General features: G+C 50.2%; 1 protein-coding gene and 1 pseudogene across 1 annotated transcript; one reads left to right on the plus strand and one right to left on the minus strand.

Moving 5' to 3' along the window:
- Positions 1-20516: 20516 nt before the first annotated feature.
- Positions 20517-164374, minus strand: COL13A1 (collagen type XIII alpha 1 chain). The gene is made up of 41 exons (XM_054572678.1): positions 164078-164374; positions 145963-146032; positions 102034-102041; positions 99736-99762; positions 96916-96951; positions 93912-93938; positions 92686-92736; positions 86117-86152; positions 85300-85326; positions 84453-84479; positions 80063-80089; positions 79940-79966; positions 79032-79058; positions 75900-75965; positions 72430-72537; positions 70220-70246; positions 69391-69426; positions 59023-59067; positions 58061-58093; positions 57366-57392; positions 56691-56753; positions 54841-54894; positions 53874-53960; positions 51586-51639; positions 50419-50463; positions 49993-50061; positions 48786-48809; positions 47201-47263; positions 46139-46183; positions 45613-45765; positions 44174-44218; positions 41627-41668; positions 40634-40660; positions 39649-39729; positions 36413-36448; positions 33414-33467; positions 32818-32871; positions 31588-31623; positions 26535-26621; positions 22521-22559; positions 20517-20894 (listed from the first exon to the last, which is right to left on the minus strand). The coding sequence occupies exons 1-41, from the start codon at positions 164372-164374 to the stop codon at positions 20892-20894; spliced, it is 2190 nt and encodes a 729-aa protein (XP_054428653.1). The 3' UTR covers positions 20517-20891.
- A 107864-nt stretch (positions 164375-272238) lies between these two features.
- LOC129069778 (spliceosome-associated protein CWC15 homolog) lies at positions 272239-272920 on the plus strand (annotated as a pseudogene).
- The last annotated feature ends 13521 nt before the right edge of the window (positions 272921-286441 follow it).

The following is a 286441-nucleotide window of genomic DNA, read 5'->3' on the forward strand; positions in this document are numbered from 1 at the left end:
CATGCCCAATGATGTCCTACCTGTCCCCGAGGCTTGTTTAGTTTTATTCTTTGTTTTTTTAATTTCTGTTCCACAGGCTGGATAATCTCAATTGATCGATCTTCAATTTTTCTCTCTCTGTCTTCTCTGTGCTCAAATCTGCTATTGAATCTGTCTAATAAATTTTTCATTTTAGTTATACTTTTTAATCCCAGAATATCTGTTTTATTTTATAATTTCTATTATTTTTCATATTTTTAAGATTGAGATAGTGTTTCATATTTTTATTTAGTTCTTCAGCTATGTTTTGCTTTAGTTCTTTGAACATATCCAATATAGCAACTTTAATGTCTTTATCTAGTAAGTCCAATGTCTGGGCTTCCACAAAGACAGTTTCTATTGTCCACTTATTCTTTCCTGTGTGGGCTTCTTTTCTTCCTTCCTTCCTTTCTTTCTCTCTTTCATCTTTTAATTTTTTATTGAAACAGAACACTTGAAATAATGTTTTATGTCATTTCTAGAAATCAGATTCTCTTCCATAGAATTTGTTGTTGTTGCTATTTTGTTTTTTATTAACTTTTATGAATAATTCCGTAAAATCTGTATTCTTTGTCATGTGTGTTCACTGAAGTCTCCACTTAGTGACGTTAGCTTAGTCAACAATTAATGATTAGACAGGAATTTCCTTTAACATTTTAGCACAGAGCATCTCCTGTATATGTTCACAGTTAATCAGTAAGTTTATCTTCCTCCTTATTCAGAATAAGGAATAACCTGGAGATGGTTTTAATTTCTCTTTCCCTAGGTCTCTGCCACTTTCTTTATCGATAAACTAGCAATTTTCAAAATTGGTAATTCTGTTTCTTTGATTGCTACCAATAAAACAGCAATAGTTATTTAAGCTTAACTATACATTTTACTAATTTATATGCACATACCCGTTTCTTATATCCTATGCTGTCCTTTTTGCTGGAGTACACTTTCTAGTAATAATTTCAATAAGAGTTTATCGTCTAAGAAATACTCTAAGTTCTAGATATCTGAACATGTCTTTATTTTGTTCTAATACTTAAAAAATAGTTTGATTGGATATATAATTAGGTTCAAAATTATTTTGTCTCAGAACTTTGAAATTATTTCTACACTATCTTTAAATATATTTTTGGAAATAATTACAAACAAAGAGAAATTATAGTAGTATAAAGAACTGTATACCCTTCCCCCAGATTTACCAAATTTTCACATATTCCCACATTTATTATTTTATTTTTGTCTTTATTTCTTCCTTTTTTAAAAAAGCTATTTGAGAACAAGTTGTAGATACTTATCCCCTTTACTTCTAAATTCTTCAGTGTGTATTTTTTTTATTGATGATGCTATTATGGTTGTAATATTCCACCCCCGCAACTTCCCCGCTTTGCTCCCCTTCACCCAGCACCCCTGCTCCTTCCAGCAATGCCCCTCCTTTGTTCATGTCTATGGGTCATGCATATAAGTACTTTGGCAACTCTATTTCCTGCACTCGCTTTTTAACATCCCCCTGCCTATTCCATAATTACCAGTTTGTTCTTCTTAATTCCTTCACCTTTTCACCCCTTCCCCCAGACCTCCTCTCCCCACTGGCCACCATCCCATTGATCTCCCTATCTATGACTCTGCTTCTGTTCTGCTTGTTTGCTTAGTTTGCTTTTTAGATTCAGTTGTTGGTAGTTATGTATTTATTGCCATTTCAATGTTCATAGTTTTTATCTTCTTTTTCTTATATAAGTCCTTTTTACATTTCATATAATAATAGTTTGATGACGATGAACTCCTTTAGCTTTACCTTGTCTGAGAAGCACTTTATCTGCCCTTTGATTCTAAATGATAGTTTGCTGGATAGAGTAATCTAGGTTGTAGGTCCTTGCTTTTCATCACTTTGAATATTTCTCTCCAGTCCCTTCTATCCTGCAAAGTTTCTTTTGAGGAATAAGTTGATAGTCTTATGGGAACTCCTTTGTAGGCAACTATCTGCTTTTCTCTTGTTGCTTTTAAGATTCTCTCTTTATCTTTAACCTTTGGCATTTTACTTATGATGTGTCTTGGAGTGGGCCTCTTTGTATCTATCTTGCTTGGGACTCTCTGTACTTCCTAGACTTGTATGTCTATTTTCTTCACCAAATTAGGGAATTTTTATTTCATTATTTTTTTTTTCAAATAAGTTTTCAATTTTTTGCTCCTTCTCTTCCCATTCTGGCACTCCTATGATTCAAATGTTAGTACGTTTGAAGTTGTCCCAGAGGCTCCTTACTGTATCCTTATTTTTTTTTCTTTTTTCTTCTTGCTGTTCTGATTGAATTTTTTTCTTCTTTGTGTTTAAAATCATTGATTTGATTCTTGGTTTCATCCACTCCACTGTTGATTCTCTGTAAATTTTTCTTTATTTAACTTAGTATAATCATCATTTCTGCCTGGGTCTTTTTTATGCTGTTGAAATACCCACTGAGGTCCGTGAGCATCCTTATAACCAGTGTTTTGATCTCTGCATCTGATAGATTGCTCATCTCCATTTTGTTTTGTTCTTTTTCTGGAGTTTTATTCTGTTCTTTCCCTTGGGCCATATTTCTTCATCTCCTCATTTTGGCAGCCTCCCAGTGTTTGTTTCTATATATTAGGTAGAGCTGCTTTGATTTTGTATCTTGGTAGTGTGGCCTAATGTAGTAGGTGTCCTGTAGGGTCCAGTGGCACAGCCTCCCCTATCTCTCAAGCTGTATACTTGAGGCGTACCCACCATGTAGGCTGAGTACTCCCTCCTCTTGTAGATGAGTCTTGTGTACTGACAGCAGGTCAATAGGAGGGATTTACCCAGCCCAGACAGCTGGTAGTACTGGCTGTGACCCTTGGCCAGCAACTACATCCCTCATGGCTTGTGGAGGTGATTGGGTAGAGCTCTGACATGGTCTATAATTCTCTGCTGGGTGTGCAGGCTCTGGGGTTTCTAGGGCGGTGCAGGCCAAGGTCAGCCTCCACCTGTGTTCTTTCTGGGGCCCTTTGGGGTAAGCTATAAAGTGATCTGCAGATGGCTGCTCCTAGTGCTGGGCCTGGGGCCACTCAGCGAGAAGTATAGGGGCTGGGCCCAGCTGTTGCTTGTTTGAGTGGATTTAGGAAGGTCTGAAGCCTGCACCTAGTCCAACCCTTCGCAAGGAAAGCCACTGTTACCAGCTTGGGTGGGCCTGTAATTTGGATGGGGCAGACTCTTAGGTAATCATAGGTTGGGGCTAACTGTGTGAGCCAGATTGATGGAGATTCAGATATGGTGCTGCTGCACTGTGGCTTTGTGTATAGAAGGGCTCAGAAAAGGTACAACAGCTGATATCTGCAGTTCTGTCTGTGAAGAAGATGTCCCCCAGCTCTCTCCCTGAGGTCAGACTCTTCAGTTGCTCTCCACATGCCACTGGTGCCCTTCAAGATGCTGCGAAGGTGCTGGACCCCAGAGGAAGTGAGTCTTAGTAAGTCCATGTGTGGTGCAAAGCCTTTTAAGAGGAGAGGACAGAGAATCCTGCAGTTTCTTCTGCCGACCCAACCCCCACTAGTTTTTACAACCAGGAATTATGTGGACTTATCTTCCTGACACTGTAACCCTGGGCTGGGTGGTCTGGTGTGGGGCTGGGATCCTTCACTTCTGAGATATCCCCCTGTTTTATATCTAACACACATGGTTTTGGGACCTGCTGGTTCCGTGTCTCTGTGTCTCTGCCCCTCTGTCCCTCCTACTGTCTGGATGAATGTGGTTTCTTTAATTTCTTAGTTGTTGGGCTTCAATAAAGCTCGATATCCTGACAGTCCTGAGGGATATTTGTTCTGTAGATTAGCTGTAATTTTCTGTGCTTGTGTGATAAGGTGAGCCATGTTTACCTATATTTCCACCTTGAGCAGAATTCCTTCTAAGGAATTTTCTAAGAGCAAGAATATTCTTTATATAATCACAATATTATTACAAAATCAGGAAATTTAACATTGATACAGTACTAGTATCTAATGCTTAGACCATATTCAAGTATTTCTAATTGCCCTATAGTGAAATTTATAGCATTTTTCTTTCTGGACCAAGACCCATTTTGTTCTTATGTCTCTTTAATCTTTGTTCTTCATGAATCCAAATCAGGTCCTCAGTCTTTCTGAGTTGGTGCTATCTCAACCAATCTCTTCTCAATTCTCTTTGTCTTACACGGCATTGATATTTTTGAAGAGTATATATAGGCCAGTGTTTTGGTTGAATCTCCATTACATTATAGTCTTACATCCATTGTTTCTGGTCAGAATTTGGAGCTAGAGGGACTGAATAGGGTGCACTTAACTTAGCATAACCCAACCTCACTCTTAAAAAGCCAGGGAGATAATCTACTTTTGTAATATAGAGTACTCAAACTCCTCAAGGCCTGTTCAAACTCATAATCCCTAGAGATACCATTTAACAGTTAATTTTGAGGAATTTACTGCTCTTTCAAATGGAACATGAGCTGGGAAAGTGATCTCTATGTGTTGGTGCTATCTCAACCAATCTCTTCTCAATTCTCTGAGAGGCTGTACACTGACTTTTTTCAACCACACTTTCAGCTGTCAACAGCAACTACGGTCATATCATATAGAAAACATCAATGGTCACTATGTATCTCCAGTAATCACTGTAGGCCACAACAGTATCAGAGGAGATTTAGAGTTCAATGACTTCATTTCATGAAAAAGTAGAAGCCCTGGGAGATAGAGCTAATGAAGGCCACAACACTGGTTAGTGCCATAGCCACATCTTGAATGAATATTCTGATTTATTATTTAAAATTGAAATGATCCAGCAATCCTAAGGAAACCACTGTTCAGCAGTGGCCAAGAATACAGTGGCCACATTAATTAAATTAATACTGGAGAAGGGGGGAGGGGCATAGTTCATGTCTCCATGACTAAGATTCTGTGAATTTTTCAGCATTAAAAAGGCCAGGTGGGTGATATGCATTAAGTATTATTGAAGGGGGCTCTATGAGGTCAAAAAAAGAGAGATTGCAATTCATTATTCTAAGAGCATCTTAACTGTCAGCACATTAAATTAAGGGCCAGTAGCAAAGAGGTCTTTCCCAGTTAACAGTCACAAATGTGAAGGGTCAGGGTCTTTAATTCAGAGGAAAGACTCTAGCCATATAATTGTAGAGATTTATTGCTCATCCAGCGATGAGTGTTATGAGATCCAGGGTCAACATCCTTCACTACATCTGCTTTTGATAAGCTCTGCAGAGTTAGTTATGTATGCCAAGAGTTCTTAGCCCCAAGCAAAGTGGGGGTGGGGTGGGGTGGAGACACAGTGAGCAGAGAGAGGGGAAGGGCATGGAGCTCACAGGGGTCAGAAGGTTAATACTCAGATACAGGGCTCCATCAATATCTGCTCAAGGGTTTTCCTGACTACACATTTACTAGCATAATGTATGAATTGAAAATGATAATGGGCTTTAATGTCTGTGGGATAGGTCTGGGAATTAAATAAAGCAGAGCATTGCTTTACAATTGTAGGAAATATTCTTGTGGTTTAATGGAAAACTATGCCTCATGTATAGCATATCTTTCTGGGTTGTCAGATTCTGGATCTGTTCATTGTCTTTGAGCTATTTTACAACACTTTGTAAGTCGTAGATAAGTGGCAGATATGTAAATTCTGTCCTGTGCCATAGTCATTGCTGACTTTGTTCGATTTGCAATTCTCTCAACATTCCTTTACTCCATAAATTTGTGCTCTCTTGACTTTTTCCCTGGACTGGTTAAAACATCTGTCTGGTTCCCTCATTGTATGAGTCAAATAAAATATTTAAAATGTGTTCATTTTTATATCTATATGAAAGTCATGATTTTACCTTTTTCTGACTATTACCTTTTAATACAAAATCCTTCTGTAGCTTGATTGCTTGTGAAAAAGTTGAGCTGCTCTCCTCTTCCCTTTCTTTTTGCGGTTTGGTTCTGCAGATCATCTCTCTGGAGATTTCTTTACTGGAACTTTTAAACATCAGTCATTTAAAGAAAACACAGCTGAAAGTTATATTTTTTTCTTTTTTTGACGCTATTTTGGCACTGCTGGATTTATTAAGTCAAAATCACAGGACTACGAATCTAGAGTACCTACCTGTTTAACCAATTTTGCATCAAGGAGCTGATAGAAGTTGGTGGGTGGTGGGAGACGACAGTGGAAAAGAAAACGTCAGGAAACAGAAAACAGGAACGGTACTTGATATGTCTCACCCCAGCCGTGGCATTTCAGAGCAGGAGGGGCTGGTGGTCACATTTCACAGCAGACCCAAACCTGAAACCCACATTTTTTGGTTTGCAAGTCTGCCCTTTTCTTTAGAAAAGGAGGAGAGGTAGAAACCTTAACTTTTAAAAGACCCCCTGTTATGAGCAAGGGAGCATCCCGTAAAGGAGTCACTCACACAGGTTTGTGTCTTTTCACAATGCCAGGTCTACTAGGGGAGACCTCCTCAATAAGCCAATAGGGTCACATGCAGGTCACACTCAGACAGGAGGCGCTTACGCAATGGAAGTACGCAGAGCGAGCGTGGGGCATGAAGTCCTGGTCACGGGTGGGTCTGCAGATGGAGAGGCGGGTGTGGGCCTCCAGACAGATGGCTACAGCGGTGGCACATGTCCGGTGGAGTGGAAGTCTGGCCGGCCTCTGTGCTTGGCCTGTGGTACAGCCAGGCTCAAGCACTGGGGTCAGAGCTCTGCGTTCTTAGAGCCCAGAAGGAGTGGAGGTCCCACTCATATTGGTGTCCAGATGGAGTCCTTATCCAAGTGTCCAGACTGTGATTTTGCACCCCATTACCTCAGTGTTGTAAAATTAAAAAAATTTTAAATCTTCACACAAAGATACATTTTTATTGATTTTAGAGAGGTGGGGGTGGGGGGAAGGGGGAGAGAGCAAGAGACAGACATTGATGTGAGAGAGAAACATCCATCAGTTGTCTCCTGTTTGTGCCCAACAGAAGGTGGAATCGGCAACCTTGGTATGTGCCCTGGCTGGGAACTTTTTGGTGTATGGAATGACACTCCAACCAAATGAGCTGCCTGGCAAGGGCTTGTTACCTCAGACTTGACATAGCACTTGGCATAACTGTCATGGCTGGCAGTGACTCCATACTGGACTGTCAAAGGCATCCAAAAAGTCTGCTGTGCCCTCGCTCTATATACCCCTACCAGGACCTCCAAAGTGTACAATGCAATGACTGTATTTTTTTTTAAATCCTCACCTGCGGACATGCTCACTGATCCTAGAGAGAGGGAAAGGGAGGGAGAGAGAAACATCGACGCCAGAGAAAATCATCAATCAGTTGCCTCCTGTACACGCCCCAACTGGGGATGCAACCTGCAACCCAGGCATATGCCCCAACCAGGAATCAAACCCATGACTTTTTGATTTACGGGATGATGCTCCAACCAACTGAGCCACACCGGCCAGGGAACAATGACTGTATTTCTCATGGCTTAATCCGAAGACAGAGACCATAGGAGGCTGAAAGATGAATGCAGCAAGTTCCCTTTCACCTGCCTTCCAAGTGCAACATCTTGAACAGCAGGAAGAGAAGGAGGGACCACAGCTCCAGAAAAGGGCCTTGGATGATGGGTCCTCCCTTTATGTCGAGCAGTTTTTCTCTGGAGCTGAAGGAAACGCGATGTTGAGTAACCTCGGGTGAGTCACAAAAGTTCTCAGTCTTTTCTCTACAAGATGAGAGGGGTCCAGATGATTTTGACAAAGTAGGAAGTAGGTCAAACCTTTTGGTCTGTTGAAGTGGGAAGCAATTTGCTATTCATCATGGCTTTCTTTTGAATTATATAACTTCAGTTTGGTCATCCACAAAGGATATGCTGGCACTTCTCAGTGTGATGAAGTTATACGCAAGATTTCCTTGGCTCCACAGTAGAGTCTGCATGGGACATTCCTTGGGGTTTCTGCCCACTTTGGATGGATTGTCAACTCCCGGTCATTTGATTACATTTCTGCCTTGCTAACAGTCTTCTTTAAGGGATGTTAGACACCAATGAAGAAATTTTTGTGTCTAACCAAGAGCATATTCAAAGTTTGCATATTTTGTTAAAAATTCTTGAAACATATTTCTTCCCTAAATGTTCTTAAAGCTAATAAAATAATTGTGATTATTAATCATAGGTCTTATATGTATCAACAGGAATGGTTAACTTCACACTCAATTTCTTCAAGCCAAGTACAATCTCCCTTATATAAAAATGTCCATCTTCCAACCAAATGACATAATGAAAATTAAGGTTAAGTAATTCCATGCCTTTGAGTACAGTTTTTTTTTACTTTCAAAGTATTTTGCATCTGTTATCTTTTGGATTTCAAAACAACTGTGACAGCTGTTTTCATTTTTAGATGAAGCTCCAAGAGGTTAAGTGACTTAGTCAGTCCCACATCTGTTAATGAAAAGAAAGAGTCAGAACTAAAACCCACTCTCCTGACCCCTAATCTTTTCCTCTTTATATGGCACCATCTTACTTCCATTAGTTAGGAATGAAGGTTCCCTTTAATCATGAAACTCTCTTCCCCTTCTGAAAGATATTAAAGTAAAGGTATATAATTTCTTAAAAAAAAAAACACTCCCCAAACCAAGATGTAGATGATTTGTAATTTATTACTTAGATCAACTTCCATTTTAGAAAAGACAGAAACAAAATATATAATTCATATTTATATTATTTACATTGGAAAGTATTTACACCATAGATATTAAGTATAAAATAGCATATAAAACTCTAGGACGACACAGACAGTAAAGACCATAATTTCAACAGAGTTTTTTGGTTACTTTTTCCCCTTACAAGTCTAAGTGTATTAGGTTAACTGTTGCCTAACCATTTTGCTAATTGAACCAGTTACTCTTTCATCTTTTTAGCTTGATGGTCTCTCCTAAAGAGCCCTTGTTTAGTGTAATTAGTAATTAATCTTTCCACACCACTCTCTGGGGTTCACCTTTGATCCTTAGGATACCTATTCTATCACTGTGGTTCAGGCCCTTGGCCCTTGTGGGTTTCCAGATGGCAGGGCCTTCTATTTAAGAGGCGGTGGTACTCATTTGCTAAAATTCTCCCCACTTGGGAATAGCAAAGCCAGGTTTTAAGGAACAGGCCTAATTGCTTGGCCGCACTGATATAGAATATTCCTGTTGTGAAGAATATCTAGCACTACCTTTTATAGTGCCAAGGCCCAGAAAGTGTTGTCTTTTTGTGCACCAGTGGCAGAACTGAGACTAGAACCTAGGTCTTCTGTCTCCCAGGCAGGCTCCTTACCCTGGTGTCACACTGGATGTGATGGAGTTGTTCAGAATTTCAGGTTGCAGGCTACCTGGATGCATCGAAGTGGGAGACAAGAAGTTTCAAAGAGATGTGGGTATGGGTTAGCTGAGGGCTCTGTTCTGTGCTTCAGAAACACTTGCCACTTGTGAAGCCATCTGCTCATAGGTTCTCAGGCAAACCCCAACAACCTGAGATGTTTTCCCTGTGGTTCACTTTTAGCTTGGAAGTTATTGAAATGAAATAAGACCCTACTCATCAAGGGAAAAAGCTATCTTTGACCTGATGTGTTCAGGCATTGACAAATTAAATTATGGGTAATTAAGAATCAAAGTCAGAAATGGGAAGTACAGAATAATCCAGCAGAAAAACAGGTTTTGTTGAAATAGCACCTGATAATGTGAAGAAAAGCATATAGGTAGCATTTAAAAGGACCAATCTTTTAATGTTAATACATATCTATCAAAGAGCTTGCTCGCTGCTTAAGCAAAGCACTTTCCTATGTTTATATAAGTAACTAACATACTTCCAAAATATCAAAGGTGATTAGAAAAATAAATTGAGTGCATCCAAAATATTCACAATTAAGAATGATAATAGAATAGTGATAATGATCACAATAAAAAGAGACAGTACTTAAAACACCAACATTTGTCAAAAGCTATTTCCTTATATAAAGTTAGCAATAGTACAATATATATAAAATGGGTGTGTAAGATTTAAACATTTCTGAAATTATCTGAAGGCTATGAAAAGAAGGAGAAACTTCCATTAGCAAACTCATTAAGGAAATAAAATACTGTGCATTTAAACATTGTACACCAAATGCACAAAATAAGAAAAGAAAGCTTAAATGAAAGTGTAAGAGTAACAAATGCATAAAGTCCAATTGCTTCAATGAACTGGCTGGAAAGCTCAGCTCGGAATTGCCATGGAAGTTTGGGCCAAAGTACAGGTGGGCCAAAAAGAAGTGTTGGGAATAAGGGAATCAGGTACCTTGCCCCTAGTATTGTTTTTTTCCCCCCATGGTAAAGTGGCATTGTTACTGAATCACTGGAATATGATACAAAATTCTATAATCTTTTTATAAAGGAAGCTCTCAAACTTCTGGAGTCATTAAAATGCTTTGAAGCCCATCTTTAGATCATTTACGGAAGAGGCCACGGTGCTCAGAGAAGCCTGGTGTAACAGAGGGGTTGTTGGAGAAAAGCCACAGTATAAGGCGCAGGGATTCTGCCCAGAAGTGATCCCTTTGGTCAGTAGTGAGAGACCGAGGTTGAGGGTAGGACCTTGGGAAGCCCACGAAAGCTATCACGCTCGTGGTAGTAGAAGCTCAAGAGGTCCCGGGTCTCCAGGTGCTCTTGAAAAGTCTTTTCCTCCCAGGGCCAGCAGGCTGGTGTGGACAGGCTGAGAGCTCTGAGCTCTGAAGGGCAGAACCACACTCATTTTGAAAAACCTACGTGAGTACCTTAGGACTTGGTGAGGCACGCTCGCCGGAGTAGCTTCTTCAGAAAAGAAAGCTTAAACTGGAGACACCAGACTTCCTCCAGGGCCCCCTTTCAAAGTGGGGACACCTCCATCTATGATTAGGTTAATGTTTGAGCTGGGGGACAGAAGGCTGTACCCCCACATGGAACCAGCCAGTTCCTCTGAGTTCATGTGCCCGATAATAGCATATTTCTTGACCAGTTGGTATAGTGGAATGTTGCTTTGTTCTGTCTCTACTCTGACTTGGTGAGGGTTTGTGTGATGCATTTTTATGTAGTTCAAGCATAATCATATTCCTAGAGAAAACACTTCCTCCTACATGAACCTGCGCTAATGCCTTGCAGTAACACGTAAAACACAGGTGCTGATTTTCTCCCAAACGCAGTTATCATGAACCCTTTTGGCCATATGACAGCAACAGAGCCACTCAGGTAATTACATTCTTACCGTTGTTCATTGTAGAGCACACACGCTGAACTCTAAGGGCCCCAGTGACTGAAACCCTGCAGACCTTTGCCCCTTCATGGAAAATACTGGGCATCTTCCATGGGGGGTCCTGGATGACCATGGAACTGGCTTGCTTGAATTTTGGCTAAGCTATCAATCAAATCATTGGTTTATTTTTTATTTTTTAATCCTTACTTGAGGATATATTCATTAATTTGAGAGGAGGAGAGAGGGAGAGAGAGAATGATGTGAGGAACATCAATTAGTTGCCTCCTGTACACATCCCGACTGGGGGTTGAACCCGCAACCTAGGTATGTTCCCTGACCAGGAACTGAACCTGTAATCTTTTGATGTATGCGATGATGCTCCAACAAACCGAGCCACCCAGCCAGGGTCAAAGAGTTGGTTTATGAGAAAAAGATGAGCTCCTCTATTTTATGCCACAAATATCTGGCACTAGGTTTCTCTGAAGGTCTCATCACATGTTAGAGATCTTATCCTAGATTCCAGCAAGCCACGAACAGAATAGAACCAAGCAGGTTTCCAAAGGAAAAGGAAAGAACCGCACAGGGAATTTTAGCTCTTCTTTGTTCACTGCGGCTTTTCCTCCAGGTTTGGTGGGGAGGGGGCCTTTAACAACTCAGGCCTGAGCCAGAACATATCTTTAAAATAGAGAAAAAAAATAGGCATTTGTGTAGTTAAAAACAAAAGAAACAAACCCCTGCTAGGCATAAGAAAAAGTGCATTTGACCTACCAAAATCAAGAAAAAAGTTGTTGAATTCTGGAATCACAAAATAGCACACCTAGTTTAACCTTTTCATTTTAAAGATACTCTTTGCACTATAGCCTCTGCCTTCTCTGAGATGAGCATTTCACAGGTCCGTACTAAGGAGTTTGCTGTGATACACTGAACTTAAAACCAGTAGGAAACCCTCTACAGAGACTTGCTTATGGCCCTGAAACCAAAACACAAAGAAAACAAGGCATTTCTTCACCAGTAGGTCTTAATAGCAACACTTAGAATAGAAGCTAAAATAAAAGTGTGTCACTCTCTTCTTATGGGGAACATAACAAGGTAAATGATACATCCTAAGACTCTATTTAAATGAAAGTCACCAGGAGTGTTTGGTAGGAAAACTAAACTATCACACAAGTTGACAAGATTCTCCCCAGGCGACTTTTCTGGGGAGGTGAGCTATAATCATGGTCAGTGGACAGATCCGAGAGATGGGCACAAGGACGGAGGAAGGAGCCAAGTGGTCTGAGGGTGAGAAGTGAGTGGAGAGAGAACTGAAAAATAAATAAAAAACAGAACGAGGGCAGATGCAAGATGAGGAGGTGAGAAATTCTCAGGGCGTGCCAAAAGGGAAAGGGGACTGAGCGAGGAAAAGTGATGGCCAGGAAGACCATCTGAGCTGCCGGGCCAGGGCCTGCCCTCCAGGGTCAGAGGTTGCTGAGCCGGCAAGAAGGCAGACACCTTCCAAACTCTCCCTGTCTGCTTGATACGGTAGGCGGTGGAAAAATGAGACCCCCTGGAGACCAGTGCCGGACCTGTAGCCCAGGGAAGGTCCTGTGTTGAAAAACGACCTCTTTTTGGTAAATGGCACCAGGGCGAAAGGGGTTCAGAGGGAGTCAGGATGGGACAGCCATGCATGTTGCTGGGGACACTTGGGGTGAGGGGGTGGGGCTTAGCACCAGGTTGCCTTCATGGGAGGCACTTTTGACCCAAAGGAGAGCTCAAGGGAAATAACTTTTTAAAAGTCATAGGAAAAATATAACAGTGAAAAGAAGACATCTTGCATAATATTAAAACAAAAATGATAGAAAAACACACCATTAGCAAACTATATGCAGGTAAATGTTTTCGTCCACATAAAAGACCCACTGCCGGCAGTATGAACAGGTCCTAAGCAAAAATAATTATCACAAGGGAAAAAAAGTAATTAATTAGTGCTTTTATCACTTAAGGATTACTCTGGAAAACCTTTTTCCTAGTACCTAATCTGTACAATCAGATAAGCTGTTCACTTTCCTTAGTCAATTCTGAAAATTAGGCTCTGACTTTAAAAAAAGACATTTAAACCTCAATTAACTGCACTGAAGTTTCCTGCATGACACAATGAAATGGAACTTTTTCTGCTGAAATACTAATGTAATGACTGTTAAACCTAAGGTGAAAAATTGACCACGTGGGAGTCTTGCCCCCACGCCCAGAAGGTCCAGGCGGGGCGCAGCAGGGAGGCAGGCTGCGGGGGCTGGGGGTGGGTGGGGGGGCGGGGGCGGGGGTGGCGGGGGTGGGAGCTGCCGGGGGAGGGGGTGGCCGGCTCCGGAAAAGAAAGCCCAGATGTTGGAGCCAAAGAAGGAAAAAATCCCCATTCAACCAGGAATATGTGTAACTGGAATTTTTAAAGCGAGATTTTAAAAACTGCTGATTTTTCTCTTTTGGGGAAGAGGGGAAAAAGCCCCTGTGAATATTTATGGAATTTAGTTTTAAAAAGCAGCTTCCCCGGGCAGCCCTCATCCGTCCGCAAGCCCTGCTCCAGGTCAGGCGCCATTTCTACTTCACGGTTCAGCGTCCACAACGTCGGTCACCCGGGCCCTCTGTGTGGACACGAGAGAGCCTCCTTGGGACGTAATTTTGCCAGAAGTTTTAATGAACCATTTTCAAGTTACTTGAAGTTAATTGAAGTTACTCCAGTTAATTGAAGTTCGACTATGAAAAGCAAGGGTTTTTTTTCCGTTTTTTTTTTTTTTGTTTCCTCCCCCCGCCCCCTGCAACAGTGAACACTAACCCTCACATTGTCTAACCTTTGCGCAGTTCTCGCCGCTGTGCCAGTCACTTCACAGAGACGTTCTCCCATCCCCTGCGGGGCAGGCAGACCCGCCCCGGCTGCGGAGGAGGGAAGGGAAGCTCAGAGCGTGGGAGTCCCTGCCCCAGGTGGCTCCGCGGAGCGGGGCAGCAGGGTCAGCGCCCAGACCTCCTTCCTCCAGGCCAGAGAGAGCTTTCCCACCGGCGGTGGGCATAGCAGGCACGTTTATTTTGGCCCACATTTGCAATAAAACACTTTGTCTTTGGAATGAGTGGAGTGCAAGAAAAATGTCTCTTAGCAGGCGCTTTCACTGCGTGTCTTACAGTGAAGTGAGCCCGAGGTCCGGCAGTGTCCTCTTTGCAAGGGGGCTGTGACGGATCTGTCTTCCTCAGTTGCTGGTTCAGAGCGAGTGGCTTGCTGGCAGGTGATGAAAACCATTTGACTGCATACAAATGTCCAGGATCCTGTGAGTCATCGGAAGTTCCCAAACCCATTCACTTGTGTGTCATATCATAGAAGGATGTTTTTTATTTTTCCCATGCCCCGGAGATGGCAAGGAGAATCGGGCAGCCGGTGAACTTGGCCGTAAAAACCCCAGTGGTACCCACTGACCCCCACGTCCTATCTGGATCATGATCTGGGCCTATCAGCGATGACTTTCGTCACATCCAGTTATGCACATGCGTCCTTCACTCCAAAGGGAGCTGAGATGGACACATGCCATTTGCCCACAACCCTGGATGAGCTACTTCTACTCAGGTAAAGAGGCTGCTGTTCTTACAACACAATTCCAAAGAGGGAAAGAGGTGGAGTTGTCAGTGAGGGTGGGACTGTGATTGACCAGCTTGTTGAACCAGGCCCTATGGGTGGGAAAAATAATAAACTTGTCCTAATGTATTTTCTATAACCTACAGGGCTGAGAAAAGATGTTATGGATTTAAAGTCAGAGTGATCCAACCTCTCCTGCTTGGAACCGTCTTAGAGAGGAATCCCTCCGAGACACCAGTTTGTTCAATAAGACCTTGCTTTCCTCTGAACACACACCACCCTGTGTTTCTGCCTCTCCTGACCCACCTTCCCTTTGGATGCCAGTATCATTAGAGCTCTGATCTTAACTGCGGGTGTTTCCCTTTGCCCCACGCCCCCCGCCCCCCTGCCAGCAAGGTCTTCTCAGGCCCTCAGTAAATGGTTGTAACTCTAAGAAGGTGGTGATTCATTTGCCAGAGTGTGACTTGGGGCCGGGGGATCACTGGTATGTTGGGTCATGGTTGATGTCACCCCACCTCCTGGTTTGCCAGGTTGACTTCTATTGTCAGGGCATATTTGTTAATAATGCCCTCCTTCACTTGCAAAGTGTCCTGGACTGAACAAGAGAATATGGCCACTCCATGGAAGAAGCAGGCAGCAGGATGGTCTGCCTATGGTGACCACGGGAGAAGGAAGGCAGTGGGCAGCTAATTTGCAGGCACTGTCCCTTTAACCATCTTGCTAAAGAGAGACAGCTTACTCCAGATCCTCTTGGAAATACATAGGCTGCTGCCTGTCTCCATCACTGGCAGCTCAGTACTGGCTTGGCACTGGGGACCAGCCCAGGGTCCAGCCTCATCCCCCAGGCATGGGCTTCTTTCCTCTGCAACGTTGGTGTGTCTTCCTCTCACAGACAAATGTTCTCTGCTTTGCCAGCTTGGTACACTCGTCAGCTTATGACATTTGATAAAAACCCAGGAAGTCAAAGAGTTATCAGTGGCAGCACCAAAGGGAGTTAAAGGAAATCTGCTGAGAAGTTGTTGAGAAAGAGAGCAGGTCTCTGGCCACAGCCTCCTGGGGAGACTTTCCAAGGCCAGAACGTGACATGCTGGTAGCCCCTTCTGCAGAGAATTTGCTCAAAGAAATGCAATCCTCCATGAACAAAGGGCATCGCAGAGCCATGGGAGCTGCAGCAACAGCAGAAGGCCAGCTGTGGGCGCAACAGAAAGCCCTGCAGAGAACTGGAACAGACAGGTACGCAAGCCTTGCTCTTCTGGCTGGGCTCTGGCTCTTGGAAAGGGCAGACGGCCACGCTCTCCTGTGGTCACCCTCTAATCACCCCCTCAAGCCAGGCCCCTGGGAAGGGTTCGGCCAGCGACCCTCTGTCCAGAGGCAGCTCCGTCGTCTCCCTCCTCCAGGGCAAGGCGCTTTCCCCAAGGCTCCGGGCTGTCTGGCTTCACTTCTTGGCGACTAACCATGGACTCTGGCCCTTGAGGAGGTATAAAGAAGGGGATGTTTAAGAAGGAGCCCCGCGGGTGCCTCCTGGACTGGGCGATCCCACAGACCCAGCTGACCTTGGCCGAAGTCCAGGACCCTCCCAGTTTGGATCTGTCCTCTCTGCCCTATTTCTTCCAACACAAGTCCATTTGCCATCCCCTGATTCGAGAAGTGAGTGTGGCCCAGAATCATGCTCACTGGATGATTCTATCAGGTAAAGGAGGATGAGGCAAGGGAGGGGACCCCCTGCGTGTGCCCGCCAGCTCTTCCTTCTCTGTTTTGTAATCCCTTCTGGGCCAACTGGGTTCTCTCTCCATTCTGGCTTTGCTGGCCGTCACAGTGTCCTCATTGAGCACAGAGCCCTTGCACTGCTGGGCATCCCTGTTAGCTCCTGTGCCTTACAGTCCTCAGTAGCCCCATCCCTCCCTTCTCACTCCCTGCACACAGTAGTTGCTTGATAAGGTATCAAGCTTGATAAGGTATGTTGATAATTCGGCAGGTCATAGATGTTTATGAGCCTGGACCATTGGGTTGGGGGAGACTTGAGCTGGGTCTATCGGAAGTCTACTGAATAAAAAAGTCCTTCCCCTCTAAGGGTTCACTGTCTAACATGGGAGACCAACTTTCCTACTCCAACAGACTGAGGAGGAAGCAAAGAACACAGAGTGCCTGGTGTTCCAAGGAGGGAACTCATCCAACTGAGGAGCCCAGAAAAGTCTCCCGGGGGCCATGGTGTCTAAGCAGGGACTTGAAAAGAGGGTAGAATTTTGCAGGAAGAAAGACATTCCAGGCCAAGGGCCCAGCATGGGCAAAAGTGAAAGCTGTGGGAGGTGGGGAAGGAGAGGAGACAAGTAGGGGTCAGTGAACAGGCCCTGGAAGCCCTCCAGGGAAGGCCTGGATGGTGCTGAAGCCTTGTCCCTAACTCAGTTCTGCCTCTGTCTGTCAACAGACCTTGGCTGTTCTTCAGGGCAGGGCTTTTCTAGAAACCAGAGGGCCCATGTGTGTGAAGAATTCTGCCTTAGTGTAGACAATCCAGCTTCCTTCCCTGCGCCCTCCTCCACCTCCCTCCACCGGAGTGAGGAGCCTGCTGCTTCAGGGGAGCTCCGCGGAGAAATGAGCGGCGGGCGGTTCCCCTGGTCCTGCCTGCCTTCTCCGCTCTCTGTCTCCATATGCGCCTCCTTTTCCTTCCTGCTCCACGCACCGGCGGCCTGTTCTCCTCTTCCTTTTCAGGAGTTTGGAGTCTTAAGTGCTTGATGCCTCAAGTTGCCTGAGAATGTATCCAGGGCAGGGTACAGGGCAGGGTGTAGGGCAGGGGCCAGGCCAAATGCGTGGCGTGTGGGGTGGGGATGGGAAGGGGTGCAGAGAGCCTGAGATGAAGGACACTGGGCAAACGGACTATGGAAGCACAGTGTCCCTGGCATCTGAGGGGCTTTGGGCCCCCCCTGCTGCAAGCCAAGTGGTTAGAGCTATAGTGCTCAGTCTCTGATGGATTCAGCAAGTAGACACCAATGTGAGAAGCACCCTCTGCCACCATGCCTGCCCTAGGGGAGCTGACCCTGTCACCTCCTCCTGTGTGGCCAGGTCCCCTTGGACTGCTGTTACTCAGAGTTACGAAGCACACGCATGCCACACAGTTTTGCAATGCCAATTCCATGCATAACACTATCACAGCCAAAGGCTCTGGGTGGAGGGACGTGGAGGACATCAGCATCCAAATGCTCCCTGGGCCTGACTGGTCAGTTCACAGAGAACAGTCCCCACAGGGTGGTAATATGCCCCACTGGGCAGGGCTGGGTGCGTCGCTCTCTCCGTGGGCTGGCAGTTCTCAACAGAGGGGGCTGCCATTCCCCAGGAGGGACTGAGTGTCTTTAACCTCTGGGAGCCTTCTCTGGCCACCAGCCCCTCAAGCAGCCCTTCCCCAATCCTTTCCCTCTGCCACGCACCTGTGTCTCTCCTCCTCACATCTGGTCTGGTCTGCCAGCGTGAGTACTGATCCGCAGCTCTGCCAACTTCCTGACCATTTGTCCCCCTGCTTCTAATCTCCCCGCACCACATTTGATGCAGGGTTAAGGTCCACGTGGAGAGGCCTTGGGGTAGGGCGCGAGAGTTGGGAGCCCGGGGCGGGGGGCGGGATGTGGGAGCTTGCAGCTCGCGCCTGTGCCCGGAGGCGGTCCCAGCAGAGGCTGCTCCTTGGGGAGACAATGTGTTTGCATAAATGAGGCCCAGCCCCTGTGAAGTGCTACCTACTGGGGAGGGCAGTGTGGGCGATGAAACCAGGCGAACTGTCTCTATTTCTCTGAGTACCAGACTGCTTGCAATGAAATGTGCCAAAGGCCTTTCTCCCCTGATCTGGGGTTCTCCTGCCATCTCCCTTGTACTTATTTTCCTTGACTCTGAATATTCAACTTTTCTTTGTGCACATTTCTATTTTATTATTTATAGTATTGTGCAGGCCTTCAGACCCTGGCGGTATTAGCTGAGGTATAATAAGCAAATGAATAACAGCAGACCGAAACACAGTAAGGGAGATTTCTGTTGGCCCGCAGTTTATCCAGGGCATTCAGCTAACACAGAATCTCAGTTTCTGGAACTTTCCAGTGAATGTTGGGCTCTATTTTGAGATCGTTGGTGGGTTCTGATTACTCCAAGGAGAGCCTTAAAGGGAATGTGGCTGTGGGTCCAGAAGAACCAGGTTACGCTCTGACTGCTCAGGACCTCAGATGGGGGGAGGAAGCAAAAGGGAGCGGTGAGGGGGTGCATCGGAGGTGGCATCAGTCGGCAGAGCCAGGGCAAGAGCAGGGCTCACGGAGCAGAGGATGCGGGTGGGCCCCTGTGGGCTCCTCCCTCCGTACAGTAGACAAGAAGTTGTATTTTATGACTCCCCTGGTAGAAAGGTGAATCTGACCCTGCCTGGATTCATGATTATATATTCACTTTTTTCTTCTCAATTTAAAAGAAATGAAATTTAAAATATTTTCTCAGCCCCTGAAGGTACCGTGGGCCTCGGCCATGCCTGATGGAGAGAGGTCGGCCCTGGTCTGGGTGTTGCTTGGAAAGCGCTGCCCCCTGGAATTCTCCCTCAGTAGGAAAGGCGACTTCTGCCAGCTGGTGGCTTGGGCCTGGGTCCCTCATGCTTCTGTCTTTGAATGGAGTGTGTCCTCAGGGAGAGGGCAGATGAGCTCCATTCAAAGACCACGGAGGTCAGCGCTAGTTCAAGTGCTCCACTTTTCAATGGGAAGCAGAGACTCAGAGGAGGAAGTTGCCTATTTCCAAAATATCTAAGTGGACGTTTAGACTAAGTGGACTGCTGGCACAGTCCCCCGGGGTTTGGCGGCATTACCGTAAGAGTTTGTGAGTGAGACCTCACCCTGCAACGTGGCCGGGTCTCGAGATGTGAGGCCCGCTAATTTAGCTCGCCTGTGACTGTGTGGGCGGAGTCTGAGTGGGAGTTTGCCTGTGTACTGTTTACAAAGAGAGGATATCTAAAGAAAAATTAAAAGGTAAGCAAAATGAGGAGGGTGTTTAAACTACTGAAGTACGTAGTTTGTTATTTTCAAGACCTTTAGAAGCACCAATTTATGTTGTAAATCATGTAACAGTAAATTTGTGTGCTACACCATAGTTGATTCTTTTGTCTTTAAAATAGGTTTCCTGAGACCTCTACTAAGCAGGGTACTATGAAGAGACAGCAGTAAAACTCTATGTCTTAAAAAACAAAAACAACTTCAGATTGACCCAGTCTGGCCCAGATTCATGACTGTTTTCTGACTGTATTTTGTTGGGTTGAAATGGCAGATTAGGCAAACTAGTCAACCACTAGTTGTAAGTGGACCTTGCAAATGACAGCACCAACCACAATAGTGGCTGCAGCTCAAAGGAAGAATAACAAAAAAACCCCACCAAAAACCAAATGTAGTAGCGAATGGCCCTTTGTAAGTCTGGGGGCCTTAGGGCGCGGAGGCGGTTTCAGCACAACTGAATGATGCTGCAGTGAACTTGGAATATGTGACAGTAGACATTGCTTAATGGAGTCCCCTCCCTCCTTCTGTTGGACTTAACATTTCAAAACATTATACTTCTGAGAAGCTTGCTTCTGGGACTTCCTGCTTTCATAAGAAATAATGTATTTAATTTAATGATTAATCAGGATCATGAATGCTATGTTTCATTTTTTTTAATAATGAAAATCCATAAGAGTTTAAAATATTCTTAGACACAGCTGGTTTGGTAAACACCACAGACTTTCATGTTTTTGTGGATTCATACCGCAAAAGCCAGTACCTTAGTGCTGGTAGGGTCCCTTTGGCACCAGAATGCAATAATTTATTAAGTTTCAATACTTAATAAGTGTGCACAAATATCATGCAAACATATGACCACATCAGAAACAAAAAGTGTATTAGAGTCGTAGACTTATACAAAACATCTTGTAAACGAAAGAAGAGATGTTGGTATTTTCTGTACAAAATATGCAGGTTTTTACTTTTTTAATAATCTGTAAGATGCATCATACTTCTGGCATTTTCAAAAAGTAAAAACTGTATAAAAATAAATATTCTATGTACAAACACACACACAGGCCAATCCCAAGTTAGAGGCATCACTGCAAAACAAAAACAAACATAAAACAACACACAGTTAGTGTCAGTGGGTCTCTGGGTGTTTCTTTCCCTTGTGCGAAAGGAGATAGATCTTGTCCTGGGTTGGATGGGAGTTTGCGATGGGCAGCTGGGGTTGAAGACCCTGGTGCTGACTGTCTGCACCCTGAGGGTGGGAAACCACTCACCTTCCAGTCACTCCCCTTCCTGGCCAGCAGAGGGCACTCTCTGTCTATGCTGCCTGTGGACGCCAGGCAGTTGAATTACTGAGCACCCCAGACTGAATTTATGGTGTAAGCCAATAGACACAGGAGGCTGTCTAGTTGCTTCTTCAAAACCTTGCGGCTCTAGAGAGCGGCTGTTTTTCCCCCACAAAGCGCAGCCATCTCCATTCCCTAACCATCAGCAGCAACCTTGACGAAGAAAATCTTATTCTTAGGGGGCAAGGAGTGGCATTTGACAGATCTCTTATCTGCTTCTGTGGAGCTTTAACTACACCTAGGGGAACCTGCCAGAGGACGAGGCATGGCTGGGGGGACAGATGCTTGGAGAGGCACCTGCCTGGGGCGCTGAGCTTTCCTTTCTCTGGTGCTTTAGATACCTGGGTGAGTAGGTGCTTCACCGAGGGCCTGGGGACTTGGTGGTTTTACTGCTTTTACCCACTCCTGTGAACTAGTGAGGTTCTGGGCATTTAGCACAGGGCAGTGTGTTCATCTCATTGTAGGCATGACTCTGCTGTCACTGGGGCAGGACGGGCATAGCTAAGCACAAACTCTGGGACGGGTTGGGGCCTCCAACCCTGTTATGAGGATGTAACAACACCTCCAGCCCATGTGGTAGAGGGCTCTGGAAAGCCTTTGATGGGGGCAAGGTGGAGGCAGGCTGTGGTGAGACAGCAGGGCCACTGTTTCCTTTGCTGGGGACCACGCTGGGCTTCTGAATTAGCAAACCGATGGTCCTGGTTAGGCTGGGGAGCCCTGTGCCTTGGGGGCTGTGGCCGAGCGGGTGGTCGTGTGCAAGAGTGCAGCAAAGTCGGCGGCTTTGATGATGGGAAATACCAAAGCAAGTATGAATAAATGAAAGCTCATTGTTGGAAACTCGGAGTTGCAGGTCTCCTGTGTGGGAGCAGGAAGCTCTGACAGCTTATATTCAAGGGAAGGGTAGCGTGGTGGGCTGGTTAGTCTCTTTGTGGAACGATAACACCCATGTGGGTTTATAGTTTAAGAATTTTCGATTTCTTACATCTGGATAAATGTTATCATATGGCTTAAATGACCTCAGATGAACACTATGAGAATAGCTAGTGATGACTAATTTTAAAACACAGTCTGGAGCGCCTTGGAGGAAACGCGAAGCCTACAGTGTCATCTGTGTGGCTACATGGAAGTTCCATACACCAGGTTTGTTGATGCCTTAAAAAGTACTCTTACATGTTCTCCAAGTGTGTGCGTGCGTGGGATGTCTAATGGGCAATCTGCCTTTGGGATCATGCCTTTTTTCAACCCATGTCTTGCCGCCTCATCTGCAGAAAAGCCCAGGATGGAAATTGTGCGTGCTTGTCACACTGTTGAGGACAGAGTCCCAGCTACACCAGTGGCCCTGAGGCCCAGCAAATCTCTGGGAAGGCTTACCTTGTTCCAGCAGCCCTGGACTGGTAAGCCGTCCTCGCCCTGCAATAAGGAAGGAAAGCACATGGCTCAGACTCTCCAAGATGACCCACCGGCAGGCAGGACAGGGCAACAAGGGGCACAGACACTGTGGCAGCTGATCAGGATCAGCCCGCCTGCCATTGTCTACTTTTCTATTTCTATTTCTTCCAGGTCAGGGACCTGGAAGGACACAGGAAGCAAGTCCATCTGCTCTCCCCTTGGCTTGGGTCACCTGAGGTTTCAGTGCACGGCCCAGAGGGGCTGTCCCAGCCTGAGGGGTCAGCGAGCAGAGGCAATGTGAGTGCTATGGAAAGACCCGCCTGGTCTCCGCTCTGGCTGCACTGAGCGCTCTGTGCTTATGGGCAAGTCGCCCCGCACTTGGCTGCCTCAGTTTCCTCCTCTGTAAAGCTTGGGGAAGGTGTGGCTGTATGAAATGACTGTTAAGGTGCCCCCCAGTTCTCCCATTCTCTAATTGTTTTCTCTTCCTTATCAGTGGAAGGAAGAGATCAAGGCATTTCCCATTTGAGGCTGAATAAGAAGGAGGAGGGGTGCAAAAGGACGTGGCCCTGAGGTACCTTCAGCAAGGTGACAGGGGCTTGCTGGGGATTTTGGAGGGAGATGCAGTGGCAGGACAGGAATTAACTCTGTGCCATTTGCCCCTTTGCTGTTGGCACCCACAGAGCCCCGGCAGCCTCAGGATGTCCTGTGTTCTGGGGCCCTGATGTCCTGCCTCTCTGGCATGCCCTGGGGGAATCTAGGAGTCTCTGAGAGACAAGGTGGGAGGGGAAGACTGAACCAGGGCAAAGATTGGGTCCCTGGTCCATGTCTGCTAGAACTGCAGCCCAGATTCTAGAATTCCAGGCTCCAGGGCAGAGGAAGAGATGGACACAGGGTTTTTGGGGCCAGAGCAAGTGGTCAGCCCCAGGGAGATTGACTAGGAGTCCTCTGGGCCCCAGACCATTTTCATTCACCCATGACAGGTACCTAAACCCCTCACCTGGCATCCAGCAGGTAGCCAGAGCCCCACAGAGGGCCAGAGAAGTCTAGTTATCGTGTTCGAAAAATCATGATCAATAGCACCCCTGCCCCCATGCCCACAATCACAAAATGCAGGAGAAGGGGAAAACAGCAACCAGAAATAGAGGGAAGATAAGTGCACTTCCACAGCAAAATTAATAGACCAATGACATATCAATACGGGATGTTATTGGAGAATACGCTAGTTTGCATTAAGGATCAAATAAACATGTCCTTTGTTGTCCCCTCTGGGTGAGGGGTGGGTCTGCAGCGGGAGGTGGTACCTTCCAGAGCTTCTTGAAGACCTTATGCCCCCTTCCCCAGCCCGCCACGGGGCACCATTTCCCATGGACTTAGGAAGGGAGAGGAGCCTCCGCCGGCCACAGTGGCATTCCCATTGGCACATGGATGGTGGCAGGGGGGGCAGAGGAGGATGGGGCAGGTGAGGATACTGGTGACGTATGAGAGAGGAACAGGGAGGCCAGGGCTGCAGCTGGCAGAACTCAAGGTGCTCAGACTGTGGAAGGGATGTGGCAGAGGGGACAGGTGGCTGATGATTCATGAAGGTGCTTTGGAGTGACAAGGACATTCTACTGCTGAGAAAGGTGCCTGTGCATGCCGCATGCTCGGGGTCCACAGGCCAGGCCAGCGGGCACATGCGGGAGGCAAGCAAGGGTTTTAGAAGTGAGGGACTGGAGGCATGCTACTCTGCGTGCTTGTTCTCTTCTCCTTTTGTCATCGGTCTGAAAAAGTCTCTAGAAATTCTCCTGAAGGGGTTCTATGGTCATCTTTTGGAGTCAAACAGCATATTTTTAAAACTAGTGTTTTCTATTCAAAGATAATTCCTGTGTGACCTCAGGGTGGGGATGTGGGGACAGGAACTCTCATTTGACAGTTACGTATATGAAAATAGCTCCCTGAACTACAGTCCTTCTGGGGAAATTTAGGCCAGGAAGCTTTTGAGCTGATGCCTTGCAATGAAGTGCCATCTTCTGCTTCCTTTGCAGTAAGTTGAAAGGATAGCTGTGGAGGTCTAGCATGTCCCCGTCTTGATAGGGACTGGGCCAGGTGAGAACTGACCTGCTGCCCTAATCTGGGACATGCTTAGCAGAGAGTTCCTAAGTATCTCCCTCCCTCTCTGCCTGTCTGTTTCCTCTCATCTCTTCCTTAACTAAATCCTCAACCTTTCCTGCTCTTCCAGACTTCTCAGTGGTGAGCCAGCTAAAGGTGTAACACGTAAGAAAGGGAAACCAAGGGAGGGTCTTGTCATGTCTTTTGGGACTTAGGCAAAAAGGGCAAACTTTTAGGGTCTAAAATCCCCTAGTTCAGGCAGAGTTACCAGGGCAGCAACCCCAGACCCAACTTGATAGAATGGCCAGGACAGCCTCCTTCTCGGCTTGGTTCTAGAACTTCTCTGTGTACCCTGTGTTTATAAGTGTGCCCATCCATCCCCTGCCAAACTGTGAGATGCTGGAGCAGTAAGGGATGTGGGGCTGCCTCGGGCAGTCCATTCAACTGTTGGGCCGGGTGTTCAGCCAGCCCTTGCTGAACTAACTGCTGGGTGTAAGGGAAGAGAAGTCACAGTTCCTAAGCACCTGTCCAGAGAATCCACTTTTCTAGTTTTTTCTGTGGTGGCAGATTGTCTAGAAGCAGCTCTGAAAGGAGGATCAGGCACAGCCGATGCTGGCCTCGTATGGGCAGGGATGACTCACATTAAGGTGATGTGCTTTTGAAGCAGCTCTAGGGGGAAGCCAAGAAGACACCTGGCCAACTTTGCATGCACGAGGTGAGTGTGGCAGGAGCCGCTGAGCACCAGCCAAGGCAGGGCAACCCTTGGCGTCTACAGAGTGAAGAGGCAGGAAGTGGAGACTGGATGGATGGAGCAGGAGGAGGTGGAGGGTGATTGGAGAGGCACACAGGCATGAACCACACGCGTGGGGAAGCCCAGATTGGCCATGCAGGCAAGGAAGGGTGATGCCATACCAATGGGCACGGGGCATCCAGTCCGTCCAGCCCTGGTAACCCTGGCTCCCCTTTCTCTCCTTTAAAACCTCGGTGTCCCTGTTCACAAAACCAACCGCGATGATTATTTAGGTCAAGGCTGGCCAGCTCTGACTGTGGAGTAGAGAGGCCCAGTCCCAGCCCGGCCAGGATGCAGGACCTTTGAGGCATCTAGAGGTGGAGCCCCAATCAGTTGAGTCCCATCTCCTAAATCCACTTTCTTTGGCCTCCGGGGGCGTTTAGCTTTGAAACATGTCCAGCCAGCCCCCTCTCCCTTTACAGGCCCACTTGGAGAAAGCAGATGAATTTCAACGTTCGTGCATCGTAATTTTGAGAACCTTCAAATGGACTGAGAAGGCACTTGAGAAGCCCAGCTGATGTGCCACGAGGCATTCCTTATTAGCTCATTAGGGAAGGCTTCCTGGAGAATGTTTGTTTACTGATTTTGGTCTGCAAATTTTAGCTGGGTGGCTGGTGGGCGTTGGGAGACCGTATATTAAAAGTCCGCTTTCTGGCCTTGTTTTGCCCAGTGGGGGCAGAGGTGGCCCTCAGGAGATGCTAACCTGGGTGTCCTGCATCCTGATCGAGTGAGGATGCCAACAGCTTGAACTGCCGGCTACAGAGGCGGCCACAAAACGAAGAAGGCAGATGCATGGCTCACAAATGCTACACTGGCTTCTAAAGCCATCCTGGAACGAGGAGCTGAGACCTCCAAAATCCCTTTCCTCAGGGTCTCTCCACTTCCACACATCAATTGTTCTGCTTCAAAGGAAAAGGATTTAGCCAGAATGACTTGCAGCTGTGGCTTTAAGGCAAAACCAACAGCAGGCAGCATTTCACGGGCCAAGAGCCCAGGGAGGTTTGGTAGCATCAGTGTAGCCATTCGGTTCTCATCTTAGTTTATTTGCCTTCTTTGTTTCCAGCTTGCAAACCTCAAGGAAAAAACCAGAACAAGGCAAGTAATAAATGAAAACATACCAATGGACAGGGGGCATCTAATCCAGGCGCTCCTTGGTCTCCCTTATCCCCTTTAGGCCCTCTAGAGCCTTTCTTCCCCCTCTCCCCCTGTAAATAATAGTTTAGTCCGAGAAAAAAAACAACAACATCAAAACTTTAGGATCATTCATGTGTTAAGGTTAGAGACAGAAAAATAGAGAAATTAAAGCGGGAAAAATAGCTTCTTTCAGTTAGGATAGTCTCTCCCCAGTAGGATTTGGGGTCAGTGCTGACTGCCACCCCTCTAAGAACCTGAGGATTTGGCTAAAGCGCCCAGGGACAGGCAGGGAGTAGGGCGGGGCCTGGGAGCAGGGAACAGGGAGCAGTAGGGCTCAGAGGTGCAGATGGAAGGTACTGGTGGCCAGTTTTGTTAATACTGAGCCCAGAGCAGGTCTATGGTAAACAGGGGCTCGCTTCTTTTTATTGGAGGGTCCATTTTTGAAGGGCTTTGGTCTGACAATTTTTGTCCCAATTGGTTTTCGTCCCTTTGATATTCTATTAGGTGGTAAGGTGATTTTTGTTTAGAACCCAGGGAGTGTGTGTGTGTGTGAACACAATATGTATGAACATGTGTGTGCCCACAGTTATACATATGATATGTGTGCATGGATTCGTGGGCACGTGCTTGTGCATGTGTGCACGTGCATGCATAAATGTGTGTATATGCTTGGGCATGTGTATACAAGTGTGTGCACATGTGTGTCCAGGGCTCAGGATTGAGCCCTGGTTCTCAACTGGGTCTGTCCATTCTATATGTCTCTGGTCCATCTTGGTCTGAAGCCATTGGCAGCTATTCCTATATGGACATGTTGGTTCAAGGAATTCATTTGTTTCTGAAAAGCTCCAGTAAATATCACCTTTCTAAACTGAACACTATTTTTCATGTGCCAGAGTCACTCTCCATTTGAAGAAGGGCTGTGAGGAATCCTTTGGGATGAATTTGAGTTTGGATTTTCATAGGCTGGGTTTCCTTACAAGGGGCGAAGTGCGCTCCTGGGGAGTCTTCCTGGGAACTCCCGTCCCCCGCTGCAGAAAGCCGACTGTCTTACGCTCCCGGAGCGTTTATTGCGGGGCCATTAGACCTTGAAGGAGGGCAGCATATTGATCAGAGCAAAAGCTTAAAGCCAAAGCGGGCCCTGCCTATTGTCAGCAGCATGACTTTGGGAAGTTACTTAACCTCTGAGTCTCAGTTTCTTTACTTGGAAGATGTGGATAATAACACTTGCCTCCCAACTTTGTTGTGAGGTCTTTGTGTTTATTAAGTGCTTACTATTGGCACACAGTATGTGCTCAGTAAATGGTAGCTGCTTCATAATGATAACAGCAATGTTTATTATTTCTTTTTAGCTAGTGTAAGGGTGAAGGCTGCTGCCAGAGGAATGGCCTTGTTGTATCTGCTGTGTTTCCATAGTGGAAGGCTAAGGGTTTTTTAAAGGGAGGCAAAAGAGAAGAATGTTTTGGATGTTTACCATGATCTTTGGAAATTAATCAAATTTCTTGATTCCTGAGGTCCCTGTAATTGCCAATGCATTATTCTAAGTGAGTTCTCTAAAATGCAAATACCTACTTAGAAAAAGATACGTGTTTAAGAGGAAACATGAACATGCCTATTAGGCGTTAAGTGCATTGGCTCTGAGATACTCCCACCAATGAGAACATAATGGCATGAATATTCCTCAAACAGTAGAGAAGCAAAACCACTTGAATTGGTGCTAGATCTAAGTGTATAGATTATGGCACTTTCTGCTCATGATCATGGTTAGATCCTTGGGATGCCTTATTGTTTGGATGGGAAGTCCCACCAGGGTAAACTTTCCCAGGAATGTGGCCCCTCATTCTCCTTGGGTCAGGCCAGGGTAAAAGTAAACGCAGTTTCCTGAGTTCAGAGGGTGGGCAAAGCTCCCAGAGACTGGGGGATTGCAGGGCCCAGATGATTTGCCTGTGGGTAGCAGAGGGTTGGCCTGGTCCTGACTTTCAGGATGGGTTACTTGCATTATGTGGCATCACACTCTAAGGGAACAGGAAATGGCTCTAAATTGAGTGCCCTTTGAAGATGTTAGTGTAGTAGCTGTGCCTACATCCGCGCTGCTCCCAAACAGGCCCTGACACAGAGTTCGTTCTAACTGGCACAGGGAAAGCGGTAGATAAAAATCAAGCTGCAGGGGTTTCTTTAAACAAAATAAACAAGTGTATAAAAATTGATTTTAGAGGAAATAAATTGAAGCTGGGGGAGTGAAAGGGATAGGATGAGGGATATGGGATTGTTATAATGTAGTGAACAGTACAAGGGGAGAGATAAATATTGAAGGAGTGAAGGAAGGAAGAGGCAGGCCCAGGCCAAAAGAGCTGGTAGAAGAAGGACCGGTAAGGAGGCGAGGGCACCTGGGGAAGCAAGACACTCATGCACGCACACACACAGCACACACACACGTGCACCCCGCACCCCCAGCCGACACTTCTTGGAGAGGCATAGTGGCCTCGCCACATGCACCCAGACCTTTCAGTTGGCTGTGGCTTACAGGCAGCGCCACCTTAACACCAATTTTTCTGATGCCCAAATTGCCAAATTCATCACCCCCATTCATCATTTGACAGATTTTTTCATGCTAAAAGTGGCTCCTGGGCCAAATTCACAGGGCTGTAAAGGGACAAGGATAGTGTCCTTGGTGACAAGGACAGAACATTCCTTTCGTTGGCATGTGTGTCCCCTCAGAAGACTGCCTGTTTGGGGCCCTGACCCTTGCCTACCGCAACAAGGACCTTCCTCCTTCCATGAACAGCAAAGAGGCTACAAGACCATCTTCTGGTGGGACATGGAGGAACAACACTTTAAGCCTGAGCCTCAGGTCACTGTACAATGTGACATCAGGCCTGTGCTGCACCCACCAGAGCCTCTGTGATGGGGGCCCTGGCATGTTGTGTGGTGACATTTGGGAGCTTCCCTGTTGGCAGGCACCCTCCATACCCAGAGAGGGCAGAGGGCTTCTAGTATCTCCAGCTTCACCCTCACAAACAACAATGAAACTTGTAACCAGACTCTTACCTAAGCCCTTCTGGACTCTCACGTTGACCAAAGTGTCCCTATTCTGAGCTCCCAGGCATCAGAAAAAAAAAAAATGTCCATGGCAAAGTGCTGACTCTCCCTGGGCCTCCCTTTGTTTTGGAGGCTTTGTTTCTAAGCCCCACAAAGTCCTAATAGGCTAGAGGTGTAAAAAGGTCTGAGCAGGGAGGTGAGGTGTAGAGGAAACCCTTCCAGGACATTCTGGCGTCCTGAGAGTCAAATCTCTTGGAAGGAGAGAGTAAGCTGTTCCTTGATTCCGTAACCTGCTCTGTGGAGTAAGTCAACTGCATCTTCACCATACTCAAAAGAAGGTTCATGCAACTTGACTGCTTTCTGGACCTTCCTAAGTGACATATTGCTAATTTATATATGGGATGGGGGAAAGTGTGTAAAATCTTAGAAGGGGCAAGTGGAGAAGAAATACTTTCCCACTCATTCTGGGGGCCTTATTGGGTCATTCATTGGCCTTGGTTCCTTAAACATCAGCACCCCAGCCTCCCCCTTCTACTCTATCTGGGACAAGGGTGCCTGCCTGACCCGCCTCCACCTCTAAAGCAACACATTCACCACTTGGACTGGTTTTGCAGCCCTCAAATGGCTCAGCGCCTCAAGCCAACTGAAAAAGTCTTAAGAAATTGGTTTACAAAGTATTAATTGAATATAATAAAGAAAACCAGAACATTTTAGAAATAAATTAGAAAGGAGGTTAGTGTGCCAACTAGAAGGTGGAATGATCAATTTTTTTAGTGGCCTAAATTCTTTGATGCCACAGTAAAGAAAGTGGGCTCCCCAGCCTACTTTAACAAGCTGGAGCATTTCTGGAGGTAGGTCTGTTTATTCCAATGGTTCCTAGACTTGGTCTTCCCATGGACAGCCTGGTATGAGTAGCATATGGGGCAAACTGATGCTTTTGACCAGCTGCCACAAAGGAGAATTTAGGGCTATAGACATGCTCAATAAATACATCTTAAATTGAAGAGACTAGAATTGGTGCTAGATATAAGTGTACAGATTCTGGCACTTTCTGCTCATGATCATGGTTATCAGTGTTCAGAGATCAGCTGGAAGATTTGGGTTCTAGAACCCACCTGCCCTGTGCTTTAACTCTGTGCTCATACAGTACATTTCATCATCGTTCTGGGCCTGTTTCCTCATCTGTTCTCCCACCCCTTCTCTTCTCCCCCTAAGATCCTTGGATACGCGGCCCACTAGAAGACGGGGGCGTGCGCGACTCTCTAAGAACCTCTGTGATGCAGCGGCAGCTGAGACATTCTAGAAAGAAATCCAAAGGCCATTTCTTGGTCAATGAGATTAAATGGTCCCTGCTGGGACCAAGTATGTCATGTGTCACATGCCATGATGCATACCATACGGTGTGCAGCATATACAATGACACGGCTGTGGGTGCTGTGCACCTTTAATAATTGTGCCCTGGTGGAGATGGCAGAAACCGAAGGGCGAGCAAGGGGCCCCTGAAGGCACAGCCATTTCAGAGTCCTGCTCACTTTCCAAGAGAAGCGATGGCCGTGGCGGGGCTGGCTGCTTACAGCAGCTGTCTGCTTGTTCTCAACCTGGAATTTATTTTCTCTCTCATCAGTGGCCTGGGATGGCTGGCAAAACTGAATTTCAGAGGCTGGGACTAGGTAACGATGGCTTTAAAAATATCATTTAGGGGCACCATAGAGAGAGCTGGGCACGTGACTCCCATCACTGAGTGGCAATGCTAATCTGATGGCCACCGTGGGATTCAGTCTCCCCTTGTCAGGTGGAAAAATACATGCTTCAATTTCAGGATCAGGCCCCAGGCTCCCTGTGTACCACAGATTAAGCCCCTCACTATAAAGGCTTTTCATTTGCAATGATTTATCAGGAGAAACTATTTGCCATGTTGGGTCAGGAATCCCCGACTGGTCATTCCACCACATCATGAAGACATTAGTAACCGGAGCCAAAGTGCGCGGGGGTCAGACTCACCCGGTTTCCTTTGTCCCCGGGTGGTCCATGTAAACCCTGCAATAAATCAGAGAAATGGAAACACGTTAATGAGAAAACACAGAATGGCTGTACAGTCCTTCCTTCCAGGCTCATAAAGTTCTTCCCCGATGCCTAATTTATTGAAGACAGATTTAATTATCCCCATTTTACAGAAGGGGAAAATGGGGGCTCAAGGAACTTAACCTAGAGACAAATAATGAATTATTGGCAAAACCAAGAACGTGGCTCTGTTTTTTTTGCTCTGCAGTCAACATCTTGCCGTGTTCTTCAGGACCACTCAGGCCGAGGAGCGGTGGGGGCCGAGGACAGAGTCTGGGTAGAGAACTCTCCAGGCAGTGGAGGTATTTGCATGGCTCTTCGGCCATGCTCTTGCTAGAAGAATAACGGCGAGCTCCTCAGACCCTCTCTGTGAAGCTCATGTTGCTCTCCATGTACTCAGCCAGGGGAAGGAGCATAGGCCAAGGCTGGCCTGTGCTGCCAGCTTAGCCAGGGCAAAGCCACTGGGCAGCCAAGCGTGGAACTGGCGAACAGATGTACAACCTTCAAGAGGATGGGAAACAAAAATCTGGTTCTCTTAGTCAATCAACTTTTTTTTTTTTTTTTTTAAACAGGGCAGTGGGAAAAATCATCTCTTGGGAACGCTGCCCCTCTCCTTGCTGCATGACAGTGATCTGGACTTGATTCTGCACCCCCTACTCCGTGAGGGCAGGGGCCATGGCTCATCTCTGAGACCCCACTGCATCGAACACAGAGGCCTGCAGTGGACAGGGCTCATGATGTGTTTGCTACATCTCATCAGATAGTCCATGCGGCTGAGGACCTGGATCCTGGACAGGGACATTTGAACAGTGCCCAGCAGTGTTCTAGCTTCCTCTCTCATAGAAATGAGAATTTTTGTCTGGCCCTAGATTTTCTGCTGTAGCTTCAGGGTATTTTTTTAAACAAATTTTTACTTACTGACGAGAGAGAGAGAGAGAGAGAGAAAGAGAGAGAGAGAGAGAGATGCTGATTTGTTGTTCCATTTATTTATGCATTCATTGGTTGATTCTTGTATGGGCCCCGACTGGAGATCAAACCTGCAACCTTGGTGTACCAGGACAACGCTCTAACCAATTGAGCCACCCAGCGCGGGCTGGGTATTCAGTTTTGACAGTGTTTCTGGTGGTGGATGGGGGAAGTGAAGAGAACCTCTGACCCCGTGGAACTTACAGGAAGCCCAGCTGCTCCCGTTGGTCCTGTCATCCCAGGGTCGCCTTTGCTGCCCTGAAACAAGAAAAAGAAGCCCATGAGCCCTTCTGGATGTAGGAACAACCTTCCCGCCACTATTTTCTGCTTTCAGCCTGAGATATCTCTCCAGTTCCCTCCAACATCCCTCTGGGAAGCAAGGTCTTAGAGGAGGGTTGGGGTGACTGGGGTGGACTCTGTCCCGGGAGGCGGCTTGGAGGCCCCTTCCCCTCCCACCAGCACAGCCTATTCCCCAAAGGCCTCTGCAAGGACCGAGAAGTGTCCCGGGGGCACTGGCTGGCCAGAGGCAGAAGCAGGAGAGGAGAACGAGGGAGGAAACAGGCGTGAGCATGAAGGTAGAGAAAAGAAAAAGGGAACAGAAAGAGCTGTGATTTCTTCTTTGAAGCTGTAAGTGTCACCCTTCAGGGCAACCGCCCTGGTGGAGGGACGGCACTTGGTCCACCTAGGAGGGAGGGGTGAGACTTCCAGGGCTGATGCGGTGACCCTGTGGGCCACAGGTGGCAGGGCCGAGGGCTGAGGCTGAGGCGGCCGCTCAGGCTCCCGGCTCACGGAACACTCACCCTCTCGCCCTTTGGTCCCGCAGGGCCTGGAACTCCAATTGGTCCTGGAGTACCCTGGGGAGGTGAAGGGAGGCAGAGGTGAAGGCCCTGATGCTGGGGGAGCCCTGGGAACCCCGCCCGACGCCTGGAGAGCAGCAAGGTCCAGTGGCCAGTTTTCAGGGTTGGCGAGGCCAGGCTTGTTCAGGGCAGTCGTTGGACTGAACTGTGTCCCTGTTTGGGTTTGGGGGCCTCGGGGAGCGACAGCCTCCCCTGCCTCAGAGCCAGATTTGAGGAGGACACCCTTTTACGTCACAGCCAAGCTTGCCAAGGCTGAAAACGGTAGGAAAATGGTTGCTTAGTTTGCTCCCAGAAGCGCTTGGGAGGGAGTTGACACCATCCCAGGGGTGGGGGGCCGGGGGCTGGCACCCCTTTGCTGTCACAGCTCCACATGCAGCAGGAGGGTCTTCATGCCACAGAGACCGATGCAGACGCACACACAGAGGCAGGCGTGGGAGGGTCATTCAGCCAACGCCCAGCCCACCCGCCCCCACTGCGGCCCTGGCCTGGCCTTCAGCCTCTGGCCGGACCGTATGTCCCCACTGCCAGGCCCAGTGGCACAGGCTGGGCTGCAGAGTGAATTAGTATGCCTCCATGTCTGCTGACACTGGCCTGGAAGGGAGGGGTGTCATCGGCGCTCCTCACTCAGGGCCGTGGGGGAGTTGGGGCAGCTCGAGCTACCGGAGCTGCGTTGCTTAGAGACGGAGCAGGACTTGCTATGGTGTAATTAAACATCTCCCCCAGGTTCCCAATTACAGCTCGGCTAGACAGAGTCTGTATTTCAGAGCTTCCTATGACTCTGCCTCAGTGTTTGTGTCTCCTGCTCAGACAGGAGGAGGTGTGGCTGGGCCCGTGTACAGTTCTCAGTGTTCCAGGTGTGGCTTGGAAGGCAGGGCAGGAACAATGGGGAAATGCTGATTTACTTTACTCTGGGGGAAAAGGGCAAAAAGATATTCTCGTTGCTTCCTTTGCAGCTATGAGGGAAGAAGGAAATCTGTGGGCATCTGTGACAAAAACATGTCAAAAATGAAAGAGGCAAGATGAGAGGAATGGTTCAGAACAGGACTGCGGAGTCACCGACTGGCTTCAGGTCCTGCCTTGAAGGCTCTTAGCTCTGTGCTATGGCAGAAGTTTCTCGGCCTCTCTGAGGGTCAGCTTTCCCACCTGTAAAAGGGGGATGATAACACAAGTGTCTGCCTCTCAAGCCGCATTTGATGCCCAGTAATTGTCAGTATTGGCAGGGCAGGATTATTTTTCCCATAAGAATTTTCCTTTAAGGTTATAATATCAGTTTTGTGAAAAAATAAATCTTCAGGTCTGAGGGGACAGAACGTATGAATTTGCACTGCTCCCCTCTGCCGTACATGAATGGAGTCTCGGTTTCTCTCATTCCAGCCCCAGATCACGTCCCTAGTTCTGACTGCACAGGGCGCGGGAGGGTGGAAATGGAGGGACTGCGGTGGAGAAGCAAAGCCATAATATTGCTTGCGCAACGGGTATGTTCTCCATTTATGAGAATCTATAATTTTAACTCCATAAACACGTGGTGGGAGAGGCCCAGGTAGACCTGCTCCTCTGTCCTGTGTGCATGTCCCCTCCACAAGTGAACCCTGCAAGTTCTCTTCTTCCCCCACGTGTCACTCCAGCCACCTCATTAGAAACTTGTCTTTTGGGCAGACCAAGCACCTGTGGCCTCAAAAGCGCCCCGCAAGGGCAGAGCTGAGATTCACTGGCAGGAAGAGGCTGGGCACACACACAGCTCTGGTTACAGCTGCTCTCAAGAGGCAAGTCTGGCCTCCTGGCCCTTGGTGGCCAGTGACCCCAACACCGTGGGAAGGGACAGGCTTCAGCTGGGAATGCCCCTGCCCTTAGGACCTCAGAGGGTGATCTGGGAGGAGGGCTGGAAGGTGGCGGGGGGGGAGTTTTTTCCCTGATGCTTCAGCTGTTTGTAAAAAAAAAAAAACAAACCCAAACAAACCCAAAAAACAAGGAAGAAGGAGCCCAGGCCTGTATGGCTCAGTTGGGTGTTGTCCCACAAACTGAAAGGTTGCTGGTTCGATTCCCTGTCAGGGCACATGCCTGGGTTGCGGGTTCGGTCTCCAGTCGGACCATGTATGGCAAGCAACCAGTTGATGTTTTTCCCACACGTCAGTGTTTCTCTCCCTCTCTTTCTCCCCCCTCCCCTTCTCTCTAAAATGGAAAAATAAAAAATACTTTAAAAAAAAAAGCCCACGTGCTTTCTAGTCACGAGTAGGTGACATGTGTTCTCTGGAATTAAGAGAAACAAAGGAAGAGGGGACCCAAGTGCCCATCAATTAGTTCTGCATAAACTCCCTTGTTGGGATGGATGAATATGGTGCAACGGGCAGTGAAGGGCATGGTTGTGACATGCCCACAGAACATTGCGCTGGGACGGGCACGTGCGCTTCTAGATGCTACAACTGCCCTCACGCGTCCATGCTGTCCCCACCCCATTCATGTCAGACTGGTGGCTATGCAGGACTAGGGAGTCCCTGTGGGCAGACAGGAGGTGGACAGAGCTCACAGCATGAAGACAACACAGCATGACGGGCACATACAGACACTGTTGTGTTTGACGGGGATGAGTCAGGGCCCAAGTCCCCAGGGCTGGGCTCCCAGCCTGAACTCGGCATTCATGTAGGAGGGTCTGTGCTGCTGGAGTGGGACCGCCACTCCACATCCGGTGGTCTGGAAGTGCCGATTTGAGGGCCCGGGGTGCACACTACGAGCGGGGAAGTTTAGATGAAGGCCAACCATCTCTGGTCAAGAGGCCAGAATAAGCACTTCTGAAGTGAGCACACATGGTGCCGCCTTCCTGGTGTCAGTAGTGGGATAAGGCATGACTCACTGGGAAAACGAGGCCAGAGTGGGACAGACGAGAGGGATCACAGGCCAGGGGTAGGATGGGGTGGGGTGAAGGGTAATGGAGAAGTGACACTCACCGGTGGCCCAGGCCTGCCGTCCAAACCTGAAGCTCCCTGGACAAAGGGAACAGTTTGACCAAAAGAAGGGTAAGGGAGGAATGGGAGGGAGAAAAAGGGACCAGGGAGGGAAGAGGTGAGTGAAGCAGTGACTCTGGACAGACATAAATGCTGGTAATCAAACAAAACGGGAGAAGTAAGCTTGGGAGGACAGGTAATGGTATTCACATGGAAACCAACGAAAACATGGAGACACCGAACGCAGTGTGGCCGACTGCTGAGCAGGCTGGGTGATCAGTGCAGATGACTGTTCTGCTCCTTGTTGGCCCCTGCTCCCCTCTCTCCTTACACCCCCTCTCAGAAATCCCTCTCCCAAAGGGTGGTATCACTCGAGGGAAAGGGATATAGAAAGTGAATTCGTGGGGAGGTGCCTGGAACCTGAGCTAGTACATCCTTCCCAGGACCAGTCTCCCTGGGGAGAAACAAGCCCACTTGGAGGGTGGGGACCTGGTGAGAGTGGTCTGTTCAGACTAGGCCACACTGGGGAGCCCGTGAAGCTTGGCACCGAGTTCCAGTACCTGGTTTTGAAACCTGGTTGATGCTTCTACTTCAGCCGGGTGGGAGGAGTTGGTCCTTAAATGATAGCACTAATGATGCCTCACATTTCTCTGGACCTTTGCAGTTTGCAGATCTCAACACTAACTCAATCCATTCATGTTGCCCTAGACAAGGGCTCTTTTATAGAAAGGGGCTTTGGGGGCAAGTGACTGGGACAGAGGTCAGGCCATGTATGCCCTGGAGTAAACTGGGTAGAAGGTGGGATGCTGTTAAGACCCATTCACTATCTGGTGTTATATGCAGTGGGAAGGGAAGCTCTTCCCCACCCTTGGGCCATAAAGCTGTCCCTGAGACCCACCTTGGAGAACCAGGGGAAAATGATCTAATGATTCCAATGTGACAAGCCAGAGAGATGGGAGCAAGACACTCTAACTCAGTAAGGACTGAGTTCTTGAAAACTGCTTCCAAATGAGCCTCAAAAATGAGCCGAGGCCTTAGGATTTTAAAGGTCGGGGAACGCTCCCCTGAAAGAAGGCCAGGGAGCTGCTTCCTTCTGGGGTAGGGTGTTGGTTGTAGGATCCTACAGGGCTTTGCTTCTCCTTTGGAGGACCTATGTAATTCTGGGACAGTCTTGACTCATAGCCTAGAGAGCTGTGGTTCTCAATCCCAGCTGCAACATCAGAATTTTCTGGGTGTAATGTAAAATAATACAAATGCCTGGTCCCACCTCAGCCCAATTCGACCAGAGTCTCCAACAGGGAGGCCGGGGTCATGGCAAGTAAGAAAAGCTCCAGGTGACTCCAAGGTGCAGCCAGTGTTGAGAACCACTTCTGTAGGGCAAATAGGAAGAAGTCAATAGGATATGCCTGGGAAAATGCACTGCTAGTATATGGAATAAAATAGTGAGATGAAGCCTAGAAACAGAACTTTAGCTAAATATCCACAAACTTTGTCTCTTCATATTAATACTGAATTATCTCGAGAGGTCTGGAGCACAGTGCACAAACTGGAGGTTTTTGGGCTCTGTATGGGCCACTGATATATTTTCTATGGCTGGTTTTTGGTTTAATGTAAGAAAATAGGGAGATTTCACATAAAATGCCAGATGTCCAGCTTCCTTTGAAAAATTAGAAGTTCCCCGATGTTTTATTGGATCCTCACTCTCCTAAGGCAGCACAGTCAGCTGAAATGAGAAGGGGCTTATCTCCTTTAAAAAGGGACAAATGGTCTCTAGGTGCCATAGTTCCCACCACTCCCTATTGTCTCTCTGAAATCCACGTTAATTGCCATTTATGAATATATTTGCTTTGTTGTTTTCTTAAGCTAGCAAAAGTATTTCTTTGTACCCATGTCTCTATCAAAAGTAGAAAAATTAAAGATAGACTGGATACTTTGTCTTTCCCCTGGCATTTTCTTTGTTGATATTACTTGTTTGGTCTCTGTGCCATTTGCGTTTTGACTGAATTCTCCATGTTCACTAGGGTGGTTGGGGCCATGAAGGTGGACAAAGAGAGATTCGTGGTTGAGTAAGGAGTACTTAATCATTCCAGACACAGCAGAAGACATGGGAGAATGTCTGCTAAACTCATCAGTTTTCTGAAGTCTGTCAAGCGAATCAGCTGCTTAAATGTTCCTACTTTTGATGCACTAATGAGAGTGTAGTTACATCTTTTCTCTTGCTTTTGGTTGCTGTGATTATATTAACCAGACCTTCACGCTCTGCCAAGCTGGGGTAATTGGGCTTCCCATTGTTCCCCTGCTCTTTACGGCTTCCTGGGGAGGGAACTGGCCTGGTGCCTGGGACGGAGGAAGCCCCAGTGGCTGGGAAGAGCCCCTAGCAAGGCTGTGGTCTCAGTGGGGGAGGAGCTTCTGGCCCCTCCTGGCCACGGACGTAATATGGGGCCTTGAGTGACCTACTTTCTTCTCTGGGCCCATCAGTCAAATGATTAGCTGGATCACTGAAATCCCTTCCAGCTCTTGAAAAACAAACCAAAAGGAGTGCCACCCTCACTGGAGCGTGAGGGAGGACCGGAGCCCAGCATGGTGGGGTGTGCTCCCCTGGCCATGGCGACCAGGCCATCAGCCCATCGGAGCTTGGGGCAAAAGGGTTTGCCCAGCCCAGGCCCCACGTCTGGAAGGGCCTTCTGAGGAGCCCTCTACCCTGACCTGGGTCCTCTAGCTCTGGGCAGGCTGAAATCAGAGATCTCAGGGAACTGGGATCTTAGTGGCCTTAGCTGGAGGGGACCAGAGAATCTGACTTTTTACATGCTTTTCTTTTCTTCTGTGGCCAGTACCTCAGAGTGGAGATCGGGGTGTTCTTGGGGCCCCTCTGGGAAAATAGAGGAGTGATGGAGAAGACTCCATGGTCCCACTGCTCCCAAGTTCTCCAGGTGTGGCCCCGGTAAGGGCAACATTTTATTGCCTCTGGATCAGGCACATGTAGGGCCTGAGGCTCTTCTCAAGCCACCTCTGGCTCTCCAGCTAGGCGCTCTTTGGGGTAGGCCCTGTCTTACTTAGCTCCACATTTCCCCACAGCGAGGCCAGGGCCTGGCCCGGGGAGGCCTCAGTAAGAGAATCAGAGCCTATGGTCTTGCCCAGGTGGGAAAGCAAAAGCACGCTGAGCTCTGGAATGCCCAGCACCTGTCGGCACCACCTGGCTGGGCTCCTCTCAGCAGGCCTGCTGGGTCCGCGATACTTACGGGTAATCCCAGAGGACCTCGGTCTCCTTTTTCTCCCTGGACACCCTTCTCTCCTTTTGCTCCATCTAGTCCTGCTTCTCCCTGAAGCAAAGGAAGACGGGGGGAGATCACAGAAGGGCACGTCTCAGACCAGTCATTCTTGCATTCTGAAGTCCTGGAGAGGGGAGTGGGTGCAGGGGAGGGAGGAGGTAGACGAGGGGAGGTAGAGGAGGGAGGCAGGCTGGGGACTCCAAGAATCCCTCACTTAGCCTGTCTCTGCATTAGCTGGAGTCCCCTGTATCCCTGTAGAAACTTGGAGGTCACCCAAAAGAAAAGAGATGGCAGAGGGGACGCAAATCCACATGGCTTTGGCCTAGGTGACTCTTTGCATGGCAGAGACTGGGACCCTTCAGAGGCTGGCTGGCAGATGCCTGAAATGCCACCACTGGAGCTCGGAGGCTCCCAAGCTAATTGGGAGAAAAACTGCCCAGTGGTCCTCTGAGAAGTGCTGGGCAGGAGGCGAGGGCTGCCGTCATGCCAGCAGCTCCAGCTCCTCTTACCCATTTGAGATGCTTTCTGGGGGAGAGTGGGAGACCCCAGGCCGGGGTGCAGTGGGCTGGGTTCCTGGGAGGGGTGCCACGCCAGGCAGCTCTTTGTTCCCCCCCACCCCCCATACTCCAGGGGCAGTGAAGGGTCTGGGGCAGGTTACATGGGAAAAGGATTTTATCATCTGTCAAGAATCTAGCCTGTCATTCTGTAGGACTCAAGGATGGATGGGAAAATTTCAAATCTGAAGCCTGCCCAGTGTCAATGATGGAGCTATACAGGGCCATAGGCCTTCATTCTGTCCTGGTCATACTTCGCCGGCCGAGTGTCACATGATTCCATCTAGGGAAGGGGCCGGCGGGGCTCCCCCTCTGAGGCACTTCCCCTTTTTTCTGCGCTCATTGATGCAGCCCCCTTCCCCCACGCCTTCACCCCGTACCTGTCCATGGCCTCTTCTTACCTTTGGTCCAGGAATGCCTTGGAGCCCCTGCGTTTGGAATCAAAACAAGGTGCCTCAGAAGTGCAGTTCTAGTTAAGTCAAAAAATTCTTGGCCACAAGCTGGACCACAACAGTGCAAGGGCTTAGGGCGCAGAGCCTGGCCTGGGCCCCGCCCAGCAGGGGCAGAAGGGAATGCTAAGTGGGGTTGTGCTTGGGGCTCCCTGGGGTGGGGCCTATGCCAGGCTTCCCCAGCCAGGAACTGAGGGAGAGTATTTCAGTGTCCCCCACGGCTGACTCGGAGTCTCATGGAAGGAAGACTGAGAAAAAACAGCAAAAGTTGAATAAATTAATGTGTGCAAAAGGCTTAGAGCAGTGTCTGGCACATAGTGACTTAAGTTACAATAAATATTGGCTACTATCATGATTACTGTTACTACTTCTACCAAAGGCGGCGGTGACATAGTGCCGTAGGACCAGGAACCTTGCAGAGGCAAGAACTAGCATCTGTGGGCTTAGGGTGCTTGCAGGGCTCTCTAGGTGCAATGCAAAGGGGTCTTTTTAAAGGCCTTGTCTTATTATCTGTAACCATGGAAAAGCCCATCCAGTGGGGCCGGTTTTAAATGGGTCGCTTTATTTTTAACCCAGGTCTTCTTGCTGGCTGGTTAGTGGGAAGAAGGAAGGAGAGGAGCAGATGTCTGACGGCAAAGGTTAGAGCTTGGTGACAGAGCGACTCCTGCAAGGCAGAGAGACTAGACTCCAGGGCTGCCATGCCACTCGACTGTTTCCAGGAAACCAGGCAATGCCCACGCTCCTTGGTGTCACCAAAATGGTGCCTGTTTAATGGGGGGGGGGGGGGGGGTAGGGGTTTGTGGGTGAGAAAACCCTGCCCTGGGAGGAGGAGGTGGCAGTGACCTAGTGCTGAGGCTGAGCCCAGTGACTACCATGGGGAGGGGACCTTAGGGGAGGGGACCCAGTCACAGTAGACTGAAATGCTAATGAGCCCTCCAAACTTACCGGAGGTCCGGGAGGCCCCTCTGGCCCTGGTGGCCCAGGAACCTAGAAGCCAGAGGGAGATGGTTAGCTCACCCCTGCCTGTCATGTTCTAAGTGGCCTTGCCTCCTGACATGGCCTGGGGTCCAGTGGGAGACTTCAAAGCCAAAGGCAGAACTGCCCAGTGCACAGTCTCCCAAAAAAAGGCTTACAAAATAAAGCTTTAATTTGTAGACCCCTTACAAACTAATAGCAACTCATTAACCTTTACATTGTTGCAAAAACAAAACCAACCAACCAACCAACCAACCAACCAACACCGCTGGCAAATGCCCTCGAAACATCTATTCTCCCAGATTTAAAACAAAAACAAAAATAATCCAGGAAATCTGGCAGCAGGAGGTTCTCGATTATGCATGACAACAAATGCCTGGAGCTGAATGGGAGCTTTCCCCTCCAGGCTGGGTCATGAGATCTCCAGTTTGCCTCAGTTCCTACCACTCTGTATTGTCTTTATCCTGGACCTTTTGTGTTTCTATGTTGCATGCCTGGCCATTATGGCCATTCGAATTTGAGACCTTTGGCTTAAAGGAGCAGGGATTGTTTATCTGAAAAGCGGGGAGGCTGAGATATTGCTGAAGACCATTCCTCAGGTCCCCCCACGTTTGTAGCAGAGGCTGCTGGACTCTGCCTCCCTTGAGGGCAGGTTGAAGTAGAAGAGATTCGTACTGGAGAGTGAAGCTGGGGAACCCAGGGCAGTCTTCCTCTGTCTGGAGCGTGGCATTCATCGCAGGTTCTGTCTCTGATGAAGACGAGCACCCATTTGTCTACAGTGCCCACCCTAGAGGTGGGCAGGAGACTTGCCTGCTCCTCTCTGAACTGGTCACCCCACTTCGGGTTTAGGGCTCTTCTCACCTTCCCAGGGGTGGAATCCCTTGGATGTGACCTGGGTGGGGACCTTCTGCTGGGCCACCATAGAGTGAGCTCCCACACTGGGCAGATGGAGACCCTTACTGTCCCTTGAACCTGTGGACTTTTCAGCTTCGTAATACATAGCCTCCTTGCAGGGAAGCAAGGAAACTCTAATATTTGGAAACTCTAAAAAAAAAATAAATTACTCCTTGTTTTTCTTATTATAAATAATTCATGAATCCTGATGGTGGTAGTGGTGATACATATCTATGCATGTGTTAAAATTCACAGATGTGTACACACACTCCCTCAAAAGTCAATTTTTACTATATGATAATTAAAATATAAAAAAAATTTAAAGTAATACAGATCCATTAAAATACTTTATAAATTAAAAAGAATTAAAAGGAGGAAAAGGAATGAATATCTGAGTACTGATAATATTTTGCTTTATTTCCTTCCACTCTTTTGATGCATATAAGATATTTGGGTCTATGTGCATCTCATGATATTAGAGAGATAATTTGATTCTCTGCTCTTTTTCATTGAACATGAAACCCACTTTTCCATTTTTTTATATGTTTCTCAAAAGCTCCTTTTAATGTCAATGTGCTATTCATTGAGTGCAAGGAAAATGAGTTGCTACTTAGCCAGGGTTGGAGCAGTGCTTGGCACAAGGAACGTTCTTCAACATGGGGACTATTGTTGCCATCGGTATTATTGCCATAAGTTATTTAATCAATTCCTTCTTGTTAGAAATGTAGGCTGTTTCCAATTTTTACTTTAAATACATCTGGAAGGAACATTTTTGGGTACAATGCCTTTCCTGAATTTCAGAGCATTTCTTTAGGAGGCTATCCATCTCCAAATAAGTAACATACATGTTGTATAATCAGGTCTGTTTCATTAAATGCAGACAGGACTTGGTGACATTGAAGTTGACAGGAGCCAGGGGACTTCTTCAGGGACTGAGAAGGCTTGGTGGTCTCTCCCTGAGCTCTGCAGTGGTGTCTGGGTGGCCCATGCCTTCCCACCAAATCCCCTCGTCCTCCCGTGTCCTTGACCTCTTGCTTTCCTGGCTCTTTCCCTTGAACCTACACATTTGCCAGTTCCTCCCCATTTTATATGAACCTGGCTTCCAGCCTGACTACCTCTTACTCCACTGCTCTCTTCTCTTCCTTTCACCACCACACCTCTCAGAAAATAATGCCTCTCTCTCTAGAAAACCTACCTCTGGAGCTTCTAGGCAAACCTCTACAGAGTCTTCAAGGCTCTGCTCAAATGACCTGCCTTTGGGGATGGTCATCCAACTCCCCGACCTGCTGCCACTCTAGTACCCACTACGGGGACTGTTTGCTGCACAGAGACAGGTCTGTTTATTTTCTGATCTCCAGGCTCCAGCTCCAGGAGTGGAATGTGGTGGGTGCTCGGTGAAATGTCACTGAGCGGCTTGATCAATGGGGAGACCACGCAGCAGACCGGGGCTACATGGCTAACCCTCTGTGGTGCTCAGTGTACGCTCCTGCCCCCTTCCTGAATCAGGGAGTTGTGAGTTTCATTCTAGATCGCAGAAATTCTGTGCACACTGGAGGGACTGGTGTGACGCAGTCCCTGTCAATTAAACCCTGTGACACAAAAGGCAGAGCAGGCACCACCTACCTCTACTCCTGGATCACCCTTTTCCCCAGGTTCTCCTTTCTCTCCCTGCGGGCACAAAACACCATGGCGTGGGTGCCAGCACTCCAGGGGACCTGGGGCAGACATACCCTCATATCTGTGGCAAACCAGATTGGCACTATGCTAGGCCTGGGCGTTGGCAGGGAACACCTCAGAGGCTATGGAGGTGGTCAGCCTGAAGGACAAAGGTGGGACAGGTGGCCTGTGATCACTGCCTTTAATAATCTGAGTTTCCAGGATGAGTAAGCCTCTGGGGGGTGTTGCGGGGCAGAGGAGGATGTTAACGAGGGAGCTCGCACACCACACTCAGGAGCACTCCCTCCAGCTGGGAGCTGTCCCACAAGGAAGGGGACATGCCAGGAGGCGGTGAGCTACCCCCTGTCCTAGCTGAGCAAGGGCAGTCACAGGTGGACTGGTTGACCTCTGAGGTTCTCCTTGTAAAAGGAGAATTCTGAGTCTAAGACCCTAGGACTTTTGAACTATCTTGGCGCCTGAAGACAGAGGCCACCATGCTGTGGGCTGAGTGAGGTGGAACCCTTGTTTATGCTCAACTGCCCCTCATCTGCTCGTGAAGAGGATGCCCCTCCCCAGGGTGGGCAGGCTGGGGGTTAGTGCAACCTCATCGCAGTGCAGGCGCCTGCTGGGCTGCGGACTGCAGTGAGGGGTGCCCCTGCCTATGGGCGCTTGTCTGCAGCTGCCTGCCGGCAACCTGGATACCCAGCCCTCTGGCCTTACTGTAAATCCCGGAAGCCCGATTGGGCCGGGCAATCCTGTCGCTCCGGGTCTCCCTTGGCCACCTGGTTCTCCTTTCTCCCCAGTTGGGCCATCTAGACCCTAAGGACCAACAAAGATCTGTTAGTCAAGCGCAAGGTCATCATGCTGAGCATCTGTGACCCAATGTGGCGTGCACACATGGCTCCCTTCCTCCAAGGGCAGGTGTCTAGGATGGTGACCACTCACAGGTGAAAACCCCTGACGCTCAGAGAAGGCTCCCAAGCCAAGGCAGTGGCCTAATGGAGTGGGCTAAGTACCCCCCCCTTTTTTTTTACAAGCAAGCTTTCCCAGGTAGAGGGCTTCTGCATGCTTTCCCAAGAGGCAGTTTTAGATCCAGACTGTATTTCTTTCCCAACAACCTAGCGTGGTATCCAGGGAAAGTATTATTATCCCTATTTTAGAGATGAGAGAGCTAAGGCTCTGCCAGGCTCAGTGATGTTCATAAGAAAATGACAGAACAGGACTCAGGTCTCCTGGGGTGGGACACAGGTCTTCAAAAAGGAAGTGGCTTGAGAGGAAACCAGGTAAATCCCCTGCCCCAAACTCCTGGCTCCAGGTTTGCAGCCCAGACGGTGCGTGGGGCCAGCATCATGCTGGGGGCGGAGCATGCAGGAGGGCAACGTGGCCGGCCCAGTCCTGGCACTCACCGGTGGGCCGGCCTGTCCCGTCTCCCCTTTCTCCCCCTTCTCTCCTGGACTCCCTGGGTGTCCATCTTCTCCCTTTATTCCTGCAGGCCCCGGCTTTCCTGGGGGGCCTTGGGGACCAGGAGGGCCCATGTCCCCTGGTTTGCCTCGAGGTCCCTTTAGAAAATATCAACAACACTGATTAGATAACCTAGTGGAAAAAACAGGAGAGAGAACATAAAAGAACGGGTAGCCCGAAGGACTCGGTTCTTCTGTGCTTGGTTGGACCTGGCAGAGAGCCTGTACAATGCCCAGTGGGGGTCCAAGGGGCTCCGCCGCCCGCCCCAGCCCACCCCAGCGTGGGTCTGCTGGCTTCTCCGAGGCCAGCAGTGTGGGGCTCGGCAGGGCTTCTGCAGGGTGTGCCTCCCCTCCCTTCCTCTTCTGCCTTCCCCACAAGACCCACCCTGGGGCTTCTTCCAGAGCCTCTGCCCCATCACCTCCCAGGGCAAAGACTGTCTTCTGAGGTTTGTCTGGAAGTGTCCGTTCGTACCTTTTCTCCATCGTGTCCTGGAGCACCTGGCAGTCCAATCTCCCCCTGCAGACAGAATAACTAGAGGTTACTCCGGAGCAGAGAAGAATGACAGCTGTCATTTACATAGCCCATCCTGTGTGCCCTGAGTCCCCGGAAGGCATGGGCTTGCACTGTCACCTTACAGGTGACAGCGCAACACTGAGTTGTGTGCTCAAGGCCCTCCTCAGTGAGCTCAGTGGAGCCAGGACCGGAGCCTGAGCACTCTGGCTCTGCCGTCCGCATTTCAGTCCTGACCTCGCACACTGCCGCTTGGGACCCTGGGCACTCACTCCAGGGCTCCATGGGAGGGGTGCCTGCCTCCTCGTCCCCTTCAAACCCAGCCCTCCTGTCCTGGTTGTCCTACAGGGAGCTCCTTTCATTTTCACATCAAGCCAAGGCCCTTCTTTAGGCGTGGGAGGTGTGGCCTCTCTTTTTGAGGCCAGGTAACAACCAAGTGCACCATCAATGGGTAACGATATATGTGCTCTGAGAGGAATGGAGAGGAAAGGGCAGTGAATTCTACCTGATAGATCAGAGAGGGCTTCAAGGGGGAGGTGGGCTTTGAAAGGGAGGGGAGAGGGGAAGGGGTTTCAGGGCAGGGGGCCTCATGAGCAGAGGGCAGAGGGGCAAACATGCAAGGCCTTCTGAGAAAAATCACAGGGGCTGGGGGCAGAGTGTAAAAGGGAGCGAGGGAGGGGTGAGATTGGGAATGAGCGCAAGGGCCATGTAACCCGTTGGTGGATTAGGATCACCGCGGTGGGTTTGGTTGGGGCAGGGTCTGGTGCGGCAGGCTTGCCACATCAGAAGGGCTCGTAGGTTATAGGCACTCAAGACAGGCAGCCAGGGAAGAGTGGCAGAGCCGAGGGCGGGAGCAGCGGTGGCAGCTGAGATGTGGGGGGTGCCTGACGCATCGGGAGGAAGTACGGTCCAGAGTGAGGTAGTGGCTCTGGGACGATGAGAGAGCCACGGGCTGAGGGATGGCCACGGGTTCCCGTGCACAGAGGCAGCCACAGGCATCGCCCCTGTCAAGACAAGCGTTACCTTCTGGCCTGGGATCCCCGGAGCTCCAGGAGGGCCGATTTGTCCAGGAGGACCCGGGGGCCCCTAGGAAAGAAAAGAAAGACTCAAGGAAGAACTTTCTGATTGAGGAGGAGGCGTCTGTCACCAGAGGGGTGTGCACAGAGGTGGTTTATAGAGATCAGTCATTTTCAAACGTTCAACAGTGGCAGGAACATTTTCTTTGCAAAGGAAATAATATGGGAACTTTTCAATGTAAAGCAGATAGGTGCTGAGTATGTGTGGGTTAAAGTGGGCGGTGGGGATCCTGGAGCCATGCCCAACAGCCTCTCCCTCCTCTTCCCTCTAAGGCACCACTGGGGGCTCCCGGGCTCCAAGAAGACAACTCTGACTTTCCCTGACAGTGACTTAAAAATGTCTTCAGGAAACAACCCAAGTGTCCATCAACAGGTGAAGGTCTGATTCATCCATGCAATGAAATGCTGCTCAGCAGTAGAGAAAGGACCAAGGGTGGTACCTGCCATGCCATGGATGAAACGCAGACACACTGTGCTGAGCAAAGAAGCCAGATGCGGACACCTATACACCCTGTGATTCCATTCGTAGGGAACGCTAGAAAGGACACGTCTCATCCACGGTGACAGAAAGCAGATGAGGGGGGCTCAGGGTGGGGGTAGGTGAGGGACTGACTCCTCAGGCCCATGAAGGAACTTTCTGGAGTGACTGGGGTGGTGGATGCATGTGTACAGATACATTTGTCAAAACTCAGCAAACTCTACACCTAAAAGGGGTACATTTTATTGCATATACATTATACCTCAAGGTTGATTTTAAAAGAAAAAAAAGTGTTTTCAGGAAAGTTTTGCTTCCAAAAGCTATTTTAAATGATATATTTTAATGTTTCCAAATGAAACTCGTTGACTCCAGAATCATGTGGTTAATGAACACCAGTTTCTGGGATTGGGACATCATCTAATTGGTGCTTGATTCTGGGTTTGTGTCATCCCTACGTGTGTTCTGTGGCACGTGATCCCTAAAAATATTCAGTGAAACAAAATGCCAGTAGCTGGAGAACTTTGTGATCACCCCTCTCCTCTCCACCTGGTGCTGGTGTGTTAATTACGAGTATTCACAGACAGCTGTCCCTGGTGGGCACGTGCGCAAACTCCAGGCTTGAAATGCACTGGTTTTCCAGGTGTGGGTGATAAAATTGACTCAAATGCGGAGGGTTGCTACTGGCTTTTTAGGATTATGCACTTTGTCAGCTGAAGGTTGAGAAAAAGGAGAAACATAAAAACACCCTCCTCTATATCTCTATTCCCTTGACAGAGCTGTAATGGGAAGGCAGCATTTACACTGTGACAAGTGTGCACAGCTGCATTGGTTGAGAGCCGCTTGGGTGGACAGCCATGGCCAGAGTGGGGGCAGCTCCCGAGACTCCCTGCTCAGACTTAGCTCACCCTCTGCCCCAGCACCGCTAGGTCAGCCCTAACCCAGAAAGCCCCGCGGCTGCTTTCTTGAGGCAAGACCTCCAGTCCTTGCTTCCAGGCTGCCCTCCTCCCCGCCCCTGCCTGGTGCCCGGCAAAAGTGAAGAAAGAGGAAGACTTACGATCAAGGTCAGCGTTGGCATCTCCTAAAAAACCAACACCATGCAATCAGGTGAAGAGCAAATCAAGTGCCATCTGTCAGGTCCCCTTGGCCCAGTCATGGAACCTGGGCACTGGGCCCCTCTAAGGAGTGGGCTCCATGCCCCCCAGCCCCATGGAACCTCCACCTCTCCCAGGTGTATAATCACTGGGCAGAGAACGCCCCACGTCTCATGGAATGCTGCTCTGAGGCTGTCCTACAATGGACTCAGACAAGCCCTCAAATGGCCTGCAACCTTTCTTTCACTTTGCCAAAGAGGGAAGAAGCAACATCCCTTATTGTTTCTAGTTGCTGACTGGGACCCTCCCTTGCTGCTCCCTGTTGTCCAGTACATAGATCTCAAGGTTCTGATGTACCGCCCTTTAAACAAACAGGCGCAGCATAGCAAAATATGGGATCACTCAAAAAATAATTAAATGGATAATTGTTGGCATTAAAAAAGAATTGTACATCTCGTAAATGGATTCACACAGTGAGAAAGTGTCCTTTAAAGAAGTGGTGCAGTGGGAGGTCAGTTTTGTGCCCCGTGGACATTTGGAAATGTCTGGAGACACACTTCAGTTGTTATAACTGGAGGTGGGGTGCCACTGGCCTCTGGTGGGTGGAGACCAGGCGCCCTGCTGAACATCCGGCAACACACAGTGCAGCCTTCCTCCACGGCTGCGCTGCAAAGATGACCCCAAATACCAATAGTGCCAAAGCTGAGAAACGCTGCGTTTGCGGGTGGGCACCATATGAACTTGAAATATGATAAATTTGATGCAAAAGGGAGATGTGTTCCAGGAAGACAGATGCTATCATGTGAAACGGGAGTGTGTGTACCGAAGAAATGAGGCCCCCAAACCTTGCATGGGCTGACGCCCCGCAGGGTGCCAGGATGCTCCAGGTATGGTTCTGCGTTACTCAGAGCCAGGGTGGTGGGCCAGATGGGCCCAGATGGAAAGCCAGGCCACCTGAATGCCAAATGAGGGGGCCATTTGCCTGGAGGCTGCACAGTGGGAGGCCAAAGGAGAGAAAACAAGGGAGCAACTCTCCGACTCTCTGGGAAGCCCTGCCCAATGGCCTGGGCTCAGGGACATTAACCCAAGTGTTGCAGCGCTCCCTTCTCTAGGCCTTGACGCAGAGTCCAGAGGCCTCCAAACTCTCGTCCCAGGCCAGCCCGCACTCACCTGGAGAGCCTCGTTGATGCTGGCACTGCAATCCACCGTCTCTCCTTTCCCTGGCTCTCCCTTGGAGCCCTGCAAGACAAATGAGACCTCAACCCTGGGCCAGCAGGGACCTGATGACAACTGCTGCCTATCAAACGGGACGATAGCCAACACTGGCTGCGCCTGGCTACAGACAGGAGGATCCAGAGCAGCAAGAAGGGGAACCTCTCAGGGGACTCCAAACGCTCTCAGAGGGCGCTCAGGAGCTCGGCCCTGTGAGAATGCTGAACTAGACTGACCTGGAGAAGACTGAGTCCAGTCACGGCTGCAGTGTCAGACCTCCTATCGGGGCTAGCAAGCTCTTCCCCTCTCTCCCCCTCAAGACCCCAGGGACAAGCCACTTCATTCTGTGACCCCAGGGAGGTGAGACGTTGTGCTGAGACATACCTTGGGGCCAGCAGGTCCCTGTTCTCCAGGTGCTCCAGGGTCCCCCTATTGCACAACAGAATTGGAGTGAAATGGGGATAAAGCTAGGCGTGAGAGAACCTGCCGCCGCAGATGGGCCATGCGTTAGGGGCCATGGAGGGGCCAGGAGGCTCCTTCCAGCTCAGGTCCTGTACCCTAAAGTGCAGGCTCCCCTCTGTTATGAGGCATCTGCCCGTCTCCTCTCTCCCTCCGAACTCCCTCCAGCTTTGCATTGAAAGATATTCTTTCTGTCCTGCATTAGTTGTTAGTGACTCTACCTGTGTCCATCTGGCCACACCCCCCTCCCCAGCCCTCTAATTAGCCACCTCCTTGTGAGCAAAGACCAGGCCCTGTGATTCTCTTCATTTCCATTCTGCTCAGGTAGCGAGGACTCAGAAACTTGTCACCAGTTGCCTGGGTCAATATTTGCCATGAAGAGCCTATGTGGTCCTTTTAGGCTCCCCTCTGTTTGTGAAAGACCCAAACTACAGGATAAAACACGGGAGGGGTTGGGGAACAGAAGGTATTAGGAACCCCCAGCCTCCCCGAGCAGGTGAAATGAGGGAATTTCTTCCTGTTGGAAACAGAACAGAATGATGGGGAATAAATGAAAGTGGTGTAAATTTAGTTCAGTTGTTCTGCGATAATGTTAACATTGATGACAATTTTGAAAAGATAGAAAGTACAAATAAAGGCAAAACAAACCCTTTACTATATAACTCCACTCCTGATGACTCTGCAGTTGGCCAGCTCGTGGTGCGTCTAGCCACTGCCACCTGTGGGTCACCTGCCTCTGCCTCCCTGCCCCACAGCATTTCAGTCATTGTGCACGTGGGAGGCACACAGCAGCACCCCCAGCCCGTCCATAGGGAGCAGCTGGAGAGAGGTGGGAGTCCACCATTATCAGTGGCTTGGAAGCTAATGGAGCAGGGGATCCGGGTCACCCCCAAGCCCAAGCGTCCTGTCCCCTGGCCAGCCTTTGCGTGATTGCTGTCTCAGGGGAGGGGCACAGACAGGGGTCATGGCTGGTCAGCCTTGTGCTCTGGAGGTCCAGCCGCAGGGATGGCCAAAATCCTAATCTCTGAGCTGGGGCTTGGACTCCCATGCTGACCCTCATCCTACAGCTTTCAGGTCTGGGGGTCTCCATACCTTGTTTCCCTGCTGTCCAGGGGGGCCGGCCTGGCCACTGACACCAGCTTCTCCCTGGGGAAGAGATGGGATGAGGGCATGTAGGGCAGCTTGGATAGTTGCTCAAGGAGGCAAAAGACGGTCCTGCTGTTAATGTTCTGGGTATTAAGTGTCTTTGGGCCGCTATCTCCTATCTGACTCCTACCCACGTTTGGGCCCAGCCTGGGCCTCACCTCCTCCTGGCAACACTTTTTACCTACTCCTTTCCTTCTCTGAGTTCTGCTCTGCACCCTCCTCCCCTCCCCAAGCCAGGCCCTCCTCAGTTAACACACGTGCCCGGTTCTGTCTGGACCCCCAACTGAGGACTGCCAGCAGCCCGTAGTGGGTCATTTTGGAGCTGAAACGCTTGTGAAGACACATCTGATCCTGCCTGGAAGATGAGGGGACAGTGAAGGCTCTGGACCTGTGTGTATGTGGGGGGTTGCAGTGGGTTGAGGAGGCCTAGGGATAGGTAGGATAGATAGTAAACCAAAACAGGGAGGAAGAGGGAAACATCCCACCCACTAACTCAGCAGTCCTAGCCGGGCCCGATAATATTGCCAAGTGTGCCGCTATCACAAGCAAAACTATGATAATGCAGGAGGGGGGGAGCCCTTGAAAGTCTGTGTGTATCATCTCTACTAGCTGTGAAAAGGAAAACCTTGAGACTGTGTATGCATCCCAAGGCCTGGGAGGTGGAAGAGTGTCCACAGTGCCCCAAAGAAAAAGCCCATAAAACAACTTGGGTTAATTGCCCGCCTCCTGTCAGGTATCTGTTTTATGGCAAATAAACAAATGGAGTCTGGAGCAAGAGAAGGATTCGGGGTAACAGACCCCCACACATACCTACATTTGGTCATGTCCCCCAGGGAAAGCTGGCACCGCCGTTACCTGTCAGTCACTGTGTAACTTCTTCACCCCCATCCCACCAACTATAGTAAGTCCTCAGAACAAAGAACCTGATGCCTCTGGCCACCCAGCCCCTGGCCACCCTGCTCTTGCCACCCAAGCTCTTGCCTTTCATATCCACCTTAGCTGGGTCCATTCGCTCCCATGAAAACTTAACACTAATAAACTTTGCTTGCATGGTAATAGACTCGCTGATCTGTAAGTCTTTACTATGTCGGCAAGAAGAACTGAGTTTCTCCCCTAACACTAGGACAGGAGGGGCAGAGGAGGTAAGAGGAGGCGCATTCCAAATACGTCACTTATTAAACATTTGGCTGGTCTTGGAAAGGGGACGTGATTTTGGGAGCAGTCTACTAGCTTTCCCTTTCTTTTGTTCCAGGGAGCAGGGACAATAGTGACCAGGTTTCTCCAACCCCAAATTAAAACCCAAAATGTACCAGGTATGCATGCCTTGTGGGGTCAGCAGGACAAACTCAAAAACTGGGGATGTCTGGGGGCCCAGGTGGCAGGTCCATCTTTGGCAAAGCTGGTGCTCATGCCAGGGGGGTTCTGCTTCGGCCACAGTCAGGTGGGCACAGGGCATGGGCATGGGGAAGGGGAAGCCATTTCACCTTGCCTGCCTGTGGGGTTCCTTGTGGTTCGCTGCACTGTATTCCTGTGAGCTGTGGGTTTGTTTGTCCTGCTAGACTGTGGGCCAGCTGAGGGCAGGTGCTCTGAAGGCCTGCTGCCCATGCAGGGCTCACCCATAGCAAGCCCTTGATAAACTTCAGTGGAATGAATGCATGGTTTGACGTCAATCATAAGGGTAATGAATCTTTTCCATATAGGTTAAGGAGGAGACCCTCTCATTTCCCTGTGCTCCTAAAACAAAGCAAGCATCACAGGAAGCATCTGCTTTGGGAAACCCAAATCTTACCACTGCATCTTCCACAAAGAGCAAGGAGAGTGTGGGCAGTCCCGTTTGCAGCTGTCTCCACTGCCCCCACCCCTGCTCCCCGAAGTGTGCTGCCACCAAGCAGGGTCCAGCAGCTCACTGACCTGGGACCTGTTCAGAGCCTAGGCCAGGGGCCTTTCTGGCCGTCCTAAGGTCCTGCAGTCAGTCCCTGATTCAGTTACCTCACAGCCATTTGAATCAGTGGGGCCATCCATCTGTCCTGTATTGACATCTCTCCTGGATGGTCAAACTGTCATTGTTTGGAAGAAGGAGCTCTGATCAAGTGACCTTTCCAGAATCCACTGGAAAAACTACACTTCTGGAGCAGAAGACTAGAGAAGGCAAGGTGCCCGGGACACAGAATCTCCCAAGAATGGGCTGAGGATAAAAGCCTCAGGCTAACATCTCCCTTGAGAGGAAGACTCACCTTTGGCCCTGGCGGCCCGGGGAGCCCTGGGGGACCAGGATCCCCTCTGCCTCCTCCAATGGAATTGCCAGCATCACCTTTCTCTCCCTGAGAATGGAAAGCAAGAGTTACCATCACTGAGTCCACCTAGCTCTGGAGGGATGGGGTTGACGACTCTCTGTCTCCCCCTACAGCAAAGACGTAGAGGCAGTTGACCACCCCTCCGTCTAGGCTAAACTTGGTGGGGGTGGGGATGGGCATTAGGGGTCTGTGGGCTCCAGGAGGGCTGGGAACCAGGGGCCTTCAGAAGCCTGGCCTGGTGTGATCCAGCCATGGGTTTTAGTGGAGAATGGAGCTGGGGGCTGAAGGGGAAAAGGTTTAGAGCTGAAACAAGAGACCCATCAGAACCTGGGTCTGGAGCAGTGCTTCTCAAAGTGTATTCCACGGAACACTTTTTTCCAAGGGGTTGAAAACTGAAATGAGGGGGCGAAAAAAAAGGCCTGGTGACCAATGTTAAGAAAGGTGGGATGAAATGAAGCTTTGCAGGCTCCTTTGCAGCAGGAGGTTCAGAGCTCTGACAGGCTAAGGTGTCCCACTATTACCCAAGGGGGCCTTCCTTAGACACCTCTCCCCAAACTTATTTGACCTCTAGTCTTTTATCAAATGGGATCACTTACAGAGCTCATGGACCATTGAGCACATTTTCAGAGCTGGAGCAGAAAAATCTGACCAGGTCATAGCTATTGAACTCTGAATTTGGGCCTTTTTTTTTTTTTTTTTTTTTTTTTGCCAATCAGGGTCTCCCATGTGGTATCTCATAGCCTCTCCTCTAAAATGGAATCTGACTGTGTTCCAGCTGCTTCCCTCCAAATCCAGGGGAGGTACCTCAGATGCGGGACTCCTGTGAATGTGCAGGGCTGGGAAAGTTAGTGGGTGAACACTGAGGCCTCTACGCAGAACTCACCATTCAGAGCTTCTCAATACCCACCTTCTGCCCCAGGAGGCCAAGTAGCCCGGGGGAGCCTGCAGCCCCCTTCTCACCCTGCAAGGGAAACGCAGACAATGCAGGGTTAGAAACTTTCTCCAGGGTGTCAGTGAAGGCATCACCCTGCCAGCGCCGGGCCTTGGCTTTCCTCTCTCCTCCCTCCCTTCCCCTCCATGAGTTGCTTTCTGAAGGACTCCCCTTCCTGAAGGACGCTCATCTGGGCCCAACTCCTTCCTTGGGCCACTTCACACGGCTGACGACCCACACCATTGTTCTCCTGACCCCTTATGGACTGGGCTCTCCTCACTCACACAGGGAGAGGAGCCAAGAGCCCTGAGTCCTTTTCGGGGTCTCCTGGGGAGCAGCAAGCAGTTTGGAATGCCGGTAGTGGGGGAAGCTCTTCCTTTTAACCCCTTTGCTCTTTTCATGTTCCTAATGTCCAGCAGTTTGGGGCCCCTGGTCTCCAGGGAGAGCTTTCTGCCCACCTCCTCCCTGCCTCTAGAGAAGACAAGAACCACCTAACTAGAACTTCTCTTTGGAGGAATATTTTGAGGAGCTTGCCTCTAGCTATGGGTTGCATTGTGTCTTGCCCCAAATTTGTAAGCTGAAGTCCTAACTCCCAGTACCTCAGAATGTGACCTTATTTGGAAGTAGGGACATTGGAGGTATAATTATGTTATGAAGTCATACTGGAGCAGGGTGGGCCCCTAATCCAATGTGACTGGTGTCCGTACACCCAGGGGAAGCGTGGCCACTGACTCTCCTGCGGGGAGAACGCCTTGTGAGGATGAAGGCGGAGACTGGGGTGATGCTGCTGCAAGCCGAGGAACGGCCAGGGTGGCAGCAAACCCCCAGGAACCGGGAGACCGGCCTGGAGCACATCAGCCGTCACAGCCCGCAGAAGGAGCCGGCCCTGCTGACAGCTTCACCTCAGGCTTCTGGCCTCCAGACTGTGGGATGATAATCGTCTGTAGTTTAAGCCACACAGTATGTGGTCCTTTGTTGCGACGCAAAACCAGCGTCTTCCGCTCCTGGGGAGAACTCTTTCCCCACGGTGTGAGTCACAGAGCCCGCTCTCAGTGCAGGTGAAGAGGCTCTGTGACTGCGAACAACCCCTCCTGCCTCAAGGCCTGGTGCTTCACCTTCTCTGCCACCAAGAGTTCACTTTTCATTCACAGACTGGCTCACATCAGGAGACCCCCACCCCCGCCCCGCCACAAATGCACCTGCCCGGTCAGCGCGAGAAGCCCCCCTCTCCATAGCCTGGCAGCCGGCGGGTCACATGTGTAATAATATAAATCGAGGCCTCTGGGTCATAATTTGCTCAATTAGGCTTCAATGACCTTTCCAGCTGGGGCCACAAAAGAAGCCACACCAAGTCATTGGGGGTCAGTCCTTTGTTACCTGTCCTTGGGTAGAAGCTGAATGGCAAATTGGCTTGAAGCTGGTCAAGGAAGGGGAGGAGGCTGGGTAAGGGCCCAGGTGATGGGAGCACAGTAAGTCTCGGGACCCCAGCAGGCCCTGCTTTGCTTGGGCTGTGCCTTCGTTGGGCACGCCCTGAAATAGGTCAAAAAAGAATGCAGTGCTGCCCTACCATGGCCCTGGGGGAGTGGGGACAGAAAGAGGAAGGGCCTTCATTCTGCTGTATTTTCCTCCCGGGCAACCAATGGCTTTCAGGGAGGGAGGGTTGCTCTGAAGCTTCGCAGCCTGTCCCAGCGCTCCCCTCCTCCTGGGGACGCAAGCGCCCAGAGCACACTGCAGGGGGCAGGCCAGCCACGGGGGTGGGGCAGGGAGGGGGACATCAGCGGAGGCTGTGATGAAGGGCGCGCAGGCTCAAAGACAAAATATCCTACCCTCTGTCCCCTCTTTCCCGGCAAACCTGGGGGCCCCGGCTTCCCTGCTGCTCCTGGGTCTCCCTGGGGTAAGAAGAGAAAGTCACTCCTAAGAGGATGAAGGGGGGGGGGTCATGAGGGGTGTATGGACAGTGTTCCCAGAATACTAGTCCCACAAGATGCTCCTCTGAAAAACAAGATGTCCTGGTCAAAAAAAGTTCAAAAATCTTTCACAAGATATTACCCTTTTAGATGTTAGAGCTTTCCAAACCATTTAGCATATTAAAGGCTCTACGAAGGCCTGCAATGAAGAAGCCTGTGTGCTATTTTTAATCCAATATTTCTCAAACGTATTTGACCATGGAAACTTCTCCTCATGTTACATCTTTTAATGAACTACATGAGAGAGACAGAGCTCTGCAGGTGCCGGGACCATGGTTCCCACCTCCTGGAGCAGGTGCACAGGTGACCCCGGCAAACTGGCTGAGCTGTCCAGGCCCGGGTCGGGTAGCAGAGAGGCACTTGCAGTGCATTCGTGGGCAGCGGCTCCTCCCTGGCAGGCCTTCCTCTGCTCGGTTGGTCCCCAGCCCCAGGCCAGCCTCAGGGGTCCCGAGAGTGAAACAGCAGCAGCCCCTCCCACCTCCCCATGAAACCTGATGCGCCCTGCAGCCCCGAATATTTCTTTTTTATCAGTACCTTGGCTCCCGGGGTCCCTGGTTCTCCCTGTGTGGAAGAAAAAAGACTCAGGTGAAAAAAATGAGAGGGAGGGAGAGAGCGAACAAGAACAAAGGTGCCCAGGGTTCTTCTGTGCTTAGACCTCAAGCCCCAGGCCCAAGAGGCTGCCCGGGCCATTCCTTAGCCTCCCCTTAGGTGGTGGGTGTGGCTGGTGTGGGTGTCAGTGAGGCACCCCAGGAGGAAAAGGAGGATAACACGAGCTTTTGCTTCCCACATGGTGCCCCCTGTAAGTGGCCCTGCCGGGAGAGCCACACTGAGCACTTTTGCTCTGGGGGGTTTCCATCCCTCTGCCTGTCAACCAACGGGGCAGTTAGGGTGGGGTTCAGGAGGGAACCCTGCTCTTCTCCCTGAAGCTTTGCGAGCATGTAGCTGCTAAATTTCAGAGTGTGGAGAAAAGCTCTGGCCCCACTGCACATCGCAGGAGGGTGAGACCAGCAGCTGAGGCTGGGAACCCTTTGCTACTTCCTTGCAAAACTTAGGTAAACATCGGTTGTTCAAGTTATGCATGCACTGCCAAAACTGCTGCTTTCAGAGACATGTTTCGCAATCCCATCTGCCCTGTCCTTGGTTCAGAGCCCCTAAAGCCCCGGCTCTGTCTTCCTCTCTCCATCTCTCCCATCCTGCCCCTCAGTGTCGAGTTACAGCGTTCCACTGACCTTCATCCCAGCCACGGAGATGCCCGGAGCCCCCTGGCAGAGAGAGGAAAAGGCATGGAGACTTGTGCAGGCAGGCGGAGCCTGGAGGAGCTGGCCAGCCTCCCGGCCTCCCCTTGGGGAGATGTGAAGGCGGGCTGCTCACTCCTGCCTGCTGCCCAGGCCCCCAGGAGAGGAGAGGTGCTGAGCTCGGCACCAGTCGGAGTGCAGGGGCGGGGGGTGGTGGTGCTGAGGAAGACGCTCTGTACAGCACAGCTCGGCCCCAGGTTTCCCACCCACTGGCTCAGTACCCAAGCTGTTCTGGGGGAAACAGTAGGCACCATGGCAGGATGCCCACAGGTGAGCCAGGTGGGGGCATCCTGGCGTTTGATGAGGGGGAGGGCTTCATTGGGACAGGAGAGAAGGAGGAGGAGATGGGGAGGGGGAGAGGAGGTAGAGCAGAGGGGAAGGGGAGAAGAGTGGATGGCGTCCCCACACACAGTCCACCCCAGAGAGTGTCAGGAGGATTCTCCTCACAGGAAGCTCTCCGGACTCCCGCCCTCACAGACGGGGGAGCAGCTGGCAGTGAACCCCATTTCCATGTCAGCCCAAGACCATCTACCTCCTTTGGGAGTGAATAGGCTTTCAAGCACAGTGCATAGTAATTCCCAAGTGGAGGTGAATTTTAGGGGGTGCCTACTCCCCACATGGGTCTCAGGACTGTAGCCAGAGCTGGGGTTACCTGAGATTTTTATGGTCCCCAAATGCCCAGAAGTAGGCTCGGCCACATCAGAGGGGCACCGGTGAATGATGGCTGTGGGCCAAACAGGAGCAGCCCTGTCTGGAAGGACCGGCTGGTGCAGTAAGGGGAGAGGGCCCAGGAGGAAACGTGTACCCTGTCTTCACAGTGAGATGCAGAAAGGGGGAGCGTGGGAGAGAGGTGGGGTTGGGGAGGGGCTGCCCGCGGTGTGGTCAGGGGAAGGTACCTTCGCTCCGTGTTTGCCCGGCATCCCTGGCATGCCCCGTTCTCCCTGAAGGAAGAAACAGGAACAATGAGATGAAGACCAGACACAGGACCCCGAGGCCTTGGCCCTTGAAGCATGGTTGGCTAGGATGTCGCTGAGGATAGTTGGTCTGGAAGCTTGGCAGTGGTCCTGCTAGGATGAGCTTTGAGGACCTGCCATCTCTGGCAACCGCCACGGGCCACTCCTCTCAGCCATGTGAGCTTGTAGAGGGGTCCCGGTCACGGATCACAGTGCAGGACAGCCCCCAGAGAGAGGCCCACCAGAGGAGCCTGAGTCCTATGTGGTCGGAGGGGACAGGGTAAGTTGTTCAGGATCTACTGCCAGCCACGGACCCGGCCGACCTAGAACTCAGTGCTGTGGGGTGGAAGTGGCCCACTCGGCCACTTACCTACTGTACACCCTCCCTGCCATCCTTGCCTGGGAATTCTTGCCCCTTTCCCATCCCAGCAGGTTTGCTCCATGGTACCTGCTGGCTAAGCCAGAAGGGCTCCTGCATTTCATCTTCTTCCTGGGCTTCTTTCCCTCCCAGGTTCCTTGGGTCTAACTCTTCCCAAGGGCCTAAGTGGCAGAGGGTCTACCTGTATTTTGGGTGGTGGGTGACTGGAGGTGAATCAAGGCACTTCCTCGATCCTGTCCAGAGGCACCAGGACAGCTATCGCTCCCCCAAGATATTGTGAGGCTGAGACCATCTCAGCAGTGCCCTGTCTTTCCCAGCACCTCACCTACTGCCCTGTGAAAATGCCAATCTATGGGAAGGGGCTGAGCTTAAGCAGAAGGACAGGGATTGTACTCTCCCATCCTTGGAAGGACATACCAGGAGGAGGTGGGGTTGGAGATGACAGCCAGTGACAAATGGAAGCTGAGTAGGTGACTCGAGACTAACTTGTTATGTGGGGGGAGGGGTGAGCAGGGAATAAAGCAGGACAGTTTCTGTCTCCATGAGTTGAACTCCAAATGCAGTTCCAGCCAGGGCCCAGAATGCTGTGCAGCGACGGGTGACAACTGTCAGCTTCTGTAGCTTCCTGCTTGCCAAGGCCAGCACTGTGGATGGCCACACAGAACACGGAGAGACCCTGCTTCTGGCCCAGCTTCCTCTATTGGGCCATGCTGCCATTCCCACAGGCCTACAGGCCAAGGGGGACCTGGTCCCATCTGGTCTCCCTCTTTTCAGCTGCCCTCACCCCTTCTCTGCCCCTTACAGGCAGCCGTGGTCCACGCTTACGCTGACCAAGAACAGAGCCACTTCTGTCTCTCTCCTCCATGGTTGGCCTTCACGCTCCCCAGTCCACAAACTGGAGAGCGATGCTCCCTACTTTGACACAGCCACTGCCTGGCATCGACTGTAGGAAAGAGGCCAGGCTCAGGAGCCTGGCCTTCCATCCTCACTTTCTTACCAGGCTCATCACTTGACACTCTGACACCTATTATGTTTCCCTGAAAACACCACCCATTTTCACGATTCTATGACTTTCTGCTATTTCCTCAATACCCTATTCATTGTCGGGGGCCCTGATCAAACACTGTCTCCTCTATGAAGCCCTTTGCTGTGCCCCAAGCCTAGTGCTGGTCGCTCAGTGCAGCAAGGACCCCTGTGCATTTGCCATCTGTGTGCACAAATCCACGTCAGCCTAGGATAGCTCATCCCATTCTCTTTGGGCCAAGTCTCTGAAGTCTGCAAAAGGTTCAGAATCTTCAGCTCCAAACCCAGCATCCCTTCCTCTTCCTGACTCACAAAGAACCTTGAGACACAAGCAGAGGTGTGGACTTAGGAAGTGACCACAGCAGACAAGCCAGTGCCCCAGGTCTGCCCTAGTCACAAAATTTTGGGAAACCCCTCTTACAGGAAAGAGCAGAGAAAGGCGTGGCCATCAACTGCATCTGCCCTGTGTCTGGCCCTGGGCTAAAGGGCTTTATATCCTTCTTATACTCAGTCTCTAAGAATCCAATCCTGCATGGGAGTGGTTGTTGTTCTTGCTTCACAGGTGAATAATCCGTAGCTCAGAGAAGCCAGACATAGTTGCCAAGGTCATGCAGAGCAGGGATTTTTACATAGGTCTTTTGCCTGCTAAAGCCCAGGTACCCATTTCTCCAGGCCAACCCCAGCATGCCATGGGCTGATGATCCGCCTGCTTTCATTAAACACCCTCTGCAAGCTGAAAGCAAGGGGAAGCCCCTCTCTGCTGGAGGGTCCTCGAGGCTGTGTCTCAGAGGCATGAAGAGGTCAGGGTGTGAGGGCGGCTCAGCCTAGAGCCCCCAGAGCTGGGTCTTTAACCACAGGCACACAAAGAGCTAGGCAGGGCCCTGCCTGCCAGCACAGGTCTGCCACATGGCCAGCAGAGGGCACCACAGGACCTTGCCAGAAGTCTGGCAACTGCAGCCAAGAGGGCCTCAAAGCCCTTCCTCTGGAGAACCAGCTGAGGGCCCCTGTCACTATTTCCTCTAAAGGACTGAGATGGCCTGCTAACATGCCATCCAGCTTAGCTGGGTTGACTTAGCCCCGAGGACACCAGACAGAGTCCCCTGCGGTGGGGGGTACAGGTGGGAGGTCAGGCTGGGGGTCCCTGACTATTTAGGGATTTCCCATTTGTCTTGCTCTTCCCTTCCCTGGTCTTTCCCTCAGTGGCCCTGCCTCCCCTTCCCACCTCCATTTTGGGGAGCTGACTGGGAGTCAGGAAAGGCAGGCCGGCTTTGTGACTCTGGACAAGCCACTTTTCCTGTTTGGGTCCAGGATCCCCTCCTGCAAAGTGAGATTAGACTCGGTGCTTTCTACTCACCCCGGCTCCTCCATCTTCCCCCATCCCTCCCCGGCCCTGACATTTCGGAGGGAGAGAGGCCGCAGCCGGGGAGGGGACAATGGGTCTGTTAGCAGCTCCAGAAGAAGGCTCCCTGGTGCAGAGAGTTTAGTTCTTGGTAAAACTGTGGCTCTAGGAGAGGTTTCTGCTTTCTCTTTCTCCTGTCCTGAGGAGATACTCAGCTTCTTTTGCTCCAGCAGGGAGGAGGGTGGGGTCTGCTCATCCTCACTGGTCTGTGCTTCTGTCTCCAATCTCCACAGGAGCCATGCAGAACAGAACCCAGGAGTGAGGGTTTCTGGCTAATTGGGCTTGTCTTCAGCCCATGCAGGTTTGTATGTAAAGACACAGCCATGCCCTCCAGGGAAATCTGGGCCCCTCTGAGCCTCCTAAGGAGGCAGCCTTCCTCATTAGCGTTGTTGACCTTTGCCCCTTCCCTCTGCCTGGGTCAGGTCTCTTAATTTTGCAAATGACTCAGGCTCCCTTGATCCGCATCTCAGGGCCTCCCTCACTTCCAGCCCTTTGCTGGGCAGGAAGCAGGAGTGCCCTCCGCTGACCCCGCCCTGCAGGCTCAGTCCATTTTCATCAGTCTCCTTTCTCCAGGCCTTGTCTCCACGGGCTTTCCCCAGCATGACCTCTGAACTAGGGGCTGTACTGGTCCTAGCCAGAAAATATTGATTCCTAGACAGCGGGTGAGGCGAAAGAGGGGTGAGAGTCATTGTCAAGGAGGCCAGGGCGGGTGTTTGTAGGGAGCAAGAGCAGGGTTTCTGGCAGCGAGCGCTAGAAGGAGACCGATGCTGTTCCTGGAGTTTTCCTCGTGCATGCCTTCATGAGGGCATATCGAGAGGCTCCTTCTTTCCTGTTTTCCTTCTTAAAAGTGTCCCTCTTCAAACGGTTTACATTTGGAATGGTGCTGACTTCAGATGCACTAACTGACTAACGTCTTCATCTTAGGTGGGAGAGGAGCTCTCAGTTCATCCCTTCTCTGGTGACCATCCCATGTCTTCCCAGTGGGACCGCAGGGGCTTCTGCAGTGGTTCTCAGCCACCCATGCTGGGCCGTCCCGCGGCTGGGGAGGCGGGTGCCTGAGCATTACAAAGGGTATTGCCCCAGGTGCACAGAGCATGGGTGGCGCAAGCTGCTGTGGAACCAGGCTTGTGACCCCCCCCCAGGCTGGGCTGACCCACCACCTGGGAGGCTGGCTTTTTAACTGTGGTGCCGAGAGCCAATGCTTGGATGCCAGCCTGGAAGGGGTAGATTCCATTCACTGTGGCTTGGAAAGCTCTGGGTGAGCACAGGTGGGTAGAGAGGGGCTGCCTGAATGACCTTGAGGGCCTGTCCCAGCCAGGACTTTTACAGTGTCCCTGACTCGCCAGCTGGACCCTGTGTGTGCTCATGCTACAGCATCAATAGGTTCCCTATGCTGGGCCTCGTTTCCAGGTGTGAGGACCCATCCTTTCCCGAGATGACAGGATGGAAGCGAGCCCCTTGGTGCACAAGCTGGCCATGCTCCCATCCGGTGGGAGTGGCCTCTTAATGGGTGATTTACTGTTTGTGGAACAAGTGGAGCAGGGACTTGGCAAGACGATGTAGTATAGAAGGAGGTGGGGGCTTCAGGGTCAGCTCCCCAGCCAAGCAAGGTCAGTCCAGAGACACATGGGGAGATGAATGGATCTCCCTAATGTGAGGCTCCTGCTGCAGCCCAGTGCTGGATGGGGGTGGGGGTCTTGGGCCGAAGCAAAGCAACTCCACACACAGACTCTTTGTTCTCTGCAGAGAGGAGGAAGGCCTGTCTGAGTGTGGGCAGTGGAGGGCTGGGGTTGGGCCAGCAGGCGGCTCTGGCCTGGACCCGGGTCCCTTCCTGGGCTGGAAAATCCAGGTGAAGAGGGCCAACGTCTTTCTCTCCGGCTGAAGAGTTCCCAGGACTCCTTTCCGGGAAAAAGGCAGCTCCCTGCCCTTACTCTAGCCAGCTCCAGACCAGAGAGGCCTGGAACCACGGAAATGCCAGGTCCTCCGGTAATTGGGGCTGGCAGGAAGCGATCTGGGGAATTACCGGGGTCAGGCGCCCCATTGAAGGCCAGGGCTTTGGAAGGGCGGCTGGCTCGTAATCTCGACTTGAGATCGGTTGATTTTGTAGTTAGTTCCAAAAAGAAAAGTCAGCTCTAATTAATCTGCGGACTTTGGAGTGCAGGAGAAACAGGGCCCAGGGAGTAGAGGCTGGGGGCTGGGAAGCGGCAGAGTGGGAGTCCCATGAGACCCGATGAGGCCTCACATCTGGAGCCCAAGTCTCAGCTCCCTGATCTGCTTCAGTGTAAATGGTCTGGCTGTCCCCACTGGGATTTCGTGGCTTTGGGAGACTGCTGTCCCCATACCAGAAGGCTCCCATATCTGTGACTCCCATCTGTATGCAGCACTCTGCGTGTGAGCGCGAGAGAAGCCTGGGGCTGCTCAGGCCCTCGGGGAGCCAGAGGCGTGCAGGAAGCTTTCAGGAATAGCTGCAGCATCGGGCTGAGACAAGCTACCTTCTCCTGGTTCTATTGGAAGTCCTGGGACCGTGCCAACTCCCTGAAGGAAGCATTCAGGTGAAGTCAGTGCCAATGGGGAAAACACTACCCTTCCTTGGTTCTTTGACTAAAATGCACCAAGTACTCCACATCCTCTGCCTTAGATGCTCCGGGTACTGCTCACAGAGAGCTTTGGAGGTTCAGAGGAAGGCCCAAATCCAGTCACAACCTTTTTCTTACAAGGAGGAAAACAGCTCAATACTCACCTCCTTTCCTTCTAGGGGAGCAAGGACTGCTTACTAGAAATCATGGGGACCCCCAGGGCTCATAAGACCCAGATAGTAGTCATTCAGAGCAAGGCTTTGGGGTCAGACAGAACTGACTTCACTATTTCCTAGCTGTGGACCTTTGGGTGTTCACCTCTGTGAACCTGTTTGTTCATCTGTCCATTGGGGATAAGAATAAAATCTACCTCACAGGGTTGTTATAAAGATCTAGTAAGGTCATACATGAAAAGTGCCACATAATCAAACTGGCATGTTGGAAGAGGCCTCATAAGTCACCTATAATAATACTAATTACCATTCTACAGAAGCATGCCATCCACATGGCCCCTTGCCCTGACTGGCAGATCAGAATGAACATGCCCTTGTGTGGAAGGGCCAAGGGGCAGTGAGGAGAAGGGCTGGCGTGGCCAGGAAATGAAGACCGAGAGGGGCTGGCTGGGTGAGCTTCTGCTCCTTACACCTTCACCCCAGGGCCCTGGCCATCCAACCACAGGGTGCTTCGGACCTCTTCCCGTGGGAGCCCCTGTTTCTGGGGATCCCCACAGCCTCTGGGAAGGGTGACTGCAGTTACCAGTTGCTCTATCACGAAGTTCTCAGATCCCGCCTCCTCTGGTCTGAGAACGCACAGCCCTGAGCAGAAAGGGAATGTGTGCTCAGCCACGGTCCTCCATGTAAACCTGGAGGCTTAACACCCAGACTGCCACGTGCATCAAACGCACCCCCCACTGCTGAGACAGACTGACCAGCTCCGACGTGCTTAGAGATAAGTTCTCACCAGGTTTGTGATTCACATATAGTCTGACAATACTCGTCAATCCTCTTGAAAGAGAGCCAAGGTTGTAATGGTTTAAACACACTTTGCGTCTTACAACATATTTAAAGAAGATCGGTGTAATGCATTTGGATCAAATAGGTACCACATGGGCACACTACAATGCCCGCAGTGTCCAGGCAGCGGGGCTGGCCCTGAGTAGGGCTGGGGTAGCATGGGGCCTGCTGGCCGTGCTGGGCTTTGATCCTAAAGAGCTGGTGGAGAAGCCTGCCCTGCTGGCTGGGCTGGGCTAGCCTTTGAGACGCTGCCAGGTTGGGTCCAGTTGCTGGGATGGTGATGGTTGGTGGATGGAGCTAATCATTAGCAAAGTTCATGGGCTGAGAAACATCTTTGCTGAAAGTTAAATTCCACCCCAAGCCGAAAGGAAGGCCTCCCTGCATGCATATCAAGTCGTTGGTGCACAGCAATGGAAGCAGATGTGGAGGGTCTCTTGGTTACTCCACGGGTCCCCCTCACAGCCTGGCCCCTGTCCCAGCTCTGTGTTCCCACCTGCCAGTGCTCACTCCTCCCTGGGGTGGGGAGCAAACTCTTCTCAGCTCCTATGATCAGGCCACCCTTCCTGTTGGAGCTTCCTTACTGTGCCTTACCCTAAGCACGGAGCAGAGAGGGGAGAAGAGAGAAAAAGAGAGAAATGATGACCCAAGGAACGGTGCTTTGGGGAGAATCCTCTATGTTGCAGAGAAACCACAGAAGACAGGGCTCTGTGCACAGTTAGCTCAGCCTGGGTGAGAGCCCCTGAGGAGACACTCACTTCTGCACCAGGGCGAGCAGGCCGGCCTCCGGGCTCAGGCTCATGTGACCTAGCTTCCAGTTCCAGAGGACTGTTCACCAGCTGCGCAACCTTGGGCAAAGTATTGACATCTGAGCTCATCTGAACAGTGAGGATAATGAGCTGGGCCGTGGTAAGGGCTCAGTGGGATGGGGAATGAATGGTCTTTGGCTAAACCAGAGACATAAAGTATTGCTGCACTTGTCCTTGAGTGCTCGTCTCATCATCTCAGAGTTCTGATGAGAAGCAAACTTCTGCCCAGGCACGGTGACCACTGAAGTCAAGATGCCCACTGCCCCAGGGCCAGTGGGACAGGCCCTTGGAGCCTCCTGAGAGCTGCCTGACCTTGGGGAATGGCCTCAAGTCAGTAGGGGCAAACCCTCTGCTTCTGGCCACCAGTGCCCAGTGCATACCCTCTGGGCTTTGTTGGATGAGGAGGCCGTGGCTGAAGTGATGACAGAACAAGGGTCCCAGCAGAGTGAGGGCCAGCACAGAGATGTGGGTTCTGAGGCTGCCTGGTGGCTCCAGGAGCAGCTACTGACCAGGCTCAAGGACAGGCTGGGAGAAGTAGAGGCAATAGGAGCCTTCCAGAAACCTTGAGAGGCAGGGAGAGGGAGCTGCCAGCTACATGGCCCCTGCAGATCCCACGAGAGGCCACTGTGGAAGGGCAGAGGGGACAGTGTGGCAGAGAAAGAAAGGGTGAGGAGCAAGAGCCAAGCGCGAAGAAGAAGGGCCTCCTCAGTTCCTCGTGAGGTCTGGAAGTGGCAATGCTGGTGACAAGCCTGGCCGTGGGTGAAGGATGACCTGGACACAGACTCAAGGAGACCAAGACTCCTTACAAAGCCAGAGCTGCTCTTCTCTCAGGGGTGTGGCGCCAACTCTGTCCCCAGGAAGCTGTAGCTCCCCTGAGCTGGAAGGGGTTTTAATCCAGTCTTTCGTCTGACATAGGAGCTTCTCAACACGTGCCAGGCCCATAGTTATCAAGCCTCTACCCGAATACCTCCGGGAACCGCGGCCTCCCTCCCTCCAAAGGAACCCATCAGCGCTGGCTCTACCCCAGTCATGTGGAAGAAGTGCACTCCCCTCTGCATGCTGGAGCCTTATGCCGCAGCCCTGGGCCTCTTCTCCCCAGGGCAGGCTTCTGAGGAACCAGGAGTTGCCCTCTGTCAGCAAGGCCACAATGGTTTCCCCTGTAAGTTCAATGCAGTCAGGGTTGAATGATTTGTCCCAAGCCTGAGCCCAGGATTGCCACGCTCATGGGACCAGGGCCTCTATCATCATGACACGCCAGTCCTAAGCTGAGCCCTCTCAGGACAACAAAGCCCAAGCTCTCTTCTGGACGAACCAGACTCCTGGATGGCAGGAGACTGCAGACACCGCCATGGTGTGGATGTTGGTTTTGGGCATCGCCACAGTCGCAGGGAAACCTCTGCCGGCCCTGTAGTTTTTTCACAGCTTGAAAGAACTAGTGGGGCTGCTAATGGGAAAACCGACCCTGCTCTGCACCAGGAGGCAGTAAATTTTGTGAGTCTGTGTGAGTGGATGGAGGCAACCGCGGGGGCTATAATTTCCACTTCCTGACACAATACAAACTTCTCAGTTTATGCAGAACTAATTACAGAACTCTCAGGTCTCGCCATTTCACCCACCAAGCACCCATAAAACAGTGCGGTCATGGCAGCCGCTGGATTAGAGTACACGGAATAATGTGCTTCTCAGGAGTGATTCTTCCCTTTCCAAACCCCTCCCCCTCCATGTCCTTCTTTCCTTCCTGCCTCCTTTCTTCTCCTGCAAGGAAAGCCCCAGTGGCTTCCCAGCCAGTAACAGGTGGTACCATGAGAAGGGCCCAGACCTGGACATGCGTTCCTGCCCTGTCACTTATGAGTCAAGGGACTTTGGGTGTATTCAGTTTTCTCATTTGTAAATAGAAGAAGAAGAGTACCAGCCTCTCAGGGTGGCCTTAGGATCAGAAATAATGCAGGTCACTTTGAAGGACAGCCTGGCAACATGGTAGGCATTCATCAAGTGGTGACTTTTATTAAGATTATTTTTATGTTATTATAGTTCCTGAAATGACCACTTCGGGCCTTGATTCAAGTTGTTTCCCTGTCTAAAATGCCATTTCCCTTGACATCGCTGATTGAAGAACCACTGTGGTGGATTAAAAATGGCCACAAATGCTTTGCCACCCCTTCCACAAACAGAAGTGGAAGCTGAATCCCCTCCCCTACCTCACATGACTTGGCCATGTGGCTTGCTTTGACCAACAGGACAGCAGAAAATGTGATGCAAGTGCACTGAGACTTGCCCATTTTGGACACTGTGTTGGGCCTGCCATGCTGTAAGGAAAGCTAATTATTCCACTTGGGGCTGAGAGGCCAAGTGGAGAACAGAGGCACCCAGCCCATGGCCAGCGCCAGTTACCAGACATGTGGACGGAGCTGTCTCGGCCCCTCTGGCCTTTCCATCCGTCATCCAATGTGACTGCATGAGTGAGCCCAGGGGAGACCAGCAGTACTCCCCGACCGCCAATCCACAGAATCGTGAGAAATAAACCATCATTTCAAACTAGTAAGTTTGGGATGGTTTGTTACGCAGCAATAGATAACTGATACACCTACCCATTCACCACAACTGAGCTCATAGGCTGTTGCCTCCCAGAAGATTTCCCAAACTCCTGCCAGCCTGGAATTAATATCTGCATCCCCCATATTCACATAGTGCTTTATGATGGTAGCAGTTAGCACAGTGTCCTTCACCAGGGTTTTTTTTTTTGTGCAGGAATTCCATCTCTCTGGTCCTTGAGCTGCCAGAGAGCAGGGCTGGGTCCCTACTCCCATTTTCCCAACAATGCTCAGCACAGAGCTCTGCCTGGCGAACCCGAGGTGCTTTGGTACAGAGATAGCCACAGAGGTCCAGCTGGACCACTGATCTGCCTAAGCCCCTGCCCCCCATCAGCCCCCTGCTCCCCCAAGTGGAGAGAAGATCCCTGTCCAGCAAATTTCACAAGCATTATGAGGCTCATGCTAGGTGAGTGTGTGCGCAGTATGCGGTGTGCATGACCAAGACTGGACCCTGCGTGCACCATGGTGAGACCACACTTGGATTACCATGGGGGGGGTGGGGTCTTCCCATCCCCGCTTCTTACCTTCCGGCCGTGGTAGCCCTGGATCCCCGGGTCTCCCTGGGGGAACAAAGAGAGGACAGTTAGAGGGGTTTTCCTAGTGTCAAACCCCAGCTCCTGCTGTTCCCTTCAAGTTCCCATCCCCCCCTCCACATGTCTAAATCCTCCTGACCTCCACCCCCAGCCACTGCTGGAACAATAACAGAGGCTGTTCTGCTGTTCAGAACAAGCCCCTGCCTTGCAGAGACACAGGGATCTCCTTGGGAAGGGTCAATGTGGCAGGAGGCCTGAGCTGCAGTTTTGGTTCTACTACTGATTTTCTGTTGAACCCTTGGACCAGTCATTTTGCCCCAGGACCCTCAGCTTCCACATTTGTAAAATGGTCAGGCTTTGCAAATTATCCTCAGAGCCCGAGGGTCCCTCAGTTTCAAAGGGGGTGTCTGTTTGATATCAAGAGCTTCCAGACAAGGTTTCAGAAGAGACCAGATGACCCCGAAGGTCCCTTCCAGTTCTGACCCCTTATGAAACGCCCTTTTATTGGGATGTTGTAATAACATCCTCAACATCAACCTTCAGTTTCAAACTAGACTGTGAGATCCTTGGAGCTGGGACCGCACCTTCCACACCAGCCATAAGACTTGGTCGGCTGAGCACACAAACCTTCAATCTTTGTGAGACCCAATCACTTCCCAAGAAGGTGGCATTTTGGAAATGAGCCAAGCATGGTCCGTCTCTCAGCTGAGCTCCCTCTCAGCTCCTCAAGGAGCACCTTCAGTACTGCCAGTTCCTCCTCATTCAGGGAACGTTCTCCCCGACCCCCCGCCCTCAGCGTATCTCCCAGACGGGCCCTCACCTTCGGTCCAGGAGGCCCAGGAAAGCCCTGCAGAAGTAAGAGAAAGGTGAGTAGAGGCGAATTTCATTGGTAAACGGTTGAGGTGAGTCATGGTTCCAGTGGATGCTGGGGGTAAAGCAGTGCTTGAGTCGCTGTACTGGCTTTTGGATGTGCTAGAGAACAGACTGGAGGATCCTGGGAGGGTATCTGAAACCTGCTGAGGGCACGTGGGGACAACATGTCCCTCTCTGGAGCCATGTGGGCGCCGTGGGCATTGCTTCTGTGCTTGCCCACTGGAAAATAGGTCAGTGGCATCATGTTAAATCAAGAGTGTGGTTTGGTCCAGATCCCCACCCGCCCACCTCCTAATTGGGACCCCTCCCTGGAAAGCCGGCTTTGCCCAGAAGAGTTACGATTTTGCCTTTGGTCTTGCCAGCCTGCGGGGGAGCCCTGCCTCCTTCCCCCAGGGCGCTGTGACCATGGCAGCCAGCAGTGGGGAGGTGGCGTGGGCCCAGGGCCTGTGGGAGCCCAAGGGAGAGGCGGGGAAAGCCTGTCCTGGCCACAGTGGTGGGAGACGGTCTGGCTGGCAAACGCGGGCTGCGGAACACCGTGATGCCTCAGTCTGGTCTGTTTCAGTTGGTTTAAAACCATACTTGCTGATTTTTTTCCTTATAAAAAACCTAACAAAGAAAACCATCTGGCTCGGGTTCAGTGAGTGGGAGCCCAATGTGTTTGAGGAAGGGCAGTCAGCAAAGAGGTGGATGTTGAGCACTTTTTTGGTTTCCTCAGCTTGGTTTAGTTCAATTCCCTAAACGTCACTTCCTTTCTGGTTTTCTGTTTTCCCGTCTAGAAACCTATGAAAGTGAGACTAATCTCCCTCCCAGGGGTCCTGGGGAGAAATCATGGAAATATTTAATATCTGTTGTGGGGGTCAAGCTGGGCAGGAGAGCCAGGACCCCTGCAAGCTAGGTTTTCACACTGCTGTGCCACCTTCCGGCCCAGCTGGGTGCTGGTCAGCGGAGTCCAGCCTAGAGGGACCCCCTGCTGAGCATCCGCATTGGCAGCTGGGGTGGCTGAGGGGCCCTGATGTGGAGCCAAGTGACTGGAATGTGACTGTAGTCACTGAGGGCTATTTGGCAGGGACAGTGTAACCCAGCAACTTCACCTCTAGGACTCTATCCCAGGGACACAATCAGAGATGTGCAGACCTCTATGTCTGAGGATACAGAGCACAGACAGGAACTCTGTAACTACTTTCTCAGTAGGCTCGGCAGCCCTCAGATCCACGTCGGAGACTCCTGATGTGGGAAAGGGCGTGGCTTATGATGGTAAAGGAGAAAGCAACAGGATACAAACTATTTTATGTATTTCAGAACCCAAAAGTGTTTAGGTCCTCCTATATTAAAGAAAAAAATGGAAGGACTCTCCAAAATGTTAATGATGGTGAACGATGGATATGGAAAATTGACAAATTTAAACTTTGTCTATATTTCACGTTTTTCATAATGAATGTATGATGTTTCAGTTATAAGAAAGAAAACCAGATTTGTTTGTTTGTTTTTTAGCAGAGAGCCCATTTTCTCCAAAGAAGCCCAGGTGCCTGCTGAGCTGTTCTCCTGCCCTGGTGCTGCCTTGCACTAAATCGGGCTGAGGAAGACTCGGGTCTTGGCCAGGGCTTGCAAGTGGGTGACTTGGCGGCCCCAGCTGCGTGTGGTCTTGCCTGGAGCTGGGGTGCCTTTTGGGCTTCCTGGGCTCAACGAAGGGTCCCCCTGGCCGACAGGTGTCCAGCTGGTGGCTTAGGAGTGTGAAACCTGCACACCCCAGAAAAAGCATGCTTGTTAGGGGTGCCAGCTGGTGGGGCAACCCTGCGCTACCTCCGTCAGGACTCACTGCCCCCAGCGCAGGTTCTCCCAAGCCCAGGGGTCAGGGGACAGCCATCAAAGGTGGCCGTGGAAACTTTCCTCTTGCTGGGGTGGGAACAGCCTGTTGGTGATTTCCTCCCTAGAAGGCAATGGCTGGAGTTGAGGCCACGGCCCCAGAAGGTATGTTTTCAGAACCAGAGTGTGGCCGGGGTGGGCAGCTCCCTGCATGTTCACTGGCCTTGCCAAGGTGCTTTTGCCATTCAGCTGGGACACAGTTCCTGTTGGTTATGTGCAGTTTGAATGCTTCCAGAGATTTCTTAGGACAAGTCTTAGAAGAGGTGGCAGTGGAGAGAGGGAGGGGGTACTTACACGTGGCCCCATGGGCCCTGTCAGTCCTGGATGCCCCTGAGGTCCACTTGGTCCAGGGGGGCCTGGTGGCCCTGGTGGGCCTTGGATACCGGCCTGGCCCTGTTCACCCTGAGGTTTGTGGAAACAAGCGTTAGAGAGAGACCCCCAGGGCTGCAGAGCTGTTCCCGCCCCAGTGCCATGCACCCGGTGAAGGCCCTGCGTGGGCTCTGGCGGGGAGGCGGTGGGGGTGTGACGGTGAGGATGCTGCAGTGGTGACTACATGCAAGGGCTGGTGGCGGCAGAGTGACGGCCAAGACACTAGGCCCCCAGGAGGAAGTTCTTCCAGAGTGGGCTTGCTGTCGGAGTGCCTGGGCCCGGGGTGAGAGCCCGCTGTGGGCGGCAGAGGCAGAGGCGTGAGTGAGGCGACCCCCAGCCCAGAAGGTCTGTTCCCAGCCTGGGCGGAGCATGGAGTCCGGCTGCTTGGCCTGAGACCAGGGCCTGCCTCCGCTCCCTCCCTGCGGCGAGTCCCACCCTCCCTGTGCGCCCTGGCCTCTCAGCCACCAGCTAAGAACAGAAGTTCCTCCCTTCCTAACGTACCTTTTTACCATTTTTGGTGACCTGGTCCAAAGGATCAAATCAGATCCTTAGGTCAGAGGTTATAGAATTTTGTTTGGCTCATTAAACAATTCAGCAAGAGATTTTAAGTAAAACATTTGCACTGATGGCTTCTGGTGAAAGATGGGGAGGCCTGGCGATCAGGATGATTCCTGGGGCAATCAGGGACTGGACTGGGGAGCGGCACCCCCTACAGGTGGGGCTTGAGTTCTCCAGACGCATCAGGATGGACAAGGGCTGGGGAGGCAGGGTCAGCACCACGTTCCCTTGGGAGGGGGAGGGAGCCTGGTTCACGTGACCCAGACCTTGGGCTGCGGCCCAGTCAGGGTTGGCCTAGATCTACACCGCACTGTCATTATATGATTTTTGAAGGGAGCTTTCCAGGGACGATCTGGGCTCAGCTCTTGTGACAAGGGGCCCATCCCTACAGACAGACTGACACAGAGCAGCCTGGCAGGTGTGGGAGCTCCAGGCTGGGATGCAGGGGGCGCAGGCAGCCCGAGTGCCAGGCCAGGCCACCCTGCTCAGGGAGATCTCAGCAGGCCTCTGTGACTCCTGCCTTCCTGTATAAAAAGGGAGCTGATGATGCTTCCTGCGAACTCTATAGAGGGAAACGATGATTATAAATGGGAGTACACAGCTTCAGAATGAGAACTGTAAGAGTTCAGCAGCGCCTGCTTGAACCATCTCGTGGCTGGGACCTCTGAGGGCAGATGGTGCCTGGCAGTGTTACTCGGGGCCCTGGGCTTCATCCTGCCACACCCTCTGAGAGGCTGCTTGAAGGCGATGAGTACTCATGGTAGAGGAGGCAGGTGCAGAAATGGGTCCCAAGTCCCATTTTACAGGAGAGAAACCAGGCTCGGGGAAGTTGAGTTCCCCGACTGAGGTCACATGGAGAATTCGGGGTGCAGGGGCCAGACCCCCAACTCGGAACTCCAGACTATTCCTATTCATTCCAAATAAGCCCCCGGCAAAAATTGCTCACCATCCAACTTTCTGCATTTTGGAAGTGACCTCCAACACCATCTGCTAAGCACATCATATCACTTATAAAGTTTCCTGTTTCAACTAATATTAGACCTAGTGTTTAAGTATCTTACAGAGCCTGTAAAATCAATATTGGTTTATTGATAGGAAATGGATAAACCTTTTTATGTCCCATGATGGCTGACAGCATAAAAACCTTGTTCTCCAGGCAGAAGCTGCAGCAGGCAGAATAGGGGCCCCTGTACTTCTATCTCTACTTTGGAAACCAGGTCAGGGCAGCACAGAAAGTTCTGGCTCCCCCACCCCTTGCTCTTGAAAACAGGGGTAGTCACATGCATGGGCCCCTCTCAATTTCTTCACCGGCAAGGTGGGGATGATGAGGATGGCGCCTCCGCTGCCGCTGGCCGGTGTGGGGTTACATGAGATAATCCATGTAGAATCCTTACAACAGAGCCTGGGACCAGCGAGGGCTCAACACATAGCAGCTAACGCAGCTGAGGCCAGGAGGTGGCTGCTGGGGGCTGAGGCGAATGGCCGCTCTGAGGGCAAGGACTCAGCTCTCCTGGAACGGGGTCTGGCACGGGTACGGGTGTGTGACGGTGGGCCGCGACTGGTGCTTCCCTGAGCTGCCAGCAGGCCCCCTGAACAGCCATGCTTGGGGTAAGCGCTCAGAGCACATGGAGGCTCTCGAGGATTTGGCTGGTGTAATGGGATATGCAGGCTCAGGTAACATGCGTATCATGTGTCCCTCTGTATTTTTAGCTGTTAATTGGAGTGATTTTTTTTTTTCAGCCTTGTACAATCAGGTGCCTGACATGCAGGCCCCTGGACTCCTGAGTCAGGCCAGATGGTGGCTCCAGGCCATGCTTTCAGGCTTTCGGGGAGCATCTCAGAACCCTGTCACGTCCAGTATCCCTGTGGCCTAGGGGGTAGCCCCTGCACAGTGTAAGGGAGGCTCGGGGCATGCTGCCTGGCCCAGAATCAGTGCCTCCGCCTGATCGCTGCGTCCGAGGTCTCTCACCCTTGGTGATCTCTTCCTATCTCAGCCTCCTTGGTCTAGTAAGGCAGGGAGAAGGAAGCAGTTGCTCACAATGATTACGCCTGTAGGTTGAGGGCTGCATTCCTCCTGCAAATTTCCTCACTCCTCAAACTCCGGTTACAAGTGATCAGATGCTCAGCAATCTGCATTTCTAAGTATAAAGTGTATAGGGCCAATTGAGAGAGCCCTGGGTTGGGGGCTCTGAAAACCTGGCTGCCGGTTCCTTTTCTGCCTCTTGCTGTTTGTGCAACCTTGGGCAAAATTCACTTCTCTCTGAGCCTCAATTTAATGATAGCCCTCGAACTGTCCAGGGCTATTCTAAGTGCTTTGCATACACAGCAACCCTATGCGGTAGGAACTGTTATTATCCTTATTTTACAAATGAGAAAGCTGAGGCACAGAGAGGTTAAGTAACTTGTCCCAAATCACACAGCTAGTAAGAGGCAGAGGGCTTGGGCCCCCTGCAATTTACTGTGTAACCTTGGGCTACTTAATGTCTCTGGGCCTTGATTTCCTCATCTGTGAAATAAGGATGGCATGCTTAATTCATAAAACTGTTGAGAGAATTGAATGTAAACCAGGCCTGCAAGGTGTGTAACCCAGTGGTGGCTGTTGTTCGTGGCTCTTATGAGCAGTAACGGGTGCTGGAAGCTGGGGATCTCCTGTGCTTGGGTGTTGTGTATTCCCAGGTCTACAGCACTCATGGGCCCATTTCTGTCTAAGTTAATTTAACCAAAGGTAGAGTGAGGTTTTGTCTTTGTCAATAGCCCCCGCTGGCCTGTCAGGGCCCAGAGACCTGCTGAGCTCCTGGGGAGACCCCATGAGGTCTGGGCAAAGGGAAAGGGTCTACCTGGAAGGTCCGCCTTTTTATGACTGGGGGTGGAGCCAGTCGCACTGAATTGAGGAGAGGCAGCAGCTGAGGAGAAAGATGAGTTGGAAGGCCAGAGGGCGAAGGCCAGAGGGCAAAAGCCAAAGGTCGCAGGTGTTCAGGAGGATGCCCGAAGTCGCCAGGAAGGCAGGGTAGCCAAAAGGGAATGGAAGAGAGATAGAGAGAAGAGAGATTAGCAAGCATGAGGCACAGGGAGGGGAGGTGTGGACGGGGCATTCTCAAGGCTTGTGGGGTGCCGTGCTGAGCTGGGATGGTGCACCTTCCCTGGAGGGAGGAGTGACCCTTGAGGTGTCGGTCAGCAGCAGCCCCCAACTGGGAGAGTGGTCGTCTTTGGCTGGGCCTGCCCTCTGTGGCCATGCTGGGCTGAAAAGGCCGCCTGACACGCGGCCCAACATTGCACTGCTGGCCCCGCCCATTCCTGCTCGTGGACAGAGGCTGCTGGGCTGGGGCAGAAGGCTCAGAGGCTCTGGCTAGGTAGGGAGCCACAAGACTAACTAAATTGGTACTTGAGGCCAGGCTGGTGTGTGGTGGCCTCTGGTTCTTTTTTTGGCTGAACGAGAAAGGCTGATGTCAGCGAATCTGGGGAGGTGGTCAAGGGCAGTGCCAAGCCGGGCTCCCCGGGGGCTGAGCAGACTGAGGGTGTGGCCAGTGTGGGCACAAGATAAGTGCTACTGAGGTCTCACCCTGGGACTGGAGGGCTTGGGAAACAGAGGCTGGGCAAGGATGTCTCTGGCATGTTCAACCACTTGTTTGGGAGAGGCAGCTTGCAATCACATTATTGAATGTGATTTTCATTTCTGGAAATTCTTGCTGCTTTCAATCTCTACACCCATGAAGCATGGCTGTAGGAAGTGGTTAGAACCCATGTCAAAACAAAGATGGCATATAATCAACCTCTTGTTTTTGAAAGCATTTTAACTCACAGGGGCCCCTAGGATGAGTGTTAAGGACCAGGGGCCACCTGGGCTGAGAATGTGCCCAGCTAGGGACCTGGGGGCCCAATCATGGCCTTTCTAGGTCACTGCTGCCTTCATGGTCAGCTGCTGCACAGAGAGGCCCACCCCCTCCCACAAGGGGCATGAGGATGTGCAATGTTGAGCTGTGTCCAGGAAGCCTCTCAGCAGAGCAGGCCCAAGACCTTCCAGACCAGGGCCTACAAACCTTCAGGGTAATGATCTGGTTGGAGTGCAGAGCTGCTAGAGTGCTGCTGCTTAGGTACTCCTGGTGCGGGAGGGGGAACGGAGGCGGTGAGACAGGGCGAGTGCCAGAGCCACAGACACCAGCTCCTCCACCCCCCATCCCAGGGGTCTCCACTCCCCTTCTGCTTCCTCCCTCCCTGGAGGTGCTGCAGGCTGCAGCAGACGCAGGGACCAGCCTGGCTCTCTTGGCATCTTGTGGACCCGGAGGCCTGCCACCCATAAACACCTCAGAAAGCCAATAGACCATTTGTGCTAGAAGCCCCCTGCTTCCCTACTCACTTCCAAAAAAACCAGCAAGTGCCAGCTGCCTTGCCCTGCCCTCCAGCTGGGGCCCCAAACCTGCTCTCGCCCCTGCCCGACCCATACTGCCATAGTCACAATGCCTGTGGCAAAGGTGCTTCTGGAGCCTTCTCTCCCTTCCCTTTCCCTCATCCTATGTTGGGCTTAGGGGCAGAGGGCTCTCTCCTCCCCCATCCTCCTGTGTTCACTCAGGACTGACGACACTGCCAAAGCGTCTGCAGTTGCGTTGTCTTTAGCATTGGGGGAAGCTGTCTTTCTTTCGGGCAACATAACAATCCTGTGAGCCCATCGTTTCAAATAAACACAGCTGACCTTCTATTATTGTATCAGGATCAGGCTGGCCGGAACACCAGGGCCCCCGTGTCCCTGGAGCACATGCCACTGACGGGCTGGCTCTGTCCGTGCTGCTGCCGGCCTGTGCCCTCTGCCCCGGGCCCAGCCCAGCCTTGGCCTCAGTACCAATCCAGCTACTCTTGTTCAAGGCTCCCTGAGGCCTCTCCTTGAGCCAGGAACCCAGGGATCAGAGGCTGATTGGCAGGATCCTGTTAGCAAGGCCCTCCTCGTGGCCTTTCAGAGCCTGGGGACTCGGAGCCTGGCTTTTGCTTGTCTCTACTCCCTTGTCCCCCTGCCTGGCAGGAGTGGGTGGCCAGTGGGCCACACCACGTATGTGTTTCTGGACACAATGAGGTCCATGACAGGGGGATGGGCACCTGGAGATGCCTGTCCCCCCTACCTCTACTGCGCAGGTCAGAGAGTGGGCAAGGCTGATCCACAAAGTGAGGGGCACTTTCCAGGCGCTGGCTCACTGGGCCTCTCGCTGGAGGAGGCAGCGCACACGGTAGCCCTCCCTGTCTCAAGAATGGCCCTGCTCTTGGTGCACTGTTTGTACATTCCTAACAGGATGACAGCAGGCTTTGGGGCTGTGCATCCCGGGGGTAGGGTCAGGGAGAGGAAGGAGCTGGTGGGGGCTGGGGGGAGTGGGAGACCATCTTAGCCCTGAAATCCCCCACGCTGCTTGAAAAGCATTCTCTATTTTTCAAGAAGCAAAGCAGAGACCTTACCCTTGTATTGATACAACCCGCCCCCAGTTAACCCCTACCATTGAGATTGGGTCATCCGAAATAATGACTAATCAAAAAGTCCCTCTGATTCCGCCAGGGAAGGCAGCCAAACACACGCACACACAATCACACACGCACACTAGGTAGGGATTCAGACACATAGACTCGCACAAGCCACACGGCCTTACAGAGACGGCAATGTACAGAGGAGAAGCAGGCGGCCCTGGAAGTCGCATATACACACCTGCTGGGAGACTCGCAGCCCAGACAGCGCAGGGCAGATACATAGACACGAATGGCGGGTGAACACGAGTGCTGGAGACTGGCTCTGCACAAACACACATACTGACCACGAGGCACACTCCCGGGCTGGGCAGACACACCCCCACCCCACAGCCCCTGCTCTGGCTGCTGAGCACAGAGGGGGCTGTATGCTCCTGTTCCCAAGCTCTGTAGGTGCCAGGAGCTCCAGGGAGATGAGGCTGAGCTGGGGGCTCTGCCCCAGGACAGAGCAGTTCTAGGGGTTCACTTACCCGGTGTGGGTACTCGCCACACTGACCCTGGACAAGAAAGGGAAAGAAAGGGCGTGTTAGGCACTTGGAGATGGGCTGTCCCTCAGGGGCACCTTCAGGATTTGTGGACACAGCGCGCACACTCGTCACCCCACTAGCCCCCCTCTGGCCCTGGACTGAGTTCCCTGAGGCAGGAGAACTAATTTCCTCCCTGACCCCTGACTGGCGGCATGGAAGAAGCTCCCAGGGCCCGCCTGGACGTGGCCCCATGGAGCCTGGGGCAGGGCGCTGTGCCATATGCTCCGCTTGCCGTGAGCACACAGTCAGGAGCTGTGCTCCAGGCCTGGCGTGGAAAGACGGAGGGTCCACCCAACATCCCCGAACAGGAGCCCCTGGGTGGCAACGGCAGACAGCGAGACAGGTGTGGACAACGAGACCCTCAGAGATGCCCTCACTGAGCTGGGGTTCCAGGTCCCTGTACTGTCCACCTGGGGCAAGCCCAGCGCAGAATCTCCATTAGAAATTCAGAGAGACAGAGAATGGAAGCCAGGAAGGGGGCCAGGCTAGTGGTTTACACACTGACACCTCAAAATCCTAGAGGCTCATGGAGGTGGGTCAGGAAAGACTGCGGGAGTGGCAGGTGGGTGGGGCTGAGAAAGGCTGAGGAGGGCCAGACTTCAGGGCATTCACCCCCACCCTGACCCCCTACCCCAAGAGCAGAGCATGCGCCAGAGCAACTTCCCTTTTCTCCCTTACATGCCCCGGCACCATGGGGGACACCCTGGTTCTGCTGATAAGAAATAAAGTTTGAAAATAACCACTCTGGACCCCTTTCTACCTGTTTTTTGTTTGTTGTTTTTTTTGTTTTTGTTTTTTTTAAATGTGCTCTGCCTGAGATGAAAATTATAGAAAACCTCCATCAGGCCTACCTTTTCTCCTTTTTCTCCTTGAGGTCCCTATGAAGAGATGGAAATGAGAGCATTAGAAACTAAAGCTGAAAATGCAGTGGCCTAAACCCTCTGTGTTGGGGAACATTAGGGTGAGGTACCAACCGGCTGTCCTCGGGGACCCATCAGGCCCTGTGGGGAGGAAATTCACATAGGTTAGTGGATGTACAGAAGGCAGGCAGATCGGAGACGTAGGCCTAGCTAGGGATTGTGCTAGCAGCTGGGCTTCCAGGTGCTTTCAGAATGCCTGGAGTTGCAAAGGCTAGGCTCCACCACCCACGTCTGGTCTTCCTGTGCCTGAGGTGTTCCAGGGGTTGTGGCCTGTACATCACATCTCAGCTTCTTCATGTCAGTGGGCATTACTAGCTGTGTCCTGTCCCTATGTGCATGGCCGTGATGAAGAATAGATGCCATCCTTCATTCATTCCACCATCCACCGTCATCTTATGGCCCCCGGCTAGGAAGGAGGTTGCATCTGCATGTCAGGTGGGGCCCTGCGTCTATGGATGGCCTGCCTCACTCACACCCATCTATCTCCTCGTGGCTTTGGAAAAACATTTGGCAAAAGAGAGGGAGCAGGAAGTTAATGACCTAAGCCATATCTTGGGCCCCTTGGAGGAACGTAAGAGGTCTTGGGATATCCTTCCAGGATGTCTTGTCAAATTTACAGGGCTGAGAAAGAAGCCTAAATTCAGGGGGGACTCATGTTCTCTGAGGAGGACACGGGGCTAGCTGGCTCTCAGGAGCCTGAGCTGAGGCTCTGTTTAAGGAGGCGTCACGGCTGGTGTGGAGTGAAGTGGGGGAGGACAGGCACTTCTTCTTTTGAGGATCCTCTCTGAGGCTGACTTTCAGTCTGTACTGAGCTCACACCTGCACTGGCCTCTGAGAAAGGCGCACATGTCAGCTCCATCTTGAGGACAAGGTGAGGTAGACGAGGCTCAGCAAGGAGTGGCATTGGGATGTGAGCCCAAGTTTGTCTGACCATAGGGTCCAGCTGTTTCCACTCTGCCATGTTCTCTGAACTGGGCTAGACCTCGGGAGGTTGGGCTTGGGCTTCTAGACTTGGCTAGAGCCACAGGCTGTGCCTCAACCACTGGGACCTGAGGTCCCCTCCAGGCACCATTGTGAGAGCCTGTGAAGAGCCACCTGCTAGACCCATCTCTTGGGGGGCTGGGAGAACTCAGGATCCCCAGGACAACCCTTCTGGTGAGAGATGAGCCTTCTCTTGTCCAGACTGGCCAACCGGACAAACCATCCAACTGGGAAAGTCCCAGGAGGTTCATAAGGAGAGACAAGTGAACTTTGGGACAATCCATGTGGCACCCCAGCCCATGTGGCTGACCAAGTGTTTAGTATCAAGTTCAGCAGCATATGATGCACCTGACAGGAACCAGACTGCAGGTGACCAGGGCAGGTTCTCTCCGGCCAGAGAGAGGAGCTAGATGAGGGAGGGAGGGCCAGGGGCCAAGAAATCATCAAAGGTTTGGGATTACGCAGGCTTGCAGGAGTGAATCCAGGCATCCTGAATAAGATTCTGTGGGACAATCGTGGTCTCCAGAGGTATTTGGTTGAGACTACACAGTTTTATTTCATTTCACTGTCAACATTTAAAAGCAACGAGAGCACAGCAAAAACGCTGGACTTCAAGTGTCTTTTCAATATTTCAAGGTCCAGTAACACATGGCATCAATCAGCTCTAGCTGAAAAGCAGTTGCCCCTTTATTAAGGCAGGTCATGGGTGGTGCGACGTGCTGACTAAGGAGCTTGTCCTGCGTCCGGTGTGCCAGGCATGGTTCTAGGCACTTAGTGTGAATTAACTGTTACCACCCTTAAGACAGCCCTGTAAGTGGTGGGCTAAGTTGTGAATTCAGAGTCCCCACTTTCCTTTATGGCACCTGGGGGACCTCGGTCCTGTCTACACCTTAACCAAGTTCTCGGGGCCACTGTGGGGTGGGTGGGGCAGAGGTAACCCCCTTTTGACAGTTGAGGACATGGGTTATGCACGTGAGGGTGAGCCCCAGCTCCCCATGTTGGATGCTCAGCAGAGGGAAAACCATCTGGGGAGAGAGGAGAGTAGGAGACAGACAGATGATAAGCAGGTCAAGATAATTACGCCAGACAGAGTGTTGAATTAATAGCTCAGGGTCCCTGTGCCAAGTCAAACAGGAGTCTAATAGCTCTGTAGCCTGTCGGATTTTGATGGATGACTATGAGGCCGATAGGGGATCTATCACACCGAGTGGGCTCATGAGAGATGGGATGGCCCCACCCTTCCCCTGAATTAGCTCTGACCCTTGAACAGGCTAGGGAGACTTGTGGGTGGTTACGTGGGTTGGGGCAGAGGGACGACAGGAAGAGGAGCCCTGTCGAAGAAGGGTCCTTTCTTTCAAGACAAAAGGCTCTGGCAGCAGAAAGGAAGTGTGGTGAAGAGGGAAGATCTCAGCACATGGGTCCTAATTCCAGCTCTGTTACTTAGCAGCTGTGTAGGTAGCCTTGGGTAGTGTGCTCAAACGCGCTGCTGTCTCGATCTCCCCTTTTGCACAGTGGGAATAATAAGTCACTATGAGGATTACAGAGCAGTGCTAGTTGCTAACCATCATTATTACTTCTGAGATAGTAGAAGTAGTAATGATGCCGAGGCAACCAGGAAGGGGATGCCCCAAGCCCCTTATGCCTCTACCATGATGGTAACATGGAAGTTTATTCCTGCCTTGGTCTACGTTACTTCAGGCATGTGCACATCATACTTAGGATCAGGGTAGGGGCAACAAGAAATACATTTGCAGTGGGGATGGCTGGGATGGAGGGGAAAGCTGGCTGGGGACCTGGATTCCAACACCAGCTCTTCCACCCACTGCCTCCAGGGCCTCACTGCCCTTCTTCTGGTTCTGCAGATATTTGAGTGACTTTCCTGCCTCAGGACCTTTGCACAAACTGTTCTTCCATGCCCCTCCCACCCCCTTTTCATTAAATCCTCACCCCTCAGACCCCAGTTCAAGTTTTATTCTCAGGAACACCCCCTGACCCTCTGCTGGGGTGAGGTGCTATTATACTGAAGTTTCTCAGAGTAATAAGCACCGCCTTTTCATAGCACTGATTACAAAGGTGATTTGTTAATTACGTGAGTGATTATTAAATGCGTCTCCCTCACTACACTGGGAGCTGCAGTGTGGCAAGGACAGTGTCTTCCTTACTCCTGTCTGTATCCCTAGCACCTGGCATAGTGCCCAGCATATTGTAGATACTCAACAGAAATGTAAAGGAAGGAAGGAGGAAGAGAGACAGGAAAGGAGAGAGAGAATTAAGGTGAGAGAAAGGCAACAAAATGTGGAGGGAAGGAATCTGAGAACTGGTTTGGATCCTATTTTGGATGTCCCTTAGCTATATGACTTTAGGCAAATCACTCGGTCTCTCTGAGCTTCAATTTCCACAGCTGTCAAAAGGAACACCAATAGGACCTGGAGCACAGGGTCATACTGAGGATTAAGTGAGATAATCTATGTCCAGTACTTAGCTCCATGCCCACAAGACAGAGAACCCTCAATGAGTGTTAGCTGAGTCTGAGGCAGGTGGACAGGCTGAGGTCCAGAGGGAGCTGAGTCCCCAAGGGTCCCACGGCAAGTGGTCATCTGCCTCCCTCAGTGGGCAGCGTTCTGGCCCCCCATGCCCTGGCAGTGCCTCAGTCGTGCATGGAGTGTTCTCACCTAGCGCTTGGAGCAAGGCACCAGCCCGAGCCCGGCTGGTCAGGGAGACAGGCGCCTGCCGTGTTCCTCTCACACCTGGCACAAACAAGACTCGCCTGTAGAAGGTGGCTGCTCACAATGTAGATGTGACCAGCCTGGGAGGCAGGACAGCATCCCAGCCAGGGCTGGTCTATCTGCTCTTAATGACCCCTCAGTCCCTCTGAGAACAGACCCCTCCCCTGGGTGACTAGCCCCTGACAAGGGCAACTTTCCCTTCTGGAAGAAGTGGCTTGGGGAGACTGGAGAGAGAGCAAATTCCTTTAAAGGGCTCTGCAGAGGCAGAAGGGACTGGAGGAAGGTGGAGGCCAGTCTGCTTCTCCAAGGCTGCTTTATGCCCGGTGGGGCAGCATCACCTGGGGTCCTGGGACAGCCTAGGGGAGGGCAGGCACGAGGAAACCAGGCCAGGGACGGAGTGATGGACAGGCTCCCTACACCCTCAGCGTGAGTGCTGCATGTGAGCACTTCCCCGAGGGAACGCTAGCCTCTAACTCCGTGTGACATTGGCCAACCATGAATTCTCTCTGGACCCCCTTCCCTCATTTTGCACGTGGAGAAGCCCCCTGCCCACCTGTCTTCCCTTTGTTGATGTGAGGACCCAGGGGCATGAGTTGTACACAGCTGGGGAGTGATTGTGGGGCAGCTACTTCCGCTGTCCCCGTTGGGCCCATTTCCTGGGAAGTGCTTGGTTGTGGCCCATGAGGTCCAAGTGATCTCCCACCCCTTGAAGGAAGACAGGAAAGATGGGGTCTTACCATCTCCCCTTTGGGTCCGGGGTAGCCCTGGAAGGAGAAGAGTGTGAGTGCCAGGCACACTGTGCAAATCAGAAGCCCCCTGCCCTGCCACATGCGGCCCCCCCTCCACCACCAGATACTCGCTGTGCTTAGCTCTGGCCGGCAGAGGCGGGTGACTGGGTGGTGGCCAGGCCCCTCTTCTGAAAGGACGTCAGCTGCTCATGGGGGAGGAGAGTGGGTGGGACTGGGCTCAACACTCATCGAAGCCCATTGTGGGGGGGAGCTCTGAGAGCGCTGGAAGGTTGAGCTCTCCCCCAGATCACTCCTTCCCAAGAGTGGGGAGGGGTCTCCTTTTCCCCATGAACATTTGTGTCTGGGGCTAAGTCAAAAGAATTGAAATGAACAAAAAGACAAGTCCAGGATAGGGAAGCAGCCTCGGTACAGACTGAGATATGTGTGTGGGGTCTCAACTAGGATGGGAGGCCCCAGGAGGCGGGAGGCACAAGAGCAACAGCGGGAGAGAGTGTCCAGCTCTTTTTAGAACTGGTTGTTGAGCCCTCCCTACCCAGCCCCCTCCTAGGAGCACCCCAGCATCACCAAAGTCTAGGATGGTTCTTGCTCCAGACGCTGAAGGCCCACCTTGGAGTCTGTGGGCTTGTGCCCTGTGGAGGCTGCTGGGGCCAGGGGTAACCCAGTCTAATAGTCCCTCCTCCCTTCCCACTGGCAACAACTTTCTGCCCCTAAAATGGTCATTCTACCTAAAGCTTCTTCCAAGGAGTTGGGGTCTTGCAAAAAGACTAAGAGACCCCAGGTTAATAACCTGGACTAAGTAAGAGGGAGGAGTCCAAGCTCAAGAGGGTCTACTCACCGGTTTTCCATCCAGCCCAATGGGACCCTGAAAGCAGAAGGAGGACAAACGTAAAGGCTGAGCCTCCCCAGTCTCCTGCCGAAGAGGCAGCCTGGGGCTGTGGGTAAGTCTCCAACAGCTAAGGTTCAAGTCTCTGCTGGTTACGTGATTATAGGTAAGCCAGTTTCCCATCCTAACAGGGGGATAAGGATAATAGACCTTCCTCAAAGGGTCCTTGTGAGGAGTGAGGGAGATGTCATCTGCGATATGCCCTGCACGAGGAGGACCCGATGGGGGCTGTCACCGGATCATGGGCCTCTGCCTCACCCCAGGTGGAGAGTGGAGAGTGTGTTCCTAGAAATCAGGGCTGGCCAGCACCGAGGCCTGTGGAACAGAGAACCAGCTGCTCCTCCGCCCTCCCCCTTAGATCCTGTCTTGGGCTCCCAGGCAGGGGTCACAGGACATCCAGACAGCCCCCTCCTGGCCACCTCGCTGCCTCCTCCAGGCAGATCCCCTCTCAAAGCCAGGCTGGAGGTTGCTTCTCTGCAGTGTGTCTTCTCTTCCGCATTCCAGTGTCCTACCAAGGTTTACCAGCCTATGACTTTATTCACCTGTTCGTGTCCTGCTATCCCTTTATTTCCATACTAATTTCCTTGTCCTCCCTTGCACTTTGAGCCAAGCTTGGAGATCCTCTCCCACGAAGGTTGTGGGAGAGGGTCCTTATTGCCCCAGGGTAGGAAGGGCAAGAGCAGCCTCAGGGCTGGCCCCGCATGAAGTTTAACCCAACCAAGCCCAGGGGTCAACAGAGCCACGGCTAACCTCAATTCTCCCCGCTTACCGGAAATCCGGGAAAACCTCGAGTGCCCGGCTGACCCTGAAAAGAATGGAGAGGAGTGAGGAGGGTGCGGAGGAGCTGAAACTAATCCTTAGGGCCCTGGTTCACCTTTGTTCCCAGAGGGGCCTCGTCTCCCTCCCACTCCTCTGTGATCATCCAGGGAAGACACTCCCCACTGTGAGCAGGTTGTGAGGGAGGATAAAGATGGATGTGGAGCATAGGACAGCTCCTCCCCCGGACTAGGGGTGGGGAAAGGGAAGAGAGATGGCCAGCATCCTTTGGACCTTGCTGGGAGGTAGCCCCTGAGAACTCCTTGCGTCTGTGGAAACTCTGAACCTTGGCATATACACAAGTGATGGAGAGCAAGGACATTGGGGACTCAGCCTGCAGCACACTGAACTCCTGAACTGTGGTTTTTTAAGTCCCTTTTATTTACATAGTCATTACTCATGGCCACTTATCTAAGGATCGTTTGGATATCAGTGGCTATCAAAATTTGACCTTTGAGATGTGTGTTTTCAGGTCAAAATGAGGTGAGTTTGCTCGCCTTCCTCTCAACAGACTTCTCCTAGTTGGACAATTTTTGGATCCCCCCACCTTTGCAGGACACAGACCAATTCATGTCCATTTCCATGGAGGTGCAGAAGGGCACATATAAGGTATTCAGGTTGGAGATTACAAGCAAGTTCACCAGTTTATGATCAATATTCAGGGCAGAAGAGAAGTATGCATGTGGGAAGCAGCATGAAGCTGTGCAGATCCAGGGCTGGGGAGGGCTGAGCACAAGGTCAAGGGTAATGGAGAGTTAAGAAGCATGAGTCCTGTCCCTCTCTTTCTCAAGAACCAGTAATGGCCCTCTTTTACTCACACTTCATTCATGGTCATCCTCAACCGCATCCTGATTTGCTGTTTTAGGTCGTTCCTGCCTTATCTTCCCACACACTCTTTGCTCGGGTGCACTGGCTCACCTTCTTTCCCCAGACACATCACATCTTTCACATGTTTAGCTCTCAGCCTGGAGTCCCCCTGGCCCGAGATGGCCACAGTCTCTTCCCAAACTTGGGCTTTTCAATCTGACTGCCTCTACCAACAATGGCAGTGTGACCCTGAGCAAATTTTCTAACCTCTCTCTGCTTCAACTACCTCATCTAGAGTACAGGGATAACCTTATAACCTCATAGGGTCATTGAATTACATTCCATTATGTTTGCAAAGCCCTTTGAAATGGTAGCTGCCATCATCCAATGTTTGTTGGGCTGAACTAAACCTAGGAGCACCAAAATAAAGCAAGGCTGCTTTCGAGCCCAATATCTCTTAGGACCCAAAGAGTTTTGTCCTTGTCAAACAATAGTTTCAGAATCAGACCCTAACCAGAGGGAGATTTCTCTGCAACCATATGCTGTGAACCTCCAACATCTCCAGGTTGCTTTGGTCCTTCTTAATGCTGTGGACACAAATAACCAGCAGCCTCTGCTCAGGGGACATGGCTGGGTGGGATGTGGAACCGGCTGTCAGGGTGGGTGCATTGGCCAGGCAGGGGGTATGCCACAGGCTCAGAATGGGCTTGTGGCAGGCATCCAAAAGGGACAGGGGGAAGAGATGCCACTCATATATCAGAAGGGCCCCCAGGCTTCTCTCCTGTCAAGGATAAGTGATGCTAAGAATAACACCAAGGAGAAAACCCGGAAACAGTGCAATGTAACCTCTGAAACCTGCCACTGTAAACTTTCGACTTCTCTGAATGCTGAGAGGCCTGAAGGAAAGGTCAGGAGGGAAGATTCCAAGAAGTGTCTTCAAGTCCTACTCGGGCTAATGTTTACACGGTAGAGATAATCACATGGTTTGCTAATTACAGAGCCTGCCCTGGTAGCAGGAGGCATCTCTCCAACCCAGAGCCAAATCCAGGGCTAACCAAGGCTTTTTCAGGGATCTTGGGAAGAATGTTGTCATTGACCCAATGGAAACCGGGGCTCTACTTCCTGGAGAGGTTGGGGCTGCGTAAGGCACTTGGAGAGGTTTGGAACTGGATTTTAATTTACAAGAAATTCTATGCTGAGGTTGGACATCCTTTCCGATGTTTATTGCCGGTCCTATTTATTTGTGAACAGCCTGTTTGTATTCTTTAGCAATATTTTCTACTAGGTTGTTTGTCTTTTTCCTATTGATTTGAGTAAAGCTCTTTGTCAAGCACAGTAACTCTTTGATAATCATATGTGTTGCAAATATCTTTCCAACTGGCATTTGCCTTGTTTATGATATATTTTGTGCCATGTGGAAGTTTTACATTCTTGTTGACAAACTTATCAATCTTTTCCTGTGGCTTCTGTGTTTTACGCTGTGTTTTAAAGGTCTTTCCAAGTTAAAAAATATAAACTGTTTGCTCATGCTTTGTTCTTGTATTTTGGGGTTTCATGTTTTACGTCTATGTATTTTATTTATTTGAAATTTATTCTGATATAACAAGTGAGGCAGATATTCATCAATCTATCTTTCTCTTTTTATTGTGAAATCAGGCTTCTATCACAGACCAATTTCCCAGATGCATTTGGCTTTATTCCTGGCCTCTCTTTTCTGTTATAATTGCTTTGTTTTTATGACACATAATGATATCTACTAGAACAACTAGTCCTCTCTTCACTATTCCTCTTGCACTATTTTTCAGAACTTTCCTGACACCCCCACAAACTTATTTTTTTTTCCAAATTCACTTGAATTAAGATCATGTTAAAATTATGGATTATAGATTTGTAGATTAATATTATATCCTTCTAAAGGAGAACAAGGGAAATAAGCTTTACATTGCTCTCTGAACTCTCTTCCCTTAACTCAAAGCCAGGGCAGAGAGGGAACCACGTGGATCCCCACTGTTTGGAAGTGAACGCTGTGTCTGTCTACTCTTTCCTACCTTCTTCCTACCTACAACTTGTGCAGGATAATGCAACATGGAAAGACAGACAGAATGTTCTAGTTGGAGTGAGCCTACTGGAAACCCTCCTTTCTCTTCTATCTGACTCCAGAAAGAACCTCAGTCATGTATCTGCCCAGGGCCTGCCTCATTTTACCTCCCTCTCTTCAAGTCTGTGCTACGTTTCACATAAGACTCTGTGTTGCTCATTGTTTAATCACTGGCTGGGTTGGGGGAGAGTGGAGAGGAGAGGAATTTGCCAGTTTCTGTGGCGTAAATACTCCCACCATGGCTGATTTCAAGCTACACACGTGATATCACTGAACACGAAGTTGGGAGGTGTATGAGCGACTGGCCCCTGAGAGCCAGTGTGACCAGCTCAGTACACACCCTCTGAGCTCCAGCAGCAGAGGGGCACTCCCCTTGGATGTTACAAGGATTTTTCAGATTCATTATGTTCAGATTAAACTCACCTGCTGTAGCAAAATCTTTTTCCTCTGGGGAAGGGACCCCTATCCACTCTGTTACCAAGTTAGAAATATGGGATCATCTTGGACTCCTTCTCCCTCAACCCCCCTTTTTATCACCACTACATTCCGTCAATTCTACCTTCAAAATAGCTCACCAGCCCAGCACTTCCACCAGCCCCAGTGGCTGGGCTCCAATCCACGACTTGATTATTGCAGGTGCCTTCCAGCCAGGCCCCCGAAGCAGCCTCTTCTACACATTCTTCACGCTGGAGTGTTGGGGACCAGGGGACCTTTTTAACCTGCAAATCTGATCTTGTCCCTCCTCTGCTGAACACAAACCAAGGGCTCTCCTCTGTTCTCAGGAGAAAGTCCAGACTCCTGAACATTGTGTCTGGGTCCTTTTAGCTACCTGGCCAGTCTCACCCCTGCTTTGCTCTGTAAAGAACTTCCCCGTTTCCCCAATAGTTTATAAGAAGCCTTTCTGCCTGGGAAAGCCGAGCTCCTCCCCAGTCTGGCACCTGAGAAACCTCTGCTCATCCTTGATCACAGTTTAATTCTGCCTTCCTCTCAGGGGCACTGACTGCTGCCTCTGTGACCACTATGGCACTGCTGGTCTCTCTGCCAAGAGGCAAGCAGGCTGCAGTCAGGTGTTGCTTTTCTCCCAGTACCCAGCATGCAGGAGGTGCCTAACAAATAATGAAATAGCTAAACCAAGAAATACTCAACATGTGTATCGACCTGACAGGACATCTCCCTGTGAATGAGCGCTGCCAGCTCAGCTAGCTCCTCCTGGCCCCTGTGGGGGCCTCAGGGAGGGACTGAGCTCCCTTTGAGATGGGGGGCATTTCCTAGCCTGGCAGATGACCTTTCCAGTGCCTGCTGGGCCAGCCAGCATCTCGAGGTCAACAACCTCACCCTCGGTTTAATGGGAAAACTGCTCCAGCATCTTGCCTCATTACAATGAGAGCCATCCTTCCCAGGAGTACCTGGATGGTTCTCCCTTTGCTCAAGACCACTTGTGAAACTCCAAGAGAGGAGGCAGGTGGACCCTCACAGCAGCAAGGCTGGTTCTTACTAGCAGCAGGTACGCTGGGCCCTTCTGGGCTGAGTGGAAAGCCACGTGATCTCATCATCCCCCTGCCACAGAGGGCTTGCCCACTTGACCTCTACCTTTTAATGACAAATGACCCTTTGTCTTCCTCTGTGCCCTGCTCTTACCAACTCCAGGTGGCTTCTGGGAAGGAGCTCATGGGGTTGTCCTGGTGTCTAGTGAAGACTCAGCAAGGGCGGCCCCTGCCATTTGGGTGATGGCCACCCACACAGGCCAAAATCAGTGGACACTGGGCTTGATCGAGTTTCCTTGTGCCATAGAACCTCACCTAGCACCACACAGCACCAACAAGGAGAACTTTTTTCTCCTTAAGGTAAAGAAGCTTGTAAACAGTAGAGCTTAAAACATGGAAGGAGCGTTGGGGAAAGAATGCTGGCTGTGGAATGCAACTGAACTGGCCTGACCCAAGCCCCAGCACCGACCAGCGAGGCGACAACAGGCGGGTTGCGAAACTGTTTCTGTCTCTGTGAAATGGGCTGGCGGGCCTGCCTCCCAGCTTTGTTGGGAGGGATGAAGGAGGCTGGAGCCAGGGACAGCTCCATGAGGGGGCTCTAGGTGCTCAGGAGAGAGAAATCTGTTACCTGAACAGAAGGTACTTTCACCATTGGAATCAAATCCAGTGTGGGAGATGTGCTCCTTATTAGGCTTACGACGTGGGGCCGGAAGCCAGGGAAGCTGAGGCAGACCACTGTCCTGAGCACGCCCCCAGAAGTGAAGCCTTTTCTACAACTTTTAGGCGGCCTGTTGACAAGATGCTGCTGAAAGATACTACTCAGAGAGTGTTAGGGCAACAACATAGTCACCTAATGGGATGTCTGTGGTCAGGCCAGGGGGCAGACAGAGATAGCGGCCATCTCTGTGTTACTCCGTGTGCTTCTAATAGGCCCGCTCCAGGCACTGTCCTTGCCATTATAACCTGGAGGCCTGTTCTTCTCTGTAACCTTCCCGTCTCCTGGCTGTCCCCTGGCTGAGCACTACCTTTGTCAGGGACAGCTGGGCTCAGGGCATCCATGTTGTGGCTCCCCCAGTACACAAAAAGGCTTCCAGCCCCATGGGGACTGTGGCCATGTGAGCCTAGAATCACAGGAGACACTAACCCTGCTAACCTCAGCTTCAGCTGGCTCTCTCCATTGAAGGCAGGACAGAGGGCAGGCAGGGCTTCATCCATCCATTGGGCTAGCCTCAGACTCCCAGAAGCTGTTACCTGAATAGAAGCTACTGCTCCCCTCACCCTCTCATTGTAAATAGCAGGTCCGGAAAAGCACGTGGCAAAACATGGAGACGGTGGCTTGTTGCTGTGGTGGAAGCCCTGAATGCCAGGGATCCTGGGTTCTTCCAATCCTGCCCTAGCCTCTGTGTGTGTGGCCCTGGCCAGACCCTTTCCCTTCTCTGGACCTCAGTTTCCCCTTCTCAGAGGGCTGTGCTAGACCATTACCGAGGTCTTTTCCCCCCTGACGTTTGGTGATTTTATCGAAACCCGTGGTTCAGGCACTCTTTGAGAAAAACAGCCAGTTCTCCTTCCCATAGTCGCGATATCTTCCCCCATCATCACCCACATCACCCTTCTGGTCCCTAAGGAAGCATATCTAAATGGAATCATCTCTGATTTTCCCAAGCCCCCAGCCGCTGGGAGGAGGAACTAAGACACTGGACCCAGGCTGAGCACAAAAGGGGCCTTTGAGGGTGAGTGGCGGAGCCGGCGTCTGCCAGGACCAGGAGTGGGTGTTGCATCAGGGAATCTGGAGTTGGGCATTTGCTCCATGGGCTTCCGGAAGCATGGCTTGTCCCTTGGAAAGCTGGAGCACCCCCCTCCAGATGGGAGAGGGCATTGCTCCCCTCGGCCCGCAAACCCCAGGGCCACCGCACAGCTGCTGTAGTTTCGTGCCCTTGCAAGCCCTCCCGAGAGGCTGTAATTTAGGTATATTTAGTCAGGCCACTCTCGTTAACATCAACAGCAGCTCTGAGGCCTGGCCTGGCAACCACATCACATGTGGTGTCTGCCACACCCAGAGGCAAAACTTCCACTCCAAGCCCTTTTCAGTAACTCACCCACCCCAGCCACCCCCCCCCAAAAAAAACCACTTACGGGGGGGCCGCGAGGACCAATGATGGACATCCCGGCATCTCCTGGGGCCCCCTATGGAAGAAAGAGAGAAGAGAGGGAGGGGGAGCGAGGGGCAGGAGGGGAGAGGGGCGGGAAAAGAAGAGTCAAAGGGAGGGGCTGGCAGGTGGGGAAGGAGAGGCATGCGAAGGTGGGGTGCCAGCCAGAGGGGGAGGACAGAGGGGCCAGAGGATGCAGAGGAGGAGGGAGGACAGGGGAGAGGAGGCCCGGGGGGGTTGGAGGGATGAATGAGGCATCCGGAAAAGATTGAGAAGGGCCACAGGGAAGCAGGAGGAATACAGCAGGAAGAGATGTAGCAGGAGCAGAAGATGTGGGGGCCGGGGAAAGAGGGTGGTGGGACCCCAGGCCAGGAATCAGGGAGAAGAGGATTCACGCAGTGATGGGCAAGAGGGTGGCACAGGGAGGCAGGGAGGGAAGGAGGGAGGGGACACAGCTCAGCCATGGCTGCTCAGGCCCCAGAGACCTCGTCCCATGGCTCTGCCCAGGACACTCTCCGACTTGCTCCAGCCAAGTTTCCAACCCCTAGGTCTTCTTCCCCATCCCCAACCCCAAATACCCATGTGGCTGCACACCCTGCAACTGGTCAACAGCGAGTGGCCTGCCCCTGGATGGAGCTGCTGAAAATAGAGGCTGGGGACAAGACACATACGTGCTGGGTGGGCCCAGCAGCCCTGCGCCTGAAGGCTGGAGTGACAAAGAGGGGTTACGTGTGGGCCAGAATGTGGTGGGGAGGGGCCACAGGAGGAGGATGCAGGGTGTATGGAACACAGATGGGGGTGAGAGGTGATGCTCTGATGGAAGGACCCAGCCTGTGCCATGCAGGGACGAGGTCAGAGTGCTGCATCCCGCACAAGACAGGGTGTGCTCCTTGCCTCTGGGAAGGGTGACTGCCTAAGGCTCACATTCAGAGCACCGAGGCCACAGGCAGCCTCAGCAGGAGGGGGAGACCCACTCCGCCGGAGAGGCTGGGGCCTTAGCCCAGGAACCCCAAGACCCCTGCCTGACGGTGTGGAAGCTATTAGGAACTGAGCCGTGAGAGGCTGAGAGCACAGCAGGCCTGGCTGGCAGCTCTGCTCAGCCTGCACGCCAGCGGGAAGGCTGAGCTGGGGGCCTCGGGAAGCCCCCCAAAAGTCCACGGGGGTAGAAGCAAAGGCTGGGGTGGAAGGGCAGAGGGGAAAGTGTGGACTCACCTTCTCACCTGGTTGGCCCTTTACTCCCTGGGGCAGCCACATGCAACACGGGGTGCGGGGAAGTGAGAGAGGGAGAGAAAAAAGAAAGGATGAGAGACAGGCGCACACACAAGAATCTGTGTTAATGGCACAAGAACCAAACAAAAGAAATCACCGTGAAATAAGAAACAAAACAAAACAAAACACAGATGCTGACACATGACAGGTCCTGCATCCAACAAACACAGGGTGTGTGGATGGCTGTTGCCTCACCCCTTGGTCTGGCCCCAGCCAGCCATTCCAGATAATGGAGAGAAACAGTGACAGGGACCTTACGAGGCCTCCTCCAAGTGTGTGTGTGTGTGTGTGTGTGTGTGAGAGAGAGAGAGAGAGAGAGAGAGAGAGAGAGAGAGAGAGAGAGAAAGGAGAACCACTCAGGTCAGAACATCTGCCCAAGAAGCCATGGCCCCGGCTGGGTGGCCATCTAAGTGGGGGGTGAGCATAGGGAGACTTCCCCAAGGACTGCATTATGAAGTGGAATCTAGTTGGTATGAAGGTCCAGCTGAGCACCAAGCACAGGGCTTTGACAAGCTAGAATGACCAGGAGTCCTTAGAGCTGGCCAGGCAAGATGGCGGGAGAGGGGTTGGAGGAACATGGAGGGACAGATAGTAGGACACACACATCTGGGAGGATGGAGGATGGAGGATGGAGGATGGAAGATGGATCTGGGAAGCAGAGGAAACTGGGTAATTACCTAAGGTCCCTGTAACCATAGTGACCAGTGGACTGACAGCGCCAATTGACTCTAATCTATAGAAGCTAGTGGCGCCACCCCTGGTGAACCATAGGAACAACTCAGGCATTTCACACCCACTGGCCACCCCAGTTCTTATCAGGTGGCTTATGCCAGGACTACTACAGGGCAGCCAAATGGGCCCATTGTCACATTTAAAATAGCACAAGCAGCATGATACCCCCAGCTTGCAAACAGCTTTGTATGGAAGGAAATGGGGAGACCTCCTGTGGCTCTCACTCCTGTCACACCACTGTGGGCCAGAACTAGCTCAGATGGATACTTTCTGGGGGAAACATGTCCCCAGGGCCCAAGAAAGAGGGCAGGAGGGGCAGCAGTGGGGGGCAAGCCTGGAGGGACTGCTTTGCATTTTGCAACCTGCCCTGCAGTCTGGTAGCTGCACTCAAGAGTAGAGTTTCCTGAAGCTTATCTGCTAGGAGCAAAGAGTTTGGAGTCTGACAGTCAGTTTAGGTACAAAACCCAACTCCACCCCAATCCTGGGCTGGCTGAGTCTCAGCGTGTCCATTAATGAAGCGAGGTCTTGGAGGGCTACAGTGGAGAATGTGAAGGGCTCAGGCCCGCCCACAGCCAGCCTCTGAGAAGGGCTGCCTCAATGTTGTTTCCCTGCTCTACACAGAGAAGGACCCACTGGCAATTTGGAGGACTCTGTGTTTGGAGTCGGAGAACTGAAGGAGAGCGACAGGGTCAGGCAGGAATTCCACAGCTCTGTGGTCTGGGAAGTGGTGGGATAGCCTCAAGCAGAGCGGCCCAGGGCTTCCAGCCTCCCGACCTTGACAGAGAGACCGTGGGAGGGCCTCGGGGAGCTCAAAGCTCTGCCACATGGAACACTTGCCCTGAACCTCTGAAATGTCCTAGGCACTGTGGCTTCCCCTGAAGGATCAGACCCTCTGTAGAGCCATGGTGCCAATGTTGGGGAGCGGGAGTAGCTTTGTCAGGTCAAGGGCAGAGATCTGGAGTCAGGCTGCCTGGATTCAAGTCCTTGATCAGCCACTTCCTGGCCATGTGACCATGGGAAAGACACTTAACATGTGAGCCTCCATTTTCTCATCTGAAAAATGGGAATGGGAACTGTGCCCAGCCCCTGCAGCTGTGTGAGGGCCGAATGAGCTGAATGTGTGTAAGCCTCTTAGCACAACGCAAGCACGCAGTTAGCACTCTCAAGTGTTAGCTGTGGTCTGGATGCCTTTTCTCCGAGCACCAGGCTCACACCAGCAAGCAAACTCACACAAGGATGCCGCACCCAGGGCCTAAAGCCAACCAGCCCGGGAGGTGAGGTTATGAGGAAAAGCATGTGAGCAACATGAAAAGATGGCATGGGGTCACCAGAGGTGCCTGGGAGCCAGGCTAAAGGTCGAGGCTGATGGCAGATGGGGAGTTAGGGGTCAGACAGGATGGTGGTGAAGCTGGCATATGGCCGTCACTGCCTTAGGCTGCCAGCCTCTGTCTGTCCTGCTCTTTCTAGCCCCTCAGAGACTGGAAGCCACCAGGACAATCCCTAGCACTGGGACCTCAAGGCCTAGTGTCGGAACTTCCCATTGCTGAGATACACTCGCCCTGTCAAACATTGTTTCCCTTTCGCCATCTTAATTTTTCAGCAGGAAACATTAAATGTTTGAATCAGCCTCCTGGTGAGGATCTAAAAGCACTACCTGGGGCAAACCCCGCCTTCACTGCCTTCTAGTCTCTGTCTAGGGAAGGTGCCTCCAGGAGCTGGCTCCACTGTGGTTTCCACAGAGCATTGGGGGCTGCAATTCTCACCAGCTTTGGTGCTCTTGCTGGGGTGGTGCTAGGGAGGGCTACAGAAGCCACTAAAAATCTGAGGGTGAGCTGCCAGCCTTGGGGATGGAGTGAGTCAAGAGTCAATGTCAAGTGAGTCAATGTCAAGAGGGGTTCGGGCCTCACCCTGCCCTCCCAGTAGGTGATTGGCAAAGAGCTTTATTCATGCTTTTTCTTGGGTTTTTCCTTTGCCACGTCAGCTCTCTGGAGAATAAAGCCACATTGCAAGATCTGAAGCGTTGAAATAAAACATCTTCCCTTCTCCCTGCCTGTGCCTCTCTGAAGCTGACTTTGGCGAGGGAAGAGAGAGGTCTAGTCCCCCTTTTCCCCTCTCCCTGGCTGGGGTAGGTGACACCTTGCCATGGTTTGGAGGACAGGCCAGCGTGGAGAAGCAAGCGATGGCCACCCAAGCAGGTAAAAATGCGCCAACTCACCACACGTCCAGGCATCCCAATGGCACCTTTGTCCCCCTGATGAAGGAGGCAGAGACAATTAGATGTGGCTGGAGCAGGGCCAGCATGTGAAGGGCCCCATGGGCTAGCTGTGCACCCAAGACCTATTTTGCATGAGCAGTTGGGACAATGCCCAGGCATCGTGTGAGCGAACTTGCCCATTCAGCTCCCACGGAGTGTTTGGCAAGCAGCCACCCCTATTGCTATCTGCACCCGGGCATGCTGCTGTGGTAAGAGCACTAATGTGGGAGTCTGGTCCCCAGCCTGGGCCTCAGTTTCCTTATGGGTTCCATAAGGGTCCAAGGCTCTTCCTCCTTTAGACTTCTGTTGTTGCAATCCATTCCAGCTACAGACAGAACGTACCACATCCTTGTCACCCTCAATTTCAAGGCACAGAGCAGGGTGAGTGGCAGCTCCCATGTGGCAGGTGGGCACTTCCCTAGGTCTGTCTCTGCCAAAGCTGGGGAGCAGTGTCCATACCCTCCAGCTGAGGAGGCTACGGACAGGGTCCTTCCACACACCCCTCCTCTCGGCCACCCCCAATACCAACAGGAAGGAGTGAGCCATGTGGATGCGGCCGCATCACGAGTTTCAGCTGCACAGAGGGAAATGCTTTGTTTTGTAGCCAGGGGTTACATCTTTTCACTCTGGAAATCCGCTTATTAAGTTTTGGTCCTCCCCCTTTTGGTAGAAAATATTTTTTTGCAATTATACGTGTGCAGACATCATAAATTCTGGGGCGGGTCTGGGGTTTGCTAGGAGCCTGGAAAGATGGAAAGCAGTGGGGGCTGAAAAATCAGTTGGCGTCCGTCCCGCTGGGCAGGTGAGAGCTGGGCTCGTGGGTTCCCCTGAAGGGCGTGGGCGTTTCTGGGGTGATACTGCGCTGGCCCCATTGAGGCAAAACACCTTGAGGGACAATTAGCATCCCAAGATGTATGCGAGCGTGCCAGCACATAGCGATTGGCTCTGAAATTAGGCTCTTGTGACACGTACCAGGTCGAGACCAAGGGTCCCTTTAGTAAGATGGCCTTGGCTGTGTGGCAGGGTGGCAGCATTGGTCACAAGCCTGGATCTGTTTCCTTGACCTCCCTGAGCATCTGCACCTCTCTCGTGGGGCTGCTGGGAGGCTGCCGTGAGGTGATGTCTCTGCAATGCTTATTCCCAGGGCCCGACACCTGGGGAGTGCTGTGTAGATGGCAGCTATGGGCAGTAAGCCCAGGGGGCAAGTGAATTTTAAAAGCATGCTTGTACTCACACATTTTGCATTTCACAACAAGGGGCCCGCATCAGCGAATCCTTTGTGGGTCACTCCCAGGTCCCTTCACGCAGAAGTGTGAGCAGGACCCATGACCTGTGGGTCAGCGGCCTTTGCCGCTGAGGACACCGGGCCCACTGAACGTCGGGTGTGACATCCCCACGGCCCACTCACTCTTGGGCTTTTGAATGATATTACAGGATGTGTGTTTGGGTTTCTTCTCATTTCGTTTTAAAAACTAATGTTCTTTGCAGTCCTGGCCATAAAACGCTCGGGTTCGGGACGGGCGTGGAATGGCCAGAGACTGGAAACTATGTGCAGCAGCCCCTGCTCTGTGAATTGCCCCCAAATGCTTTTTAAAGATGGATGTCGTCAGAAAAAAACAAAGTCTGCCCACGTTCCCCCCAGTCATCTGATTTTTTTCCCTCCTTGGGTTTCATGGGACCCACTCACCCATCCTCCTCTGCTTCGGGGCTTGGACTTACTGGGAGAGTTTCCATTTTCAAGGCTAAATATTCTCCCACATGCATTTCATTAAGAAAATCACTGCTGGACATGAATTCTAGAAGCTGTTGGATTAGTCACGAGGTTACAGTATAATTCATGTCAAAAGAGGAGGAACTGGGGTAAGAAGGATGCCCAGAGGGTGTGCAATTCAATGGATGCGGCCTTCGGCCCAGGGAGGGAAGGCAAACTGGTGCCAGCCCTGGGTCACACGCCACCCCTCACCTCGGCCCTCTGGCTGGCTACAGCACCTTGCCTGAGTCCCCGCCCCCCCACCCCCCCGCACCCAATGGCCCACAGTAGCCAGTACTCAATGTGTATTGGTCCCTGGCTGTACCTCACAGAGCCATCAATGGTTCTCAGACTTGGAGCACGGACCACAGGGGACAGCAGTATGGAATGACGTGTGATAATATGGGCTTCCAAGAGGTTTACAGCGAAAGCTTGGACAATTGGACAAGGCCTTTTATCTCTCTGAGTCTCAGTTTTCTCATCTAGAGAATGGGCATAATGATACCTAATTCACTGAGTCATTGAACAAATAAAATGTATGAAGAGTGATTGGCATAGTGCCTGGCACATGTTAAGGTCTCAGTAAGAGGTTGCTATTACTATTATTTCCATTTTTATTCCAAAGCCCCCGCGGTTACTTGGCATGGCCTCTCTAGCTTTCAGAAATGGTAAGTGGGAGGAAAACAACATTTTTGAGTTTCCTCTCACCAGAGGACACAGGGCAAAGCAGGGGCAGTGGTCTTAACCTAAGTTGCTATGCAGGAGGATACCCCTTCTGGGCCTCCGGTGTAGGGCTGTCTGTCGGAAGTCAGGTCCGGTGCTGGAGGGGCCTGCATGCTGTCGTCTGCCTGTCTGGGGCCCCGGGAGGGTGCGGAGGAGCTTGCCTCTCAGCTGTGGGTCAGAGAAGCTGGGGAGAGGCCTCACACCCAGGTACATCTAGAGGGAAGCAGCCACCCAACCTCGCCAGTCCTTGGACTGAGAATGAGCACGTGAGAGAGATTTGGAAGGAGGAAGAAATGAAGGCTGCTTACCGGGAGGCCAGGTCTTCCAATAGGACCCTGAAATGAAGGGGGAAGAGTGACATTTACAAAGGAATGAGCACTGTAATACCTGATGGTTCCACTCCATCCAACCAGCTATGTGACCTTGGAGTCACTTGTGCTCTGTCTGTGACCTTGTGTTATTTTATGAGCAAAGTGAAGGGAGGGCCTTGATCACATTCAAGGGTCACATTCAACCAGTGCTGACAGCTGGACATCATATATTTCCCCATATTCCCCCAGAGAAAGAGACATCCCTACTGCCCTTAGTCATCTGTTCCACTCTCACAGTTTCCGTAATTAAGAAATGCTCTCTTAAATCTAGTGCAGGCACGGCCAGCAGATGTCAGCGTGAGTGCGGACCCCAATGGAGTGACTGAAGCACTATGTTAAAAGGCCTCCGAATTGATTAGCAATGTCTGCCATGGGCATGAGGAGGTGGGCAGTTGGTGGCCACACGTTTTGTACCACTTAAATGATTCCTGCTGCTACTTAAAGCCACCCTCCATGGCTGTGTTCTCTCAGCACTAGCAATCCTTGTGCCCATGGGAGCCTGGGTCTTCCAGCTGGAGGACAGAGCCGCTGCAGGAGAGGCCCCTGAGATACAACCAGAGGGCAGCAGAGGGGCATTGCAACAAGTTGCCATCTCCCTATCCCTCACCTCCGGCCAATGGCATTCTTTCTCTGCAGAAGCAGAGAGAACAGGCCTAGGAGGCGAGTCCCAACCTGGTCCGCTTCCCACTTCCTCCTTCTCCTGCCTTGTGGTTTCAGCCACAGTTAAAAGGTTCAGGACTCTTCTGTGTCAGACCGAGAATGTGGAAAAGCTACTTGGGTTCTTCCCTGTTACTCGATGACTCTGGGGGTGGCCAGGTGGGCAGGGATTATAAGGAGAGACTCAGATGCAACCCCTCTCATCTGCTCCCGCACCGCTGAGCCCGCAGGAGAGGCAGCACCCTCTCTGGCTGGGAACAGTCCCGAGGCGAGGCCAGCAGAAGCTCTCAGGCTGCTGCAGGGACCCAGAGCTGCGCTGCCGCTGCCGGGGCAGCCCAGCAGCCCGGCGGTGGGAAGTGTGAGGGGGAGGTCCCAGGAGTGGGGGAGGTGAGGACTCTTTTTTGGCTTTGTCAAAAAAAGGGGGGAAACCAGCCCATTTCCAGCAGGTGGTCTGTCGAAGTTTCCTATGGCGGAGTTTATTTTGGAAGATTGATGACAGGAATTGAGATCTGACATCCAAGACATGCCATGATAAATCATCCGCTCCTTTCAGGGAGTTTCCGCCCTCTCCGTAAGTCAGCAGGCAGGGAGCCGGGCAGCACGGGCAGCGGGCTCAATGCGCCGCTTAGGGCACGCAGGGGAGAGTAAATAATGTCTTATTGCAGGTTGAGCTGACTGCTCTCGCAGGTACGAGTCAAGAGGGAAAAAACTATGGAACTCCCTTCTCCAAGGCAGGGATGAAACCCGGCTGCTTTCAGTAACCTTGAGAAAGATCTGATGCCGAGGGCTGGGCCCTTTCAACTTCAGTCTGCAGCTGCCCCTGCGACCTCTGGGTCTTTTGTTGGGATATCAAATGCTGTCCTCAAGAAGACACGCTCCTGTTCTCTGGATCTGTTACTTCGGGGACCAGCCTCCCTGAACGCTTCTCAGGTTCTCTGGATAGGACTTGGCTTCCCGCCCCGCCCCAGGCCTTAGGGCGAGGCCAGGGAAAGGTGCGCGGAGCGCTGCCTATAATTTGTGTTGTCTCCTCATCTAACCCGTCAACACTGCTCTCTTAACAACAACAACAACAACAACAACCACCACAACCATCACTACTTGCCCAAAGTGGCTTGGCTAGAATGGAGCAGCATGGACATCACGTCCTCAGGGCTAGTCCACACTTAGAGCCGCTCACTGACCTGTTTGCTGAATGGGCAGGAGACTTTCCAAGGACCAAACCTGAGTAGAGATTATCTCTTTCTTCTTTTTAATACCCGGTGCTTCTTTGACTCCAGTTCTTTGGGGGACAAAGGAGCTAGGCTAACAATGGGGCATGCCAGCCTTTCAGATTGAAATTGGGACCTGCTTTGGGGGCAGCCATCGTCTGGCTCCGGAGGGATGCAGAGGGCGTGGACAGCAAAATGGCAGCCCTCTTCCCCGTGCCAGCGTTCTGTTCTGGAGGGGCCCCGCAGACTCTGAAGGGCGTAGGGGCTCCCCTGGAAGACAGCTGTCCGTCCCCCCACCCAGGGCCCGGTTACCAGCAGGGAGCAAGGCCTTTCAGACGTGTGAGATCGGGCTGTGGCTGGAGTTACTTACAGGAGGTCCTGGAAAAGAGAGAAAACGCCAGGGTCAGTGTCATTGGTGAAAGTACGGCGAGGGCTGCCTCAGAAGCAGCGTCCAAGAATTCTTCGGCGGAGGGGTTTCCATCTGGTCTTCAAAGTTTGTATTTTCCTGGCCCACTTTCACCAATGTAATCTCTTCTCCCTTTATTTCATCTCCAAATTTTCATTATTGGATGAGAAATCCAGAGGTCTGGGCCCCAGGCGCAGCCCTGCTGGGGCCCTGGCTTCCCAAACAGCCCCTTCCACGCCTCAGCTTTCCGCCCCACAGAACGGGCTCCTGGGGATGCGCCCCAGCTCGGGTCCACGGTCGCCCGGGGGAACCCGGGGCGGTGGGCACCGAGGCCCATTGCAAAAGGTCAAAAGCGTACGGGAACCTAAAGAGACTGAAACCGTTAGCTGGCTTGGTGTCCTCTCCATGCCTCAGTGAAACGCAATGGAAAACAAGAGGGAAGCAGCAGGGGCGGAAGGAGGTTTCTCATTCTGTTCTCTGCCTGATGTCTATCGGCCTGTCCTGGTTTCTGTTAAACTGTGAGTCAGGCGTTTTTGCCCTCCTGGCTGTGCTGCCCACAGCCTCTTTTCTTACCACCCAACTCTGTGCTCTGGCCCCACCATCCCCGCTCCTCCCATCCCTCCCCTCCTCTTCTCTCCTCTTCCCTCCCCTTCCCTTTTCTCCTGGTTGTGTCCACTTGCCCCCCTCCCTCCCACAGGCCTCAGCAATAGCCCTATTTCATTACTGACAATGGCCGAGAATTACAAATTCAAATGCTCTGCAAAAGGAGGCAGGAGGATGGGTGGAGAGAAAAGCATCCCAGGAAAGATAATGAACTTGAAGGTATTTCTGCAGAACATGAGTCATGAAACCCCCGGGGCCTGTGGGATTCCCAGCTGGGCCTGGTGCGTCTGCCCAACCCCTGGCGACCTGGCCACGTTCACACAGCTGCTACTTCGGTTGCTTCTTTTATGCCCAGCCAATAAAGACTCCTTATGTTTCCCCTTGCTCCTCACATTCCCAAAGCCAGCTTCCTTCTCTCCACCTTCATGTGCCAGCTTCTCTGTCCTGGTCCCCATCCAGGAGGAAACCGCCTCTTTGATGCTGGCCTCTGTCAAGCCATTATGTTAAGGGGGAACAAAATGTTTTAAGCTAAAAAAAAAAAAGTCAAGAGGTGCAGTGACTGGGCGAGTCCCCAGCAGCCCTGTAGGCCAGCACACAGGGTTACGGAACAGCGGGAGCGGGGGAGGTGGAGGGGAGCACCTGGGACCTATTAGGGTGAGGGGCAGGAGAATGTCACCCAGAATCTGAAAATATCCCCTCGAGGACAGCTTGCCAGAGGGGCCAGCCCATCTGGAAAGCCCACACCTCCTGCCGGAGGGAAGTGTCCTCACGAGAAGCAGGCCAGTGACGAAGTTCAGCCCACGGCAATTTTTGGATGGTTCGGCCACATGGAGGGCAGATGGCCATACCCTCCGGTCCTGACAGGCCCCGGCCCCAGTGCTGCGGGCTCTGGGGAGTCCCTGGTCATGCAGCAGAGCTCCGGGGACAGCCCTGGCTGCTGTTAGCAGTCTTGGCTGCATGGATGTAACCAGATGTAGCGGGGCAACCGATAGGGGATTTGGCGCTCAGCTGGGTCCCAGGAGAGCCATTCGCTCAGTCTACCCCTCAGTGATATAAATTCTACTGAAGATTTCAAGGGTTTTTATATCCATCACCACCATCGTCACTGTACATACCTATATAGGTTACTACATGCCAGGCATAATTCTAAGTATTTTCCTTTAGGGAGAAGGTTTTATTGTCCCTACCTTGCAGATGAAGAAACTGAGGCATAGAACTGCTGAGTTACTCCCTCAAGGCCCTTCACTACGGTAACTCTCTCCATGCCTCTCAGCCAAGAAGTAACTCAGCTTGCCCCAAATTGCACACAAAGCCATTCCCTCTCCACCCCTTTCCACGGTTCCTCTCTCTAGACCCAGCCCTCTCATCTCTCTTTTCGGGCTCCTTTTTCTGTTGCAAGGGAGTTTGGCCCTGTGGAGCTTTTCCAGGCAAGCATTCCCCCACCCACCCTTAATGGACTTCAGCAAAAAGAAAGCACCTATTTGTCAGTTAATCCTGTGCCTTAGGAAGGGGAAGAGAAATAGGCAAGTTATAAAAAAGACTTTTGCTAACAGAAATATTCCCCTCCCCTTGTCAGTGATGATCCTAAGAGGTCCCCCTAGAAACTTTAGCTCCCTTGGAAAAACCTAGCTGCTGCCCTGCCCCTGCCAGCTTCCATCAGACTTCTAGATTTCAGAGCAGACGCTTTACCCAACGCTGTGTTTAGTGCCCTGCAGTATAAAGTGGCTTTGTGAAATCCAGCAGTGTCTTGATGTCACTGGGTGGTCTCCCATGGGAGCCACTTGCTCAGTAACATGGCTGTGGACCGACCTGTCTCTCTAACCAGGCACCAAAGGATATAATTGTCTCAAGCATCACCAAGTCCCCATTGTACAGATGGGAAAACAGAGGTAATGACCATGCAGAGTCACTGCGTGGATGGCTGACAGGGATGGGAGCAGAACCCAGGTCTCCTGACTCCCTAGCCATGGGTCTTCCTAAGAAACCATACTATGTCTTATGCCCGTGTAGTTTGCCCTGCAGAGGTAGAGCCCATACTGCCGCATCCTGAGGGAGGAGGACCCCACCCCATGCCTGCTGCTGCAGGGAGAATCATGAACTCTGTCCCAGTCTCCCGGGGGGAGCAGAGCAGCCAGCAGTGGCCCCCAGAGGAGGGTCCCCAGCAGCTGCCTGAGACAAAAACGTTTATCATGAGATCTTCCTCTGTCACCCACTGCCTTGGCGGGGACGCTGCTGTCCTTCTCAGGGGTTGGCTGACCTCCTTTTAGTAAGCAGCAATGTCCCTTATAACTGGACATGCAGGAATGGATTCCTAGAGAGAATCCTGGGGTAGTGTTCTGAGTCATGACTTTCTTTAATCATTTTTTTGTATATTCATTCATTCATTCAACAGACATTTAATGATCACCAGCCATGTCAGTTTTTGTGCTGGGCTATGACTATAAAGTGATGAATAAGGTACTGACATTTTCCTTTGAGGAAGGAAAACTTAATTTTGTAAGCACCTAATATCTCCCAGGCTTGCTGCTAAGCTCTTGTAACACAGAGATGAATAACTAACTCATTTCCTCCTGTTGAGAAGTCAACAGTTTCCTATGTTAGAAAGCTGGAAATTCCAGCCAAGAGAACTAAAACTAATGGAAGGATTTAAGGGAAAAAGGTTTGCTGCAGAAGGATTCATTCATTCAATCAACAACATTTACTAAGTGCCCGTTATGTGGCAAGTGTAATGCTAAGTTCGGTCATTGTAACAGAACATTTGATCCTTTCCACAACCAGGTGAGGCTGGCATTCTCATCTTCATATCACAGATGAGGAACCTGAGGCTTACAGGATAAGCAACCTCCTTAAGGTGGTGTCCTTGTTTTAAGTGGTGATGTCTGGGGTTTTTCTCCTCCCCTCCCCACCCCTCCCCTCCCTTCTCCTCTTCTTTTCTCTTCTCTTTATCTTTTGGGTTTAATTTCCACATAGCAGAGCTTGCATTTGAACCAGGTCTCTCTTACTCAGAAGCCTGTGCTCTCCAGCTAGAGGTCATAGAGGTCACCAGAGGAAGGATGACCTTCCAGGTAAGCTCTCACCCTCTTCCCCAGGGCTTGGCTCTGCACAGATCCTGGATCCAGTCCTAGTTCTGGATAGGTTGTGCCCAAGTTCAATGTCATATGAGCTGTGATCTGACCCTGCTTGACTGCTGGGCTCCCAGCAGCTGGGGTCCTAGCCCAGACCCACGCCTCCCAGTGCTTGCTGCCAGGCTGCCTGCAGCTGACCACCTCCCACTTGGCTCTGCCACGTGCCGACCCACCCACTCTGCCAGGACAAATGCTTTCCTTTGAGCCGGGTGACTAACAGAGCCTGTCACACTCTATCTGCTGGAGCAGGTGTTCTCAGCTGGAGGTGATTTTGTCCCCCACAAGATAGTTGGCAATATCTGGAGGCATTTTTGATTGTTACAACTGGGAGGCTTCTTCTGGTCTCTAGTGGGTAGTGGCTAGGAATGCTGCTAAACATCATACCATGCCCAGGCAGCTTCCAATAACAGCATTATCTGGCCCCAAATGTCAATCATACTGAGGATGAGAAGCCCTGCACTGGACTAACAGGACCAGCCCTGCCTCCAGGCTCCCCGTGTGCTTACAGTCCTGCCTATGCGTCTTGGTTGAGGCCCCAGCCCTCCCTCAACCCTGTAGTTTGCCAGCTTTTAAGATCCCATTCTTCTATGGGTTGGTCTTTTCCACCTCCAGACTTTATGAGGACAAATAATAAACTTATTGAGCATTTATTCTATGCCTGACACTATGCAAAGGACTTTATGTGCCCTACTTCACTCCTTCTGCTCAACAACCCAGTGAAGTAGCTGTTACTACTACTACTACTACTACTACTACTACTACTACTACTACTATTGTTATTCCCATTCCACAGATGAAAAAGCTGAAGCTCAGAGAGTTCAAGGCATGTGTTCACGGTCACAGAGCTCATGCTTGGTGCTAGATCAGCCTGACACCACCAAAGCATGAACACAGCTCCACACAGCCTCCCAGGACCACAGTGTCCCAAAGCTTAAAGGAGGTATACTTGGAAAAATAAGGGAGCAACCTCTGCCTTAAGGAGAGGTGAAGGAGGGAAATTGGTGCAGCTTGAAAACCATTGAGAGAAATTTGTCAGCGACAAGCATGATGGCTGGCTAAGGGAAACCGAATGAGTGTGGAGGCAGCCTCTGTCCTTTGAGGCTGCCATCAGAGAGAACAAGACCATCTTTTTACGGCCCTGCAGCAGGAATACTAACTTTACAGAAAGGTCCAAGGATGATTTCTGGGGCAGACCGTCTGGATCTGGTGCCCTGGCAGCACGTCTAACAAATCATGCTTTTGACTGACAGAGCAGTTCCTCACATCATAGCTCACCAAGCTTCACCACAACCCCACTCCCATTATACAGATGAGGACACTGAGGCTCAGATGGGACAGAGCTGGCCTGTGGTTCATCACTGACAAGTGATTCTGTATCCTAATTGAGTGCTCTTCCCAGAGTTTTGAAGGGAGGCAGGAAGGTTTCCATTTTTTGGAAGAAATACACAACTGTTCAGATGGTGGTGTGCTAGAGCCATCTTATCCAATGGTCTGTGTTCAGTGACTTCACATTAGCAGCTGGAAACAGCCACGGTGGGAGTATTCACACCACAGAAATTGGCCAAAGCTATGCAGCCCCCGCTTCACACATCCCAAGAACCAATCATTAACCATTTCCCAGCACATTAAAACTCAGATCTGTCTCATAATGATGTTTCTCAGCCACAAGACATCCCCATACCTTGGACTGATGGACAGTAGTAAGTCCTGAGAGAAATGAACAGCAGTTAAAATCACACACACCACACTCTCTTGCACTCATGGCGGACATTGCTAATCAATCATAGCTAGTCTCCCTCCAAAGAGCCTTGACACGGCTTCACACTTCTTTCAAACACAGCCACTATCAATTGGCAGAAACAGGCATATGAGATGGAACTTACTAGTCATCTAGGAACTAGGACCATCTGGGGGTAAGACACAGGGAAACAAGTGGGCAAAGCATGAGGGTCCTTTATCTGAGTTATCAGGCAGGGCTTGGGTCTAGCCTTGAGCGGCGGCAGAGATGGAGGTGGAGAGGCTGGGTACTCAGGACCGCCCAGACACACCTCAGACCAGGAGTAGAGACTATCACCAATCGCAGCGCTCTCCCTTGTTCCCATCCTGCTATCAAGGCTGGCACAGGGACTGGGAGGTGTGCACACGGAAGGGGCAGAAGCCAGCAAGATTTCCTCTGGTTAGTTCAATCCCTGGTCCTGAGAGGTCCCCAGAAGACCTCCTGCTGCCACATCTGGAGCCAGCAGAGAGCAGCTCCGGTGGCCACCATCCTGCAGATACTACAGAGGCTGCTTTTCAGGCTGGTGGGGCCAGCTCTAGTGGTTCCTGGATCACTCTGCCCTTGGCAAGCCCCTCCCTTCGATCTGAGGACTGCCCCCTTCATGCCCTTGCTCTCCATCTTATTTGGTGAGCACTTGGGGACAGGTGGGAGCGGGGGGCGGGGAGATGCCTTGCCTTCACTTCTGGAACTTGGAGGGTGTGCCTGGGTAGTATAGCGTCTCGGTTGCCTCCCTAGCACCTCGGTTCTTCCTTCCTAACAGGCCCTTGATTTTATTGTGGTCTCTACCCAATGTCTACACAGCCGTCTCCAGGGAAGGCGATGTGGGCCCAGCTAGGATGGGGTGAGGGTCAGGGACCATTGTGAAGATGGCTTTGGTGTGGTCAGTCAGAGTAGGCAAAGGGGGAACACTCACAGCCGAGAACGCTGAAGGACAGGAGATCCCGTTCCAATGACTAGAGTTCCCAGTAACCCAGATTCCCACAGACCCTGTCACGGGGAAAGCAGCCCTGAGGCTCCCTCCCCACTGCGAGGGCTATGGGGCTGCGGGGCCGGAGACCACAGACAGGAGGAGGATGCTGGGTCTGGGGACCTGCCTGTGGGAGCACCTGACTGCAGGTGTCCTGCCCAGGGGACGGAGAGCAATGCTCAGTCCCTGTCAGGATGGACACCGCAGACTAAAGATGCCACAGGCCACACGGTGTCCCCTCCCCAAGACCATGACGGCTGTGATCCTGGGAGGATGAGAGAAGAGGGATGGGTGTCCTGAACTGACCGAGCAGTCAGGCTGAAGGGCCAACTGCTAAACAGGAAGTGGCTGGGTTACAGCAGAGGCAGGGGCTTGAAAGCAAAGCTGAGTGCGTTACAAGGAGCGTGAAGAAAATTGCTTCTTTGCACACGAGCAATGTCCCCATCATGTTCACTTCACAATATTTATTATCACGAACACCTGCTCAGTGCCAGCCATGTGTGCGCTGCTGTGCTGGAAGTTTTCAAAGTCAGACACCATCCCTGTCCTTGGGGGCTTCTTCCCAAAATCAGGAGATATGTCACTCTCCAAGTGACACCCTGGCCCTCTGTCCATAGGTTTGAGCTTCTGGCCAGTTTCTCCCTTGAGCAAGGCTCATCTGCTGGTCACCTGGCCTCCTACCTCCCACAGGCCTCCACACTGAGGCCAGGAACCCCCAGAGTCAGACTCTGGCCCCCAGGTTACAGGGACAAGTATTAAACAGGAAGTGGCTGAGTTACTCTGGGTTATTGTTCTCACCCTCCAGGAATCCACATTAGAGCTGGGTTTGCTGGGGGTCTTAGAGTGGTGCTGTCCTTCCCCCTCCGGACCTCCAGCCACCTGCGTGCCCTCTGCCCAGTGAGCTCCTGCCTAGGGCGCTCTGTGGCTAGATGGGCCCATCCTGTTGACCTTCTCATGCAGCCTTCTCAAGGCTCTTACTTTACCTTTCCTCATTTGATCCACAAAAAACCCTGAAGAGTTGGAGCAGGTATCAGCAGCCCCATTTTACAGTTGGGGGCTGGAGATACAGGCAGGAAAGGTGGTGTATAGAATCTCCAGGGAATGCCCAGCCAACTCCAGTCTCCTCCTCCGACTCCCACCTTCAACCAATTCCCTGCCATTAGACCTTGGCCCAGTGACAGTGACTACACTGCAAGGGGCAAGTGGTCTTAGCAAGACCTTCGACTGCCACCCCCCACACTCAAACCCTGAGCCAGAGTTTGCTTTCTTCCTTTGGGCGTCACATGGGTCCCTGCAGGAGGACAAGCCTCTGAGGCACCACACCTCTGACCCTGAACCTTCTTCCTGACACCGGATCTTGCCACTGTATCTGATGTTCCTGTGGAAGGTCCCACTTGGGGCAGCTCAAACGTCACAGGTCTGTTGGCAGGGCCTCACGAGGCAACTGCTGGGAGCAGAGGAGAGGCCAGGGGTCATGGCCCTAGTCAGACCCACACAGGACGTCACCTCTCGGAGGCCTGGTGGAGGTTGCAGCCTTCATAGGTAGATCTTATCTTTACAGCCCGATCCATACCTCCAAGGAGGGGCTTTTTCATTTTAAAATCATAGTTTTGGGCAGCCCATTATATGGCTGGCACCGCAAGTCTTTTGTCTCATTATTGTCATAAACGCTAATACTTATTGAGCGCTCACCAACCACCACCAAGAGCCTAGCATGTTACACATCAAGTCCTTTATTCTTTTTTTAAATTCTCACCCAAGGATATATTTATTGATTTTAGAGAGAGAAAGAGAAACACTGATGTGAGAAAGAAACATTGATTGTTTGCCTACTGTACGCACCGTGACTGGGATCAAACCCAAAACCTTCTGGTGCATGGGATGACGCTCCAACCAGCCAGGCTCCAACTGAGCTAGGGCTCAACTCATTTACTCTTCACAGTAGTCCCAAAAGGTAACACTACTATTATTCGCACCGAAGAGATGAGAAAACTGAGGCAGAGAGGTCAATTTACTGGCCCGTGGTTGTACAGCTAGAAGCCAGGCATACACTTGGCCCTGAAACTATGCATTATCCCACTGAATAGCCACAACAACCCTGATAGACAGGTTCAGTGCTATTATTGTTCCATTTTACAGATGGGGCTTTGAGGCACAGAGAAATTAAGTAATTTGTCTAAGGTAATACAGCTAGCTGGTAAGTGGCAGAATTGCCATTTGGAATCAGATGTACCCTTAAGCTTTCCTTTTTACCCCTTACCTTGATTGCTTCAGCTGTGAAAGCGAGTAAGAGTCAACAAAACTTAGGTGGTGGGGTGAGAGGGTTACTTAGACTGTTGAGAAAGAAAATCTGCATCGAGTCCTTTTTACGTCCTTTGAGGACCGTATGGCCTTATCCACGGGCTAACTTCAGACCACTCCTATCTCTTTCTTCAAGACGGCTCTCCGAGTTCCCGCAGCGAGGGCTAAGGGCTAACGCTATACAGACGCTGCCTGAGTAAGAACGGTAACTCGCCACATGTACACATGGTCTCGTCATTCCTCCCTTTACTTAGAAGAAATGGAATAGAAACCTGACTTGACAACTTGGATCTTTTGCTTATCAAATTGGGCTCCTGTCCAGAATTATCGGTAAGAGCCTACGCTTTAGAGCCAAACAGCCCCAGTCAAATCCTGACTTTGCTTCTTGCTAGCTGTGTGACCTTGGGCAAGTTGTTTAACCTCTCTTGGTTCCCCTGTCCTTTTCTGTAAAATGGGAGTGATGATATATCTACCTAGTTGGATTTTGAGGAAAAAAAGAGCGTATACAGGAAAAGGGTTTAATACTGTTCCTGGCTTAAGTATGCACTCAATAAATGATTGCTAGCACAACTCTTAAGGTTATGAAGTTAGAAATAATGACATCCTACCCTAGAAAGGCATTATACCTTCCTCTGCGTTCTAACAGAAGAATGGTTAACCCTTTCCATGTGCCAAGCACCATTCTTAATGTTTTATGGACATGACCAAATTCGATCCCTGCAAGCCTTATAAGATGGGCCCTTTTGTTATCCTCCTGCTACAGATGAGAAAACTAAGACACAGAGAGCTGGTGTCTCCTGCTTGGGGCCACAGGAGGTAAGGCACAGGCTGGTCCGGGGCCTAGGCCACTCGCTCCTCTCTTGCACTGCATTCACATGAGCCCCTGAGAGCCTGCAGACCATGGGAAACATACAGGCAGGCGTCGGGGGAGCTGAGAGAAGCAGAGCAGGATGGATGGTCTGTGAGGCCACAGAATAAAATAGTACAAATCGAAGTCACCAGCTTCCAACTGGTGGGACAAATTACGTATGTTCTTGCTTCCGTGGGCCCCTGACACTTCCAGGTGGGGGTCAGGATCAGAAGTCCTGAGGAGGAAATCTCAGGGGTAGGTCTTGCTGGTGGAGATTACCGGCCCAATTCTGCAGATTCAGGCCAAAGGCAAGCATTGTTCTCTGGCCTCCAGCTTCCTGGAACAGCCTCTGGCACAGGACAGAGGGCAGGGCTGCCCACACAGACAGGGAAAGTGGGCCTGGGGAACGTGGAGAAGTTCTCTATTGAGTTGCCCCCCTGTGTGGTCAAGGTAGAAATCAGTCAGGACCTCCACTTTGTTCTGATAAGGATCCTGGGTCTCACTTGAACGTGTTACCCTTGACTGAGTCTTCAAGAAGCAGTGAGATTCTCCCAAATGCCCTGGACATATCTCCTAAGGAGAGTTGCTTCCTGCCCCACCCCCACCCCTCTCTGGGTCCTCCCCAGGAAGTCAGCAGTTGAGCAAGTGATACTTCCTTGTCACATCCAAAAGGCACAAACAGTTCTCTAGCAAAAGTCTCAGCATGTACTCTACCACTCCGTACCACCTCCTTCAGGCATTTGACTTTGATTTATCACAACCCCATGCTACCATGCTTAATTCTTGCCCATGTCCTCCAGATATTCAGTTAGTTATCATTCCCATTTCTGTGTGCAGATGCCAATTCCATGTTTTTCTCTCTGTCTTTTCTGTTAGATTATAAGATTTCTATTGGGTGTGGTCATTTATTCTTTAGTTACTACTCAAAGAGGAGTTAAAGGAGATTAGACGCTATGAATTCCAGTGCTTAAGGAGCCAGGCAGGTAACAGAAACAAATGAAGCAGGCCAGGAATAGTGAGATAGGGAGTGGTAGAGACTGTGGCAAAGTGCTAAGGGCTTGTTTGTGTTTCTAAAATGCAGTTACCACCTATCAGCTCTAACCAAGTACTGCCAGGTAGAGATGAAGACTCACTATTGTCATATCTTGAAAGTGTCCAAGAAAAGCCCCAATTGGATAGTTTATGTAAAATCTTCTGATTTTTAGATGTTGATACTAACTTAAGGAAATTTTAAAAACAAGCCAAACAAAACTGCATTTGGTCCTCAAGCTGCTAACTCACAATCTCTGGGGATCTTCCAGGCCCAATCTGTTCTAATTCCACAACCCAGAACTACTGCCTCAAATATGTGCTCAGAAAATCCTTGCTCAATACACGAATGAGTGTAGAGGTGGGTCCACTGGCTACCACCTAAATTAAGGATCTGTGAAGAACCAATATCATAATAGTGTTTGAAAACTGAACTTGTGTTTGAGAGTTAGCTTTCATTAAGTATGGAATTGTTTGGTTATGCCATCTTTTTTTAAAGGTTTTTTTTTAAAAATTAATTTTTAGAGAGAGAGGCAAAATGGGGGAGGGAGGTGAGAGAGAGAGAGAGAGAGAGAGAGAGATTTGTTGTTATACTTATTTACTCATTCATTGGTTGATTCTTGTATGTGCCCTGACTGGAGATCAAACCTGCAACCTTGGTGTATTGGGACAACACTCTAACCAAATGAGCTACCCAGCCAGGACCTGGTTATGCCATCAAGTGTGTTTACATCCTTCCCTTTTTGCCTCCTTCTTTCCACTGGACACAGAAGCCCAGAGGTAAAGATATGCAAAGAATAAAGCCCAAGACTTAGGATAACAGGTGAGTTAGAAAAATGAACTTTACTCAGGCTGGAGGTAAGTCAGGGTTGTGTTGAGCAGTGATTGGGATTAATTAATAATTAGTGAGATACTGCATTATCCCTGGGTACATCTGTTTTTCTTAAATCTTAAAGTATACACAATTAAAAATATATACCATAATTAGTAACAAAGTGCTACTGTTTGGTCATAATATAGCGTAACTGAGTGGAAAATTTGCCTATTGCTGTCTCTCAATTAATGTCTCAAGCAGCTGTGTTATTTGCCCACAAGGTCAAGGTTAAGTTGTGCATATGTAACTGTGGGCCAGGGAACCGTGAGGAAATACATAGCCTCATGGACAGCAGCCTAGCAGCTCCACATGGGCCTCCTTCCATGCCACCTGCCTGCATGGTACCACCAAGCCTCACTGTGGCCAGGGTAACAGCTACCATGTGCAGGCAGTAGACTGGGCACTTTTTACTCACTGTTTCTAATCTTTATAACACACGTTATCTATAAGTAGTTTATTGTACAGATGAAAACTCCAAGGCTCAATGAGGTTAAATCCATTGTCCAGCATCAAATAGCTGATAAATGATGGAGCTGGGATTCTCACCTGAGTCCATCAGACTACAAAGTCCACCGTCTTTCCACACCAGCACGCTGCCTGGGGAACTGGGTGCATCCACCCTTCCTTACAAAGAACAAAGCTGTACAGTCCCCGAGATTCTCCAGGGAAGCACTGGCAGGGCCGAGATGAAAGCCCAGATGTCTGAGCCCTACTTTTAGAACCAGGCTACTCTGGGATGGCAAATACCTGAGACACGGACCACTACTCCTCTTTCCAGGGCCCATGGCAGACATAACTAGCGCATCTCAGTGCTGCTTCTTGTACTTTCGGCAGCCACAGCAAATCAGTCAGAGCTGGCACCTCTGGGGAAACACATTTGCCATCCTTGGCCAGGGTCTTGGCACAATAGCACGTGAAAGAACTTTCAGACAGAGAACGCAGAAATTCTAACCAGAGTCTGGCGGCAGGCAGAGACAGAAAGATGGAAACCACTATCTTTCGACCTGAGAGGGCCTTAGGTGGGTGACAGGAGAAGGAAAAGGAAAGGATGAAGTTAGGCTCTGTAGTTTAAACACCAGCCCAGAGAGGCGGGGGCGGGCCGGCTTGCAGGGCTGGTGTGTGAACTCATGTGTACGTGTTGGGGCTGTGGGGTCCTGGGGTGAACAAGGAGCCAAGGAACTGGATACATCTGAGTGGAGAACAGTGAAAACACTTTGGATCTTATATTTGGCTTTGCTTTCTAAAAAGAGTTTGTTTTTCTGACATTTATTTATTGTTAAAACAGCTCTTTAAGAACATTAAAGGACATTTTGTGAAAGAAGATCATCATCCCTTACCCCCAGGCCCCTGCTCTCACAACTGTTTCCATTTCTCTCTCTCCTCTGACCCCAGGCCACATGCATACCTGCGTCTGCAGAGTTGACAGTAGCGTGCATTTGTGTAGCCTTCCAAATGACTTTTTTTAAAAAATGGCTGCACAATAGACCATGATCACCTATTTGTTGATTACTAGATCAGGAAGTTTCCATGGTTTTTATATTTTATGCTACAATGAATGTTTCTGTGAATTTAGCACTTTTCTTTTGATAAATTCTATTCTTAGGCTAAAGAAGTGGACTATTGAGTCAACCTGAAACTTTCGAAGATAGTTACGACTTTTTGCACTTGTTTTTGACCTCACATGAATAAACTCCTGAGAGTTTTCAGAGCACTGTACTTGAGCATGGAGGTTAAAGAGGTTGCTCCAGATCACCCAGCACAGAAGAGGCCCCTGTGGAACTAGCACTTGTGTTTCAGGCTGCTTGTCCAAAGCTCCTTCACACCTTTAAGCCCGGGGTTCAGGGCGAGGGTTGGGGGACAGCACACTGGGAGGGGGTGGCTGCACAGCCCACAGGAAACAGGACAGCAGCATCAAGAGGCGCGTAAAGCATCTGCCAGCTACACCTCCTCATGGAATGTCCCTTCCCGACAGGAGGCCCCGCTTGACTTTTTAATTAGGAGAAGATGCTGTTTAGAGGGGCCGGGCACCCTGGGGAGACTAGGCTGTGTTATCAGGTGCTGATTTGCCTGAAGGAGCTTATAGCAGAGAAGCCTCTCTCCATTGCAACTCTGCACAGAGCCCACCCGCCTACAGCTGGACAGCCCGAGGCAGGGAGGGGGTGGGGGGTGTGAGAGCTCTCCACAGAGGAAAAGGCTGGGTGGTCTCCAAAACTCTGGTCCCTTTCTGCTTGAAGCACCAGGAAAGTACAATAAACATAGGCCTAGCAGCCCCTGCCTCTCCCCCATCCTAGCCCCAGCCCAGCCCAGCCCAGCCCCAGCCCCCGCCCCAGCCCCCGCCCCAGCCCCAGCTCTAGCCCGAGGCTGGTCCCAGCCCTAATCCAGCTCCAGTCCAGCCCCAGTCCAGCCTCGGTCTTGGCTCTGGAGAGTCTCCCTTGGCCTAGAATATCCCTTCACTGCCCAGGAGAAGGGTGGTCAGTTAGCCCAGGCAGGCCCACTTCCCTCCCTCACTGAGCCCACTGGGGCCACACTCTGCATCACCACGGCCCTGCCCCCAGCCCACCATCCCAGCCGGGGCTTCCACAGAGCAGCAAGGCCCGTGCTCACGCCCAGGGCTGGAGGCCTCCCTGGGCCCACACCAGCCTATCCTCTGCACCTGGGCCCACAAAGCAAAGTCCTAGATGGTCAATGGTCCCTTATAGAGCCCTTGCTTTGTGCATCTGGCACTGTCCTAAGTTGGTGCTGGGGCTGCAAAGGTAAGAGTGAGTGCTCATGTGTGACCTTGGGCAAGTAAACTCTGAGCTTCGGTGTCCTTATCTGTAAAAGGAGGATAACACAGTGCCTACCTATGTGAAGTGCTTAAACTGGTACCTGACACATAATAAGTGCTATGTCCATGTTAGCTTCTACATTGCTATTATTCTTTCTAGTTGGAGGCAGCAGACAATAAACAGAAATAAATAAATGGGAAAAATTCAGGCATTGATAACCGCCATGAAGACATTAAAATACAATGTAGAAATGTAAAGAAAGGGGGCTGAAATTGAGGAAAATGCAAAAATGCTTTAGCTTGGGGGCAGAGGAAGGCCTTTCTGAGGAGATGATGCTGGAGTCAGAGCTCAGAGAATGAAAAACAGTCAGTGTGAGAGGATCCCAGGGGCCATCGTTCTCCACCTGCAAAGGCCCTGAGGTAGGAACAAGCTTGGGTGTCTGGGAAACAGAAAAAAAGACCTATCTGGCTGGAGCTGTGGTGTCTAACGCAGTAGCCACTAGCTACTAAGCCATTTAAATTTAAATGTCAGTTAAATAAGAAATTCAGTTTCTCAGTCCCACTATCCACATTTCGATCCATTAGAACCACACTTAGCCCGTGGCTTCTGTGTTGAATGGCACAGGTATACAACATTTCACAACTTATGAAAATGTAGAGAGTTCTCTTAACAGCTGTGCCCTAGGGCTTTGGGAGAAAAGAAGGGATTGACTTGAGATGAGGTAGGAAAGGCAGGCAAAGAGTCTCGAAGGCCAGAACTCGGGAGCTCGGCATTTGTCCTAAGTGCACTGGGAAACCTTTGGGGTGTCCAGACTTTGGCAAAATCATTTGGCTTAGAGGTGGAAGAGAAACTCCTTTGATTGTGTTGCCCTCTGAGCCTGAGGACTCCTCAGAAGTCAGAGCTGAATTCCCAGAGCCTGACAGACCTCCAAGTTCTGAAGAGTAGACAGGGAGGCCTCAGAAACTGCCAGGGACCTGGAATGTCCCCGAGGGACGTGCGGTTCCCCTGGGTGAATGCAAAGGTGGACCTCCTGGTCCTGAGGCCATCGGCCCCTGTCCCGGCACCTGCAGAAAGGCCCGGTTGTGGGTGCTGTGCTCTGCCTGCCAGATTCCCCTTTCAGGGGATGAAGGATATAATCCCCCAGAGGCTGAAAGTGCAGCCAACACACAGCCCTCACTCTCAGTTCTCATGAGGAATTGCCTTGAAGAGAACCGCCCTGTCCAAGGGCCCCCTTTAGTGGTCTGGCCCCTGTACCCGACATGGGACAGGTCTGAAGGGCCAACTCGGCGCCAGCACTACCCATGGGTGGGGCTAAGGCCTTCCTTGAAACGGCGTCACAGCTCAATTTCTCCTTTTGCCCAAACCTGCTTCCTCCCCTTCCCACATTTTAAAGTCATTTTTCCAGGGCTCCCAGTCTGCCTCAGCACGTCAGCATCGCAGGACAGTCTGTCCTTTCTTTCGCCCACGGGCAGCAGACGGTCAAGGAGTGGGGGACAGAGTAGTCACCATGATGACAGCACTAAGCCAAGCACCACCCTGACCAGAGGGCAGCTTCCTCTGAGTGGGGGTGGCCACCAGGAGGTCCCCAAAGGGCCCTCCCATTGGACAGGTCCCACAGGGTAAGAAATCATATTTACTGAGAGCGCCCTTTCTGACACACAGTTTACACATGTGGTCCTGTGTCCCCACACCAGGCCTTTGAAAGCACAATTATGAATTATAATTCTCATTCCACTGGCAGCAAAGCCCTGGCTTTGAGAAAGTCCAATTTCTCATGGCTCCCAGAGGCTGAAACTGCGATTTAAACCCAGATCTTCTTGATTCTAGAACATACTCCTTTTGCCTGTACTGTGCTGTGCAGCCTACACCCGCCAAGTTCCACACATAAGGATTTTATGAGTTAATGCACACATTCATTTTAAGTAATGTGGACATTTGGGTCTCACCTTACCCTTGCTGTACTCAAGAAGCAAAGCGACACTCTCTCCCTCTACCTCACTCCTCACCCAGTGGCCACCATCTAATGTCTGTCATAGTCATTCCTTCTCCAGGCTCTATGAATCCTGCTTTGATGTGCTAACAGCCCCTCGTGGAGACAGGGGCTAACAAAGCAGTCAGTGGAGTCCAGAATGATCAACCCAAGCTACCGCCCTGACCTGCGGCTCACCCGGGGGCTGGCTGGGGAACCACTGTGTCTCCCAGGCACTGGAATGGGACAGCTCAGGGAATCTGAAACCCCCCAGGCCACTCACGGTGGATAAGGCCTAGAAAGAGGTCAGACATATTGCGACTTCAGCAGAGGGGACAAAATGCCGAAAAAAGAGTCACTGGGGATGACGACGGGTGACCTGTCCTGGGGACAGGCCGAGGCAGCCTGAGAAGATGTCAAGAAACACCATCCCTGTCACCAGCCCCTGAATACTATGCATAAGACTACACAGTGGACTTCTGAGGAAACGGGTTCCCTAGTCTACTAGGGTCAGAAAGTCCTGCAGAGTTGGGACCGGGAGAGGGCTGGGGTCAAGGTCAAAAGTAGGTGTGAAAGAAAATAAAAGAGAAACGACAGCCTCTCTTCTTATTAAAAATAAAGTAAGAATAGAAACTTGCCTTCATGAGGGGGTCATCCTGCAACCCTCCCCAGTGACAGGGTGCAGGGTGCGGGCGCAGGGCTGGGTCCTGACTGTGGCCCGCTGTGAAGGGGGGAGGGAGAGGGGAGTGTGGCGCTGCCGTCTGAGGGGACCCGAGCGAGCGTCTGCCCAGGGCACCAGGCCCCCTAGCTGTCCACACCGCTGGCCCCTGCTGCCCTCCTGGAGGAGGTGGGGACGGGATTTGAGGAGAGGGCGGTGAGACCACAGAACGGGGCTGAGGCCTGGAAGCGACTTCCCATCGGTTTAGGATCAAAAGCTTGTTCGTCCTAAGCACTGTAATTTCAGAACAGTTAAAAAGTTTAAGACATCTTTAAAAATTGTTTTGATACTTTTCTTTGTTTTTGCTAAAATTGTTAAGGCAATTCCGGTCCATCTGATCTGGAGGGAAATAAGATTAATTATTTGAATAGCTTAGGCAGAGAAGGGGGGTCGAGGTGCCTTAGTGATGAGGAACAGTGGTGATAGCAGAAAATCCCATGGGGACAGTGTCACGAGAGCATGTGGCAGCTGGGCGCGGCAGCCCCTGGCCGTACAAATGTCCGCGCTGCCTGTGACCAGTATGGGAGGCGAGCTGTTGGAGGGGGTGGTCAGGGTGATGGCATCTCCTTGCTTGTCTGCCAGCCCCATCCTGGTGCCGGTGTTTCATTTCTGCAAGATGCTTCATTCTATTTGCATAAGGGGAGGGGATCTCTTTCTGGTCCAGCAAAATGTCCCTGTCTATCTGTCTCCAGAAAGACACAACAGAAGTCTGGGGCAGAGAAGACCCATGAATCGGATGCCATCCAAGAGAGACAGAAAAATCTGTCCACCCCCACATGCTTGCTCTTTCTTTCACTGAGTGGGGTTTGTTTACACTCCCAGCATTCCTTGTAACACTGAATCAGAGGTTTTCTCAGAAGTACCACTGTGCATGAACTTTGGAGCCAAACAGACCAGGGTTCAAATCCCAGGGACTCTCAGTAGCTATGGAGCCCCCAGCAAGTTTCTTTTAATTTCTCTGAACCTCAGCCTCCTTATTTATATAATGGAATTAATAAGACCAGCTTGCAAAATTGCTGTGAAGTAGGCAATAGCGATGGAAGTGTCTTATATTGAAAAAGCACTCAGAAAATGGTAGTTTTGCTTGTTGTTACTAAGCCTGGTACCAAGTGGGTTTAGGATATTGGCTACAGGGTGATTTTAACTCATTTCAGGCCACATTTTGCTTACACTTTGTCAGCAACCTAAGCTGTCTGGTTTTGTGACACTTATGTGGCCATCTGATCCATCTTCTTGGCAACCTCTTTTTTTGTCCTGCCTCCTCCCCCTGAGAGCCTCATGCTGATCCCATTGGTTTCCCCACCTTTGTGATTTAGAAGACTTGAGAAAATTACGTTAGAATTCACTGGGCCCAGACATTCCCACTCTAGGAACCCAGAGACGCTAGGAAGGGGAAGGAGAGTGGAGCCAGGGGCAAGAAGGGCTGTGCTTCCTGCCCCTTCCAAGCCCCCTGGGTCTCAGAAGGTGCTTTCATTCCTTTGGGGCAGGACCCAGCCCTCTGCAGGGACAGGGCTCCCTCCCCTCATCCCTCCCTCCCACTAGTCCACTGAGGACTTTGATGGGAAGTAACTACTGAACTTTCTTTAAGTTTCTTGGCTGATTTTGTGGGGCCTGTCTGATTGCTTTTTGGGGTCACAGATGGGGAGGGTAAAGAGAGAGTGATTAAGAGCCCCACCCCCACTCTAGCAGGAGACTCCTGTCCCTCCCTCCCAGGGCTCCTAATCCTTCTGCCTACAAACGCCTGTCCTCACAGGATGAGATGCTGCAGAGCCAGAGGTTTATACACAGACCCGTTATTTATTGGGAGGCTTAGGGCCAGGATGAGCCGGGGCCACATTCTCTTCTGCCCTGGCTCTTCTCACCTGGTTGTAAGCAGGGAAGGAAAAAGAAAGGAGAGAGAGATGAGGGGATGGATGGAGGAAGGGACACTCCCACATGGAGGGCCACTCTGTTCTTGGTCCTTTTTGAGCGGTTTCCAAGGGCGACTTCCCTGACTTGGTTGCAATAGGTCGCTTGCCTACTGAGCGCACATGTGTGAGCAGTGCAGGCCTGTGCAGCCTGGCTCTAGGGTCAGGCCCGGCTCCAGAGTCCAGCCCTGTCTTTTATGAGATAACCTTAAATACACAGACATGCTCCTTCACTTCTTGGAGACTTCGTTCCTCATCTGGAAAATGGGAATAAGAATTTCTACTTCCTGGGGTTCTAGAGGAGCTGAAGTAAAGCCCCAAACGTGGTGCCTGGCACACTCTAAAGCATTCAATAGGCGGTGATTTTCATGAGAAGGGGGGGTAGAGGAGGAGGAAGGAGAAACTGAAAAGCGGGGGCATACAGATAATAAACTAGGAGAGGAGTAGGGAGGAGTGAGCATGAGGATACAACTACTCACCTCCAGCTGGGGTTTGACCACTTCAGTTTTTTAACCCCTGGGGTTACCTGGGCTCCCTCTATGGAAGCCCCAGCTAAGAGTGATGGAGAGAAAACCAGACGGCTCCAAGCAGCAGAGCTACAGCTTGTGTCCGGCCCCAAAGGCCTGCACACTGGCTTTCACCAGCAGCCACTGCTTGGAGGAGGGACCTCCAGGGGGTGGGGATTTGGACCCTCCTGTGGCTCCTTGCTGAGAATCAAAAAAGCGCCCTGTGACTTTAAGGAGGCGCCTGTTGGGAGCCCAGGAGGGAGGAAGGTTAAGATGATTAGCTGGTGCTAACAAATTTAGGATGTGGAAGAAGTCTTTTCTTGGCTGTCCATCAAAGGAAGGATTGAATGTCCCTGAGCTTGGAAAGAGCAGAAGGAGGGGAGGGAAGGGCTGGGGGAGGGGAGCAGGAGGGTGTTATGTGCTTACCAGCTGAGCCTTCTCCCTGGACAGGCCTTCCCCGGGCACTGGGGGTGTGCAGGAGTCAGGCAGCCTTGCAGGGCCTGTGGTTGTCTGTCCCGACTCTGGCCTCCAAATCAGCCTGTCTGTCTGTCGTCGCCCCTCCCCCACCACCCCAACCCCAGCTCAGGTTATGTCCAAGCAGCTGGGCTGAAAAGTGATCCTGGAGGAAGAAGGCCCTTCCTGTTGATTAGGAACCAGGACACTCTCCCCCAATCCCCTCCAGCCCCACCAGACCCCCACCTCATCCAGGCTCCCATGTCCTGGGGCCACCTCCTGCCCCTTGTCACCAAGGGCTGGGTCACTCTTCATCTAAGTTTCCCTTGTAACCAAGGGAAACATTCATGGCCTCCCAGAGAGATCACAAACCACTCGCGAAAGCCTTCATAAAAGGCTATTTCCGGCATGGGCTGGGAGGAGGGAGGCATGGGAGCTGCGCCACGGCCAGGAACGGTTCATTCAGAACTGCCTGGGCACCGGCTTGGTGCCAGGCCCTGTGCCGGGCGCTGCGTCCAACAGACAGCAAGGCACTGCTCCTGTCCCTGCCCCGGACCTGCCCTCAGACACGCGCCGTCCAGTGGGGGAAAGGGAAAAGAACAGAATGCCGTGCTGCTACATATAGCAGGAACTTTCAGAACTCATTGCGGAAAAGGATGACTTGGAAAGCTTATCTAAACGCAGATTTCAAGGTCACATCCTCGGAGATTCTAATGCTGTGGGTGTGGTGAGGGGACCAGGGTCTGCATCTTTAAGCAGAGAGGGTGATTCTGATGCTGGCGGATGTTGCAGTTGGTTTGGAAGAAGGCTGAAATGTAAGGAGCAGGGGTAGGGCCAAGAAGGGGTAGAGGGATGGGCGCAGGAGGCAGAGGGTTTCCGGTGGAGGTGACATGAAGCTGATTCCTGCTGGAGAGGGGTCAGCAGGTTGAGGGAGAGGAAGGGGTGGAGCGGGCTAGTGGTTGGGGAATGCCTTTGCTGGTGTGGCTGGACCGTAGAGGGAGACCAGAGTGAGCAAGAAGTGAGATTTTGGAGAAGAATCCAAGGGGAGTTTAATGCCTCCACCAAGGGATGTCATGTATGCTTGATTGGGTTGGCAGTTGTGGGAGACCTTCTAGCTGCAAGGTACAGGAGGGGTGGAGGGGACCGGAGTGGAGGAGAGGGCAGTCGTGAAGAGGTGGTGGCAAGGGGAGGGCTGATGGTGGGAGTGAGACAGTGACAGGAGGCTGGGGAGGGGGCAGCCGTGGGGTACACCAAGGAGGCTGAGTCTGCAGGACATGGTGCCTGGTGGACTGAGGAGTGAGGGAGGGAAGCCGTGACGGTTGTCAAGTTTCTAGTTTTGGTAGTGTGTGGCAAGGGCTGCTCCTTCCTGAGGCTGGGATGCAAGAGAAAGCAGCTGGTTCAAGAAGAAAGTGGGGCATTTAGTTCTGGACTCAGTCACTCGGAGCTCCTTGTTGTGGGCCGTCCTAGTGGAGATGGACATTGGGCGACTGACCTGGAAGATTTGGAGCACAGGGGAGAAGAAAAGGCTCAAGATGTAGATTTGGGAGATGGCAGGACCCAAGTCTGTGGTTTTCAACCTTTTGACTGACCTAGTGTTAGAAATCACAATCAGAAACACAAAGAAACAAAAAGCTTCATGAAACCATAGCTCCCTTACTGTGTGTAGTGCACTTGATATTTTCTGCTTCATTTTCCTTTTCTTGATTTTATTTAATTAAAAAAAAAATGCCAGTCACAGCCCACTAAATTGGTTTTATTGATACGTTTTAACCTGTAATTTGAAAAACAATGATCTCCATGGAAATGGAAGTCATTGCAGTGAATGAGATTCCCCTGTGACTTCTCTGTCCTCTGGGTGCCTGTACATCTCTGGGCACAAAAGTTACAGGAGGCTGGAGAGAGCCCCGCCCTGGTCTGCCCCAGCCTGGTATCTTCCAGGAGAGGACCTCCAGAGAAGTCCTAAGCCTTCCATGAACCAACCAGAGATGCTCCTTAGAGAGGATCTTGGGTGCCATCTAACCAAATGTCCTATTTTGCAAATAAGGAAACTGGAGGACAGAGAATCATGTAACTAATTAGGCATTCGACCTTAACACAACATAGTTCCTTGCAGGCCTCTTTGGTAAACTACTCATTGCTCTAGGTCTGTATGAAGCTCCTGCCCTTGGAATTCTCAAAATGGAGCCCAGGCCCTCCATAGTGAAACCACTACAGATGGGACATCAACTCAGAAGCTAAGGCTCAATTCCATTTACCTCCCCAGCGCTGTGGTCATTGATAGTCTGGACACCCCTCCTTCCAGTCTGCATGTACTTTGTGGTTTCAAACATCCTTTAAGGTAATGCTTGGCTGGCCATGACCTCCATGACCACCAGTTGAATCCTCTGACATTTTGTGTGGTGTGACTGAGCTGCCTGAGGCCCAGGGACCCCCTCTCCTGCTGTGACAGTGGGCAGTGCAAGTAGATATCCATCAGCCACGAGTTCTTTGCAGGAGGCCTTGGGTCACAGGCTCTGCAGCTGGAGAACATAAACAGTTTACTCTCGCTGCATTTCTGCAGCCCAGGCAATGGGGAAAATTTAACATTGCTGGGTCCCGGCACCAGTTCCTGTGTGTGCAGACCCAAGGAATGTGAGAGCCACTGCTCTGGTATAGATGCTGACAAGCCCACCCCCTTCTGGATGCTTGTCTGAAACCCTCACGCAGTAGGGCCCAGCAGGCTCGTCAGGAAGCTGGGTTCTTTTCTCCCCACAGGAATAAACCCTGAGGGAAGCAGACACTGGCCCCCGGTAGCACCCTGGGGTCAGTATTTGTGCACCCACAGCCTGTCTTGACTGCAGGATACAGACGTAAAGAAGACTATGGCCCCATGGAAAGCCAGCATTCAGAGCAGGGGTAACGTTAGTGCCCAAATAAGCATAGGCCAAATAAGAGAGATGCAGCAACCTGAGGGGTAGCTACAGAATACGGTTGGACATCACGTGGTGATGAGTGTGAGGACTGGTTCTGGGCCCTGCTACCGACAGAGGCCAGTGAGCTTTTCATGGCGCCAATCTGATCAGGTCATGGCTCTGCTCAATACCTTGGGTTACTCCCCATTGCTTTCAAGATAAAGAACAAAACCGTAACACAGTCTACAAAACCCTACGTGTTCCAGTTCCTGCTGACCTTCTACCTGGTCCTGTACCACTCTCTCTCCCAAGCTCCCCGCTCCGGCCACACTTTCTGCCTTGTGTTCCTCTTTCTTGCCATACTCCTTCTCACTTCAGAGTCCTTGCACACGCTGTTCCCTTTGCCTGAAATGTTCTCCCTCCTTCTTTGTTTGGGCTATTTCTACTCAAGGATCACTTCTTCAGGGGAGCCTTCCTGAGCTCATGAGCTTCCCTGAGGGACATCCCTGACCCTCATGTTTTTTTCCTAGTTTTTCATGGGGCTTTGTGTTTATTTCCCTTTGGTATGGTTGGTCACTACTGCAATTTACATTTGCTGGTGTGATTGATGTTGGTCCTCTCCCTCACTAAACTGTAAGTTCTGTGAGGGCGAGGGCTGTAATTTGCTCACCCTTGAGTCCCCCGCACCTAGCAAAAGTCTGGCTGAGAGTGGGTGCTCAGCGATACAAGCTGAAGGCAGGTATGCATGAATGAATGAAAGGATGCTATTGTAATCTTGTGTAAGGCAATTCTGTCCCCTGGGCCTGATACCTTAAATGATGACTCATAGAGTATGTACTCCCCACCAAGTGCTGGGGAGAGGGCACTGAACTGACTGACGAGACAGGCATGTAAGGAAGCCATGATAACACAGCAGGACAAGGTTGTGCTTGGAGGACAGGCTGGCTCTAAGGAAGCTTTTAGCAGAGGCCTTTGGTGGGGGCAGGACTGGGCTGGCTGGGGAGGACTTTCCTGAGATTGCAACCAAAGCCCAATCCAAAGAGTAAATGAGAGCTGACAAGCAAAGATGGGGGTAGAGTGTCCTGGTAGAAGGCAGAGCAGTGGGCAAGGTGCAGCAGGGAGGGAGCCCCAGGAAGGCTGTTCTGCAGCGAGGCCAGGAGCTGAGCAGGGGGAGTGGGTCGAGACGGGCCCAGTAGGACTTTACTGGGAAGGCGCTGGCGCCACTGTGGGCTTTCAGGCAGCGGGGCGACAGAAGACGGTCCTCCTGGGTAAAAGGAGAGTCTGGGTCCCCTCCAGCACAGGCGCCTGGGGGTATGAAACCCACAGGGCAGAGGAGAATGGGCTAGGTTAGGAAGGTTCCAGACTTTGTTGCCAGCTGAAGACTCAAGGGACTGGTTTCCTCCTTGACGTCAACTTAAAGGTCACACAAATCCCAGGTTTGTTTTCAGTAGCCATTTAGGGCTCCTCATTTTATGCTTGTACTCAGTTCCCTTTGGGATCTAATAACATTCCCAGGCTGGACCACCTCGTGGGATAACCAGTCCCCTGAGCCCCAGAGATGCTGTAAGAAGCAGGGCTGCCTCTAATTTGTCCTAAACTTACCTCGCTCAAGTTTCAAAGGTGGGGGGGGGGCATCATCCTAGTATTTCGGGAGTGAGCAGAGAAGGAAGTGCAGCAGGCCCTGCCGCAGTGGGAAGGGGAACTCAGGACATCTTTGACTCCAGGCCTCCGCATCCCATCAGCTCGCTAGCTGTCTTCCCACCACAACCACACAGACAGGCTGTCCCTTCCTCCCTCAAACCCAGGTCCCTCCCTGTGCCCGACTAGGACAGGCCTGAGCCGACGAACGAGAAGTGAAACTAGGCCATTCAACTGCCTTCTCACTCTAGCAGACAGATACCGTAGTTGGGGTGTGTGTAAATTACAGGACCCCTGAGTAACCAGACTCCTTCAATGCCACTGACTGTCCTTCCAGCCTCTTCTTTCAGTTCTGGCTCCATCCCACCAAGAAACAGGCCTAGCAGCACCTTGGGTTGAAGTCATTCTCCAGCTCCAGCCCTTTCAGAGCTCAGACCAGGCCCGGGCTCCAGTTAAAAAGCTTTAAGTCCTGCTTGGCTTCTCGCCGTCTCTCGTCCCCACAAGTAGTCCAACAGCCAGGCCTGCCAACTTCACTTCCAAAACATAGCCCCGGTCTGTCACCATCACCTCTCACCTGGACACCCACCGCAGGCTCTTCTCTCCCTACCTCTCCGATCCCCACCCACCCTCGGCCCGGTAATCCATTCTCATCCAGCACCAGGAGGAAAGTAAAATGTGACCTGAGCATGTGGCTTTTCCTCTTAAAACCCTCCAGTAGCTTCCTGGTTCACTGAGGGCTGAGGGCAACATTTACAAACCCCACAGGCCAGAGTCACATAAGGCACCACAGAGCTGGCCCCGCGACTTCCTCCCTCGCTCCCTTTCCCTTATTCCATTAGGCCACTCGAGCCTTCTTTCTCTTCTTCTGACACACCAAGCTCATTCCCACCTCAGGGCCTTTGCACCCGCTTGCTGACTGGTGTGCTCATTCTCCATCCTTTGTTTTAATTATTATTTTTTAAGTTTTTTTATCCTTACCCAATGACATTTTTTTTTCATTACTAAAAGAGAAAGAGAGAGAGAGACATTGATGTGAGAGAGAAACATCGATCAATTGTCTTCTTATACACACCCCGACCAGGTATCCAACCCACAATCTAGATATGTGCCCTGACTGCAAGTCAAACCCACAACCTTTGGGTGCGCAGGATGATGCTCTAACCAACTGGCCAGGGCTTATTTATTTAATTTATTTATTTAATAAACTCTTTATAGTGCTTTATTTTATGCCGGGCTTAACTTTTTAAGTTCTAAATACTTTCTTAACACTTTGCATGTTCATCTTCCTCTCGCCAGTTCAGAATGTTTCCTTCTCATGGGGCCTCCCTGACCACCATCGAATGACAGGGGCACCGCTGCTCCCCCGTCAGTCCCTATAGAAAACACGCTCTTGGTTCGTTTTGGACATAACCCTCTGCTAGAATGGAAGCTGCTGGAGGGCAAGGCCTTTCTGTTAGGTTGACCCATATTCCTGGAGCCTAGCGCGATGCCTGCCCATGAGAATGAATGAAACGGGGTCGCCTGGAAGGAGAGACCACTAAGACCACCACGCTCTCTAACCCCCACAGCTGGCACGTAGGAGTTACAGGTTATGTGGTGAAATGAGTCCTGTGGACCCTGCTCAGAGGCCCAGTCTGGGGATGGGCTTTTAGAGAAGGCAGGGGTCAGGTCTTGTGCATAAATACTAAACAAAAATTGTCATGTTGGTAGCAAATGGCAATCTACCTTAGAGCGTTCAAAGGAGCTTCACACATGTGAACTCACTGGCCTCTCCCAGCCACTCAGGGAGGCTGTCATAGCCCCATTTTACAGATGTGGGAGCCGAGGCCCAGAACAGCAGGGCCACACAGTGCGCACAAGACCCAGGGCTCACCATCATCTTCCAGCGCAGTTCGGGAGCCTTCACAAAGGTCTGCATCCAAAGGAGCGCCCGTGCTCTGTACGACAGCATCTTTTCATTGATAGGTTCTTAGGGTTGTGGTGAAACGACATATTACAAAACCAGCCGAGGCCCAGAGAGATTAAGCCCCTTGCCCAATGTAACACAGAGGGATCCCAAAATACAGCCAGCAATCCTGTCACTTGTTAGTAGAGACACTTCCAGAAATGGCGAGGTGACCCTGAAAGAGTCTCTTGTCTCTGCATCTTAGACTCTGTCTGCAAAGAGGCTCTGCCTCTGCAAAGTCCTGTCTAGGCCTGTCTGGCTCTGACATGAGCAGGGGAGGGAAGAGAGCAGAGGCGTGACTGCTGCTCCCTCCTGTGGCCCCTTCTAACATGAGGCAGGGGCTACCTGGATGCCTCGGAGCAAGGGCAGACCCCGCACTGCCCAGGCACCACGGATGGACGGTCACCAATCCAGGGGCTCTCAGTCCACAGGGCGCTGGCCTGCTGTGCTGGCTGGATGATCAAAACCAGGGTTGCACTGGACTAAAGAAAGGCTGAGAGATCTTGGAGTTTCCCAAGGTCAAGAAAATGACTCCCAACCACAGGGGAATTTTAAAGCGGGCACACGCTATGAGTAACATCCAGTCCCACTGCAGAGCTGCTCAAATGAACATCAGAAATGCGTCTCCAGCCTAAGTTCCCTTTGGATAAAAAATCTGGTTCCTTCTCTGTTTACCTTTTTCTTTATCTTTCTTCTTTTCTTTTCTTTTTCTTTCTTTCTCTTTTTTTTTTTTTTAAGCAGAATCTTTGAGACTGTTGTTCTACAGAAACATGATCTTACTGTGTAGGTGTCCGTTCCACAAGGGGGGATACATGAAGGATGGAGAAGTGAAAGTCAGGGTCGATTTCTAACTCTCAAGGGAAGCCCCACCCTCCACAGAAGTGAGGAGAGGGAGAGGGAGAAACTGCCGGGGGTGGGGGCAGTGTGTGCAGAGAAGATCAGGTCTGACTTCATCTGTAGAGAAGTCAGCTGTGTCGTGGCGGATGGCTTCAGGGGCCGATCAGTTTTAGGGATGTGGCAGTATCCTTCGTTCTGCTAGGAAGGATGGGCAGTCTCGTGAACAGATGAATCTGGAACCAGTCACCCAGCCCGGCCCGAGCTCTTGGCCTCAGGAGGCGTCAGGGCCATGGTGTTGGCCAACGCTGGCCACTGGGTTGTTTTACATCCCCCTGCCTTACCTCAGTTTCCATAAAACTCCTGCCTCCCTGAGGCCACAGCAGTGGCTCTTGAACCCACTTTGGGGACAAGACATGGTGGAAAGAACCTGGCCATTCCCTATCTGGCTGTGCAGGTTGGAGCAGGCCTGTTATTTCCTCTTTGGGCCTCATTTTCTCCAAAGGCAAAATGAACAGATTGGTAACACCAGAGGATTTTACGTCTTGCTCCTAGAGCTTGAGGTGCCTGCAGGGGGACACCACTGGGACACACCCTGGGCACCGATCCACCCCCAATTCCACGAGGGGGCTCTGCTCTTACATTTGCATGAAGCATTTGTTGGGCTGCATGAAAGATTCCTTTCAAAGAAAGGATTTGCTGCTACCCTACCTTGGCCAAGGTGATGTCTGATGTCCCTTTGGTGTTGCATTCTGGATCTGGCAGCCCGGAGGAGGAGGCATGTGTCCCCTTCTGTCCCTGAAGGCCTGGGTTTGGGGAGGCAGAAACTCCCTCCTCGTTTCTGGTCAGGATCCAGAGGTGGGCCGACATCTCCCCTCCGCTTAAAGGTCCCTCACTCTTCCTCTCAAGGCCCAGCCTGCTCCTCTGGCTCCTTCCTCAGCTAAGTTGGGGGATGCTCGGCAGATGCCAGCATTGTGATTGTGAGGAATGGGAGCTGGATCCTTCTAGAGTTAAAGAGACTTTCCAAAGTCAAGTTCTCTCTCTTGCTTGGCAGAGAAGAAACAAAGGGCTGAGTTAGGAAGGAGAAACAAATGACCTATATGTGCAGAATATTAGGCATGGTGAGCACCATGTGTATAGACAATCTCAATTAAGCCAAAAGAACCTCTTTTATCCAGAATACCACATTTTGAAGAGAAAGGTGCATGTGACTTCGAAAGAGTAGTGTAACAGAGATTTTTAAAAATCTCTGTGTACTTCCATTGTTGTTTCTCAGAGCTAGTTGCACTTTCGGTCCAATGACTCAGCCATCCCTTTGTCACGCTCATTCTCAGAGGTAAAAACAGAACATCACGCACACCAGTCAATGCCTCTGAGGGCCAACCAGCAACAGATGCCCCAGCCAGGGTGATGGTGTTAAGTATCAGGAACTAGAACGAGGTGGAGGCCCACCAGTCAGAACCAACACCCGCTGCGATTAATGAGTCAGGAATGTGGATGCGGCCACCATGTTCAGGCTCAGGAGCACCGTGAGAGAAAGGCAGTTCTTCATTAGAGAAGGACTGGCACCAGGTCCTAAGCTTAAAGGGAACTAACTGAACAGGACATTCAGGCTGCCAAAGCCCTTGGGGGCTGCGTGTTGCAGAGCCTTGAGGCTCAGCTTAGAGATCCCTCCAGCACATGGCCACTCCGCCCTGTCCATGCCGCCCTCAGGAAGTCTGGGACTTGCACCCCGTCCTTGCTGGCCTGTCACGGTGTGCTAGGCCCCCTGTGTCAGCCCGAATAACTATGTGGGGAGCCGGCACCCACTTAAAACCAACCACCTGTGGGGCATGCCCGATTGCTCCATGCCAGGCTGGCTCATGGCACTTTCTCCCCACTTGGGCCTGTGGAAGTGCTGCTGGAGCCCTCTGCCCAGGCTCGACCCTTAATCCAGCCTCTTGGAGCCTCCCTGGATATCCGCCTGGTGGAGGAGCTCGCCTGCCCAGCCACCTCCGTCTCCTTTTGCCACACCCCTGCCCTGGCGGAGACATTCCCGCAATGCCTTGCCTGCCATACCTGCCATACACAGACAGATGGCAAAGGCTGGAGGGGGTGGGAGGAAGCCTCAGGCTGAAAATGAGTTTGTGAAGTGAGCTGAAAAGAATGACAGGTGGGTCCTGAGCCAGGCCTGCTGCCACTCAGCCGGCGGAGGGTCTGACCGTTCTGTACGCTCTCACCCTCCTCGTCTCCCCTCTCCCCTGCCTGCCTTGCCTCACTAATCTCTACCAGTCCGCCCTGCTGCCGGCCATGCAGAGCCACTGCCTCTGTGCTGGGGGTCTCCGCTGCTTCTCTCTCCGACTCCTGGGGCTGGTACCTTAGGTACAAATGCCAGCTGTGCGGGTCACTGTCTATAGTGCGGTCCTTGATTGCTGTCCCCATCTTGGGCCCTGCCTGGATTGGGGCCCACCTTACAAGAGCTGGGGCCGCAGGAGTTGGGGTCCCAGGACTGCATCTGGACTGTCCCCTGCCACCTGCCACCACCTGCGGGCCTGCCCCCACCTGAGGGCCTGCCCCCACCTGAGTCCTTGGTCTCTGCTGCAGCCACGGCTTTTCCTGAGGATCCCTTTACCTGGACTGAGGGTTCCCCCTATAGCTTCCTGAGCACAGGGCAGAGTCAGTGAGTTAGTGAAAGAGACAGAGACAGAGAGACAGAGGGAGGGAGATCGAGGCTGCGTTCCGACGTGGCTCTGGTTGGCAGCTAGTCAGGTTTCTTGGGTTTAAATCTTCTGGCTCCAGTGCCCGTTAGCGCTGTGACCTTGGCCACATTACTGAACCTCCTGAGCCTCAGTCTTTCTGAGCATGTCCAATGAAGGTAATAATAGTACCTGCCACATAAAGTAATTATGAGGATTAAGTGAAATAATTCAATAAAGAGCTTATAACAATGCCTGGCACTGAGTGAGCCCTCAGAACATGCTGTTGCTATTATCACTATTAATGAATGTCCTCAGGTCACACCGGCCCCGCCTCCCCAGACAAGCATTTAGGGCCACTGCCAAGTCCTTCCTCCCCGAGCTGCAGGGCATCACTCTGGTCAATGTAGGACGCCCATCAGAAGGATGTCTTTCCTAATGTATCTGCTGATGCTTTGGAGCTGGTTTTCAGCCCCAGCCCTGCCACCTCCTAACCTTGTACCCTTGAGGGAAGTACTCTGATTTTCAAGGTCCTCCTCATCTGGAAAATGCGGTAACGTGAGCCTGAACGTCAGAGCGATGTTGGAGGATGAGAGGAGGTCTGCATGGGGCAAAGCAGGCAGTCGCGCCAGCTGCTGTCGGAGGCCATCCAGGCCGCCATGATGGAGGGATAGGAACCTACCAGGGTGTAACTGACGTGAGAGGCTGGCTCAGTCGTGACAAGGAGTGGGGCGGCCTTAGCAAGGGAGTGGGTGGCTGGGCCACCCAGGAGGAACTGAGAGCTGTGTCCATGTGCCCAGCATACCCCACCTTCTGGTCCCTCATATGGGCCACGGGCTCTCCCCGTTTACTGCCTCCCTTCCTCTGAGTAGCACCCAGCGTTTCTTTAGCATTAAGGTGGTAGAACTTTCTTCTGGAACCCTTCAGGGTAGAGTGGACAGAGACTAGACCAGGGAATTCTCCACCCTAGGCAGCCTGGGCCAAGCCCCTAGCTCTGCAGCCCATATGGGACCGGGGTTTGCCCTGGGAGAGGGGGGAACAAAGTCTCCAGCCTGGGTGCCTCCAGCAGGCTCTCCCACAAGATGCGCCCCTGCCCTCTCTCTGCCCTGCGCAGTGAGCCCAGCTGCCAGCCAGCTCCGGGTGAGGCCTTTCTTTTCTAAGGCCACAGCGTCAGCGCTCCCCTCTCCCCACTCTCCCCTCCAGGGCCTCAGCACTCCCACAGGGCCATGCTGCAACCCCGCCCTCCCGCCCCAGCCTGCCTTTCTTCTCCACCCTGCTCCCACCTGCTCTGTCAATACTCTGTGGGGATGATACCATCTCTTCATATAAGCACAAACCATGATCCTCCCTTTCTGCCCAGCAGCAGCCATCAGGTAAGCCAAGATATGGGCACATATGAGTACATCCAGGAGCTACAGAGGAAGAAGCGGTTCGGTATAATGTGCTTCCTTCTTGGGGTGTGTTACCGGCAGTACCACCAGCTCTCTGTGTTCTATATCTTGCCCGCCCCAACCTGGCCTAGTGAAGAATGCAGGCTGGGATACAAGGTCAGGCAAGGCACTGGATTCCTGTGCACCGTGGTGGCGGCAAACATCCAGTCCCTAAGGGTGCGACCTATGGCAGGCCTGTGCTCATGGTATTAAGCAGTTCGCAGGAAGACTTCAGTCTGCTGCCAAGGAGCGAGCGGACGCCCCTGTGGGGCTCAGAGAGCCCTGAATTCTTCCTGGGTTGGTAAAGATTCGACGTACAAACTCTTTGAGGTTACCCTTATCGACCCATTCCATAAGCCATCAGAAGGAATCCTGACACCCAGTGGATCACCAAGGCAGTCCACAAGCACAGGGAGATGCGAGCGCTGACCTCTGTGGGCAGCAAGAGCCACGGCCTTGGAAAAGTCCACGAGTCCCACCACACTATTGGTGGCTCTCACCCTGCAGCCTAAAGAAGGCACAACAAATGCTCTTCAGCTCCACTGTCACCGTTATCATAACGTTTGTAAAATTCTTACCTAATAATCAATTTAGGACAGTCATGGCTGCTTAAAAAAAAGATGCATGCCGTGATCCCTGTCGTTTCCCTGGGCTCGCAGGCTCATCACTGCCTACTCCTCCCTGTCCCCACCTACCAGGTGGCCAACACTTGCCAATTTTACCGCTGCAATGATCTCCTCCTCCTCAGCCCCTTCCCCATGCTATCCTGGGCCTCCTCTTTGCAGAACTGTTGCAGCTCCTTTCTCAGGCCTCTCCTCGACTCTGGTTTGTCCTCTACACTGCAGTGCACACAGCGGGATGCCGTCACACCCTTTCTGAGAAAACTGCCACAGCGTTTTCAGGGTGGCGTTCCACTCTCCCCATGGTCTGTTTCCCCCACCCCCAACTTTTCATTTCAAGCTTATCTCTGATACCATCTTTCCATGTGAGCTTGCTACGGTTATTCTAGATTATGTCATCTTCTTTTCCAGAATGGGGAGGAGTGAAAAAGCACATTCCTTAGGTCTCTATACTTTCACTACACTGTCTCCTTTGCTTATGATATCCTTATGTACATATTCAGTTCCTGACATCTTCAAATGCCACTTCTTCCATGAAGCCCTTCCTGATTCCTCCCTTCTAAGGTAATCACTCTTTCTCTTGCATTTTCCAAATGTGATGCTTCTGTTTCTGCTTAGTTTTTTCCTAGCCCTGGAGGGGAGAGACTGGTCTGACTCACCCTGTAGCCCCATGGCACTGCGCATGGGCTTGCAGCTGCTGTTATCCCATGGTGGGCCCAAGCCACATGCCAACATAGCGTACAGGCAGCCTGGATCCCTGCAGAGCACACAGGCAGCCCAGAGTCTGGCCACGGGTCCCTGGCCTGCCTCTGTGGGGCTGGGATAAAGGGGGTGGGAGGTGGGGGTTCACTTTGGCCATAGTTTCTGCCTTTACAAGGCAGGTTCTAAGGAAAAGGCTCTGACAGGTAAACGTGTGATACACATGTGTGGAACCGTCACAAGAGTGATGATCCTCCTGGGGCTTAGGAAGTCTCTTATTTCCCCTGATCTCTGCTGGCCTCTCTGAGGCTGGAAGCTGGACCGACAGAATGAAATGAAAGCACAGTGAGTGCGGCCATCCACTGCAAGTCCATCCAGACAGACAGCTGTCCCTTGTGGTCTGGAGTTCCTGTAAAATTCAGTCACCACCAACCCCACCAACGGCTGTTCCAAGCATGGCCCCTTCCCCTCTCAGGACACAGAGTAAGGCCGGGTGCCTGCCTCTGTATGGATGCCGGGCTCAAACACCTTTAAGAAAAGCCCCGCTGTCTAGAGGTTCCTACTCCAGGTTGGGGCTGGACACAGTGAAGTGCAGGCGTGAGTCTTTCTTCATAAACCAGGGTGCCAAGACCCTCTGACCCTAAGCATCAGCAGCGATCTCAAACATCCTCTCTGAGGAGCCAACGATCACCCTCCTTGTAGGTAACACTCTCTTTGCCACCGTCCATGGCCCTTTATTTATATCGCACAGCACTCAATGCAGCCTACCTTCTGTTATGTAACTGGGCTGTGGGCAGGCCCAGGTCCTCTCCCTCTAATAGCTTTCTTTTGTATAGTACCACACAGTTAACAAAGAACTTTTGCAATAATCCTGTAAGATATTTATTTATATGTAAGAGATGAGCTCATGGAAACTCAGAGAGGTTAAGTGGCTTTTCCAACGTTGAAAGCCACACAGAGAGAGCTGGGCTTCCCACGGAAGGTTCCCACCACTCAGCAAATGCTTTGAGGGCAGGCACGCTTCTCACCCATTTTACATCTCTTGCAGTGCATTGCATAGTGTCCTGTAAATAGAAGCACCCGGAATTTTTCTTTGAGTTGGAGTGACTTAGCCTCCAACAGAGCAGAGAGGGAGGTGAGGGGAAGCCAACGCCCCTCGCAGCCTAAGCTACATTTCCCATTGCCTCTGGCAGCATGACATGGCATCTCTTCAGGGTCTCACGTGGTTGGATGCAACAGGGTGAAGGCTCTAACTTCTCCTTCACTGAAATCCCCTTTCTACTCAACATCATCATCATTATGGTAACTAACAAATCATTCTGAGCCAAGGATATGTCAGGTCCAATAAAGTGGTTACTGTCATTATCCTTCATTTCACATGAGGTCAGGAGAGTAATGTATACATAGTCCCATGATTAATAAGGAGTAGAATAGGATTCCTGGGATTTGACCCAGGATTGTTGGGAGGCAGACTTGTAGCTGCTGGGTTAGCCACCTCTCCCCGGGCAGATCAAGTGGGAGCACTGTCACATACCTCGCTACCGACAGCCCAGCCCTGACCAGGACCACCTCCCTGTAGTGGGGGAGCCAGAAACATAAAACTAGATTCTGAACAAGAAGAGACTACAGACCATAGACATAGAACTTATCGCATTGAATTTGCATCTCTGGCCTATGGGCAGGCTCCTTCCGTTCACACTGGTGGAGACAGATACTTAGAAAAGTTAAGGACCTTATGGGGCCGTCGGCCCTCAGTGTCTGACTGCTGTTCTCTCTCACCATGGGGCCAAACAGTCCTTGGAGCAAAGCCCTGAAGGCGCTCAGAAGAAAAGGGCCACCAGCCATGCCTGAGAGTCGTGGGAGACACTGCAGAGGCGGTGACACTGAGCAGGGCAGAGGCGGACAAAGCAGGCAGCACAGCGTGAGGAGAGGGCTGGGTGTTGGAGTCCAGCCGTGCAGGGCTGGGCCCCGCGTCCCGGTGGGGAAGGCACTGTTGCTGTCAGCCCAGAGGTGGCTGGTGGCCCCACACGTGGGATCTACGCTCTGGGCAATGACACCTCCTTGTCGTCAGGAGCGCCAATGAGGTACTACAGAGTCAGTCCTGAAGGACTGTTCCAACACGCTCTAATCCAACAGCATCCTCTAATCAACCTCATAAAAAAAAAGGTTAGATCTTGAAATATTTTAGACATTCAAAGAGATACAGAGTGTATGTATACATAAGAATACAATGTGTTATTTCGCAATAAAAAGAGTGAGGTACTGGGACATGCTACAGCACGGATGACCCTGAAAACATTACACTGAATCCATAGAAATAGAAAGAGGAGTGGTTGCCTGGGGCTGGGAGGTGGGGGAAACGGAGGATGATCGCTAAAGGGAATGGATTTCTTTGTGGGATGGTGAAAACACTCTGATTTTGGTGATGGTTGCACAACTCTCTGAATATATTAGAAATCATCGAATTGTATATTTTAAATGGATGAATTGTATATGGAACTATATCTCAATGAAGTTGTTACAAAAAATATAACAAATTGGGTACACCTGTTACCCAGCCGCGATAGGTAGTGATATAGTCACACCGTCAGGGACCCCAGTCTCCACCTCATCCTTGCCCCTCACTGAATTGGATGTTTATCACTCCCATGCATTTCTTTATATCCTTATTGCTTATACTGGGTACATATGTTCCTTGAACAACATATCAGGTTATTTTATATGTTTCTAACTTTATATAAATGAATTGTATCTAAAAATTCTTTGTAATTTGCTTTCCCCCTCCCCCCTCAATAGGGTGACATTCACCTGTAGTATAGCTTGGTCTGGAGGTCAAGTTCATCTGTGTGGATGGCGTCTGGTATTCTATTGATGGAAGTACCTTGATTTAATATCCACATGTGTCCATTCTGCTGCTCACGAATGTTTAGATTTTCTTTTCTCTTTTTCAGCAAGGAGCACAGGGCCGCAGTGCACACACTCTCCTCTCTTATGAACATGTGAGCGCTTCTCTAGGATGTGTTGGGGGGGGTGGCTTTCTTGGGGGCCATTCCATTCTTTACCAGATACGTCCACATTGTTCTTTAAAGTCATTCCTCTTTACAAGTGAGCAAACAGGGGCCCAGAGTGAGAACAGTGACCTGCTCAGAGTTCCTCAGTGTCTGGGACCGATTCCCAGTCCAGGGCTTCTGGCCCAGCACACTGCCTTTCCGGAACCCTCCACTTCCTTATTTTTATTTCTCTACAAATCCCAGTGACCACCCGGGCGGGTGTTATCAGAGCTGATCTAGGAGAAACACATTATCAACAACATCCAGGAGGGCTGAGGATCTGGAAGTGCTTTCAAGAGGAAATGGGGAAGAAATTATTAACTTTAGCGGATTCCCCGGGAGGCTCTAAAATGCAGAATGGAGGGCCTAGAGCAAAGAGGCGCTTCCAGGGGCAGGCAGTGGGCATTTGGGGGCAGCCGTGGACCTCTGCAGGCCATTTCACACTGGGTGCTTCCCTATGCCCAGGGCCCTCTGCAAGGGCCCAGCCCTTTTTCTGGGGCAAGCAGGTTGCTGAAATAGGACCACAGAGGCTGCAGGATGTGCCTTCATTTGGAGTCCAGGGTCCGAACTTTATTGATTGGCTGACTGTCTTCTAAAGCACACCATCCCCACTCTGGGTTGGCTGTGGCTCCCTCCCCCTAGAGCCTCTCTGCTCTAAATACTGTTGTCAGCACATAGGCGTCACCAGGGCATCACAGGGGTCATTTTGCAGGCAGAGGGGAGGCCTGAAGGGGCAACAGGCCACATCAGGGATTCAACTCTATCCTAAGTGTGATAGACAGTGCTGAAGTGCTTTAACTAGGGTTATGCATTAATTTTTCTTTCTTTTATTTTTAAAAGATTTTATTTATTTTTAGAGAGGGGGGGAAGGAAGGGAGAAAGAGCGGGAGAGAAACATAGACATCAGAGAGAAACATCGATTGGCTGACTCTCTCTCGCACTCCGACCGGGACCTCGCCCACAACCCGGGCATGTACCCTCACCGGTAATCAAACGGGTGACATTTTGCTTTGCCAGACGATGTCCAACCCACTCATCCACACCGGTCAGGGCTATGTGTTAATTTTAAAAAGACCATTTTGGCTTCTGGGTGAAAAAGGGATTGTCAGAGGCCTGTTAAGGGTTACAGCAGTGAATAAGGTGAGAGATGGCGGCAGCCTAAACAAGAGCGACAGTGAAGACGAGGAACGGAGTCGGTGGAATGGGATCAGTGGGCTCTGTGACTGATGGGATGTGAGGGCAAAGGCGGCGTCCAGGCTGACGCCCAGGTTCCAGCCCAGGTGCGGGGCCTATGTGGTGATGGTCGCAGTCCCCGCGGTTATGAATGTTGGAAAAGGGCCAGGTGTGGGAGAAAAATGCTGGCTTCAGCCAGGTGCTGTTTGAGGGTGGGTGGCCTGTGGCACAACCACGTGGAGATGCCAAGGAGGCTGCCCAGTGTGGCTCGTAGGCGGGGATGGTTCTCCCTGGCTGGACACCCACAAAATCGCCTCTCTGTGTAAGAGCCTCATACTGAGTTTTGCTGCCAGGTGCCTGTAGTATTGAAATCAAATGGTTTATGATCGTGGCAAGGAGAAACCTGTGCAGGTGTATACATTTTGGTCTGTTTTCGCTTCTCATTTGAAGAGAAATTACTTGTCCCAGTAGGTGGTTTTGCCTGGGTTACATGCTGAGCACACACCAGGCATTATGTTAACAGAGCAACCAAGCAGCAGAGTGAAGGGAAAAGGCTCTGGGAGGAGAGGGGGATGGAAGGCGCTGCAGGGATGCTGTGGTCGCTGGCGGGCGGTGGGTGATGGCGGTGAGCAGTTCATTGGGTAGAAACAGCAAACAGAGACACCGGAACAGCATGAACAAGTGTGCGCAGGTGAGACACCAGCATATGGGCAGGGCAGGACAGTGGCCAAATGTCACTGAAAGGAAAGTAGTGGAGCATAGTAGGAGACTGGTCAGAGATTAGACTAGAGAGAGAAAAGTAGGCTTTTATTTGGGGTAGGGATGTGTATGAAGACTAGGGAGCCATGGATGGTTTTTGAGCAGAGAAGGAGACTGGACAGGACCCAGCAACCACTGGGGTGCAGTGGCTAAAGCAGAAGCAGGCACTGACGATACCTCATGCTACATCCCAGACACCCAGGCACCGAGGCGGCTTGGTACCTGGGCGCCTGGGAGGTCGGATGGGCCATGAGACAGGACTGCAAAGTCAGGAGGAGGAGGTGAGGGTGGGAAAGTGGGGGAATGAAGCTGACACAGCATGTGAAAGTCCATCCCTCCAGCGGAAGCCAAACAAGTAGGGGAGTCTAAATTGAATAGGAAGGTCTCTTCCCAGGCTGGCCCTCTGGGAGGCACTTTAAGGAGTAGCCCGGAATGACTCAGAATTAACCCAATGATTATTTGCATGTAGTGTTTCTTAGGTACCCCCAAACAGTATTTCTTTAGTTTAACGTTCTCCCTAAAACAACCATTAGTTTTGTAATCCTTTTTTCTTTTCCTTTTTTTAAATCCTCACCCACGGGTAATGTTTCCATTGATTTGAGAGAGAGGAAGGGAGAGAGAGAGTAACATTGATGTGAGAGAGAAACATCGATTGATTGCCTCCCATATGTGCCCCAACTGGGGATCAAACCTACAACCTAGATATGTGCCCTGACCAGGAATTGAACCTGCAAGCTTTCGCTGTAGGGGGTGATGTTCCAACCAACTGAACTACCCAGACAGGGCTGCAATCCTTTTCTTTATTAATGTCTCTAAGGGACAGTTTGTTCGGAATTCTCTCTTTTCTGGGTTAGCCGAGTCTGAAATAAGGCGAATCACAAAGAAGAGGTGGGGGTGGGGGCTGGGGGACTGCTCTGCCACAGCCTAGGGCAGGAGACAGGGGTCCAGTCGGGGACAGAAGCTCTGGCCATAGGCCCTGCTCATGTGAACACAATGAGGCCGTCGGGGGCAAAAATGAGTGCCAGGGCAAACAGGGCAAGGCTAGACAAAGAAAGGACTTCAGGACCTGTGAATACCAGCGCTCACCACCTGTGGAAAATAACCACGTCCCAAGGGGCAGTTCCAATGTGAACATAAATAGAAAAACATGAGAAAATAGAGACCTGCTCATTGAATCTCAGACTTTTGTTGCTGGAAGGGGCTTTCCCTTCTTGAAGCCATTGTCCACATCGCTGCTAATTATGGCTCTAGAATACAAATTGGATCAAGTCCCATCCTGACTCCCTGAACCTTTTCTGATGCAACATCATCATCACCTGCGGGGTAACAAAGCCAGGGCACAGGCATTGCTGCCCACCACGAGGCATCCACGGCAGACAGCAGTAAGTGGTCGCCACGTCTTTTGCTGCCCTGGGATGCGGCCTTGGAATTGAACTCAGTACAGCCCATTGGGGAGCCATTATCAGTCACTCATTCTCAGGAGGAAAACCCCGTGTTTCCCTTCGAATGGAGAGAGCTGAGCCGGAACTCCTTGGTCTGGCCCTTTGCTGCCCTTTCCCACGTTCATTTCCCATCACTGCTTCTGTGCTCCAGCTTCCTTCAATTGCCCACCACTCCCAAGTGGCCCTACCTTTCTCCCACTCCCAGAGCCTGTGTCCGTGCGGGTACCTCAGCCTGGAAGACCCTCTGTGCAGACGGTTCCTTGGCCTCTGCCCTCCCACTTTGCACAGTAATAAAGTTGCCTCTGGGCATATGGCCACCCAGCAAAGAACACTGCCTGGCCGCCCTTGGACCTGGGAGGTAACCATGTGACTAAGTGCTGGCCAATGAGATATGAGCAGAAGTGATGCACGTCAGGTTGTTTTTCTTCAAGTTTTGCTCTTAAGGGTTTGGGCAAGTGCTCTCCTGGGCCCCTTCTTTTTTCCTGCCGGCCAGGGGACGGCGCGAGTGAAGCCGCTGCCAGGAGCCCAGAGATGGAAGCCCCCTGATGATGACGGCACAGCCACCCTCCCATCCCTGGACCACCGTCTGCAGCCTGCTAAGGCTGCCTGTCTCCCTTATTGGAATCCCTGTATTTGGGGTCTACTGTTATGGTGACAACTGTGTCCATACCCTAACCCGCTTCCTTGTTCCTGGCCACCAGCCTCCAGTGCCACCTCCTCAGTGAAGTTTTCCCAGAGTCACAAGCTCCACTAGAATCCCTGGCACTTCATGCGTGCGTACCTCGCATTAGCCCACCCCTCACGTTAGCACACCCTCAGCCGGGGGTGGCCGGGGCCTCCCCCACTGGCCTGGCTGAAGGCCACTTCTCATCCATCCTCTACAGCAGAGCTGGTGAGGGTACTAACGCACAGACCGCACCCCCTTACCCCTCACCCCACAACTACAGTCCAACCCCTTGGCCTGGTGGTCACTGTGTGACTCTGACCTGCTCTTCCCCTTGGTGGTGAGGCCCAGAGCGCGGAGTGATCTGCTCCAGCAGCTCAGTTGGTCCCGGCTCACTCCGCGTGCGCAACCATGTATCATCCCTGCCAGACCCGCCCAGCCCCGGCGTGGCGGGCCTCAAGGAGCTGTTTCCTTGCTGACTGGAGCCTATATTGTCCTGCTCCGCATTTGTTAGTAAGGACAGGGAAAGAGAATGGGAGGGTTTCCCTGATGTTTGTGTTTCACAAGTGGCCTAGGAAGTCCCACGGTCTGTATATCTGTTCCCAGTGCCCTTCGCCTGTCCCACCAGGCCATACGCTTTACAAACTGCCCACACCTATTCCTCTGAACTTCTGGCCGCCGTGACCTTCCTAACTTGGCCCGACCCCTGGCAGCCCGTCCCCGGCCGGCAGGCCCATCACTCCCCTGGTGAACAGGGCATGCAGCTCAGAAGCAGGATACAGCCCGATTTTAGCCAGCACATGGCTATTTTGGGACAGGGAGGATCCTGGGAGGATGCTGGCAAGGTCAGAGTAGGAAGGGAAGGAGGTGGGTTTTCTGCCCACGATTATGTGTCCCAAGCCCTTTGGATGCTGCCCAGGGCCCGAGGCTGCCACAAGGAAGAACACACCCACCGCAGGACTCCCACCTCGGCCCAGCAGCCTCAGAGGCAAACTGGGGGCAGGCATGGGTTTGGGTCTCTAGGCTCCAATCTCAGTGGCCACTGTGGGCAGGAAGAGTGTGTGTTTATTTGTTGTGTCCCAACAGCTGTGACTTCAGTATTCGGCAAGACTCAGAGCAGTCATGAAGTGGGGGGCGGGGGGAGCATCAGAAACCAGCCAGAGTGAAGAAAAAGAACGCAAGAAAGAATCCAATCACTCAGGAATGATTCTTGATGATCAGTTTTGGAACATTCCCTGAGCATCTACTGTATAGGGGGCCCAGTATGAGATGCTGGCAAGGCCAAAGGGAATAATGTTTTGACTCTGTATAGGGCACTTTATAATTGTCGAGATCCATCTGTACGTATCAGGGACTTCATAAATTTTGATCCTGAGGAAATACTCGAAAATGCACTATTTAGGTGTAAGAGTGAGAGTGGTGTTTTACCCATGAATGTGGAGATTTGTAAACATTTCAGGATGTCAGAACTCCACTCTGCCTGTTTGGAGAAGGTCATCCAGCAATGTGAAGTGCTCGGCACTGTGCTTAGCACATAGTAGGTGCTCAGTTAGGGCCAGCGGCAATAACTGCTATTATTCATAACAGGGGGGCAGCCACATGGCCCACAGGCTTTAGTGTGAAGGCAGTAACTTTTCTGCAGGGTGAGAAGCCTCAGGTCGGGCAGAGGGGGCAGGGCCAGGGACAAGGCAGGACCCAGCCCATCCCAGCAGATGCATTTACTCCACGGTTCTATTGTCTGAGACACCTCTGTGCCGCCCTCTCAGTCCTTCTCTGCTGACTTTGGAAAGCTGGGAAAGCATCTTGGTCTCCTTCCTACTTGGCTCCAGTTTGGGGTCTTCTGTTTAAATTCTCTTGGTGTTAACTATCTGGCTCTGATTCGTACTTCAGGCCAGACTGCCCTCTGGGGAATTCTCTAACACCCTGGACACCCCTTTCAGATGCCCCTGCTCTCCCTCCTCCCATCTCCTGGCCAAGCCAGTCCCTGCTGGCAGCCCCTCCCACCAAGGACCTGCATCACGCCCTTCCTGCTCCTTGCTGTGTCCCTTCACTCCAATGTGTCCCTTTTCCCCACCACCTCTGAGCTGCTCATGGCTTTCTCCTCCCCATCCCAGAGCCCCTGGTCCCACACAGACTCCCGGAGGGGGGTGAGGAGAGATGAAGCCTTCTTCCAAGTCCTTCCGCCCTCCTGCCACATCCTCCCCTGCTGCCAGCCCCCCAGGACCTCCAGACCCAGACTCTCCCAAGCACAGAATCGCTACCTATTGGTTAGGCACACACTCTGATGGCAGGTGGGACACGTGCAGCCCAATCAGGTATGGAAGAGAGAAGGGTAACCCTCTGTCTTGCCACAGCATTTGTCTGTTGTCCCCAGCATTAGGACATGGTGCTTGGTAAGGATTTCTGAACATCTTGAAAGTGTAAGAAGAATTGAGGGGAAAAGATTAATTGTGCTTACTAAATCAGGAAAGATGCTAAGTACTTCCCAAAATTATCTCACGGAACTGTCGCCATATACCTGCAAGACAGGTGTTAGCCCCATGTTTCACATGAGGCAGCTGAGGCAGAGAGAGGTTGTATAATTCTCTGAAGGTCACATAGCTGGTAAACGTCAGAGCTGAAATTCAAACCCTTGTCTTCCATGGCTCCAAATCTCCTGCCCTCCACACCAGCACTCTCCTCTTTGAGCAAAAAACCCAGCTGCCATTGACCAGAGTTATGGAGACAACAGACGCGATTATTTGAAATGCGGGCTGCCCTAGAAACCCCAATATCACCTGCAGTCGCTCTTCCCAGGCCCTGTCACCCCACCCTTGCCTTCATCTCATCTCATTAATCTTGGCATTCTTCTCCCAAAAGCTTTGCCCGGTCCCAGGGCTCAAGCTCCTGGGCCCTGAGGGAGGGAGGGAGCTTCCCAGGGCTTCCAGACACCTTTTAATTAACCCAGACGACCCTCTTATGACTGGGGCCAGCTGAATCCCATCTCGATGTCACCATCTCCCATGGCAGCCCCCCTGAACTGTGACTCCCACCTCAGTCCACTCATGCTCCAGCAAATGCCGTCCCTCCATTTCCCATATGCTCAACATCTGTTGGCCTCTTCCCTGGCTTGGGCACCATGGGTGAGGGCTACTGGGGCTCTGAGGCTCCTGGGTCCATGGAGGGCCTGCCAGAGAGTCCACTGAGTGTCCTGCCAATGCCACCTGCCCACAGCAGGTATCGAGGAGCCCCACTCTGAGCTGGAAGAGGTCCAGGGCAGGGAAAAATCCTCTGCGATGACTTGATTATTTTCTGCCCCAGCCCTTTTTTGAGCTTCCTTCTTTGTCCCCGAAAACTGACAGCCCATTCCAGCTACCATGGGGACAATGAAACTTGTTCATCTGTCATTCTCATGGATTAATCATAATGGTCAGCAACCTAGAAAAGTCCAGAGGAACTAACATCATTATTAACTGTGGACAATGAAACTGAACCCGACACGCAGCATGATGCCTAGCACAGAGCAGGTAGTCGGTACACAGCTGTGACCAGATGAGCAGACCCAGTGAGGAACAGGTTGTGCGGTACAGGGGAAAGAGCACTAGAAGAGATGCTCTTGCAGGGAACCCTCCCACACAAGGCTAGTTAATGGCAGAGGCAGAATCTGAATCCAGATTGTGCTGGTTAACTTTGTCACGCCACATCACCTTTCCACCTTGAGCTTGCATGCAAGGGGCAGCTGCGCACATAGTCTAGGTACCACAAAGCACAAAGCACCCTCAGCCACCTAGCAAGGGCAGGGAAGTTTCACAGTCATGGGATAATTCACTCGTTTTGGTAACAAACACCTTTGTATACCTCCTCTGCATCAGAAGCTGGAGGCACAAGAGTGACCGTGATGAGCCTAGTCCCTGCCCTCTTGGGCTTATCTTCTCTTCAATGTTGCGTAACACTTCAGAGTTTGCAAAACATAGCCACACTGATTATCTTGTCTATCTTCACAACCTGGTGCACATAGTGGAGACCCATAGAAAAGTTTATGAATGAATGAATGCTTGAATGAATCAATGATGGAGAGGGGACAGCTTGGCCAATCAATGAATAGATGAAAGGTAACATCACAGATACCGTCGTTCCCATCTTTCAAATAAAAAGTGACGCCCTGAGCAGGGTGTGCCCAGAGCACAACCATTGAGAGGCCTCTGGTTGGTGTCCCATCCTAGTCATCCATTCACAGGGCTCCTTACCTGGTGGGCAATGACACCCTGGAGACGTCTTCGGGGCCTCCCGGCGCCTCCGAGAGTGGAGCTTCCATTTCTGCACAAGGAGACAAAGGAGAGGGGTCACTGAGAGTCCTAACGGCCAAGCCCTGGAAATCATCTGTGGGTTGGTGGCAGTGGGAGGTAGGGGAGAGGGGCTGCTTGAGGGCTGGCAGGCAGACTGTTCCTGGATCAAAGACTGGCCACCGGATGTCTCGGTAATAGGAAGCAGACAGAGAGGTCCCATCTAGGTAATCTCAGCGTCTAATGTCTTGAGACAGCTCTTAAAGAAATTAACCCCAATCCCAGGGCCCTTTAAGCCAGTTGTGACCTTCCTGCACTGCACACTCCTGGGCACAACAACCTGCTTTCCTCGGCTCTGCTATTTGTTTCCTGACCAGGTCTGGTCTCCTGTTGTATCTTGGGGCAGGGAAAGTGACTTCTGTTCTTCTGGTGTCCCTCTCGGAGCCAGGTCTGAGTGGGGATGGAGTGGCGGGGAGGGGCTGGGCAGGTCCTCTGCCCCTCCTTCACACATGTTCCTCAGCAGCTTGCAAATCACTGAGCCAATCCAGAAGACCCCAAAGAGGTGGTAACAAGTAGACTCGGACACCTCCTGCCCTCAAGGAGCTGCCATTTCCATGGTGGTAAATGGACAGGCGTACGGAGAAGCACCAGTGCCTGCAGTGCCTACTCCTGCCGCGCGGTGCTCCCGGTGCCTCGCTCCTCAGAGCCGCCCAGGGGAGCGGGCCACACGCACACAGAGGCTAACAGGCCCGCCTCTGGGGCCGGACTGCCCTGGTTCGTACACAGGTCTCAGACTCTGAGCTGTTAACAATCCCTGCCTCAGTGAGTTCCTGAGAGGACAGAAAAGGCGGATGCACAGAAAGAAAAGGCGCTCAATACGTGGTAGCTCTTGTTGCACTCATGGCACAGGTGAGGACCCTGAAGCACAGACAGGAAGCTATAACCTGGCCAAGGTCAGGGTGGAGGAAGGCTGGGATTTAAACCCACACTCCCTGAAGCTAGCGCAGCAGTGAGAAGCTGGGAGCCCCCAGGCTGAACTGGCCCTTAGATGCACTTTAATTGGTTTCCACAGTAACCTTTTTTCATTGAATCTGTTGCCGATATTTAGAAGAGGCTGATTTCACATGCACATCTGCATTTCTAATCTTTTGAAAAACTGGAAGATCTGGCTGCATGGGGCCTGTACTATGGGTGGCCCTGATTGGCAATGTCCGGTAACCTCTGACACGGAGACCAGTTAGGATGCCAGCTGTCCCGCATCAGCATTTCTCCAGCATCTCACCGCTGCGTAGTTCTGCCACTCTGGGTGAGCCGTGAGAGAGGTGAAAACAAGTCGCGTGGGAGGTGTGGTAGGATGTGGTGCCCCCTCTGGTTTGGTGGTGAGAGGGAAGGCAGGAAAGCTTCGTGATGAGGCACGTCAGGCTAATGTCTGCTGAGCCCCGGTCTGTGCTGGCCCTGAGCTGGAGTCTTTAATACAGAGAATCACATCTATTTTTCACAACCTAACTCCAAGGTAAATTTAATAGTGGTGGGTCTGGGACAAGAACTCAGGCTGTTTGATGTGAAGTCCACTCCACCCTGCTGGAGGGAGGGGTGTACACACGCCACTGGGAGAAGGGGCACAGTGACAGGCAGGGTGAGGGTTCTGAGGGCAGAATGGGGGCGGAGGGTCAAAGCAGGCAGGAAGGGGAGGGAGGGAGGAATGTCCCAAAGGGGAGCCCCTCACTCAGAAAGGGAGACTGGTACACAAATGTCGTGGATGTTGAGGCTCCGCCAGAGGTGGGCACAGAATGGCCACTGAGCAAGCCAGCGACCTCCCAGGACAAAGTCCGGCGATGCCCAGCTTCGAGCCCCACCTACCAAAGCTGCTTTCCACCAAGGACTGTACCTATTTACTTCCCTTCCCGCCAATAACCTTGGGCTCCTAAGGGACTTATTTGTGGCTGTTCCTGGCACACAGCAGGTGTGGGACAGAAGTTTGCTAAGTGACAAAGCCAGTCAGTGACTGACAGGCCAGGGCCAGCTGAGTTTGCAGCGTTCTGGCTACAGGCTGCAGCCAGTAGGGTTGTCACTCACTCAACAACAGAGAGATGCCAAGGACAGGTTGGGCCCTGGTGACGAAGACTGGGACTGGAGGCTGGAGGCTGGGGCTCCTCTCTGGAGGCTGTCAGAGTCATCAAGCCAGCCGAGAGACACCGGTAGCCTGCATTACGGCAGCAGGAGGGAGAGGAGGCAAGGGGAAGGATACGCAGGAGGACGAAAGGACGGGCACAGGATGGGCTTGATCGGGGGAGAGGGTAGAGTTCAGGCTCTGCCATGGGCAGCCAAGATGCCCCATGGGGACAAGACAGGGGCAAAAGCAGACTTGTGGGAAGATGATAAGTATGTCAGGGGACAACTGAGTCTGAGGGTTGTCCTTGCGGAGGAGTCCAGGTGGGCAGGGCCATGTGTGGTTCTGGAGCTCAGGAGAGAGGCCTGGGATAGAAAGGTGGATCTGGGAGCTAGGGGCACCTATCGAGAGGGGAAAGGGACAGCTGACAGAGAGATGGGAACCTGGCTTAATTCAGGGTGTGTGTGTGTTTTCTTGGCATGCCCCGTGTTTATTTTTGAAAAGTATTAAATCCCAACGTCACCACACCCATTCCAGAGTCTGACCCTCTTCTGCAGTTCATTCCTTCCAACACTTCAACTCCAGGGCTCCTTCCAGGCTGCAGGACCTGCTGTCTGCAGGTGGGTCTACCTTTTCACGGTCCCTTCCCTCCGTGTCTTATGTTCCTCCTTGCCCAGCCCAAATTCTGTGGTCAGTGATTATAATCACTCTCCTGGCTGCAACCTGGGCTGCCACGATACTTTCCCTTCAGCACATTCTCCTGGCTAAGCCACAAACCCAGCAGACTGAACATTTCTACTTACCCCACACCAGCACCCACGTAGCAGAATGAAGCTGGAGAGAGCACATGGCCTTGCTGACTTGCCTTTACTTTTTTTTTTTTTAAAGATTTTATTATTTACTTTTAGAGAGAGGGGAAGAGAGGGAGAAAGAGAGGGAAAGAAACATCAATGTGAGAGAGAAACACTGCTCGGTTGCCTCTCCAACAGGGCACCTGGCCTGCGACCCAGGCACGTGCCCTGACCAGGAATTGAACCCAGCTACCTTTCAGTTCACAAGCTGGCGCCCAACCCACTGAGCCATACCAGCCAGGACTGGCTTCACTTTAATATGTGATCATTATCTCAGATGAAAGCCCAGCAAGCGCGTAGTGATTCCCTCGTTTCTTCCTCCTCCTGTCCTAGTAGTTCTCACACCTTCTCTCCCCAACCCCAACACGCTGTCTCCAACATCACTGTCACCTGATGGCCTTGAGAGAACAGAAGCAGGCAGAAGAGGCCTTCCAGAAGCTCCCGCCACTGTGCACGCCCGCCCATCTGTGCCTGTGCTGCACATTCTCCCTTCTCTCCTCTCGCATGCCGGTCTGGGTTCCCAGAGAAGGTCCACCCTCTACCTGCTTGCCAGGTGCTCCCCTCCTGCCTGCTCGAGGGCATCTCAGCAGCAAGTCTCCCTCCCACCTGCATCATCCACTTCCTCCTTTGGACTGGGTCACTTATACCAGTTGTCAGCCAATTTTTTCTGCAAAGGGCCAGCTCGTAAATATTTCAGGCCCCGTGAGCCATACGATCTCTGTCATAACCACTCGACTCTACTACGTAGGCGGAGAGCAGCTATAGACAGCTCGAAAACATAAGCGTGGTTGTGTTCCCACAGAAAATGTAGTTATGAAAACAGGCTTCAAGGGGGGCTGAGCTGTCCTTTGCCCACTCTGGATGTAAATCATTATGCAAGCATACTGTTGTTCCTTACATTAAAAAAAGAAAAACAGAAGAAGAAAAAAGAAAAGAAAGAGGAAAATCCTCTCTTGACCAAGCAAATGTTTGTGTGTTTTTGTGAGAAATGTAATTGGTAAAAGTGGTGGTCTTTTTTAAAAGCAGTAGTGATTGGGTTTTTTTTGTTTGTTGGTTATTTGTTTGGTTGGTTGGTTGGTTTTTGTTTCTGCTATTTCATTCCATTTTCAACTAAAACTACTCTTGTAATAGTTTGTTATGGAAAATTGTCACAGTATTTTAAGAGAAAGGGGGGGAGATATGTAAATTGCTAAAAAATTAAATAAAAATACTGGATGTAGGAAAAAAACTCCCTGAGGCAGGGCTGTCTTCCTGCTCTCTCCTGGACCACTCCTATCAGGTCTTACCTTCCCTCCCCCAAAGAGGTTCTCCTGGTAGTCACTGATGACCTCCATGTGGCCAAGAATGACCTTGGTGTAGCTAAGCCCAGGGGGTGGGTCCTCAGCCCATCAGAGTGTTTGGTCACTCCGCCTTTGACACACTTTCCTCCCTTGCTCCCAGGATGCCGCTCTCCAGCCTTGCCTTCTACAACTCTGTACTCCTTCTAAGTGTCCTTTGCTGGTTCCTTCTTACCTACTTGACTCCACGATGTTGGAGACCCATAGGGCCCAGTCTCACCTCTTTTCCGTCCGTACTTGCTCCTTGAGGCTCTCACTCGTCTTACGGCTTCAACGCCATATATACGTGGTGATACCCTGCTCTTTGCACCTCTAACCCCGACCTTCCTCAGGAACTCCCAGATGTATTTACACAGCTGCCCGCCTGACTTCTCCACTGACAGGCATCCCACAATTAGCCGGACAAAACTGAGCTCCTCATATTCTGTCCCCTCTCCCCAGGCCTGCCCCTCCCTCACACAGGTAATGGCAACTGCATCCTGCTAGGTGTTCAAAACCTTGACTTCATCGGCGATGCCTCTTTCTCTCTCACTTCATACCCATTCAGTCAGCAACACCTGTTCTCTACCTTCCAGACAAATCCAGCCTCGGACCCCACTCCCACGGCCACCCCTGGCCAAACCTCATCATCTTTGGCCTGATGGCTGTGATACCTTTCGAATGAATCCCCTGCCTCTGCCCTCAGCCCACAGGCTCTTCAGTGTGGCTGTCAAGGCGACCTCACAGGTCCCCTTGATGTACCTGCACATGCCAGGCTTCCTCCAACCCCAGGGCCTTTGCACCTGCTGCCCTCTCTGCCTGGGATGTTCTCTTGGTAGGCCACCACCTGGCTCACTCTCTCACTCTCAGTGAGACCTTCCTTGTCCCTGGTGCCCTCCTGCAACATACTTACGCCCCCTCTTCCCTGTTTTATTTTCTCCTCGGGATTTTGCTGTTGCCTTGATTATTTTGCTTAATGTCTCCCCCCACCACTCTAAAGTAAGTACCACAAGAGCATGGATATTTTGGTCTGTTTTATTTACTGCCATATCCCCGAGTGCCTAGAACATGGCCTAGCATATGGTAAATGCTCAGTAAATATTGGTTGCTTACAAAAGAGAAGATTTCACATAAAGATCTAGATTTCCAATCTCTCTCACAATAGGAGGATCTGGCAACCCAGGGTCATAGTAACAGTCGGACGGTACTAAGTGATAGCTGCCCATTTCAAGTGGGCATCGCTGTCCAGGTCGCCACAGTGCCCTCACCCTGGCGAGGTTCACCTACTTAGGTCACCACCCTGGCTCCCTTGGGCACGTGAATTTGAGTGTGAGACCCCTGGAAAGAAATCCCCAGGCTGAGGCTCAGGGGCAGTTGAAAAACTTTCTGAGGTCCTGGGGTGTACCCCCAGCCGCCCGTGGCAGAGGAGCCTCCCTGCTTTGCCCCTACGGGCAGCCAGGGCCTCCTGGAATGCCCTGCGTGGCCACAGCTGAAACAGCACCCGCCTGGTCATCGCAGCTATTAAAATGCCTGTATCAGTATCAAAGGGAAAATGCCAAGTGGCTACTCACTCCCCCCAAAGAATGCAGCTCCGGCCGGGCCTTGGGTTTAGGGGCCACTCCCTCCCCATGCTCAGCCCTGGGCTCTTAAAGAGCTCAGGTTCAACCTGGACCTCTGTGATATGTGGGTGGGTCCAGGCTGTGGGGTCGGGGTTGGGAGCCCAGCTGAGAGGCCAGGTGAGCTCTGCACTCCAGAGTCGTGACCTTGAGCCTGGCGCCTTCCCCGGGCGGGGGAGGGGGGGGAATCTGCGAAATGGCGATATTAGTGTTTCTGTGAAAAGTACCCTGGAAAGCGTGAAGCACTTACCATGTGAAATTATTAAATGAGTTAATATTAATAATAACAGGTACGCATATTGAGCGGTATATACCAGGTACTGTGCTAAGTGTTCTAGGTGAAACTGTCATTTAATAATTAATTTTTGATATTATTAGAATATGACTTTTGTGAGAACCCACCTGCTGGAGGCTGCGGTGAGATTCTATTTTGGGTTAGCACAGACGGCCCCCAGACTCTGATGAAGCATCCATCTCACGCAGGGCTTGGCGGTGTTGACGTGGCTTGAGCTACATTTGGCAGTGTCAGGTCCTCGGGGTCCAGCCCCAACTCTCCCACTAACTGTGTATTAAGCAAGAGATATGACCTCTCTGGACCTCAGTTTCCTCATCCGTAAACTGGAGTTAATATTAGTTATCTGCTGGCTTACCCAGGGCATTGGGAGGGATAAAATGAAATGAGAGCAGAAAAGAAAAAGAGGTGTCTAGGTGTGAAGCAGGGCGAACACCTGCGGTGCCAGCTTCTTTTCCTTAGTGGCTGGGTGAAGGCTACTTCTCTCCTGAGCTGGTGCCAGGCCTGCCTCCTTCCACCTGCCCTGGTGAGGCTGGTCTGGCCTCATGCACTACTGCGGACATATGGTCATGTTTCCTGCTGTGCCCCTCCCTCTGGGGTAACTCAGACCCCTTCTGCCCACAGAAAGGAAGGTGAGTGAGGGTCCTGCGTGCAAGCTTGCCTTCTGACCTCGAGAATTAAAAGTTGAAAAGAGGAGGTGCCCATTGAAATGACCACACTAGGCAAAGCTCTGGCCCCTGTGTCAGTGTCTGATTACAATGCCTGGCATGGAGCGGGCGCTTGATCCCATCTGCTAGAGCCCTTTCTACCACCCTGTGCCAGGCTGTTACTGGGCCAGCACCCTGTTGGAGACGGAGCTGGCCTTTGAGGGCAAGGCCCGGTCTGGGGTCCCTGATCCACACTTGAACCAAATTACTTACTTTGAGGTCTGCCCACTAGGACCTATCCTTGTGATCCTAGGAGCACATGAGCTCTGGGCTTGGTTTCGGCACAATTTGGAGAGAAGGAGATGGGAGTGGGAGATCATTCCAACGAGGAGCAAAGGCACAGGCAGGACCAGGCCTGCGCAGTGCAGGCTCTGTGGGCCTAATCCCAGGGACCGCAGGAGACGGAGGCCCACAGACCGGGTTTGTTAAGGCGGCAGGCCCCCGTGCGGCTGCATGCCCTGGGGCACAGGCAGCCCAGCAGGGTGAAATCAAAGCGGAGGAAATCTAGACACTAGACACTCAACCCACACCCACCAGAACTGGACTTGCCTGGTCTGCTGGGGTGCGGGGGGAGGGCTGTGTGCTAGGGCACTGGAGGGGGTGACATGGGAGGGGGCGCTTTAGGGACTGCCTTCTGCCTCCCTCCACAGCTCCCTTTGTGCAGTGGACTTGGCGCCTGATCACAGGCTCCCAGGGTCAAAAAACCGGGGCCCGGGGGTCCTCCGGATGCCATTGCCTCTGCCTCTCTGCTTCACCAGAACCACAGGCAGATGTGGCCGCAGGCTCTGCAGATCCGAAAAAGTCAAGGGAAGGAAGGGCATGCCCCTGTGTGAGTTTTCCAGCTTTTGTAGGAGGAAGTCCTTTCTTCCAGCTAACCTAAAGCCCTGCTGCTCCCTCAGGGGAGTCAAGGGACTGGGCTCTAGAACTATGTGCAGGGAGGTGGGAGCCGGGTTAGCATGGGGCCCAGGACTTCAAGAGTTTCAGGGGTCTGGGGTCATCTCTGGGCCGGGAACAGGGTGAAATGGGGATCCCCGGCAACACAGTGGGGAGGGGCTGGGGGTGAGAATGCTGGGATGCAAGTTAGGTGCCCCTTTTTTCCTTCCCTCCCTTTCACAAAGAGGTATTGAGCATCTATATGTGCCAGAGCCATGCACAGTGCTGGGAACACGGGTTTGAACAGAGGAGACATTTCAGCTGCCCTCATGGAGCTTATTCTCTAGGGAGGGCACAGGACTGTCTACAAACCACACACATCAACATGACGCAACCACCGTCATCAGAGAGATGGCTAGAGGAGACGAGGTGCTGAGCACCTTCCTGTGAACAGACTAGTCTGGCTCATCCTCGGGACATGGCAGCTGGGCTGAGATGGAGGATAAGCAGGAACAGACCAGCTGAAAGGCCCAGGTTCAGGGGACTGGCTAAGACTTGACACAAGAATGTGCTTCTTATGAACCTGGCAGGGTCTTGCATATATGAATTCATTCAGCACTCCCAACGACACTGCTGTGAATGAGGAAACTGAGACACAGAGAGGGGAATTAACTGGCATGACAGCACACAGCCAAGAAGCGCAGAGGCAGGATTTAAACCAGGAAGCCTAGCTCAGAGCCCAAGTCCTTCCACTGTGTGTGCCCATGACCCGAGGCGGGGCTGCGGAGAGGCTTGGCTCTTCTCAGGGGATCGCAATATCAAAATCTTATTATTAGAATGCCAAGCACTGCTCAAAGCACTCATTTTAAATTGTTTAATCCTAAAAACAACACTTATAAGAAGGAGGTCCTCTTATCATCACCCCCATTTTACAGAGGTGTAACCCAAAGCACTGAGAGGTTAAACAACTTGCCCAATGCCACACAGCCAGTAGTTAGCAGAGCTAGACTTGAACCCAGCACTCTGGCTCCAGAGTCTGTGCTCTTAGCTGGGACAGGGTATGGCCCTGTGGCTGGACTCTGAAAGGGAGGGGAGGTGAGTCATGATGCTGGAGAGGGTGGCAAGGGCCAGGTGCTGCGACCTCTTTGACCACATTAATGAACTTAGTCTCTTGCTTGAGAGCAACAGGAAGTCACTGAAGAGCGGTAATCAGGGAAACGTGGCGATCGTATTGAGAGTTTTTCAAGATCCCCCTGGCCTCCAAGTGGATGATGAAAGGGGCGGGGCAGAGTGAATGGCTGCCTATAAGTTAGGAGGCTCCTGCTCAGCCCTGGGTGGCCCAGATGGGGAAGGGCAGGCAGTGACGAAGAGAAGAGGACAGGTCTGTGGGAGGCTGAGGAGGCGCGATCCTGGAGTGGGGCCTGGCGTGGGTGCAGCTGGAGGCCAGTGCATTCACAGATGACGGGGTGCTGGGGAGAACTGCGCTTCTTGTTCAGTTTGGACACACTGAGTTTGAGTTACTTTCAAGACATGCTGCAGGGGTGGGATGGCTGGTATAGCGATGGCTCGGGAGCGCTGATGAGGAGCACACACGACACGCGAGCCAGAGCTGCCCAATAATGGAATAGTCACCCGCGGAAGATAGTGAGCGCCCCATCACTGAGAGCATGTAAATCTGAGACCCAGAAATGCTGTGGGGGGTTCCTGGTATAGGGCATAGCCCCCCTCCTCCCAGCATTCTGATAACACGGAGTGGAGAGAGGCTGAAGGTGGCAGGACCACCCTCTGACCTCCCATGTCACCGAGTCTCCCCCTCCACCCAAGAAACCTCAAGTGCCAATGCAGGGAAGTGGACTAAGGCTGTTCCTGAAAAAGCCCCAACCAATGCCCCTTCAGTCAACCCTCTTTCCTCATCCTTATCTCCAGAGGTCACCCTTCCTGTCCTGTCCTACAGGCCACCTTGTCAGAGTGTGACCCGATGCAGGAAACCTCCAGTGATGGCTTAAGAGGCCCCTTCACAAGGCATCTACAGCAGAACAAGCGACTGCAGGTGTCAAACTCCTTGGATGGCAGGATCCCAGGCCTGGGGGCAGCAAGGCCTTTCTGCTGCAGCTTACGGAACAGGTAGGGGCGAGCTCCCTGGCGGAGACTGGGGTACACAGGGAGAGCCTGCCTCAGTAGCAAATGCCTGAGCAAAGGGAAGGCCGAGACAGGACTACGGGCATCAGGGAGCCCAGTGAGGCTGGCGGCAGGGGCAGTGGGGAGAGGAGAGGGCACTGAAGAGGTGGCAGAGGCCCGGTCCCTGCAGACGCTAGCCACGGGAGGAGGGCTGCCGGAACACCCGCAGTAGCCTCCGGGAAGGGAGGCAGGGCCCAGTGTCCCTCTGGAAGGCCGCGCCCAGCCTCACAGGCAGGCAGTTCCGCCCCTTTGTGCAGGGCTTGCCCTTGCCCTTTGAAGGTCCAGAGGAGCCCCTGCTGCCAGCAGTCCCATCCCACCCTTTGGTCACAGAGAGTTTTCTTCAGGGACGCCCCCCCGCCCCGGGGCATGCGGCATGCGGCTGGGACAGCAGGGGTGTCAGCGTGAAGCTGCCGCTGGGGTCTGCTGGCAGCCCCGCCGACACCCAGGAGAGCCGGCAACCAGCCTGCCCAGCCCTCCCAGGCCTGGCCCAGACCCAGCCTCAGTTTCCCTGGGAGGAGCCTGCTGACTTCCTTTACTTTCTGAAGACTCAGCAAGCTGCTTCTGGGAGGGCAGAATCCAACCAAAAGATGTGGGAGAATTCCTGAGGCTTCTCCTAAAACTTCCTTTCTTCTGGATGCAAACCCTCAGTTGATTTTAGTTTTTGAAAATAAAAACAACAAACCAGAAAATCAAACCCCGCCCCACCCAAAAAAGAGGACCTACTGCTTACCCTTCTGTAACCTCTTAGACTTTCATACTGCACGTGGGTGTATGGTACGACTTTCACTGATATCTCATTGTGACCCTCACTACTGTCACCATCTGGCCCTCAGGCACTGCTTGGGACCCAGGTGAGGGGTCTGGGTTGAATCGCACAGGACATTCCAGGCATGGGGCACAGAGAAGTTCTCATGGTGGGGGACTGTCCACCATGGAGCTGGTAAAGACCTTATGCCCAGACCCTCCCCACAGGTTTGGGGGAAGTGGGTCAGCTTGGTGTTCTTTGAAGCTCCCAGGTGACAGTATGTAGCCAGCCTGCCACCAGTTCAGAGCAGGTCTTTGAGGGTGTGCAAGTATGATGAGAAGGAGGAAAGAATAACTTTCAAAAGGTGTAGTTACTATAGAACTTTTACCCTTATGTTGCTCCAAAAAGGGGCATTCAGGCAGCTGCATAGACAGACACACACACACACACACACACACACACACACACACACACACACACAGACAGACATTATATAGTAAGGAAACAGGTGGTAAGAGGGAAAAAGACCAGCCAGGGCGGGATGGCAACACAGAACTGGGAACTGGGGTGCACTAATTCTGCTGCCCAAAGGACTCCGCCATGCCACGCAGGGAACCCAGACCTGGCGCCAGGCTTCCTAGAGGACAGCTCAGTGTCCACGGGGCAAGAACCAACCCATCCCTCCTGGAAAGCCCAAGTGTTCTGGAAACCAAGGCTGGCGACAACAATGGCATCCTTGGTGTCATTCTCACAACAAAGATGGTATTGTGTCAGTTCAGTAAATGCCACATCTGTGGGAGCCCAACTGAACTGAACAGGTCCCCAGCCCTTGGCCTATGCAACCTGCCTTAGCTGACTTAGTGGGGTATGGTACCTTATGCAGGTGGTATATATACTAGTGGCTCAAAATGCCAGCTTTGGGGTCAGGCTGCCTGGGTTCAAGGTTTGGCTCTGCTATTTACTAGCTGTGTGACCTTGAGAAAGTTACTTAACTACTCTAGGCCTCCATTTCCTCTTCTGTAAGAAGGAAATAGTAAAAATGTAACTACTCCACAGAATCACTGTGAGAATTAAATGAATGAATAGATGTAAAGCTCTATATACAGTGCTCAGTAAATGTTAACTATTAATAAAAGTTGTGGGCCTGGCACAGTGCCATCTTATCTCTTCTGATGATGAGTGAGGTAGTTATGCTTCTATTAATCGAATGATTTCATTTAATCCTGTAACAACCCTGGGAGGAGGAAGTTGTCGTCCCCATTTTTTCAGATCAAGACACTGAGGCTGGGTCACACAACTAGTTAGGTCGATGGGACATCAAATGCTGGGATTTTCCCCACTTCACTGTTCTGCCCCAACCAAGATATGCCAGGCAGCCTGGGAAGGTGAGGTGAAGCTACAGACCCTCAGAAATAGGTGATGGGAGGGGCTGGGTGCTCCCAGCTGCTCTGTCTATGTGGGAACACATCCCACTGACTGAACCATCCTCACTTTCCCAGCCTGGACCAAGGGTGCAGCCCTGACTTAAGAGTTAATCATTTCACCTTCTGCTGGTGGCTGTGAAACACCCACCTCCAGGGCACCGTCTCCCAGCAAATGCTGAGCATGCAGCTGGGTCTGGGTGTGGGCGGGGACAGCTGACTGAAATGGCTTCACCAGCCTCCAGCAGGTAGGATCCTGGCTTCTCTGATTCCTGGTTGTGCAGCCTTCACACCTGCCTTCTTTACTATAAACCAGCAACTAATAGGTGAGGGCTGCCTATTATGTGCAAAGTCCCAGACTAGACTCAGTTAGGAACCCTGAGAATAGTTAGCCCTATCCCTGCCATCGGGTTGTGTGTGATCAAATGGAGAGACGAGACATTTAAAGGCAGTAAAGAGGAGGGCAAACTGCACAATGTGTTTGAGGCCGAGCCGTGGACGGCCGATAGATTCCACCTCAGTCTTTGACGCTGACCGGAAGTGGCAGCCTGTGCACTGTGTAGAGAAGGGCTCTGAGGCCTACCTAGGTTCACCGGGAGAGCGCTGAGGGGTCAGGCATGGCTGCTGTGGTGCTGGGATAAGAGAAGTCAACCCGTGCCTGTCTCATCTGTTTTCCTTCTCTGAGCTAGATGTTTGGTGTGGCCAGGAAGTTCTGCAGGAAGTCAAAGCTGGGAGAAAGGCTCTTTTGGGTTGGAGTTGTGTGGTAAGGGTTTCCAGATGGCACTAGAAAAAATCTAGAATAAAGGGAAAAGACATCGTTCTGAGAGTGTCAAATTGTGAAACTCTGCTTAAAGACAGATGGCATCTTTGTTTCCGATGCTTTGACTTTTCCCCACCACCTTCCCATGAGGGCTGGCTACTGAATGAGGTCCTCAGTCTGGCTTGTAGCTACAAGCTAGTTTTAAGATCTTTGGAGAAGCCATAAAACTTAAAAAACTCTCCCTGGCTTTATCTACAGTAAATATTGCTCCGTATTTAGTAAACTTAGAATCATGAAACAGCTCTTTCTCCTGAACACCAACTCACTAGATAGCTGTCTGGAACAGTGTTGAAAAGGATTCTGAGGCAGTAAGTTCAAGGGGAAAGTGTATGACAATTGATTAGCAATGTCTACTGACGGCCAGGGGCTGGAGAGCGGAGACAATCAACTATTGTCTGAAAGGGGTCCTACCCCTGGCTTCTCTGATACCTGGCTGTGCAGCCTTCACACCTGCTTTCTCATCTGTAGGGCAAGGGCACGGGCACTGGACTAGAGAGGCTTCGAGGACCACCTCTCTATCAACACTCCTCGTCATTTGCTGGCCCCTACGTCTACTTCATGGATCTAGTCATTTCTAATCCTCCATGAAAGGAGGAGTAGTTTTCGGACTGACATAGTGGAGTCCTTGCTGCATATGAGGGCACCTGGATAAAGGTCTGTTCATTTACTGAGGTGCAGGCAGCTGTGATCTCCACAGGGCACTACACAAGCCACGCCCCGCACTGTGTCACACACACACACACACTTTCCCTTTAAGAGCCTGCTCCTGCCTCATCCCAGCATTTCAGTCCTAGGGGAACCCATTCAAAGCCCCAGTCTCTCAGCCACTGCTTTGATCTCTCCCCTAAATGGTCCTCTGGAAAGGACCCAGTAAAGGGCCCCTGTACACACCCTACAAATGTGAGGCATTGCTATTACAATGTTGTTCTTATTGTATTTAGGGATGAAGGAGTCTGCCTCGGGTCCCTCAACATTCACCTTGAAGGTGGCTGCTGACACCCCTTGCTCCCCCTTGGCCTACAAATGGATTTGGCCATTTTAAATTCCTCTCCCTCCCCTTTCACTGCACACCCTCTGCCCAGCCATAGGTGACATCTGATTGCCTCCATTTGGGACATTCCAGTTTCTCTCTTCACAGCAAGCACATCAAGTAACAGCAGCTGGAGTGCTCATTAAGGGTCCCAGACCAGGAGAGAGGAGCTGATGGGGGAAGAGTTGGGGCCTGAGGGCTGGAAGCCACACTCCCAGCTCCCCGAGAACTGGCCCCCCGCCCCATCCTCCTCTCCTGGCTCTGACCCTCCCCTCCCAGTGGCTTGGCCCTTCTGCTCACATCTGCCTCCGGCTTGCCTCATTCCAGGCTCCTCTCCTGCTGGGTCCCCTCAGCCTTCCCTGACAGTTCCCCCTTCCTCCTGCCTCACAGATACAGTCTGTGCCCCAGCGCACTGCTTCCCGGTTTCGGGGGCGGGGGAGTGAGCGTGCCCCCACATTCCTGCCTCCAGGCCAACGCACAGGCTGTGTGCCTCACCAGGTGCCCTGCCCAACACCCTTCTTCCATCCTTCGGGGAGCAGCCCACGCCCACCTGCTCCGGGACTGCCTGCCTGCCCCAGGTCCCTGGGAGCCCTCTGCAGGCACTCCTGTGGCCCTGAGCGTGGCCTCTGGTGGTGGCGCCTTGCAGTGCCATCTTCCATTTGCGGTGCCATCTTCCATTTGGAGAGCCTCGCAGCATCCCCAAGAGGGAGGCGGGGGCCTGGGTCCGACAGAACAGGAAGCTGAAGCTCCCAGGGTGGCAAAGCCCAGCCTGAATCCTGGGTCTAGGCCCCCATGTTCACAGGGTGTCTGTGAGCCCCTTGAGAGCAGGGACTCTCTACACATCCATTTCATAGGCTTGTTCTTTAACAAAACCATGTCCTCCGCTCTTCTCTGCCATTTTCTTTTCTCCCAGGAGTTTCCACCAGTTCCAGTTCTCCCTTCTCTGCTGCACCCTGTCCTCACCTTTGCCCTTTGCTCCAACTTGGGAGAACATACCTCAAAAACAAAAGGTCTAGGATGGAGGAGGGGCCTCGAGTTGCTCTGGGGCCACCTTTGCTGGCCCAGGAGCATCCTGCGTGACGCAACGCTGTCCCATAGAACTTTCTGTGATGAGACATGCGCTGTCTGCCTGTGCTGTCCAGCCTGGTAGCCACTAGCTACAGATGTCTACTGCGCACTTACTTGAAATGTGGCTGGTGTGACTGAAGAACTAAATTTTAAATTTTATTTCATTTTATTTAATGTAAATGTAATGAGTCACACGTGACTAGTGGTTACCATATTGGACAGTGCAGCCCTCAAAGTGTCCCTTCATGAGCCCCTGGACTACATGCCACACCCAGGAGATGCCCCCCAGGGCCATGTCTACACAGACTAGACCACATACCCCTGCTACCCACAGGAGAGCTGTGTCCCTCTGGTTCCAGTGCCCTTTGCTACTGACCTCAGGTTCCACCACTGTAGCCTCCATTTCCATTCACTCCCCTCTGACCCCACTTGTACCCCTACTGTGGGTCACACTCCCTTCTGGCCTGCACTAGCCTCTTGTTTGACCTCCCTGATCTGCCTTCAGTTCCCATTCTAGGGACATTACTGCCCCCCTCTAGACCTTCCCATGGCTCCCTGCTGCTCCTACACAGATGAACGGTCTCTGAGGCCCCTCTTGACCTAGGCCACCTGCCTCTCCCCGGCCACCTCCTGCACCATGCCGCCTTCCCAGCCCCCAGGGCCGCGGGCTTTCTTCAGTTCCCCAAGGCAAACTCCAGAAGCTGCTCCCTTTGCCCCTAAGAACAAGGCTCCCACCCTCTTCACCTTTTGCCCGGAAAACTCCTATTTGCACTTTAAGACTTTGCTTGAAAATCACTTTCCCAGGAAACCACCACCATCAGGTGTGTTGCCTGTTGACACATTCCCCAGGCCTCCTCTCCTTCCATCATCAGCATTTGTCCCACGACATAGTCCCTGCCCACTTTCTTCTTTGTGCCCTATTCGTCTATACTTTTAGGAAGGCGGATGTGTGTCCACACCACTGGGCCCACAGCTGGCTCTCGGGAAACATTTGCTGAATGACTGAGTGAGAATGGATGAAGAAGCTGGCAGGACATAGTGGAAAAAGCACCAGAAGCAGGGTCAGGGGACTTAGGTTCTGGTCTTGGCTCTCGCCACGTGTCCCTGTGTAACCTCCGGCCCCTCTCTGGGCCTTAGTTCCCCCGTCTGTGAAATGGGGTCAGTTCAGATGCTTTACAGATGAGAGGTCCCAAAGGCAGTGGGACAGACACGAAGCTGCAGTTTTGAAAAGAGGACTCAGCACGTCAGACCACAGTGTCAGCTCGAAGGCCCGGAGAGCATGAGACTTGGCATGGCTAAGTCTCAAACAGAGGAAACAAGGATCTGGGAAAGGACTGGGGCATGGCCCGGCCAACAGGAGGGGCCAGGAAGGGGAAGGGATGATGAGAGGAACTGAGCGAAAGTCACAGGGTCTGATGCTGGTCTCTCAGCAAGGAGCACCCCACAGCCACCTGGAAGAGCCCTAACTGCCCGCACACGCTCTCCACTGCACAGCCAGTCCCGCGTGCACTCGCAGGCAGACCACAAAGGCTGCCTGCTTGCATTGCTGAGCCTAGAGCCCCCTCCCCCACCCCCATTCCAGGGGACTGTGGCGGCCAGGCGGCCCTCTGGATTCCCTGGGCCCTGGCAGAGCATGGGAATGAGCTGACAGCAGCAGTCATGGGTGAGCCACCGGCAGCAGTAAACTTGCCCTGTGGCCATTCTCTCTGCTCTGGCCACGTGGCCTCCCTCTCCTTGACCACTCTGGACTACTGCTTTGGCAGGTACCAGCCTTTGCCTGGTAGGGGCACCTGAGAGGGGCCAGGCTGCAGGAAACTGGCGCATCATTCCAGAATGGCGACAACACCACTATGGTCAGAGACGGGCTTTTATGCTTGCCATCGGCACCACCACTTTGCAAGCTCAGAGAGAAGAAGATATGTGTCCCAGGTTGCACAGCCTCTGAGCAGCAGGGTAGGAATAAAACCGACGCCTGCTGGACCCAACCATCCTGTTCTTCACTATCCTGCCCCACTTCTTACTAAGAGGCCCTCCCAGTTTTTCCGATGGAAACCTTCCGTGGCCAGCCTCTTGCAGGACCTCTTCCCAGATGGCTGCAGCCCTTACCTGTGGTTCCTCCCCTTTATCTGGGCCCTGGGTACCCTGTGCTGTCCAGGTTCATAACTTACTAACCAGGCCTCATGTTCTCCCCCAGCCTTTTCTCTGATCACACCAGTAAGACTGCATGTCCCTCCTTCCTGGAGAAGGTGGGTCTTTTGATGTACTCCCAAGATTGCCATGGTTGAGAGGCACTGGTGACTTTTAATCCACTTGTGTTTATGAATGTTTTGGAACTGGGAGAAAGCTCAGCATCCTTTTCCCAGAAAGACACCGTTCCAGAGAGCAGGAAATAAGAAACCCAGTTTAGGAACAAGAGGGCATGCAGAGCCAGGGAGACCCACACCTGGGCCCCAGTGGTCTGGGGCAGTGGGCAGGGACCAGGACGCCACCAGCTGCAAGAACTGCCCCTTCTGGCCCCCTCAGCCCCTTGGATGACTCACTCCTTCACTCTATCGTCCAAGAGGAACGCTAGCAATAAAAGGCAGGACTGATCCTTCAGGGATAGATGGGGAGGGCCATGGGCACCCAGCAAGCCTCGGCCCGGGGCCACGGGGCACACTTCCCGCCGCGTGGGCGCTGGGCGGCTCTCACACTACCCTGGCGGGGTGCCGGATGGGAGAAATGGAGCTTGGCCGCCTCCGAGAGCCTCGGCGCTCCATGCTTTGCTCCACCTGCCTCGGGTGCCCAGGAAGCTCCCAACCCCGGACGCGGGGGGCGCCTGCCGGAGTGGGAGAGTGAAGGGGTCCTGCGCAAGCCACTCAGGTCCTTGGGCTCCCTGGCAGGGCAGCGTCCTTCCCCGCCCCCATCCCCTCCTCACAACTCGGGCGCGTCCGGGGGCGCACCGCGCGGCGCGGATAGAAAACTCCCGCGGGCACTGGCTGGTGGAGAGTTTGGAGGCTGCGCGAGGGGGCGCCGCGGGGAGGGATAAAAGCCAGCAACAAAGAGCACAGACCTCATCCAGCAGTTGGTTAACTCGTCCCAAAATAGCCGTCTCCATTTGCTGCTCCCCACACTCCGCTTCCAGGCGCAGCACCCGGGCCTGCAGCTCCGCGGTCCGAAAGTGGGCGAGAAGGCTGAGCGCGAGCGAGCAAAGGGTCAGCGCCAGCAGCCCGCAGGACCCCGGGCTCGGCAGCCGCGCGCAGCGCTCAGCCGGCGCCACCGCCAGAGCCGTCAGCGTCCCGGGAGCACCCAGCTCGCCAGGGCCGCGGGCACCCGCGGCTGCAGCTTTGCGGGCGCGCTCCGCTACCATCCCCTCGCGTCTTGAGAATCAATAAATAAATAAATAGAATAAATAAAGGCGAGAGCCACTGCCCAAAGGCTCGATCCAAGCTGCGGGGCAGGGGGAAAGGGCTTGTGTCGCTGGAAAATGTCCCTTTCTTTTGCTCCCGGCAAAGGGGATGGAAAAATTAGCAGCAGGAGGGGAAACGCCGATAAAACACAACCAGCGGTAATCGGGGTACGCCCAGGTGAGAAAAAGTTACTTCGACGAACGTTCCAAGTTCAGGAAAGTTAGGGGAATCTGGCCGGCACTCCTCTCCGCCCCGTCTTTCCTTCAAGTGTCTGCAGAGTCCTCGAGTTGATTCTGCACAGTCGGTGCTCCTTAGTGTCTTGCGTCTCCCCGGCGAGCCAGTTTCAGTCCCGGAGCGAAGGGGCGCAATTAGAGGGCCCCATGGGCAGAGGTGGGTCGTGGCCGCTGCCGAGGAGCGCTGGGGCCGATTCCGGCGTCTCTGTAACTTGACACACTAGTGGCGGCTGCACGGATCGGATGAGCAATCCGTGCTACTTCCCAAACTAATCTCTCCCGCCCCACTCCCTCCTCCTCCTCTCCTTTCCTCCTCCACCTCCTGCGGGGCCGACGGCTTGGATTTGTTTATTTATTCAAACTCGCCCGGGGTGGGGGGCGTGGTGTGCAGGGGCCGCTGCCCCGAGCCACCGGCCCCGGGAGCAGCCTCTCCCGCTATCTCTGCCCCTTTGAAGTGACGCGGGGTTATTTATAGGCAGGAAGGGGGTGTGGAGTGGAGCTTGGGGCTTCACTTCTCTCCCTTTCTCCGGATTCACACCGAGAGCCCTCTTCGCCTTCCACCGAAGTCAGGACCAGGCATCACCCTACTTTCGGACTAGTTGGCAAAGCCAGCCTTTGGGATCCTCCAAGGAGCCCTGCTGAGTTACTGCCGGGCATCTAGAAGGATCTCCACCTTCTGAGCAGGAGGCTCAGAATCCCTTCGGAGGCCATTGCGCTCCTCCCGCCCCCCCACCCCACCCCGCCCCTCGCCCTGTCTCATCCCTTCCCTGACCCCCCCACTCGCTCCACCTTCGGCTCTGTGCCTCCTGAGTCCTGCGGTTTCCCCAGCGCCTTTGGCGGGGCTCATTCGGCCAACCACGCCTTTCCTGGGGGCGGGGGTCGTGTGACAAGTCGGCCCTCCAAGGGGGCAGCAGAAGTGGTGTCCTTTTCTCTCCTCCAGGACCCAGACACATCAGAGGTACAGGAGAATAAAAACTGAGCACAGGAGGGGAGGGGAGGCAGAGGTGCAAGAGGGTATAGGAGGGATAAATGGTAATGAAAAAAATAATATAAAATAATGTAACGTAAAAAAAATAATGTAAAGATAATGTATAAAATAAATAAAAATTTAAAACACTGAGCAGAAGGGCTCATTCGAGGGTATCTGAGCGGAAGGTCCTGCTGCCTCGCAGTCCTGAGCCTCCCTTACTTCCCGCCATTGGCCTGAGACCCAGTCCGCCCCTCTGCGGTCAGACCCGCCTGCGCCGCCGCCCCAGCCGCCGGGAGCGAGCCGTTCTCACACACTCCCGCTCCTCCCCTGTGAGTCCTTCCTACCTTTGCTCCCTCCTGCGGTCGTTCCCGATACCCCCGTAGAAGACAGCTGCCCCAACGGCATTTCCTAGTGTCCTCTCTTCTCTTGTCACCTCTCCCACTTGAAGTACCATTTGAATCCCAAGAGACTTTATCTCCTTGGGCGTCTTGACATTCCTGCAATGAGGTGGTGGGAATGAGTTTATGCAGAAAGCCTGCTTCTCAAGAACAGCGGGCAGGAGATAAAGGGCTGGCCCTTGAAATGTGACATGGGGGTAGGGGCGACAGGGGTGTTGTGATTCCGTTTTACAGGGTGCGCCACCTTCACATTTTATATATTTACCTAATTGAACTTAATGTATAATACAGTATCACGGCAACACCTATTAGTGTTGTACATCTGAAAGAGTAACATAGTACTTACAAATAATAAGTGTTAATAATGTTGCCTGTTGGGTCAGTCAGCCACTATGGAGAACTACAAGGATAGAAAGTGATGCTGCGGAAAAGGGCGGGCAGCCAGGAGCTCTGGGTCGGGCATTTCTTCCACGTGGGGCATGGGGTAAGTGCGCCTCTGCTTCCCTTACCCTGTGATGGGGTGTCTCCAGTGGGCAGTACGGAGTAATCCCTGAGAGCACACGGGGGTGTTGAAGACCACCAGGGGGCGCTAGAGAATTTCTGCACTGAGAGCTACATGGCTGGGGATTCAGGGACTTGGATTCAGCACTTCTGCAAGGGTAGTGGGAATGGAGGAATTGTACTGAGGAGTGAGTTTCATCCTTCCTTAGTCCACGAGCTGATTTTTTCCCTTTAAGGACTTTAGGAGCCCTCAAGAATTCCAAGGCAGTGAAACCTTAAGGGTTTGGGGCTGCCGCAACCTACCTCTGTGATTGGGAGCTGAAGGAGAGGCATACAGGGCTAACCTGACTGCAGCATCAGAAATGACATGTTCAGACCCTGGAGACTTCCAGGGCAACTCGAGTCAGAGACATCGGGTGTAAATCACAGCTCTGACGATAACCTAACATCTCTGAGGGTTTTTTTTCTCATTTACAAAATGGGAGAACTTAAGCTTGGGAGAACTTATTGAGGTAGTGCATGTAAAGCCCTTAACAGTGTCTGGTACATAATAGGTGCTGAGTAAGTGTTATCAGCTTTGTTCTTCAGGAATTCATGGCTACTAGTGCCAGCTAAGACACAGCCACTTTTGGGCTCTCAGTTGTGAAACAGGAAGAAATTTCAGCCCCAAGAGGAAGCAAATGAGTCACAGTCTCCCCTCACCAACCCCCATGAACTGATAGCTGGGGGCAGTAGCCTGTGGGAGACAGCCTGAGTGGGGGGCCCTGTCCCCACATGTGCTTTCCCTTCGTCACGCACTGACCGAAATTCTTACTCTGGGGACTTCTCCCTTCCTGTTAAGCATTACCTGTCCCAGGCAACTGAGCTCATCATGAAACCTTTTTCTGCAGAAGTGGGATCTGGGACCTAGAGACACAGGAGTGAAAAGACCTTTTATCCAGGAGCTCAGAGTCCAGTAGAGAAGATAAGATACATTTAGAAACAACTGCGACAACAGGCAGACAGTGAAAATCCACAAAACAGAGTGAAGGCCACAAGAAGGTGCTTTGTGGGCTCCCAGGAAGAAGGGCAGGGATCCTGTGACTCAGGAAAAGTCCCTAGGAAATAGGCTTTCTTGTGTCTAGCAAGAGAGGCTTCCGATGCTAACCCAAAGAGTTGGACTTCAATCTGTGGCCATGGTTACGCTCCTAGATAAAAATGAATATTCTGGATACCAGACTGGAAAGCTAAGAAAAACATCCCTGTGTATATAGCCTGTACTATTCCTCAAGCATTTTCTGTGTTTTTCTGCTTCTACATATTTGTTTCTGCTGGACCCTCTGCCAGGAAGTTTTTCCTTCAGTCACCTGTTCTCTGTTCCTTACAATGCTGCCAACTGCTCCAAGCTCAGTTTTATGGAACCAACCCCCCTTCCCTTCTTCTTGCCGTGGCATTGACAACACCGACTGTTCCCATCCGGCTCCTGAGACCCCGCTGCCCTGTCTACTCCTGTCTCTCTGCCTTGACTTTCAGTCCTCCCTGAAGAGTCCTTTTTCCCTCCTCATGTCAAAATGGTGGTCACAGCTCCTCAGAACTTTGTCACAGAGTCTCTGCTGGGCGGTTCCACCCACAACTCTTAACCTGGCATATCAGAATCACCTGTGGAGACCACAGAAGCGTGGACACCTGCGCCCCTTCCCCCTTCTCCTCATATCTGTAGCTCACTTTCCTTTGGGGAACCCTCTTACTCTCAATCCATGTGGCTTCGATAAGGTTGACCCCATGCTCAGCTCTCAGGAAGTGAACAAATCTATCTCCCCTGGCTACAGTCATTGGGCCAGAGATGGGCGTGCGGCCCAGGTCAGGCTCATGAGAATCAGGCTGCAATGACTGTGAAAGGGTAAGTTTCTTTGTGAATGGCTTCCTAAAAGAATAGCAACTACTGCAGGAGGCATCTTGCCACTGATCTTAAAGATCTTGCTTGAGACTTATACAAACATAGGAGGCAAGGCACGGGGCAGACAGGCTGAGTCCTGAGGATGTTATTTAGCCTCTTGGATCAAACTGCGCCGAAGCTCATCCATGCTTGCAATTTTCAATCACAGGAGTCATTGTTGCTTAAGTCACTTTGAGTTGGGTTTCTTCTCTTGCAAGCAAGAGAACCCATAGTCACATATAGTCACCCCAACTTACCGAGTCAGAATCTCTTTTTGCTGAGAGTAGCAGCACAAGGAAGCCCAGGTTCCATCCTGTTTTTAGAAGCTTCCAGAGGGACTGGAATGTACCCAAGGCAGCAGGTCACCACACTGTGCCTTCCCCCTGGGAATACTTGACCTCTTGACCTCCAGTTTCTGTCTCTCTGATGAGGACTCTCCCATGCAAACCTGCATCCCACATCCCCATCCCTGGCACTTCTCACCCATGTCTGCAGCTGCTTCCTGGAGGCTTTGTTTGGAGCTCCCAAACCTCACCTTACCCCAGTCATCGTTCCTTTACTCTGCCTCCCCTGCCTTCCCTTGGCTTGTGACATTGGTGGCCTGGATGATTGCTTTCTCCTCACCCTTACCTGCTTCACTCAGTTGGGACCACGTCCTATGGATTCCACATCTTTAGTTTCTCTCAGGTCTGTTCCTCCTTTTGGGCTTCTCTGCTCCCTCCTACTGCCTGCTCCATGCCCAGCCTTTAAACAGGCCCCACTTTCCCGCATGGTAGCCACAACGAGAAACCTAACCCAAGGAAGCCTGGCCCCAGGACCTGCCAGAATGTCCCCCAGGCACTACAGACTCCTTATTCTTTTCTCTTCCCCAGCCTTTATGATCACTAGCATGCTATTCCTGCCCCTCAGCTCTGCTTCTGACTGCTGCATATAGGGGACAAGATAGGAGAGGCCTGGGCTCCTGGTGGCTTCATGGAGGTCAGTTACCAGGCAAGCCAAGACTTTCTTGTTACTGAGAAGTAACCTATCTCATTTGAGCCACTGTTACTCTGTCTTGTGTCTTGTGCAGCCTAAACCATGTCCTAACTATGACCTGTGTCTGTCCTCACCACTAAGCTGTGAGTTTCTAGGGAACAGGGGATGATTGTATTCATCTCTATATCCTTGGCACTCAGCACAGTGTAGGTGCCCAAGAAATGGTGGTTCGAATGTATGAGTGAGTGAAGGAATAAATGGTTGGGTGGATTCTAGTTCTGGCTCTTTCCTAATTATATTACTTAACCTGTGCATCTACTTCCACATATGTGAGAATTTAGAGATTGATGGGCAAGGAAGGAAAAGGAGAACTGGAATGTGTAAGGGCCTTTCCAGCTCCAAGATTAATCCATTCAGCAAATCTTTGTGGAGCACTTCTAGTGCCAGGCCCTGAGCTGGTGCGGGGGGACACAATGGGGAACAAGGCAGGCTAGTGGTGGAGGCTGCCAGGGGTAAGTGCTACAATGCTGGACATAGAGGGTGCTTGGGGAACATAGAAGAAGAGCCCCTATAAGCTTGGAGGATGAGGCCTCAAGGATGGGCAGAGTTAGATAAAGAAAGGGGTACAGGCAGGGCAGGTCAAGCAGAGGAACCTGCTTGTGCAAAGGCCTGGAGATGAAAAAGAGCATGTGCTTTGGGGAAATGGTGAGTGGTTCTCTGTGGCTGAAATATGGAAAGCAAAGGGAAAGGGGTGGGGCTTATGCTGAAGTGGTGGGTGGGGCCAGGCAGGATAAGGTGTTTGGATTTTTTCCAGAGGACAAAGGTGGCCATTGAAGGGGCTGTGCTCCTGTGCTGGGTGTTGGAAGCTACTGACCTGCACCAGAAAGAGGCCCTCGAGAGCACGAATGAGGCCAGGTTCGAAGGAGAGATAAGATGAGCAAGGGCTGAAGCTCTCAACCTTGCCTTGGTACAGGCTCTAAAATTGAATTTGTTTGCCCCAGGTCAAGGACAGTAGCACGCGGTGTCTCTGGGGAGAGTTCTTTAGTTCTTTGGGGTGTTGTGGGCCAGCCCGAATCTCCTGCTTGGAGCCGCAGACCAGACATTTGGAAATGCTTTTCCCTGAGTCCCCATTTCCTTCCCATTCAGCCACGCCAATCAGTTCACTGGCTGTGACTCTGCAGAGTAGGGGATGGGGGTCGAGGGACAGGGGCTACAGATGTGCGGGGGAGGGACAATCTGCCCAGGAGGCCCTGGGAGTTTTATTAACTGGAGCCAAAGCAAACTTTGTCATTAGAGAGCAGAGCCAAGTGTGGAGGTTGTGCTGATGAAAATGCTGGAGACCCTCTTCAGCAGGCCAAAGTGCTGGGAGGAATTTGGGTGCTATGGTTTCAGGCTATGTTGACTGTGTGCACGTGTGTGGGGGTGTGACACCAGCTGCCATCCATCTAGTGTCTCACTGTGTGCACTTGCCTTTATCTGGTCTTGTGCTTTGGAACACATGAGATCATGCCCATTTCTGCACACACACACACAAGCAGGCAAATGCAGGGGAGGTCAAATGCTGTCGTTTACCAGGGCTGCTCCATAGTACAAGTGGGCTGGCTCCAAGCTACTCCAGGGGTGTGTGTGTGTGTGTGTGTGTGTGTGTGTGTGTGTGCGTGCGCGCATGTGCGCAGGTGTGGATATTTACCCATTCATGTGCCCAAAAAGGGGCTTGTGCAGACCTCTATGTATGTCATCTGCTTTGGTCTAGATGTGTATACAAGAACATACACATGCTCTTGAATGGTCAGGACCCCAACCATATTTAGGAATGATAGTTGGGGATAGTAACTAGGGACAGTATTTCAGTCATCTATAGCTGCCCCCGAACTTAGTGACTTAAAGAGAATGACATTATTTTTCACAATTCTGTGAGTTGACAGGGTTCAGCAGAGTGGTTCTTCTGTTCCAAGTAGTGTGACTGAGGTCACGCCTGTGGCTGCATTGGGAGAGCTTGGCTGAGGCTGGGACATTCAAGATGTCCTCTCGTCCCTCAGGAGCCACTCTAGGTGGCCTCTCATCATCCCATAGCCTATCCTGAGCTTCTTTACTGAGCAATGACTGGCTTTCAAAGAGAGAGTTCCAAGAAGACACGTCCCATTGGGCAAATGCTTATTGACACCTCTGCTTCTGTGACTCTTGCTAATGTACCATTGGCCAAAAGAAATCACATGGCCAAGCCCAGATCCAAGCCCAGGGAAATATCCAAGAACCTAACTCCAGGATGTGTGCTCCATTGGAAGCCACAGATGTAACTGTCTACCCCAGATATGGGAAGAATGCCTGTTAGGGTGGGCTAGTGGACCTATGTACAGAATCACTTAACCCTGAAAAGTAGAATTTGGGGAATGTTATGGTTAGCGAAGTCCAGGCCCAGTGCCCAGGTCCTTCCCAGACCAGTTCTCTACTGATGACCTCTGCAGGAACAGCTGGAGGCCCCAAATAGCCCATAGTCCCTTGGTCTCAGGTGATTTTAGAATAATTCAGCAGAAGTCTCAATCTTGGCCTCATTCTAAGGTAAAGCACTGGAAAGCCCTGGGACCCAGTTTCTGTTCCCTTAGAGGCTGTTCTGAGTGGTGTCATGGGTGTCACTGTTTCCTACCTGTGTGATCGTCGATGAATTATGCAGCCTCTCTGAAGCTGTTTTTAAAGTCTGAAACATGAGGAGAGAAATCCCTATTTCCTAGGGCCATTGTGAGGACTGGATGCAATGGTGCATGCTCAGTGCCATGTTAGTACTTAACTTACTGCGAGACTGCCATTGCCATATAACAACTGCAGACACTGGGGACATACAACAAAGACCAAACAGTTCATGCCCCCTCTCGTGCAGCTGAGAGGGGGGATGGTGTTGGTCATTGATCCATCAGTTGGTCCACACCTATAATAGAGCTCCAGGTGGGAGCAAAACCCAGAGTCAGAGGCTCACAGAGCTTGCAGTCCCATGGGACCTTTGTAGGGACCTACATGTATAGGGAAGATAAGAGCAGTGCCAGGCAGCAAAAGCTGAGGACGAAACAAACATGAGGAGTGACTCAGGACTTGGAGAATGAGATATGATGGGTGGAGATTTGGAGTTAGAGTGAAGTGCAGGAAGGCTTCCTGGAAGAGGTGAGTCCTGAGCCAGGCCTAGACCATGGCAAGATCCAGACAGAAGAGAGGACTGGGAGAATTAGAAGTTATGAATTTGTTGATCTACCCTCGCCAAGGATGTATCATGTGACAGTCTTAACCCCCACAGCACCAACCATCTGTCCCCTTCATTCCTCTGTTTTAAGATGGTTTGATCTGGTCATGTTTGGCATATATACCAACACTCCCATTCCCACATCAATGGCAGACATCACTAATCAATTACAGAACCCCCCCCCCCCGACTTCCACACACACTTCTTAGGCTTCTTAAAGCAGAAAGCTATTGACATAATGTATTGAAGTTACTACCTGAGGTGAAACCATTTTGCTAACTCAGGTTGAGTTGAAGCACCATCTTTGAAGCTGAAACTCTGAATCCTGGCTTCTCCATTTGCAAACTGTGCAAGTGTCTTAACCTCTCTGGATCTCAGACTCCTGCCTGGGGTAGGGGAATATTAATTCCTACTCAGGGGAATGTTGAGAGACTCAAATGAGATCATGTGTGTGAGGCTCTAATAAAGTACAAAATCCAGAAGAGATGATGGTGATTGTCCTGATCAGCCAGACGTCAGAAAGCTTGAGCAAATCCCTCCATTAGGGCCCCATTTGCAGGTTTTTGGAGGAAGAACAATCAGTTCAGGAGTGAGAGTGAGATGCAGACCCTCTGAGCTGTCAGCCTGTGGAAACAGGGCTCAGAATCTGGGCCTCAGTGCGGAGATAGTGGAAGGGCTCCCCAAGACTTGGACTCTCCCTGGCAGGGAGGAAGAGCTGTCGGAAAGGCAGGTGACTGGGTTAAGACAGATGGTTTTGGTTGTTGACAGACCGGTAATGGAGAGCACAATTAGTTTACTAAAACTGATCTCTGTTTACCAGCATCTGGGAACTACAAGTTACAGTGTGGTGTCCTTGTGTGCTCTCCTGTCCCCAGCCCTCCGCCCACCCCCACAACTGTGGAACTCTTTGTCTTGACCATGGAGCTCAGTCTTTGAGCCTCATCTTAAGAGCAGCTCTCCTGTTTTGAAGGAGGGAGAACCCCTACCCCTTGTCCAAAAGAACCTTTATAAATCCTCCAAGCCTCCACTGGTATACTTACCTGCAGAAACTGAACACAGAGAGGTTAAAATGTGGTCCAAGGTAACACAGCATACTAGTGGCAGAACCAGATCTGGGCAGGGTCTCTCCTCCACCAGGTACCTAAAAGCCTCTAGTTTCAAGCTTAGCCCGTTGTGTGGACTGTAACCAATGGCCAGTATACCCAGAGGAGGCTCTGCTCTCCCAACAGAGCTTTGCTCCCTCTAGTACTTTCACTAACAATAGCTGTGAAAGCAGAACTGCCTGGAACATTCCTGTAAATCTCATTACAAAGGCTTGCTTTCTTTCTTTTTTTCCTAAAGGCTGTTGTTTTGTTAAGGTCATTTCTAAAGTCAGGGCAGGGAATGCCCTGTTTGTCTTTCCTATACACCACCCCCCCCCACCAGGAAATGAGGGGTCTTGTTTTCCTTGATTGATCGGTTCCTGACATTAGCTTGCCACCGACAGTTGGGTCTGTTGTAGATATATTAACTTGAATCTTCCCTTGGCTTTGTAAGGCTCTGGGAGAACATCTGCAAACAGATGTTTGCTCAAAGATGGAGCAAGAACAGGAGGCATGGGGCCAAAAGCAAGCCCGAGTCCCCTGCAGGAGGGGGCAGATGTGCTGACGGCTTGGCTCGGGCCAACTGCAGGCCATCGGCTAGCGTGGGAGCTTTGCACTTTTGAAGGAATGGCTCCTCCTCTAGGTTGGGCACAGGCCACTGTCACACTGGGCCTGCCCAGGGATAGGGCCAGTGCTCTAATGTACTGGATTCTATCCCCACAGCCTTCTCTTTGTTCCTATCCCATGGCCAAGGACTCGGAGTTCAGCTCCATGAACATGTCAACTTGTTTCCCAGAGATGGAAAATTTCTGAAGGGCTGGAGACTTCATCAAACTCAAAGTTGTTGAAGTTCCAAATGTGAAGCTCCAGGCTGGGCACATTAAAATTCTCAGGGAAAGAGTGATCACAGTGGGAGTGGTGATGGTAGTAGAGATGGTAGTCATGAAGATGGGTGGTAACAGTAGATGGGGTGGGTGAATGTGGTTACAAACTGGGGTACCCACATGCTCACCAAGTTTCTCCCAAACACACCTCTGCGTTGGCACTTGACCAAGCTGGGCCAATCACAAGAACACACATTTCTAGCTATTGTGATTGGCCCAAAGGATGACCAAGATGAGCCAATCAGGGACCTTCCTTGGAGTTTTTAATCTGAATTTGGGAGATGGAAATTCTTTTGCTTTTGGATCACTACGCAACCAGGACACAAATCTCTGAAGCTCACCTAGACCAGGGTCTGTCTACATAAGGAGAGAATCAAATGAACAGCAGAGAAATGCAGAGGAAAGAGATGAAGAAAAAGAAAGCATCCTCTTGGTGTTTGTCTATTTGAGTCTCTTCCCTAGGATAGCCTTACACTTTCCAATTTGGGTATGTGAACCATACACCCCATCTCTTTTTTTCTTGCCCCTTAATCTAGTTGACTTGGATTTCTGTCTTGTTACCAAAAGGTTCTGACTGACTTTAGCAGAAGGTGATCATGAATGTGTAAAGATGATTATGTGAGAAGAAGTTTCACGATGATGACAGTTGAGATGAAAATAGTAAAGACAACATTGGTGATGGAGGTGGTTATGGTGAGGCGATGCTGCTGCCGCCAAGAACATAGGTGGTGGTGATCATGGTTTAGATTAGATGATGACGTTGACAGGAATGATATTGGTTATGATGGCGATCATGTGATTGACTATGGTCAAGATGTGCAATTTTCCAGCCTAATCTGGGTATATGTCTTAGAAACAGGTACAAAGGACCTAGGGAAAGACCATTAAAAAAAAAGTGGAGACAAATTCTTCAAGAATATTAGGTTCTGTCCTTTTTCTTAGCCGGATAAATTCTAGCTAAATCTCGATGTGGAGAGGAAGGTCATAGATGGTATCCCAATAGAACTTCATAATTGTATTAGAACTCTCTGGGACAGAAAGAGCCAGGGTCATCAAACCTATCAGGTCCTTTGGAGAATCCCAGGTGGCTCCAGGGATTCAAGCACCAGGCCAGGTGAACTTGGGGTAGGACAGCAAACATAAAAGAGCACTGCATCTCATGTCTGATCATTTATACTTTGTGTATATCTGTGACTATTTGTTCATCATGGTCTACTTGGTGAAAATGAGTTACTTCTAGAGAATAATGGCAACAAGTTTTTGTTAAGTATTTAATATGTGCCAAGGACTTTTCATCTTGAATGATGAAATCCTCACAAGTCTTGATATTTCTAATCCCCATTTAACTAATAAGAAAACTGAGGCAGAGCGAGGTTTTGTAACTCACCAAGTTCAAATGGGGTCCAAGGTCACACAGCCTACTAGCAGCAGAGCCAGATCTCTTCCCTACTAGGCACCCTACAGCCTCCAGGTTCAAGCCTAGCCCAATATCTGGACTGTAGCCAATGGCCAGCAAGATTTCTGTTCTGCTAAAAGGAGAGTCCTCTCCTCTAGGAGGAAAGAATCAAGTGGCTAGAGGAACACAGTCCTGACTTTAATACAGGAGGCTCAGTACCGACCCTTGCACAGTTTTCTCCCCCATAATTTATAGATCCCTGTGGCTGGATTTTTAAAACTAAACACATGCCATTTCAACGATGGAAAATTTTCTTAAAAAAAAAAAAAAGAAAGAAAGTGAAGCATTCTCCTGTCATCTCCCTTGGCCAAAGAGAACTAAGAAAGATAAATTAAGCCTTTTACACAGATGCAGGGGGTTCCAGCTCTGGGCTCCACCCTGACACAGTTCTGGCTTTGTTGGAGGCTCGTGCCCTCAGAAGAGCCCATCCCCAGTTGCCCTGGGAGGCCTATGAGGGCTCTGCAGTGGGAATGTGGTCCTTGGGAGTGGGGTGAGGGTCCCACTCTCCTCCTTTTAGCTTTTTCTTCTCAGTGGTAACCACTGCAGGTAGGCAGCACCACTGCGCTTGCTAATGCTGTTCACTTATCTAGTCTATGACCTTCTGGGCACTGCACACGGAGGCCTCAACAGGTGAAAATACTTGTCCAAGTTGAATGAACAAGTAAACGGCAGAGCCAGGGCCAGAGGGAAGGGTTCGGTTTCCTGACCTGGGTGTTTCCTGATCTCAGTTTTCTTCCATATCCACCACTGTGCCACATCAAAACACACACTCCAGAAGCTCTATCGCTCTGGGATGCAGTGAGAAAACCTCTGAATTTGGAGTCAGAAGCTATCAGCTCTACCCAGCCCCACTCTCTGCCCTCCATAATGCTGCAAGTCAGCCTCAGTTCCCTTGTGGTGGCCAGATGGCTGCCCACAGCGCCCAGGGCTACATGCTTTCTCATTCGTATCCAGCCAAAGAGAAAGAGCATCTTATCTTTGCATTACCAGCAAAAGTCCTGAGACTTATTCTAATTGGGCTAGCTCAGCCCAATCACATGCTCAACTCTGGACCAATCCTGATGGGCAAAAGAAGGAATGTGCTAACTGGCTTCACTCCTCTGGTGGCCTGACATTAGAGTTCACCTTCCTGAATCACTATCCTAAGATGGAAGACAGGGCTACTGGGAGGAGCAGCTGGGTCCTGGGTGGCAACCGACAAATGTCCACATAGTTCATGGTTCTGAGACCCCTCAACCTCTTTATCAGTAAAAACACACCTAAATACTTTAATAGAATAAAAAAATTTGTTAATTCCTAACAGCCACTCTATAGCTGTGGGTGCTCCAAGGACTCTGTTCGCCCATGTAGCATGGACTGTGGGTGGCTGGTAATGCAGTGCTCTCTTTAGTTGTGTGGTAGATGCTTGTTTTTATTACAGCTCATGATCTCTTTACTTTCCTCATGGGACCAGCACCCCAAATTTCATTTGGGGAACAACCTTTCCCTTCCATTCTCTATCCCTGTGATTTGAATAGAACCATGTGACCTAGGGTGACCTTGTTACCATGTGACCTAGGATTAGTCAATGAATGCCATCCCGCACCCTTGGCTTCAGTGATTGGTTCAGGGATAGATACATGATCCCTTCTGGGCCAATGCCAGCCAGGCCCAGGGGTTTGTTTCCCATAACTGGGGGAGGCAAGACTCTTTTCCATTGAGTTTGAACCTGGGAAGGTGTAGCTTGGAGCTGCTGACAACCATCTTACCACAACTCAGAGCTTGTAAATGAAGACAACCAGAAGAGAAGACTGAGAAATGGGTCAACACTGCTTCCTAGTGCCAGTTTGAAACCCTATTATAAGTGGAATCTGACACTAGAGCTGTCTTGGATTTTTCAGGAATATGTTCCAAGAATTCTTTTTGCTCAAGCCTGATGAGTTGGGTTTTCTGTCACTAGTACCCCAGAGTGTCCTTACTGGTGGAGCGAGTGTCTGAGTTACCCTCATCCACTCTGCCTAAAAACCCCCAATTCATCTTCTGCAGAGCCCAGGCTTTCAATGAGAAAAGTGTTTCTCTGCCAAATGATTCTGCTTGGGAGTGTCAAAACATGGGGCCTGTTGAGAAAAAACAGTCGTCTACAATGGTTCAAAGTCACACTGTCAAGCCATCATTACTTTGATCATTACTGTGAAATGTTGGAGGAAGAGGTGTTCCAAAGGAGGAGAAGGGGAAGGCAGGCAAGGTCTAGCCCTTACAGAGGCGTCACAGGGAGAGAACCTGATCATTCCCTGGGGAAATTAAGTCTGGCTTGTTGGGAATGTTTCCCAAGAGAACGTGCATGGCTTTGCTGCAAATTCCCACTCAGGCCCTTCCTCAAATGGCTAAATAATCCAAAGAGCTTTGCTATGTATTTTTCATTCCACATACTATTTGTTCTGCCTGCCTGTCTTGGCCAGCTAAGTTTAACCCAATGGAGACATTCTTCTGGAGGAATTCAAGTTAATGGAATCCCATAACTCTTGGGACTATGTGTCAGCTGTCCCACTGTGTAGCTTTGATTGTGTCCAGTTTCTCAGATGTCATTGAGCATCTTCTCCTGCCAGGCCCAGGTTTGGTGGGGCCCTTGTGAGCCCTGGCGTAAATCAAATGCAACGCCTGCTTCTTAAAGAGCTCAGGGGTGGGGGAGGTAGGATGTGAAAAAGACAAGCTGTTACACAAGGCCCGAAGAAATAAGGGCAAGTGAGCTGGAGTTAGAGCCCTGTGTTTGGAGAATGTGGGGGAGGAGCACTGTGGGGAAGCAGGCAAGGCGGGTATCGCTGCCTGCCTTGGTACTTCCCCTTCAGTGGGGGGATGGCCCTCGCTCTAGAGAGAGAGGGAAGGTTTTCTGGGCCCGAAGAACAGTGGAACAGAGAATAGAAAGATACAAGACCTCACGTTCATATTTTCTCCCATCTTTTTCGGCTGTATTTCTGCATCTAAAGCTCAATAGGGGCTTATGAAAACCACACTCAAGGGGTTAACTGTCGAAACAGAGACTTCACAGTCACATTATGCCTCTTATCCTTAATTAAGTTCTTGAGTTTTGGGCCAGGATTCTCCTTTCTTTGAGCCAATCTGGCAAGCCTAAAACAAAGCCAATAATTGTGTGTCTTGTAGAGTCATGGTGGTTTCTAAACCATCCTACTACATGAGAACCCATTGGCAAATATTATAGCTACAAACTTTATCTGTTACAGCTTGGCCACATTGGATCATGAAGGGGTGATTGTTACCAGTTCCACTTTGTAGGGGGTTGGTTTTTGAGCACCAAAAATTTGAGAAAAGAGGAGGAATGAGCCTGTTTCCAAAAGAGGTGATGATGAGGTGGGGATAGGCTAAAAGAAGACTTGGCCCAGAAAGGAGAGAGATAGGTAAGAGGTAGGGCTGTTGAAGCTTAGCAGCTCTGCTATGTGGCTTGGGACCACCATTCAACCTCTCTTGCTTCATTTCAGAGAGATAACAAATAATTGGAGCCTCTGATAATGGGTGGTGATTTATTAGTGACCAAATATTGCATGACAGATCATGCAAAACTTGGTGGCTTAAACAACAAGGATTGCCTATTGTCTCCCACCGGTTCTGTGGTTCAGGAATTCAGGAGTGGCTTGCTCAGGGAGGTCTAGCTTGGAGTCTCATGTGAGGTTGCAGCCAGATGTTGATTGGGGCTGTACTCATTTAAGGGCTTGAATCTACTTCCAAGGTGGCTTAATGGCTTTTGGTGGCAGGACTCAGTTTCTCTCCATGTGGGTTTCCCCACAGTGCTGCTTGAGTATCAGCATGACCCTAGTACCAAGGACCCAACAGACCAAGGTGGAGGCAGCAATGCCTTATATTGTCTTCTCCAGAAGTCACATACTATGACTTCTACTGTATTCCATTTGTCACAGTCCTGATTTGATGCAGGAGGGGGTTACCAAAGGCATGAATATCAAGAGGCAAGAGGCTAACTACCACAGGTCCCCCTCTGTACCCTAATGATGCAAGACCCTCCCAGACAAAAATACCCTCATTCCTTCTCAGGGCCCCCGAAAGTCTATTCCATTATAACATCAACTCAAAGTCCAGAATCTCATCATCTAAAGCAAGTCCAGGTGTGGCTAAGGCTCCTCGGGTGCAGTTCTGCACGTACGGTTCAGTGAATGATGGCGCTTGAGGAGCCAGAAGGCATCTGGAGTAGGGTGGGGTGGGGAGCAAAGGATGGGGGGATTATGTTCATGCAACGTAGACAGGGCAGAGGAACTCATTCTCTTCATGAGCCTGAACGGGGAAACAGCTGACATGGCCATGGAGAGGGAAGCTGGAGGAGCTGAAGAGAACAGAAGGATGGGGGGTCTCAGGCCTTCAGTCATCACTGAAATACAGGAAGACTTCATTTACACCCCAAATGTATCTTTCAATGAGCTCATGTTCACTTCAAATCCTCTTTAGGAGAAAGAGAAAAATAAAACAATAACTGGAGGCTGTTATTTTGAATGTATGGTAAAATCAACCCCTACCCCACGGCCTGAGACTCCTGGGGTCAGACACATTGAGTGGAATGTCAATACCCACAGGACTAATTGCGGGCCCCCCAACGACTCTCTGGTGTCAAAAACAATTCGTGACACTTTGCTGATGAAGGCAGGAAAACGGGGTCAGACGTGTGAAAAAAAGCATTTCATAGTACAGGTGGGAGCAGGGTCGCTTACCTAGACACAAGTGGTTGGCTAGGAGCCAAAGAGCGGCAGTCTGGGGACTAGTCCCGTGGGTTGTTTCCGAGTGACAGAGATGAGGTGGGAAGCACAGAGGACCTGGCGAGTGCGGGGGCTCCCATTTGCTTCTGTGTGACCCTGACACATCCCGGCCTCAGTGTCCCTGTCAAAAGGGAGACAACATCAGCCCTGCCTGCCCCACAAGGGCGCCCGTGAGACGTCCGCAGTCATAGCTGCAGTGGAAGGTTGGCCAGGTTGTTCCTGGAATAAGTCTGCCAGCCCCAGGGGTGAGCAGAACCAACCCATGAGCCAACCCATGCTCCGCTCAACAAGTTGTGGGATCGTGGAGCTATTCAGTCCACAGAGGCCCCTTTTTCAGACCTCCAGTGGCTCTGCCTACACATGCCAGGTCACAAGTCGTGTGAGGTATGCATGGGGAAGGCCACTGGCACCCTCTGGCTGGCCTTGCCTCTCCTCAGAGGTCCTGAGTAGTCTCTCTGCAAGGCCAACAGACGGAAAGGAGAGGGACCTGGATCTGGAGCTGAAAGCATTGCTCTCCCATCCCTGTACATAGAGGAGGGATAGCCAGGGCAGAAAATGAAAAAAACATCAGCCAGGGGCCCCAAGCAGACTCACAGGAGCAGGTGTTGGGTGCTTTCTCACCTCCTTGGGCCCCAGCGCCCCTTTGTAGGGCATGAGGGGAGGGTGAGGCCGGACTGGTCAGTCATGCAGGAAGGCCCTCTACAAGGAGGGGGGATGGGCAGTGCCTTCTGTCCTGTGGGAAGGAGGGGGCCCTCACTGAGAGCAGCTTCCATGAAAACATCCCAGGCTCCCATGGCCTCAACTGCTCCTGGGAGAAATGATCTGCGGTGGGGGAAGTGGCTGCAGGAGAAGCAGAAGCCGGAGGATAAAGAGGAAAAGAGGATTGTCTCCCTCCCTCACACATCCCATTTCCCTCCGTCGCAGCACCCCTGACTGCTGAGCTCAGAGCTTTCTCCCTTCTTCACTCAGTGGTCCCATCCTGAGCTCCCTTATCCTCAGCTCCTGGGAACGGTGTGGCAGGACTCCGGACACTCTGAAAGGCCAGGCTCTCGCCAGCCCTGTTCCCATCCTGTTCTGCCATGCTGGCCTGTGATTTCTACTTCCCTCTCCATTCCTCGGCTGTGACCCATACATCTCATAGCTGTGGCAGGTCCCCACCTGAGTCCTTAGTCTCCCCTGCCCCCTCCTGCCAAACAAAGGCTCTGCTAGCTGACCAGCTCATTTGTGCAGGTGCAGGGAAATGGAAACAATGGGAACAACAACATCCTGCAGTGAGTGTGAATTCCAGTCACTAACTCAGGTAGGACAGGCTGCTCTGTCTCCATTTCTGTGTCAAGGCCTTATTCTGCCACAGTAGTAGAGATATCATCATAGCCAGTTTGGGGTGCCCTCCTTTTCCATGGTGACATCTCATTTCCCGGAAGCTTAAGGGGCATCCATGCATCTGGTCTTCATTGTCATTGTGATGTCTATCACTGTGCCTGTCCTGAAGGGATGTCAGGTGGGAGGCCTTGTTCACTGGTCTCTACAGGTTACCATGGAAATGCTTTTTGTCCCCTTACAGGATCCTGGCCTCTCTTATCTCGTCCCCTATGACGCTTGAGAGCAGCAGGTAAGTAGTGTTCCTCATGGACATTCTGGTGTGTGGAAAATCTCTACAAAGCTGGCTAAGACCTTGCCACTGGAACATTCCATAAAGCCTTTCTTGGGATCTTGCCATGTGCCAGGGCTCTCTGTAACAGGATCCATGTCCCCTCCGCTCTCAAGTCCTTCAGAGTTCTCAAGGTCCCTCTCTGACCCCCCCACTGTTTGTGTTCTCATGGCTCCTCGCTCTGTCTCACTCCGCATCCCACCCCTGAGACAGAGGCTGCTTTTTGATTCTGAGGGATGGAACCATTGTTCAGGCTCACGGCTTCCAAATTTTACTGTCTACTGCCATTTGGTCCAAGAGTTTTCAACTCAAAGCCAGGAGACCATCTCCCCTGCTTTCTGAGGTCACACCTCTCCCTGAGAATAACATAGGGCAGAATTTGGATGGGGGTGAGAAGGCAAGAGCAAAGTATGGAAGGGGAAATGCCAGAGGGGGAGAGCAACACTGGTTAATAGTTCAGAACACTAACCTGAGGAATAGTCAAGACTCCCCTGAAACTCAGAGGTTTAAATGATCTGTAAAGATAATGCCACTAGTCACTGTTCCAAAATGATCTGTGGAACTTCTTTTTGCAGGCCAAACTTAAGGATTAAAATCTTGAAAAAGATTGAGGATGATGAAAAAACCTGTAAGACTGCCAGTCTGACTGGACCATCCTAGGAGAAGAAGAGCTAAAGAAATCGCCAGTGGGTGGTGGTAAGTTGCCTGACACTCTTCTGAGCACTTGACCACTCAGAAGAAAGCCACTTGGCCAGGTCACAGTGGAATCCTGAGAACCGTTGTTTCCCTGGAGGGAATCTGGAGGAGAAGGCTGTTCTGGTGAAGGGTCAGAAAACCCTGTTATATGAGGAAGGATGAAGAAACAGGGAAGACTTATTCTAGAGGAGAAAAAATATCTGGATGAACGTCAGGTGGGAGGCTTTGTTCTGGGACTCCACATAGACCCAAGGGACATAGGGAAAGGGACTTCAGCCCTGCTGAAGGGAAGACCTAAAGATCTGTCTGAAAATGGAAAGATTCTCCTTAGAGAGATAGTGACATTCCCATTGGCAGGAAGATGGAGCAGAGGACGGAAGAAGCTGGATGGTGACACAGACCCTTGGTAGAGGTCTGAAGAGACCTTGGAGGTCCTTGCCCCACTGAGATGTCTCAATCTTTCACACCCACTGAGCTCTGGAGACTCCCACCCCTCTTCATTTCAATCCCACTAATTCATACCTTGTGGTAACTCAGACAGGTGCTGTCTGAAGGCATCACCAACCATGAAAAATGAGTTTGCTGAGAGATAGAAAGTGAAATTACATCACAAGGGAGGGGCTTACCCTGCCCATGAGAACAGACTGTTTCCAAGCCTTCCTTCATATGGGTGCAAATAATACAACAATTAGTAAATAAATAATACAACAATAAAAAATACAATAATTAATATGTAATAACACAAGAATAAACTCTCTTTCACGTACTCACAGCTGCAAATTTATTTTGCCCGCTGCTGTATGCAAGCAATCACTATGGTAATTGACATAATTGTTCGTTCACACTCCACTCACTGCAACCATGCCTCCTCCTCTTTCTGAGAAAATTGAGGCCATAAGGGATGAGTTCTCAATTCCCACACGTCCTCACCCTTAGGTCTCGTGCCAGCCACTCATCCTGCTTCCCTCACTGCAGCCTTAGAGGATGAGGTGTCTTTCTGTTCAAAGCCAACTACCCCACCTGTGTCTTTGACCTCCAATTCCCCTGCCTCCTCCAGGAGGCTACCCCATCAGTCATCTTTCCTTCTCTCAGATCTACTCCTTTCCCAGTCCACTGGCTGCCTCTCCTCTGCCTGAAAACATACTCAGGCCTCTCACATCCAAAAACAAAATCTTCCCACGTCTTCCTCTAGCTTCTGTCCAAATCTCCTTTCTCTCCTTCTCATCTAATCTTCTCGAAAAAGTAGCCCGCGCCTGCTCTTCTCCAGTTGCTTACCACCCATTCAAACTTCAATTCCCTGTAAACTGGTCAACTAAAGTAGTTCTTAGTTGCTCTTAATGTTCTTAAGTACCTCTGTTGACAAATCTGATGGACATTTCTCAATCTTTAGCTACTGGTTCTCTTTGTATTGAAAACTATTGAACACTTCTTTTCTGGAACTCTCTCCCTTTGCATCTGTGATATCACCTCTTATCTCTTGCTGTCTTCTTCTCAGTCTCCTTCAAGGGCTCTGTGATAGCCAGTCTCAAAGAAAGCCCCCCAAAATTCCAAAGATGGAATTTTCCTTGCATAGTCACCTCCCACACTGTACCAGGGTCAGAAGATATGACCAATAGAATATGGCTGAAGCGATTGCATGTCACTTCTGAGATTAGGTTACAAAAGACAATGCAGCGACAAACAAGTACTGGTGAGGATGTGGAGAAAAGGGAACCCTCATGCACTATTGGTGGGAATGCAGACGTGTGCAGCCACTGTGGAAAACAGTATGGCGTTTCCTCAAAAAACTAAAAATGGAACTTCTTTTTGCCCCAGAAATTCCACTTCTGGGAATATATCTAAAGAAATCTGAAACAATAATTCAGAAGAAAATATGCACCCCTGTGTTCATTACAATGGCCAAGATCTAGAAACAGCTTAAGCCTATCAGTAGATGAGTAGATAAGAAAAGCTGTGGTATATTTACACAGTAGAATACTACTCAGCCATAAAAAAAAATGGAAATCTTATCTTTTGCAACAGCATGGATGGATCTGGAGATTATTATGCTAAGTGAAATAAGCCAGCCAGAGAAAGACAAATATCATATGATTTCCACATACCATTTCACTCATATGTGGAATCTAATGAACAAAATAAACTGACAAACAAAATGGAAACAGAGGCATAGATACATGGGGCAGATTGACAGCTGTCGGGGGGAAGAGGAGGGGGGGACTGGGTGAAAGAAGGGGAAGGGATTAAGCAAAAAATATATATAAATCACATAGACACAGACACAGTGTGGTGGTAGCCAGAGGGAAATGGGGATGGAGGTAGGTGGAGGCGAAGGGGCACTCGGGGATGAGAAGAGACTTTGTTTGGGGTGATGGGCACACAGTGCAGTGTGCAGATAATGTTTTGTTGAGTGGTACACTTGAAACCTGTTTGGTTTTGTGGACCAATGTCACCCCAAGAAATTCAATTGTTAAAAAAAGACAATTTGGCTTCCATTTTGGTCTTTTTCTTGTTCTCTCTCTTGGATCACTTACTATGGGAGAAGCCAGCTGCCATATATTGAGGACCCTCAGGAAGCCTATAGAGAGGCCCAATTCTAGCCAATAGCCAGGGAGGAACTAGGGACTCCAACCGATAGCCATATGAATGAGTATCATGCAGCCCAAGCCAACAGCTTGACTACAACCTCATGAGAGACCCTAAACCAGAACCATCCCGCTAAGCTGTTCTCGGATTTCTGACCCTCAGAAATTGTGAGAAAATAAAAGTTTGTTGCTCTAAGTTACTAAGTTTTGGGGCAAATTGTTACTCAGAAACTAAGATCCCCTCTTTTTGACTTCTGTATGGAGCTCCATGAAATGTTGCTGTATCCAGGGTTCCATTCTGGGCAACCTCATTTTTCACTCTCAACACTTCTGGAGTGGTACCCAATAGTCAACCCACACCCATATTTATTTCCTGCTGGCAGAATCCACCTCCCATAACTGAAGCTAAAAATAGCAGATACCTGCTTATCAGCTTCCCTTGCAGCTAGGGTATGTGCACAGATCCAAGCCTTAATCATGGGGACCTGAGGAATGGTCTGCTGAAAGTTCGGGGAAAAATTTTTCTCCTTGACAAAAGAGGGAGATTAGTGAGAGACTCTTTTTTTTGCCTTCCAGTGTTTAGATGTGATGTGAAGCGTAATATTTGGAGCAGCAATATCTGCTGTTTCAGGAGGTGAATTTTCTCCCCATTATCCTCCTCAGCCACATCTATAGTGAGCATTGGAGAATATGTCCTTCTTTGGGGATGATCAGTTTCTTGCCTATAGAATTTTGCAAGCCCAGGAGTTAAACCTTGGAGAGTCATAGGCATTTTAAGTCTAGACTTGGGAGTTTTTGGCAGTACAACTCACTTGAAGACATATTAGTCTTCTTATCTATTCTGGATGACTCCATGTACCAATAGCCACATTCATAGTTTTTATTTTAGACATACATTTTAAATTTGCTGAATTTTTTCCCTATTGTCCTCATTGAGCCCCACTTCCTTCAAGCCACTAAGATTTGTGGTAATTAGTCACAAATATGTTGGGCCTATCAGACTTAGATGGGAGAGCATTCATTCAAGTTTCTTCCCTGAGTTAATCTGTACAGATGAAAAGATTCACCTTAATCCATTCAGAGTATTCAACAATGGATATGACCGCCACACTATTGATTTGATCCTTGACACAGGCTAAGATTTTTCTCTGGCATCATTTAAGGTGGTTTTTTTTCCTCCTTTGTCATTGGTTTTCAGCAATTTGTTTGTGATGTTGTTCTGGTGTTCTTTGTGTTTATCCTGATTGAAATTCATTGAGTTTCTTGGGTTTATGAGCTTATATTTTTCATCATATTTGGAAAATGTTTGGTCATTACTGTTTTTTCTTAGATTTTTTTAAAATTTATTTTTAGAAAGAGAGGAAGGGAGGGAGAAAGAGAGGGAGAGAAACATCGAATGGGGATTAGTTGCCTCTCCCTCCACTTCATTATTTCCCTCCAACTGGGAATCTGGCCTGCAACCCAGGCATGTGTTCTGACTGGGAATCAAACCAGCAACCTTTCAGTCTGCAGGCTGACACTCAATCCACTGAGCCACATCCACCAGGGTGGTCATTATGTTTTCCAAATACCCACATGACTTCTACTCTTTTTATGAGACTATAATTGCATGTATGTAAGACCATTTGTCTAACAGGTCACTGAAGCTCTGTTAGTGTTTTCCTCAGATTTTTATTCTGAGGATATTCAGTTTTATCCCATCTTTAAGTTCACTTATCTTTTTCTATCATGTCTAGTGTGCTATTTAGCCTATTCCATGATTTTTAAATTTCATGTACTGTATGTATTAGGGTTTTCCAGAGAAACAGAACCAATAGGAGATATCTATCTCTCTATCTATCTATCTATCTATCTATCTATCTATCTATCTATCTATCTATCATCTATGTAGAACAAGATTTACTACAAGAAACTGGCTCATGCTATTAGGAAGATTGAGAAGTCCCATGATCTTCCATCTGCAAGCAGGGAACACCAGTGGCCTGACCCAGGGGTGCTGATGGTGTAAGTTCACAGTCTAGGGACAGAAGACTGATGTCTCTGCTCAAATAGTAAGGCAGAGAGAGAGGGAGGGAGAGAGAGAGAGAGGTCAACTTTCTTTTTCTTCTGGCTCTCAATGGGTTGGATGATGTCCACAGACATTGAGGAGGGCAATCTCCTTTGCTTGATCCACCAGTTCAAATACTAATATCTTCTGGAAACATTTTCACAGACATACCCAGAAATAATGTTTAACCAGATATCTGTACATCCTGTGGCCCAATCAAGTTGACAAATAAAATTAATTATCATACTGTATTTACTATAAAATTTAATTGAGTGCTTTTTAAAAATGTGTTCTATTTCTTGCCTCACTATAATTATATTTTCCTTTAAATATTTGAATCTATTTATAATTGTTGTTTAAAATTCTTGTCTGTTAATTCCATCACATCTGTCAAGTCTCAGTCATTTTCTATTGACTGATTTTTTTCTCTTGGTTATGAATGTCTTTGCCTCTCATATCTAATACTTTTTTTATTCAAAGATGGCCATTTTATATATTACAATATTAAGTGCTTTGTTAAAATTATTTTTTAAAGAATGTTTAGTGTTGTCAGTTTACTCAGAGATCAGCTTAATCCTTCCAAGGATTACCTTTAAGCTTTGCTAGGATGGGTCTACAATAGCCTTTGTTCTAGGGCTTGCTAGTTGAGCTCTACTCTTAAAACATAGCCTTTCTGAAGTTTCCACTAAATACTCTGGGTGCTTACTGAGGTTTCTCCACCTAGCTGGCCTAAACTTGAACGTCTCAACTCTATTTGAACGCAGAGAGTTGTTTAACTTACAACACCCCAATAAATATTCTATTTCTAGTATTTGCTCTGTGTCTAAACTCACAGAGACTCACCGTACAAATGCACAGTTTAGCCAAAGATTCAAAAGGACTCCCATGCAGTTTGTTGAAAGTCTTTCTCTTCATAGCTCCCTCCTCTCCAGTATTCTGCTCTCAAATCCCAGCTGCTTGAGTTCTCTGATTTCTGACCTCTATCTCCTCAAAACAGTGAGATCCCTGTGCTCTGCTTGGGTTCCCTCTCCTAAGGCTATGGTCTGTTAAACACCTCTAGGCAGAAAGTCAGATTGATCATATAGTTCATCTTATTTGTTTCCTCTTTTCAGGGATCACAGTTTTGTTCTGCTAGTTATCCAGTATCTAAAAACAGATGTTTCAGATATTTTATTCAATTTTCTACTTGTTTCTGGTGGGTAGGGGCTAGTCCAGTATCTGCTTCTCTATCATAGCCTAAAGCTGGAGTCCACACAAGATAAGGTTTCATCAGTCTTTCTTACTGAAAGCATTTTTCTTTTACCTTTTACCATTTAGGGCTAAGAAGCAGTTGCTTCTTCCAATCCCACAAGTACTAATAGTGGGCATTTAATTCCCACTCATTTGTTCTTGTCAACCAGCCAGTTTTTCTGAGCCTATCCCTTTTTTGTCTCTTGCCTAGCATAGCCAAGGACATGCTTCACATGTACTAACCAACTGTTTTCTACCCTCTTTCCCTGGGGTGACAAGTCTTTTAAATACCTTTTCTGTCTTCCCATATTACAGGCATTCACTTATGGATGTCCAGAAGTGGCAGAGTTAAAATATATAAAAATCTAGGTCGTTGATGATGTATTGAGACAATGAAAAAACCCAGGACTACCTTCAAACTTATTAAATGAAATGAATAAATGCCCTTATTTGCTTTAGCCACTTTTAAATGTGTGTTCTGGAATTGCAGCCCAAAGCATCCTGATGAACACTGGGGTGATGCTATCCTCTTCCATGGTTTCTGATGTTCACGGCTCTCAGATGTTTGTCTCTTGACTGGTCTTCCTCCACAGTGACATACTCAGATATCCAACTGCTTGTGGGTCATCTCTGCAGGATGTCCCACCATGTTTCTCAAGCTCAACATCTAAAATTGAACCCATTTTTTTCCTTCCTAAACTGTCTTTCCTCAGAATTCTCAATCTGAGTTGAAGGTATGACCATCTGCTTTGTAACCCAAGCTATAAGCCCAGTTGCCATTCTGCAATTCCCTTTTTCCCCTCTTCTACTGAGATAGATAAATCATAAAGTCCTATAATTTTGTCCCCTAAGCATTTCTCATATACATCCCCTTCTCTCCATTCTTCCGACTGCTGCTGAGGATTGCCCCCTGCCATCTCTCTTTCTGTTTACTCTGCACTGACCCCCCTGCTTCTAATGCATCTTACACACTGCTTCTTTCTTTCTGAGATAGATTTATCTGTATCACTTCCCTGCTTAAAACCTTGCTATGTCCCCTCTACTTGTTTATGTGATGAAGTACAAACACCAAGGCTTACAGGCCCCCGGGTCTGTTCCTAGCTGACTCCTGCCCCAACCCTAGCTACTCCCTATTTACACGTCACACGCCAGCAAAACACCCATCTGTGGTTGTTTTCTCTAGTCATCCTGCTTCTTCTCCCTTGCAGGCCTTTGTGCATGCTATGCCCTACCTGAGATATGTCCTCTGTTGATTCTGTCCCATCCCTTAGCTTTTCTCCTGCATCTGTTCATCCTACCTGAGTAGAGGTACCCTTTCCCTCCCTCTAGAAATCTTCCCTGGTGACCCAAACCTCCAATCTTGTACAGTAACCCTTTTCAGTGCTCCAGTAATCTTCATACAACATCTCTCTAACCAAACCTACCATTCTGCTTTGTAAACAGGGTTGTGTGCATCTGCCTCTCCAGACTGAGTTCCTTGAGGGCAGACGCTGGGACCTACTTGGCCTTGAAACCTCAGTCTCTGCCCCATAGTGGCTTAGCAATAAACGTTTAATGACTGAGCAAATCACCCAATAAATCCCTTATAACAGGTCCCCTACTGTACTATGGAATGCTTAGTGGTTAGCTCTCTTGAGTAAGTGGATTAACTTAAAAATAATAAAACTCTGTTTCCTTAAAATCATTTTCCACCAATGCTTTCCTTTTAATTAGTACAATCAGGGACAAGAGTGTATTTGTGGTAACGTTTCCATAGCATCTCTCTCGGAAGGGGTATTGTGTTTCCAGAAGCAAGGAATCATGGCTTAGGAAGAAAAAATGTGAAAAGAGCATGGCATGGATCTGAGAAGCTGCTGGGAAGCTTTTCTAGGCCATGAAAATCCGGATAGGCCTGAGCATCCATGAGGGAGTGACTGTGAATGCGGGTGACTTGGTGGGTGTCCGGCAGTCCCTTCTTCCCCACCACTACAGAGCCACTCTTATTGACTATCCATCACCCTCTCCTGTGGAACTCCTACAAGCCAAATTTCCTGCAGAAGGAAGTTCCTCTCTCCTTCCAGGGATTGATTTCTTCTGCCTGGAAAGCATCCATATCCTCCTCTGCCTATCCCAGTTTTTCCTATTCTTTACAATGTAGATGAAACCCCTTCCCTCCCATGATGTCTCTCAGATATTCCTCTTCAGACTGTGAATGCCTCAAGAGAAGAAACCATGACTCATCCAACACTGTCTCCTCGGGGCCCGCTACAGAGCTTGGCACATGGGGGGTGTTGAACAAACAAAGGCTACAGAGCCTGGCCTGAATTCATTCAATGCACTACCATTTCTTTATTCTTGTACATTCTGGATGTTTCTATCAAAGCTGGTTCTCTGCTACCCTGGTGATCATTCATGCTTTGTGGAAAGTCTTCTGTTGCTCACCTGAAATGCTCTTCTTGATGTGGCTTATTTTTTTAAAAAACACTCCCTGAATGTAGGTTAGTTTTCTCATCTGGGTGGTGACTGAGCAAGCAAGTGCTGTGTCTTTGCCTTCCTGGGCTCCCTCTGTTGGTGGGGTTTGAGGGTCACCTTGAAGACACTTTGAAGCTTGTTCAGCTTGGACCAGATGATGAGAAAACTTCGCGCATATGGTAAGTGAGACACCATTTGTACTCTTATTTTAGACCCGAAAATGATGGGGCGACCTGTTCATGGGTACCTCATGAGCCTGTGTAGTTGTTTCTCTTTGGTCTGATGATTGTTTATAAGGGGTGAAGTGAAGTCGTGAGTCAAGTAGTGCTGGCCTGGGCACGTGCAATGGGAATGTCTTGCTCTTTGGGGGCAGGAGACAGCTCAGAGCCCTGTGGCTCCTGGGCCCACAAACATGGCTCTTCAGTGAGGTCTCTTGCCAGGTCAGATCACCTGAGTCTTCTTGGATGTCTTTCCCTCACGTAGGTAACAGACTTTCCCTCATTTATACTTTTCCCCAACATCATCTGAAACTCTGGGAGAGTCCCTGTCTCACCCCCATCCTGGTCTTAGGCTGTTCAGGCTCTTTCACCTAATGACCCACTCAACCTCCCAGCAATGGAGGAAGCGACTTTCTTTGCTTGATGATAGGGAGAGCTTAATCCTTAAGTCTCTAGTCCTCAGATGAGGAAGTGAGGAAAAATATATCCAACCGTTTCCATTCTAATAAACAAAGGGTGGGAAAGAACAGTTTAACTTCCCTATTTAAAAAGGCTGAATCATTCCTGTTGCGGTAGATTGGATAAAAGGCCCTGATTCCTCACTCTTCTTAGCAGCCACGCCCTGCCATGGCTCTGCCATGGTGGAGCATGTTTCTCTGCCTCTTCATCCTGGGCAAGGCCATGTGACTTGTTCTAGCCAATGACCTAGGGCAGAAGTGAACATGCACTGGTTCCATAAGAGGCTTCATGTGTTTCTGCTTCCCTTTTACACCTCTGTCGCTGCCATGAGAGGAGCATGCCCAGCCACCCCCTTGTCCCAGGAAGATTAGAGATGCAAGGAGCAGAACCTCCCCTGCTGACTCACAGACCTGCAGTGAGAAGTAGCTAGATCAGCGGAACCCCAGCCAACCTCTCTGAGAAGGAATAATAATTGAGTTTGGGTGCTCTTTGTTATGCAGCATGATTGTGGCAACAGCTAACTGAGAACTATCTTTACAGAAGGCTAAAGTAAAGTACTAAGAACTAGCAGTTGCACAGCCCATAATGGGCACTTAGTATTTGGTTATCAATTAAGCCTTCCTGGTAGGCATCACAAAAGAATATGAGACAATCAATGAGAATATCAGACCTGGAAGAGCCCTTAAAGGAGTTATGAATGGAACAGCAACCCAAAGGGAAGCTGTGACTTGCCCAAGGTCACACAGGGGATTGTGGCCAAACTTAAATTCGCACTCAAGGCTGGTGGCTCTACAACACAGTGAGATGACTTCCCTGCTTCCTGTGGGCCAGCTCAACGATAACCGTTGTGAAGTAGTGACCAGGGAGGAGAAGTAGGAAGTAGGTTCAGCCAGAGGCAAGACTCTATATGCAAGGACGGATGTTCCATCTGCACTCCTGTCTCCCTGTGGGACTAAATGCCCTGGGAGGGGACCTCCAGTCCAGACCTCAGACTGTAGGCCATCTTCCACAGCCTGGTCTTGGGAGGGGAGCTTGCTCTCAGGTGCTGGAGGCCCAATGGCTGCCTCACCCATCATCATTAACCCCTGGCTCCCCCAAGGCTCCCGGGGGACCCAGCACAGGCAGCCAAAGGGATGGGCCAGAGGGAGTCTGGGAAAGGAGTAGGAACAGGATTCAAGGGGGAAGGGGGGCTAAAATTTGTTGAAAACCTTTGATCTGCTGCCGAGGAATGAGCTGGATGGCACTGTGGGGCTCTGGTTTATCATGACCTTCAAAGGCAATCTGATTATATTCAGAGAGGTGTTGCCCCACCCTGACGAGTGAAGCCTGAGGATGCTCTCCGACCCCGTCCCTTTCCTGGGTCTTTCCCCCTCATATGTCTCTTAGCCCCTGTGGAAGTGATGTCCTTTCTCTTTGAAACCAAGATTTTCATCCTCTTTCCCTTCTTGTATCCAAAACCTGTTCTTGGAAAAGGACCAGATGTGACTGGGGGCACATATTGGAAGGAAACAAGGCCATCAGTGGGCTGAGTGATTAGAGGATCCTTCCAGCATTAAGGTACAAATGAAGGAGTTATTTGTGATTGGAGGCGCCTTCCCAGAGGGGACCCAGGCCTCAGTGACACCAAGGCTTTTCCTGCTCCTTGAGATCCATCTTTGAGCACATCAGCTCCACAGGCACCCTGACTCCAGGTCCCCTCAGGCCTCCTCTCTAGCCTCTCTTGGACCCTCCTTCCACCAGGAACCCAAGAAGCAGCTGTTTCAGAGACTCCTAAGGAACCCCGCAGATCAGCTCTGCCTCTAAGCTCTGCTGGTGCTCCACTTCTGAGCCTCTGGACCCTGCTGGCCTTGTGTCTCCTTTTTGTCCCTTTGCTCACATCCCAGCTTCTTCCTGGGATTTGGGAACAAGACAGCCTGATTCATGCTAGATTTTTTTTTTGTTTGTTTGTTTGTTTACATTGCTTGGGTCATTTACTCTTTAAAAAAATAAAGGAAGGAAGGAAGGAAGGAAGGAAACTTCTGCTTCGGCCAAAAATGTTTAAAAAGGAATTTTCTCTTTTTCTTTTCTCTTCTTCCTTTTTTCCTCAGGAGCAAACTACCAGACTCTGAAATAAAAGGGTAGGGACTCCTCTGGCTGTCAGAAGAGACAGGTGTGTCAGGCCTGCGTGGGGCAGCCGGGGCCCTGGGCTGCCAGGACCAAGGCCTAGGCCTCCTGCCTTCCATCCAGGGGACACCCGGTTTGGACACACTGACAAGGCCCAGGGCAGGTCAACACATGAGTCTTCACACAGCCCCCACCCACCACCCCTGAGCATTTTCATAACCTCCTTGGCCCCGCACCTCATTTTTTATCCCTGCTGCCCCTGAAAATCAGAGAGAAAACAGCTTACACGTTATCATTTTATTTCCTTCCATCGTGCGTTGTTCCCTGAGATCATTTTGCCGGTTTACTTGTGCATGCTGTCACCAGAACGTGAATGCCATGAGAGAGCAGATGAGGTCTCTCTTTTTCCTTCACGCTGTCACCCCAGCACCCAGAGCAGTTCCTGGCCCTGGGTTTGTAGATGAAAAGAGTAGGGAGGAGGCCTTCTTACTCCACGACCCTCTGCTTGCCGCCACCACCACCAACCCTCTGACCTCCTGACCCCCCAGGCATGCACACACATGTGCTCATGCACACACTCAGATGAGCGCACACATGCACGCCCACATGCTTGTATGAACACATGCACGCGCACACATGTACACATGCTCACGTGCACACACATGCGTGCACACACGCCTATGTTGAAAGAGACGCTCTTCATCAGAGAGTCCAAAGGGTGGGGGTGGAGCAGCAGGTTTCTCAGCACCTTCGGAATGACACGGAGGCCAGTTCTGCCTCCCTCAGAGTCCCTTAGCTCAAGAACAAAGGTACATACACCTGAGTTGCTGTGCCTCTCCCCTGAGAATCTGACCAGCCAGAGGCCGAGGAGGTGGGGGTGATGCATAGCTATCCTGGCTTCTCAGATGGTAACACCTACGGCCGCCAGATGGAGGGATATACCAAGGTCGGGCAGTCCAGGCAGGAGCCAGGAAGTCTCCTCGGCACTGTCGGCTCCCTGGCCCGCCTCTTGCTACCCTTGGCTGGGAGAAGAACATTGTTTTGGAGGAGAAAGCAGGGTCTTTGCCAGAGCCCATTTGGCCTGAGCGAGGTTGGCCTGGGCCCCCAGGAGCATCTGGCCAAGAGGTGTCTGAGCAGCGCCAGCTCGTACCACGGGGTGCTCAGGAGACTGGAAAAGCATGCTACCTGTCCCCTTTCCAGCCATCCTCTGCACACACTGAGCCAACCGCGCCCCACACTGTCCTGAGTTCAGGGGCTCCGCCAGAGCTCTGAGGTCTCTGAATGTCCACTGAGTCATCAAGTTGTTTCAAATCCTCCCAATGTGGATGTTGAACCCAAGTTGTTTTACAGACGGGGAAACTGAGGCTTAGAGATGTTGCCACATGTTCAGGGGTCAAACCTGAGTTGATGATGCCCTTGATCCATTCTCCTCTCCCTGTGTAAATGTTTCCTCCCACGGGAGATGCCACATTGGCACTAATCTGAGACTTCACCACCTTGATGGTTCTGCACCCCCTACCAAAGCTCAGAAGGGAACATGGGAGCAGTGCCCAACCCTTTCCCCCCGCCTCCCAACCGCAAAAGGCTCAGACAGTGGACGTGCCCTGGGACCCAGCAAATACTTCCAACATTGTCCCTCATCTAATGAACATCAAGGTCCTGAAAAGTAATCTTTTCCTTCTATGTCTGCAAAACACAGATTTCCTCTTAAGTTTTCTGTGCCCAGAAAAATAACTCCTGTTTAAGCAAATAGATCCTGGCACACCAAGCCCCCGCGTCCAGTCACACTCCTGCTGGATGCCCCTAATACCCACCTGGGGAAAATGAATGGACACAGCCAGGCGAGGGTCTGGCACCAAATGCTCCATAAGTCAGTGCACACAGCATCAGAGAGAGCAAGGGGGCGTAGTGGAAAGAAGCCAGCTTCCAACTCCATCTTTCTCCGTCATTGGCTGGGCCTCAGTGTCCCCACTTTTAAAGTGAGGTGGGTTCACTAAGTGCTCCTGAATGTCCCTTCAGGTTTGTGCTCCAGTGTATTCTAAGCTGACCAAAGCCTGATGACCCCACCCCCGGTAACATGTGCTCCAACCCTGCTAGCATCTGTTTTCCCACATCAATGTTTTCCAGACACACTTTCCTCATCTCCACAGAGTAATGAGGAAAGACAGGACCAGGCGTTCCTGCTGACGAAGAAAAACGGAGGAGTGCCCAGAGAGGTTATGCAAGCTATCCAAAGTCACACAGCAGACTCAAGAGCAGAGACCAGCTCTTTTTACATTGCCTTCCAGTGGCTGCCGTGGCTTCTTTAAATTGAGCGGTGGGAGAGGGAACCTTGCTAGAAGACTGAAACCAATCTATACTGAAAGAAAGCAATGTTGGGGGACTCAGCAACATTCCTGTCCCCTCACGCCATGAGGGTTGCCAGCTATTTGGGGGAATGGGAGAAAGGCATACAGCAGGAGAGGCCCTGGGTCTGAGACTCAGCTTTCACCACGAGCAGTGAGCAAAGAGCGCCTAATGACTCCAAGCTGTCCTGGAATATTCCCTCGGCCCCGGGGAGCTGCTGGGGAGGCTGGCTGCCGTGCACAGCAGCTGTGTGAACTGCCTGCTGGCAGCTAGCCCAGCCACAAGGGACCACCAGCGACCACAGCCACCAGGCCACTGGAAGGCTCCCTCCTTCCTCAGCATGGGTCTCCGCAGTCAGCCTGGTTAGCAAGGAGCAGGGCTGGACGGCCAGAAGGAGTCGGGCCCCAGGTCCCCCTTTCTTCCCGACAGCTGAGAGGAAGGGCCCAGCCTCACATCAGAAGGGCACTCAGGACACTTCTCCATCCCCACTCGGCAGACCTTGGGACCTAAGCAGGCCACGATGAGAATGCTCCTCTCCCCATTCCTTTCCATCAGCAGCTAAGTGCTTAGGCTTCGGTGCTGAGCCAAGCTCTGCTATGTATGAGCTGTGTGACTTTAGGCAAGTTACTGAACTATTCTGGGCAAGTTACTTAACCTCTGAGACAAATACTTATCTCATAGGATTATTGTGAGGATTAACTGCATAAAGACCTAACCAAGTTCTGACACAGGGCACTGTATAAATAGTGGCTCTTGTTGGTAACATTTCCGTCAGTCACCCACCTCCCTGCTTCCCTCTGTGTCAGCCCACCCTCTCTGGTTTCAATGTCAACCTGTTCCCTCCTGGAATCACAGACAGGCAAGGCCAAGGCGTGACTGATTCAGCCAGTGAAGAGACAACAGGATGTTTTTTAAGCCCAACAGGTTATTACCTACATAGACAACAAAAGGAAGAGGAGCCGAAGGTGCCAGTTCCCTGGGTCCTTTCCCCACGCCAAAGAGGACGATGCCAAAATGGGAGGGGACAAATGAGTAGAATGCAAGTTGGAAGAGAGCTCATCACTTAGGAGCTGGTGCTGGACTGCAGCTAAGCAGTTTTGTAGTCTGCAGCTACACCCTGAGGGGCAGATGGAAGCCCACGCCTCATCAGAACCTGGAGACTGTGAGAAATGGTCTTATGCCTGTCTCACAGGGGAGACAGGGAGATTAGTGTGAGGTGGCCTCACAGCAGCTCCTCACAACCTCTCAGTCTCGAGGGTTCTGGGGGGATCACCAGGGACTCTGCCCAGACTCAGGTAACAGCAGCTCAGGCCTTCCCTGAGCCGCGGTGGATACGTGCGAGGCTACCAGGCCACCTCGGCAGAGCCATTCCTCTGCACCGGTCTCAGCAGTCTCCCTTTGCTCTGCGGCAATGGGTGCCTAGGCTTGGCCACGCTCCGCTTTATCATCTAATGGCATTGATGATGATGATGATGATGGTGATAGCAATGAGCATTCAGTGAGAGAGCTCGCTGCGAAGTCTTGTATGTTCATTTCAGTGAACTCCAAACAACTCCAAGATGTTACTTTTGCGATTCCCATTTTATAGATGAGAAAACTGAGCCCCAGAGAGACTAAGTAACTTGCTCATAACTACTGACAGATTTGGGATTTCAGTCCTGGCCATCTGACTCCAGAGCCATGAATTTTCCTTTGGCTCATTTATACTGATACTGTTCTGTAGTGTTTCACAAATACCGGTCTCACCATGAACTTACGAGTTTCTTGTCTGTGGGGGCCTGATTTCCTCCTTCACTGCTGTGTGGCCATAAACCTGGTCCATAGGCCCTTGTAGTGACGGTATGTGTACCCTGCCAATGGCTCCCATGTCTTCCCGCCCCTGTGTCTTTTTGTTTGGGGGTCCTTTCTGGGCGCTGGACCTGGCTCTGTCTGGAAGTAGCCCTCAACTACAACTTCTTCACTGGTTCTACACTGGCTCCCAGAGTTCTCCAGCAAGATGGAGCCTAGTCGGTCGGTCACCTGCTGGAAGCATGCCCTTTCCTGCTGTCCTCCATTGTCCATCTTGTGTCCCAATTCAACTACCAATAAACCGTTCCCGAATAAGCCTCACAAATACTGGGCTGGTCAAAAAGTCTGTATGGTTTTTTCCATTAAACAAAAGACACATTTTTCATTTTCACCAAAGACTGTATTGATTTGGATACTTTGAGTATGTTGGCTATCTCCTGCATGGCTTAATGTTGATTGTTCTCAGTTAATGTCTCAATACGATCACTATCAACTTCAACTGGTCTACCTGACTGTGGAGCAGTCATTGTCCAGCAAGAAATCTCCAGCATGAAACTTCACCAACCACTTTTGACGCATTGAATCAGTCATAGCACCTTCTTCTCCATACACTGTGCCAATCTTTTTTTGTGTTTCAGTTGTGTTTTTACCTTTCTTGAAATAATAAATGCCGAAAATGTTGCTTATTTTCTTCCATCTTCAATATTAAAATGGCTACACAAAATTCACCAATTTTGATGCTTTTTTTTTAAATGCACACTGATATGACAGCTGTCACAGTACAATCTAACAAAATTTTTTCCAATGAAGTTAAAGACAACTAAGCATTACTAGAGCCATCTTAAGGAAAAAACTGTACTAAACGAACTTTTTGCCTAATCCAATAAACTACTTGTCATCTCACAGTCGGCTTCTAGGGGGGACCAAACTAAGACAGCGTTTCATGTCTGTGGGATGGCTAGTCCTACCTTATGCTATAGGGTCATAGAAAGGTAAACCACTAGTCAAATAATTCTCTACATTTTAATTGTTAACACTTTAATTGTTATAATAAACATGTGTTTATTTTACCATATATTAGAATATAGTTATTTAGAAAAAGGTAAACCTCACATTGAAAAGACAAACTCCCACCGCAGAGGAGGAGAATCTCCCTTCTTCTCAGTGGAAGCTGAGAAAGAGCAGCTGGAAGACCCAGACAGGAAAACAGTGAGTGTGTGCAGTGGAAAGAAAATAGCACAAATGCTTGGGCATGGCAGGAGTGGTCAGGGAGAGCTTCCTGGAGGAGGTAGTGAGGAAGCTGGGCCTCGAGGATGATTTGGGATGAAATAGACGATGGGTGGGGCTCTCAGATGTCAACAAGCATATGCGCTCTCCCTTCAGGCAGGAGTAAAAAAGGAGAGAGTTTTGCCTGTGGGGTTTGGGAAGCCCAGCTCTACTGCCCACCAGCTGGGTGATCTTGGCCAATAAATAACTCAGCCTCTCTGAGCGCCCTCTGCTCGTCTGTACAGTGCACCTCACAAGCACGTCGGCCTCTGAGGGCTGCTGTGAGGATTAGAAAAGATGATGTGGGCAAAGAGCCTGACACGGAGGGTGTGACCAGGGCCCGGCCGCTGATGGGGGTGTACGTGGGGACACTGAGCGGTCCAGGCTGACTTGCTGTCTACAACTTTGACCGTTCAGGAGTTGCTACGGTGGCACTTGGAAGGCGAGATGCCAGACCTACTCAATGCCGGCCACCAGCTCATCATTTCACCTTTTTGAGCCCTGGGTCTCTCCTGAAACCGCATGTAAAATGACATTTGAATGTCAGCACCACCTGCATCCAAAGCTACAGAGCAGAGCTGGATGAAGAACCCAATGTGAACATAGTTTATAAACTTTTAGGTGCCAGCACTTTGGAGAGGTTTGGGTGATGGTCACAGTGACTAAAATTCAAGATTAGGATGCTCATAGTAGAGATTTTACTATGGGCAGGAATTCTTAAATCTTTCAAGCTGGAAATAATTCTGGATAGAGTTATCTAGTTCAACAACAGCACATGGACCATTTGAAGATACTTAAACCAAGGCCCAGAAGTGGAGAGTAATTTACCCAAAGCCAGATGCCTGCATGAGGCAAGGCAGGGACTTGAACCAAGGGCTCTGGTGGCCAGCTAGTCCAGGGCACCTTCCTCTCCACAGCAGTTGCCAAGAAGCAAAGCTACCTTCTAAGCAGCCCCCTCAGTCCCACTTCCGTCCTCCATGTCACCTTTCCAGGCCCTGCCATCTGTCTGGCTTCACTCTCTCCTGCCACCTCCTGCTCCCCTTCAATCTGCCCGCACTTCACATCCGCACCACCCCCTCTGCTCCCACCTGGTGACTTGGCTCCCATGTGCTTATCTCACAGTAACTGCGTTGGCACAGGTCTGTGTTTGTAAGGCTCCCTACCTCTGTTTACTGGTGTTTCTCTGGTTGTGTCCTGTCTACCCTTTTAGCCTGGAAGCCACAACTGCTCATCTCGCCTCCTGGTACCATCACCCACTCCTTGTGGGCTCTGACCTCTGCACACAGTGGTGCCCTGTGATGCCACCAGCCAGTCAACATGGTGCCCAGGCCTGGGAAGGGCTCAGTGGCTGACACAGGTAGGGATGTGAGGACCCTCCCAGAAAAGGAGAGCCCAGATATTAACAACTATAATCATAATTTAAAATTCCAGTTTTGTTTATTGACATTTAGTCTACACAGGAACTGTACTAAGTACTTTATATGTATATATCATCTTGCTAAAGTCTTATGACACCTCTTGGCCTGATGTAGTTATTGTTGCTCCTATTTTTCAGATAAAAATGTTCACAGAACTTATACAGGGTGTGGCAGAAGTAACATCTGCTTGAGTGTGGTTGGTACGGTAATAATACAATTGTAATAATTTATAATTTTAATTTAAACATTTAACCTAAAATGTCATATGGCGTGATATTGTTATGTTACAGAATTACATGCTTATGATTTTGTAATTAAAAAACAAAACAGGGGGCATTATTTGTGCCAGACCCTGTATTTGCTAAAGATCGCACAGCACATGGGTGGTGGAACCAGAATTCAAACCCAAGTCTGTTTTGCTCCAAATCCCCTGCTTACAATCAATATGTTATACCGATTCCCTTGCGGTGACTCATGCACAACCAGTGTCCACCTTTCCACTCTGCTAACGACAAAGCAGTTCCCACAGCCACAGCTGACTTCCCTGGAGGGAAAATGGGTTATAGACATCTCAGAGCCACCTGCCAGGAAACCCTGTCCCGGTCAGCTGGTAGAACTGCTGCATCAGGCTCGCCTATGTAATTAGTGAGAGTCTAAATGGATTCAGCCTTTTAGAGGGCAATTTGGCAGCAGCTAGCAGAAATAAAGTGTCACACTCTTTGATGCAGCAATTCCTCTTCTAGAAAGCAATCACCCATGGGCAGAACAGTATCAATACATAGATATTCATTGCAGATGATCTATGGGCCTGATGGTACACAGGCAAAGGTGTTCAGTGCAGAGGACCTGTGTGGTCAGGGGTGAGGGCTGGTTATGGGAGCTCTTGTATAGGGTAGCTATGAGGCAGCAGTTAAAATGAATGAGGCTGGCTTATGGGAACTGACGTGGGAAGATCTCCAAGACATATGGTAAGCAGGAAAAAAGCAAGCTGCAGAACACTATGTGAGGTGTGTATATAACACGCCCAAAACAAATCCAAATGATATATATGTGTAAATAAATGCCAAGAAAACGGACTGCAGTGATACATATTGAACAGTAAACTGTAGTTACCCCCCGGATAGAATAGGTTTGAGAAGGCAGAGGTAAGGTAGGATTCTTACTGTTTACTCTGTGCACTCGTGTATTTTTTTCCCAATGAGAATGTGTTCATGATTCACTTGTATAATTGTAAAACAAGCCAAACCCCAAGCCCAGGTGCCTCTCAGAGGGGCCTACCTAGGAAGGAGGCGGTGAGGGTGGATTTCCTGGGCCACTGGGAGCCTCTAGGGAAATGGTCCAGAAGTAAGCCTGACCCTGTGGGAGAGCCCTGCAAGTGTCCTCAGGGGAACCGCCAACTGTTGCTCCTCGGGGCAGCTGCTTAACACCCCTGCTGTGGTCCTTAGCACCTATGTCTAACGGGCCCACCGACTTTGTGGCCCATCCAACCACTCCAGGAGTGGATGAGGGGACTTACAATCCCCTCCAACCAACAGGACAGGACCGGGGGAATCTAGATGCACAGAATCCCAGGGCGGGGAAAAGGAAGTAGGTGTCAGAGACCAATAGGGCGGCAAGCCCTCCAAGAGGAGGGAAGGGGACAGAGGCACGTGGGAAGGACATGTCAGCCTGGGTTTTTGAAGAGTGCCTCTCCATTGGAGAAGAGGGGTCCCTGGGGCAAAGTCATAGGCAGGCCGTTCACTGTGATGTGGGGCTGAGTGTCCTTCACACTCCCCAGGCCTCATCACTGTGGGTCTCCCCCAACCCACCCAAGAGAGCCCCTTCCTTGCTCCACCATTTCAGGGCGCCTTGGAGCGCTGACTCTGGAGTCGGTCAGAACAGGTTTGAATCTGCCTCTAACCAGCCTCACGGGCATGAGCAACTCACTCCCCTTTCTGAACCTCCATTCCCTCACCAGTAAACTGAGAAAATCATAGAAACATCTCACAGGCCTGTTGGGAGGTTACACGCAATGGGTAACACTTAGGAAGCATCATTACATCTCTATAATGACTGCTTGATAAATGTGCTGATTAATTATTCCTGGGTCACAGCTAACACCTGGGCAATGCAGGAGGTTTTTAAACAAGGCCTCAGATCCAGCATGACTCTAGACAACCAGCTTTTTGTCTTTAATCTCCTAAAACAACAAAAGAATTTCCCTTTTATTTCCAAAAACAGATTCACACTCCTCTACCTAAAACCCTGTGGCTGGATGTGTCTCAGAATTCAGAACTTTTGGAGCTGAGAGACATCTATAAACATGTCAAACCCCTAGCAGAACTTGGGGCAGGACCCCATGATCAAACAGAGTGGTATTTGTGCAGCAAAATATATGAATATTCATATCAAAGGGGATAAATAAATTCAATAAATATCAGGTCAGCTCAAGTTTTGCTGTCAAATGAGCTACAAAAAGCTTTGGTTCTCATAGTTTCCGGGGGGTATGGAATTTTGGATGAGAGATTGTAGGCTTGCTTTATAAATCCATTGTAATCTCACACTGTTTTTCCACTTCCAAGTGTCCTTTTGTTGCACTGCAACAACTCCCAGAAAAAGGTATTTTTATCACTACTTTACAGATGAGGAAATGGAGGCTCAGAGATGGTGACATGACTCGCTCAACGTCACCCAGTCAGCGAGTGTCAGAGTCAGGACTAGGATCTGGGATCTTAAATTTCTGGGACGGCAGTGAGAGACAGGGCTCAGAGGCTTCCTCGGCTCCCCTGCGAGCCCCCGGCAGCCAGCTTGAATTCCTCCTCTGAGCCGGGCAGCCCACAGGGCACGTGTGCCACTCGCAGCTGGTCTATGCCGCCCTCCTGCACACGGAGCCCCAGATACTGGTCTCAGAGGTCTCCGTCTCCATCTGCGAGCTTCCGGGGATGATAGTAATGAAACTGTAATGGAGAAGAGTTTTTATCCTACCCATGTGTTTTCACTTCAGCCATACAACTAAGATATTTCCTGGCATCTGGGTTCAATTGCAGGCAGACTGGGGAGCTGGTGGCAGTGGAGGAGGAGGAGGAGGAGCAAAAGCCAGACTGAGACTTCCCAGTCCCACTGCAGATGTGCCTGGAGCTACAGCGTGCCCTCTCCCTGTTCAGCCACTGCAGCCAAGTCCAGCCAGATGATGGGGATAACTGGGGTCGCGGAGGTATAAATAAATAATTGAGCATAGAGAGACGGGATGTTCAGCATCCCTGCTGGTCTGTGTGGGATGGTGTCTCATGGGGAAAGGTGATTTTTCAGCAGAGGAAGCCGGATCCTGACCTGGAGTCTACTGGGTAGATGGAGCCCTCCCAGGGATGGACCCTCCCCATGAGCCTTTGAGCTGCAAGAGTGTGTTTGGGTCTCTCTCTGGGGGTTGGCTGGGCAGCGAGGCTCTGCCAGATCGACCCTCCCCCAGGAGGCTCAGGCACCAAGTCTGGATTAAAAGCACTGATCTCGCCCTGAGGACAGCTGAGCCTGTGCCCCATGTGTGTCCCCTCCCAGAACAGGGATGGGCAGCAGCCCCAGCTGCCCTCTGGCCCCAGAGGCTCTTGGGGTTAAGCTCAGCTTGTTCTGGGAGGACATGTCTCTCTTGTTTACTCTACACTATGAGCTGGTGACCCTGGGCCAAAGACTAGCCCAAGTACGACCTGCCTTCCTCATCCTGACAGGTGCTGTCCCAGGTCCACCGAACTGCACTCCCACATTTGGTGGCAGATGGTGTGGTGTAGTGGCCAAACACAGGCTCTGAAGTCACACAAACCTAGTTCAAGTCCTGATTGTATCATACACTTCTACATGAACTTGAAGTTACCAAACTTCTCTGTGCCAGAGTCTCCTTGTCAATAGCACTGGAGTGGAAACAGCACCTACTCGTAGGCTTCTAGGAGTTAAATGAGCTAATTTATGGTAAGTTTTCTATAATAGAAACTATTGTCAGAGAAGCCAAAAGAACTTCTGGAAATTAATTGGACATTCCTTTCACCCTGCATATGAGTTTCCGTGATACCCAGACAGGGGAAGCAAACCTTGTTGGTCATAGAGCCGTGACAATCTCCTGGCTTTCTACCCAGGCTTACCTGTGCTCCTTCCCACTCACCCTGTGGCTTGAGTCTGTGTCCAGGCCTCATGGCAGGCCTGTGTGTCACCATCCCATAAAGCAGTAGTTATCTGCCATTAAGTGAAAACAAACAAACAATCAAATATCTTTCTTTCTCTGAAAAAGTGGCACAATCTCTGAAAAAATATACAGGTATATAGATATTATAGTTGCACATGTTGAATGAAAAGTCTAGAAGGAAATAAACCCAATTCCACAGAGAGTGACTACTCATGTCTATTCTTTTCTTATGGTGAATCTTTCCCCCTTCTTGTACCCAGCTTTGTGGGGTGGGTGGATAGAAGGATGGACAGGTGGATGGATGGATGGATGGATGGATGGGTGGGTGGATGGATAGAGAGGAGAATTGATAGATAGGAGAAAATATTTTAGAAAGCCTTCAGATTTTTGGTCACAGATGTCCAAGTTGCCAGCATGGTCCACAGGCTGCAAGCTAGGTGTGGACTTTGGCTTCAGGCAGCTTGCATTGAGGATAACTAGGATTAGAGAGGCAGGGAAGAGGGACATGAGTTGTCAGGGATGAATACAGGAGAGGGACAGTGATGCCTTTTACCTAGCCTTTCCCAGCTTGGGAAGAACATCCATCTTTACTCTCCTGGGCCCCTTAGGCAGCATGAACTGGTATCCCAGTCTCTGGCTGACAGCCTGCTGGGCATATTTGCAGGACTGACCTAACCAGAAACACTCTGGAACTTGTCCATTTGGGGGCACATGTGTCTCATGTTCCCACAGCAGGTTTGGAGAGCATAGCTAGTCCTGCAGGAGCTGGTGAAGGAGTCACTGTCCCTTGCCATCCTGCTTTTGATTTCCAAATCCAACAGATGGCTTAGCCCTACTCTTAGCTCTAAGACTGGGATGGAGTGTGTATATATGTGTAGTTTGTTGGGGGCTGAGAACTGAATCATTTTGGTGTCAGCAAGACACATATCAGAAAAACACGTAATTGTATTCCTAGGACCCATGCTCAGAAGAAGGATTCAGGCGGCAGTTAATGCAACTCTAAGAAGCCATTGATGTGACTCAGCCCATGGCTGAATACCTCCTCTGGCTGGAACCTCACTTCTACCTGGGGCGGCCAATTCTGTGATGATTGACTAAGGTCTTCCATTGCCCTAGAATGATTCTCCTTAGCTAAGTGAGCCCAGAGTCCGGGGCATCACCAGGAACCCTAGATTTTTTTCAACATGGTGCAATTTGCCAATGGCCCAAGAGGAAAGGGCCAGGTTAAGGTACCAACTGATGGTGTGGTTCAGAAGTCCTCTAAAGTCTTTTTTTCAGAACTGTATCCTCACTAGATTGCTATGGGAAACTGGAAAGGGTCCCTTAGTTTGTGGTTTATCTTTTATTTAAAAAAAAAAATACAGTGCCCTGGCCATGTGGCTTAGTTAGTTGGAGGGTTGTCCTGTAGACCAAAAGGTTGTAGGTTCAATTCCCAATCAGGGCAAGTACTTAGGCTGCATGTTTGATCCCTGGTTGGGGCACGTATGGGAGGCAACCGACCTCTCTCACATCAATGTTTCTCTCTCTCTTTCCCCCTTCTTCTCTCTTTAAAATCAATAAATATATATCCTTGGGTTAGAAATAAAAAATAAATAAACAAAAATAAATAAAAATGCCTTTTCTGAATTATAATTTGTTTACCATACATCTCACTCTAAGTGTAAAATTCAGTGGTATTTAGCATATTCACAGTTGTGGAACCATCACTAGAGTCAGCTTTAGAATAGTTTCATTTAAAAAAAAGCCTTATACTAATTAGCAGTCACTCCCCAATCCCCTACTCTACCCTCTCCCCACACCCTCCAGCCCTAGGCAACCACTAATTAATCTACTTTATATCTCTATAGATTTGCCTATTCTGGACCTTTTATATGAAAGGAATCATACAATATGTGGTCCTTTGTGACTGGCTTCTTTCACACAGCATAATGTTTTCAAAAATTCCTCCGTGTTGTAGCATGTATCAGTACTTGTTCTTCTATACTGCCAAATAATATTCCACTGTATAGCTATACCACATTTTTGTTTATCCATTCATCATTTGACAGATATGTGAACTATTTCTACTTTTTGGCTATCATGAATAATGTTACTATGCACATTTATGTACAAGTTTTTGTAAGGACATATGTTTTCCTTTCTCTTGGGAATATCCTTAGTAGTAAAATTGCTGGATCTTATGGAAACTTTGTTTAATCTTTTGAGGAACTGATAGAACATGTTGTCATTTTACAAACTCACCAGTAGTGTACGAGAAGGTCACAGTTTCTCCACATCCTGGCTAATACTTGTTACTATCTGTCTTTTTGATTATAGACATCCTAGTGGGTATAAAATAATAACTTATTGTGATTTTGATTTTCATTTTCTTGATGGATAATGATGTTGAACATCTTTCCATGCACTTTTTGACCATTTATATAGCTTGTTAGGAGAAACGTCTACTCATATCCTTTAATTGGGTGGTTGTTTTTTTTTTTTATTGCAGTGTTATGATAGCTTTTTTTTATATTCTAGACAAGTCTCTTATCAGACATAAAATTTGCAAATAATTTCTCCTATTCTGTGGATTGTTTTTTCATTATTTAAATTGTATTATTTATTTATTTATTTATTTGAAAGAGAGGAAGAAAGAGGGGAAGAGAGGGAGAAATAGAGGGAGAGAAACATCAACATGAGAAACATCAATCGGTTGCCTCTCATACACGCTGCAACTGGGGACTGAACGTGCAACCCAGTCATGTGCCCTGACTGGGGATCAAGCCAGCGGTCTTTCACGCTTCAGGATGCTACCCAGCCAACTGAGCCACATCAGTCAGGACTAATGGTGTCCTTTGAAGCACAAAAGTTTTTAATGTTCATGATGCCCAATTTATGTTTTTTTTTCTTTTGTTGCTTGTGCTTTTGATGTCATACCAAAACACATCTAAGTTTTACCTAATCCAAAGTCCTCAGATTTACACCTATTTTTTCCTTAAAGTTTTATAACTTTTAGTATTTTAGGTCTTTGACCCATTTTGAGTTAATTTTTATAAATTATATGAACAGGGGTCCAATTTTATTTGTATGTCTTTTGATAACCTAATTTTTTATTTTGAAATTAGTTCTTTTGAGGTCTTAATTTAAAAATACTTCCATACTCCCCAGAATCAGAAAGATATTCACTTTTATTTTCATTAGGAAATTTAAAAGTTTTATTTTTAACATTCAAGTTTTTAAATCATTTGGAATTGATGTTTTTTAAATGGTGTGAAGTAGGGATTGCATTTTATTCCCCTTCCTGACCTATTCATACCCAATTGTTCTGTACCGTTAGGGAAAACACTGTACCTTCCCCAAGGTTCTACCGTGCCACCTGAATCATACACCAGGTGCAGTCTGCATGTGAGGGCAAAAGACTCATGTTCAAACCTTCTCACGCTAAGCTGTATGACTGTTGGCAAGTCTTTTAACCTCTTTGAGCCTCGATTTTTCCTGCTGTGGATTGGGTTGTTTGAAACGAACATCATTAAGAAGTTGTAACGTAAAAGCAAAACACATGATACTCATGCTGCTGATGATACTGACGACAATGACAAAGATGGTTTAGAATGGTCAAATCTGACACCTTCATCTGTTCTCAACATTCAGGAGGTATGACTGTTTTCAGATTAGCTTTGTCTAGTGAGCCAGAAAGAACCACAGAGATTACAGTAAGTGAAGGAGGACCTATAAGGAGGAAGTACCATAGTACAAACACCACAGTGAATAAAAATTAGGCTGGGGTGGGGAGTCCTGGGTGGGGGGCGGATTGGGGGCAAAAGGCTCCCGGTGCCTAGAATGGGGAAGAGGATGTGGAGTGGGTGAGAAGACCCACCTTGAATGTTTGGGTGGGCCACAGTGGGGGAAAGCCAAGGTCAGCTCACTTGAGCTGGGAGGAGCCCAGAGACTGCCTGGGTGGCCTTCTCACCCTCCAAAGGCCTCACACAAAGCTGACATATACACTAGGAACGCCTACCCAGGTTCTCTCCCCAGCACCTGAATTATGACTGGTTCATCTAGACTGTACTACTCTGTATTATGAGTTGTTTCTACAGAAGTCAGGCTGTCCTAGCAGCCAGGGAACTTCCAAAGGGCAGGAAGCCTAAGGCCCAGCACTCAGTAGGTGTTCAATAAACGTCTGATGAGTAAGAGGAAGAAAGAATGAAAATGGGGTTTAAGCCACATGAATGAGGATTCTGCTAAGGAGATGCCACTCGGCCTCAGGATGACCCATTGGGGATATGAGGGGAGGTTTGCTGCTCCCTTTAACCATGTGCCACCTCCAGGCTTTCTGCACTGTGACTTCCACGACACCGCCCTCCCCAAAGCCCCCTTTCTCCTAAAATCTAGCTGTCCACCGTCCCCTGAACTCTCTCCTAGAACCACTCTTGCTCTCTCCTCTCTGGAGCAGCCCTTTCTCCCTCGTCCTCCTCATCCTGGATCCAGGCTGACATCTTTGGGAGCTCTCCAGCTCTCCCAGAATCTCCTCTCCCGCCTTTCCAGAGTTGCTCTAGAGATTCCCAGGTAGTTGTCACCTATATGCTCAGCTAGGGCGTTGGCCAAAAACTAAGTCCTTCTGTTTGCCTCTGAAGGGGTTGTCATTTGCTCATTGCCCTTTTCTTCAGAGGAAGGAGAAAACCTAAAAATCTCCTCCCGACCCCACCCAAGCCCTGTGCTTGCAATATGCAGACCCCAGAGCTCTTCACAGTACACTATGTCTGGAAAAATCAGAGCAGCCCCCACATAAGGTCTGTGTTCCAATTTGGGAAAAATAATTTCCATTCTGATGAGCCACAAACCACCCCCAACGCACCCACCACACATCGGCACACAGAGGCCAGAGCCAAGGGCAAAGCCCAACTCAGGATGCACTCCCTCCTCAGCCTGGTGGAAACAGAGGGTGAAGTGGAGAACAGGGGGAAATTGGGGGTGACAGAGCCAGGTAGGGTGGAGCAAGAGAGAAATGGAGAAACGCGATGTGGGCCAAACTTGCAAGAATCAGAGAACACAGCCAAACTGCCTGTCTTCACTTCCTCTGCCTCCCACTCCCACTCTCGTACTAGACGGGCCCTATAATGCAGATTTCCCCACAGTATAGTACGTCCTGGAGAAGTTCCCTTTTGCTCCAGGAACTGGCTCATGCAACATGCATCTGCCAGGTGCTGCAACGTTATTTTCCAGGGCATCTCCAGTGGGCACGGCTTCCTGTTCTGGACTTCCTCTTTACAGATGGACCCCTAAAGGAAGAAACATAGTGAACAGAAATGTGCTTTTGTTTTATTGTTAATCTAGTTCTAAATACAAAACCTAGAATATTCCACGGGGCCCTTCTCCCTGATTCCTCCCTGCAACCACTCATTCCATTAGTTTCCTTGTCCGCATTCGCCCCTACCCGCCTGTTCATCTGTGCCCCCTTTGGAACCACCACTTGACTTTAAGTTGGCACCTCCTCCTGCCTTTGCTTCAAGGAACCTGCATGACACCTATGAATTCAGCAGCTACCAGTGCACCCTGAAACACAGGCCATGCAGCCAAGAAACGCAGTGATGTCTGCTGCCGCAGGAGACTGAGGAAAGAGGTTGATGGGCCCTGTGTTCTGCTCAATTAAGCTGTCGCTGGGTATTTTAAAACTATGGGCCAAACACATAAAAACACTTGTAATCGCTTTGTGTTTATGCTTGGCAACTTATTTTCAATATTACTATTATTACACTGGAAAATATTTTCCCTTTAAATGTACAATTTAGCTTTTTTTTAAAAAAAAAAAAAATGTCATTTTATTATGTCTTGAAGTCAAAATTTTCCTTTCCGAGAACTCCATCTCCAACTTAACAATGAAAGTCAATGAAAAAAATAGGATTCATTATGCAGAAACTAATTTTATACCCCTTCCTTCTGACATGCGTTGCCATCTTCCCCTCCCCCCGGGCATTCCCCAGCCCTGTGCCGTGTAGGGCCACTTGCAGTTGCTGTCTGCAGCTCTAACAGACAACCGTGAAATCCTGAGCCTAACCCCTGAGAGGAAGGTGGTCTGGGGAGGAGATCAGAGTTCATGATACTTTAAATACAGTCAGATCTCCCAAACACAGACTCGTGAGAGCCTGCGGTGACCCACTCAGAGCTGGGACAGAATTGGAAGCTTATCTGCCTCCAAATGGACAGTGATCTGTTTTCCAGAATGAACATCTCTTTATACTCTTTTTGAAGGGCTCCAGAGGTAGAACCTCCACAGGCACCTGCTCTAGACTTTCGTTCTCCTTCGACAATCTACGGCAATCTCAGCAGCTTTAGCCATGTGCTAGGGTTTGCCAGATGTAGTCAAAATAAAAACAAAATAAAGGACACCTAGGTAACTTTTAATTTCAGATAAACCATATGTAGTTTTTAATATAAGCATCATTCAATAGAATAATTTGTTGTTTTATCCTGAAATTCAAATTAAACTGGGTTTCTTGCATTTTATCTGGCCACCCTTGGCATGACCATATCTCGGGCTGATGGTAACCACAGTCTGCAAGAGCATCACTAACGCGGGGACTAGGGACTGTCTTTGAAGCACTGACTTCCACTGCAACTTGAGAGGACCTGCCCTGTCCCCCAGGACAGGAGGCGCTTTGGACACCACCCCCTAGGCTGGATAATAGTACACATCGGGGTCAGTGGGTTGAATTCAGTGTAACATTCATGATGTCTCATGACTGATCGCCATCACCTGTCAGGAGGGATGGCAGAGAGCGGTTGCACCAACCGGGCAGGTCCAAGCAGGACATGAGGCATGGCCCTCCTTCTTGCACCAGTGAGGAAATGCCACACAGAACGCATGGACAGGCCTGTGAAAGCCAGAGCAGAGGCTACTGAGAGAGGGCCAGGCAGGACCCAGTAGCCAAGGGACAGGTCCCAAATAGGGAGGAGGGAGAGGACACAGTTGGAGAGAGGAGCTGTGGGGAAGAATGGACAGAGCTAGACCTGGGCAACTTGGGGCGCGGAGGAGAATCCCAGGCAGAGTTGAGACGCTGAATAGTTGGAAAAAAAAAATCCAAGTGGACTGCAAACCTGGAGGGCTTCTCAGAGGAGGAGGGGGACCAGCTGCAGCAGGATGAGAAAGCTGGGTGGGTTGGAGCCCTACACTTAGGAAACCAATGCCCAAACCAAATATGGCTGGTGTTCCTTGGTCTTTTTCCCTTCTGGTCTGTCGGGATGGTTTGCAGGAGAGGCCAGGCTGGTCTTCCCCAGCCAGGGAGTACAGAGTGTCTCAGGAGGCACTGAGAGTGCAGGGCGCTGCCAAGTAAGGCAGGGGGGCTGCTGGCACAGTAGGAAAGGCAGAGCAGAGGGGGGCTTTCTGAGGCCTCAAAGAGAGAAAAAGTGTGTGTGTGCGCCTGTGTGTGTTTAAACGCTTTAATGTTTTGGCCCCTGAATTAGTCAGCATTCTCAGCTGCCAATGAAAGAAACTCAAGTCAAGCTGGCTTAAACCATAAGGAGAATTCATTGGCTTTAAGAGGCTGGGAGCAGAGTTTGCTTTATGTCTCTGTGGATTGAGAGGCCCACGTAATGTCAGCAAGCTGTCTCTCACTCTCTTGTCTCCTGGATCTCTTTTTCAGTGCATTGGTCCATCAGATAATGGCTCCCTGCGGCTCTCAGCAACTCTATCAGCTCAGCAGCTTGAGCAGTGGTGCTGGCGGCAGCCCCTGGGCTCAGTCCCCTGTTCTCGCTTGGTTCACGTGCTCACTTCTCAACCGTCAGCAGGCCGGGAGGAGAGAACGCGTGGATTTGCCAGGTCAAGGGTTCAAGTCTGGGGCATGGCGGAGGTTCAGTCATGTTCATCTCAGGGACTATGAGAGAAGGGGTCCCTCGAAGGGAAATTGGATCTCATTAGCAGGAAGGCTGAGGGGTAAGAAAAGGATGATGCTTCGTTAAAAATCATTAATGTCCAAGGCAGTCCAAAGCTGATTTGATCTTTGCAACAAGGGGCCTGGATGGGAATTATTAGCTTATTTTACAGAGAAGGAAACTGAGGCTCAGAAACCTTGTGCCTTGTCCAAGGTGGAGGTGTAACAGGGTTCAAACTCAGGCTTCTTGCCATCACCTGTCAGGAGGGATGGCAGAGAGCAGTTGTACCAACTGGGTAGGTCCGGGCAGGAGGACATGAGGCATGACCCTCCTTCTTGCACCAGCAAGGAAATGCCACACAGAACGCATGGGCAGGCATGTGCATGGCCACACCGAGAGAGCCAGCCAAGCAGATGCCCTCCCAGTGGAAACGTCCCTTCTGTCCAAGGGCCTCAGCAGCCAGCGCTGGACCACACTCAACCACCTTGAGAAAACTGCTCCCCAATTTTGAGTAGAGGAACAAAAATTTCTTCAGCACAAGCCAACTGTGAGTGGTCAAGGGTAGGGAGAGTGAGCTAGGGCCTCAGGGAGAAATGGGCTGACTGGAGCTGGGTATTTACAAACAGCAGGAATGTTCACCAGGAGCCCCAAGGAGCAGGCCTCCAAGGAGCAGGGCTGGGTAAACAGGCGGCTGCAATGTGGGTGCAGGCAGGAAGAGCTTCCTGCAATACTTGCAGCCCTAGCAGGAGGGTCCTTGAGACCTGGAGCCCCATAGCCAAGGAGGTAGCTTGAACGGCAGCCCGGCTCCGGGCTCAGCACGGAGGCCCAAGGCCCTGTCCCGTCCCCAGCTGCAACCCTGAGTAAAAATCGCTTTTGCCATTGACCCAGGAAAAACACCCAAATTTCCCAAAATAATATTGACCTTCATTACAAACACTACATTCACATATTTTCATTTTTGAAAGCCGGTTTTTATCCACCCGCTTTTGAAAACCCACATTGGACCAGGTTATCTCCAAGGACCGTCTTAGAGGCCAAGTTTTTTGGCAGGACTTCTGGCTTGAAATCTGTTAGGTGCTGCAGGGCGTAGCGGATGGGGAGGGTGGACAGGAGTGGGCATTGGAGGGGCTGATACTTAGGAGCTGCCTCCCTACCCCAGTCCTCTCATTCGCTTTCCCAGCTTTTCAGAGAGGTGCTTCGCCGTGGGTCAGAGTGAGACGGAGACTTTGTGCTGTGTGAACTTGGGCAGTTCCCTTCCCTGGAGCTTCATTGCTTGACCTGCAAAATGGGTAATAGGAAGTTTAAGGCAGGACGGTGGCCCTGGGCGCAGAGCTGTGTCATGGTTTGCTCTGTTCGCCCAGCTCCCCCTGGGCTCTGCCGGCCTGCGGAGGCCGTGTCCGTCCATCCCACCCCCTGTGCCCCAGAGCGTCTTGTCAGTGGTTTTAAGGACACCAGCTGCATCTGTCGGTATTTGACAGGCGGTTTAATCACAGACCGCAGTTTCTGTTTGAAGAACAAGGGAGGACTCCAGAGGGAGGCCCTGAACTTGCAAGGAAATACCGATGTGTCGACTTTCTGTCTGTCAAAGACAGCCCTGCTGAAAGGGCTTCGAAGCCTTAAGTGATCAGCTCCCAACTTTTTTTTCTGGGCGCCAGGAGTCACTCAGGCAATTTCCTCCCTCTTCTCCCAGGGGCCCACGTTGAACTTTTGGAGTATCAGACCAGGTAAGCCACTGCCTTTGCTTCTGTGGTGCTGGGCTCGCTGCAACTGGGCCAAATTTGGGGTGCCAAAGCTGGCTACTGATAGGACGTTTTAAAACTAAGTTTTAATTGCACAAGCCGTAGTCTCCTCCTTCTTTTCAGCCTTCCTTTTAAAGATTAAAGAATTCAGGTAAAATCAAAGACCCCTTTGAGCACCACACACTGGTCCCTTCCTTACTCCCATGCTCTTCCCCCATAATCCCTGTATGTGTTCGGTAAAAAAAGAAAAAAGAAAAAAAAATAGGTCATGCTCTATGTGTGGATGCCTTTTCTTTTCTCTGTAAATTGTATCTGCATCAGACACTGTCCACTATTCACCTGAGAGCCGACTGCACCTTGTTCTTCCCTGCGAACTGAACATGAAATACTCAAGTAATGGGCAGAAATCTCTTTCTACCAGGGAGAATAGCTCCATCCTTCCCCTAACCCTTAGAGAATGAATCAAGATTGTTTTAAAATGATTTTTTGTAATTGCGTTCCTTTAACCAAAGAGGTATAAAAGTTTCTAAGGAGATAAAAGGGAAATTCTACTGTGGAAGGCTTTTCTTACCAAAGAAAAAGCCAAAACTGTGTGAAGAGAAAACCCTTCCACACCTTCCTTCCTGCCTCGAATGTGAGGTCTGGAGCGGCAGCACCCGTTTCATTACGGTGGGACAATGAGCAAAAAGGAAAGGCCAAGAGGATTCCCTCAGGTGTGTTGTTGAGCAGCTGACCCGACTTCAGCAATTGCTACTTCTGTACTCCTTGTTACTTGAGAAAAAAATAAATTCCTCTTCCTTTAAGCTATAGTAGGGGAGATGATTGGTTACGTAAAGCAAAAAGGAATTCTGACTCAGGATTACACTGTGTATGTCAATGGCATGCTTTTTTCCCCACTCAGCAATGATTCTGAAATCTATCCGTGTACATACGCAGGGGTCACCTTTAACCAGTAAGTTGTGTTCCACTGTGGAATAAGCCATATTTCAAGTTAATTATTCTCAATTGGAATATTTAGCTTATTTTACATTTCTATGTCATCATAAATGCTGGAATGAACATCCCATACACATGCTAGTATTTCTTCAGGTAGGATTCCTAAAACTGTAATTGCTGGGTCATAGGTGATGCACGTTTTCAGGTTTAGTATATTACAGCTAATTGCTGGTAGAAATGGTTGCAACCGATGTACACTTCTGCCCTTGTGTGTATGAGCCCCTAGCCCCACACCCTTGTCTGTGTTTCTTTGACCACAATAAGATTTGAGGTTTTGCCAACCTGATGATAAACTTGTTTTTGTGTTCTACTTTCTCTGATGACTAACAGAGGCGAGCATGGCCGTGTGTATGTATGCCAGGACGTTAGAGTTTCTTTTGCAAATTGTTCAGTGTATTTGCTCCCTTTTCCATTGTGTCACTTACAACCATTCTGTTTGTAACTTGTTATAACAAACATTTATTGGTAAATAAAACATTACTAGTTTGGAACTATTCCTGATGTATTATGTGTGGAGTGTGATCTTTTATGGGTTGTGTCTGTTTCAAGACTTTTGTCCCAATAAACTGCTTGTGTTAGCCCAGCCCTGCATACTCCTGCCACGTGTCTGGGGACACGGAACGTGTAGTGGCGGAGCAAGGACTTGAGGCCAGGTCATCTAACGTGAAGGAGAGTTTCATTCTCTTTCCGTTGTGTCCTGCTGCTCCCCTGGTGGTTAAAAATAACAAGCTGCTTCTCCTCCTCCCCCGCCTCCCAGGTGCCCTCCTCTCCTCCTTCTCTGGCTGAGGGTTCCACCATTTGGGTCACTGCTCTGGGTTAGGCGTCAAAGGAGAGCCATCGTTTCCAGAGGTGACTTGTGTTTCTTTCCCTTGGAAGAGGAAAGAGCATGCGACTGGCCCATATTTCATGGGGGGGGGGGGGGCGGGGGGCTCCTCTCTCTCTAGGGTCACAAGGATCTGGTCGTGGCCTCCTTGTCCATCTCCTGTGGTCCAGTGGAGGTGGCTGTGTCATTTGTTCCTGGGGTCTTTGGCTGCAGCTCCCAGGGACACAGTTCCTTATGTTCACTCCTCCCACCTCCCAACAGAAACCCTGAGGCGCCTCTCAGGGGCTCTGGGTGGGCTCTGGTCTCCATAGCCTCACGTCCCGTAGACATCCATCTCTTCCCAGCCCCAGGGGTCTCTCCAAATCCCTGTCTTGAAAAGTGCTCCCACTTTCCATAAGTCATCCTCTTAGTTCTCCTTCTACTCACACCCACAGGACAATCATCACAAGGACCCTTTTAGAGCCTGGGCTTTGCAAACAAAAGGCCCCTAAGTAGCTTCCACCTGTGCTGTCCATTAGGCCCCCTGAATGGATTTTCTCCTTTGGCCCTGTTCCCAATCTCTCCCCCAAGAATTAGGGCCTTCTCCAGCACTCCCAGCTCCAGGATGGCCTCCATGCAGTCTCTCCTTGGGCCCAGATCTGCTGTGTGCTTGTGGGTGGGCTGGTTGACCTCTCCGAGTTTCTAGGCTTTGCTCTGGAAAGTGAGGTTTCTGGTCTTCCCTGCCCAGGAGCCTCCTTCCCAGGGATGACCAGATGCCTGGGAATGGAAACCAAGGACCAAGAGTGCACAGGGTGGACTCTCCTCTGCCAATGTCATGCTTCCCCTGTGGATGTGAGTCTTTCTAGATCAGCCTGAGACCAGGGCTATCAAGGCCCTGGAGTGTCTGCTCCCGGTTTGCCTTCTGGATCAGACCCCAGTTCATGGTCCTTCCTCTGCCCCATTTCCTCCTTGAGGCCCCAAGGATGCTGGAGTCTGCAGCAGCCGCTGGCCGGGGCCTCAGACCCAGAAACAGCAGCCCATGTCAGAGGCCACATGCCCCTGCCCTGCAGAAAGTCCTCTCATAGTTCCGCAGCTACCACCGGGGCCCCGCTGACTGCAAAGCTCCTGACGCCCTGGCCCACTAATCCCTTCGGGCTCATCTCTGTGATGAAACACACGCCCTTGCCACGTGAAACAACCCGTTGCCCAGATATGCCCTGTTCTTTCACACCCCCATGTCTTTGCAAGACTGTTTCCTCTCCCCCAATACCTGCCTGACCCGTTGTGTCCACCCGGCAAACTCATACTCAGCCTTCAATACCTTGATTCCAAATCTTCCCAACCCAACAGTTGGTCTCCCCTTCCTGTGAGCAGACTCATAACCTTAACCACACTGCAGTTTATTATTTATTGACCTATATGTTGACTTGAAGGTCAAGGGCAGAGGTGGCAACTGGTCCATCTTTGTACCCCTGTGCTTTCAAAGTATAGGACAGAATAAATCTCAATATATATTTGGAAAGAGAAAGAGAGAAAGGGTGAGAGAAACATATAATTCTTTAAAACCCTCATGAGGTAGGTAAAATTTCCTCCAGTTTTCAAGAGAAAGTGAATCTTAGGAAGGTCAAGTCATGTGCCCAAGGTCCCACAGCTTCAGGGTAGTGGAAGCAAGGTTTGGGTCCGGATAGCCTGGCCTGACTCCAGGATGCAGGCACTGGCCCAGAGTGCTCTATGGCTCCCACAGGGCAGCCTTTTGTGGACACTGGACCCATGACATCTCCACGCTTCCCTGAAGGTGGCTGAAATGACAATATAGAGCCAGTTTTGTAAAGCTGTGTGTCCTGCAGTGAGTCGCTTAACCTCTCTGGTCCAGTTTCTCCACAGGCAGAGTAGCAGTAACGGTCTTAATGGGACATTTTTCCCAGGGTCTTATTTGGTTCATATCAGATACAGGAAGGGAGGGGGCTTTGAAAAGTCTGCAGGACCAGACTTCTGTGTGAGATTCCCATTCATAAACACACAGAGCAGAGCCAGCCAAGCCCCCCTCAGGGGCCTCCACCTCCCCACTCCTCACCTGCCTGCTTTGGAAACAAGCAGGCCAGTGAACCCCAGCCAGGCCCAGCGGGGGCTGAGGGCTGGCGAGCAGCCTCTCTCCCCACCTCCTCTCCCTCCGCTAATGCACAAGTGTTGTCACATTCTGGGAACGGCCTCAGGCCCCAGACACCCCAGAGGTTTCCACTGTCGGCCTGAATACTGCATTATTTAGCTGGTGAGTGGGGTGGAAGAAGGCGCCAAACAGACATGCCTCACCTTGCTAAGGCCAACTTGACCCCTGGAGGCTCTGGCCAAGAAAGAAAGGAAGACACTTGGACAGGGTCTGGGAAAGGTGTTTGACTGCAGCTCTCCGCACCAGAGGCCTTGGTCTGCCTTCTGAGTAGCTATCTATGCTGAGTCCAGCCTCCCTGGTACCCTTGGGCCTGGGCTGACTTGTTCCAGAAAGGAGGAGTGAGGAAGCTTGGTCTCCTTCCCTGGCAGATGATTGCACGCTGCGCAGAGAGGCATTCATTTATGCAACAGACATTTATGGAACAAGCACTGTGTGCCAGGCTATGTGTTGGGCACCAGGGGACAGACGTGGTCCCTGCACACAGGCTATTAGCAGATAGGCTAAGGGAGCCCTTTCATGAGCTCCGCATGCTCACACAGCTTAGCAATAGACTCTGCACTTAGACTTGACTTTGGAGCATGTTTCCTTCTTCCAGTTACAGTCTTGTTTTATTCTCTGGGTGATGCTGTGGAGAAGGCAAAGCAGGAGACAGTCCCACAAGATTGTTACTACTGCTCTGCCTGTGGGGAAGCTGGACCGGAGAGGTTAAGCGGCTTGCTCCAGGACACACAGCCTTTACTAGTTGACTGGAAACACTGGAGTACCATGTTCCAAGAGATCCTGAGGTTATGCTTGCTCAGTGTTAGAGAGTGCTGTGGTGGATTAGTGATGTCTGAAGTGGATACAGTAAAGGGCAGAGATAGTACAGGTGCAATGGAGAAGTCGCCCAAACCAAAGTGTGTCCTCCTCAAGGGCAGAGGTCAAGTCTTGTTCACTCATGTTCTCATGGCACCTAGCATGGTGCCTGGCACAGGTAGATGCTCAATAACTACTGTATATAAAATAACAAAGAACAGTGAACATTCTGAGATCCAGAGTGAAGAGTGGGACTGGTCCAAAGACACGTGTCAAGCCTGTGTCTCCTGACTACACTCCTTCCCGTATCTTGTCAAATGCATGTTCTCCTCAGCCTCAAAGTTCTCTGCATCCAGAAACTGGAGGTCGAGCTGGCCATTCTCTTGGGTATGTGTGGGGGGCGGGGGGTTGGTACGTGGAGGGGGAGGTTGTTCCAAGACACACTATATACTTCTGGGCAGGAAAGCAACAGACCTTCTCCTCTGCACAGATCACCAACAAATTTTTCAAGGAGTATGCAGGCCCAGATCTGGCCAAAATAATCCTACAGCAGATAGTTCAAGAATTTTTAAAAGAATTCTTCCCTGGCAGCCAAAGGGTAGAGCCCTCACCATCCCCCAACACTGTGCTAATGCACATCTCTTTACGGGGATGTCTTTATTCTTCTAAAAGTACTCTCATAACCACCTTCTGAGCTAGAAGGGAATCACAGAATGTTAATTGTTTTTTAAATTTATTTATTTACTTTTAGAGAGAGGGAAAGGGAGGGAGAAAGAGAAGGAGAAAAACACTGATGTGTGAAAAAGACATTGATGCGTTCCCCCTTGCACAAACCCCAGCTAGGGACTGGGCTGCAAGCTAGGCACGTACCCCAACCAAGAATCGAACCAGTGACATTTTGCTTTGCAGGACAGCGCTCCACCAAATGAGCCTCGCCAATCAGGGCCAGGTGTTAATGCTTTAAGGATCCTTGGAGATCCTAAAAAAAAAAAAAGCAAGACCCAGAGAGAGAAGATGACTTGCTCAGGGTCACACAGAGAGGTGGGCAGAACTGGGCCAGTTCCCAGCAGGGCTCCCTGGCTTTCCTCACGGCTGTGTCTGGGCAACAGTGCTCCAGGATTCCGGCCTCTCAGGGAAGATGGGAAGGACTGGGGGTTTTTGCAAGAAGGGAGGGCAGCTGGAGAGAGTCTTGGGGTCAGACCCCAACCCCACTTGAGTGTTTTATTCCGAGGGTAATGCCCAGTGGCTGCCCCATCGGCCCCAGGCCCTGTCTGTGCCACTGACAAATGACTTCTCATTCATTCACTTACTTTTAAACACTTTCTTGGGTTTGTTTTCCATCTTTTACATTTACAAAAAACAAACAAACAAAACAAAACAAAACAACTAAATAAACAATCCGAGAAAAACACCGCCAGCTTCAACCAGCTGTTTGGGTTCAGGATCGAAGTCAATATTCTTGGGAGATGGGTCTTTCTTCCTCCTCCCCACTCCCCGACCTGAGTGGAGTCGCTGTTGTTTAGCATAACTTGAGGGCAGGGAGACAAGGGCAGGCATGAATGCTGAGTGCCGTGCTCTGCACACACTGTGCTCCCCTGTCCCCAGAATCACCAATACCCCACTCTGCTGACAGAGACACTAATGTGCCCTGGGTCCTAGGATTGGCTGGTATTTGGTAGAGCCAGGATTCAAACCCAGGCAGTCTAGAGTTCAAATTCTTGCCTCTATGCTAATGAGAGGGGCTAAAAGAAGGGGGAAGAAGATAAGGGATATGGAGAGAGATGTGGGGAGAGCAGGTCTGCCGCCTCCTTCTAAAGAAGGGCCTACAGGGTGGAAACTAACCTGTCATGTTCCTGGGGAATACTGTGCAGTATGTACATATGTGCACACATATAAACTTACACCCAAACCCCTCATAAGGACCTACACACACTCACTCACGCAGAGATCCACGCAGCAGTACAATGGTGCCCAACCAGGCCAAATCGCCAGGACCCGTTCCTCACCCCAAGTCTTGAAGCAGGACCAGCCATCCTATAGCTCCTAGACGCTGGCCCAGCCTCGGCCTGATTGCCTCCATCCCTCCCGTGGGTGTGGGCAGGGAGCAGGATTCCCGTTATCATGGCCAGGAAGCATCTTACTTGCCCTTCACTTTGGCAGTTCCTCTCTTTTCCTTATGCCACTGCCCACTGGCTATGTGCAGGTAAGGAAACTGAGGCCAGATGGGAAGTGACTTATCTGAGGATACGCAGCAGGGCTTCCTGTAGTCATATTTCAAAACTTTATTAGCTTGAGATCCTCCCTGGCCTAGCTGAGAAGGACTGGCAGAGATTCACTGGCAGTGGGGTGAGTGAGAGCCCCTGTGAATGTTGGCTCAGTGATGGGTGGATGGGTGGGTGGATGGATGGAGTGAGTGAGTGATTGTGGAGTGAGTGAGTGAAGGAAGGAAGAATGAATGAATGATCAAGTAATACATCCATGTCCTCTGAGCCTACCAATTCATGCAACTGGCAATAGCAGACACAAGACCAGACTCTGCCCTCTTGAAGCTTGTATTTTCATGAGGAAATCTGATAATTTTTTAAAAATGTAAGCAAGAAAAAAATGGAAAAGATTTTGGGAAAGATTTCCAGGTAGTCACTCCGCCACCATTACGCTAACTTTGGTGGGGCGTCGTCTCCCATTTGGCATCTGACCAAGAGTAGACTCACCATTCCCCTTTCATTTAACTGAGAGAAGGCCTGTTTAAAGAGGACTTTGCTATAGACTTGAAGATAAGAATAGGGAAATATACCCAGAAGCCGTCATGCACTTTCCTTAGGATTTCCAAGTTGCTGACATTCATGTCCCATTTTCCTATTCTGGTACCTATGCAGACATCGCTAGTTGATCTTTATCATAAGATCCTTCTCTGAACCATGATCCAGGCAGTTGCTAGCAGTCTGTGGATGCTGACATGTGGAAGAACACCTATTTACCCTCCCTGGCTCTGGGGACATTGATGACAGGCCTTCAGCTCAGGGAGTCCTTGGAGAGGCCTTGTGCCTGGTAAGGTTAGAGGTCATTTTGTTCAACTGCCATTTTAATGAAGAGGCTCAAAGAGCCCAAGTGACTTGCCCAAGACTACACGGTGAGTGATATAGCTGGGTTTGAACCCAGACCACTTCTCTGGCTGGTGTGGCTCAATGGATTGAACCCTGGCCTGTAAACCAAAGGGTCACAGTTTCGTTTCCAAGTCAGGGCACACGCCTGGGTTGTGGGCCAGGTAGGGGGAGCTCAAGAGGCACCACACATTAATGTTTCTCTCCCTCTCTTTCCCCCTCCCTTCCCCTCTCTAAAAGTAAATAAATAAATCTTTTAAAAAAATAATTAAACCGAGATCTCCCATTGTACTTACCTCCAAGGCCCTTTTATTACTCCATTCCACCTTCTTCTCTCTGGTAGAGAGATAGAAGAGTTCTGTCCATCTCTCTGGGGCCTCCTGAACTTCATTTGCTTGTGACCTTCTTCAGCCTGCCTCCTGCTTTTTGAATCTTACTGTCTTTCCAAAATGACGTCGCAATACAAGAGGTTCAGGGTGTGGAACGCCATCACATGTTCTCCCAGCCGGTCAGTCATTGAACCGTGAGGGGAAGAAGCAATTTTTTTCACATGCCCCAGCCCCGCCTGCCCTGTTCCTTTGAGATCTGAGTAGGAAATATCTCTGAATTCCCTAAAATGATTCTTGTACAGAGCTGGCAAGTGCACACTTATTAGAGCCTGGATGAAGTTAGATCCGGAAATAGTGGTTTATGACATTGGAGTATGGGTGGCCTGGGTAGTAGGGAAGTGAGCTGATGGTTGATATTATGGATGGGTAGTTGGGGCCACATGTGCAGGCTGAAGTTGTGGTGGGAGGTGAACAGGTGCTGATTGGGCTGGCCAACAACCGGGGGTTAGAAATGAATAAGCCTTGTGAAAAGGGAGAGGATACAGCCAGAGAGGACCTAGACGGGGTGTCGGCTTGGGGTATGCCAGGTGAGACGTGTACATCTCAGGCTATAGGTGAATAGGGTGAGCACTGTGGATCCGGATAGGGGTGGGGAGTGTGTTCTGAGTGTTGGCTGGACTGGGTATTAACTGGGTGAGTTGATGGAGGCACAGGGATAAGAGGTTGGCTGGTTACGTGGGTGGATTGGGTATATAGATGGAGCCTGCGCCTGGGAAGGCAGTTTTAGGCTGAAGATCTGGATGCTCCATTCCATCTTCTCTTTGGCATTTGATATTTGGCAGCTTGAGTCAGACGCCTGGCTCCCCTGTTGCCCTCTTCAGCTGCAAACCGGCTTCCAGCCCTCCACCACTCCCCACTTGCCAATTAGCCTCCTCTGGTGCTCAAGGAGTGGAGCTGCGGTGGGACGGTGGCTATTCAGAGCGGTGGTCAGGGTCCAGCCGACTTGCGCCAACCCAGAGTGACCTCTGGATGCTTTCCGGAAACCTCAGGCAAGTCTCCTCCCCTCTCACATTGCACAGGCTCAGCTGTTTGGGAGGACGTGGGGAGAGGGGAGGACGCAGCAGGCGGCTTTCCGCAGGGAGGGTGCCATCGGGATTCCTGAAGGGGAGCCGCAGAGCTGAGGGCATGGGAAGAGGGGTGCCAGGGAGGGTGGGAGCAGGGTGCAGCCACGGGGAGACCAACAAGAGCCTAAAAAGATCTGCTCATGTAGATCCTTTGCTGAAGAGTCTGGATGTGCATCTGGGTTGGCATAGGCTTTGGTACCATCCATGAAGAAAGAGTTTGTGGAGCCAAACCAGGACTAAGCAGGACAGAGGGACCATCGAACCACTGATGCAGAGGCAGTTTGTATGTGTGCTTAAGAGCGGGAGCTGTGCATCAAGCCTCCTAATACCCACACCGCACCTCTGCTCCTTCCTTGGCTGTGTGGCCTCAGGCAAGTCATTGAACTTCTCTGTTTCTCACCCATAAAATGGAGATACTACAATACCTGCCTCATGGGGTTGTGCAGATTAAATGAATTAACATGTGAGAGGTGCTAAGAAGAGCATCTGGCAAATAATAAGTGGTATATGAATTAGCTATCGTTGTTACTGTATTGTTAACAGTATGAAGACAGACTTGCCAGCCGCTTCTCATCACCCAGCTGCCTACCTGGGCTTGTCTCCAGAGTCTCTCATCTTTTCATTAAGGGGAGGCCTGCGGAGAGCCAAGGGCAGCTTCGTTGGTATCAAGTCATGCCACCGCGAATCTTTGAAAGGCAATAAATATGCATTCATTAATTTAGATATTCCAGGCAAAGTGTATTTTATCCGGTCCTCGTCCGCATCAGGAATGATCCTTCCATTGCCAGCGTCCACCCCAAGTCAAGGAGCATTGGGGGAGAGGACGGGAAAAGAATGAATGGGGCCCCCCTGATTTAGAGGAGGCTACGGAACAGAGGAGCTCCAGCCAGGCCCCTGCCCTGAGCCTCGCCTGTGACGGGGACCACGGGCGGCTGCGGATGGACTGCTGGGGGAGATGTGAGAGCAATGGGTGGCCTCATTGCCTGGCCCTCTCGCCCTGAGAAGGTCTAGGCATCAGCTGTCCAGCAGAAAGTGGCTTCTGTGGAAGGGGCTGTTTGCCAGAGAGGAAGCCCAGAGCGTGCCAGCCTCTACGAGGTCCAGGTCAGGGGCCAAGGCCAGCTCTCAGGCCACAGCTGCTCTACTGGCTCATCCCCAGGAACTGTCAACTGCACAGTCACCCCAGCTAGGGACCAGTTGCTTACTCTGGAGTCCCACTCTGATTCCAGACATTTCCTGCTCCTCATCTCGGTACTTTTTGTCCCCAGCTGGATCTCAGACATAGAACAGACCCTGGGTCCCAATGAGCTGACTTCCAGGGCTTCTCAAAGGCTTGAGGAAGACAGGGGGTGGCCCATACAGGGTGGTGTGTGTGCGGGTGGAGCAGGGAGAACTGAGAGGGGTGAGGGGCAGTGGGCAGCATTGACCCACCCTTATAACCAACTGCGGGACCCTGGGCCCGGGTGAACTTACCTCTTCGTGCCTCCGTGCCCTTAGCTCTGAGGTGTGGATGAGCTTCCTCCATGGGGAGGGTAGTCTGGGAGGAGGTATTAGCAATGACTGAAAAATCTGAAATCAGGACTTAAAAATGAGATGATTACTGGGACCACAAAAACCACAACTTCTGTTCTCTCCATTATTATCAGACCTTCAGCCACCTCCACCACTAACACAGGTATATCATGGCCTCGGCACAGGTCTGCCCACCCCGGGGACTTAGCAGGGAACCAGGAACCTGGGGCTTCTTCTTGGGTCTTGGGTATCAAAAAGTCTAGCTGCGCTGGCAGAATTGGAGGCGTCAAGGGAAGGCATACTGGTGTGTGTGCACGTGTGTTTGATCTCAAAAGCAAATCAGAGGGCTTCGGGTTTATCTGTCCCTCCTGCACCATTTGCGGCACCCAACATTTGAGTAACAGAGTTGACTTTAACTGCCATCATTTCTCCTTCCCTTCGGAGTGGGAGGATGAGGTGGAAGAAAAGCAAGAATGTTTCTTGTCATATTCTTATCTGAACTCATCCCATGAACCAGAACTAAATCCAGGCCTGGAAGCCAAACATCTGAGTCCCTTGCTGGGAGGTTCCCCACAGAAGGAGGGATTCAAAGGCCACTGGTGGCCAGCCTCCTGGTGGCTCCTCCTGCTCCTGGGCATCTCGGGGTTTGTCGTCCTGCTCTGTCCTCAGGGGCCCCACAGGCTGTGAGCAGCTCCATGTCCCTGCAGTGAGTGGGCCTGCCTGCAGACTCCATGGAGCAGGAACGCTCTCAAGGCCTTGGCCTTCCTGAGCAGGTTGGAAAGGAAACAATGAACCAGACCTACCCGGGTCTTGCCCTCGTGGAACGTACGATCAGTTTCTCACTCAAGGAGTCTTGCCTTGACTTTCTTCAACAGGATGAATGGAGGGGTGATGTGAGGGGCAGGCAGCCCCCCAGCAGGCCGGGGAGGGCTCAGCCCTGCCCTGCAGCAGAGGGAGAGGTGGGAGGCAGTGACGTAGCAGGTCCCTGCTGCTCTGTGGTTGTGGCAGGCAGGCTGAGCTGTGTGGGTGGAGCAGTGTGGGAAAGTGGACCCCCTCTGGTCATCCTTGGCCAGGACTGAAACATCCACCTCCCATTAACTTGGTGTCTCTCATGGGAGGCTGGGGCCCGTTGCAGGCCAGAGCTTCCGGTCATAGGTTTACAAGCTGCAGAATAAGGGGCCCCTTTATCTGGTCTCGTGCAATCCGTTCACCATTCTGAGGAGGAAACGGGGCCCAGAGGGGGAAGAGGCCTTCCGCAGGCCATCCAGTGAGCTATGGGAGAGCCAGGCTCCCCAACTCCCACTCCAGCGCTCTTTCTACGACACAGCGCAGCTTGTGTCTGACTGGTGACCTGGTCACTTGAGGGGACAGCTGATATCCCTGGCAGCCAGGCCACAATCTCCAGAGCACCCAGTGGATCCTGCTCCTTCCTTTCAGAGGAGATAATGCCTCCCCAGCCCCGCCCAGTGTCATCGGAGGACAGAGCTTGGACCCCATTGGTCTGCGATTGTCCCAGGGTCCAGGAAAGCAGCCCATGAGGTGACACACACACTGGTCCACCATGGTCCTGGGCTGGGCAGCCAAGGCGTGCTTCTGCTCTAAGACGGTGGTCGAGGAGTGCCGGAAAGAGAGGGAGGCACCTTTCCTCCCAGCACTGCCAGGCAGAGGAGAACATTTGTTTTTAAAGATTTTATTTATTTATTTTCAGAGAGGGTAAGGGAAAAAGAAAGAGAGAGAGAGGGAGAGAAACATTGATGTAAGAGAGAAACATTAATTCGGGACCACTCCTAAAACTCAGGCATGTGCCCTGGCCCGAAATTGAACCGGTAACGTTTTACTTTGCAGGATAACGCCCAACCAACAAAGACACATTGGTCAGGGCAGGAGAACATTTTTAAAGTTGAACAGACTCCAGGTCCCAGCTCTTTCATCCCTTTGCTGCTCTGTACATCTTGGCTGGGGCGGGGTGGGGGGCAGGGTGGGCAAGGGAAGGCCGCAGCCGTGGCCAAGAAAGCCATGTGGACAGGCTCACAGCAGGCCCCTCCAGGGGCAGGAGAGCTGCCGGCGCCTGCATCAGCACGGAGCTGTCACCCTATCTGAGCACGGGCTCAGCACTGACCTCGTTCAGCTCAGAGCAGCCCAGAACCTTCATACTTGCAGGAAGATGAGATGGGGTGGATGGGGGTGTGCAGGGACTCCAAGGCAAGTTAGTGGGAGAGTCTGCACAGACCCAGGCCTCCTGATCCTCCCTCAGTCCCTTCTGACACAAGAGGAGACAGAACTCAGGGTCCGGAGTTCATTGTCCCTCAACCGCCTTCTGTGCCTCAGTTTCTCTGGAAACAGAGCCACTTTTTCTTGACATTCTCCTGGCTGAGAGACTGCATGTTCTGGAATCAATTCATTACAGGGCCCTAGAGATCTCAGCCCTCCGGAACCACACCTCAGCCATTCTGTCTTTGCTTAGTCCCTCCAATTGCCAAGCTTGCACCTGCCTCAGATTTTCGTCCCTGCCGCCTCTCCCATCTGCAACACCGCTCCCCTCCCCCCATCTTCTCCCAGCCGTCCCTGAAGGATGAGTGCCGTGAAGAGTCAGGCCTCAACTGAGTCCTGGGCTCCAACGTTAAACAGAGACAGGGAGGAAGCAGCAAAGGAGAACAAGAAGGCAGAGAACCAGGGAGAGCAGGTCCCAGAAGTCAAAAGCCCGGCCATAGTCAGTGGCAGAGTGAGGCTTGAACTTAGATGCCCTGGGTTAAGTCTAATATCCCATTCTCCATGTCCACCACCCAAGGCTGGAAGGCAATGCCAGCGGAGGGTCTTGAGAAAAAATGAGGACACCGATTCTCCCTGTGCCCATCATCTCTGAGCCTTTGTTCAGCCACTTTCTCCCTAGAATGCCCTCCCCATTGTCTTTACTTGTAAATCCAGCTCTTAACTCAGGGCCAAACCCCAGTGCCCCTTTTTCCCAGGGTCTGTCCCTGCTCACCCGCCTCTGATCTCTCTGCGCAGCCGTTTCCCCCTTGCCCGCAGCTGGGTTGGGTCCTCTGTCCCTCTCCTCTGCAGAATCCAGAGAAAGGAGGAAGCTGAAGGTCTATCTCCCAGGCATCTATCCACACTCCCTCCATAGTCTCTTCTGGAATGAGATAAACATGGTGATGAATATCTCCCAGGCTGCTTGCCTCCCCACACCTCTGCCCCTACCCTGGGCCTGGCTCACCTTATCTCGCTTGCAGGCCTCCTGAGGGTCTTCCTGCCTCTCATCTCCTCTCTCTGGATTTCTTTCTTAATCAGCACTGTGTTCCTGTCACTCCTTTGTTTGAAATCCTCGATGACTTCTCATTTCCTGTAACTCTTTGGGAACACTTAAGGCCCATTCCGATGTAGCCCCAGCCCACATTTCTGGCCTTGCCCTTCTAGTTGGCACACCAAATATTATGTCTACTCTTCCTCACGTTTGCTGAGTTTGGGGGTCTCCTTACTTTTGCATACACCAGAGTTCCCATTCTCCAATTGACGAAACTACTCATTCTCCTAGATTCCCTTGAAATGTCTCCTCTTCTGTGAGGTCTCTTTCAGATGCTTCCAGGTATTTCTACTGTGCACGGGGCAGGCTCCTGTGAGGACATCCACAGATTACACATGGGATTCCAGCTCCCCTGCTCCTTGAGGCCAACCCTTGCCTTCTTCCCTGTGTGTGTGCCTTGCTCAGCTCGTGACTGTCCTGGATATCGAGACATGTTTATGAAATTAATGAGCTGCAGTAGCCTTCAGTAGCAGAGCCTGCATCTCTAGTCACTTTCCTCGGTTCCTGGCCTGTCACCCCAATGTCACCTTCCCCTGATGATTTCTCTCTCTTTAAAATCCTCATCCAAGGATATAATTATTGATGAGAGAGAGAAAGAGAGAGAGAGAGAGAGAGAGAGATTTGATCTATGGCTTCTGTATATGTCCTGACCGGGGATCGAACCTGCAACCTAGGTATGTGCCCTGACAGGGAATCAAACCTGCAAAGTCTTTGTGTACAGGAGGACTGAGATACTTGGCCAGGGGCCCCTGATGATCGGTTATGATCAGACAAAATCTTCTGTGCTGCAGGGAGAAGGGAGGCAGGACATTCTCACCAGTGCATAAATGGCTGGTATCTGCTGCTCTTGAAAACCTGCTAGGATATTGGGAGGAGGAAAAGGGAAAGCTCAGAGCTGGATGCCCGTGAGGAAAGCACCAGGGCAGAGGAGGTGGGCGGGGGGGCTACAGAAAGGATGGCTGGAGCCTGGCATGGTGGTTCTGGTGCTGTCCCACCTTCAGGCCCAGTTAGCCTTCCACCAGGGGCAGAGGAAGGGAGGAGACTGTGGCCCAGGGATGGTCAGCATCCTGGCCAGAGCCCTGAGAGCAGTGTCCCCTGGTGGCTCACGATTCTGGCTCCAGAGCCCCCACCACCACTGGCTGTCAGGGGCATCTGTGGCTGGGCCTGTGAGGCTCAGCTTCTGGGGGAGGGAGGGCACTGGGCAGGGAGGCAAGCCCAGCTCCTTTCCTCACTGTGTAAACAGATGACTTAAGGGCTTACAGGCAGAGAAATAAATAGCCTGCCGGCCACAGCTGGGCTCTGCAGCAGGGAGCTCACTTTTCCTTTGGGAAGCAGCCTCTGCCTCAGAAGCCTTTGGACACTTGGCACCCCCTCCCTGCAGTCACCCACCAGCCTGGAAGGGGGGCCCGGCTTGGATTCCTATAGCCTTTCCCTCCCCAAGCTCCAACCTCAAGGAAAAGGGGCACCTCGCAGGTTCCCATATTCTCTATGAAAACTTCCTCATATGCAAATAATGTTAGGGGGGAAAGGGCATGCTGGGATTGGCCCCTAGAAACCTCTGAAGTGCTCACGGAGCAAGGCAGGGTATGCATCAGTGACCTGCATCTGATTCCCTGTGAGCCCAGCTACTGGCTCACTGGGTGAGCCTGGGCCAGGCACATGACTGTCCCTGTGTCTTGGCCACCTAGAGAATGGGAACACTAATAGCCCCGTGGGGTTGTTGTCAGGGTTAAATGAGATAATACGTGCAAAGCACAGGACAGCATCTGGCACATAGTGGGTGCTCAATAAATGGTAGCTATTAGTGTTGACACCAGCTGGCTGCTGCCCTTGGGATCGGAATCCTGCCCACACAAGCCCTTCTGCCCCACGTCACACACAAGGGTGGGGACCTGAAGTCTATACCCTCATCCCCAGCTTTGTTCCAATACTACCTTTAATCTCTGAACAAAATTCACTGTCTCCCCTCTGACATAAGCCTTAGCCTCTACCCAAGTGTCCGCTTTCTGCCGGCACCCAGCATAGAGCTTTGAAAACATCTGGATGGTGCATCTTGGCTCTCTCTGTGACATCCAGATGTTTGGGCAGCGTGTGGACTCTCCTTTCCGGCCTCCCCCAGGAGTGGGGCGGGGGCTCAGCATGCTGTGTTGAACATCTGTGATAGCAGGGGACCCAGCCCTTGCCTTCCCTAAGCTGGGCCTCCAACCAAGGGCCCTCGCATGGGAAAGGAGAGATGGAGACAGTCCCCTGGCCCAGGACACTGCCTGCTGTGGGCTGGCTCCCTTGCCAGAAGGCGGACAAGGAGGGACACTTGGGACTTGTGGGGGACAAGAAATGACACAGGATCTCTGCTGACCAGAAGTCTGGGGACCGCAAATGCGGAGACCTGGGATCCAGCCTTTGCTGTCCTACGCAGTCACTGTGCAACCTTGGGTAACCCACTCCCCTTCTCTCAGCCTTGGTTCCAGCACTTGAACGGTAAAGGGGCTGCACTGTATCAGTGGTTCCTAAGTCTGACCAGCATCAGAACCCCAGAACGCCTGTTAGGCCCCAGCCTTCCTACACCGGTCACTGTCATTACCAACAACACTCTGATTTACCTGGTCTCGGGCAGGAAATGGGCCTGGGGATGTTTAACGAAGGCCCCTACGGTGGGCCTGCGGGTATGGGAGCCACTGGCCCAGATGGTGTATAAGGACTGCCGACCTTCTATTGCCTCTGTGTGACGTCCCCTGGACCTGGTTCTCACAGTCACGCCGGAAGGCTGACATCAGCCTGCTCTGGCCTCAGACAAGCACAGGAGTAAAGCAGCTAATCAGTCAGGTCAGGTGGTGTCAGCAGGATGTGTGTGTGTGTGTGTGTGTGTGAGAGAGAGAGAGAGAGAGAGAGAGAGAGAGAGAGAGAGATCTTGAGCACTTGGCATGCAAGGCTGGGTTCTTTATAGCCCTTTGCTCTCCTGTCACCTCTTCGATACTGGGTAGAAACAGGTGCTGAAATGACCCAGAAAGGCCTTCCAGACCCCACCCTCTTCTCTGTGTGACAGAATGGACACTTATACCCACAGAGAGTCACACGGCTGGGCTCCAGCCTGGAAGGCACTGCAGTGTGTGGCTGGGAAGGGGACTGGGACTGGGCCAGGTGAGGGCAGGCTGGACAGCCAGGCTCAGCTACTCAGCTTACTTCCCACCAAGGCCTTGAAAAAGCTGGAGCCTTGGGGAGGCAGCAGGTCTGCAGAGATCCCCACCCCCACCCCACAAGACTCAGAACATCTAGGGGACCTTAAACCTGGGCAGAAGTCCTATAGACCCTTCAATCCCACCTATATTCATTCATCTCATTCTCAAGGCTGAGAGGTTGAGCGAACTGGACAAAGGGGAGATGGCTGGAGTTGAGAATGTGATGGTCCTTTCCCAAGGCAACTTCCCACCCAATATTCATGTTGCATCACTATCTTACCCTCTTCTTTGTCCTGGACCCAAAATGAGTCAATCTCATCCAAGTGTGCAGGCGCGCGCGCGCGCGCGCACGCACACACACACACACACACACACACACACACACTTTTTCAGGCGAAGGCCGACTTGAGAATCTCCTGTTTTCAGGACCCATCTCAGCCACTGGCTGTTGAGTCCTCTGCTGCCTCCTGCCGGGCTTACCCTGAAGCCCCGGTCTGAAAGGACATGATGGTTCTGATTCCCAGGCCCTCTGCACAGCCTGGGCCTTGCTGGGGGACCCTGGGCTAGATCGGGCCAGGCTCAGGAATAGGCAGATCCCAACATCCTCCATGGAGACTAATAGTAACAACATTTAGGCTCTAACTGAGCATTTCCTTTGAGCCAAGGACCCTTGGAAGCGCTTTACATGTAATGTTTAATTTGACTGCCACAAGGGCCCTAAGAGGTAGATACTACTATTATTCTTATTTTTCAGGAAACCCTGAGGCCAGAGATGTGAAGTGACTTGCCTAGAATCACACAGGGAGAGAGTGACAGAGAAACGATACAGAAACACCATGTACTGTATGTCTTTAACTACTGAATCAGGTCACGTAAGACACTGTTTCCTTTCCTGAACACTAACAACATGCCAGGTGTCAGGTGCTGCTGAGTGCTTTCCATGCATTTGCTGATTTGTGAGGGTCCTGCTTCCTTCAGGACCAGAGCAGGAAGAAGAGGAAGCAGGAAAGGACATGAGGAGTGATTTGGGAAGAGACCCGTGGAAAACCGAGGCGAGAAGCTCAGGGCATGGCAGTAATTGGTACACATTTTCTGCAGTGGGCCGGAGTGTAAATAGTTTAAGTAGCCCCTGTTGAAACTAACCATGACAACATGTAAGCAAATGAGTGTGGCTTTGAGCCAATAAACATTATTTACGGATGATGTGATTTGAATGTCATAATTTTCGTATATCACAAAATAGTCTTCCTTTGATTTTTGCCAGCCATTTAAAAATGTAAAATGCATTCCTTGCTTGTGAGCCATACAAAAACGGGGTGTGGGCTGGATTTGGCCTGTGGACTGTAATCTGCCAACTCCATGTGGGTTGAGCTCCCACGTACTTTATGGTCATTCTCATTCCTGCGATTCTTCAGTCACGTTGGAGCTTCTGTCCCAAACGCTGCATCCCAACATCAAGCTGACCCAGAGTTCCAAATGGGAGTTGGACAATGGTCAGTCTTGATCCTGAGCTGGGATCCACATCTAAGCCAGGAGCTCCCTTAAGGATTTGAGTTTTCAGCACTGCTATTTTCTGGGTGAGCGATGTTGGGCAAATTTCTTAACCCCTGAATTAGATGGGAGTCCCTTCATGTGTAAAGGAGAGAACTTTGACTCAATTGCTTAGGTTGAAAAGTAGATTTTGTGGCTCTTGTAATTGAAAAGTCCAGGAATAGATCTAATAGCTTCAGGTACCGTTAGATCCAGGTGTCCAAATGACATTGTCTGCCATCTATCCCTTCCTACCTTTTGGCTCAGTGTTTTGGATTGACTTCATGCTCCATTATGGTCATGCTAAGGAGAGGTGGAAGTGCCACCATGGCAGAAGGCTCACACCCTGTCTGCTTAGTAACCACAGTTGAAAGCAAACTTTACTTCCACAAACACTTAGCAAATTTCCCAAAGATGCTCACAAACTTTGGTTTGCCAGGTTTGTGTCATGCAATGCCTGAAGATTTAATCACCAGGAGAAACGGAATGTCTGTTTGCACTGGCTCAGTGCTCACTGAGAGTGGAGAAGGGGTGGCTCCCCAGGGGAAAAGCCAGGAGCAGGTGAATGGAGGCAGGGCACAAAGAATAGCTGCCCACCATAGAATCTGAGGCTCAGCATCCTCCTCTGCACAAGAAGGAACAACCCTGCCTCCCAGTCTGTGTGGCAGCGGGAAGTGAGAGCACCGTGATAATCCTGAACCACCGCAATGAGGAAGGAAGGGAACTAGGTGCATGTGGGGGTCCTTCATCTGGGGGACCTCGGATATCACACCATAGCCTCCTGTTAAAAGAAAGACCCACAGAATGGACAATGGTACAGCCACTGCAGAAAACTCGAAAAATTTAAAATATTATTATGATATGACCCAACAATTCCAATTCTGGGTATATATGCTAAAGAATTGAAAGCAGGGACTCAAATAGATATTTGTGTACCTCTTTTCATAGCAGTATTAATCACAATAGCAAAAAGTGGAAGGAACCCGAATGTCCAGGGATGAATGAACGAATAAACAAGTTGTGGTCTATACGTAAAATGGAATATTATTCAGCTTTAAAAAGGAAAAAAACTTCTGACACACACTCCAGCAAGGATGAACCTTGAGGACATTATGCTTCATGAAATAAGCCAGTCACAAAAAAGGACAAATACTATATGAATCTATTTATATGAGGTGCAGAGAGTAGTCATACTCATAGAGTTAGAAAATAGAATGGTGGTTGCCAGGGTTTTAGGGGAAGGGAATGAGAGCTATTGTTTAATAGATACATATGTATCTACATCTTAGGTCCTCATGATAGTCAAATTAGTCATTATATGGGTGGATGATGCATGAGTTTGTAGGTGAATGGGTGGGTGGTCAGGTAGACGGATGGGTGGAATGCAAGTTTTCACCAGTATACTGCAGTAAGAAACATGCTCTTAGTCAGAGATGAAAAGGTAGGTACCCACATACTCCAGCTAAAAGCGTTGGTGCGTAGAGCCAGGGAAACACTGCCCCATGCACCTCACCGCTAATCTCCTCCCAAGTACTAAAAACACATACTCAGACACTCCCCCTGACCTGCGCATGGCTCTGTCGCTTCCAGATCAAGCCTCTTATGAGTGAACCAAGGCTGTTTGTAGAGTTTGAAAAGAGGTCCCTGACACATGGAAGAAAACTCACCAAGGGATAGATAATCCTCTTGAAAAATGAGCTTAGGGCAAACACACGTGCTCTTGCATACCAAACGCTGCTGTATGCACTGTGTACATAACCTCACTGGGTCCTTGCAGCACCCCCTGAGGTAGATACTATTACTTCTGTCTCTTAATAACAAATAATAAACTAGGTAACCGAGACACAGAGAAGTCAAGTACCTTCCCCAAGTAACTCGGCCAGTAAGAGGCCGAGACGCGGTTGGAACCCATGGCCGTCCAGCTCCGACAGTTCCCATAGAGAGTGAAGACAGCTCTATTCTCCTTCTTCGTCAGCCTGACCTAGTGATCCTGGTTTTCCCATCATCCCAGCCAGGGCTGCCTTCCACTTTAACTGCTCTCCCTCTCGTTTTACAAACAAGGAAAATGAGACTTTGAAAAGTGAAATAACTTTACATAAGCAAAATAACTTTGCAAAGCCAACCAGAGTTACACAAAGCGCCAATAACATTGATATCATCATGTCTCTTATATATTTCAGCACCTTGTAGCGGGTAAAGGGAACTTTTACACCATGGAGAGTAAGCTGGGCCCCGGTCCGAAGCTGCCTTTGAGAATTTCAAGTTCTCAGGGGCAGCAACCATGTCTCCAACAGAATAACTACGAAAGGCCAAGACTGTGGTCCAGTTCATCACTGCAGCCCCTGCCCCAGCCCAAGATCAAGACTGGTATGCAGTAGACACTCAAATAATAACAGCTTTTACTGAGCCCTTACTACTTGCCAGGAGCTGTTTTAATCACTTCACATATATTAATTCATTGAATCCTCTCAACATCCTTTTGAAGCAGGCTCTATGATTATGCTCATTTACAAATGGGGAAACTGAGGCACAGAATGTTTAAGTAACTCACACAGCACACGGCTAGTACTGAGTAAATGAGTGGACAAATGAATCTGATATTTCATCATTGAGTTCTCCTAAAATATCCCACCGAAGGGCCTCGGAGCGTGCAGAACCCACCTTCACACGGCTGGTGAGCTGCTCAGCACTGTGAGGGCAACACATCAGCGAAGGGAGCAAGGGGCTCCGCCCCCCCCGCAGGAACCAGTATGCGCAGTGGTCTGGGAAGGGACTGTGAGAGTGTCCCAAGATGAGGCAGGACTGGAAGGGCTGGTGGTCAGTGGGGCCAAGAATGGAGCAGGCCTGTGGAGGAAGTGTATTCTGTTTGCTATTCAGAGGTGCTAAGTGGGAAGTGGCAGGGGCCCTCATATACACACTCACACACATAGTGTCTCAGTTGACAGGAAGAGGAAATGCCTTGCATTTTCCAGCCGCTGTCCCAAGGCCAAGCTTGAATGCCAGCCCTAAAAATACAGCCTGGAAGCAGAGCTATGCTAACAGCTCCCTCCTGTCTCTGTCACCTTCTTCCCCGCATCCCCTCAGGTTTATTTTTGAATGAGGACCCTGCGTGAAAGTAACCCGATGCTGGATGCTGGCAAAACCTGAACCCTTTTCTTTCATGTCTCCTTCCATTCAAGCTTCTGGAGGGGGAAGAGAAGGGAAGGAGGGGAGGGTGACTGCCTTTGGTTTAGGAGGAAAGCCAAGGGGATGAGGCTAAAGGGACACACACAGACCCCGTCCGCATGATTTAGTGACCCGGTTGGCAGCAAGAATCTGGCAAGCTGAGCACCATGTCAGGCACGGCATGGGAACTGGAGTCAAATACAGCATTTCTGCCCTCAAGGCACTTGCAGTCTCCATGAGCATGGACCAAAGAAGAAAGAAGAGCATGCTGCCCAAGCCTAACTCCAGGGTCCTCCAACCAGTAGCAAAAGCTTACCCCCTTGAGCTTGCCCAGAGCTTACTAAGGTGAATCAAAGCCGAGGATGAGTGAAGACTGAGTACCTACCCTGTTATGTGTGATTGGAAACAAGGCAAGGAAGTGCACTCTTGCCATTCCCATTTAACATTGTACAGGGATCAAGCCAGTGCAATAATACAAGAAAATGAATTAAAAATCATCTAGATTGAATAGGAAGAAGCAAAACTGTATTCGCAGATAACATGATTATCTACATAGAAAATCCTACAGATCGTACAGAAAGCCACTAGAATCGATAGTGAGTTAGAAGATTGTAGAATTCAAGATCAATATACAAAAATCAGTTGTACTTATATATACCAGCAATGAGCAATCAGAAGCTGTCATTTAAAACACTGCCATTTACAATGGCATGAAAAGTATAAAATACTTAGGGATAAATCTGACAAATGTTTGTAAGACCTGTACACTGCAAACTACAAAACATTGCTGAGATAAATTAACCAAAAGAACCAAATAAATTGAGAGATATCCTGTGTTCATGGATCAGAAGATTCAGTATTGTAATAGGCTGATTTTCTGCTAAAATGGTCTATCATTTCAATGGAATCAAAATACTAGCAGGTTTTTTTGGTAGGAATTGACAAACTAATTCTAAAATTTTATGGAAATATGAAAAACACCTAGAATAGTCAGAAAGAACAAAATAGAAAGACTCCATTTGATTTTATGACATTATAAAGCTATAGCAATCAAGACAGTATGATATTGATATCAATAAAAATAATAGTTCAAAAGTAGACCTTTATATGGTCAATTGACTTTTGACAGAGGTGCCAGCCATGGGGTAAATAATAATCTTTTCAATGAGCAATTAGATATTAATACACACACACACACACACACACACACACAAAGAACAGGAGGAGGACAAGGAAGTGGAGAAGAAAAAAACTTGGGTTCATAACTTGCAGCATCTATAAAAACTAATTTACAGGATTATAAATCTAAATATAAGAGCTAAACATAAAACTTCCAAAGGAAAACATAGAAGAAATCTTAGTGACTTTGGGTTTGTCAAAGATTTCATAAATAGGATGAAAAAAAGCATAAATTAGAAAATAAAAAAATAAATGAATTGGGCTTCATCAAAATGTTTAAAGTTTGCTCTTAAAAAGAAATGGATATGAAAACAAAAAGATGAGCCGCTGACTGGGAAAGCTATTTGCAGCACAATCATCCAACACAGGCCTTGTAGCTATACTACTTGTATATGAAGTGTTGGAGCTCATTAAGAACACAACAAACAACCCAATTTCTTAAATGGACAAAAATTTGAACAGACACTTCACCAAAGATTTGGTTGACAAATAAGCACGTGAAAAAATGCTCAACATCACTAGTCATTGCAGAAATGTAAATAAAAAACATAATGAGATACCACTACTCACCCATTGGAATGGCTAAAAATGCCTTTTTTACCACCCCATGTCAAGTCTCTGTCCGTCACCATTTATCCCTGCAATACCCTCTCCTACCTACCTCCACTCCCCTTTCTCTCTGGTAATTACCATACTGTTTTCTGTCTATGAGGCTTTGTTTTTTTTCCCCCCACAACCCCTTCACCTTTTTCACTCAACCCCGCAACACCTCTCCCCTCTGACAGCTTCCGGTCTGTCCTCTTTCTTTATGAGTCTGTTTCTATTTTGTTTATTAGTTTATTTTGTTCATTAGATTCCACATATAAGTGAAATCATATGGTACTTGCCCTTTTCTGACTGGCTTATTTCATTTAGCGTAATGCTCTCCTGGTCCATTTATGCTGTCACAAAGGGTAAGATTTCTTTTTTAATGGCCAAGTAGTACTTATTGTATTAAGGTACCACAGCTTTTCTATCCACTGTCTACTGATAGGCAGTTGGGTTGTTTCCAAATCTTGGCTATTATAAATAATGCTGCAATGAACATAGGGCTGCATATATTCTTTTGAATTAGTGTTTCAGGTTTCTTCAGATAGATGAGGTCTGTCCAGAAAGTACCCAGCCTTGTACTATGAAAAATAAAGATATTTATTGAAGAAGATACAAAATACAAGAAACATTGTACATAGGATAATGACGCCTCAGTCCCCTTCGAAGTAGGCATGTTGGGACCTCACACAGTTCTTCCAGTCACCATCCACTGCCCCCTCATCTTTTCCTGAATCTCATTGACAGTCTGAAATCTCTTCCCTTTCAAAGGTGATTTTAGTTTTGGGAAAAGCCAGAAGTTGCAGGGCCCCAAATCAGGACTGTAGTGGGGTTGAGTCAACTGGGTGATTTGATGTTTCACAAAAAAAACTCTGCAGGACATGTGATGCACAAGCAAGCAGGTTGTTGTGATCAAGCTGCCAATCACCAGTTGTCCATGGCTGTGGACTTCTGAGTCATCCAAATAGTTTCTGCAGAGGAAAGTTCAAGCTTAATACGAAAGTTGATGCAGATTCATTGCTCTACTCACTCAGTCATTTTGAAAGCAATGGCTGCCCAGTACACATGCTCACTCAACCCTGTGTCTGCCGCCCCCTCTGACTAGTACAGTGAAGTTGCCATTGTTCACACATGGACATTCCAGTCCACTTTCCTTTGCTGCCAGGCTATATCGCTGTTGCACAAACCATTCTCTTTATATCAACAATGACTGGACTTTTTCTGGACAGACCTCATATTCCCAGAAAAGGAATTGCTGGGTCATAAAGCAGCTCCATTTTTAATTTTTTCAGTCATCTCCATGCTGCTTTCCACAGTGGCTGCACCAGTCTGCCTGCCCCCCGGCAGTGCACAAGGGTTCCCCTTTCTCTCCATCCTCACCAGCACTTGTTTGTTGATTTATTAATGATAGGCATTCTGACAGGTATAAGGTAATATATTATGGTGGTTTAACTTTGCATTTCTTTGATGATTAATGACATTGAGCATCATCTCCTGTGTCTTTAGAGAAGTGTCCATTCATGTATTTTGCCCATTTTTAATTGGATTGTTTAGTTCATTTGGTGTTGAGTTGTATAAGATCTTCATACATTTTGAATATTAACCCTTATTAGATGTATCATTGGCTAATATGCTCTTCCATTCAATGGGTTGTCTTTTCATTTTGTTGATTGTTTCCTTTGCTGTGCAATGACTTTTTAGTTTGATGTAGTCTTGTTTATTTTTTTCTTTTGTTTCCCTTCCCTGAGGAGATATAGCAGAAAAAATATTGTTACGAGAAATACCCAAGATTTTACTGCCTATTTTTTCTACTAGGATTTTTATGGTTTCCAGTCTAACATTTAAGTCTTTAATCCATTTTCAGTTCATTCTTGTGTATGGTATAAGAAGGTGGTCTAGTTTCATTTTTTTCCCATGTATCTGTCCAATTTTCCTGATATCATTTATGGAATAGACTCTTTACCCCATTGTATGTTTTTGCCATGAAGGCATGGGTTTATTTCTGGGTTCTCTGTTCTGTTCCATTGACCTATATATCTGTTTTTATGCCAGTACCATGCTGTTTTAATTACTATGGGCTTGAAGTATAGTTTGATATTAGGTAATATGATTCCTTCAACTTTACTTTTTCCCTCTCAAGATTTCTGTGGCTATTTGGGGTCTTTTGTGGTTCCATACAAATTTTTGGAATATTTGTTCTAGTTCTGTGAGCTACACCATTGATATCTTGATAGGAACCTGAACAGAGGGATTAAAAGTGGCTTTAAAAGCCTAACCATCTTAATGTTGTCTAGGATATAGAGCAACTGGAATTCTCATACAGTGCTGATAGGAACACAAAATGGTGCAACCATTTTGGAAAACAATTTGACAGTGTCATTCCCATACTAGGCATTTACTTAAGAGAAATGAAACCATATGTACAGACAAATATGTATTTACAAATATTCATAGCATCTTTATTTGTAATAACCAAAACTGGAAACTACTCAAATGTCCACCCACAGATGAATGGATATAGAAACTGGTGTATCCACACAATGGAATACTACTCAGCAATAAAAAGTAACGAACAATTGGTAAACATGATAGCATAGATGATTATCAAAATAACCAGGTTGAGTGAAACTGGACCCCCCTAAAAGTATATACTGTACTTTAATATAAAATTCTAGAAAGTGCAAGCTAATCTTTAGTGACCGAGAGCAAATCAGTTCATGGTGATCATTTCATGGTATATACATATGCCAAAATATATCAAAGTGGACACTATACATATATAATGTATAGTTTGTCAGTTGTATTTCCATAACCTATAAGAAAGTTTTTTTTTTAAAGCTAAGCATGAGCCTAAGAAAGGATTCTTAACTATTTTTTGGTTATGGTCCTCTGAGGATCTGACGAAAACCAAATACACATACAGAGCCTACACGTGATGGAACTTCAGAGACCTGTGAGACTCACCATCAGACCTCAGCTTTCGTATTCCTGCCCTAACGTAGCAACAATCACCAGACCTGTCAATGTGTTGACTCTCCGCCCAGAAATAATGCTAGATGGACCCCCTCCTCTCAGTATGGCCCACTGTCACGCAGTCTCTTTGGGCCAGAACATGTGTTTACAACAAAGCCAGCAGAGATTACAATGAGGCCCTGGGTCCTCTGTGGATCATGCCCAGGAGGCTGCCTTCATGCACTGGGCACGGATGCCTGGACGCTTGGCCCCTAAGTATTGCGAAGACTCAGGGGAGCCGTCCTGGCAGAGCTGGAGACACTGGGGCAGGCTGCACTCTCGCTCCTGCCTGGGTCTCCCAGACACAGGCCTCCCTCATCATTGGCAGATGCGTGATCATCGCCTGTCATGAGGTGGACCTGGGCCCTGCTGCTTCTCTGGTTACTGAACCTTGACCCTAAACACAGGCTCACCCCTGACTGTGAGAATGACCCCAGACCTAGATACAGACTGACCCCTGGGCCTGATCCTGACACTGATCCCACACTAAAACCACAGGGCAGTTCAGATGAGGAATTCTGGGGACTCGGAGAGAAAGTCATGTGTTCGGTGCTGTTGCCTCTAAACATGGGCCATATGTGGCCTGATGATAAGGAAAAGGTGGAGGAGGCGGGCAGAGCCTCGGTGTGATTTGGCTGTGCGAGCAAATATTCGCCACCCTGGAACTGAGACACTGAAAAGAGACACAGATCAGCCTGGCCTCCTCTGACCTTCCCCCATGTCGAGGGGTTAGAGGAAGCACAGCTCAGCACCCCTTTCCACCACAGCTTCTGAATCTCCAGCCTCTTCTCTGCACCCCAGGATCCCCAGGGAGAAATAGTTCAAACTGCCCAGCAGAGGGCGCCCTGTGCCTTCTAACTCAGCACAGTTGCCTATTTCCTGGGTGCCAGCACAGGTGGTCAGAGGCACACACTGACCCAGCTGGGCCACTGGGCAGGAGGAGCGAGCTCCTGGCAAATAGGCTCAGAGTAGCCCGTCCTTCCTGAGCTGTGCTCTGTCTGTGCTTTGGGTGGGTGGGTCGGCAGGCTCAGAGACACCTTTAGGCAGGGATTGTCAGGCATGAGTGCTCTCCCTTAATGCCCCCAAAGCCCCAAGTAGTTAGAGGACAGCCAGCACAAAATGCTGTGGTCCTTTGGCCTCCCCAGCCTGTCCCTTGCCTCCAGAATCAGGTCCCCGCCCTCCAAGAGCTTCTAATCTAACCATCCTTGACCAGGGTGTTGGCCAGTGGCTGTCAGCTCTGGCTACCTGCCGGCCAGAAACACCTGAGGAGCTTTTTTAAAATACCAGTGCCTGGCCAATTAAAAGAGATTCTGGGAGTGGGGCTGGCACTGTGTTCTGTTAAAAGCTCCCAGGTTGAGAAGCAAGGGGCTAGAGGCCCTGACAGGTGGCTTGATCTTTGTGGCTCTAAGTGTGGTCTGAGGACCAGCAGCATCCTCATCACCACAGCTGCTCAGAAAGGCAGAGGCTCAGGCCCCATCTCGGCCTAATGAATCTGGATCTGTCTCCTTACACGATCCCCAGGGGGGTTCAAGTGCACATAAACATCTGGGAAGTGCTGACAGAAGCAAAGCCATTGCTCCTGACATCAAGAGGTTGATTTTGTGACCAGGCTGCTGTGGGGTGAGGGCACAGCCTGGTGGAGAAAGGCATCCTTGGAGGGGAGGAGGGAAACCCACCCAGACAGGGAGCTTGGGGTCAGTCATAGAGAGTTGTGACAACAGAGGATGGAGGTGGGGCATTTCCAGTGGGTGAAGGAGAGTCCTTGTAGAATCTGAGGCGACAGACTAAACTGTAAATGAGAGTTTAGAAAATCTAGAACATAATTACTTGCCTTCTCCACAGTCCCAGGCGGAGTAGTTAATAATGAAAATAATAACAAGGAAAACACTAGCTAAAATTTTTTGTCACTGACTGTCTTCCCAACATGATTCCAAGTACTTGTGGTTACAAGCAGAGTGGACATTCATCTGGTACACAATGAGCAGGCTCCCCAAAGCCTGAGAACTTGGCCCAGGAACTGGTGTGATGTGGGCAGACAGTAATGTTGGGCAGTCGAACGAAGGAACACTCCCTGCTGGACTCACTCCTCCATCCGGGGAGTGCCCCATCCAGGCCCATCCAGACCCCTGCCTTTGGCAGAAAGTAGCATAAGAAGGTCATTAAGAACAGTTAGACAACCTGAGTTTGAATCCCGACTCTCCCATTTACTAGTTGTGGGACTTGAAGTAGGCTACTCAGCCTCTCTTCATTTGTATTTCTTCATCTGTAAAACAGGCTAATAGGGTTGTGAGGAATAAATTAATTAATATGCACAAAGCACTTAGCACAGGATCTGGCACTTAGAGTCATCTCATAATAAATGGTAACTGAAATCATTATCACGATAATTATTATTAACCCTTAGCTTCCTGGGCTACAAAACAAACCTGATTCTTCAGGGTGGAGATATCTAAGGTGCAGAAGTGCCCAGCACCCCATCCTTGGCATCTGTAGGAATGTTTCAGGATAGGTCTAGCCTGCAGACTAAAAAGGTGTCCTGGGAGGGGACCCACTCCAATAACTCCCTCTAACCCACCAACACAAACCCTCCCTGGGAGTGGATCAAGCTGCATGGGGCTTCACTTGTCTGAGATCCTAACTCTCACTCTGCAGTGGGAACCTGAGGCAGGGCCCCCTGACTCTGCTACCGGGCCCTATTCCAGGAAAAGTAAGACCAGGCAGATCAATCCCCACCCTCCCAGCTCCCCCCCCCCCCCCCCCCCCACATATCATCCTTCCCTCACCTTTCCCACCAAGTCATAGGTCAGGGTTCCCCAAAGTACTCTGGGAAACACAGGCCTGAGGAGCGTTCCCAGTCAAACGCTTTATGTTGCATTTCCACTCCGCACCTCCAGGGCTTCTTAATACACATTCGTCACTAAAGGCCCTGACCAGTCCTGCAATAAAGAAACTTGTTTCCCTCTTATACTGTATTAGTTTCCTGAGTCTACCATAACAAATTACCACAAACTTCATGCCTTAAAACAATAGAAATGTATTTGCTCGCAGTTGTTGAAGCCAGAAACCCAAAAGAAAGGCCATGCCCCCTCCGCCTCTTGCAGCCTCAGGCGGCCGCAGGCACTCCCTGGCTCGGGGCTGCCGGGCTCCAGCCTCAGCCCCGTCTTCACGTGGCCTTTCCCTCGGTGTGTCTGAGTCTCAAATCTCCTGCTGCCCTTCCCGTATCACAGGACTCAGGGCGCACCCTAAATCCAGGATGATCTCCTCTCTAGATCTTTGACTTAGTTACATCCGCAAAGACCCTTTTTCCAAATGCGGTCCCATTATCAGGTTCTGGGAGTCAGGACTAGGGTATATGTTCTGAGGCCGCCATCTCGCTTCTCCACGCCTCTGCTCAACGCAGGACTTCCCCAACTGATTATAGAACTAGCCCTTCTCCCACCTCCTGTCTTCTTCATGAATGTTAATTTACAAAACAGTTTGGGAGCCCTACAAGCTCATATCTGGAAGGTTCTGCGGAGCCCCCACCCCGGGTTACTGAGGAAGACACTGCGGCTTGCCCTCGCCTAAAGTCACCCGGGCAGGCCGATTCTGGGCTCAACTCTCAAGTCCTGATGCCAGACCACTGCCTCCTACTGCAGTGCTAATTCTTGAAAGGTCCCCTCATTCCTGGGCCCCAGGCAAGCCGCCCGTGACCCTTCTGACCCGACAGCCCCCAGGCCCCCTCACAACAGTCCTCTCCAAGGAGAACACCAGCGGGGCCAGCCACATGCTAGGACAGCTGCCACTGGGCCTCAAGGAGACCCGGAGAATAAATGAGGAGGATGGGCAGGAGGGCTCGGCTCCCCAGGGCCAGAGATGGATGTGGCCATATCCAAAGTGACATAATGGGCCTTGTGGGCCAGCCATGCAGGAGATAAAAGGCAAGGGACATAAATAACACAGGAAATAAAGGGTGGGAAGCTGGCCCAAGGGAATAAATCCCTGCTCCCCGACAGGCTCAGTGTGGGAGCCGGGGCAGTGCCGGTGGGCAGGGGAGGGCGGGCGAGGGTGGGCGAGGGCGGGGGAGGGCGGGGGGGGAGGGCTGCCAGCTGGCCCCCGGAGCCTCTTGGTCACTCCCAGACCCCCCGCACACCCGTCACACTTGAAGAGGCAGTGAGGGAGGGGGAGTCCTGCCTGAACCACCAAGTCACACGATTGCTGAAGTCACCTCTCTGCCTGTTTCCTCCGTGATAAAATGAGATGAGGTACCAGGCCAATGTTTTCTGAGAGTGGTCTGAGGACCACCTACATCGGCATCACCTGAAAATCTTGTTTCAGATTCCTGGGCCCCACCACATACCTGTGAGTTAGGAATTCTGGAGAGGGTCCTGGACTCTCCCAACGCACAAGCTCCCCAGGTGTGAGACCCACTGGATCCTTCCGTCACACTGATGAGATAGAGATATGGGTGGGTGGATGGGTGCTGCATGGATGGGTGCTGCATGGATGGATGGACAGCGTGGATGAAGAGGAGCCACAGGCTAAACCTGAGAAGCTCAGGGAGGCTTGCATGGTGGCCTTACAGACTCAGGGGCCTAAAGCAACTGCCTTGGATGGTCTGAACATAAAAGCTCCTAAAGGAAAGAGAGTCAGGGCAGGCAGCCCTGTCTGAGGCCAGCAACTCCCTGACAAAGGTCAGTCTTTACCTTAACTGAGCCTGTCTTTTGCCTTCTTACATCTGTGATAACATACTTGGGAATGTCAAGGTAATTTCCTTTTTTTATCTGGACCCCTCAGGGTACAACCACCCACAGAGCAGAAACCACAAATCCCCTCATTGTTACTGTTATCCTGTTAATTGTTGACTGTTAACTATCCTATTCCCATAAATGTAAAAGAAGTGTGTGTCTATGGGCTTTACTTTTTATCCAATCCCAGAAATTCCCCCAGCTTTGCTTTCTGTCAGGTCCTTAATCTATCGCCAATGCATTTCATGTGACCCCCTTTTGTCTTCCCCTTTGATTCTGATGAATGAACTAAGTGGTCTAACTGTCATTTTCCAGAGCATTTTCTCAGTCCGTTGAGAGTTTGTTTCCTGTCAATTGTCATTGGTGTCGATCAAATAAATTCAAAAAATTCTCCGCAGGTTTGAACGTTTCTTACATTGACAATGGATAGATGGATAATAGATGTTCCTCCATTTATTAACCTTTTACTAAATACCAGGCTGGATACTTCCTGTTTGCCCAATTCAATTTTTACTTTGTTACCCCCCCTTCACAGAGAAAGAAACCAGCTCACAGAGGTCCCGGGGCGCACCTAGGGGGTGTGCTGGGCCAGCGTTGGGCCCAGGGCTGTGAGAGCCCAGAGCCGTGCGTACCGTCCCACGACCGAGATGGGTGTGTGTGTGTGTGTGTGTGTGTGTGTGTGTGTGTTGATCCTCCAGTCAGTGAGCATTCCAAGTGTGTTGTCCTTATGACCCTGACATCTCTTCAAATGGAATCTGATCCCAAGAGCCCCCATCCCCACCCCTCAGGGCCCCTGCTCTCCCCCGAGCCTCAGGGCCAGCGTGAGGACATGAGGGCCCAGGAGATGTGGCAGTGCCCCCCTCACCAGCCTGCCCTGCGGGTAGCAGTGCAGATGAGGGAGGGAGCTGAGTGCTGTGAATGCCGGCTCCACGGTACCGCGTGGGCAGCCCTTACCATGTGGGAGAAGTAGACACTCATTTTCCCTGGTGCTCATGTGCCTCCCTCTTCTTTTTATTTTATTTTTTAGAAAAGTTTTATTTAGCCCTAGCTGGTGTGGCTCAATGGTTTGAACGTTGACCTGCGAACCGCAGGGTTGCTGGTTCAATTCCCAGTCAGGGCACATGTCTGGGTTGTGGGCCTGGTCCCCAGTAGGGGGTGCATGAGAGGCAACCACACATTGATGTTTCTCTCCTTCTCTTTCTCCCTCCTTTCTCCTCTCTCTAAAAATATAAAAATAAAATCTTTTTTTAAAAAAAGATTTTAAAGAAACATTTTTAAAGATTTTTTTTAAAGATTTTATTTTTAGAGAGAGGGGAAGGCAGGGAGAAAGGGAAAGAGAGAAACATCAGTGTGCCAGAGAAACATCATTTGGTTGTCTCTCTGTGTCCCCAACTGGGGACCTGGCCCATAACCCAGACATGTGCCCTAACCAAGAATCGAACTGGCAACCTTTCGGTTTATAGGACGACTCCTAACCCACTGAGTCACACCAGCCAGGGCCTCCTTATTCTTTTTAAATAACCCCAAATAGTCTCACTTCCCCCAATTTACCAAGAAACCAGGACTCCTGCCAACCCCACCGTTTTGCCCTGTCCTCTGGCACGAACCCACCTGCTTCCCAGAGGATGAGAGGGCCAAGGGTCTCTGAGGGAGGCTTCCCAGGGCACTGAGGATGGACGGTGGGCTGAGCCTGGCCTTTGGACCTGACTTTCCGAGATTCAAAGAGAAAGGTTCTGCCCAGCTGAGCCTGCTGTGGAGGAAAATGGGAGCCAGATGTGTGGGCCTTGGGGGGAAATTGACTCTAGGCTGGGGCATTAGTGCCTCATTCCCACTGTCCTCAGCCCTGGCTGGGGTCACTGGAGGGAGCACAGCCTTCAGTGGGGAGGGGCTCCCAGCTGCCTCCTTCACTCAGATGCAATGAGGGGGCAGAGGACCCTCCTGAGCCGTGGAAAGCTGCAGGACCTCTGGGAATTCGGGGCTTAATAGACAGACCGCAACAGGGGTTCACTGGTCAGGGCCGGCATGCAGAGGCCCAAGGCATGAAATTGCTGGAACAAGATCACATAGCATCGCCATTTTGGCGAGGTATGACCTGGTCATTTATTTATTCTCCCCCTGGAGTTCCGCCATTGTCATTCCTCTGTGGCCAAACAGGTTTCTTGTGGGAAGGAAGACACTTCTGGAAAGAGTGCATGTTAAACCATTTCCAGCCATTTTCAGTTAATTGGTCAAAACTCTGAATTTTAAAGTGGGGGTTAATTTTCCATAATCTAGGCTAGTGCTGTTCAATCCTGGCTATACTTTCAAACCTCCTGGGGGAGGGAGGGGTGGGGGCGGGCAGAGAAGGGAGGGAGAGGGAGGAAGGAAGGAAGGAAGGAAGGAAGGAAGGAAGGAAGGAAGGAAGGAAGGAAGGAAGGAAGGAAGGAAGGGGAGAAGGAAAGAAGGAAGGAAGGAGAGAAAGAAGAAAGGAAGGAGAGAAGGAAGAAAGAAAGAAAGAAAGGAGCCCCAGGTCCTGAGCAGAGATTCCGAGTCAGTGGCTGGGTGGACCAGGCCTGCTGATACCTCCCCAGGTGATTCTAGGTGCAGCAACACCCAGCTTCCAACACAAGGACCCTCTTAGGCTAGCAAAACCCTCCAACTCACTACACTTGACCTCTGGACAAGCAAATATGAGCAACACCTGGGAACTTACTAGAAATGCAGACCCTCAGGCCCCAACCTAACCCTCCAGAATCAGAACCTGCATCTGAGCAAGTCCTGCAGGTGATTCCCAGACACATGAAAGTCTGGAAGGTGCTGACTTACAGGGCATGCAGACATTAGCACCCACTTAATGTCTGAGGCCACTGGGCAGGGCAGGCTTCATATTAACTCTCTTCCCTTTACTATTCCCAGCAGCCCCCCGCTGCCCCACCTCCCCCCAATGCTTTTCAGCCATAGAGGCTGCTTGTCTGCAGTAGGAAGGGGCAAGGGGTGTTTGTGTGAAGACCCCTCTTTCTATCCAGCCTCAGGAGGTCCCGAGACCTCGTCCCCCCTCAGAGAGAGCATGTGGGTGATTTACTGCTTCAGACACTGGGATGAAGGGGCGGGGGCACCGGGAGGCGGTGGGGGCTGGCAGCCAGCCTGACCAAACACACAAATGTCAGCAGCCACCCGGGCCCGCGAGGAGCCACAAGCTTCAAAGATACATTAACTCAATGCAGAGAAAGATGGGCTGGCTGTGTTGTTTTTCTTTTTTAACAAGTGAGGCTTGTTCCAGGGACTGTGAGCATATGTCGCCAAGCCTGGTCTGACCCGGCTGCACCTGCTAATTCTGTTCTCAAGACCCATACAGCCCCCATTTTGTCCCCACCCCTGTGCTACCCACCCCTGCCTCTGCCCTCCTTTCTTCACCACGCCAGCCATCAGCTTCTGGAGTTTCAGGAGAGTGAGCCTGGGCTGGGGCTGGGCTGCGGTAGGTGGGTGACCATGTGGGAGGGCAGGGTGGGCGGGGGTTGAGAGACAGAGGCCCCTGGTCCAGAGCAGCCCTGGGCCCGCTGAGGCCATGGTCACGGGGTGAAGCCAGCAGGGAATTTCCCCTCTCTGGGAGCTACTCAAACCTGGGTTCTGTGGGGCTGGGGGGAGGCGTAGCCATGCGGGAAGGGAGGGCTGGCAGGGGAGAAAGGGGCCTTAATTTTTGTTTTAATTTTAAGCTACATTTGACATTCAATATTATGTTAATCAGGTGTACAGCATAGTGGTTAGACATCTAAATAACTTACAAGGTGATCTGCCCAGTAAATCTAGTACCCACCTGACACCTACATAGTTATTACAACATAATTGACTATATTCCCTATGCTGTATTTTACATCCCTGTGACTATTTTGTAATTGCCCATTTGTACTTATAAATCAAAGGGGCATTTTTAAGGAGGGTCAATGTGTTAAAGATGGTTTCTCCACTCTCACTCCTGAAAGGGAAGGTCCTTCTCCTGTTTTCTCTGAAGCATCTCGCAGGGGGCCTGGAACAGCATGGTGGTCAATGGAGAATAAGTCAGGAGTAAAAGAAGATCAGTGGATGGCTAGATGAAAGGATGGGTGGAGAGCGAATGACAAGGGCTTCTGATTCCAACATTATGGCAATCAGGAAACTTGAAAAGGCCCTCTTGCTAAAGAACTAGATCCCGAAAATTATAACACAATTTTAAACAGATTTCTGAGCTTGCAGAATGTTAGGAAAATGTTCAAAGGAGGAAAACAATTCACAAGGAGCTAAAACCCAAAGGCAATATTGACTTGAGGGTAAATGCATTTATTGGCAACACCGAAGAGAGGCACCCGTGCAAACCAGAGGAGCTGAAATTAAGTCCGGGGCTCTCGAAAGGGCTCTCCAGCGCAGGAGCACCGCTGGGCTCCCAGCCACACACAAATGCTGTCTGGAGAAAGGTGTTCCCAGCAGGGACCTTGGTGATGACCAAAGATTAACAAATTGTGAACTCACAATCAAAAATTACCCAACAAAGATATGTGTCACCACAGATTTAAATTCCTAAGGGCTACGAGTGCTGTAATCAGCAAATAGAGATTATTAAACAACTATTTTCAGACAGTGGACAATAGGCAACTCAGGACTGAGAGAAGAGAGACACATAAGATCAAACCTTACCCCAGTTTTCTAAACAGAAGGAATTTCTGGAATGCAAAGCTGGGTGGGGAATACAAACAGAGTTCTGAAGCCTCACTTCTCACCAAGTTGCAGAGATAGACAGTAGAGTTCGGGGAGGCCAAGGTGCCCAGAATTTGCAGGACAGAATACCAGAGAGAAGGGAATTATGCAGAGAAAAGGCTTATAAAATCTGCATGGAGTCCTCTTATATCTTTGGCCACATAAAGTAAATACCCAAGGCTGAGCGAAGAACAACACCTGGGAAAAGAGCAATTACTAAGGGGCTGTAAGCTGAGAAACCCCCAGAGCCCACCCGGGTTCGGAATCTCTAGGCTGGTTTTTTTTTTCATTCAACTGTCTAACTATTTTAGCATTTTTATTGAAAAAGATGTCTCCTGTTATTATATCTATTCAAGGTTTTCCTGGGGGTCCTAGCCACAGCCCTACATTAAGAAGACACAAATACATCCAAATTAGAAAAGAATACAGATGTCTTTAGTTTTAGGCAACACAATCGTATACATAGAAAAATCTTTAAAAATCTGTAAAGAAGTTGGCAGAATGATAAGTGATGTGAACAACGTTGCAGGATATAAGGTTCATATATAAAATTCAGTTATATTTCTATATGCTAATAGTGAACAAGTAGAAATTTAAGTGGAAAAATACCATTTACAGTAGTATCACCAAATACTCAGGAATAAATTTAACAAAATATGTGCAAGGCATGTACACTGGAAACAACCAAATGATGAATATATCATGCTCATAGGTTAGAAGACTCAATATTGTAACTATGCCAATTATCCCCCATTAATCTATACATTTAATGCAAATCTAATAGAAATCCCAAAACGCTTTTTTTCTGGGGTAGAAATTAACAAGCTGATTCTAAAATGTATATGGAGATGCAAAGAACTAGAATAGCCAAAACAATATTGAAAAGAAGGTCAGAGTTAGAAACTTAAACTCTCTGATTTCCAAGACATTATTAAGTTACAGTAATCAAACCATGTAATTACTGGCATAGGGACAGCCATATTTATAGATCAATGGAACAGAAGAGGAAGTCCAGAAATAAATCCATACGTATATGGTAATAAATTGATTTGACAAAGATACTAAAGTACGTTAGTGTTGAAAGACTAATCTTTTCAACAAATTGTCCTAATTGGAGAGCCATATAAAAAAACCAAAAAATAAATTTAAAAAAAACCTCTTCCTCACACCATGTACAAAAGTACTTCAAGTGAGCAAAGACCTAAACATAAAAACTAAAACTTTTAGGAGAATATATGAGACAGGTGATCTGAGATAAGAAACAAAAAGCATGAACAATTAAAAAAATTTCATAAATTGGGCTTAATTAACATTGAAATTTTCTACTCTTGGGAAAACACCATTAAGAAAACGAAAAGGCAAGCCATGGACTGGGAGGAAATATTCACAATATATACATCTGACAAAGGCTTTGTGTCCCAAATATGTAAAGAATTATCAAAATTCACAAGAAGGCAAGTAATCCAATAAAATAGGTATGACTTAAAAGTTGAGTAAATGTTTCACCAAAGAAACTATGCAATGGCCAACAAGCACATAAAAAGATGCTTAACTTTATTAGTCATCAGAGAAATGCAAATTAAAACCACGAGTTACCACTACAGATATACTCAAGTGGTTAGAATTAAAAGTTTGACAATACCAAGCATTGATGAGGATGTGAAGCAACTTGAAGTTCTCATGATCTGCACAGGAATGTTAAAAACAGCTTTACTCATAATGCCCCAAAATGAAAACAATTCATGTCTGCAGCAAGAGAAAAGATAAACAAATTGTGGAATATTCATACTGGAATACTATTCATTAAGGAGCAAATACTCATACACACACCAGTATGAATGAATTTTATATTGTTATGGCTGAGCTGTTTTGGGGCTGAATTGTTCCTCTAAAAAGATATTTAAAAATCCTAACCACTTGTACCTTTGAATGCGACCTTATTTGGATATGGGGTCTTTGCAGATATAATAAAGTACATATGGGGTCCTACTGGACTGCATGACCTAATCCAACATGACTGTTGTCTTGATGAGAAGAGAGGAGACACAGAAAGACACAGAGACAAAAGGGAGGCAGAGCTTAGAGGTATTCTGCCACGAACCAAGAAACTCCAAGGACTGCTGGCAACCACCAGAAACCAGGAGAGAGGCGGGGATCACCTTCTCCTGGAACCTCCAGAGGGAACCAACCTTGCCGACACCTTAATGTCAGACTTCTGTCCTCCTGACTGTGAGCGCATATGTTTCTGTGGTTTTAAGACACCCAGTTTGTAGTACTTTGTCAAGCAGCCTTAGGAAAATAATTCAATGAACAAAAGAAACCAGGTAGAAAAGGATGTATATTGTACGATTCCTAAAAAGACCAGTCTAATCTATAGTGACAGAAAGCAGAGCAGTGGTTGTCTGGAGCCGGGGTCGGGAATTATTGGAAAAAGCCAAAAAGGAACCTTTTTGGGTGATGGACGTGTTCTGTATCTTGATTATTGTGGTGGCTACATGATGTATATACATTCATAAAAACTCGACAAATGGTACCCTTAAAAGATGTAACAGATTCTCATGTGAACCAGATTGAAATTTTGGAAACAAAGAAAGTGTACATAATTGTCCAAGTTTAAAACTCAATGTGTGGACTGTATTGTGCTGGGTTGGAGTATGAAATACTGGTATAAATATTTACTTTCAGATATATGATAGATTGATAGATAGATAGATAGATAGATAGATAGATAGATAGACAGATGCCTGTATACATGGGTTAATATACAAACATACATTTCCTAGCTCTGCCCATGGAGAGGACCTAGAAACAGTGACACCCAGGAGCAACAAGATACTTCATGCTCAGATCTTGGTTTCTAAATACCATTGTCTAATAAAAGGAACCAGACTCCTTGATGAAATGCCTGAATCTATGTGTGTGGCAGGGAAAATACAAGATGAGCCTAAAACCTCTTATATGTCAGGAAGGAAGGAAGTGCTTTTTTAAAAAGTCGAAAGGCAGGAGAGCCAAGCTGAAAGAACTTCCAGTGGCCAAACTTGCAACAATATAAGCAATAAAACAAATCCTCATGAAGCCATAGTGATACAAATAAATGATTTAATAATAAATAACTGGTGGGAAAGAGAGAACTCTTCCCTACAAAAGAATTCTAGTTAATAAATGAGGGAGGGCTGAGGAAAATTAAAAACCACTATTAGAACATCATAGTAATTGCTGCAGGCATGATCCACTGATGGATCTAAAATTAGTGGGCAAAACTATGGGCAGCAACAGGATATTTGCACAGCCTCAAAGTATTTCCCCCAAATACTTACTAATTACTATGGTGTTTTTAACACATGACTATTGCAGGGAGCGCAGGGCTCCTGAATCTGAGGGTCTCTGTTCGGCTGCCATCTGTTGTGAGGAGCACTGTGCTCCTGGATCTGAGGGTCACTGTCTGGAGCCAGCTGAGGACGGAGCGGGGCTCTGAATCCCGCAGAGCCCGTCGGGGGTTGTCACGGATGTGGGGAGTAAACACGAGTCCCTGCAAACACTTCTCTGTTTGCCAGGAGAGGGGACATGGCTCTTCCCTGCAGGGGAGAAGGCCCTGAGCCCCCGTGTCCAAAGGCTTTTATTGAGAACCATATGCACAGGGGTAAGAATGCAAAGCTCATAAATCAATGTCAAAAGGCTCTGTTTACAGAAAACAAATAGAGATTATAGATAACAATTGAAGGAACACAAGAGATCTGCCTCAGGTCAGGGTCTATGAATAATGTAAATCTCCTTCCCAATGTGAGCCGGTTATCATAGCTTTTGAGGGAAAAACAAGCATGCTTAGAGGAACTTACTTCTAGGCCTGATTGTCCCCGGGAACCACCAGATCCAGTTTAGGGCTGTACCTGCCTTTAGTATTGTTTCAAGCCTGAGCCAGGCAAGCAGGCAGGCAGGGCAGAGCCACCAATAGATAAGGAGACTTCTTTCAGATAGAATGAGGACTCTGGCCATGTCCAAGTCCAGTCGAGGGGCGCGGGCCTTTTTGCCCTTTCTCCGTGTCCCCCAAATCCTTGCTTGCTGCCTGTACCGGCCATGTCTGTTTTAGGTTGTCCCTCCTCTTGAGAGATCTTACCCATCTTTGATTAACTGACCATCACAGGGCTGAGCAGGGTGATGTGAGGGAGGCAGGGGCTGCGCTCCTGCCAGGGAGACAGGTTTCGTCTCCTCAGTGGCCTGTTTCCCCAACGCCTCCTTGATTACTTCCAGCCTTGGGGCCCTCTTACCTGTCGGCGAGGCTGCAGGCCCTGAAACCAGACGAGACATTTCCCAACACATGCCCACAGATTCTTTGATATTTCTCTCACCAGGAGGTTAGCTTGATTCTCCTCTCAATGAAAGCGAGCTAAATTTATGTCTCACTTATAATAAATAACTAGGGAAAGGGAAAAATAGTAGCATTTATATGGAGAAACCTGGCAGATACCACCTTAAAAGCTAATCAAAGTTAACATGACTAGGAGTAAGAAATACTGATATCAAGTACACTGGACATGATGCTATAAGGACACATTCCCTCTATGATATTCTTCTCCTAAATCCATAAGCCACATCTAAGCATGAGAAAACATCAGACAAACCGAAATGAAGGGACATTTTACAAAATACCTGACCAGTATTTTTCAAAAGTATCAAGACCATAAAAGACATAGAAAGACTGAAAAACAGTCATAGATTGGGGACCTAAGGAGACATGATTATTAAATGCCATGTGACGCCATGGACAGGTGGCCCAGTTGGTCGAAGCTTCGTCCAGTACACCAAAAGACTGGATGGTTTCATCCACATTTAGGGCACATACCTAGGTTGCAGTTTTGATCCCTAGTCAGAGCACATATGAAAGGCAACAGATCAATGTTTCTCGCTCTCGCTGTCTCTCTCTTTCCTCCTTCCTCTCTTTAAAATCAATAAACATATCTTCAGGTGAGGATTTTTTTTTAAAAAATGCCACGTGGTATCATCAAATGAATCCCAAAAGAGGAAAAGGACATTACTGGAAAAGCTGAAAAGATACAAATAAAGTCTATGGTTTAGTGAGTAGTGTTGTTCTAACGCTGAGTTTTTAGTTTTGGTAAGTGTACAATGGCTCTGTAAGATATTAACATTAGTGGTAGCTGGAGAAAGTGTACAGGGAACTCTGTACAGTCTTTGCAACTCTTCTGTTAAGTCTAAAAACTATTTCAAAACAAATGTTTTTATAAATTAGGTATAAATCTTTAAATACACATGTAAATGAGACATCAGCGTAAGATTATGCACCACGTAGTCCATATCCAGGCAAAGGTGGATGATCACATATATTCCTAACATTCTCTATCAGCTCTCAGTGCCACAGGGGAGAGTGAATATATGAAGAGATGCAGTAGCTTATACCTTAATGATACTAAGAAAGCTACTGCTACTTTGCCCTAAGCTAGGGGACCCTGTGCCATTTATTCTACATGTATCTCCAATGGTCCTGTAATCTTTCACTTTTCAAACTTTCAGAGTTTTATATTGATTTCCCAAATAGATTTAAACTCCTTGATGCATACGGATTGTTTTAATTTCAGTGCCTTTTCCTATGTATTTGTCTAATTATTTTTAAATGTAGGTCTATGTCCATACCTTCTATACTAGGCGATATATAATCTTCCACGTGCCAAGTACTGAAAATCTTATTTTGATCTGCATTGTTTTATGCAAATATGTGCCACCCCCAAATCTGATGTTGAAGCCCTAATCCCTAATGTGACGGTGTTTAGAGATAGGGCTTTTAGAGGGTATAAGAATGAGGTTATAAGAACAGGACCCTAGTCCTGTAGGACTGATGGCCTTATAAGAAGAGCAAGAGAGAGAAAGAGATGGAAGGCTGCGGCGGACCTGCCCCAGACTGGAGGGAAGCTGGTGCAGGAAGGTGGCCTGGTGCTGAGATTGTAATCTTTCTTTGCTTCTCTTTCACTCTTGCCTCCACCTTGGCCTCCAGCTTTGGCTGTCCAGTGCATAAGGTGGACCACCTCTGAGCATTCCCAGAGGCCCTCTGAGATGCCATTCCTTTATGGATAAAACAGGTTAGCACAAGATGCCACCTTTGGAGGTACAGCAAAGGAAGGCGTGGCTCAGTTGCCTGGTTTTCTCAGAAGGGTGGGTGTGCACACACAGAAGCACAGCCCTGTCTTTCTTTCTGTACATTCACTGGGGCAGCTGGAACAGCGCGCGACTCAATCCATGTGGCTGAAAGGACGTGTATAGCATCAATACGAGGGACATCATGTGTGAGAGTCACCATGATCACTGTCAAGCAAGAGATTTAAAGTCAGCTGTTGGTTTCTTGCTGCCTGTCTGGCTGCTTAGCCCCAAGGAAGTCTTCCTGAGCACTATCTTCTGGGGGGATTCCTGGAACTTGTTTCTCCCGTCTCCGCCAACAAGCAAGCCAGGCAGTGGAATGGAGAATGGTCTTCCTCCAGGGAAAGGTGGAATGTGAGGGCGGTGTGTGGGAAGTCTTGGGTGTTTCCCTGGAAAGCTGGCAGCAGGCTGGGGATGGGGGGCGGCGTGAGCAGCTTGGAGCCTTGGCGGCTGTGATGCCTACAGCTTCCCAGCTTACAGATTCTTCCTTTCCAACATTTCATGCAACTTCCCTGAGGGGTTTGGGATTTCTAAAAAAGTAAACTTTTATTTTTTAAACTCTCTGATCTTTCATTTTTTTTTTAGGGATTTTTCTTGTGATGAAATGCACATGCATATCATTTGCCATTAGTAATGTTTAGTACATTCATGATGTGCGACCATCACCTCTATCTAGTTCTGGCCTCTTTTAAGCGTTATAAGCTCAGTATGAAAGAGATTTAGAAAGAGTATAAAGAAATAACTAAAAATTATCCCAAATTTCGCCCCCTGGGGGTAACCATGATTGATACTAAGGCGATAGCTCCTAATCAGAGCACTGAGGCATCAGTCAGGCACGAGGGAACGTCCACAGCAACGCCGCAGGGATGGTTTAAGTTTTGAGGGGAGCACAGTGACATCTGTCGGGTGCTCTGCAAACTGCTAGCCAAGGCCATAGTTTCAACATTTGATCATATGACATTACTTTCAAGGATGTCATATCTTAGAGAAGCTCTTTTTTTGGTGGTTGCTGTGATAAAAAACAAAGACCTCGTGAAAATCTTTGTGGTGCAGGAAATGTGTGATGGTGTCCAACACGTGGCTGAGGTCTAAGTCACACAATGCCAGCCGCATGTCCCAGGAGAAAACAACTGACTATTCAAGAATGAAATAGAAATGGTTTTTTCCTTCCAATTTTTGTGTATTTTTTTAGGTGGCAAAAATAAGTTGTATGTCATTTAGACCTAACTACATAATCAAAGGATCTCTTTGGCATTTCTTTGGGCCCAGGGGCACCGTAAAAATCCCTGACACTGAGGAGGCAGTGAACAGAGAAAGTTAGGGAACCTCTGTTCCAGGGCATGTGCTTCCACTTTTTTTGGTGTATAAAACAAATGTGAATGCCTTCTTCATAGCTGAGCTCATACGTATCGCAGTTTTATAATAGCTACTATGATTTGTCACTTTATAGTTGAAGAAGTTCACCTCCAAAGGAAAGTAGTCACACAGCTAACCAGGCCCCCCTGCCCACGCCCTGCGGCTTCCTTTCCAGACCCCAAGACAGTGGACCTCTGAGCCTCTGACAAGTACCAGCCGCATCAGCCCCCGTCTGCGGGGCCTTAAGATGACTCTGTCCTACTTGAGGCTGCTGGTGTGGTGTGGCTCTTGGTTCGCTGATGGGTCAGAAATGCCCCAATCTTACCTCATTACCCACTTTGCTGATTCCTGAAAATTCATCTGCCTTTCACACAGACTCATAAATAGCAGGTGACACTTGGGAAGGAAACCCACTGAGCTATGATGAACCACTGGTACCTCTGTGCGAGTGAGCTTGTCAGAGCCTTTCCTCAGGGCAGCCGCGGGGTCTCTGAGAGAAGCAGGTAGGGTAGGTGTCTCAGATGGGGCTGCAAACCCACTGCTTCACAGAGCTGTGTGCAGAAGCACGCAAGGCGCGCTTGCGGGAGATACAGCAGTCCTCCTTATCCTCCGGGGATATGTTCTGAGACCCCCAGTGGATGTCTGAAACCAGATAGTCCCAACCGCTACGTATACTATATTTTCTTCTATAGACACATACCCATGATAAAGGCTAATTCATAAATAAACACAGTAAGAGATTAGTAGCAATAACTGATAATGAAATAGACTAATTATAACAATGTACTGTAATAAAAGTTACGTGAATACAGTCTCTCTTGCTCTGTGATAACCGAACTGATAACTGAGACAGCTACTAAGTGACTAACAGGCGAATAGCTTACACAGTGTGGACACGAGGAACAGAGGAACAGTTCACGTCCCGCGTGGGGTGGAGCAGGGCTACACAAGACTTCCTCACCCTACTCAGAATGGTGTGCAATTTAAAAACCTGTAAATTGTCTATTTGTGGAATTTTCCATTTAATATTTTCAGACTGTGGTTGATCGCAGATAACTGAAACCAAGGATAGCAAACAATATGGATAAGAGGGGACAAGTAACTGAGGAAGGCAGGACTGGGCAAGGAAGGAGCTGGCCTGCAGCGTGGTTGTAATTTAGTCCTCACTCACCCTACAGGACACTCTAGGGCTGACAGAGCCCTTCAGAGTTGTCTCACATTGAGGCAAGGGGGCCAGGTCCTTATACCCCAGCATTAGCCAGTAGCTGTCTGTGGGTCACCCATGGAAGGAGGTGGGACCCAGAGTGAAGCAGCTCCCTGCAGGCCAGGCAGGTCACAGTGAGGGATGCAGCAGCAAGTCAGCAGCAGCTGAGTCCCAGAAGATGTACCCTGGAGAAAAAGTTAGTTCCAACTGTGCCGAGTGCCCCAATGGAGAAATCTAAAGAGCTTAAAGTGCATGTAATTAGGGGTAGAGCAAATACCCTAATCTAATCTGGCAAGGTGCTAGAGGTAGGGGGCAGGATGCACAACTTCACGGAAGGCTTCCCTGGGAGGGTGATATTCAGCCTAAGGCTTTTGCCTTGAGAAGGGCTTGCACAGGTAAAGAGCTGAGGAAAGCAATAGTGGCTGGCACGTGCAAAGGTACTGAGGCAGACAGAGCTGCCTTTCGCTGAGCTTGGGGTATGAGGGACCATCACAAATTGAGGTTGGCCTGCAGCCTGGGTCAAAGAGGACAGGGGTGCAGGGAGGGTTTGGGGACCTTATCCTCAATGGAAGCCACTGAGCAGGGAGGTTAAGTAAATGATCAGATCTTTCACTTCCTATCTGGGGTCCTTTCCCTCCCCTCAGGCTGCCTTTGATGATCAGCCTAACCTGGACGTAAATGTGATTTGCCCTAAATTCCCACCGTGTCTCTCCAGAGAGGTCCTGGCTCCAGACAACCCAGGGCTTCCAAGGCAACCAGCAGCCTCTCTCCTGGAACCACCCCAGGCCCTGGGTGTCGCCGGCCCCCACGTCTGAGGGCCCTCAGAGAAAAGAGCAAGGCCTGGAAAGAAATGGCTCTTCTTGTCCTCCTCCCAACGCCCCTTCCTGCCCAGGGCAGGCAGAGCTGCCCCCTCCGAAAAGGTCCTAGTCGGGGAATCGGGAGGGAAGTAAATAGTCCCTTTGTTGAGCTCCCCCAGAGGAAACAGGGTGGAATGAATTAGCAGAGCTCAAAGGTCCCATCTGGGAAACCACTCAAGATTTCCAGGATCTGACCCGATGGCAACTCTGAGGGCACCTGAGCAATCAGGGAAACGCTGGCGGCAAGTCCTCCGTCTGATGTCTGTCTACTTTGGTGGGAACTTCTCCCGGAAGCATAGGGTGGGGCGGGGTGGGGGTGCTGAAGCCTATCTGCTCACCCCCCAGGCTAACCCTGCCCACAGAAGTGGCTGGTCGCCCCATGCAAAACAACAACATCCATCATTATCTGGTCGGTATTTTTAAAAACACTCCAAAGAGTTCAATTAAATCTACCAATTGCTTCGACTGCTTTTCTTTCTGATTTATTACGATGATGTCATTTAATGATTCCTTTAACCAAGACAACCATTTAAATCAGCTCATGCATGGTACAGGCCTCAGAAAATGATCAGCCAAGACAGGGTGTCCCAGAGATCGACATTTATTTACTTAGCACCTCTTATGTGCCAGGCATTGTTTTCTGTGCTTAACAGACGTTCACCCATTTGACCCTCACAACAATTCTGGGGGCAGATAACATTATTGTTCCCATTGTACAGGTGAGAAAACTGAGGCACAAAGCCGTGAAGTAATATTATGGGGCTACAGTTGGTAAGTAGCAGACCTGGGGTTTGAATGAGAATGTGGTTCATGGCGTTTTCACTCAGGCCCAGAGGTACCCTCGAGGCTCTGCGGGCCACCCCCAGGGCGGCAGGGTGGTCGCCTACAATCCCTTTGATCAAATCAGAGGATCCGTTTCATTGGTTTTTGTCTCCAGAGTAAAGATTCTTGGAATAAAAGGTGTAAGTTTTCAAATAAATTTGCAAATCACCAGCGAGAGAGCTTTGTCAGAAGAGGCGGGGAAATGTGCCTTTTCTCCCCTGAAATTCTGACGCAAAGGTCTGAATCAGAGCCCAGGAATCAGTAAACACGTCAGGTGATCGCATCTCCAGGTCAAAGGAGAGACACGCCTTTGGGTTCCAGCTCCTCCCCGCACTCAGTGCACCCAGGGCCAAGCCCCGAGCCTCAGCTCCTCACCCGCAAAATGAGCACAATTCCCACCCCGCATCCCTCCAGAGCCACAGTGAGCTGCAATGAAATTAGCACTATGCTACAGCAGGTGAAGGGACTGTCATGACATCAACAATAACGTGTTCCTTCCAAGTCACAGCTGCGGGTGGGGCTGCTCCTGAGCTTGTGACAAAGGCAAACCAAAAAGGTAGATGGGGAAGGGACACTTGGACTTGGGTTTCCGGAGCATCCGTGCATTGACATGGAGAAAACGCGGGCTCGAACAGAATTTTTTGACAAAAGCACAAGTAGATCCCTGGCCAAATATCAACACCATGGCTAAGAGGTTTAAATATACCTCTTGTCCACTGAGATGGGGCTGTTCAAGGAGGGGACGGGAACCCACTAACAGGAAAGGGCAGTGCGTAGCTTGGGAGTAAGACACACACAGCTGAACCCCTGCCACACACCAACTCTGCGGCCTTGGGCAAGTTGCCCTGGGCCTCTGTGGTTCAGTTTCCTCATCTGTAAAATGGGAGAAATCAGAGCATGTGCCCCATGCTCTGTGAGGAGCTAATTGTAAGGATCAAAGACCCCGCCCAGGACCTGTGTGGGTACCACCAGGCTGCCGCTCAGCTGTGCTAGGCAAAGCAATCCATCTTTCCAGAGCAATTTAATCTTGGGCTTGGGCTCCCCACTCAGCTATGGTGATAGACACAATTTCAGTGAGTTTGGGGCAATCCTCCATCCTCCCCCAGGAGGAGTTTGAGTCGTGGGAGTTTATGTAACCCCAGGGGCTGTGGGGGTAGTGTGTCCGTGAAGCATTTGCCCCCCAGGGTCCATTGGGATTATCTATCAGAGAAGCCCTCACCGTACATGCATTCTACGAAGCTCAAGCTCGTCACCAAGATGACCCTCCTTCCTACCTTTTCCCGCTTCTTGCCTGCAAGGTGCCAGAGCCCAGGGGCCATTTTTCAGGTCTGGGCCTCCCTGGGCGTGGAAGCCAGACAGTTCCAGGACTTGCCACCAACCCTTCCCTCCTGGGATCTCTTGCTACCTCCCAACACCGCCCCGGGAAGCCTGCTCCCCAGTGACCAATGCCCGCTGTCACTCCAGACCATGCTCCCTCATTTCTGCCGGGCCCCTCCATCCTCTCACTTCTTCTCAGGTCCTGAGCTTGTGGGTGTCCAAAGCCAGGCAGGCCCCTTTATTTCCACTCACCATCCGCCCCATCCCTCTTCCTAATCACGGAGGCTTGGTGTGTTTTGAATACAGAGCACAGAGAGAACTCCCAGAAGAAAAATAACATCTCAAACAAGAGCATCCCACCTCCTCCACTGGAACTACAAGGGCAGTGCTCTTGCAGAGGAAGGCAGTGCAGTGGGAAAACGGCGCGTAGGTCAGTGAGGCCGGAGGGCTGACCAGAGCCCCTGGCAGAGTTTGAGCAGGACAAGGAGGGGATGTCCCTGGGAAGACATCTCAGGAGAAGAAATAGGTGAGCAAGGCCCAGATGCAGGAAGATGGAATGAGAGCTGTGGGGACTCCGAGTTGCCCACTGTGATTATGCCTGGGGCATCTGGGTATGGGCTTTTGGAAAGGGCTTCTGGGTGCTTGGGTTGGACAGGGGCAGGCAGTGGGAAGTCGGACCAGATGCACAGTGCTCTTCCCACCCCAACACACACACACGCACACACACACACACTCAAAGGACTCAGGCCTCCGGGCTGGCTAGAGCCATGGCTGGTCCTTCCTCAGCCCCAGACTTCCAAACATCACCCCAAAAGAAGAAAAAATAAGCTCACATTCTCTCCCTGAATATAGCAACAGCTTTAGTGTCAAGGAGAGGGTGGGAGGAAGGGAATAAAAGGATGAAAGAGTAGGACTGAGAGCCCTTGGCCTCCTCCATCCGGGACCCCTCCCCTGCACCAGTGTTCCAAAATGTCTCACAGATTATGCTCCTGTTATGCCCTTGAAATCGCCCTGCCGCCTCTTGTGGGTCTCCCTGAGACAGCATGATGTCCTGGCACCCCCCCGTGGATTCAGTGCGGGTGAGAGCAGAACCACAAGGCCATTAGCCATCTGTCTCCAAGGAGGACTTTCTGACATAGCTTGTCCTGAAGAAGGGAAGCCTTGGCTTGACTGAGCTTCCTCTAGCCCTCTCCCCCTTTGCCCATGACGGTGCTGCTGGGGAAATTCCAGGGGCTGTGGAGGCCTGAGTTCTAGTCCCAGCTCAGCCACTAGCTCGTGTCCCTTCCCCTCTCTGAGTCTCCATGTGAAAAATGAGACCGCCAGGATGGAACACTAAGGCCCTTCCAGGGCTGAGATTCTAAATCACCACCTGTTACAGCCAGATGTCATCACTACGAGCAGACAGGGAGCCTGCTTTGATCTTTCCAGGATGGGCTCCCAGAACTAGGCCAAGGGTGTGTGGCTGGCTGGGGCAAGAGGACAGGCTGGTGAGAAGACCATTCAAATGGGAGCTTTCCAAATGCTCTATGCCCCAGACATTCAGGCCAGACCCTGGGCATGGGTCTGACAGGATGGAGGAGGGATAAGAGTTCAGAAGCCCCAGGACATGCTTTAGCCAAGGGCTCAGACGTGAATCAGCCATGCCTCTGTGCCCGGATGAGCCTCTGGGCTGGACCTGCTGGGACTGGACAAGGTGCAAGAGCAGGCCAAGGGCCAGGGTGGGCATGTGCTTGTGGATGTCCTGGGCACCTACAAGGGCTGGGTATCCAAAAAGGTCACACATACACATATGCATCTGTGTGTGTGTGTCTTCAGGTTTCACAGTCAACAGAAGCCTTTCCAGAGAAGAAGGCAGAGCCAAAGTTGAGACGGGCTCCAACCCAAGGCAAAGGTTCAGCTGGGACCACTGGGAGTACATGGCTGGCTGTTAATTTATTAAAATACTTCAATCCCAGGGTAAATAGCTTCAGTCCAAAGCTCCTAGAGCAGCCCCCACTCCCATCCACCCCAATGCTCCAGTCCCAGGACCCCAAGTCTTCCTCACAGGCCTGCAACCAAAGGGTGGGTACCAGGCTCAGCAGAGATTGCGGCCAGGACCACTCCAGCGCCATGTCGCACATCTCCGCTGACTGATGGGGCCCCTGTGTCACTGGTAGTTCCATATGTGGACTGGCCTTGCTCCTCCCACCACTGTTCCCCTCCCATTTCAGCTGTCCCTTTCTTTGCTTTCATCACATCCCTCTTCACCGCAGAAGGAATTCTGGGTCCAGAAGAGAATCTGAGTGACCCAGACCAATGTACATTCCCATCCTGAGTTTTGGGGTCCCAATGCCAAGGCCAGACACTTGGGAACTGCTCCAGAGGCTGCAGCTGGCCTGAGGGGGCAGACAGAGCTCTCTCTCATGCTCACGTCATGTGCCCCCCTCCACGCCCCCTCGCCCAACAGTGCAGGAACTCCATCCCCCCTCCAGCCAGCCTTCTGATGAGTATTCCACACCAGCTCAGTTCCCAAAAGCAGCGAGGCAACCCCTCCCTGCGGCTGTTTGCTGACAACCAGGAAAGGGTTTTAATCTCAGAAACAGTCAAGGTGGGGAAGGGGAATGAGGGGCAGCCGGGAGGGCCATATGGAACCTGTTTGAGGAGCTGGGTCAGAGCCCAGCTACACCTCCATGCAGTGGGGCGCCTGGCCAGCCCTTGGCTTTGTTGGCTCAGCCCCGGCCAGAGAGGGGAAAGAGCGTGGGAGAACAGACAGGCAGGCTGCACGCGGACGAGGTGTGCAACGTGGGCTCAAGGGGCTGCTGTCCTTCAGGTGAGGACCCCTGGGTGGCTGCCCTATGGCGGGAAGGCAGCCTGGCCCAATGGCTGGGTGATGTGCTAGATTCACAGAGGTCAATAGAATGGCATTTCAGGTCTCCTCAAGGCAGTCCCAGGGGCTTGTGTGGGAACACCACTACTGCTCAGCCCTGCCATTTCCTCAGCCTGGCTCCTGATGGAGATGGTTCTGGAAACCCTTGGACAGTGCCATTTCGTCTCCACTTTGGCTCCCCTGCTGGCCCACATGGCCAATCTTCTCTGTCTTTGTCTACCCATTGCAAACCTAGTCCCATACCCGGGTGTTGGGCCTACACCACGCCCGCAGGTCAGGGGGGATTAATAGTGTGTTGATTTGACTCCCCTGTGCCGACTTTGGCCTCATCACACTGAACTTTAGACTGATGTGGATTTTGGATTGACCTTGCTGGATTTTGGACCCACCTCGCCAAATTCCAGCTCACCACCCCAGTCCACGTGAAGCCTGCCTGAACTTCTGTCTAGACTCCCAGGACTTTGAGATGAACTGACCAAGTTTCTGATTGATTTTGCAGAAGTTTCGACAAACTTGACTGAAAGTAGCATGGTCTGAGTTTCCCACATTTTTAACCAACCTGACTAGATTTCTATTGGTTTTACCAATTTTACTGATTATTATTTTAAAATCTAAACTTCTGGAGTATTTGAGCTCTCCATATTTTTTTTCACTAAATAACAGGAAATTGCTCATGGAGCCTTGACTGGCTGGCCCCGACATAGGGTGAGCCGTCAGTGGCGCCTGACCCCCTTACCACCTCGCACCCAAGCCTCACCCACAGCCAGCCTGCTTCACCTGAGAAGGGGATGGGGCAAGAGGTGCCCATTGATCCCTTATCCCCCTTCTAGAATCTTCTAACATTCTAATGCCTGCTTCTTTATGGATACTTCCATCAACCATTCTTTTCCTTCTTTGTGCTTGTTTCCAGCCTTGTCCCAGCTTCTGAGCCAGTTTGACTGGAGCCCCCATTTCCTGCTGGAAGTCGTATAAAACAGAGCTCAAAAGTGAGGGTTCCTGGGTCACCCTGCCTGGGCTCAAGGCTCAGCTCTGCTGGCTCTAGCTGTGTGATCTTGACACCTGCTAATGAACTTTTCTGAACTCTGGTTTATTCATTTCCAAAATGAGGGAGAGTCTCCTGCTTATCTCTTGGATTTGTTTTGAGGTTTTTAGCAAGAATACTAATGATAGATAAGTCTTGTTGTACAGTTACCCTGAGCCAGGCTCTGTTCTAGGGCCGTGTACTGTCTTAGGATCCTTGTCTAATGCTCACCAAAGCTCCCAAGTCTAACAAGGGGCAGAACCACAGAGTCCACGCTTGCAGGGTGTGCCCTCAATCACTCTGCAACCCTTCCTCTTGGGTTTACCTTAAACTGATAGAGTCCAGTGAGCATGGGCTAGCATTATCTTCCTCATCACCCTAATTAGAATACTATTATCAGTGGCCTGTTTCTCATGGGGAGAAATGGGCTTCTGTTTGTGTCCCATGTTGGTGAGGCATTTGTGATTTGATTGTGTGACTTTATATTCCTTTGGGAACACTGAAGAGCGAGAGTCCTCCCAGCGATCCCTACCCACCCCCACACCAAGTGAGCCCTGGATATGTTCAAACCCTTCAGGCATATCAGAATCACAGGGTTTGTTCCGTTGTTTGAGACCTTTGTCAATCTACTCACATCTGGCCTGACTTTACCATGGCAATCTCTTCAATTTCTTTACTGGCACCTTAATGGGAACCACATTTGCAAAGTGTTCCCCAGTCTATGGTGTGTGCCGGTATTTGCCAGGCTGTAGGCTGTAAGCTGCTGACAGTGGAGAAACTGGGCCCGGTTCCTGACCTTCAGCAATTCCTCTGCCAACACTAGTCTTCTTATCTTCTCCAGGGTGGGGGACAAGGCAGGCATTTGGGAGGATGTGCAAACAATAGCTATTCATTCCTCATTCTAAGAAAAGGTCTTTAAGAGGGAGAGTTCGTGACAGGTGCTGTTTTCAGCAGTCTCTGTCCTATGTCCCTGTGTGGCTCTATTTGTGTTCTGTCCAGACAAATGCCCCAACTCCCCTTTGTTTCCACTGTTCCTTGCCTTCATACCTGCTGGTCTCTGCCCCATATGTCTTCTCCTCCTTTATGTTCTTACTTATTCAGCTTGTGTTGAAAATCTTCTGTATGTTAGACATGATGCAGGAACTAGAGGCACAGAGACACAGTCCTGGACTTCAGTGGCTCACAGCAACAGAACCATTTAAAGTACCCAGGGATCATAGGCCTGCGACACCCAGGCCAACCAGGGCAGGATGGGAGAAAGAATTGGTATGTGAGGAAGCATCTAACTCAATTTCTGTCTTGCCCTTTTGGAGAACTCTTACTCATCCTCCAACATCCTTCAGATCAAGTAGCACTTCTTTTTTGAAGCACTCCCAGAATCCTACAAACAGAATAAAGGTCTCTCTCCAGAACTCCCTTGGCTTTGCACACAGAAGAGAGTACACTGACCACCACATGGTTTAAGTCAATATTCCCTAATTTGCGCTGGACTGCAAACTCTCTGAGGACAGAATTAGATTCAATTTTGCCCTCCCAGGGCTCTATAGAAGTTTAATAAATATTTGTTCAAAGTAAGTCTGTGAATCTATGTGTATCATATCCATTAGCATATGCATGTGTGTATGTAGCCGCACATCTGTGACCTAGGTCATGGTAGTCATTGGTGAGGGAGGAGGGATAGCTCTTGGGACTCATTATTTAACATATTTGCCTCATTAATGTCTCTGTGCTCTTCCCAGTGACTCCATCCTCTCCATGTAGACAAGCCTGATAGCTGGTTCCCTGGTATTTGGAAGATGAAAGAATGGTTCTGGGGGAGGGGAAAGGGGGACAGGGCTGGGAGACACTGCTGCATCAAGCTCCATCTGTGCCTCCCTCACAGCCAGCTCAGCCTAGCAGGCAGGGCTGGGCTTGGAGAGTGCACCAAGAGACAGCCAGCCCACCTTAGCCGAAGGGACCCTCCTCCTGATTCCTATACCTCTGCTCCCAGAGAAATCATTCCACCTTCGAAGAAGCCCTTCACTGCCCTGGATGGGTGTCTCAGTTGGTTGGAGGGTTATCCCATACACCAAAAGGTTGTGGGTTTGATTTTCAGTCAGGGTACATACCTAGGCTGCGGGTTCAGTCTCCGATTGGGGTGCCTATGGGAAGTAACAGATCAATGTTTTTCTCTCACATAGATTTTTTTTCTCTCTCTCTGTCTCCCTTCCTGTCTTTGTCAAATTAATTAAAAAACATATCCTCAGGTGAGAAAGAAAGAGGAAAGAAAGAAGGAAAGAAGAGAGAAAGAAAGAAGAAAGAAAGAAAGAAAGAAAGAAAGAAAGAAAGAAAGAAAGAAAGAAAGAAAGAAAGAAAGAAAGAAAGAAAGAAAGAAAGAAAGAAAGGGAGAGAGACAGGCCTTCCACTCTGGCCCTTAGTGGAAGAGTCTCAAGAAGCCCTAGTGTCCTGACCACTGAACATTCTGGACAGAGATCTAAGGTTGGATCACAGGTTAATTCCTGTCCAGAAACTCATATCCCAGCTGGGTCCTTCCCACTCCTGGGAGAAGTCAGTTGCATGGATGGTCTAGTCCAAGCTGGGCCCCAAAGCAAGATGCTAGAAAGGCAAGGAGAGGGTCTCCCAGGTGCAGAAAACCCTACATGATGCCCAAAGGGACCCACTGCCTGGTCTATGATGATAATAGTCCTTGCTTCTATGTGGACTTTTGTAATTTCCAAGGAATCTTCCATACACCATCCATTCAATTAACATCTGATGAGCTTTTACTTTGTACCTGGCATTGTGTCTTGCTAGTGATGACATGAACAGGCACTGTGCTGTCCTTCACATTCATCACTGTTTGGTACTCACAATGACCCCTTTGTAAAGATGAAGACAATGAAACTGAGCTTTTCCATTTCTCAAGAACACTCAAGGGTAGAGCCAGAACTTGAATTCACCTCTCTCAAGTGACTCAGACCCCCACGCTCTTCCATTGCCCCATCTCCAGCCTCTTCACCTTCCCCCAATAACTCTGAAAAAGTTGAAGCAGGTATTAATGTCTTCTCTTAAAAATGAGGAAAACTGACACTCAGTGGGTTTAGGAGACTTTCCAGAGATCTCAGAGGCCAGGTGAGAGGTCCAACCTTGCACCAATATCCATCCTGTCCTCAGATCCAAGGCTGCCTCCGTGTTTGCTCTGCCTGGACTTGACCCACATCATCAGTCTTCCTCCCAGATCCTGCCACGCAGGTGCCATGACAGGAAGAGTCAAGCGCCAAGAAGTGGGAGTGTCACCCACCACAACTGGTTTGTGAGGCATCAGTGTTAGTGGCCAAATGGGCTTCATAACAGGGCCCGGCCATGTGCTGGCCCCATGGGCTCCTCTCCCCTGAATCTCCTTCCACAAGGACAGGAATGACCCCAAATTCCTGGTGGCTGAGGCACAAGAGCACTCTTCTGAAATGTTCGTGCCCAATCTTGCCTGCCCAGCCAAGGATTTTGGGCTCCATGACAAGGTCAATAGTTGCCCAAATGCCATCAGATCAGATCTATTTTCAGTTTTCAGACTTTCCTGTTTCATCAACCATTTCTTTCCACTGACTCTATGTCAGCCTTTCCCTAAATGCCAATGTTTTGAGATTTATTCAGAGGGTAAACTCTTCCCCAGAGCAGGACGTGAAGTTCCAGGAGGCAAAACATGAGGGAGGGTTTGTAGACCCTTGAATTCCACATCTAAATTATAAGAAGGTCCAGTGAGTCCCAGGAAAACCCAAGATAATGGGTCCTTGCTCCTTATCCATTGGGGGGGTCCATTCTCCAATTGGTCCCACAGGGGTCGCCTTCCCTTGGGGCTTGGAAGTTTGAAAACTAATTATTCAGAAACTTGACAAGCATAAAAGAAAAACAGTTGCAATTAGAAAGCTTGAGTTCAAGCCCAGCTCTGGACACTTACTGTGTAGCCTTGAGCAAGTCACCCAGCAGCTCTGGGCACCAGTTTACCCATTGTTTTAATGACAGGGCTGGACTTCGTCTCTGAACATGAATCTAGGTTTGGGAATAGTCACGTTCTTTAATATGACCAATGTAGGAAAATCACTCTGATGAGGAAGTTTTTAAGGCTTTATTCTATCATTCCATCTACTCTCATAGTATCTCTGACAGCACATGGAATTAATTATCCATGTGCTACTTACAGTTACAATAAGATGAGAGAGAAGAGATCTGACATTTATGAAGCACTTGCTATGTGCCAGACCCCCTTCTAAGTGTGTTCTCTATGTACTAATTCATGTAATCCTCCAACAAGCCTATGAGACAGGTGTTACAGTTCCCAATCCCCCCACCCCACCCCCCATTTTATGATGAGCAATGTGAGACTCTGAGAAGTAACATAATATACCAAGTTCCTATGGCTAAAAAGCAGCAGAGCCAGGCTTTGAAGCTGGGCGGCTGTCTCCAGAACACACACGTTTCATAACCAGGTCACATAGTCACAGCAAGATGGACAAGACCCAGCGAAGAAGGGAAGATGGCGCTTGTATATAAATTATTCTAATACAAGTTGAGGAAGTGATAAGTGACCAAGAGAGAAACAGATAATATCCCTGGGGATTTGAGAAGAGGGGAAGATTGTTTCCAGCTGGAATGAGAGGGAAGTTTTATGGATGTGACATTTAAGCTGAGCTTTGAAGGACAGGTAGGATTTGAAGCCATGGAGATGTGGGGAGAGGGAACAGCTGGCTGTTGGGGGTGATAGGCAACAGAGGAAAGGGGCCGATCTGAGGAGAGAGCACTGGCCAAGTTGTGGAGCATTGGAAACACCCCTTTATACTGAATGAAGAAGATGGAGAGGCAAGGAGGGTATTTGGGATGGGAGAGAGACATTCAGAAATCAGCTTCGGGCATCCAAAAAACATGCTCAGTCCACAGAAGCAGGAAAGGGGCGAGCCTGGAGCAGGGGCAGCATGTGCGCTTGGGGTTCTGACAGAAGACCGTGCAACTCCGGGAGCTCAGTTGATGGTTGAACGAATAAGTCCATTGCCTTTGGAGGGGAGGATGGGACCAGTGAGAGATGAATAGGCCCCTGAAATGGCCGGCAGCAGGAAGCTGTTATCAACATTGGCCTACCGGGCAGGGCAGGCAATTACATCACCAGACCCTGCGAGAGCAGGAAGTGCAGACCTTTGGAGGTCACCAACAGGACATGGCCCAGAGAAGGAATGGCGCAGGAAGATTCCCCGTCACATTTCCTGGGGCTTTCCTTGGGCAGTCGCAGAGCTTCTGGCAAGGTAGTCCCCATGGAAGAGACTGCAGAGGTCAGTTTCTGGAGACATGGAACAAGACAGAGAAAGAGAGAGAGAGGAAGTGGGGTGGGGATGGAAAGACGAGAAGGGAAGACTCACCAGCTCAAACCAGCGTTAGAAGCTGTTGTAATGGTTTTGGAAAGAAACACCGTGAGGCTGAGCCAGGACAGTTGCAGAGGAAAAGGAAGTGTTGGGGACAGATGTGCGGGAGCTTCAGAAAGGAAAGATGGCAGATTTGGCAAAGGCAAAGAGTCCACGTATCTGCTGGGTGCCAGGTGTACAAGTACATTACAATCCAAGAGTTGTAATTGTGTCTGTGTGATCTCCAGAGGTTGCTGAATCGGACCTTAGCCAACCATAAAAGATGGACACAGCAGCTCAGTCAGCTTTTGAACCTGCAAAAGGGAGAAGAAAAGGAGCAGGTGATTTGAGCCAATTCTCAAAGCAATATTCAGGTAGAGAGCTATCCTCTCGTACAAGGATAAGACATAGGCAGACCACACGAGATGCCCCAAAGAGGTTCAGAACCATGACTCCAAAAAGAGGGCAGGACGGGAGAGCTGCTGCAGGGGAAAAAACCCAGAGATCATCCAACCCAAGGACGTACAACCTTCTCTTTAGTGTCAAAGAAGCCTCGGTCAGACCAGATTCCCGCTGCCAACCTTGAGGCAGGTGGCCCTCTAACAGGTGAAGAAGATAAAGATTTTGAAGAGGAGAGTGATGACCAGGACACTGCGGCTCTTCTTGCAGAACTGGAAAAAAATTTGAAAAGAAAGAGCTGAAGAGCAAGCCAGGGAGGAACAAGAACAAAAAGCTGAAGAAGGGTTCATATGGAAAACATTCTGAGTGGAAGCCCTCACCTTAATCTCACTGGCCCGTCCCAGCTGCAGGCCAACTTCAAAGTTAAAGAGCGGGCTGATGACGCTGTTTTCAGGAACGGTGCAAAAGGTGCCAATGAGCAGAAGGAAGACGAAAGATATGTCAGTGATAAGCTGCAATCTGAATTTTGTAAGAAGTTCATGGAGAAATATATTAAATAGCATTGTTTTATGTGCTTAATTAAAGATTGTAAATTGTAAATGATCATTCTGACTTTATTTTAGTCAGTTTTTTTTCCCTCTCTCTCCCCTCTCCCTTTTGAATTGTGTATATGCTTCCCTAATTTTAAGTTCCAAAATATCTTTTCCTTGACTGGTACCTTATTTGATAAGGACTTTGGAATTGGTTTAATCCAGTTTCCAGTCTCTAAATGTTTCCAGTCACATGTTTTCTGTTTAACATGGGGAAAGCAATCTGCCTGTAATAAATATTTTTAGTAATCTAAATAACCAAATCTGTGCCCCCTAGCTTTGTTGTTGAAATGTATGCAGCTTATTAAGCACTGTATATTTAAAAAACACAAGGATCTGTCCTGGCATGTTTTCCTTGAAAAACTTGAAATCACCCTATGGTGATAAATGATATAGTAGATGGGTTTTCACGGAAGGGCCAGGACAGCAAGACCTTCTCCACATTGTCATCACCAATCACCTGGCACATATCCCTGTGCGTAGGTATCTTGGATGAATCGCGTTCCTTGTTCTGCAGAGGAGGGAACTGAGGCCCAGGGAATTCCAATGGTTTAGGGAAGGTCACAAAGCAAAATGGCAGCACAGCCGAAACTAGAAGCTGCCACTGTCCCAGCTGGTGTGTTATGAAGGAAGACAGTCGAGCCCAGTTCCAGCTGGGGAAACTGGGGGACTCACTTCCATCACCCTCTGCCTGGGATGGGCCTCATCGCCTCCACATCCACTCGTTCTCTGTCCAGTTCCTTTGCTGCCAGGGCCTCAAGACGAATATATCTTTGCCTTGGAAAGGACACAGGAATTAATCAAGGATGGTGCCTAGCCAGGCATCCCCCCGAATGAACCCCAGCTCTGGGTTTCCACAGCAAGTTCTCCATTCAGCCGGTTACCGGGCCAGTCGATTACAGTGACGGATTGTGAAAGAAATGATACCACTCAAGGCCTTGTAAAGCAGTTTCATTATTCTGCCACAGATTTTTGGCAATTCCTCAAGTCTGGCTTGTTTTATGTCTAATTACATATCGCCGTACATATCCCCCGTATGTTATGTTTCACATAATAAATACATGGAAAATCTTTCTCTTTTTCCATTAGCCCTGCCCAGAAATGAACAGATTTCTGGTGTGTGCTTACGCAATAAAGAAGCGGTTGTTTCAGACACCATGACACTTCATAACTGAACTTTATGGGCCCCCATTTCTCTGATTCAGAGGGCTTGAAAGAGGGACCTGGGTTTTCTGCCTGTTGTTTCTGCTCTGGAAGTAAAGGGTGCTTGTCAAGAGCAACGTCCTGGGATGGCTGGAAACCCAGCCAGTTCCACAATCCGGGAGACAAAGGAGCTGTCAGGCTGTTGGAGGGTGACATGTTGACTCCTGCGGGTGAGGTCTTGGCTGCAAATGCTTTCCTGTAGCTGTAGTGCTAATAGAAACACCAGGGTCTCGCGAGCATTGATCGTTCATGTGTACCTCATCTAACAATCAACCTATACGTATTTATTAAGCACATTCTATGTGCCTAGATCTGTTCTAGATGCTAAGTGGGGAAGGAAATGGGTGGATAGTGGGGAGGAGAATGCCAAATGCAGAGATGCAGAGAGAGCTCATAATGGGGTTATGAAGCAGGATTGCAACAAGATGGCTTGGGTTCAAGACCAGACTCCACTGCTTGCCAGCTGTGGGATGTTTGACCAGTCACTGAAAACCTCTCTGAATCTATTTACATGTCCATTAAGTGCAAATGCCATGCTACAGCCTCATGGGGTTGTTTTGATAGTTAAATGAGATAATCCAAGTCAAGGGGCTCCACATGTCCGTGGTCCAGAGTGTGTGCTCAGAGATTTCCCATTATTACTATTATCGTTATTTTCACATCATCTGCTGCAGGGCTGGGCAGTGGCAGGTTGGAAACACAAAGGATATATAAGATCCGGCCCTGAAATTCACTCCTGAATTTGCAATCCAGCTCACAGCTGATCAAGGAGGTAAATCCTGTGGTACGCACAGAGGACAGTCGTGAGGCAATTTGGTACCAGGCCCTCATCAGTGCAGAAGGGCTGGGCCGCTATCGGCTGGAGACCACGAGGGCTTCCAGGGAGATGTGGGACTTGGGAAAAAGGCATAGCAAGTTATGGGGAAAAGGGTAAATGGGGAGCATAAGCAGAAGTAGAAAGAAAGAGCATGATGTTTTGTGAGAGCATAAAACCATTTCTCATTCGTGCCTTAAATGCTTATCAGGAATCTAATGCTGCAAGTACTTACTAAGTGCAAGGCAGCTTTCGAGGCGTGGGAACCCAGAGCTCTTTGCTTCTGGTCTAGGGGATCAGGGCCCATACCCAGGAAACTATAGTCATGCACCACATAGTAACATTTCAGTCAACAACAAACTGCACAAATGACAGTGGTCCTGTAACACTATAGTGGAGCTGTAAAATCCTCCTTGCCTAGTGACATCATAGACCTCATAAGTTTGTAGTGCAACACATTACTTATAGCTATTAATATGGAATAAAGATATAAAGAAATATTTTTGCGTAGCTGTACAACATGTTTGTATTTTAAGCTAAATGTTATCACAAAAGGGTCAAAAGTTAAAAACCATTTAAAAGTTTATAAAATAAAAAGGTTATAGTAAACTAAGGTCAATTTATTACTGAAGAAAAATTTAAATAAATTTAGTGTAGTCTAAGTGTACAGTGTTTATAAAATCAACAGTAGTATACAGCACAGTAATGTCCTAGACCTTCACATTCACTCACCGCTCACTCACTGACTCATCCAGAGCACCTTCTGGTCCTGCAAGCTTCGTGCATGACAAGTGCCCTATACAGGCATGCCATTTTTTATCATTTATATACTGTATTTTTACTGTACCTTTTCTATGTTTAGATATACAAATACTTACTCTTGTGTTTCAATTGCCTACAGTATTCAGTATAGGCCTAGGGAGCAATAGGCCACAGAGCCTAGGTGTGTGGTAGGCTAGACCACCTAGGTTTAGGTAAATGCACTCTCTCATATTTGCACGATGATGAAATCACCTGACTGCATTTCTCAGAACGTATCCCTGTCTTTAAGGGTAGCACGACTTTCTCAAATAAAGCTCTGCAGTGCAGAGGAGTGGATGTACCATGGTCAGAAGTAAGAAAAGGGGCACAGGTGTGGCAACTTTTTGACCTGGCCCACTTGGCCACTTGATAAGAATGCACACTCGGGGCAGGGGGAGGTCAGGCCGAGCAGATGCTCCCAACTAAACAGTCATTCCTACTTTTGTCACAATAGCCCTGATGTCACACCCGATCCCATAACCTACTGAATGTTCCATGAGGACAGGACCTTGTCTTCCATGTTCAAACATTAGCTGGCACATCATAAATGTTCAAAAATATGTATTGAATAGAGGAATTAGTCATAACTGAATCATGTACTGCCTGGTGTCTCCTGTTTGTCCTGCCAGGTCCACTCTTCTCCTGTCTCCATTTTACTCTCTGCCCAGGCGGCTACTAGGCGTGAACCACCTCAGTGGGCTCCCCTGCCCTCTGGTTGTGCTTGGGTGAGATATATACATATATATTATATATATATAAAATATATATATATATGAAATCTCCACTCTAAAATGGAGTCAGAGCTGCCATCCCAGAGGACCTGCCTTACACATCTTATGGCTCAAACCTTTGGAATGTTAAAACAGGGCAAAATAACCTTTGGACGAGTCCTAAAGCAACACTGTGTCCCAGAGACCTATTTGCAAGGATAACAAGAAAGCAGATATTGTGATTATGGGACTGATTACCAGACTGGAAATTTAAAAAACATTCTTTATGGAGAAGTATGGATTGGTAGTTACAAAATAGTCACAGGGATGGAAAGTACAGCACAGGAAATATAGTCAATAATATTATAATAACAATGTATGGGTGCTGGGTGGGTACTGGAAATATCAGGGGGACATTTTGCAAAGCATGTAATTGTCTAACCAGTATGCTGTACACCTGAAACTAATACAAAATAATATTGAAAAAGGCTGTAGTTGAACAAAATTTTTTAACATTCTTTAGAATTAGCAGTACTATGTTAGCTTTTCCACACCAATAGAAATGCTTCCTTCTACTGATGTAATTGTTCCCTTTCCTTTTCTCATAAAGACCCTTTGCCTTTGTCTCCTAATTGGAACATTATTTGGGTTTCTACCAGGAATCAGCACTTCCTGAATAGCTTTTATTTTTTTTAATCTCAAATAAATGCTGTTGCCTCTCACTTTGAAGGGCCTGTTATTTTTAGGTGAACAGTTTGGACCATGGGGAGCGTGTGTAGGAGATTGGAGAGAGAGGAGAGAGTAAGATCGCAGAAACTGGCTCTCTCCCTACAGCATCTCCTCTGCTGGCTGGGACACTCCCCAGCAGTTCCTTCAGGGCCCCGTTACCATGTAGGATCTCTCCTGGGTGCTCGCTGTCCCTCCCTCCTGTGAGCGAGCCTAGGGTGGTAACCCAACGGGGTTCTGGCCCAGGTTTCTGCACCATCCATCCATTATGTATCCCCTCCACCCTGGCCACACCTCTGTAAACATCCCTTTGTAAATTAAACCTCAAATCATTCCAATTTGAGTGTGTCAGTTTCCTTTTGGAGACCTTGTGGCAAAAAGGAACACAATGATGTTCCTTTTATCTCAATCCTGGGAGTCTGGCAGAAGATGGAGGTGTCTGATAGACTTTGACCAATCATGACCTCCCTAATTCCATCTTTTCTCCTATTCCACAAACACTGCAGAGCAGGAAAGGGCCCCGCAATCCAAATGTAGAACTTACAAAGAGAATTCGAGTGAGTGAAAGCACTCAGCAACACTTTTTGAATCTCTTCCTTCATTCCTGCCACTTTGAATCTCTTCCTTTCCCCTCCGTTCCACTGGTAGCCTCGGTGGGCAACCATTGCCCACACAAATGACAGCAGAAATCAGAGCACAGAGTAATAGGTCTGAAAGGAAATTAGAGACCATCTAGACCAACCCCTCCTTCACCACCACCTCTCCTAACATCTTCATCCCTACTACCTTGACCCTCGTCACCACAATCACTATCACCATGCCCAGCACCGCCTCCACCATCACAACCATCAAAACCATGCCCCCCGCTGCCACAGCCATTATGCCCAGACTGATACCAGCACCATCCTGGCCAACACCATCACCACCACCATCATCACCATGCCTAGCACAAGTACCCACGTCCACCCCGTTCAGCCCTACCACACAGCCTCCAGAACACCCAATACCACCCTTGTACAGAAAGAAGGAATGAGAGCTTAAATAGAGCTAGAGCTCAATTTTCTTAACTTTCAGTCAAAGAGACTAAGTCTCAAATAACAGTGACTTCAACCACAATTTGTAAAATGTAAAAGAAAAGGTCTTCAGAAGGACTGCATGGTATTGAAAGGCAACAGTTGTCTCATACTGACTTTTTAAAAATATAAACTTTATTTTTTTAGAGCAGTTTTAGTTTCACAGCAAAACTGAGTTGAAGGTAGTGACTTCCCACATACCCCCTGCTTGTCCCCACATATGCACAGACTCCCTGTCAACATTCTGTACCACAGTAGTACATTTGTTATAACTGATACACCTACACTGACATGTCATTACCACCTAGTGTCCGTAGTTTATATTAGTGTTCACTCTCGGTATGTGTTTTGACGAACTCGTAATGGCAGGTACATCATTAAGTATACAGAACAGTTTCACTGCCCTAAAAGTCTGTGCCCCACCATTCATCCTTCCCCACACTCCAACCTCTGGAAACGACTGACCTTCTTACTGTCTCTATAGTTCTGCTAATCCCAGATAACCCAAGTTTCACACCATCTCCCCAGAGGATGTCTGAATTCCCATGGGTGGGAGGAGTGGGGTCATCATTAGAGACAAGGGTTCAAGTGAGACTCCAATGTCATGAATCAACTTGGTCACCATGGAGGTAGCCTGAGGTCCTGTTTGCATGATCCCATATTGGACAGGTTGGGGAGCATCTCCACTTGCGTTGGGCTACTTTCACACCAGGGACCCACCTGGTGCTTCCACAGCCTAATGGGGCAGAACTCACAGTGGGGCTATTTAAGGCTGTGACTTTGTCATGCTGAAAGCCTTTTATTTTTCTGGGCCTTTCTACCTCCCCAACATCCTCCCCAGAAGGGGAGGTATGGATCCCCTCTGCTCCCAGATCCCAGATCGCAAGTGGAACATGGCTTTCCCCTAGGACCCAGCCATGACACTGTGCCTTCCACCTCCCTCTCCAGGCAGTATTTTCCTAGTTGGGGGTCAGGGTTCTTACTCAGGATACTTCTTCCCTAACTCCGGTGCCTTTGCAGTTTCCTCTATGGTCAAGGCTTTCACACACAAAAGTTAGGAAGAGATTCCTTCTAATTCCCTTTGTTCCCTCTGTCACATCCTTTCCCAGAGGCAGTGAGCACAGCAGGGCCTGGTGCAGGAACGGGAGAAGGGTGGAAAAGGAAGGAAATACAGTGGGGAAAAATACCAGTTGGTCTTTTAAAATGTTATGTGACAGATGGCATCTCATTGAACCATACCACAATGCTGTGACATGACTGCCACTATGTTCACTCTATAGATGAGAAAACCAAGGTTTAAAAAGAGTAAGCAATGTGTATAAAGTCTGAGAAGAGGCAGTGCTGTCCTTTGAACCCTGACGCTTGACCTAGCCAGTGCCCCCAACCCTGACACCATGCTTCCTGCCTGCCATCCCTCACCTGCCTCCGCCGGGCTTCCTGGGCTGTGTGTGGGCAGCAGGAGCAGGGCCCACGGGACATCTGGGTCCCCCCAGCTCCTGCTGACTCCTGCAGGTCCTAAGGAGGCCCCGGGGCCGCACCAGATTCTGAGCGCATCCTGCAAGCATTGACACACCGTTTTTCTTCAGGAGCAGGTGTTTGAGCAGACTGGGACTTCCTCCCTTGTTCAGGGCCAGTAATCAATAAAACAAATATTGGATATCATTATTTGTAATCTCCTCTGAGCCTCACAACAACCTAGTGAGGAAGCTCTTCCTAGGTTCTCCTTGACAAAGGTTAAATGACTTGCCAGGGGTCATGGGCAGGATGGCTGCATTAAAACACTCTGGCTCCCTGGCAGGAGCTCTGTCCACCCACAGCCAGAGTTCTAGGAGGGCCTGCCTTCCTGCTGTGAGCACAGGACAATCAGGATATCAGCCCCTGGCCTGGTCACATACCAGAGAGTCCTCCCCTTAAGCTGGGGAAAGGATCCACGGGGCACAAGTGGGGTTAGGATCCAGCCCAGCCCCCATGACACCGAATTCTGTCCATCCAGGGTAGGCTTGGTGACCTGCCCTGCCACAGCCCCAACCTCACTGTCATCACCCCAGCCTGGGCTCTGGCTGGACAGGCAGGTGAGGCGGTCAGAAGGGTCAAGCACCATCACTGGCTCATCTGACCTGAGGCCCGAGCAGAGCCCATGTGGAAGGACTGGGGTCCTGGTACAGAGGACATCCTTCTATGCTCAGGCAGCCTGGCAGCTCAAGGATGGCACATAAACACAGGGCAGGGCTCTGCAGCTCCTTATATAAACCAAAAAACTGCAGACTGGGAGCTGAGCTCTTCCAGCAAGAGCAGAACTGAAGCTTGCCTCTGATAAGCAAAAGCTTTCTGCTGAGATTCCAGACCCTTATAAACAGACTCAAAGGAGGACCCCTCCAGATACTAAGGAGAACAAACAGATTTTAGCCACTCTGACCCAATAAAAAAGGCTCCGTTTGCTTCAGCTGATATTATAAAGACACTGGTGACAGCCTTTCTCTATTCCTTATGGCTGGTCCTTCAAAGACTCTCTGATGTCTGGGCTGAATACATCATTCAATACATTTTCTTTCTTCAGGACAATCTCTTATCCAGACTTGCCTTCTTTGCTGTTAGTTAATCAACAAATATTTACGGAACCCTTCCAAATGGCCAAGCAAGTGAAGCTGCTTGGCAGGGTTTGTTGACCTACCCACCCCACGTGCCCTGGGGCCCGCTTTTCAGAGGCTTCCCACTACTCATCTGCTGAGAAGACGCATGTCCTTCCTGGGGAGCACAAGCTTCCACCTTCTACAGGCCCCATTCAGCTCCAGAATCCCAACCCTCCAGCCAAGGCGGCAGCTAGGAGAGCTGGCTAAGTGGTTCTTGAGAAGCTGACAGGTGTGGCGGGGCGGGGCATGACCCCTGATGAGGCCCAGGCTTGCCGCCTCCACTGGGCCGTGCCACCGCCACCCATCCCTTCTCCCTTGACGAGCCCTTGGCTGGTCTAGCCACATGCCCACCCCCTGCCTTGGCCCCTCTCACATCCATATGTCCCTGGAGCTTTCTTACCATTTGGGCCTGAAACCCACTAAAAAGCCCTCCATTCCGAACAACGCCAAGCTCCGACGCAGATTTGGCAAGGCCAGGAGAGATCTGGAGTTTGTCCTCTCTCAAAGGCCTGCCTCCACTCCCCAAGGCTTTCTTATGACCTCAAGATCTGCCTTCAGGCCTCTGGAAGAGCTGTCCCCGGCGTGGTTGGTGGGGCCGCATCCATTTGAGGAATCACAGGGACCTACGGGAACAGACCCAGGGTCAGGGAAGGGGCCATACGCTACCCAGGCCCCTAAGGCCAAGCATGCCCGGCCTGCAGCCAGATAGAATAGCTGCTGCCAAGATGCTCACTGGGCTTGAAGCATCTCGGGGCCTCTCCGAGCCTCAGCTTCCACATCTGTAAATGGGATAAAGTCTGGAACAATGGGGCAGACCTAAGCGGTGGAGCTAGACAGGCCTGGATTCAGACCCCAGCTCTGAGCTGCGATCTTGGGTAAGTTCCTTAACCTATCAGAACTGCAGCTATATCATCTGTAGAGGGGGAAATATAATAGTACTTACCCTCTATGGCTGTTGACAGGGCTGCAGGAAATGGACATAAAGTACCTGGCGTGGAGCAGGGCTTAGCAAACAGGACTCATCATTATTACTTCATAGGCCTGTTTGGAGGCTTTAATCCAATGAGATAATGTGAATGTGTGTGCAATGCCTTGGTGAAATACGGTGTACAAATGGTAGCAATTACCACTTATCGGTGGGTCCCCCTCTCCCTGTGCCTCCTCCCCCTCTTTCTCTCTGCCTAGTTTTTTTTTTTCTTCTCTGCCTTAGCCTCCCTTTGGCCTCTCTTCCTCTGGCCTCTTCCATCTCCTCCTCTCCCCCACAGCCTTTAGAGCCAACATCCAACAGCCATTTTCTCCTCCCTTGCTCCAGAACCCGCAGTGGCTCCCCATTGTCCCTCATGTCCACACTCAGCAACAGCACCGCCTCCAGTTATCTATTCTACCTCACATCTTCTTCCAAGCAGCGCCCTCCTGCTGGCGAGCTGCTCCCCTCTCTACTGCCCCCCTTTAGCGCTGCTCTCTGCTTCCCTGCATCACTCACACCACCCCATCCCCCGCCACCCCTACCGCCTGGAGAGCTCTTGGTTGCTACATGTTCCTCTCAGCACATACAATGGCACTCACCCTTCAAGATCCACACTGAATTCAATTTCTGAGATAACAAATACGTTGCCCCACAGTTACTCCATGGTAGGAAATTTTGAAAGGGTTCTCTCCTTGGGAATCATAATTTTCCAGCTGTAGTTATAATATCCTAGTTGTAGGACCTTAGGAGACTTACCTACCCTCTCTGAGACCACCTCATAAGGTGGTTGTGAGGATTAAATTAAAATAGTGGTTTGTAAATTTTCTAGCGCATAAAAAATGATTAATAAATAGTAGCTACTTTTGTTATCTTGGTTCTTGGGCATAAAAAATGAAACCACACAGACCAGCTGGGAGTGCTGGGTTTCCGCTGCGTATTCAGGGACCCTTTGGTTAAAATCAATACCGCCTCACTTATCAGCCGCCGGCCAGGCTTCCAAAGCTCCATGTCACAGTATCCTTGGAGATCTAGTCATTGAAAGCTCATTTATAATCACCCCACGTGGCACGAAGCTGTGCTAGGCATGGGACGGGGTGACAGGTGAGACCGACACAGCCAAAACAGGTTCGCTGGAGAAATGAAAAGCAGATAATAAGGCCCTAGGTCCCCACGCTGGCCTGGTGGACCGGAACACCACCCCAGCTTAATCTACAATGCCCGTCCCTTCCAGCCTCGGGACCTGTCCCTTCTCCAGCTCTGCTCGCCCCTGGCTTTCCCTGCCCCTGCCACCTGGCCCCCCTTCTCTCTGGTTAACATGGACAGCTCTGTCCTGGCCCAGAGTCTTTGCACATGCTCTGTGCACTCCCTTCTGCCCAGGACCTGCTTGCCAGCCCACACACCTCCAAAGATGCATAAACTTCTCCTAGAGTTCACCCTTGTCTGTCCCGTTGGATGCTCTGCTTTCTTTTAGGATGTTATAAAACAAGCTCAAGCTGGATTTGAACCTAGCTCTCTCACCTCTCAGTTAACCTTAAGCAAGTAGCAGCCCCTCTGTGCCTGCACCCAGGAGCACGATGACAGCCCATGTGAGGACACCCAGCTGTGCGGGGGGCTGAAAACAATGGCTGACCGTGAGAGACAGAGGCTGGGAAGGCAGGCGCAAGTCAAATGGCTTTGGGCACCTGGTTCTGACTTTCTGGCATCTCTGACTGTCCTGCCCAGCATCCCTCCCGGTTAAAAAGATAATCCCTGCTCCCCGCAACCCCTCCCTTCCGCTCCCCTCCATTAGATTATGCTGGTAAAGCCCCTTGGAGCTAAGTGCTCTGTAAATACAAGGCGTTTCTATTAGATCCAGGTTGGGGAAGCTGCGAGTAGCTGGACAGGGGAAGAGGGGTTCCGGGGGGTCTGCGCCAGCTGAACTGAGCAAGGCTTCATGTGGCTCAAATGCTATTAGTCAAAACTGATGGCTGCTGCCAGCTCCTCGGAGTTACGAGTAACCAGGGAGGGCAGAGTTGGCAGAGTTTCCAGCTTGTCAAAGGCTCTGGACTATTTGTCTGGTACTTGTGGTTGGAATAAGCCCAGGGCACGTTCAGTGGGGCCACTTTTAAAATTTATTTTTCTCCTCATGTGTACTTAAGGGTTGGGGAGTCCTCCCGGTTCTCACTTATTTGCACTTATTAGCAATCTGTTCCCGAAGACCCTTTCTGTTGACCTTGAGAAGGAACTGAGATGAGTTGGATGCAGCCAAAAGGCTCCACAGGCTGGGCATTTTGGGGTCCCTGACTGAGTGCTCTCAGGAGCTCTCCTCTCCCCGCTCCCTCCTGGGGTGGCCTCTCCCTGGGACAGACAGGAGCCGCAGCCTCATCATTCTTCTCTTCCTCTGAACATCGGTGCGGCCTTTTTACTCTTGCTGGTCTGGTCCCCCACGAGCACCTGGGAGAAGGACTTAAGCCGGGACTGTAATCCACTTTGTGTTCAGGTCAACACCCACACCGGGAGATCCCGCCGGTGATCACGATCCACTGGGAGATCTTAGTCTGACCCGGTACATCTCTCAGTGTCTCCTCTAGCTGATCACCACCAATGCAGCCACACCCCTGGCCACCCCCCCCACCCCCGCTGTCATTGCTGTCCACCTCTCCCCACCCCACATTCCCCCTGTCACTGCCTCCACCTTCCACCCTCGAGGAACACCCGAAGTGCTGATGCAGGCAAAAGGAGCTCGTTGTCAGGAAGACGCCAAGGAAGAGCATTCGAAACCAGGGATTACAGCCCATGAGCAGAGGATCCCTGAGAAATTGAGTTTGAATAGGGTCTGCACAGGGTGCTTGGGTATAACAAGCCTCGTCTGAGAATGGGATGAACTCTGCGCCTCATCCTTCACGTCCCCCAGCCCAAAGGTTGGCCCAGGCCGGCCTGCCTGATCTATGAACCCCGCTCTAAATGTGTCTGGATTTCAAGTAGCCCATTGTCACCCAAGAGGAAGAGCTATGAGATTATTCAGGGGCCCCAGAAGGATATTCCCTGTCCACAACATGTTCATAGTATCTTAGAAGAAACAATAAAAAATAACAACCCCAGGAATAAGTATGAAGTTGAATAAAAGAAAAGTCAGGGGAGAGGTGCGGGGTGGGAGGAAGGCTTTGCTGAGGAAGTGACGAGCTGCGTGTCTGAGGCCGCCCATCCCCTGCCCCCACCGTCCTGGCCCTTGTCTGAGTGCCCACCACAGCCTTCCGACAGGCCCGCCTGCCAGAGCAGGCCCACAGCGGAAGACGGCCTCCGCCCAGCACCTGGACATCACACTCCTGGGACCTCCTGGGACTAACCTACTTAACTGCTCTGAGCCTCAACTTGTTTATCTATAAAATGGACCTGCCTCAGATGATTATTATGATGTTTAAGCAAGACAAGGACAGCGGAGGTCCTCTGTGAGCAGAAAGCACGGGGGATAAAAAGGTTCTGAGGTCTGAAAGCAGCAGATAAAAGCCCGGATGATTTTCTCTCAGAAAACCGCACCCCCAAGCACGCCAACGTTACTCAGCGACACTTCCGACTCAGGAGTGACCTGAATCAAAGGGTGAGGGGATCCCTACAGGATCTGGGGAGGGGAGGGAAGGAGGGGTTTGTTCCTGTCCTGGCAGGGACTTGCCCAACTTTCCTCCAGGGTGCAGATGACTGGAGACAGCAAGGTGGGGCTGACTGGGAGACCGAGGGAACCAGGCAGAGGGACAGGAAGGTGTGCGCTGAGATGGGAGGGAGAGGAGCCAGCCAGGTGGTGCGGCACGCGGGGCCCCTGAGCCTGGCCCTGAGTTAAATATAACCCCAGTCCATTGTTTCCTCAGTAATTGTATTTTGCAGTTTTCCCTCTTGAGAGGCAGCCTAAATGAGGAACTGGCCAAGTCAGGGGCCGCCTGGAAGTCCGAAGAACACAATTGTTTTCATGATGAAAATTAAAATTGTATATTTTTTAAGTTTAAAAAAGCAAACACTCCAAGGTTATACATTGGCTCCGTGCCTGCTGGAATCCGGGCTTGTTTGCTATTCTTCCTCAAGGTGCCTGAGTCTGGGGGCCCAGAAGCAAGGGTCAGCTGGGGGCCATTGGCTGAGAAACACACCCACTGGGACATTCAAGACCTTAAGAAGCAGCTCGCCCTGGCCGTCCAAGCCCCTGACTGCTTGCAGGCCCAAGGCCTGCTTTGAGGATAACCTCGATGGATGTGTCCAGCTCGGAGCTCCGGCGCAGGGAGACCCTCTCACTGCCTCGTTTCCAGGGAAGCCCCCTGATCTAGAAGCAAGGCTTGCTGGCCTGGGGGACTTAGCCTGAGTGCAAGGGGAGGTGCCTCCACTCAGGGAGCAGGGCCCAGAGCTCCCATTTCCTGAAACAAGAGTGCTGTGAGGAGGAATAAAACTCCTCTCGGTGTGCGGTGTGTGCGCATCGTGCACTGGCCCTCCTGCTTATGCGTTTCTCTCTCTGCTCCCCAACTCTCTGTTTCTTACTCTCTGTTTCTATTTGTGTCATTCTCTCTGTCTCTCTCTGTTTCTCTCTCTCTCTCTCTCTCTCTCACAC

The sequence above is a fragment of the Pteronotus mesoamericanus genome, unplaced genomic scaffold (assembly GCF_021234165.1).
Source record: "Pteronotus mesoamericanus isolate MK-2021 breed Mesoamerican mustached bat unplaced genomic scaffold, CSHL_Meso_final contig_24, whole genome shotgun sequence".
NCBI lineage: Eukaryota > Metazoa > Chordata > Mammalia > Chiroptera > Mormoopidae > Pteronotus > Pteronotus mesoamericanus.

Coding starts and splice junctions, on each gene's coding strand:
- COL13A1 (XM_054572678.1), bottom strand. CDS start 164,374: ATGGTAGCGGAGCGCGCCCGCAAAGCTGCAGCCGCGGGTGCCCGCGGC. Junction 79,967..80,062: donor TGGGTCCCCGAGGACAGCCG/GTTGGTACCTCA, acceptor ATCTCTTCATAG/GGACCTCAAGGAGAAAAAGG. Junction 72,538..75,899: donor TAAAAAGGCGGACCTTCCAG/GTAGACCCTTTC, acceptor CACAAACCTCAG/GGTGAACAGGGCCAGGCCGG.